This window comes from Cyanistes caeruleus, chromosome 13, assembly GCF_971803275.1.
Source record: "Cyanistes caeruleus chromosome 13, bCyaCae1.hap1.1, whole genome shotgun sequence".
Lineage (NCBI taxonomy): Eukaryota > Metazoa > Chordata > Aves > Passeriformes > Paridae > Cyanistes > Cyanistes caeruleus.
Genome location: NC_141713.1, coordinates 11,938,060 through 12,211,164, shown reverse-complemented (window position 1 = coordinate 12,211,164; position 273,105 = coordinate 11,938,060). Strand labels below are relative to the sequence as shown.

The window sequence follows — 273,105 nt, the reverse complement described above, 5'->3', positions numbered from 1 at the left end:
TGAGATGTAGGACAAGCTGGCCCTTGGAGGGCTGCTGGCTGTGCCTCTCTGCTGCTCTCCCCTACACAATGGGTACTAATGTGGCAGAGGATGAGCACTGCCTGAAAATGGCAAGTCCAAGGCCTTCCTGACAGGCTGACAGGGCAACTCTGCAGAGAGCCAGAGAAAATCAGTAAGCAATACTTGTGCTACAAGCTCTGGTAGCAGGGGAGGCATATGAGGGCAAAGGCTGCTGGCCTGAGTCCTGCTGTAAATGAGGGAGCTGTCTGAGAGGCAGAAGCTGGCTGGGATGTGCCACCAAACCAGCACAGTGCAAAGCCATGACCCAGCTGCTGCAGCAGGAGAGTAAACAGGACTGGCAGAGGCACCAGGAGCTGAACTTTGTGAACTCCTACCAGATGGAGTTACACCAGCAATTAATTTGGTGCAATTACTTCCACACAACTGCGTTGGAAATTATTGCAATATAGATCAACTCATTAACAATAGGAAAACAACAGTGCAAAATTCCAACCGCCTCCTTCCAAGTGTTATGCACTCACTTTCCACTGAAGGTAATGGAGATAATGCAAATGGGGTGGCTGGATTCCTGATGGATCACTGCTTTGAGTAATTGGGGTACAGCTCCTGGAAGCATCTGCTCACAAATAAACACAGAGATGAGGGGAGAGAGATTACCTAGACTGAAAACAGTTCTTGTGCTTCCATTTTCCCCAAACCTACTGCTGGCAATATCTTGCTGTTTCTCTTGGCAAATATACATCTCTAGCTTCTGGTAAGGGCCTGATGTTGCTACAAAAACTTCAGCTTTAATATGGAAACCTATATGTTTTCTGATTAATATTTCCATCAAGCTTAGTCCTGGGTAAACATTGTGTAACATTAGCATTCATCAGTGCACTTGCACAATCCCCTTGAAAAAACATTGAAAAAAAATTTCAAAAAGCTGCTCTCAGTCTGGAAGGAATATTACAGGCACAGAAAAGATCTTCTGTGTAAAAGAGAATAATTTTCCCCTCTTTCAGAGATTGATGAGCAATTCACAAGTCAATCACTTACTTTTCAGTGCATTATTGCTTGATTAGTCAAGTGCTGATGCAATTAAAACTAATGATCTTACTGAGTAGGTGTCTGCTTAGATTGACATTTAAAAAGAACAGGTCATTCGTACTTCTGTAAAACAGAACCTTTCTTTGTGTTTACCATCCTATTTCTATATATCCATTGCTACCAGTCTTCAGACTGGTCTTCAGATGAGACTGCACTGTTCTCGTTTGGAGCTGGTATCTAATTACACACCACAGATCAGCTACTAAAGAAGCATGCAAAGTTTATGAAATATCAGTTCAGGAGTTGCTCCAAATAGAGAAGGGATTATGCAAGTTATTTTTCCCAAGGTGAATTATAGACATGCAGGAAGGGCTCAGTTTCTGTTGGCAAGAAGGCCTGACTGACTGCTAGACCTCAGCCTCTGGAAGGCTGGCAGAAGAAGAGATTCCATCCTGAGAGGTGCTAAGCTCCTGCTGCTGCTGCCAGGAGAGTAAAGAAGGCACAGGGCATCCCATGTGACATGGGAAACTTGAGGAGCAGCACTGGACACCAACCAGATTGTTTCCAAGGAAAGGAATCTTCTTTATGTAAACCAAGTTTAGTAGCAAAGTGTTGAGTCCAGGAAATAATTTCTGGTGAGGAGAATAAGTTTTCCTTCTGAGAGGAGTGCAATTACTTCTCTATTGTTCTCCAAGTTCCTCCTCAATTTAGTCTTGGCTGTGCCTCCAGTGAGAAAGTACTACTTGGAACATAAAGGAATTTGAGAGAACACACAGAGGAAAACAAAAAACACAAGATGTCATTTTACATTTGATTTCAAAAAGTGAATTTAGCAGGCGAGAACATGTTAATAGCTATATGTTTTTGCTTTGAAAGGGACAATTAGTAGTGAAATTAAGCCATGGAGGACTTCGGTAGGAACTGCATGGAAAGAAAAATCCCTGTAAGTTAGACAACTTAACAACGAGTAGAGCATCCATTGGTTTACGCTTTCTTTTTTTTTCACTCTCTTCAAAATATTGAACACTACGACCACAATTTGTGTATTTCTAAGAAAGGAAACTAAAATATTGCTGCTCCTACTCTCTCACAGACCCTGATTTTCCAGATATGGGACAAGCTTCCTGTAGAAGTACCTCCATTGTCTTAATTGATGCATTTGCACTAGGGAGAGCTGATGCAATAAGATGGCAATCAAGCCCATGGGTCAACAGTTTCAGAAATAAGTATCTAAAATTAGGTGCCTAATTCCATAATTAGGAACTTGAGTAGAGGTGGAATAGTTTTTAAAACCACTTCAGGACTGACAAATTCTGCTGAAGTCAATTTGAGCTGGAGGTGAGCTTTCCTTTAAAAATCAGGCTGTTTTATTTAAATGCCTGGTATTGTTACAGGCACACTGAACATGCTGGGTTGAAGGTTTGAACTTCCATCCCAAAGTACAACTCCATCAGCCTGTACCCAGTGCACAGGGCACTCATCGTGTAGTTCTCTAGAACATAAGCATATTCCATCTGACAGACATTATTGTATGGTGTGTCTGGGACTCAAAACAAAAATATTACAAAAATACACTTTCATCTCTTTGATCCTGAGGCAAGCCACAAATGTAAGAGAGGCCTAAAGGATGCTGGGGAGTAGCTTTGTGGAGGAACTTCTGCATGGCTTGGGGATGAATACAGAGCAAAACCTCCTCTGCAGCACCCACCAACAAGGTCTTCTGCCTCCCAGACCAGACCAGAATAAAGCAAGGTGAGGAGCTCTGAAAGCACTGCCTAATGGCACTCATGGATCTTGGCATGACATAATGAGCCAGGTTACCTGGAAAAGGATCAGAAATGCAGTTTGGGTGTTTCTAATGCATTTTTAAACCTTACTGGGTTGATGCTATTCAAGAACTTAAACCAAGCTGTTAAATCAGGATCATGTGGGCTAAAATATTTACTCATAAGTGCTGGAGGCTGAAGCCAACAGCATAACACAAGGGAGGCAGACATACAGAGGACAATTGTCTCAGGCTATTCTTGATATTTGGCTTATAGGTATCTTGAGAAAGAATAATAAACTCTTTTCCATTCTACTAGATCCCCTTATCTGTATAAAATAAGGGTTTATAATTCAGTTTCAATAACATCTTGAAAGAATCTATTAGTTGTTGTGAATTAATAAATTCCTGTAAGTACATAACTCATTTCTTTGCAAAGTGGTTACTACTGGTGACAATTAAATGATAGTTGATTCTTCATAGGTTTTTTTATAGCACATTTCAAATTTGTTCCATCACATACTGTACCTTCCAGTCTATTTCTGATTGTCTTAATCATTTTGCAATAATATTCTCCCAGCTGTGATGGCATTATACCACAGAGGTGGCAGCCATGTCAAAAGCAGCTGTGCCACATAATTTAACAGTAATTGTCTCCAGGAATCACAGGAATCTTTATCTGCTGCATCAGACATCACGTCTTTGACAGCTAAAGCTGAAAAGACGCTTTGGATGGAACCTGAAATACATTGTGTTTCATTTTACAGGGACAGTGCCAACAGCCTACAGAGCTGAAGAAAACACAGCCATACATTTATCTGGGTTTTTATGGCTTCTTTCTAAACTTAATTTTTATATTAATTGAACAAGACTTATGTGACATCACTGTGTCATGCTGCTCCAAGTGAGGACATTTTAAAATCCAATGGCCAGTTTGAGACAAGTTTCACACGTGGTTACTGCTCACAAGAGAAATAAAGGTCTGGCACATTTCAGGAAAAGGAGACACGGTGGCCCTGTTAAGGTTTCCACAAGAAAGAGGCTGCCACCAAAATTCATGCACTGTGTGTGCAGGAGCCACTCTGTCCACACAGATGCTACAGCCTAAGCTCTCACCTGTTTAGACAGTGAGGTTAAGCTACCATGAGACAGAAATGGATAAGAAACCTGATTTTGTCCCTCCTTGTGCTCCCAGAAGCACGTGGAGCACAAGACTTGGCAGTGGGAGGGCAGTTAAAGTTCTGTTTGTGTTTCTAAGCTAATCCTGCTTTTGTGTGATGTGTAATGCAGCCATGTGCTTCTTGGATATTTAAGTTGATGCTAAGCTTCTGAGGTCAGAAATGCATGTCAGTACTGTCATTGCTCTCACAAGATTTCCAGGTGTGTGTAAGCAAATTTCTGTGGTTGAAGCCCCTTATCCCATATTTTCTCTGCGTATTCATGCAGTATTTATAATTTTTTTTTTGACTGTGAGGAAAATTATGAGTTCAAGGACATTTTTAACTGTTTTACCCAAAATATGTTCACAAATTTGTTTGGGATTTTTATCATTATTTTGCTTTTATTATTATACATGGAATATTGTATAATTAGATCTCTGATAATTTTAAGATTTCTGTTCTGCTTTGTTTTTCAGATCATTTATATGTCTATGTGGTCAAAGGGAAACAGTCCTTCTTCATCTGAAGTGAAGCAGGACCTGAAGGATGTATCTCAGACATGCCCATAGCTCTCAGGGTCCAGGAATGCTCTGACTCAAGAGAGGAAGCTGGACCTGAAGCCTCCTACATGGTCACACAGAGTAGGACTGCACACCAGATGTGGCTTTCTCTCATCATATGCCTTAAAACTTATTTAATGGTAAGTGGTTTTCAGGCTGGCACTTAACTTCCCATTGGCTTGAACTCATAAGAACTACGAGGTAATGGGAAGCTAGCTGGCTCTTTAATTAAAATGGAAAAAGTATTTTGAGAGAGCATTTTCCTGGAACTGGGGTCCATTTGTGTCTGACGAGCTGTTTTATAAAAAGTGCCAAAGTGATATTAAAAATTTTAAAACTCTTAAAAATAGTATGTGAAGCTTAATGGCTGAATAGCTACGATTGCAATTAAATTGTAGAATGGCAGTTTGGTTTTGGCTGTAAAACCAATATTAGAACAAGGTACAAACTAATTTGCAGTGTCCTACAGCAACAATTAGTGTCCTAAAGGATGTGACTTTTCATTAGGATGACTAGGAGGATCTGACATGTGGCTGAATCATGCCCACTGTAGTCACGCTGAAGTTCATCTACATGCACCCACAGTATTTATTGCTCAGTCAAATTCTTCCTTCTATAATTCTGGATTGCCACATTTGCAATTAAATTGCATCCGGCAGAGAGCTCTGAGATCTGTAATTACCAAACACGTCTGCAGCAGTCACACAGCAACAGAAGTGACACTCATGTACTTATGAGTGTAAAATCAAAGCACTGCACCTCCCCCTTGCCCATGACTGAATTGAGAGGTGTTTACTGCAGTGTATTCTGTGAAGCACCCTTCCCATGTAATAACACACAACCGATAAATGAGAGTGGGAAACAGGTGCAGTTCATACAAGCCAAACAGCGCAGAACGGAGTTGTTCTGGAACTTCACATTCTTTGCAATACCTTCAGAGGCTGCTCAGCTAGCTGTGAGAAAAGGCTTGGCTATGCAGAGCCCAGGTGTAAACACATCTGCAGGGACCCTGGCACACTAGAAAGAAGCAGGAATTGGCTAGGCCATGCACAGGTGTCAAAAGACTTGTGTATGGATAAGTCACCTTGCTGTAGGGAGTGAGTGTCTTCCATAGGCTATAAGGCTATAAAATGGGATGTTCGTAAACAATGACAGTGGAAGGAATTACCAGTGTAATAACTGGAGATGTGGCAGTATCTATGTACACCCCACCTATAGGACCATCTAAAATAGGAGAAACACTGTATTGTCTCATCTGGCCTTGTGACCCAGTCCAAATCCGAGTAACAGAGCTGTCCGTGGGGCTTGCCCTGGCTGCGGCGCAGTCTCCAGGTGAGCTATACACTGACATTTCAGAGCTCCAGCGCTTCCCCTCTTAAGCAGTCTTTCCTGTTCTCTAGAGGCCGCTTTAGCTGGCCTAGATCCGAAAGATCTCGTGAAAGAGGGGTCTCCATCACCAGGGCAGTTTGTTTCCCCGTTTTCCGTGGTGCATTTGGCAGCGCGTCTACAGCGCTGGGGGCTCGGGGCACGGGCGGAGAGGGGATCCGCACTGGGCAGCCCCGCTCCTGACCTGCTTTACCGGGAAGGTCTGACGCGAGGGACGGCGCCGGCCCGTCCCTTTCAGGGAAACCTGAATTTCTGCTGGATTAAGGCGGTTGTGTAAGCGCAGCCCAGCTGACTCCATTGTTCCTCGGCACAATGCAGTTATCGGTGTGAAGTGAGCGCGGAGCACGGCGCTGCCCCGGGGCAGGGCCGCACCCGCCCCGCAGCCCGGGCTGAGCGGGCGGGGGCTCAGCCTCCGCCCCGCGGGCACTTCACACCTGGGATCGCCGCTCTGCGGCCGCCCATACACGTGTGCCTTTAAACCCCGGCGGTGATGGGCTCGGGCTCCGCAGGGCCACACGTGTGCGGGGCGGAGAGGGAAGGCCGGCCGGCGGCTGAAGGCACTGCGGGAAGGGTGCGGGAGAGGGGCAGCAGCAGCCCCCGTCGGAGCCGGGTGAGTGAGCGAGGGGCCGCTCCCCTCCCCGGGGCGGGAGCCTGCCTGCCAAAGCGCTCGGCGCGGGGGGGGTTAGCGGCGGAGGGACGATGCCGTTTGCACGAACCATGAACCCAGCGGGGCTGTATGCAGTGCAGGGGACGGGTGTTCCCGAGCGGGACCGGGCCGGGCCGTGCCGTGCGGCGGCCGCGCTCTGTTGCCGTGCCAACCGAGCTGTTCTGCGGCGGGCGGGCAGCAGCGGCGCGGGGCATTGGCCGCCGCGGGCACGTGGGGCGGCTGTGGGCCGGGCGGCTGTGGGCCGGGCGGCTGTGGGCCGGGCGGCTGTGGGCCGGGCGGCTGTGGGCCGGGCGGCTGTGGGCCGGGCGGCTGTGGGCCGGGCAGGCCCGCCCGGGGGCGGGATGAGCGCGGGGCGGGCGCGCAGCGGGGGCCGGGGCCCTGGCGGGCGGTGCCCGCGTTCCCCCCCGCGTTGGCGGCCGAGCGTGGCGGGTACCCCCGGCCGAGCTGCGCTGTCCTGGCTCGCCCTGGCCTCCCCTGCCGTGCCCTGCTCTGCCGTGCCCGCCGCCGGGCTGTGATGTGTGTGCCCCGCTCGGCGGGAGGCGGGGAGTGCCCGGCGGAGAGGAGGGGAGTTAGTCAGCGGCGAGGAGGAGGAGGCAGGGCCGGAGGCAGAGCCATGGAGAGCTGCGCTCGGCGGGCGGGGCGGCCTGTGTGACCGGGGCGCGTCGCGGGGGCACGGCCCGGCAGCCCGGGCGGCAGCGGCGGGGCCGGGGATGAAGGTGCGGGGCAGCCCCCCGCCGCCAGCCGCCGGCCCGTGACGGGGCGGGGGCCTCGGCCCCGACGGGGCGGGCGGGGGGCCGCTCGCTGCCTTCCTCGGGGCAGGCAGGCGGGCAGGAGGGAGGGGACTCCGGCAGGGGCTGCCGTCGCCCGGGGCCGCGGTGACTCAGAGCCGGCGCGGCCGGGGGTGAGCCGAGGTCTGTTGTTGTGGGATTTTTTCCCCGGCAGGTTATAAATAGCCCCGCGCGGCGCCGTGTCACGGAAGGACACCCTGGCCGGGCGCGGGCAGAGGCCGCCGGCGCGCAGCCTCCCCCGGCCGGCCGCCGCCAGCCCGCCCGCCCGCGGGCCCAGCTGCCGTAGCGGCGGGGCCGCCTCCCGCCGGCTGTGCCCGCTCCCGGGGCACCGCTGACACCGCCGGCCGCGGCTCACACAGCCCGGCTCCGCGGGGACAGCGGCACGGCACATCGGCCCTGTCAGACCGCGCTGAGGCAGCGGGGAAGATGAAGCCGGAACGAGGTAAACGGCTTATCGGTACATTTCTTTTTGATTGTTTTGTCTGTAGGGTTAGAAGTAGCCCGGTGTTTGGTTGCGATGTTATCGCTCTATTTCCTTATCCCCGCTCCTGTCATTTTGGGGGCTGGGAAGGAACCCAGGTACTGGGGCTCAGCTCGGGCAGTGCCACTGGGAGTGGGATGCGGGAGGTGCCCCCGAAGGGGGATCACAGCCCCGTGTCCTGCCTGCCCTTCGGCTTTCCATTGTCTTGGCTGGATGGAAGGGAGGCAAACGCCGTAGCGAAGTGCTTGTGCTGTGGGAATGCTGCAGTTCGTGTGTCACACACGGCCGGCTCCTCAGCACAGTCCTGCAGTGCTGAGGCCAGAGTCGGTCAAAGGCAAATCGGGCAGCGACAGACAAAGCCACCCGATGTACGGAAATGTCCAAATATAGCTGAAAAACACCCCGATAACAAATATAACTTACATCTGTGTTGTTCTAAAAACTGACAGTGCTTTCCTTCCCACTTATAATGGAGATATTTCATAACAAGCGTGGTGAAATACACATTTTTCACGATTATTTGGTTACATCTTCCCGGATTCCTGACATCTGGTTTTACAGAAAAATCAAGACGGCAGTCTACGTATGTGTTTATAACACTTGAGCTCTTTTGCCGTATAGCAACAGCTGCTGATGCCCCTAGAGCTGGAAACATGTCATGACTTCTATTTTGATCCACAGGAGCAGTGATTATTGATTTGTGTTAAAGCAAGATATTTCTTGGAAAAAAAAAAATCTTACGTGTGCTCGTTGTAGTATTCTGAATGTTAATTAAAAACAATAATCTGTGTTTTCTAAAGTTTTGATGATTCTATTGATTATCTGGTTGCTTTCAGTTTAAAAAACATGTTCTATTTCTATTATTATCACTGGTGTTTTGGGAAACACTTTCATATAGCTCAGATATTTGTGTATTAAATGCTAACCCTTACATGACATACACATCTTAATTAGGTTTGTTAATGACATGTTTGCTAATAGCGACACTGCATAAATGGCCACTCTTAGGTGGATTTCTTGTCTCTATGTGCTGCAAGGATTATATGGTGTGATGATAGCACAGATAGTACAGAAGCAATCATAAATTAATGGAGTTTAAGTACTATGGTTTTGCAATGGGCCTTCCTCATTGCTTTCCTCCTTGTTGCTTGAACCTTCGCACCATCTATTGCAGCAAGGCTGGTTGTTTTTAGAATCTTTAGATTTTAATACCAGACACTGAAGTTTGAAAACTGTTTACTGTCAGAGTGAAATTACATTTCAAATTAGCCAGGTAAAACCCAAGTCAATATTTGCAACTTTAAAATGTTCTGATCTAGCAGTTCAACATCTATATGACCTTTGTGTATGCCTCTCTTTAATTTTTAGGGAGAAGGAGTTAGAACACTGGAAACATTTTCAGTTGGTGTATGAGAAATGATCAGATGCCTTTTTTTAACCAATCTGGTATAGAGGGAACCAAGTTTGTACAGAAAGCAAGTTTCTTAAGTTGCTGGGGTTCCATTTTTTGTGGAATTTTTTTCTTTTTTTTTCTCCATAAGCTGGGAGATAATAAATTGAGATTCTTTTACACTGTAATTTGTTTACCACAGGCTGGGCAAAATCCTTCAGAAGTTATGTCTTGAAATTCTTCTAAGATAATTAACAAAAGTCTTGAAATAAATCGTGGATCTTGCCAAACGTGGGAGGGTATCTCCAGCCATTTTAGTGGATCCCTCCAGCTTAACTGTGTGCTAATATAATAGAGCAATACTGTGCACAAAGGGGGTTGTGAAAGTGCTGCCTAAATGCCACATGCGGCCCACAGAGACTCTGAGGAGGCACGAATCATGCAAATGTTTACATGTGCTGCTTTCTGCATGGCAGCTGTGCCACAGGACACAAGCAGTCAAGTGTGCAGTCACCTGCTTCCAATAGCTGCAAATTAATAGCAAAGGGCAGAGGACAGGCAGACCACTCGGCTTGCCACAGGCTTCACTTCTCTACAGAGCTCAAAATCCTGAGAAAGACTTAGGTTCCCACCCCAAATAAAGCATAAAGAAGCAGACTTTAAACAGGCTTGTGATGTGTTGGCTTTTTTGTTGTTGTTGTTCTTACAAATAATTATATCAGAATCAATTTGGAGCAGAGGGATGCAGTTCTTGTTAGAATTTAACTCATCACTGCACTGCAGATTGTAATGGCCAGACACAATGGGAGAGGTATGGTTTAACCTTTGCTGAGCCACCAGTAAGGTTCTTGTTATACCCAGCAAAGATGGATGATTCAGGAGGAGAAAGAGAAGATCTGCAACTATTTTTATCAGTGGGAAGTGTTACAGAATGTTTAAATTTAAGGAGGTGAGAGGGATGGACAGAAATGAAGAAAACATGGGATTTTGGCCCCAAGGTACTAGCTATTACTTCCCTCTATAGGAGGGAAAGTTGAAAAACTGCAGATATAGGTATGTAATACATGAGAGCACTGTGGAGGGGATGGAATATGGAGCTCTGCATAACAAACCTGCAGAACTCTTTTGGGGGTGAGGGAGAGCAGGAAGAGAGCTTTGAAAGTACAGGTAAAAAATGTGGACTTACTCCTTTGCCACACAAAGGCACAGGGCATTCTCAGGATGTATCTCATGAGCATCACTCAGAACACAGCCATCAGGTGGGGTTTGAGTGTGGAAGGACACTAGCTGCTCTGAGCACATTCCCAGAACTATCTGTACTGAGTCTAGGGAATGCAGTAACTCAAATTCTGATGGCTGCTGCTCCGCTTTACCTTCCCTTGTGCTGCTGAGGTCATGTTTCTTCAGCTGAGGCTTCACTGGTGCCAGGAAGAAAAATTATTTATCTCCCTTTCTTACATACAATGTTTTTGGAGTGATGTTTGAGTTTGGGTTAGTTTTGGTTGGGGTTTATTTCTTGGTTTTTTTTTTCTTTCTGCAGTAACAACATATCAGGTTACCTGGCTTTGATCCATGATATCATCACGATTTGGTTTCTGCAGTACAGCTGCCTAGTCAGCTGCTTCGTGCTGCATGTTTGTACTGCTGTTTCCTTTCTCAAGTACAGAGCTTTGCTCTTGCTTCTATTGAACTTCGTTCTAATGACTTCTGGTGGCTTCAGCAGTTTATTGAGTTTGGAAGACAGAATAAGACTTTGTAGCAGAGTGCTTGCAAAGTTTTCCAGCTCAGCTTTGTTCATAAACTGTATAAACACGCTGTTTCACCATCAACATTAATGAAAACATTGCATAATGTCAGGGTGATAGCTTGCTGCCAAGCTCAGAAGGCTTGTTATGTACTCTTAGAGTACACTTGGTGCACAACTGGAAAAAATCTTGTGGTTTAGATGAATCTACAATATAGTCATATTTTACTGTGGAAATGTTACAAGACATAAAAAGTTTTACTATAGTCTAAATAGCTGGGAGTTATTGCTCCTTCCTCCTCCCTCCCCCTCTTTGCATGAATGATCAGTTAAAGGAGGAGGACAGGCTTGTTTGTCTCTAAATGCATGCTGGCTGGTTTTTATCACCTTATTCTAGTCTTTTCTTACTTTTTTATTGCCTTACTTTGTTTATTCCTCTATGTGTGTTTGCTGTGTAGAGACTATTTTGTTTTCACTTACAAATTAAACAAAAAGCAGTCTTCTCTTACTTTCTGAAGCATTAATTCCCTCCTTGAGATTATCCTAATTTACAGAAATTACGTTCTGTCTACGAGAGAAGAACAAGCAGTCTGAAGATTGCCTTTTGTCTTTTCCTTCCTTTGCAAGTCAAACTTGGATCTGTGCCTCTGGGTCTGTTTGTGGTGACTGGGTTAAGGGACTTCTGCCACATTACTTGGGTTGGTATGGGAAGAGGTAATTCTCGGTTCAGCAAAAGTCTGTTTACTGCCTCCTGTGGGAAACATAACTGAGGCATTTTGGGATGTATCTGTGGGGAAAGCTGGAAGAGAGATCAATGAACAGTTGATGGAATTTAGATTCTTAGGAGGAAGGATGAGGAGGCATGGGACTGGGGGGAAGTGAGCTGAACCTGTGTGTTCAGTTGTGGAGCTGGTTGTTAATTTAGGAGATGCGGGTAAGGCCCTTGTTTTTATAAGCATAATATGTGCCCTATATTAACTGGGGAAGGTGTTGTGGAAAACTTTTTAGGAAAGATGATGTGCTACAGAGTATGCAGATTAGGAAGTGAAAATATCTAATGAAAAAGGGTGAGTGTCATTTTAGCGTCCTGTACTGAACTGTGATACAGACACTTTAATTTTGTAGTATCTTCTCAGTGAAATGTCACAAAGCACTTAAACTTTTCCATGGTGGAATGATGCAGGCAGTCAACAAAGTAATAAACTGGAAATGAGCTGCTTCCTGCTCAGTGGAGTTGTCACTCCAAAGGCGTTTGGGCAATGCTTGGGGCTGGGTTGGCACAGGTAAGTGCAGGTTGGGTGCTGGTGAGCTGGGGGTGACGCTGGGCCTGCCCCAGGAAGCCCTGCGGGCGAGCAGGCTCTGCTGGGCACGTGTGGCGAGCTGCGTGTGCCCCAGCCTGCTCCTCCTGCCTGCTCCTCCTGCCTGTATTGCTTTCAAATCAAACCACCTTATTCTTGAAAAGAAAGAAAACCTAAAACTAAAAAACCCCACCAACCCAACCAAACTGACAGGTACTGCACTCGGATTCCATTTATGAGGCATGAAGCCATCGAGCTCTAATCTTTGGAGAGAGCAGATTTGTCCTGATAACAGGTAATAATATATAGATGCAGGATATGAGTGAACAGGAACAGAAGCCTCTTCTTTTTAATAGAGGGTGGAGTCTAGATGCTTTCAATACAGCTCTGTTCTTGCACCTGAAAAATGGCAATATATACTCTCTTTTTATTAAATCTCTACCTCAAACATGTAACTTGGAAGAATTCTTAGCTTTTAGGTGCTTAACTTTTTAAAATGTTAGGCACCAAAAAATTTAAAGTGTATTAATTTGTTATATTAATAGAATGGAATATATATTAATAGAATGGAAAATCTCAGGCTTTAATTTGAAATGCGGCTAATGTTACAGTTTTCTTACCTGTTCTGCAAATTGATGGCAAGACAAATCTTCCTGTTATAAAAGTATTTCTTGGGTTGGAAGGGTGCTTTTATCATAGTTCAGCAGTGAGAGTTCTTCATGACATACCTGTTTCTCAGAGAACCATCCCAGTAACAACTTTGCCATTTTTTTTGCTTGGTGTTGTCCAAAGTAGCTGCCTTTAGCTGCTGCTAAAACAGAGTGGCATTTAGGTAGATATTTTGGGGATTGTGGATATGCCAAACACATAGGCTTGGAATATATAAACTGACCCTTCTGACCATATTCTTTACTTGCTGAAGTGAGAAACTTTGGCATGCCAGATCAGATCCCTGGGGTGAAACATATTAGGTTGGACTTTGTTGTTAAGGGCAGTGTTGACACTATTATTGGATCTGAGGTCTGCCAGATTCTAAATGTTTTTAAAAATAAGCTAACATTTATAAATACAGATTCTCATGAGAGACAAGAGTTTGCTGCCAAATGAAATTCTGCTTAATAAAATTAGAAGTCTTCTGTGAAAACAGAGTAACTGACAAGAACAAACCAGCTATATGACATTTGTTAAAAGAACTTGCTCTGTTTCACTGTTTATAAGATGTTTCTTCATTATTTTGACAAACTTCTACTAATAGCAGCTGTTTACTGGTGGAGAAATAGCCATAACCTTTTATCTTCTCAGCAATGAGTTTAATAGTCCAGCTATTCTTTTAGTCCATAAGGTCTCACAGTTTAAATATAGCTGTAGTTATTATCTCCATTCCAATGTGATACTTGATAAACTATGGTTTTAAAATTTTTGGAAGTGTCTCACATCATTGTCTTTCAAGGAGGTGATAAATTGTTCAGTTTTTGCAGGTCATTTAAATTTAATGTTTAGACAGAAGCCAGTTTTTAAGTTAAAATTGTTTTAGAAGTGCATGTACAGTTGCATGGTTACCTTTGTACTACCCAGTACTGAAACTTTGTGTATAAGTAGTCAATTAAGGATGAATGCAAATACAGAAGAGGACCTGGGTAGGTAGCTGGACTTTGGAAGATTTCACTATCATTACCTATTCCTTTTTCTGCTGGTCTCATGCTGGGTGGCATGACTATAGCTACAAGCACATGGCTGAAGCCATGTGAGTTATTCTTGCTCTGCAATCTGAACTGTACTGATATTGGAAGAGATTTTGTTTTTAATAATAGCTACTTGTAAGCAGGATAATGGAGTTTTAAGTCATGAAAATTCTCCATCTTTTCTTAACAATTCAGAGTTAATCTGGCCAAGTCAAAATCAACTCACTTGTACTAATATATTTCATTCTATGTTAAATGGGTCTAGTTCTTTGGCTAGTGATCTTTCATGCTAGCTTTGGGGCCAAAGCTGGTTCCAGTTGCTGTCTGGGATGGTATTACAACATTACATTGACTCAAATGCAAAGATGTAATGAGGATGTTCTTGGGGATAATTTGGAGAGTGTGAGGCAGCTGAACACACAGGGAGGGAAGCACTCTGCATACACAAAATACTAATGACACTTTAATGTCTGTGCTGATTGTAAGAATCCTTATAATGAATAAAAGCAAACAAAATTGTATCACTGAGAAATCTTCTGAACAACTTGGTTTCTTCAGGAGCAGTAAGGGGAGCTCTTCCCCCTCAGACACACTTATTTTGGTTTGACCACTTTTCTGTACATGGACAGGCATGCAATCTCTCTCTGTCCAGGTATGTAGTACCCAGTAACCATGGGGCAGTTAGACTTTTAGCAACAATTAATGCATTTCCCAAACCTCTTGGCTTTTTCTAAGGAAAAAAAAAAAAGTTGGATTTTCTTCTAAGGCTTAAAAAAAAGGGATAATATATATTATAAATAAGGACTCTGGTTGCACATGAGCAATGTCATCTGCTTTACATTACACAAGGTAGTGATCTTTTTTCCATCAAGATCCCTGGGAGCCAGGTTGGTAAGTAAGTCTGTTTTGGACAGTGAAGTACTTTAAGGAGCCTATGAGCAGGTGACTGCTTGTACTAGTTTAACCTCTTCATGGTGCTTGCTGTGTATGCAGGGATTCCTTTTCCAACTGACGAGCCTTCAGGATTTCTAGGACATATTTCACACTTCTCTGTGCTGCAACAAAACAAGCTTCTTTGTCAGGATGCTGTGCAAGTATCACCTTGTTGTTTTGTATAACAGGGGCAGCAAGGGCAAAAAGAGAGCAAGAACTTCAGTAGACTAGAAGATGGCAAGTATTACCCGTATCCTCAGTACAGTCAGCGACACAATGGGAGGTGGTAAAGTGGCAGCTGGTTTCTTCTGAGGGACAAGGGAAGGAGGAGGAGAGGTGCAGGAAGAGCTGCTGTGGTCAGCACGCTTTTTTTTCAGAGCAATGGGAAGCCCTTCTCCCCTGCCAGGTATTGTTCTTCTTGATTCCCTGCCAGGGCACCAGCCCAGCAACGCAAGTGAAACAAACCATAGCTCAAACTCACACTTCCAGGCAGGTCAGCAAGTTTGGTGGAAGGCTTTGTTTGCAGGCTTGGAGGGGGCAGGGAGGGTGTGTAAGAGCAGTATCTGAGTAAATTTCTGTGATGGCTACTTGCCATAACTTCTGTGTTAACAGAGAATAAAATTTTGGTCTGTTGGACTGATGCTTTTTTTAACATGCTCTTTTCTGTAAACTCACAAATACTGGTGCATTTCCTTTACATGTTAGATCTGAATCTTGAACATTTCTGAATCTTCAAGACTTTTATTTACTTGTTCTTTATTAAAATTTTGATTAAGTAGGTGAATTTGAGGGTAGAGGAGAACAGTTGCATCAAGAAGGGAGGAACTTCAGTAAATATTACAGTGGTGTGGCATAAGTGAGAAGGAGTTTCCTGTCAATAGGAACTGAACAGGGACAAAATTGAAAATCAGCATGGACTGGGAATGCAGTTAGGTCAAAGGAGTTGATATCAACACTCATGCTGCTCAAAGGTAAACCCCTTTTTTCTCTGCTCTAAATGTCTTTAAAATTGAGCTTCAAGTATATTTTCTGTTCAAGTTTTCCCCCTTCAGTTGCCTTTTAGTGAACAGTATGACTTCACTTTAATTTGAGGGGGAAACAGCTTCTTTCTTTTGAAGCATGTGCTATTTGAATCGCCAGGGGAATTTTGTTTACAGTGGGGAAACCGTGAGAAACAAAGTATCTGGAGAGCTAGAATCGGAGGATAGGCTTTGGTAATGGTTGCTACCATAGCTGTACTAGCAGCAGTACTCACAGTGTAAGTGCCTACACCATGCTAATGCAGGCAAGGTGTGGAGGACCCCTCTGAGGAATCTGCTGGTAAAAAGTGGAGGAGTAATACCAAATGGCTAGTTGATGCAGGTGAAACACGAGGAATAATTGATAACACTGAGAATGTCTGAAGGTGAAGTCTGTAAAAGTGCTAGAACGCACACCTGGCTCATCTTGCATCACACAGTTAGGTTCACTAAACTTAGGCCAGTCATGTTGTGCTGCCTTAGGATGTTTCCTACGAGAGCCTTGCTGAATTAACAACTTTCTATGAGAAAGTGTTTTGGATCCACTAGAGATAAAAGTTGTGGTGCTTGATGTGCTTTGTATGTTCTTTCATCCCATCCTCACGTTGGGATGATGTAGTGGCCTTTTATAAATGTTTTAGGATGCTTTTTGTAAGGCGGTGAAATTCATTCTTGGGTAAATTTCTAGTATTAAATTTAAGCAGCTTTATGTTACACACTGATTTTTATTTTATTTGGTTTTAGTTTTTATTTGATTTAAAGATCATAGTGGGACTGTTAGCATCTGATCCTTGTGGGATTTAGCATTTGATGCTTTCAACTTCTCTAGGTGCACTATATACTGTATGCAGCATTTCTCAAGAAATTTGAATTTAAACATCAGTAAAAGAAAAACTGTACACAGAGTGCGAGCACATATCTAACCATCTCTAACATGCATTGCAAGCATCAAGAACTGACCTCAGCTTTGTTCTGAGGAATTGAGCATCTGTTCTGGGAGAAGAGGAATAAGGCTACATGAGAGCTCTTAGTGGTTTTGTGTTCTGCAAATTAGTAACTCAATCCAAAATGTTTGTTTCAAGGAAGGGATGTATTAGTAGAAGTGTATTTTTATTTTTAGCTTGTCTCTATGACTAGGCTGTGTAAACATAAGGTGCTGTGGAGTCACTTAGGCTCTGCTTCTGAGGGGTCACATGCACACCTTACTTTTCCTGCACAAGGCAGGCTGGAATCTGAACTAGAGTGTTTTTCTGAACTGCCTCATTACTAGACATCCTGTGCTTTGGCATGGCCCTTCAGAGGTTGAAGTTGAGTGTTTTTTATAATGTAGGGATGATGCCAATTATGTCTATTGGCAAGTGCCTCTGAATTGATGAGTAGTTCACTTGATATTGAGATGAACCATACTTGGCTCCGATTTCCTCTGTTATGGAATGTGTAGGACTGCTTACTCACAAAGTGTTGGGATAAAATCCATTGTTATGAAGACCTCACTTTTTTTGTTTTTAGAAGTGTTATTCTATTTGTGGCAGAAGGTGGGTTAAAATGCAGTCTGGTTATCTTGAGTATTGCTTGTTGTTATGCAGTGTTAGAACTTTGAGGACAGTAATAGTAATTGAAGTGCAGGTACTCTATCGTGATGAAGTATGCAGCCTAGGATAAAGTCCTGTGTATACCTCTGAACTACGGTATTCTCATGTAAAGTGTCTTGTGCCTCTGGAATTTGGGAGCCTAAGAGATACAATAAATGAGTCATGTGCTTCAAGGTAGCTTTTGTTTCGGTAGAATTTCTAATATTGCATTTTATAAATTTAGCATCTTATTAGGCTGGATGCATTCACTTCTGGGGTGTTCATCCACAAACAGGCAGAGAGCTCAGCTCTGTGCACCCTACAGCTGGTTTAAGATTGTAAGCTTAAAAGCTGGAGTGTCAACAAGCTGTCCTACTTTTACTGTGTTTGAAGAATATCTGGTGTGAAAAGGATCTTTGTGGTTGCACTGCAGTATCCCAGTGTGGGGAGAGTGTTGAGGAGCAGTATGGTGGGTAGGCATGCCCATCATCTACAGACAGCTGCTCATCACTAAAACATTGTTAGCTCGCCTGTAAAAACAGCTGGTGGCTCATGAATGCTGTCTCTGCTGGCCCCGGTGGGAACTGACTCGGTTGTTGTTGCTTCTGCCGCTTGTTAGCACAACTTCTAAACATACCATGTTTACTAATGTGATAAATATTCCTCTTACCCCTCCCATTCGTCCTGTAGATACTGAATAACTGTTTCATAGCAAATAATCTGAGTACTTTTTTCAAATGCTAGGTAGTTGCTTAAGAAAACCTGAAATTGCTTTTTCAGATAACTGTGTAAATGACAGTGTTTTTGTAGAAGTAAATGTTCCATGAAGGAAAAATACTTGGAAAGCAAACAGGTAAAATACACAGGAAGCTTGAAGGTTAGTGACAAATGAAATGTTACATTTTGTATCTAACTTTAAGGCACTATCTGTATGAGATCTTTAAATGGCCAGCTACTAGAAGGTATCTGACCTTCCTTGGATAAAATGTCTACTTCAAAATCTTGAACAGACTGTGTTTTCTTGCAACCATAGCTAAATGATACTGGTATATAGAATGTGAGTGGGGAAGAGTCATTTTGTGAAGTGGCATGTTTTCCATGCTCTTGAATGGGTTAGTGAGTGGTATTGGATTTTGAATGTAGTTGTGTAGTCTAGTTTGATCTTGGACTTTTCATAGTTTCATGGTATCTAATTACAGAACAAGGGTTTTAATCTTGCTTTGTGATCTGGTTAGGCTGAGAGTGAGATAGGTTTTTTGAACTGATTATGTTAATATGATGACTGTCATCTGACTGTAATACTTGTAAATACATCAGAACTGGATGAAATTGTTTAATGTAGCCAGTACGTTGTTTAGACTACATCTAGAATAGTACGTGCTGTTTTGAGACTACTCTCTTGAAACAGCCTCATAAATTAGTTCTCAGAAGAGCCCATTACTGGAGTAAGAACTACAGTAGTGCAAGGAGAGCCGGTGTGAGTGAGATCCTCCTCCCCCTGTGTGCTCCAGGAGGCTCAGAGGAATGAGGCAGCCGGGCCACTCCCGAGTGGGCTGAGCAGTGGAAAAAGAGCAGTGGGGAGTTAGCTGGTGCTGGCTGGCAGGCGGACGGGCTGGCGGCTTTTTCCACTCCAGATGTAAATATTCATCACCTCACAGACTGCAGCTCGGGCTGCCTCTTCAGAGCGGTGCCGTGCGGGAACATTGCGTGTGCGGTGCCAGCGCACGGCAGCCGCTGTAACCCGGAGCGGGCCGCGGTGCCAGCGTGTCCCGGAGCTGGGGAGCGGCTCCCGCGGCCGCCCGGGCCCTGCCGTCCCTGGCCACCCCATCGAGGGGGCCCCGCCGCCCGTTCGGGGCAGGGCGCTCCCGGCACCGCCGGCCTCCCACGCGCAGCCCGGCCCCGGTAAGGCCGGTTCTGGTTCGGCAGCCCGGCCGCGGTAAGGCCGGTTCTGGTTCGGCAGCCCGGCCCCGGTAAGGCCGGTTCTGGTTCGGCAGCCCGGCCCCGGTGCCGCGGTTGGCGCCGCCGCGGGGCCGCCCCGCCGCCGCCCCGCTCACCTGGGCCGGGCGGGCCGGGGGCCGGGCCGGGCCGTGCCGAGGGGCCGGCGCTCGCCCGGCGGGGCCAATCGGCGGCCGGGCCTGTTGCTATGCGCGCCCCTACTCTGCCTCCTTTGTGGAGGATGCCGTGGGCAGCCGCCCACCCGCGCCGGCGCTGCGGGGCTCGCTGCGGGAGCGCCGGGCCGCGCCGAGAAGGTGTGTACGGCAGGCAGCCCCGGGATCGGCTCGGCTCGGCCCGGGGGCGCCGGGGAGGGGAGCGGGCGGAGCGGCGGGGGGAGGCTGGAAGGTCGGTGGCACCGGCCCGGACAGGATTCCCGGGCGTGAAACAAGTTCAAGCTGTGTAACTCAGAGTATCGGCAGTTGTTGGTGGTGTTGGTCTGTGAAAGGTGATTTGAAATCCACCTATGCTAAAGTGTACCGAAGTTTGCCTCTCCGGCTGTCTGTAAACAGTTCCTTTAGAAACCCACACCAGACGTTCTTCCTTTCCTTCCGTGTACTGAGCCTATGAAAGGCTTCATTTCTGCGAGTTGGGGGTTTTCTTCTTCCTTTTTTAACTTTCCCTTACAGGAAAGTAATGGACAGCCTCAAAATTAACTCGGTTAATTCATTAGGTTGTTAGGGCAAGAGTATTAAATGTCCTGGAACAGGAGGGGAGGACTTTTAAGCCTTAAAAGTGAGACGTGTAGTTAAGTGTCAGAAGTGCTAACAGTTGTAGTTAGTGTAACCATATGTAACTGTTTGACTCTTCATTGTTATGAGGGAAAAAACCAACCTCTTCCCCCTCCCAAAAACACCCTGAAGCTTAACTGAGTTTCTTCTGTGCCTTGTTATGTAGGTCAAGTTTCTTTCTTTTTTTTTTTTTCTTCAGCAGGAGGAAACTATTACAGTATTTTGATTTCTGCTAGAAACAATGCATGAAACATTATCAGCCCTTTGCCACTACTTGTTTGTCTTGGGGCAAATGAAGCCGATGCAAATATGTCAGCTTTGGGGGTAATAAAAATATGTATTTTTAATTAGCATCTTACTGGTTGCTCAACTATATGGTATAAAAAGCTAATTCATATTATATTGAACTCAATGCAGAATTGAGGATTATCCACTGCTTTTTATGCAAACTTATCTACAAATGTGAATGTTGCTCTGACCAAGTACTTGCACAAATATATATATATATATGTATATATCCATGTATTCATGTGTCTAGAGCTTGTTGATATTCTTCTGAAAAGTACAAGAGCTCTAATTTAAGTGAGCTTGCTGACATTGGATGCCCACCTCCTGGCACGGGAGGAGGAATGATTCCATTAGTGTACTCTTGTGTTTTGTGTGGAAATATTGGCTTTGAATCACTGAAGCGTTGCTTTTTAAAGTAGTAAGAAATTTTTGAGAGGACAAAGTGAAATTTCATAATTGGATAGATTAAATTTTAAATATGTGAGTCTGCCATTTTGCTATGTGGAAAATTACCATGTATTATGGAAGAGGGAGGCAAACTAGATTCTTGGCTGAAATTCTGTTAAGCCTTTCAGTTTTGACCCTATGTAATGTTTTATTATTTGGAGTACCAGAAGACTATTACAGCTTAATAACGTGACTTACAGTGTGGAAACTTGTAAATAGCTGAATTGTGCTGTGTGACACAGTTCAATTCTAAAACTATCAAAAATGTTCCTTTGTTTTATGCATTCAAAATTCCATAGTAGGCTCTGGTGTCCATTTTAAAGTGTGCAGTCTTTTACACAGCTTGAGAGTTGTAATGTCCTCATTTATCCTTCCAAATAAAATTTAAAAACAATTTTATGGGCCTGGCCATTCTCCCAGGTTTTTTTTTTTTTTAGACGGGAAGCATATATTGTCTCTTTTGTAACTTTTTTACTTTTGCAGGTTACTGTTTAACCACTTAAAGGCAGGCGTTGTAGGTGAAGGTTAATAGCATTGGAAAAATGACCTGAGGAGCTTCATGCTGCTCCACCATCATCAATTTCATCTCTCAGAGCTCCTTGCATTTCTCAGGAAGAAGTACAGTCTCTGCCTTTGGTCTGCTGGCCTTATGCCTCTCCCTCCACCCCACCCTCTCCATAATTTGGACTGCAAATACTGAAACCTACTGAAGCTGAAGGTAGCCTTACTAGCTAGGAGGAGGATTTTGGGTGGTCAAACATGTTCTGACAAAGTTCCACAAGATAAATTACCCACCGCTTAGATGACAATGAATGGTTTGTAACATCAAAGTTTTGGGAGATCAAGTAGCACAAAGAGAAGACGAATACAAAAAGAAACTGCAGTAGAAGAGGTCAGATGTTATGAAAATAGTTTGCTCTGGGCTTTTTGTTTTGTCTTTTTCTGTATTTCAGATAAAATAATGGAATTCTTAATCTGCATTCCTCACCTAAGGACACTTCCTAACAAGTCCTGTGCTTTTTTTTCCTGTGTGCTTTTTTAATTACCCTGATAGCTAGTTCTGTTCTAGCAGCAGTGCTGAAGAAGTTTTCAGCTTGTAGGTATGATTTCTAACTGACATGATGTTGTAATAAAGTTTACAGGAATATCAGCTCCTGCTTAACCTGCAAACTATAATGTTTAATGTCTTGTCCATTGAAATAAAATTATTGAATTCTTGAGTGTTTCTATCTCTTCTCCCTGTGAATGCTCTTTAAAAGCTTTATCATTATCAGTTCATTTGTACTGTTAGGTTTGTTTCTCATTTTCTTATTTTTCAGTTATTTTGGGGAAAAAAAAAATTGCAGCTCAGTGGCATTAGTAGGTTCCTTGCATGTAGGTAGAAAATGTGCTTAACAGTTCTTCCCCATGGCTGTATTTATCTTGAGCTTAGTTATGCCAGTGTTCACATACTTGTTGGGCTTGAACCAAGCCTCTCGAGTTGATATGGTCAGATATAAGCTGCCCTGGATGAATTTCCCCAGGCCTTCACATGTGAAGTCAAATATCTGTCATGGAGAATTTTCCTGAACATGCTAAAAAGAAAACCTTTTCAGGCACTTTTAGACTGTACAGTTGCATCGTTCTCATTGGAACCAGAAGTAATGACACTGGGTTCTTGTGCTGGGTCTCTAAACCCTAGCATTAGATCAGTTCTATCCTATGCATGTGTGGTTGCATCACCAAATCTCTCATCTTTTTAGTCTGAGAAGACATCTCAGCCTGTGTTGTCTCTGAGCCATGTTCTGCTGCACTGAAATTGTCAGTGCAATGTAACAGGCTGCTGGTCTGCTTGTCATCATGAAAGACAGGCCAGCCTGGAAAATACTGTCTTGTTATTGAGGTGTGGGAATTAGTCTTCCGATGCCCTGCAACTTTCTTTCCATATTCCACATAAGTATTTTTCAAAATTTTCTTTCACTTTGTAATTTTGGAGGATCTGTGTTTTGCTAGCTGTACTTGTGAACTGAGTGCTCTTAGCATATGTTAGGGTGTTAAATGACTGAAACAAGGACTTCCTGCTGAAGGCCTCTTCCTTGCCCCTAATAGTACTGATTGTTTTGGCGAGGTACTTTTAGGAACAGTAAAAAAAAACAGATGTGTTGTTCCTTTTTGTCACTGTACAGCCTCCCACTTTCTTCTGAGGGTGTGGTGAATGAGGAGCAGCAAGACTGGCCTGCTTTCCTAGGATGAGATTCAGAAAGAGTCAGTATTTTTCTTTAGGTCATGCAGATTTAAATTAAGATAGTGGGGTCAAGATAAGGTAAACTTAACTTTTAACTCTAGAATTCTAAGCTTGGAAATGGGTAACTAAGTTTTTGTTTTCTTCATGTATGCAGCAAGTAAACAAACATATTTCAGATTCTCTCAGAGGATAAAAGGCAATATTTACTTGTTAGCAACACATGGTTAAAGTGATGCTATTCATCTTCTGAAATTAAATTACAAAACTTTTCTTTTGCAATATCAAGAAGGTGGGATAAAGAAGGTTGAGAGATGCTGTGGAACTTGGGGACAATAATGTATAGTGAAGTGTACTTAAATGGGAGGGATGCAGCCTGTCTTGGAGTTCAGCCACATCATCTACTGTCTGATGGAATTCTTTTCAAATTGATGGCTAACAATAAAGCTGCTGCTTCTAGAGGTTGGTGCCTGCATAAGTGTTTACTTTTTCCTTGGTGAGAAAAGGGAATATTGGCCAAGTTGAAGTAATGGTGGTCATCCTACCTGAAAGATGATTGAGCCTTCAGATGAATTTCCACATTAATTAGGAGATTTTTCAAAAGGGCTGAAGGTGGGAACACTTAAATAGCAAGCACCAGTGCTAACAAGCAAGACTGTTGTTAAATAGTTAATTACAGATGGCTGAACTTCAGATGCAAATGATGAGAAAGAACAAGTTCTCTGCATCCTGACCCAGGGACTCCTCACTACTGCCATGGCAACTGACACATTTTACTCTCCAGTTTTAGCAAAGTTTATGAAACTGAAGGTAACTCGTTGGTTTTATGACTTTAAAATAAATTTTAAAAGGCAAAGCAGCTGGAGAAGTAGTAAACTGAAAGTGGATATGAATTCCTAGAGGCGTTGTATATTCTAGTTCCTATAACATCTTTCTAAAAGATGTCTGAAGTATTGTATACTTTAAAATGCCTGGTAGTTAAAACATTAGTTCAAATGCAAAACTTTATAATCTGAGCAGATCTCTCTGAATCCTTTCCATTTAGCTTAACATGAAAATTGCCTCGTGCAATTTGAATAGCATGGCAAGGGGGAAAGGAGCAGGAGGTAGGAAGCTCTCTGGATGTGACCTGGGCATGGTACGGGTGAGGAGGAGCCTGTAGTCAGTGGGGCGGATGTGACTTCTCATCTGACTCGCACGTGCAGCTGAGGTGCTGGCCTTGGGCTGTGTGAGCAGGATGCTGGAAGCACCCCAAGTGCTCTCTTATTTTTATAGTGAGGTTACTCCATGGGTCCTGCAGCTACTGTAGTTAAATTCCAGCTAGAAGTGTCAGTATCTCTTTTTAGGGTAGGACATCTGAAGGTTTGTTGTTATAGACTAAACTCGATGGCACTGTGGGTTTTGATTTGGGAAGTCACAAAAAAGAGCTATGTATGTAACTGAGTCCAGGTCACTTCTCATACAGCATAAACAACTTGTTGTAAGTCTGTTTTATCAGTGCTGTCAAGAATGTGTGGTTTCCCCAGCTTTTGCTGTGTTTGTGAGGTCCATCTATGCCTGTGGGTCTTGACTACAGCACTGGCTTCTTTAGAGAGTGAAGGAAGTACTTCGTGTAGTTGTGTACCAAACCTCTGTATTCTCAGGCTGTGTTTCCTGACTGTTTTGTGTTGCTGTGTCAGACGGATCAAGGACTTCCTCATCCTTCAGGTGTGTAATTCAGTCATAAAGAGGACTTAAAAAGAAGGGAAGCAAATTCATGGAGTTATTGCCTGAAGATTATTATTTGTCATCTGTGATACTAATTAAGAGTCACACTTGGATATAATGCTTTGCTGGGTATTATACAAGCATGGAACAAAAGACTGTCCTCACCTCAGACCTTATGCAAGTATCAAACGCTAAATCAATGGCTTCCAACAGAGGGCTGTGAGGAGACAGGAGGATAATACTGATGGAGACAGATAAACTGTGCTCCCACAGGCTAACAAGCCTTTATCACCGTAACAGAGAGGCTGCAAATCAGAGTCATTTTAATCAAGAGTGTAGGACAACACAGGGGGAGTAAGGACTGGTGATTAAAGTAATCAGAGGCCAGTTTACTGCAGTAGTGAGTGGGTGACACCAGGAACGGTGGTGAGCCATGGAAGATCTTGAAAGCAGAAGAAAAGAAAGAGTAACTTTCTTAAGAAAGATGCTTAAAAGACAAAAAAGAGCAGGAAAACATGGTTTCCTGTTAGGCACCAACCAGAGGCACCTTGCAAGGTGGTGAGGCATAACCTTGTGTGTGCCTTTTCCACACAAATACCATGAGCAATGGTGTGGGCAGTGCTGACTCTTCCCTGGGCAGGCAGATAAGGCGCTGCCATCTGCTCGCTGGGGCCCGGCTGGCATTCACGTGGGCTGTGCCCAGCCTAGAGGTCCCCACTGGCAGGGCGTGCTTCCAGCTTGGACTGTGAAGAATTTATCTCTGAGGAAAATCTTTGGATTTCAGACAAGCATTTTTCCATACTCGAGAGGAAAACCAGCTCATGCTAAAAACAATTCTCTAAATGCTGTTTTGTAGGGATTCAGCCCAGCAAGGAGAGTGTAGTAAACAAGCTTTTCTGGGGATAAGGAGGGCAGGTTGCTTGTTGTCTGGATTCCCATGCCAGATTCTGCAAGATCAGCCACTAATTCAGATGGTAAGAATAAAATGTTCTGTGCTAAAAATCTCTCAGATGTGTTTTTTATTAGTTCTTGGAGATAAGTGATTGCAAAAACCAGCTGTTTACTGTAATAGCCAATGTAATCAGATACTTCTAAATAGAAACATAGTCTTTTTGACTACTCTTCTGTGCTTGCTTCTTTGTTATCTCTTAGAAAAATTCCTCCTCCTCCAACAAAATTATGCATTGTTGTCCCTTGATAATTACAAAATTATTTTTTTTTAATTGATTTCTAGTAGAAAATCTCTGTATAATGTTTTTGCTAATGGGAGGCTTGACAAAGTAAGTTATGGGTATCAATCACTTGGATTCTGAAATGTTTGTGAAGGGCTTTTGTTTTTTTTACCTGATGCTTAACTTGAGTATTCACAATAATTTATTAGATCTGTTATATCTGACAAGTGGACAAATCCTTAATGTTGCCCAAACTGTGTTAGTAGCTGAAGTGAAGCTTTTGGCATATTTGTGCTGAAATCATCTTGGAGCAATTTTCCCTGAAAGGAAGTAATTTTGATATTTTCTGATTGAAGTTGCACTGGATATTTATTTTGGGCATTAATGCTTTTTCTGCTGGTCCAAAACTCAGCTTTTTGGGTTTTCTCCTCTGCTGTTAACTTTTAAGTAAGTATATAATTGTGAATTATCAAGGAGAAGCTGAAGTAAGGTTTTGTTTATCTGTCTCTGCTTATGTTATTTGTTTTGCTGAGATACAAAAGAGGCTGGAGAAGGCCTTGAGCTTTGACTGGATTAAAACTGTTATTCTTCATGTGCTGCTGGTGTTCACTATTTTTAGTGTAGCGTTTTGTTTTTCCTAATAATTTATTGCTGTGTCCCTTGACTCACGGGTCACCTGATTTCAGAGCATGCGAGCAGGGTTTGGATCCTTTACCCTCCTATAAACTGATAGGTTATCTGGAGGAGCAGGATGCTGCTGCTGCTGGTGAGATTGGGTTGGAAGTGGCCGTGGAGGGTGAGCCCTGTCCCTCTGGTTCTCTGGAAGAAGCGTTCCAAGAACAGGCAGTACAGGGTGTTACAAAACACACGTGCAGCCAACGAGCTGGAGCCGGGGCCAGGCCTGGTGGGTGACGCGAGGTCAGCGCCGTGCAGGGAGGCTTTTGCCTGCTGTCCTCACCGTGCCAGCAGCAGTGCTGGCAGCCCTCAGCTCGCTTTTTCCCTTCCAGGGAGAATTGTTTTCAACAGATACGTGATGAATACACCACTATTATTCTTGCTCCGCTAGTGTTAATTTTGGCACTTTGTACGGGTGTCTTGCATCTCGGATTGTCACAAGCTTGTTTTGTTCTGTGAGGTGCCCGGTGGCTGGATGTTTCTGGTAGCCTTCAAAGCTGCAGTGCGAGCAGCGAGGATGGTTGAATGAAGCAAGAGGGAAAGCAGGCACTTAAATTTTGTAAGCAAACAAGTATGCTGTTAGAAATTTTGCTGTTCAAGTGGGCCCAGTTTTTAAAAAGGTATTTTCCAAGGTCCGGTGCTCTAGAGTTTCATTAGTCTGATTGTTGTTTTTTTTTTTAAAATCTTAAAGTCACTCTGATCTCTAACAAGATAAATGTTACTCAGCTAGATCCAGTCAATTCTTCAAATTGGGTGAAAGCAAAGAGAAAGAGAAAAAAACCTGCATACATCAAGCTATTCAGTAGTTGCACAGATGAAATATGTCTAGACATGTAAAATGACTGTTTTGATGATTTAGATTGAACTACAAGCTCACTACTGCCCAAGCAGTTGCAGATTTTTAATTCCTGGCCCATGAGGTCTTTTTAGCCTGGTAGAAACCTGCACAGACTGTCATATTCTCTAGAATTTAAAATAAAACAAATTAACCTTCATTTTTCTTGATCAGTGCTATTGGCTGAGCTAGGTAACAGTGCTGGCACTCGTTCATAGCTTTCTGGTTTTCCCAGGTTCCTCTAAGACAACAGGATATTTGAAATTGAATGTTATCCATCCTTGAGGGAGAGGGGTTGCTTTTTGCATTGGTGCAGGGTTTATTGCTGCACTGCTGAGCTGCTGATAGCAACTATTTTACCCTCTTACCAAATTTGTAATGTAAGTAACAAAACCAAAGCTTTTAAAAAATATGCTTCATGTACATGATCAAAATTCTTGCCCCTGAAGAAATGATATACTAACCATGCATGGGAGAGGTCTTAGATGTTCATCTGGTTTTATTTTTTTTAATGGTCTTTTCATAGGTTAGACTCACCAAAAACTGGACTAGGTTTTTCAAAAACATGCAGACTTCTGCCCACCCCTGTCCCACAGTCTTCTCGGGTTTGTTTTTGTTTGGGTTTTTTGTAACCACAGTAAAACTAAGAAATTGCAATATCTATTAAAAATAGATACTTACTGATAGGTATCTTTTAAGGAGATTTTCAGTGTACAAAAGCTTTGTCAGTAACATGGTTTTCAAAAACCATTGGTCAGGCTCGTTGGCATCTGACCACAGCGTGAAGATGAGTGTTTGAATATTGGTTGTTGAAAGCTTTCTGAGTGTGTGGAAGGCTGAGTGTTTTGGTGCTTATAAAACCTCACTTGCCTAGACAACAATATTGTGTTGAAGGCTGAATGCTCAGTGGAAGGTTTCCATAAAGTGTGATCCCATAAGTCAACATGGTACTTTCACCAGGGGCTTTCCCTGACTCCAGCAGCTCTGGCATGCCGGCTGATTCCACCCAACGGTGAGTCAGTGCTCTCACACAGCAATTCAGATTCTCTCTGGTTTATTTTCCAGCAAGTCCAACTATGGTCTGAAGCAAAAGGCACATGATGTAACAGTTCTTTTCCTTGCAATGCTTTTAGGGAAGAGCACCAGCTTGTGCCTGGTGGTTGTAAGCCAGAGTGGAACCTGTGCGCACACAGAGTAGTGGATGGCCTTTCCCAGCAAGATTTTTGTGTTCCCATTGCAGTTTTGTCAGGCACTAAATGACTCTTTCAAATCATTTGCTCAAAGTCCTTTTGAAAGCTACTTTATATTTCTCCTTAGAAAAGCAGTGTTATTTTATCAATATTAATAGAAAAAGAAGCACAAGAACACTTGAAAGTATATTGCCAAAGTTCCTCCAAGTACAGTATTTAAGGTGATGCGATAAAGCATGAAATACCCCAAACAGAAATTTTTTTGGTGTTAATGGGGAGATTTTAGGAACCAGTGTTTTTTGGCTAGGATAACAGTTCATCTCTGTAAATGCTAAGCCAAAGATCCTTGTGTCTGTTGTGAAGATATGTTACAGAGGAATAAACCAAGTGGCACTTGAGCAAAAATCTGGTCAGCAAAGGAACAAACATCTAGTGGTAGGCTAGCTCTCTGGCAGCTGTACATGCATATATTTCATAGGCACTAAAATACCTACTGCAGGATTTTTTTGAAGGTCTGTGTTTTCCAGTAACATCTGAAAGTGATTTATTATCACAAATTACTGCTTTCCATCTCTAAACCAAACTCTGTATAAAACAGTACAGAAGTCTGCAAATAGTTGAATCTTTGTCAGGCTGGGTTGTTAAACAAATTAAAACTGAAACTTATGTATGTCTTCCTGTATTGTATTGTGTTTAGGGCTTGAAATAAAATTCTGGCACACACTTTTATTTGTGTATAAAAATGTATGTGTATAAACTATAAAAATGCTGTCACAGCTGGAATTCAGTGCAGAGCTGCCATCAACCTGTTTAATGGATGGGTTGTCTTGGCTTGGGAGTTAGACATCCCAATACTCAATTGTAACTGTCACATGGATGATATGCCTTCAGGAAAAGGTGAGGATTAGCTAAATAGATGTGCTTTTCCATTGTTAACACACATTGGGTTTCATTTGAAAATAAAGCAGCAGCTATGGAGTCACTGCAGAATGATATTTACAGCTGACATGAAGCAGAGGAAGCTGATGAAAGCCTTCAGTCTGTGTGTCTTCAGCCATGTGGCTGCTGCTAAGCTCCTTCTTGAATTAATGAGCAACCATAATGAGCATGGTAATCATTCTCATCTCCAAAGTTCCTCTGCCTGGAAAGCCTTGATGAAAGTCATCAGTATCAGTGAGGGGAGCATGGAAAAAAAATTACACACATGGAAATTTTGTATTGAAAAATCTGTGTTTTAGTGTAAAAATGTTATTTGCCAAGAGAACACCTTGGGAAGAAATTCTCTCATACTTTGTGAGCTTAAGTGTGCTCTGCTTTCTGTTCTAGGGTGACACACTGCTCCTTCAGCTCCCCAAACTGAGCATTTGGGTGGGTTTTGCATTGTGGTGCCAGTGCCTGTGAAGTTTACCTAGGGCTGACCACCACACTGCCCTTGCTACCCCCTGGGACTAGGGTGAAATTTAAAACAGTAATCTGTTTTCAATATAATTCTGCAAAATTTCTATCAGCATATTTACCAGGGTAGTAAATCACTGTATTGGTGGTGAGTGAAGGCCAGATAGAAACTTTCTATTCCCTTCTAGTTACAGCCAAGTGCCTATTCTATACTCAGCACCACACACTAATTCTAAAAGAGCTGTTTTCTCCTAGTTATTTTTGTTTTGAAAGGAACAGAAATACCTGACAGAAATCCTTTTGCTTTGTTGGGATTTAAATTTTTCTTTTGTTAAGATAGGTACATTGTGTAATGCAGTTTGTTCTAACACAATCTGGCTTCAGCAGAGCATCAGCTAAACAAGGGAAAAATGTAAAAAGCTAGAGATGAATTAATAGAAATTACTTGGTCTGCTCCTTATAGGTTTTTTTGTTTCATTATAGTATAACTTCAGTTTTTTGTGCAGTCACATTTAATGTAATCACAGTGTATTTATCACAATGTAATACAATAGGAAATTGTCATATAAAGGAAAACAGAAATTGATGTACTCTTAAGGGCATTAGCTGAGACAAGTCCTGTTTGCTTTCAGGACCTGTCCAGTGGTAACATGTTGGTACAAAATATCACCTTTAATTTAGGGGTAAGCAAAAGGAAAATGTTCTCTTCCCACAACTGGCTTATTTTAAACTGCTAATCATTGCAGCACTGATAATCTTACAGCTTTACACTGATATTTCAGTACTTATGTACCCAAATCAGGATAGAGTGGGACAGTTGTATTTTACAATATACATGTTCTCTTGCAACTTTTGGTGGATTGACGTTTGAAACAGGCCTCAAAGTTCATGTTTTCAGGTATTGCTTTCCTTCTACTAAATACAGATGTTGAAATTGTAATGATTGACCTACTTTACAATTTGTGATTTCAGTGTGGAGCAAGGAATAATTCAGCTTATACCATTATTTCTTACTCCTTTCTTTTGTCCACTTAAGGGGAAACAAAAGCAGTTTCCCCGATCAAAATGCAAATATTGGATCTAGAATCTGATTTAATGCCAAAAAATCAAAAGAAGCACATTAAACTGTTGTTGCTTAGATAAAAATAGAAGCTACAGTTGGACAGAGAGGAGTGACTCAGTAAGCAGCATGGTGATGGCAAAATAGGATGTCAGCCAAAACGCAGGAAGCAAGATGGGAACACCCAGATCAGTTTAACAGTCTGCATTTTACACTCCCAGAGAGCAGTAGTTTCTGAGATGACTGCAGGAAACTTAAGCTTTAAATGGATTTTATGTACTTATTAAGCTGTTTGAACCTGAATAAGTTTTAGTAAAATGTGAATTGTACTTTTTTTTTCCCCCCCCAGCCCAGTTTTAAAACCAGGCTATCTGTTTACAGTAAAGCTGCCTTGAGATTAGCTCTGGGTGCTGTGAGAGGTGTCCAGCAGGGACGTGCAGGAGATGAGCAGTGATACACACATACCCAGGGAATTAATGCAGCATGGCACTCTGCAGTGGAGCTCATGGCACTGATTGATTTTAATTGCTCTGCAACTCTGGAATAACTTGATCAGCTCCACATAGTTGAGTTTTAAAAATACCCACTTACTTACAAGGTTTTTCTGGTTATAAACTGGCATAACAATACAGAAGCAGGTGAAATTCTTCCTGTTTTATGTGAAACTAAGTAGGACCAGAGTTTTTTGTTTTTTTTTTTTATTGCTTATACTGTTATTTTATTTGAATAGCAGGTATGCATCATTTCTAATATAAATTCCCGTGCTGGCGTTTTCTGCCTACAGCTGAACTGGTTTGATACCCAGGTAGTGATTCAGTTTGGTACCCTGGAAAAAGCAGACAGTAACAATAAAATGAATTATGGTGCTACTCCCCTCATGTTTTCACAACTGTCCCTGAGCTCAAAGATCTTGAGCCATAAGAATGTAAAACAGTTATCAATGTGTGTATCTGTATTGGATTATTCCTAAATGAAGGTGAGTAACCAGTTCACTGTATTTGCTTGAGTTTAAGTAACTAATGGCTTGTTTCTTGAAAAAAGTAGGCCATCTCATGACTTTAACTCTTGATAGCTTAAATTATACCTAAACTCTTAATATTGCAAAGCTTTTGAAGCGTGTGACTTCAGATATAATTATGGGTTTGTAATATGCAGACACAACATGACTGCTCATTTAGAGAATCTTGAATTTGGGGGATTCAAGGGCAACTTTCTTTTGAAGTTAAGCACAACATGGAATTAGTTAACCAAAGCATCCGTAGGTGTTTCTAATTCCAGAAGAGAAGCTGTTAGTCAAACATTTACATTGTGTTTCATTTCCTTTACAGTAGTTTCTTGAATCCCTGCCTTATTCTTAAAATGTGGAAGTACCTTTAACCCGTTTATTGGAATAGCAAGATAATAAAATCTATTCAGGTTGATTGATTTGCAGGAAGAGCTTTTGCTGTAATTTTTGCAATGCAGAGCACTGCCATTGCTGGGAGGTGATGGGTTCTGAGTGCTGACAGTGCAGCCACTTTTCCTCCAGTTTACCTGACTCTCCTGCCATGGGACCCTTGGGCTGAAGTGTCTCCTTAGGGACTGCCAGTACTGAAAGCACAAAAAATAAATCCAAGTACTTAAGCCATTCTTTTAGTCTTTGAAAAAGGAAGGAAAGAGCAGATGTGGGCAACTGTGCCACGGTGCCCACTGGACAGCCTGGGTAGGGCAGGAGCAGGGCTTGCATCAGCTGGGAATCCCAACAGCCTACACCACACATTCCATATTTTGTTAAGTATTTTTCTTACTGGGTGTCAACTTCCCGGGTTTCAACTCTCTAAGTAAAATAGGAATGTGATTACTTTTAATCAGTGGCCCTCAAAATCCATTATGGGTGCCTAAAGATTTTCCAGGAAAGGTCTGGGCTGCTACAGAGCATATTCAAAGGCAATTATTAGTTGTTTCATGGACTCTCAAAGGAAGTAGCCCTCAATCAGTAAAGGTCAGGATTAAAGGATACTTCTAGTTGAACAAAATAATCTTTCTTTGAAGAAAGCCTCTTTGTAAAAAATGTGCTCTTTTTCTGAGAATAGGACGAGCTTGGTAGACAGTTGTGGTGAGCAGTGCAGTGTGAGAGGTTCTAGGACAACAAAATAAGCATGGACTAGGGGAGATTGTGGTTGTGTCACAGCCTGGCCATGATGGGATGGTAGCATGGGGCAGGAGAGGCTCTGCTGGGGCTGTTTATTGCCTTGCTGTGCCCAGGCAGAACAAGGAACAAGCAGCTCCCAGATGCATCTTCTGGTGGCACCTGGAACACAATGGGTTACATAATACCAAATGTCTTTGTTTCCTGGCCTAAGCCTAGAAAACAGATTAAATGCTCTTCTAAAACACGTATTTCAGGAAAACATTTTCTGTAATTACTACAGAAAAAGCTGTGATAGGAAAGGGAAGGGAGTTGGTCTGCACAAGCATGACCTAGTTGGGAAAGGAGTCAGCTGAGCATAACTCAATTAACTGAAGTTTTCAGAGAGTCCTTGGGTTACAGTTAAGTGGATTTATGAATCCCTACTACCACATAACTAACCTTAATTGGCATTTCAGGATGTGAGCCAATTTCCCTTTTTCTTAGGGGGGTGGCAGGGGGAGATGGTGGGTTCTTATTCTGTATTCCAGTGCTCATGCACCTGTGTGCAGTGGAGGTAGGACAAGGATTTGAAGACTCTTTGACATTTCTGGTTAAATGAGCTTTTCTGTTTTTCCAGAAAGTCTAGAAAATCATCTTTGTTGAGGTTGGTATGTTCAGGTAGCAAAGGAAAACAAAATGATGTGCCTTCATGTTTCTGTTCTCCAGTACTGTATGCTTTGCTCTGTGCACAGTAGCTTCAGTCAAAATTTAAATTTCTCTCTTCCTCCTTGAGTAGTCTGACACCTGCTGCTATCTCTTGTGCCCACCTGGTCAATAACCTTTTGTTTCAATGTATTGGTTAGAGGGCTGTAGTGCCTTATTACTTTAATTCTTATTTGCTTGTGTCAACTAACTGGGTTTTTTGCTATTTTAAGGAGAATAAACCCCAGACTGTGCAGAGATGCATATTTTATGCTATATACTTGGCATGTTGCATTGCTAGAAATGAAGCAGAACAATAATAATAGTTGTACAGTCAGGTTAGAGGACTGAGGTTATTCTATACACAATATATGATGTGTCCTAGGGCTGATTCATCCACAAAGCCAAACACTAACAGCACACACAGAATAAGACTTTTTTAACTAAACACTGAGTTTGCTGTTTCTATAAATGTCATTCCACCATTGTCCTCAATTGCATCAACTTGTATCATCTGTGTCTGTTGTGTAAGAACAACTACCAGGCTTCTCAATGGCTATAGGTTTCTTTTCCTTTATGAAAACTCTTAGAAGTTGCTAAATAATATATAAATCTAGTGGAGCTAAAAAAAGATATTGTGCCACATGAACTTTGTAGGAAGAAAATTATTTCTCAATATCTCTGGCTGTTCTTTAATTTTATTTTTTTTTATGTCTAGATTGAATAACTGGTTGGTCCATTGCTGGCAAAATTTTAAAGTGCTGGCCCTGTCTTTATAATGCTGCAGCATTTCCTAGGAGAACATAGGCTTCTTAGTGATGCCATTTTTATTTGGAACAACATGGTGTTTTTGTAACTGCAGCCAATATAACTCTAACTCTTTAGCTGGTTGGATCTTCTCTTCCTTCTTAAGGCAAGAAACTGGTTGCTTCTGAAGTAATAGGTCTGATACAGGAAGAGAGGCAGTATTTGTAAATTGAACTTGAAAGTGAGCTTTACCTGTTTACATTAGGCAATATTGTGATTGTAATCTGATTCTTGAGTGATGATTATTTCAGATTATGTACCTGCCTTTATTCAGTAGATCTTGCTTATTTGCTATTCATTGGATCTTTCATCTGAACAGCTTAAACTGTCTGTGTCTTGTAGTGAGCTGTGCTATGTCTGTGAAGGCCCTGAGCACTTCAGGTATGCAATATAAGCTTTGTTATCAGAGCCTTTTTAATACAAAAAAGGGGAGGGTTTTTTGCCTAAATCTAACTGCTCAGCAGAAGCACTCTGGTCATAGCATCTGTCCATTAATTTGTGTCAGGTCCCAAAGATTTTGATAACATATGGATTATCTTCTTAAAAAGAAAGCTAAATAATAGAAAGTCTTCATCTGGTAAGCTGCTAATGATAATTGAAGGGCATGTCTGTTTTATTGTTACCTGCTAAAAAACCATTCTTGTAGGTTTTTGTAGGGGTGAGTTAGTTTTGTTTAGTCTGTTAAGCATGAGACAATTCTTGTTTAAATTAATTTCAGTCCTGTTGAACACTTTCTAGAGTTTTGAACTTTTGTGTCAGAGTAGGCAAAATACTTCAGTAGTGATCCTACCTGCTGTGACTTTCTTGAAATTACCATGGCCTTTGGGCATACAAAGATGAGTTTAGCAGCAAGATAATGCTGCAATTTTTTTTGTCTGTTGTTTATCCAAATCCTTTTCAGAGTCTTCCCAAATTCCTTTTTCCTATTCCCAAGTATGACTTACCTATTGTTCATCAGACTTCCAGCTGAAAAAAAAGTGCAGGTGCCTAATTTTGTAGGTGACTCATATCACTACCTAAGAGTTTTGTCTTCTCTGTTATTTACCATTCCTTTCATCTTTCATGCACCCTTTATTAGATATTTTTTGCCATCCATCGGGTAAATGACCATTTTAACTTATGCCAGCTGAATTAATGTATTGTTCACATGCCATATTGGGTCTTTCAGGGTAATTAATAATTTTAATAGTAAAAGAGTCCTCTGGCTCTTCTTCAGCAGTGGGCTGACTTCTCTTACTTTGTGTAGATCTCTTCAAATAGTCTGTAAGCCCTGGGGTCTGTGGTGTACAAGCCTGGGCTAGGCAAATATGTACATGCAAAAGCTAGTTCTACACTTTATGATTTGCATATGCAGATAATTGCACATTTAATTGGAGCTTTTGTTTCACACATCCATTCTTGTATACATCTCTCAAGTCTGCATTGCAATGTTTGCCAAATGCTCTGCTATTAGGGGACCAAGACAAAAAAGACTTCTGAAAGGTATTTTATGCATGATAATTGAAACATGAATAGAAATTAACTCTCTCCCTGTGGCAGTTTTGGTGGATGACATAGGACATTTAAGCTAAAATTGTGAAGATGTCATGTGCTTTGTTCCCCTAAAGCATCAAAATAAAGGTAAAGAACTGCTGGCAGCCCTGCCTCCACCCGCTTTTCTTTTCTGCTCTTAAAATAGACTTTGAAGTGAATGTATTTTAGCTTTCATGGAAAAGAGAGTTTTCTGTAGCCTCTTCAGTAATTAAATAATTTTGAATCTTGAAGTGTTTTGAAGCAGAGAGGGGAACGACATGATCTGGTTGTACTTAAATCTGTTTGAATGATGGGTGACATCCTCGTGATGAGGGAGGAGGAGGAGAAGGGTGCTCTATAAAACATCATGAAATGGTGCATCTTAACTCTGTGGGAACTGAGTGTGCCAGGGCTCTTCATGAAGAGCAATGCCAACTGCTGCTTTGTCTACAGAGACTTGTTGAGTTTTCATTCTTTGCACAAGTTTAGACTGACCGTGGTACAAAACAATGAATACTCTGTATGTTTCTTCGGAACATTTCCTATGTGTTAATGATAACTAAAAATGGACCTCTGAAGTAAGCCTTGCTCTCAGCAGGAGGGACTTGCAATAAAAATCTTAAAGAACATTGTGTCCCACTTTTTCCGTAATAGAAGTAAATATTTCTTTTTCTTCTTCAATTTTTAATCTATTTTATGATATATTGTGACTTCTTATTCTATCTGTCAGATGATAATAACAATGCCAAGTCATACTGTCATCAGACTTCTCCCACAAGAGCCCAGGAAACCTTTTGTCTTCTAGAAAAGCTGTTGAAAAACAGAGTTCTTTGTAGTGACAACACTGAGATGAGGAAAGTTGTTTTGTGGTGCTGGAGTGGGGAGTGCTGGGTTTTGTGAGGAGTGCAGCCAGTCTGACACCAAGATCCATTTCCCATAGCCCACTCTCATTTCAAGTGTAATTGAAACAAACTGCAGGGTCAGCCAACAGTTGTTATACAGCAAATGTCATTAATTTTTGTCTTTTTGAAATGACAGATACTTTGGATGAATACTTTGAGTATGAAGCTGAGGAGTTCCTGGTCTCCTTGGCCTTGCTGATCACTGAGGGCCGGACACCAGAGTACTCAATCAAGGGCAGAACAGAGGGCTTTCACTGCCCACCAGCACAGTCAAGTCAGCCACCAACAACTAAGCATGAATGCAGCGACAAACTGGCTCAGGTATGGTGGTGGTACCCATTTCATGTGACAAATCCTTGCTACAGTGGTTAAAGTCAGCCAAGAACCCACAGAGGATTCACAGTTAAGCATGAGTAACAATGGCTTTCTGTCAGTCCTTCATTTAAATGAGTATGTAATTCAGTATCCTACTAATAATAGATCTGTCCTTAAAATGAGAGATCATTAAGCCTTTTATCCTTGAACAAGAAGTTCTGCACTACCTGAATGCAGTGCCTGTTTGAATCTTTATTATGCAAATGACAAGCACTATACTTAGTATTCTTGGTCTGGGGTTTCTCTTGAGAAAATGTAGGCTCACTTGCCTAACTTTTTGCTTTTCCAGGTGTTCTTGAAAAGTTAGTGATCCAAAAAACACAAGCACATCAAATCTAGCCAGTCTGTTTGGGAGTAAGGTTGGAGCATCCCATCTCTCAAGTTCTTAAGTACTGTGGGAATTTAAGTTATATTCATGCAGAAGTTAGCCTGCTCCAAGACACAGAATTTATAAAGATACTACTTGAGTCTGTCTGCCCAAGAGGGTGCCTTGTGGAGAGAGGACTACAAGGTAGCAAAGTGCAGTGGTTGGGGAAATGGATTTTTACAAGCTTTTTAAATTTCCTAAAGAAAGTTGTTCAAATGGCAACTGTAAGGGATGTGTTAATTATTTTTTCATTTAATAACTCTGGAATCTTATTTCTGTTTTGGTGAAACCAATCAGAATTTGACCCTTACCCTTCTCCAGTACTTTGGAACATGCTTTTAAATTCGATTTAAATCTGGCTAGTATTTTTATGGCTTGTCTATGTTGACATTTTTCTTTCCCTCAGTGTCGTCAGGCCAGGCGAACCAGATCTGAGGTTATGCTTCTGTGGAAGAACAATATTCCAATCATGGTAGAAGTGATGCTACTTCCAGACTGTTGCTATAGTGATGAAGGGCCCACCACAGAGGGGAATGATTTAAATGATCCTGCAATCAAACAAGATGCATTGTTGTTAGAAAGGTGGATTTTGGAGCCAGTTCCTCGACAGTAAGTTGGATATGAGGATTAGTTGATAATTTCAAGAGTCTTGTAAAATTAAAGTCCTTAAAGTAATTAGCGTTTTTGAACAGGTTCTTTGCTGTGAGGACTGATCTAAGAAAACCACAGTTTGCTAGTGAAATCAAAGCAATTCAATTCGGGCAATTCAAGCATTTCAATTTTAGTTGTCTTATACTCAAAATTTCTGCAGTGTACATTGTGCAGTGCAGAGTATGAAATGATCCTGGCTGCAAATGGTCCTTTTAAAGACGTAACATTTATGTCAAATTTTGTCAATTGTAATGTGTATAAAAACAAATCAGGCTCTGGAATCTTCAAAATGTTTGAGGAGTTTTTTCTTTGCTTGATTAAGCTATATATTTTTTTTTCTGACTGAAGATCTGACAATGTTCTAGCTCTAATAGGTCTCTGATTATTCTTACCAACACTCATGTGTTTGTCTTTAAATGCCTTAGGAGTGGAGATCGATTTATTGAAGAGAAGACCCTTTTATTGGCTGTTCGCTCCTTTGTTTTCTTCTCTCAGCTGAGTGCGTGGCTGAGTGTTTCACATGGTGCTGTTCCCCGAAACATCCTGTACAGGTATGCCTGGAATGGAAAAAAACTCATTTGCTGCTTGCAGATTGCTGCAGCTTGTCTTAAAATCATTCTTCTCTCCTGCTTTCTTGCTTGCTTTTAGAAGGTGGCCTATTGTTGGCCCAGTACTTTGGCAGTTCTGTAGGATTTGTGTACTATGCAAAGTACAGCAGTCGCTGATGTTTCTGGTGCTTTTTCTTAGACATTTGTTACAAAGTAGATAATTAAAAACTTTTCATTTAGCTGTTTTTGTAAATGGCCTTTGGTATTGTTTCAGGGTGAGCGCTGCAGATGTGGACTTGCAATGGACGTTCTCCCAGACACCCACTGAGCATGTCTTTCCTGTTCCTAATGTTTCTCACAATGTGGCCTTGAGGGTCAGCGTCCAGTCCCTGCCCAGGCAATCCAATTACCCGGTTTTGACCTGCAGCATTCACACCAACCTTAGCTTTTATGAAAAGCGAATGCAAGAGCGTAAGTTCCATCAGTGCAGCGATCCCAGTGCTGCTCAGCAATGCAGCACTTCCAGTCCACAGCGTTTTCGTGGGAAACAGACATGGACAATGACACCTGAACGCCTACTTAATGGAAAAAAGATGCCTGAATTTACTACATCTTTTAGAAATTTAAAACTTTATCCATCTACTGGACTTGGATCTGACTTTGGGGCATCGCAGTCTAAAGTTCAGTGCTACAATTCCACAGCAAACAATAAGACACAATTCCATGAAGCACCGGTCAGAACTTTTAAATCATATTCTCTAGTTGATTCTCGTGTTTCAAATAGTCATTGCTCTCATCAGCCCACGGGAGAAACCAATCCTTTGATAGGCTCTTTGCTTCAAGAGCGCCAGGAAGTCATTGCAAGGATTGCTCAGCACTTGATTCACTGTGATCCAGCTACTTCACCAGTTGTTGCTGGGCGTCCATTCAGCACACATGAAAACATCTCGGCTACACCAAAAGCTTTTCGGAGTACTTTCGAAGAGGAAAACTTGCCAAGGAAAAGCAAGGAAAGCTCCCCTGTTTCAGCTGCCAACTTAGACAATGCAATACAGGAAGATGGTGGCGAAGGCAAAACTAGAGCCGTGCCAGAGGTCACACTGCTCGATGCCCGTGTTCCAGGGAACCACTGTGGTCGTCAGTCAGCAGGAGAGAGTAACCCCCTGATCGATTCCCTGCTCCAGGAACGGCAGGAGGTGATAGCAAGGATTGCCCAACACTTGATTCATTGTGATCCAGCTACATCCCACGTTGCTGGACGTCCATTCAAAATGCATGAGGCTAATCCAGTCACGTCAAAAATTTTCCGAAGTACCTATGAAGATGAAAATTTGCTGAAGAAAGGCAAGGAACTGTCTTCTGTTTCTTTTGCTAAATCAAATTTTTCTTTGTTGGAAGACAGCAGTAAATCAGGGACAAAGACACCTGATACTCCTATCACTCCTTCTAGGTTTGATGGAGAATTGAAGACTGCTCTGAAAGTCCATGCAAGAAGAAAATTGGTTTTAGCAAAACCCAGTGAAGCTGTCCAAAATGCATTTCATCAGACTTCAAATAAAACTTCTCATGCATTTAATAGCATTCACACATCATCATCATCATGTATTAAAGAAAATAAATCTGAAGTTCCAGATAAATTGGAAATACATTCTGGTTATGCACAGAAAGACCAGATAACCAATATAACTAAACAGGGGTCAAATTCCAGCAGCATTGATGAACAGATTTGCACAAATAAACTTAAAGAAAGAACAGTTGTTAGTGAGAACAATGGCACAGACAGTTTTAATAATTTACAGATAGAAAAATGCAGAATACTTGAAGGTACAAAAAAAGCAACTATGATGCCGATATCTGACTCTTTGCACAAAAATGAGCTCAAGTGTTTAGACAGAGACTCCAAAAAACCAAATATTTATGAGCAAAATACTCAGCTTGTTAGTATTGAAAATTATTTAAATAAAGACCATGACAGTTTCAAAAACAAAACCAAACAAGATAAAACAAAAACTGCACATGATGAGAATGAAGACCCAACAGGCCTGGATTTTCAAAGCACTTCTCAGAAGAAACCTGCAGAAGACAGTGTAGTTAAGTGTGAGCGGCAGAAGAACCCAGATGTACAGGTAAATACATATGGGAACAGAATAATTCCTACAGCTGTCCTTTGTCAGATAGTTTGTACCCTCTGTCTGCTAAGGGCCAGCATGAAGAGGACCTTTCAGCCTGACCTTGTAGGTAGCAGCGGATTACCATTGTAATCTTGGCCTGAAGTGACTCAGGAAGAATTTCTTCATGGAAAGGGTTAAGCATGAGAATGGTGCTCCACTGCTCAGGTGGTGGAGTCACCATCCCTGGAGGTGTTCAAGAAACAAGTTCATGCCATGGTCTAGTTGACAAGGTGATGTGTCAAAAGATTCTGTGTGATGGGGTGACTTGGCCACTTAAACTTCATCATCTTAAGATGGAGAAGAGCACTGTCCCATTCCCCTCATGGTGACAGAGTTCTGAATGACTGTTGCCATGGGCAGTGAGGCATCCTGGTTTGTAGAAATACACCCATCTGAGTATGGAATGTGATCTTTTGGGAGCAGTATGTGTAGCTGCTGTAGATTGAGTCAGCTTACACTGAATGTTTCATCCCATGCTAGTGTGATGTAGATCCACCTGGGTCAGGAGTCTTCTCCCTTACAGCAAGCGAGTGTTATCATGATATGTCACTGAAATATCCCATTGATAACCTGAGTAAATTTGCTTTGCTGGCAGAAAGCACCATCTCTAAAACACACAAATACATGGCGGAAACACAATTTTCGATCCCTGGATGGAACTTCAACCAAGGCTTTTCATCCCAGAACTGGACTGCCTCTGCTTTCAAGTCCTGTAAGTTATTCTTGAAATTCCTTTGGCTGAGAAAGGGACTATTGTTCTTCTAATGTTGTGTGCATGGTATAAAATTATAAAATACCTAGGTGAAGTGTGCGTCATGTGTGTGATACTTTGTGTCACAGTGAATACTCTTGTGGGTAGAAATTAATGCTTAAGCGAGAGTTAACATGTAAATTAGGCTGAACAATAATTTTGGAAAAGAAAATATGAAAGACAGTTGTTGAGATCACATCAAGATTAACAAAAGGTGACATTAGAGAAAGCGATGGAAACAATGCTATGGTGCTATTTTAGAGCACAAAAGAAAGCATGTTGAAGATTGGTGGTTTAAGTGTAAGATAACATTTTGTCATTTAGGAGGTTTTGTGTTAGTTTTTAATGCCTGGTTACCTATTATTCCAAAGCCTTTGTTTGTGTGAACAATTAGTACTGTACATTCTTCAGTAACCAGAGGTGTCATGACTTAATGAAACAAAGCTGCTGTGACAGGGCAGACACTGGGCAAGTGTTGCAGTTCTTGGTAGGCTGGTTGGAGTTTTAAAAAAACAGTTCCTGTTAAAACTACTGAAGTAGTGATGTCCTGTAATCAACACATGATATGCTTCATTCTTCATTGCCTGTAAAGGCTGTCATGTTTTCAGGGATATTGGATGGAAATTATTACAGCCTGTTTATTAGTAATAGTTTGTCCTGTTCCAAAGAAACATCAGCTTCCTGAATGTCTTTATTGGAATACTTCCTGTTAATCAGAACTTAGTCTTACAATGTATAATCCTAGAACTTTCTTCACTAAGTTTTAAATGTATAGGAATTGCATTCTCTACTCTGCTTTTATAAATTTGTAATGACATGAAAATTCTTGGCAGAATGTGCTTACTTGGCAAAATTCTGTGGTAGCAGTTCAGTTTTCAAATTAGCATCTTCTTTCCCTGTTGAGGTTCCTCAAAGAAAAACACAGTCTGGGTGCTTTGATCTGGATTCATCATTGCTGAAATGTCTGTCTGCAAGAAGGTATGTTTTATTTACCAGAAACATTGAGATGTTTGAGGGGGATACAATGTGTATATATATATATATGTGTATTTATATGCAAAATCAAAGCATGTTAGCAAAGACAAAAAAATGCTTTCAAAAGAACCCTTATTTTGATACAAGGCTCAGCAGACAAGTTACCCTGGGAGTTTCCAGGTTAGCACAGCTCTGGGACATAACCATGGAATGAGAGTTGCTGGCAGAATGAGTTCTGTCCCATGCAGGGGTAGATATGCTGTCAGATACACTGGAGTTTTCAGACAGAAAAGCTAGTAATTGTTGATTCTCTTTCAAACCAATGTTTTGTGTTGTATTTTGTTCTTAGTGTTGAACATGTTAAGCATTTTCTCTTGTTCAGAGAGACAGACTTTTCAAAAGGGCCAGTCATGACCTTTTATACATTAATTCATGCAACATAAACAATTTTTGTTATGGTAGTCTGATATTGGAAATATGAGATATATTTCAGAATATGAGACAAAAGTACCCACATACAAGAGAAAATAATCTGATATTTTGATTCCTGCTAATGGAGTTAAAGACCAAGTTTTTATTGTCTTTATCCGTTGTAATGTAAAGCTGGTCAAAATATTTTTTCAGTTAATTAGAAAATGTTCTGCTAAAGTATTAATAGCCATAGTATTAATAGTGTTCCACTGTTACTTCTTTAGGACAACATTTTGTAGTACAGTAAGTAAATTATTCTTTCTAGGGCTGTTTATACCCAGAAGACAAAAGCAAATGTGTTTATCCTTTATATTTATTCTGTCTTTTTTTAATAGCCCACAACAATGTATAAACAGAGACGGTGATCCAGACAGCCATGGGAAACCATTTTTAAGTTCTAGTGCTCCACCAGTAACAAGTCTGAGCCTTCTGGGAAACTTTGAGGTATTGCATATTCTCCAGAATTCTTGTGGTGTTTTTAGTACTCTTCTGTACTGCTTTTAAAAGTATATTACTGTGAACAATTCCAGCATTATTAGAATGTAAAAGCTCCTAACTGAATTGAATAAAATTTGTTTTCATTTCCAGCTGTAAAGACACTTTATTTCATGTGCCAGACATCTTCTGTCTCAGAGAATCAAATACAATGAGTTGCTTAAGCTTTTGTTTCCCACTATGGTCAAGTTAGAAGATGTTCTGTTGCCATAAATGAGATTTAGTAACCTGTAATTGTCCATGTTTATAATGTACTTACCTAGAAAAAGGGATTTACATTTTCACTCTTAAAGTCTACTTAGTATGTCACAAAAGCTGGATTAAATTAGTGTGTTAAACAGAACATGTTTGAAGTGCAGGCTCCAGCTCTTCACTTCATGTAGCATATCCAATAACAGCAACTAATAGCCAGTGCATGAACGGGTTGTATTGTTTTGTGAAATATGGAGCTGAATTTGCTGGGGAATGTTACAGAATCTAGGTTAATTTATTTTTTTTTTTCACATAATATATGTTGAAAATCAAACATAGATCCTTGCTGCAATAAAGTTCTCTGTAGGCTTTTGCACTTGTTTCCTGATTAGTTATGCTCTGATTATTTTGAGGTGTTCCCAACCTAAGCTATATGTGCTTTGTTTTTCAGGAATCTGTCCTGAATTTCCGCTTGGACCCGCTTGGTGTCGTGGAGGGTTTCACAGCAGAGGTGGGAGCGAGTGGAGTCTTTTGTCCCACGCACATGACTCTGCCAGTTGAAGTGTCATTCTACAGCGTTTCAGATGACAATGCGCCCTCTCCTTACATGGTAAATGTGTGGTTGGATTTATTTTAAATAAATTCTGATATGTGGAGGTGAAGAGCAAGAGCTTGGTGAGTAGAGGGTTCAGAAAATAAAGATTTGCAGCGATCTGGCTTATTTTCAACTGCCTGTGATAGAGTTCTCCTGTCCCTCTTCCTTTTGCTAGCTAGTGCTTTTCCTTCTACTTCTCTGCCCAACCATTCAGCTGTTCTTGTCTTGGGATATTGAATGTATTTATCTCCCCTCACATTGGAGAGATAAAGCCCCAACATCTCTTTTTATCCATCTAACTTAAATAGCAGTGAGGCAATAGCTGGACGTGACAGGATACATTTTGTTGTCCCAACAAGCAGCTTCTCTGGGCAACTAACCACTCTGCAGAGTGGCTGAGGTACAGGCCAAGGAGCAATTGCTGATGGAGACCTTAGACTTGGAAGTTATTCAGCCCTTTCTTTTAAAGCAGATATTGTCAGGGCTGCTGTGACACTGGGCACTCTCGCAGGCTGCATGGTTTGCTGATGTTTGCAGCAACACAATGTTTGTGTTCTCGGTCTCTGGGTGCTAATTCTGTTCCACCTTTCTACAGTGACAGCATGGGTTTTGCATGTCTAAAAGTGCTCCTCTGCAAAAAGCAAATGGTGTCTTGTATGCTGGCATTGAATCAGAGGCTGGATTTGTTCTGAATGCCTGTTAAGGTACCTCAATTTTACATAGGTGACAGATCCAGTTTTTAGAGGTTTTTGTATGTGTATGTTTATCTAATATATGGTAAAGGGTTTGTTTAAACATGTAAGTCAAGCAATGAACATCTGAGTATTCCAATATTTAGATTTTAAATTCATAGTAGTTACCATATTTCTGACCCTTCTGTTTTGGAAAGTATTCAGAAAATGAAATTGCTTAGTGTTTAGTAATGGCTTTGAGTTTAAACTCGTGTATGTCTTAGCTGCTGCAAAAAGTCTCTGTTCTTTTGCTTTCATCTTTCTAGATAATTTTGTGTGATTTTCTAGGAGGTGAAGGGATTCTCATGTTCCTCAAATGGTTAAAGTAGCATTACTTATTTTCCAAGCTGGCTTTCATTGTTTCAGGCTTTTCCATGTGCTATTTCCAAATATGCTATTATGGCTGAGTCTCCCAGGATTAATACAGCATTTGTGTAGTGCCTCCATCATCAGAAACATTGTTTGTGTTTGTATAGCTAGTTTCTCTGTTTTGGGGTGTTTTTTCGGTTGGTTGTTTGGTTTGGGTTTTCCAAGTCCAGCGCAGTGGGGTGCAGCAGTGGTGCCTGCAGGGTGACCAGAGGTGTGGCAGTGCCCCGAGCGTGGCCAGCGTCACAGAGCCCCGTGGGCCGCTCGGGGCTGCTCTGTAGATCACAGCTGGTACAAAAGCAGATATCATCCTTCCCAAAGTTTGGATTAGGATGGGAGATTAAGTGCATCTGCTGCCTTTGAAAAGCAAAAATGAGTTCTGTGAGATTTGGAGTATTAGTGCAATTGTCGATGATATAGAAATGGAAAGGAAGAGACAAGAGTTTCATTTTAACCTCCCAGCTGCTTTGAAAAGAAAGCTGTTTTGTCCTAGCTCCCTGATGTGGAGAAGATGTGGAAACTTGAATCTTTTTTCAAGAGGAAAATGTATCTCTTATTGCACAGCTTTTAGTGGTCTGCCAAAGTATCTGTAAGGCCCTTGCTGTTGATTTTTAAACTGCATCTTAAACGCATTGCTTTCTCTATTTTTAGTTTTTGTAAATTACTGATTATGTTTCACATAAATGCAATTACATGACTAGAACATTTTGATTTGTTTATCTCTGTGACCTAAATATGTGTTTTGTTTCTGTAGGGTGTAATTACTTTAGAGTCCCTTGGTAAAAGGGGTTATCGGGTACCGCCTTCAGGAACAATACAAGTGGTACGTACTCAGCACATAAGGGTGCCTTGAAACCACTAATACCAAGAAAGTCATGCAGAGATGAGGTTATTGGAGATGAGCATGAAGCTAGCAGTGGAAATGTGCATCTCTGTAGGTACTGTAGTAATTCAAAGTAGAAACCTGTGTGTGGGACAAAAAAGATTACCAATCTTTGAACACTTCTGTGTTCTGAGGAGTCTTAAAATCATTTCCAGGAGATTCGGGATACTTGGGGACACTGTGGCTTTGAAAAGTGATTGGGAAGTAATTAGGCCACAGTCCAAATCCTGAAATTCTTCCAAAGCAATTAAGATTGAATAATTGTATAAACCTTTTGTTATATTTTAATACCACCTTTACTTTTGTAATAGACTCACAAAGTAAAACACAGTTGTTGCTTAGAACCAATGAACTGACTCTTTCTTTTAAGAACTCAGTCCAAGATAACACATTCATAATTTCAGGTTTAAAAGTGGAGCCCACCACTGTGCTTCCTGCGAATGTATTGTGTCTGGAAAACAGTGTAGACAAAAAGCTGCCTGGAAAAATAAGCAAAAACGGGGATGCTGATTAGCAAAGTAAGAGTAGTCATATACTAGTGTTTCATTCAGATGAGATTGTATTTAGCATTATATTTAAAAATGAGAATTGCTGGTAGATGAAGTGTTGAAAACCAGAAAGGCTTCACAATGTCTTTACAAAAATGTTTCTGTATGCACAGAAACAAAGTACATAGAGAACTATTTTGACAGATCAACTTTGGGTTAGATTTGTTGGGTTTTTTAAAAAACTTGTCATCTCTAATGAGTATTGTATTGAACTGTTTGTCTTTTCAGACCTTATTTAACCCTAACAAAACTGTGGTGAAGATGTTTGTGGTGATCTATGACTTGAGAGAAATGCCAGCTAATCATCAAACATTCCTACGGCAAAGAACTTTCTCTGTTCCTGTGAGACGAGAAGTCAAGCGAACTGTCAATAAAGAAAACAGTCACCAGACTGAAGAAAGGCTACTACGCTACCTCATACATCTGAGGTAAGCTCCTTGAAGTTAAAAAAACAAAATAAAACAAAAAAACCCCAACAAACCCGAGGCAAAAGCACAAAAAAGTATCTGCCAAAATTTTACTCAATTTCTTTCCCAGTCAGCCTTTCTGTATACAGAAATAAGAAAGAATGAAAAGAAAAAAAAAATATTAAAAAAGGAATACTAGCTAAACAGTAGAGGAAGAAGAGATAAATAATTTGGGTTCTGCTTGGGAGAAACAAAGTTAAAATAAAGCATAAAGCTCTCTCTTGCCATTAAAGTATTTTGTATAGCATTGTAAAGCTTAAATCTTTTCTTAGCAAGAGAGAAATTGTTCTGGCTGAATTGATGCACTTTTTTGAGGTTACAGGAAATTGTAAGAGTGGATGTTATATGGGCAAAAGCCAAAACTAAGGATCACTGTTGGGAAGGTGCCCTGGTGTGCTTCACATGTGCTTCTTCACCAGAACAGCTTGTAACATGATAAATGGTCTGAGCTACTCCTAAAAATACAGTGGTCCGTGGCAAAAATGTAAATACTTGCTTCCTGATGCAATACTGGTGATTATGCCTTCCACTTTATAAAATATTCACTCAATCTTCCTTAAATGATTTACAAAGCACTGCCTGAAACCAGACACTGCTGCTGCTGTTGGGGCATTCTGGTGACTGCAGTTGGAAACAAAGGGGAATGATGGATATACTCTGTTCTCCTGCAGTTTGCAGACTTTTTGCATGTGTTTTTGTAGTAAGAAATGCCTGTACACACAGACCCAGTCCTTTCACTGCAGCACTTGGAAACCCACCAGCAGCTTACATTCTGAAGTGACCAAGCAGAACAAAATCAAATATCTTACACTTCTCTGTTGTTGTACAATTATTTCTGGTACATATTATTTGTCCTATTTAATGGCATTGATTTCTATCCAACAGACTTTTGAAACACAACCTTGTCTATAACAGTGATTCTAGACTCTCCCATTAAATGAATGTTGACAGTCATAAGAAAAGTGTGTTGGTTTACTGGAGTGTGAAAACAGTATCATGAGAAGGATGTTGAACATTCATGTTTTCATTCTGAAATTTAGCCTGGATTGAAATTCAGTCTTTCAGGCCACACTAACTTGCAAGGTCTAACCTAACCACTTTCTAAAATTTTTCTTTTGGGGCAAATTCTGAAAAAGTGTGTAGTCTCAATACAAGGCTGCTCAGGTGTGAAGCTGATCTGACTGTGCAGAGGAACTGGTGACAGGCCTTGCCTGCAGTGGTGGGTAGAAGTCTGTGGCCAGCTGGGTCTGGCATTACCTGCATGAAGAGTAGTGGTCTTCTGTCCCCTTCCAGTTTCTACTTTAATGTAGTTTGTAAATTTCTTGTTGACAGACTCAAGAATTACTTCTATTTGAAGGCAAACCTGCTTTCTGCTCTCTTATTTGTTACAGCTAGAAGTCTTTTTATAAAGAGCTTCCTATTTCTGATACCTGCTGAGAGACAGAAAAGTTGCAGTTCTGATGCTTCTCATTTTGAAATATCTGTACAATTTAGCTCGGCTTTCAGACCTCTGGTAGGGATCAGTTCATGGGTTTGTGATGTGTAATTGGAAATGCATCCACTTCTGATGGGAAAACCAAAATCATAATAACAATGCTTGGCTGATTATTTTGGAAAGTGAATGACTACAGAGTATGCGACAAGTTTTTTCTTCAGTGATAAACCCAAGCTTTGGGTCCTTTCTCATAATGTAAGAATGGCAGAACTCCTTGAAATATTAAAGTAGCTTATGTTGATCTGTCTTGTGGTTTATTATACTGAGCACTTATGATTTTACAAAAGACTCAGTTGTCCATTTAGTAGACTTTACTAAAGATGGATTTTAATTAGGAGGACTTAAAAAAATCTTAGTAGTAAGTTGGTTTTAAAGATTTATTTTTAAAAGCAGCAAAGTTTCCTCAAACCTACTTTACTGAAAGGTTATGCAAACCTAAGAAGTTTCAACTATTCAGATTTTTGTTTATTACTCAAGTTGACTTAGAGCAGCCTTTCAGTTTTAGTTGCAGTAGTTATTGAGCACAAGCATCTTAAGCTTACGTATTGAAATTTTGTTTAAAAAAACAAATGAAGTCACCACCAGTGAGCTGCATTGTGGTCGCATCTGCTTGCGAGGCCTTAATCACAGTTGTCAGCACTCACATTATGAAAGCTCCTTTTCAAGTGGTAATTCAGCAAAAACGCTTGCATAGGTCTGGAGCTTAACATTGGCAGCCAGATTTTCTACAACAGTCTTTAAAGTGTCAGATTTATTGTGTGCACAGCTTCTGGGTGCAGCTCTGTGTGTTTGAGGTTCTGTTGGATATGCCAGCAGACTGGGCTTGTACCCACAGCTACAGGATTGAGATACCAAATGGAGCTTGCACACACAGCGCAGCTTTATTCGCTATTAAAAACCCACAACAGTTGCACCTGCAGTTTGTTTTTTTTGAAGATGCTTTGGGGATAATTTTTTTGTTGCATGTGAAGCAATGACTTTTTGTCTTGTAATTAAATCTACTTGAGCATAAGAGCTGTGAGCTCAGCTCTGCTTGTGCCTCGTTTCTGCCTGGCGTTGTGGGGATGATGACCATCTGTGGGTTTCTAGGTCACGTTCTGGCACCCTTGTACAAAGTAATTAAACAGCTAACCTGCCCACAGCTCAGCATTTTTTGAGTTTTTACAGCTTGGTCAACAGCCTTAGTTACTGACACAATGCCAGGAATTGCATGGTGAATAGTTGCTGTTGCTAAACAGGGGTTGTTACTGAGAGCTCAGTGGAGGGTAAGCTTGAAGCTGGTTGTTAAAAGTAGTAATTCCTTAAGGTGTTGAGAAACTTTTTTTAAAATACTGTCCTAATGTGACATACACCTTTATTGGTGGAAGCTGAAGATACCTGTTATTACTGATTTACTAGCTGCTTTTGATCTTTCTGGTCTTTCAGCATTTTTTCTTATCTAGAAATTTTTATCCTTGTCCTAATGCTTTTGCTTACAGGTTTTATACATAGTGTTGTATAGTCTTTTTCACTTACAAAGCACATCTTGCTACATATGTTTTTATGATTATCCTGCTTTTCAGGATTATTCTGTTTCTGTGAATTACTCTCTTTGTGAATTTTGATGACCTATAAAATACATATAGGGACTTTGTGCTTGTATTTGTCATTTCTTCAGTAAAGTTCTTCTGCCAGACTTTCTAGCATCTGATTTGTGTATTTAAATAGTCTGTTGTTACTTTTCCTAGGACACTGTCTGTCAGGGACCTTGGTTGTGTTGGGTTTTTAAAATTTCTTTACACAAAAGTACTGGAGCTGCTCCAGCTCTGGAGTCAGTCCCATGCTGGTCACTCCATCACCACCCTGCAAGGGTGTAGGGAAATTGTCTCAATTATTCCAATGTGCTTATTTGCATGTATAAAAAACAACATTTCTAAATCCCAATTACTAGGGCAGACCTATCTAAAAGAAAAAAAAAAAAAGGTAATGGATGCAGAGATGAGAAGGATCCCATTGAACTTTGCTGCTGTCTCACACCCTTCTTCAATCTTTCTGAAATGTCATGCTCAGAAAAGTCATGCTGCAGGGAGCCACTATTTACTGAGAAAAGGGAGTCTTGCTGGATGATCACTCATAGAAAAGAGCAAGCTTGAGAAGTTTAAAAATAGATCATGCTAATAATTCTTTTGAAAGATCCCTATGTAAAATGGGAGCTGAGATCTATTTTGTGATGATGCTTTGATAACTAGATCTATAGGAATTAATTTCAGTCATACTTTTGCGGCAATAGACCTTTTCACTAAAATTTTTCCTTTTAAAATGTGTTATGAGCTAGATTCTGAGTTAACTGTGGTGTTTGCTTTGTCCCTTGTTTCTCACTCTTCCTTGTGCTCTTCTCCACAGTCTTCTCTTAAGATAGCATCTTCTCCCTTTTGCCTATCAGGTAAAGGGCTTTCACATTGACAGCACCAAGTAAATAAATAGTGATGGATGAGATCTCTGTGGGAGCCAGTAGGAGCATTCTGCTGGACCCTGCTGCATTTAATGTCCTTGACAGCTGTGTCCAGGAGAACAGTTTTCCTTTGTCTGGCTGTGGGATGACTACAGGCTATTCTGCATCCCTCATCTGAACAGAACAGTGCCACAGAATCCATTTCTGCAACCTGCCTTCCTCAGATGATGAAGCCTCGATGGATCTTCTGTACTTGTCTTTCTCCTACCGCTCAGAATTTCAATCAAATTATGAATAGGTTTATTCCAGAGATGATGCTGTGTTTGCTTCAATGAGGTCAATGTGTAAAAGCCTATTAAAAATCTGTGCAAATTGTAATACATGATAACACAGCATGCATTGCTCTCTCAGCATTCGCCATGGTATCATCTTGTGACAGCAGCATTGCCTTTTCTGTTTCTATTGCAGCAGCAATAGCATTTCACTCTCACTGTGGTAGTGACATTAAGTTCAGTTGCTCTAAGAAATGCTCCTTAGGCTCTTCTGCCTTTCCTGGTGGAGAGAAGGAAATTAGAAGGTTCTGCCACATGAAAACTATAGAATACAATTCTCTGAAATGCAGATCTTGTCTCCCTGTATACAGTTGTTAATACCAGGTAGAACTGGCACATTCCCACAAGTTTGGAGGACCTGAATTAGGCTGTTTAGCTGCAGCATAAAAAATGAACAGACAAGGAATTGACCACTATTTGCCTTGGTGATTGGGCCAGTGAACTGCAGTCTCTTTACAATGCTCCCTAGTCTGCAAAAAAAATGCTTTCTGCCTGCCTGCAGAGATCCCAGTACCTACTGCTTTTCAAGAAAAGTTCTTGTATTTGGAGTGTGGTATAAAGCAGTAGTAAACTTTCTGGTGTTACCTTCATGAAGAGAGCAATGAAATCTACCTATATGATTGCTGGAACTGAAATGCATATTTGATTTGTTCGAAATTGAAAATTCCCTTTTGTGTGCACTTAGGCCATCCTTTGGACATTTTCAGCTCATTGAAGAGCATTTTTTGCCATTCCCAATTGCTGAGGACTTTAATCTTCGATATACATAATGGCAGTGTGAACTTCAAATATTCCATGCCACTTTCAAAGCTGTGCACTGCATTGATGATTAGGAACAGAACCTTTAAATGTCAAAAGAAGCAAAGCAGAATAGAGGTGTTAGGATATTCTTTCTCTTTCCATTTTAACTGACTAATTTTGTTTGTTCAAATGTGTTTTGGCCTTAATGTTTTAAGAGTGCATTTTATTTAATAATTTTTAAAGATTATTTTTTGTTTTAGATAATACAGATGTGTGTTTCTTTTCAGGTTCCAGAGCTCTAAATCTGGAAAGATCTACCTCCACAGAGATGTAAGGCTCCTATTCTCTCGGAAATCCATGGAAGTTGATAGCGGCGCTGCATATGAACTCAAATCTTACACTGAATCTCCAACAAATCCTCAGTTTTCACCAAGATGCTAGCAAACAATGGCAAACAAAAGTATTCATTTTACTGTTGAGTACTCCTTGCAAGCAAAGATTGGTAGAGACAACAGTATATAGTTAAGTCTGTTAAGGAATAAAAATAGCGCTCAAGAGAAAGAAGGTTCTGTGTGATCCTGGACCAGTTTTTAAAAGGTTTCTGGAATGAGCTTTGTGTATTCCAAGTAGACTGGAAACATACGTAAATCTAATCTTTTTGTACTGTTTAAAACCACTTCATTGGATGTGTTGCAATAGCAAATTCCCAAGTTAGTTTAGTGTTTACACTTTTTATTTTATTTTTCAGTTATTTAATATTTAATGTTTCATTTAATACTCAAGTGATGTTTGTCTTTAGTGTTCTAATGTAGCATAAATCCTATGTAAAATCATACTATGTATTTTTGGCATTAATATTGAAATCTGAAATATATACAGATGTCTTTAATCTGTGTGCTGTTTTAAGTGATATTCATTTAAGTTATTGAAAATGGGGACAACAGGTGAATTTCCATAACATTTCATACTATGCAAGCATTTAGCTGTTTTTTTCTCTTTAATGGTACCATTTCCCATTTTTTCTCACATCCAGATTTCATAACACTTGCAACCACATTACAGATAGTTTATTTACTTACTCATGCATTCAGATCATTATTCAGTTCACATTTTGCTCCCTCAATTTCTTTTTCTTTCCCTAAGGGCCATTTAAATTTTGCTGCCTGTTATTAGTTTTCCTCACATAAAATTTGCACCCTCCCCCATTTTATTTCTCAAATTGTGTTAAAGGATGTACTGTGCAAACAAATTAGTATTTATATCTCCAATATATGCAAAAAGCTATGAAACTTGTACTTTTTGTTTTATTTTTAGATGAGAGGATCTTCATGTAATCCTAAATATTTTTCATAGGTCAATTCCATGTAGGCCACTAGGTGGCCATAGGAAGTTTTACTAGCAATGCTACACTGGGCATATGACTATTTTCCAAAACATGTGTGTATTCCTAAAACAAAACAGATGAACAGTTTATGCTAAATGTTAAACTGTGTAACTGAGAGAAATAAAGTTAGAAGCATTTGATTATATTTGAGCTATATATTTAATAATGGAAACGAAGCTTTATGATACTTGATGAAGATCTGAGTTTCTCAACTGTCTTACCTTGATTTGTGTTTTTCTTTGCTTTAGGTTTTTAGAGTGTCAGTAATATGCAAGGTGCCCTTTAACATGCTTATCTGATGAAGACTGGAGAAAGGATGAATGTGCATCTTGTATATTCAGCACTGCCCTTAGATGAGAGAAGTCAGTGTATCATGAAATCTCCAGGAAGTCTGCCAGGGAATGTTATGGGAGACTGGACTTTCCAGATGATACTTATCAACTATCTTGTACATGCAAATGACTGCTGCTCCAGAAGGGCAAAGCTCAGATATTACTGAGTCCTTTCCCCACTTCAGCAGTGTTTTCCACTCTGTTACATCAGGTTTTCAGATGTTACCTAGCATTCATTCTACACAGAATTGGGGAAAACTACAGGAAGAGATTGTTTGCAGTTTCTAGTCATTTGTGCCCTTTATAATGGAGAAAAGGTTTATTTTGGTAGCAGAAGACTCAAACACAACTGCAGTAGTACTGTGTACAGAACTGTGCTCTGGACTGGGATATCAAGAGGGCATCCTAGTTTGTGTTGCTGCTATTATTGAGTCATAAGCAAACAGCATGTGTTCTCAAACTACTTATTTGTGTCATGGTGCACAGCCGCTTGCATGCTCAAAGAAAAAAGCATGAGGAAAGGACATGTTTTTAATGAAAAGTCACTGCTGCCCTGTAGTAGATAAACTATTTATTTTGTACTGACATTATGCAAAATTTGTATCTTGGTAGCTTTATTTAAATTTACTTCAAGTCATCTCCATTAATTTGCTTTGAAAAGCAAAGGAATGTGGATTTTGAATATGCAGCTACTGCAAGTCATGTGTAGGAAATAAATTTAATAGTCAAGCTTAGTTCCTATATGGATTTAGAATGAAAGTGACCTTGGATTATCTGTGCACAACTTTGATTTTACTGAGTCATTCTCCATTTACAGCTTGATCTGAGTAAACACTTTCCATTAGGGACACACCTGGAGAATTGTGGGATGCTCATAAACTATGAGATAAATTCCACATGACCTTCTAAACTTAGGTTAAGACTAGACTAATTTTTGACCAGGTCATTGGTTTCTTCTCTTTACACCCCAATAGGCTCAACCAAATACAATTATTTATAATAAATGTTTGAGTGGTTTATAAGGGCCTCCAGTGATGGCTGCTACAGCTAATCTCTTCCAGTGATAAAATTTACTTATCATGAGAAAGTATAACATTTAGTTGTATTATATACATTTAGTTATAGTTATATAAGGATTTATAACACCCAACTAAATGGTGTTGAAGTTGAGTTAAATACCACTTAGCCTTTTCACTATAAGCAAACAATTTAGTTCTTGTATCTCCCTTCTCAGTCTTTTTTTTTTTTTTTTTATATCACTAAGACAACCCCAGTTAGCCTTTATTTTCTGCACCTCTTTTCATTATGGCTCTTTGCTTGCTTCTTTTGGACTCAATCAGTCTTGAAGTGTGTGAGGCTGGACACAGCATGCCAGTCCGGGCCTCTCTGTGCCAATCAGACTGGAAGCATTGGTTGGTAAATCATGGATTAAAGTCCTCTTCATGCATCCTCTTATAATATGCTGTTTTTCAGTATCAGGAAAACTTGTATTCATCTTATTACCCAGTAAAAGAGTCATCCTACCTGCTTGATCCCAAAATGGTAGCTCTCCTTACTGAACTTTATTCTCTTACTACCCAAGATTTTCTATGCTGAACACAGCATTGCTGTTTGAAGAACTGATAGCAAGTTTCCAGCAAACTTGCATCCACCACATTAAAGTTTCATCTAATTAAGTTTCCCTTATTTGCATGGGAAAGTGTCAGAAGCCTTATTAATGCCAGAAGGCATCTGGAACTTCAGCCACCTTCACCCACTTCTCCACATGGTCTATTTCCTTTTTCTTAAAGGAAAGATGATTGTGTGAAACCCTTGTTCTTAACTGTGAATTCCTGCCTAGATACTCAGTTTCTTTTCAGTGCTTATTTTAGATGATTTTTCAAGTCATTATTGACAGCCTAATTATATAGCTTGTATTCTGTCCTCCTCATACTCCTATTCAAATTCAGGAAAAGTGACTCCTGGAAACCCATTCATTTTTAACAGGTTCCTATATGAATCACAAGTAATTAACTGGAGATTGCTTCTGTCGTTCTCTAATCTCTTAAGGATATTTTTTCATCCAAGTTGAAAATATTTACCAAAACTAATTAAAGTAACCTGTAAACCAGTCTTTCTTTATTCCAGCTAGAGGCTATACTTCGTCACACTGTTTACCTCGACCATGCAAGATTGAACAAAATAAACATTGAACACTTTAGTCTTTAAAAGTTTAGTTCAGTAATATTTTGGTACCCCCTCGTCTTCATGATCTGCTTTAGATACACATCCTTAAAAACTGACCTAGTTTTTGTGGGCTTTCTTGTATTTGAGGCCATTGAAGAACCACTTTTCCTGAGGTTCTGAATTTATTTCCCATCTTTCCTCTGCATTATGTTCCCTTAAAGAAATAAGGGTTATTCATTAAGCATTAAGGAACTGCTGAATCCTTGAAACTGTTTTCTCTCACATTAATTTCCTAAGAGTTTTGAAAGAAATTCCTGAAGTTTGCATTCTTGTCTGCTGTCACTGCTTTCTTCTTCCTTTTAAAATGTATGAACTTCATCCTTTTTATGATCATTTTTCTATGTTGCTGGCTTTCACACTTTCAGACCATTTCTCCCTGTTTTTGCTAGAAGCAAATGTGGCACACCCACCAGTATCATGTCTTTTTTCATCATTAGGAAAGAACCCACTGGTGTTATGATTATTTTTCTGTGCAATCTGCCTGGCTGTATCCCTTTCTGAATGAGGGATATGCACATTCCTTGGGTTCCCCACAGCTACGTGATCCTGGTCTCTGGCTGAATCTCCCAGGTGCACAAAAAACCTCTGCAGCTGGCTGGTGGTGCGTTTAGTACAATTCAGCTGTGGCAAAATCACTGTCAGCTTCAGCTTTCACAGACCTTTCTGACCTGCCTGACCGTAATCGCACAAAGCCTGTCCTGGCCAATCCCTCCTGAGCTGTGCTAAGTACAATCCATACCTTGCTGTTCACATAATCCATTTATTTAGGGACCCCTAAAGATGTATTAATGGTGGGTTATTTAAACCCCTTCTGTATGCTCTTCAAGAGAGTCCACAGAAGGTTATTTTTCAGCCAAGAGCCAGACAGTGAAAAGTAGATGGGGAAGGAATAAAATGCTTTATGTGACTTGATACTATGCTGTCAAGAAGTTCCAATGGACTGAGCTGAGCCTTCCTATCTGTTAGCGGCTGTCTAGGATTCATGAGATCCTCGAGTAATGCTGCTGAGGACTTAGCTCCTTGTATTTTGATCACTGAAGGTGGCCAAAAGAACTAACTTTAGCCGAGCAGCAGAGGTTTTTTTCCCCTTTACCCAGATGCTGGGCAGGGGAGGCCGTGCAGGCTGGATGAGCCGGGGTTAGGGGGCTGTGGTGAGGGGAGTGGAGGAAAGGCCCTAAGCCAGGACACGGGAGATTGACATTAAATACGAGAAGAATTTTCACTGTTCGGGGGAACAGGCTGCCCAGGGAGGCGCTGGAGGCACCGTCCCTGGAGGTGTTTAAGAGACGTCTGGCTCTGGCGTCGGACGACGTGGTTTAGTGGTTACGCTGACGCCTGTGCGGGTGCACTGAGCCACACAGAACTCTTCCAACCCCGATGTTTCTGTAATTCTGTGATTCCAACGGGTGCGGCACCGGGGCCGTGCGGCCTCTGAGAGCCGCCCCCGAACCCGGGTCTCGAACCCGCGGCCCCGGACGTGACGCGCGGGGGGCAGACGGGTCCCGCCCCCGCTCCCCAGCCCGCGCGCGCGGGGGCCGTGGCGGAGGAAGTCTGGCCCCGCCGACGCTCCGTCGCGCGCGCCGCCGCCATCTTGTGCGGGAGGAGGCGGCAGCAGCAGCAGCAGCAGGAGCGCGGAGGAGCCGCGGCCGCGCCTCCCGCCCGCCTCCTTCCCTCCTTCCCTGCTTCCCTCCTTCCCGGCCCCGCCGTCCCGCTGCCGCGGCGCCATGTCTGCCGAGAGCCCCGAGCCCGCCTCGGCCGAGGAGCAGAAGGTGGGTGGCCGGGCCGAGGAGCACAAGAAGCCCCGCGAGGCTTCTCCCGCCTCCATCGGCGCGGCCGGGCCTCTCCCTCCCTCAGCCCAGGAAGCCCCGCGGGCCGCAGCGTCTCCCGGGCCCGGCCGCCCCTCAGAGCACCGCCTGTCCCGGGCTGTCCGAGTGCAGCAGGGCCGGGCGGCGTCCCCCGGGCAGGACGGGCCCCGCCGCCCGCGGCCGTGTGGGGCTGGAGGAGCCGCAGCACCGTGATGGCTCGGGAGCGGCTGTTCCCTGGCCGATCGGCCGTGTGCGCCGGCCTGGCCGGGCCCATGGCGCTCCCTCGCTCGTTCTCCGGCCTCGGCCCCGCTCCCTGCGGGTGCTCCGCGGGCCGCGCCGTCCTGCGCTGTGGGCTTCGGCTCACGGTCACAGCGGCGGGATGGACACCAGCCATAATCCGCAGGCTAAACGTTTGTTTCACTTGTAAAAAATGTTCAGCTTTTAATGTAATCAATTCAGGAGCAGAAATATCCAAAGAACAACGACCGTGACCTGTGCTAGTTACGGCTTTTAGAAAGAATAACTGGCTGGGTTATCTTGTGGTGTCCCTCTTATGTCATCTTTATAGCTAACAATTGTATCATTTCTCAAGTGGGATTTGGTTTCGTAGATGGCTGTGCTGTGACTTTAAGAAGCCGTTTGTTTTTTAGTCTTGTCATTGCTGTGGGAGCCCGGTTTCAATCCCCGCGGCTATGATCCGGAGAAGTTATGAAACACAAGTACTGCTTTGAAGGACGCTAAAAGGAAAAGCTTAATCTACCTCAACTGTTAAGTTTTTGTTTAATTTACAATTTGTGATGTGAGTCGTACAAGTAGAGCTTTCGGGCTTAATACGGAATGATACCTTCTCAATAGGTGCAGTAATCAGAACCAGCTTCTTGTCAGGTCTAATCTGCCTTAAATAGGTGTGTTCTGCAGTGTGACTTAACGTTCGTGCTAGGTAGGCTGCTGAAGGGATCCTGTTCCTGTTCAAAGCCTATAAAAATAAGTCCCTGGCCTATGCAGCACTCCTAGAATAGCTCTGTAATAAGAGCATAGTTAAACATGTGGCAGCAAGTTTATTGTAATGCCTTCTAGAGTGTTCTGATGAAGTCAGGAGATTGGGGCTGATTTTCCTAACGAACTTTTGGAGTGAAGTCTTGAAATGTCATGCTTATTCAGTCTTAGAGAAATTACCTTTTATTTAAGAGATGAGAGGTCCTTGCTGCTCTCCTAATTTAGTTTTATTCTGGTAAAGTGTTCAAGAAAAATGACATAACATCAATAAAATAGAACTTTGCTCTCTGTGAGATTATGTCCTGGTCTGATACTGTGATACCAGTGCTGTTATGACATTGCAATATTAACCTCCACTGAAACTATTGGTCTGGGTAAGCAAAACTGAACACTCAGTTAACTCTTAGCTCTGAAACACTTACATAAACAACCCATTTTGCAGTACTTACATGTATGCTTAAAAAAGATGGCGCCCCTAAATGAACTTTGAGGCAGTGTTTTCATGATCAGAGCTTTTTTCTAAACTTTCTGACATGCTGTAAGAAGCTTGTGCTGAGCGAGAAATGTTTTTAACTACAGTGATACAAACTGAAAATCTGCCAAAGACCAGCATTTCCTTTTCTCAGTGTGAAAACTCAGGACACTGGCAAGGGGAAGTTCGGAAACAAAGAAACTTCGGACATAGGAGAACGTATATTTGATTGACTCTTTTTGCCTTAAAAGCCTGTATTTTTCAGGAAACTCTTAGAGGTGGTGCATTTTATTGTTGAAGTGGCTTTTGCTACATCAGTTTGCTGTAGGGTTGTGCTGTTGCCATGTTTTTCCCATTTTCTGCTTTGCATTTTGTCTGATGTCTTCTGCTAAAGATGAGCAATTCATAGCAGAGTTTTAAAAGGCTGATGGCTCTTCTTTTTAGTAATTCAGGTCAGTTATCCAGTAGATACAGAACCTGATGCTGCTAGAACCTCTGCAAAGGTTAAAAGCAAAAGCTGTCTTTAAGTGAGTTAGGTAACTACTGCCTTCCTGGTAGATCATTTTAATGACTTCATGAGCTGTGTCAGATTCCTGTGGAGTGCTAAAATTATAACTTTTGTGTGGTTGTCACTTGGAAGAGGAGCGTGGTATATCTTGATTTCTGCCCACTCCCCAGTCATTTGTTAGTCACTTGGTTGTTGCTTCTGTAATTCAAGGGAGAATGTTCTGAATGTAGGAGTGGCTTGGACTCAAGTCTTCGGGGCTCAGCAGCACATCTCTGAGAGTGCTCAGTACCATCTAGTCCTCAGAAGAATATAAGATCAGGACGTGCAGGCAGTGATCTTCCCAAGAAAACTCTCCGAGGTCTCAGCAATTTGGTTTAAAGGGCTTCTGAGCTGCAAATGAACACATCGAATTGCTTTCTGAATCTAAATTCTTGGCACCCCCTGTATCCTTCAGAAAGGAGTTCTGCAGCTTAACTGTATTTTACGTGAAGAACTGTTGTCTTAAGTATTTTTTGAACCTGCCATCAGCTGGTTTTGTTTTACACCCCAAGTCGTGGTATTGAAATTCTATAATTTGTGTTCTGTGGGGTTTTGAGTCTTAGTTGTTGTTGGTCATCAAGAAGCGGCCGTGCTCTGTATCCTTTTGAGCTGCATTGATGCGTAACACAATGTTTTTGTTTGGATTGCTTGCTGTGCCGTAATTTGTCAGCCCTGTGAGTTTGCATAAATGTCTTCTTTGATGCACCATGAATACATATTTATATAAGCTATTTATTGTTGGTCCTCTTGTCTTAAAAAATATGTCCTTTTGGCTTTTAGTGGCAAAATATGCCTCCTCAAATACTTCGTCTGTGGGCTTAACAGTGAGTACCCGGTGATTCAGCATTAGATGTTCAAAGTGTTGAGCTGAAAGGATTACTTTTGAGCAAATCCCATCCGTGCTGGCATTCTGATGAACCACAATAGGGAGAGCAGCTGCTGTGTGATATTTGTAACGCATGAGAACCTTGGGCTTGGCTAGTGTGATATTGCCTAGTGAGAAATAGTATAGTCCTGTGTTCAGTGGTGTCAGGGAAACTTTGCCCTTTAGTCCTGTTTGGATTTTGCGTTGTATTGCCTAGCTGCATTTTCATCTAATAAAAAGCATTGGTTCCTGTTATCACAGAAGGTTCTTTTTAATTGTTATGAGAGTTTCTTTTTTCCCCTTGGGAGAACTGTTAATTCAGTTTCCTGTTGTATTGTGCAAAGATGTCCTTGAGGTGTTTTGGTCAAATGGAGCAACTAGATAATGTTATATTCTAAATCTGTTAAAAACTTTGTTTCTGAGGCATCTTACCGGAAAGATGTCGAATCTTACACAACCTGGAACGGTTTATAAGAGATAGAGAAGAGCACCTAGGGATAGGCGAGTGGGGTGGTGGCTCTTGTTCTTTGGCAGTTCTGGCTTCAGTAGCTCCCTGTGCTCCTGTCCTCCTTGCTGCTGTGTTAACATACCTGTTTGTGCAGCTGCATGCTCATCCAGGCTGTGGAAACTGATCCAAACAAAACAGCCCAACAAGGGGAGAAGAAAAAACCAAAAAATTATAAATAGTTATTTTTCTGTTGAATTAGTTTTTGTAAATCCTAACTGGGGAGTACAGGCAGTCATGCTGATTGATGCAATGCAAAGGATGGTGACAGGCATGGTAAAGATTACGAAGGGGCTCCCTAAGCAGCTCTAAGTGGACATGAAATTTTAGTCATAGATGAATGGACTAGAAAGTTATAGACCCTCCTGATTTCAATGGCAATTCTTACCTCCTGCCTGAAAGTCTTGCTTTGACTTCAGGTGATAATAATAACTCTGTGCTGCAGCACTCAGTGCAAATCATTACATATTTTCTTTGAACTAGGAATTGTTTTCATTAAAAAAAAAAAAAAAAGGCTGTGGCCAAATACTGGAAAAAACAAACCAAGAATTTTGAATGAAAGATATTTTAGAAACGATCCAGTAGAATAAATTGTACTTCATACATCAAATTGCTATGTGGACATGGAACAGATGAGTGTGAAGTAGAGGCCAGTGAACAAATTGCAGTTTTGCCACATGAATATCTCTAAATTATTATTTTGAGATCCATGGTTTACAGTATATTCATAAAATAGGCATTTTATTTTACACAAATGCACTACCCAACTGTCTTTATCCTCATAATTTCAAGATAATTATAGACATGTATAGAGAAACACAGTATTGCTATTAATGTAACAGCAGGCATGTTTTTGAGACTGTTTCACAGTGAATATCAACACATTAGGGCTGGAGCAGCCATACAGATCAGAGTGGCAGTGGAAGTGCAATCTGCCTGTGCAACTAGATGATGAAATGGGCATTTGGAAAAGAATCCTGTGGTTCTTGCTCACTATTCCATATTTGTTCTTAGTGGACCCCTTGTTTTGACCAAAATAAGAAGAGTTTTGTTTGAGTCTTTTCTTTTTTTTTTCAAGATTGAATAATTCAAATTGCTTTTTTTTTGAGAGGGAAGTGCGCAATCTTCAGTATCTCCAGGAAAGGTGTCTAAAATGGGAGGCTGAACTCCTACAGTTGCTGTCAGCATTTGAGAAAGAATGTATGAAAATGTCTAATCAGATAATTGTTATGCTTGCTCGGTAGCAGCAATGGGCGTGTGGGTGTATCACCTGCAAAGCTGTTCTGCATAAATATACATTGTTGTATGTTTCACAGTATCGCTCACTGTCTTTCAGGAGATGGAGGATAAGGTGTTAAGTCCAGAAAAAGCTGAAGAAGCAAAATTGAAAGCAAGATACCCTCATCTGGGCCAGAAGCCAGGAGGCTCAGACTTCTTGAGGAAGAGGCTTCAAAAAGGAGTAAGTTCTTTATTACCAACAGGGTATAGACAAAAAAATCCAAAATTCCTGTATCTGTGATTTTTTTTCCCTACTCCACAGGCCTCTGCATGGTGAAAGAGTCCTAAGAATCTTACATTTTGAGAAAATATGAGGAAGAGAAATTTGTCTCTGTAAAACAAATGCCAGGTTGGCAGGATAGCTCTTTACAGCATCCGTGGCTCAACCACACTTGCTATAAAAAATTAAACTTAGAAGCTGCAGTGATAGACTTGAAAAAAACATTACAGTAAACACCAAGGAGTAGAAACTCATCCTTGTTTTGTGTGATTTTATCCTGCCCATTCTCATGCCTCCAAAATTGTTGTCCACTCCTTTTATCCATGTTTCTAGCACATGAAGTTTGGTGTCTGCTCTTAGACCAGGCATCATCTGACATTAGTGGTTTTATGAATGGTTGTATAATTCTGGATGTACCCTCAGACCCAAGATAATGATAGAAGAATGAAGAGTGAGTTAATATTTCAGTATTGTTCCACATCTAACCAGTGTCTCTTATTTTCTTAGCTATTTGACTGGGGGATTTTTAGTTTAATTATTCATAGAGTGATTATGTAATGTTTTTCAGGCATGCTAGGACTGTGTTCTTGGAATAACCCTAGTTGTCACTGCTTCATTGCTTTCATTGCTGTCACACCGTTGTGGGGTTTTTTTACCATTGTCTAGGCCCTTTCAGTGCACACAATGATTCCAAGTATAAATCCATCGCAAACCAGCTGGTGGACTTCAATGATGATCTAATGCTGTACTGTCTGGTAGCATCCCTTGGGAATTGTTACTGTTGGCAGGTTTTTTGGATAATCTTTGTCTCCTAAGTTGGAAGATATGAAGCAGAGGTAATGGCTGCTGGGCCTGGGCAGGTGGTAGATGAAGTGACTCCCTCTGAGTTATGCTGCATGGGCAGAGGCAGCCTAAATGAGATTTCACTGGGTTCAGGGTATGTGTAGACACAGAAGGGAGTGGTAAGTTTGTATTGTGATGATATCTCAGGAAAACAGGCCAGCATTCACTCAGGAAGGATTGATAGCCATAAAGGAATTAAGACTGCTTGCACTTTGTGCAAATGTGAGATAATCTCACCACCAGCAATAACAGCCTGTACAGTATCTTCATCTTAATTATACACTATTGAATGCAAAGGCTCTTGCAGCGTGTACTTTCAGATTTGAGCACAGACAGATCCACGGCCATCTTAATTGACTTTTGTGGCTTTGATGAAAGATGGCATAAACTTGTGGATTCCAATTCATAATAGGCCTCCTGCAGTTCCTGATGTGATGATAATAACTTTATTCCATTTATTTTTTATTATTTTGATTTAGTGTGCTCAATGTCTTAAATGAGGAGGCTTTTTTATTTGTGGTGTGCTTTAGGCTGCCTGCACTGATGAGAGTTAAAACAGAGGAGGATAGTGTGTGTGCTTCCTGTTTCTGACAGGAAGACACCTGGACAGACGTGGTTGGTTTTAACAGGGATAATCAAATATAGGCCATCTGTGAGAAGCTAGAAAAAGTTAGGAAAATACAGGAATAACTCAAAGGAAGAAATAGATTGATATCCTGAAGCATGAGAGATGGTGGGTTTTCTCAGATATTCTTCTGTGGTTAGCTGTTGCCCAGATCATCTTCAGTTTGGTAACCAGGACATGCCAATTCATATTTGCGGTCCAGAAATGTTCTGCATTTGATGGACACACCATTACTAGCACGCTTTCTCATGAGAATGGTACTACATCATGGAATTCTGTTTGGAACTCTTAGATGGACAGAAAGATTTCTGCTATCAGCTGTATCACATCTAAAGATCAAATGGTTCTGTTACTACCTAGTTGCTGTTTAGAAGTTTCTTTTGATTGCTTCAGTTTTAAAAGGCAAAATGGGATAGCCTTTTTCCAAATTAAATTATGTTCTACCTTGAGGTCTAGGCTGCAGAGGTAGTGCTAGAACATTGTGATGTAAATAGGGATTACACCTTCAAAAGGATTGAACTGGGAAGGTTTATAAATAAAACCTCATCAGATGTGCGATGGACTATGGGAGAAATAGATCTGTTAACTTCAGGGCTCTGGCAGGGAACATTTAAAGCTGCTTCTAGGAGGTCTTGTCTGAACACCCTCCTCCACCTTTGGTAAAGGCCTGTTAAATCAGGTGTTCAAATGACTTCTGTCCAGCAACTGCTGCTGCTGAGCATTTTGCAGGTGGTTAGTACTAATGCAGAATAAAGGCTGTGGTGGCAATGTGCTGGCTGGAAGCACTTAGGTTGTGATGGCTGCTGTTCAGCTGACTGAGGACTAAGCCTTCACAAATCTAACTAAGTGGTCTACTCTTCAGAGATGGTTGTGATTTTAAGCAGTAATTAGTGGTGTTAATCATGAATCTAATTTTTTATCCTCCTATGAAATCTGTTCAAAATCATGGGTTATAGGTATCTTAGTGGTAGGTAGACCTCATGGTAATATGTAAAAACAACACAACTTTTCCTGCAAAATGTGTCAGTGAACAGACTTGATGCAGTCTGCTGCATCAGTGAGCAGACTTCATGCAGAGCTTGGATGAAATTTCATGCCTTGTCTTACCATGATGTGGATAAATAACAGTCATTTGGCTTTGACCTGCATAGAGAATTTAATATTTTAAGAAATCTGTCTACTCTTAAAAATAATGCTAATAAAAACTTGTTGATATATTAAGAAATACTGTTATTCAACTGGAAATTTAAAGCTTAATTTACCTTTGTAGTCAGAAAAAAAATGGAATGGGGAATAATAATTTCTTTGACATAGTGCTTTTCAGAAGGACTGTACAGTAGATTTGACTTCACTAAAAAATTGGTTTGGGAACTTTAGGGATTGCAGTTTCACTCTTTTAATGTGTGCAGAGAAGAGGTTTTCTTGTTTGCACACACTTTCATGCTGCTTTGATCTCTGGTGTGATAGACCAGGCTCTGTTCTCCAGCTTTAATTTGTGCATAGTTTGCTTATTGTGTGTAGCAGAACTTGTTCACTGCAACAAAATTTGCAAACCCCAAGGTTTCAGTTGTGGGAGATGACCTTTTGGGAAAACCAGGGCAAAAATAATGTTTAGATTCTTGTTCACAATGATGTTAGGAGTTCAGCTGTCTGTGCTTACTAGTCTTGATAAGGCCTTTTTTTAGTCAACATAGAGGTACTTTGACAAATCACAGAGATTTTACAACTTCTCAAAATAAAAAATGTCTGTTTAACAATGTAATTCAGTGTATACATCTGATAGGATTTCAGAGTTTTAAATATATGTGTTTTGTCTTCTAGCAAAAATACTTTGATTCTGGTGATTACAACATGGCTAAAGCAAAGATGAAGAATAAACAACTGCCTACTGCAGCTCCTGACAAGACAGAAGTCACTGGTGACCATATTCCTACTCCACAGGATCTTCCACAGCGGAAACCATCTCTTGTTGCTAGCAAGCTGGCTGGCTGACGAGAACAGCTGAACTGCATGATTATTCTCATTCCTGTTATTTCTCCTTAATAGTTATTTCTCACCCTCACATCCCCCTTTTTCTTTCTTACACTAAGTCATGAGACTGACAGCTTTGCAGGTAGCGATAGCATGTGCTGCTATTGTAAGGGAATACTGTTAAGAGTAAAACGTAGTATTTGGACAAGTTGAGAACAATGCACTGATTAAAAAGGACAAGTTTGGTTAGAGCAATGTAATCTACTTGAAAATGTACATATTGCCCATTTCCTAGTGTAGGACTGGTTCCAGCAAGTGACATCGCAAGTTTTACAACTTCTAATGTTTCTGCTTTTGTTATTTCATCTTAATTACAGCATATTTGTATTTAATATAACCTCCAGTTGTGTTGGGTTTTTCTTCCGTGTTTGGATTTGTTGTCTAAAATAGAGGTTTAGACCACAAGTTGCTAGATGGTAAAGCATGTATAAAAACAAAGACAGGGCTCTGATTGAATTTTGTTTCTGCTTTTGAACTTGAACGGCCTTAAACCTGTTTCAGCTTTAACAATAGAGTTTTTACTTGGGCAATATTTGCCCATTCTGGTGTAACTCTTGTGAACCTAGTGCTTATTGACAACTGCCTGTTGAAGCTGGTATTCTTTTCAGTTCCGTAGCTTAGGACACACTTTTGTTGAAGATGTGGATGAAGTGTGCATGTGCATAGACTGTTGAATTCACTCTTGTGCCATTTTTTGTAAATACAATAGTTTTGCACAACCTTTTCCAAACGTCTATTCGTTTTACATTTTAAAAAGCAGATAATGTGCCAATCAAAGCACAAGTGATTCTGTACCTTTTAAAGTCTTGTCCTGAAACTAAGAGCCCAGAATCTTGCTACTGGAAGTAAAAATTGTATACCTGAAATTCGTGAAACAATTTACACTCGACTCAACCCTATGCTTTTGCAGTTGTATATTTTGTTTCACAACAATATTCAGCGTTCAAGTATAAATTTGGAATTTGTACCTATATTTGCAGGCAAGTGCCCTTTCTGTTCAGCAGTTGTTTAAGCTTTTAAAGCAGAAATGCTCTGTCTGTTAGCATGGAATATGGCTAAGTGTACTGCTCTAGAGAGTTCCCTGTGTGGCAAACACCGAATCTAGGCTCACTAACGCTTGATGTGCAGTTGTCTTTGGGCTATTTTAGACTTCTGGAAGCAGAAGGATATCTCTTTTCCTTTCTTGGACTCCTGAAGAGGTAGTAAATTATTTCCTTTTCTTTGTTGTACAGCAGCCCCTCATTGGGTTTGTGGAAACTAGTATCTGGAAAGGTATTTCTGTAATGACTTACTGAGAAATAGGTAATTTTCATATTAGAAAATAGGAATGAACTCCAGTTCATGCTTATGATGAAGGTTGTAAGTACTAGATAGAAAAAATACGTAGTTTATATTAGTCAGGTGAATTGATGCATTTAAAACATGTTAGTTCAATGAAATCAGAATATTGAAAGTGGAGTATGATCCATAATATAATTTATTTTCATTTAGGTACTCACAGCCTTCACTGTCTTTGGGAGAACAAGAAACTTTAAAAAGATCAGTTTACTGAATGTCTTTTTCTTTCAAAAGTAGTTTGGAAACAGCCTGTTAGAAACAAAGCACTGATGTGAGTATTATAAGAGAGAACACTTAAAGATGCATGTTTTTAGAAGCTTGTACTTTGTGCTGACGTATTCAGAAAGGTCTTGGGGTATAAAGGACTGCTAGTCAAAACCAATGCTGGCCCATATCTTCAGCAGTGCTCTCTTCTAGAGGCAAACAAAATGGTCAAGAGAAATTGAACAGTCTTTATTTGGTCCTGTTTTGATCAGAATATACGGTGTCTAATGTTTTTGTTTCAGAGAAGCAATTCCAGAGAATTGCAAAATTGCTAACCTGATTCTTTTCAAGTCTGTATAGCCCTTTTTCAGTAGTGCAATGGGCTTTGTCAAGCCTGTCTCTATTCCTTATCCATCACTAGTATTACAAATAATTTGTGGTTTTTGCAGACAAGTTTGAAGAAATGGACCTACTTGACTTCTTTAAGTAAATAGGCTGGAAGAATAACAAGGAAACTGGAAATATTGAAGCAAGGTGCTTTTTATAAATGTTTGTTCTAATGTGAAAATCCCTCTTTATTTTTCTATGTATAAATGAAATTGAAACTTAATGATAGGATTGGGCCTGAAACAAATGTTGAACAACTTAAGGTGACTTGCTGTGTATTGTCTGGTGCCACTATTCTGTAGCTCCCCTAAGGTGAGTTCTCTTGATGTTTGGGAAGGTTTAAAAAGATAGCCATTTAAATTGAAACATTCCACTCAGCTACAACTCGGCTTGTCCTGCTGGTTGGACAACACAAGCTCTTCCGATGCTCACTCAGTGACTTGCAGTTCCTAAGATTAGTACAAATTCAGCTATGAATATATTATCCATGTGTATATTTGAAGTACTGTAATACTAACTAGGTCAGTGACTGATTATGAGCCTTCACATCTGACAGACCTCAGCAGCAGGCACAGCTATTTTGATTCTATACACTGTATAAAACTTAAGTCCAGTAGTCACTTAACAGTAAATGGAACATGTCTGCAGATCGATGCTTACTTTCAGCTTACTCCAGCAAGATAACTCAGCTATCCAAACTGATGTACATAATGTATTATATGAGTTTTACCATTTGATAATTGCCTTTTTCAAAGAAAACCTGTCCACACTGTAGACTGGCAGTCCCTTTCATATCTTGCCTTTAAAGATAGACAGCGTTTAGTTGTTAGAGTAGTACTCATGTAGGCTTGTAATAGCAGATAGCACCAACATTTTATTTGAGATAGTTAAGTGGATTAATTACAACTTCACAGATATGTCCCCAAATCTGTAACACCAAAGGCTTCCCTCTCATTGTTCTTGATGTAGTAGGACAGTGTTTGTGTAAAGGCCACAGGAGTACGTTTTGTTGGACATATTTACACCCAGTCAAGATGTTAAGGTGATAAAAATGTCAATTGTTCTTTACAAACTTACACATTGTATAGTATACAGAATAAATTGATTTACTTAGTTTTTATTGCACCGTGGAGGTTTGTCTCATCTTTACTGTGGTTTCTTAAACAACACTGGATACTTCGGTATTCTCTATGGAAAATTTCTAAACCCTAAATCTTGCTACTCTGTATCATTAAAAATATGACTGGGCTTTGATTTCTAGTATGTTAGACTACAGAATTACTTTAATGTAATCACATTTATATATATTTCAGTGCTTATTTTTCTATTAAGGCAATTAAAGCTTATTGTTTGAAAACTCCGTAACAGATGATTGTTTGGGTCCCTCGCACTGAGTGAAGGGGATGTCTGGGAACCAGCTTGGTGCAAAGCAGTTTGCATTGCTTTAGACTGTTGCCCTAAATATGGCAACATTTACAGAAACCACAATGCTGGAAAAAATTCCCACCAAATTCCCTGTCAGCCTGAGGCTTGGGCGCTGATCTTTGCACAGCTTCCAGGTCCAAGGGGTGTTATTTACACAGCTCAGTCCCCAGGGTTATATTAACACTCTGTGTGTACCTGCATGGTACATGGCTGTCTCTCTTCCTACATATCTCTTGCTTTACATTTCAGAGTTCTTAACTGTTCCATCCAACTGAAACCAGTCCTGTTTGTTTTCTCCAGCTAAAATCTCTAGGCCTGGTCCTCCTAATGTGAGAATATGGGCTTGGCAGAGAACTCGCTGCTCGCTCATTGTATAGTGTGACAGCAGAAGAGGAAGTCCTGTGTGAGAAGGGAATTTCTCTGCCACAGTTGAACAGATCATAGATAGGAATGGAACACAGATGTAAGAAAGAAGATAGGACAGATGCTTTGTAACTGCTGAAAAAAAGTTACATAAATTGCATAAAAATTCAATATAAAATTCTGCATGCAGACTGTATCAGTTGCATCACCTATACATTGTTATTTGGAACACCCTGGGATGTATGCTCTGAAAAAAATGCCATCTTTTCAAAAAGGTGATGTGCAAGATAAGAGTTTAACTCTTTTAAAATCTTGCCAGCAAATATTTGATGCAGGAGTTACATTTTAAAGTAGTTGGTCTGGATACGATACAAACAGATTCCTTGGCAATTTTCAGTGCCCCCAATTCCTGTCCTTAATGGCAGGTTTGAAATCCTGGTTTATGCAAATTGTGTCAAATCATAGCATATTTTGGACTCAGATATCTATTTTTTGCTGTGGCTTATAATTACATTTGGCTCCTGAGCTCCAGCTGTGAATGGCTGAGATCAATGACCCACACTCCTGCAATGAGTGTTTTTGAATTTAGCATAGGTATTCTGAGGAAAGTTCAAAATACCGGATATGAAGCATCACCCAGAGGGGAGGTCCAGCTCCTTTCTGAAAACAAAACTGAAATTTCAATTGTTTGTAATTCCAGTGTTGCACGTGGAAGAGGACTGGTAGCTTTAGTATAGATCTCTGGTTTGCCTTGGCAGACAGATGAAGAGCAGCTATGCAAACTGTTTAGCCAGCACCCCGCCCCTGGCCTGGACAGCCGTTCCCAGGAACCCATTCTGGGCTTCTTATACCACTGAGAGAATATCCAGTTCTGCTGGGAGTCAGCCTCCTGGTGTGGGACAGCAACTGCAATCATGGTTGATAAGCCTGCACAGACTGGCAGAACATGGCAAGGAATGTCTTTTTTTAATTCTGTTCACATCATTTTGAACTGTCCCAGCAGAATCAAGTGTTTTTTTGATCTCTATTTTGAATTTACTAACCTGTTTCCTAGTTGTGAAGGCCATATACCCGCACCTAATACAAACAACTCTGTGTAAGCTACATATTTTCATCTTGGCTGTTTTCTCTTTGTGCTTGCTACTTTCTCCATCTCCTTCCTTTTAGATAGCAGCAGTAAAGTCCAGCTAAGCATTTATTGGGAGTGTTTGTTTTGGGAATCAGGATGGTGTTTTCTCTCTGTTACTACATTAATGAGTTATTTCTGACCCATTGCTTCCATGGTTCAGTTTCTCTGTAAACAGGTTTGTCCGTTTCTTCGGCAGTGCTGAGTTTCAGGGGCAGTGCAGATACTACACACTGAATACACAGCTGTTAGCTGAACAGATGAATTCTGAGAGGATAAATAGTCAAAAGCACTTTGGTGGAGAGTGTGGCAAACTTACCTATTTCAAACTTGTTTTGTATTTTGGAACACTTGGTCTAGTAGGATGATTTCCAGGGTGGAAAGGGAAAGGAGAGAAAGAAAGAGAGTAATAGCTTCAGTTCTGTTGTCTAAAGAACCCTTGCCATAACCTGAGCTGTACAAATCAGTCATTAATAAATCATAAAGGAGTTGGGTGTCATCTTGAGACCTTGCTGGAACATGGACTACACTTTCCATTCCCATTTGACATTGATGTTAAACTTTTCAAAGATGCGTACCTCCGTGTCTTGGTGAGAATGCACTTAATTATTGAAGGAACTGGTTTGGACCCATTTCCCTTCATGCTTTCAGTAACGCTTTGAATGACAGATGCAATCAAGCTGAAGGAGGCTGTAAACAATTTGAAGGATGCAATTAGAGTTGGAGAGAAGAAGAAAGCATGAGAAATACATGCCAAATGCACAATGGGAATAACTGGATGGGTGGGTGGTAGGATGGCAGCCAGGCACACAGAGGCTCCAGCAGGCTGTGACACAGATGTAGATCCAGTGAGACGAGGCTCATCTCCCGCCTGCGTTGAGAGAGGACCGGCGGCCGTGAAAGGAAGGGACGGTTCGGTGCGCCTGGTGATGCCCGCCGTGCAGGGCACGGGCTGGGGACCAGACAAAATTATAAACATCCCTGATGACACAACGAGTAATTTGTTCAGTGTAGAAGAGAAAAAATTAATTAAAGAAAAAAAAAAATAAATAAAGGATGGCGAGGGAGAGCGGGAATAGCGGTTCCGGCTCCAAGCGGGGGGCGCGCAGCCCCACGGAGCGATGCCCCGGGGTCCGGCAGCGCGGAGCCCCCGCGGGCCGGGCCGGGCCGGGCCGGGCCGGGGCCGCGTCCCGCCCGCCGGGGGGAGGCATGGCGCCGCCCGCCCCGCGTCCCTGCCCGCCGCTGCCCGTCCCCGCCGCCGCTCCCACAATGCACAGAGCCCGCCAGGTAGCAGCAACATGGCGCGGGCCGCCGCCTGAGCATCCTCCTCCTCCTCCTCCTCCTCCTCCTCCCGCCCGCCTCCGCCTCCCGCCGCCGGGCTGCCGCAGAGGGGCCGCCCGCCCGCGCCCTGCGCCATGGCAGCCTCCGAGCTGTACACGAAGGTAGGGCGGCGGCGGGCCCGGGGCTGCGCGGGGCAGGGGCCGCGGGGCGGGGGCGGCGCGGCCCGGGCGGGGGCCCGGCGGAGCGGCGGGGCCGCGGGCGGGGGGCCGGAGCTGCCGTGCCCGGAACCGGCTCCGTGCCCCAGGCGGGCCCGCATCCCGGCGGGCGCGGGGTCCGCTCCCCGCCGCCGGCGCCGGAGCCGCTCGGAGCCCCGGGCCCGCGGGGAGCGGCGGCAGCGGCCCGGGGATGCGGCACGGGCGGGGAGCGGCGCGGTGGGCAGCGAGGTTATCGCCCTCGGGAGCACCGCTCCGGGAGGAGAAACGGCTCCTGCGACATCAACGCTCCGAGAGTCAGCTGCGCTTTTTGGCGACGCTGCACCTTTGGATTATATTCCTCTGGCAGTCGTTCAGAAGCCCTGCAGTCAGCAGTGATGCGCAGCGTGACTCTCATATGTTCTTTAATCAGACGTTTCTCTAATCTTTTTAGTTTCGTGTGTTAGTATCTCATCAGCTTCTGCCTGGAAGCAGTTACTGTCCTGTGCATCTCGATGGCAAAGCGTGCAAATTGAGATGTGGAAATGGTTGTTTTCACCCCTAGCAATGCATTGTTTTCATTGCTCTGCCTTCAGCTAGTGCATAAATCTGAAAAAAATGACAAACAACAGGTCTTTAAGGGCAGAAGGGATGGCAGAGGTCACTGGAACTGGGCAGGGCAGTACAACATGGCAAAACTCCACATACTACTTTCAAAAGGCTTGCAAAGTCAAAATGGTAGGAGAGCCACACCATCTACATCCTTGAGCCACTTAGTGAAATTCTCCAGAATTATCCCCAGTCTAGCACTCTGCGAGGAAGGAAAGGAAACAGACTTTTTGTTTTGTCAGGAATAGGTCACCTTATTTGTAGAGTCCTCCCGCTCAGGAGTGGTGGGGCAGCACAAATCAGGACAAATCAAACCGGACAGTCCCTCCAACAGGGACTGCTTGCCTGTGTCTGAGTTTCTATTTGTGTGGGAGAGGTTGAGTGTGAGAGATGAGGAGCATGCCTGCACCCCCTAAAGAGTACTAAATACATTAATGATATGGCACACCCTGGTGTTTTGTATCTCATACAAGAATATCTCTTTGAACTATCCTAAAGGGATGAAATCCACCACTCTGGTCAAGAGAGCTCTGGTACTGCAGAGTTTTTTCCAGACACCCAACAGGCCTTCTCTGTGTAAGGAGTTATTCTAGTATGTTTGATTTCTTTCTTTCTGTTGATGTTCTTCTTATGGAATTAAAATGTTTCGTGAAGTGTGGATCAGAATACTTGCTTTTTGTTTTTTCTTTTTTTTTTTTTTTTAAATTTCAAACTTCATCTGACCTTGAATTCTTTTCACTGAGTAGTTGAATTCTTTGGTCAGAAGCTGCTCCAAAAATGTGTGTGTGCTGTTGTCTTGGAACTGTGTTAGAGTAGAAAGCTCAAGGCCCCTTAGAGTTCCTGAGGAGGGCCTGGCTCAGACTTGGGCAGGCCAGGGTAGGAAACCTGCTGGGCACTCAAGAGAGACTCTGCTGGCTTTTTCCTCCAGTAATGGCAGCATGCTGCTTGAATAGCATTCAGTATCTCATCCTTGATTAGGTAACATAAATGATGGATTTAAGGGCAAAGCATGCTGAGGTAAAAAGAGCAAGCACAAAGTCAGACAGGTGCAGGGATGATCCTGCAGAAGGGACTCGCTGGGTGATGAAGGCCAGTGAGATTGTGCCTGTGCTTCACTCTCACACCACAGGCTGTTCTTGTCCTCTTTAGAGACATATGTAGGCACAGAAAGAGTGAGTTTCACATCCTTTTTAACTGGTAAGCAGGAACTGTCATTCAGGGCAGCTGCTTAAAGTACCCGAGCTTGCAGTGTACTATCAGCTCTTATCACATGGTGTTGGCATGGATATGTTGCTGGCAGGCAGGGGCAGGGATGAATTTTCAGCACATCATTGCTGCTGTGTGTGTGCCCTGGAGCAAAGGCAGCTCTCTCACCCTCTCCCCTGGATGCCCCCACGGCAGCTTGGCTGTTCAGGTGTAACTTGCAGCAGTGGTTGGTAAGGTTATTTTAATGACTGGGTGAGCAGTGTTGCAAAGTTGTCAGCATTTCTTCAGATGCTGTCTGAGAATGGCAGAACAGACTTATTTCCAGCTGAGGGGAGTGGTAGGGGGGTTTCTGCTGTATCCTCCAGTGTGTCCAGCTTTGCTAGTATGCTGTTCCTTCCAATTTGGGTTCTTTGCATACCAACATAAAAATAGCACCCACTATCCCAACCACATATTGAAATGGCTTTTATTTTTCCAAGCTAAATTATTTTTTGTTAGAAACCAACAATACAGATGTTTTGAAGAAGTCATGCCACTCCTGTGAAAGCCCTATTGCTGTGATTGATCCAGATGTGTCCCTAAATTTGGTGGGTATATAGCCAGCCTTGGAGTTGGATGTGGTTGTAGTTAATCTAGAAATTTGGATTTAAGTTAAAGGACTGGCTCAAGTGCCCTCACAAACTAATTGTGAGCAGTGGGCCCCAAACTGTGCGAGGCTTTGTATTCCTGTGCCCAGTGACACTGCAAATTCAGACTCTGCTTGAGGGCATGAGCTTTAATTTTGGGATGAAGCAGCTTAAATCTGGTCCATGAGTTATATTTCAGGCATTCTTACTAAAAACATTATGCTTTTCAGCCTTGTCCTGTTGGATATATATCACTAGCAGGTTGGTGGTCTTGCTCTGAGTTCATTTCTGAAAGTTTTGCTTCTTTGACTTTGCAGACAAACTTAGGAGAGTCCTGGTGTGGCTCCTGGATCATTGTAACTCCACTGAGCAAAGCCTGGAGGCTGCTGATCCATTTCAGCAGTTCAGTAACTGTTGACCAACAACAGATATATACCTACTTCTGCTGACCCATAAAAATTGATAAAGACAATCTAGGCCATGTACTGGCTTTTGTTAAGTGTAATTTGATTTCTGTGGAAATTAAGAACAAGGGAGAATGTTCTGTCTAGAATTGGAACTCATCTGACTACTCTGCTGAAGCTGCCATGTTTTGTGTTACAAGTCACCTTCGTGAGTTTCAGGGGTGTGAAACCAAGCCCCAACACATGCTCTTCACAAAAATCAACAAAACACATCAGACACTGTGTTTATGCTGCCTCTTTTAAAATCAGTGTGAAGAGGTGACATTTTCCTCTGTTTCCATGTGTTTTTCCTGGGTTTGAGTTGTTTCTATTTCATGCTGTGCTTTCCTAGAGCATGCTGCTTTGCCCTCTTGGGATTTCTGTTTCCCTTTTGTATGGCTGTGTACAGTGCACTGATTTATTTACTTATCCATTCAGTCAGACATTCATTTATTTTCATTCTTGCTGCTACCAGTGTGCTCCTCCCTTTCCATTATCTTTGAGATGAGGGAGAGCTAGCTCCAGCTAGCTTGGTCCTAACATAGGACCTAATCCAATTGCAGTTCTAGTGAGTGGAAATGTTCCTTTGAATCCAGAAGAATCAGTACAGTTTTCACTGGAGAGCGTGGCATGGGCAAGCTGATCTCAGGAGCTGACCTTGAAATGGTTCAGTTTGAGGGTTTATGAGCAATAAATGGAGTTAGGGAAGTGTCAGAGGAAACTGCCTAGAACAAAAGCTGCTTGTGCTGTCCCCAGCACTGCAAGTGGCCCTTGCTTGGTTTCTGTGGCTGTGTGCAGCAGCTGCTCTGGGGGTGAGGCCAGGGCTGTTACAATGCTTGGTCTTCTCCTTTGGCTGTGCTGCATCCTGGCAAGCAAAAATGGCAAACAGCAGATTCTGGCCAATAATGGCTCTGCTTGGGTACCTTAGTGCTACCTGGGGAGAGAAATACAGCAAAAAACAAGCTGAGCAAAAGAAAGAAAATACAACTATTTCAAAATATCTGTGCCTGTTAGGAGGCTTTTCTTGCGGTTTAAAAATGCTGCTTTAATTATATTGTCCTGTATATTGGTGTGCAGACTGTTGTTTTAAGGTAGTTTTAAAGTAGTAGGTATTCTTCTACCCAGTGTGCAAGAGGCCAATCCACACACAGAGTTGAGATATTTGACTTTAAATAAGTCAAATACAATTACAGTTCTGCACAGAAAGGGGTGCTGGGTGGCAAACCCACAAAGCCAGCACCACAGCTGCCAAAACTTCTCACTAGTTACACAGTTTAGCAAACAAAGGCATTAAGTTACCTAGTTCCCTTATTAATTAGTATTCTGTCTTCTGTTGGTTAATGATTCTCTTGCTTCTCATGCTAAGTGTTTCATGCTCAGTCTTCCTCTTCTTTTGGGTTGGTGGCTGTGTGCCTGTGGTCAGGATCTGCCCCTGCTGGAAATACCTTCTACCCAGTCAGAGCTGGCTCAGCACAGTTGCTCCAGCTGGCTTTATTAGTTTCTTCCTTGCCTGGGAGTTCTGTCACATGTCCTTGTGGTCCCTAAATTCTGCATTCTGTGTGTCCACTCTCAGTGGACATCCTCCTTCCCAAGCTTTGCTCATCTCCCAGCAGGCCTGAGATCACTGAAGCATGTCAAGCCCTAAAGCTTAACAAGGCAATTCTACCAACAAATACTTTGTCTTTCAAGCACCTGGGCATCTCTTAGAGTTTGTTAGCTGCTGCTTTACAGATTACATCTCCTTTCCCGTTGATTAGGCTTGAAAGTGTACAAATATCAAACATCAGAGAATATCCTTCGGAAAATTTTTACATTCCACAATTTGCAGCAAAACGATTGCATGACCTAGGTGTTCTGTAAGCATTGAACAGTAAGCACGTGTGTCAGCAGGACACTGCTTAGTCCTTGCAGGGTGCTGGTGCCCATCAGGGCAGAGTGGGAGTCACTGGGGCACAGCTTGGGGCTCCTGCTCTGCCGTGAGCTGCACAGTTGGGAGCAGAGGCTCCTGCAGAACCAAACCTGAGCTGGCAAGGCACTGCACCTGTGCATGGCAGTCAGCCTTCTCAGGACACTTCATAACCGTGCTCTGCCTCGTCCTAAAACCTCACACTGCAGCAGAACAGCGAATATTTCACTTGCTTCTCTGCTTGGGGGACTTGCTGTGTCACTGGGATAAGCACGATGGCAGCTCTGCCAGTGACAGGTCACGATGCTGTGCACCCATTTTATTCCTACTGCCTTTAAACGAAAGGTGCTGAGGATATAATTACCCAACAGTCCAACAATACTTGGTTTAACCTAACCTTGACATTTTATTATGTTTTTGTAAAAAACCCTGTTCTCTGTAGTGAGATATAAGCCGCAGCAGCTGACGGAACTGAGAAAGCTCTTGGCTTTCCAGCAGCAGTTCTGTGACGTGTCAGCAGGCTGTTAGCAAAATAAACTGTGAGCCTTGGGAAGCCAGGCAAGCCATGGTGTGAGTTGGAACCCTCAGAGCTGCACCAGAGCTGCTCCCCTGGGTGCTGAGCACATCTGGAGGAGGAAATGATGCCACCCTGGTGGGGACAAAGAGGTACCAAGCTGTTGGTGGAAGCTTCTTACAGCCCACAAAGGAGGGTGCATCCTGTAGTCCTAATGGAACACTGAAGTGTAGCATCATTCAGAGCTCCTTCTGGGGAGGGGTGATAACAGAAGATGAGGGTGATAATAAAATAAATAATAATAAAAAGAAAAATATTTTTAAATGCTCTTCTTTTTTGTCTTTTCTTCTTTTTCTGTAGACCTAATCTTGAGAATTGTGTGAGTTCTTTATTACATGTAAAGAACTGTGAAGATCCCATTTATAATAATTGGTCTTGTTTCTTCAGTTCTTTGAGTATCATGTTAAAACATTTACCTGGTAATATTAGTGGATTATGTGGGATCCTCCCCCAAATTGTCACCAGCAATGCTTGAAGAATAGTAATGTCTGTACATGGAACTGCCACTGGTTATTTGCAGTCTGTTTCTACTGCAGGGATTTTATAGCATGTGCCAGATGGGCTAAGTAATGGATTACTCTTATTTTTTAGGCAAATAAATGATCAGTTAAAGTGCTGCCAAGCTCCTGCTATGTCAGAAAATGTGTTATGACCACCATGTTTATCAGTGGTTGAGCCAGAGAGCTCCAGGTTGAGTTGTAAGGGGTAGACAGATACACCCAGCTCTTAGGGCTTGCTTGTGGGGCCTTTGGGAGTTTTAATTCTCTCCATGTGTTCTAATAACAAAGTAGTATGTCTCTGTCTTCATGAGACTGATTGGCTAATCTCTACTGAACTAAAGAAAGCATTTTTGTTATTGAAATGTGCTCATTGAGCCAGCTGAATTGGAGGAAGTCACACAAATGTCCATTATCACGTGGCTGCACTGTTTCTGCACTGTCTATTTTTGGTAGGATTTTAAAAAAGCAAGAAGTGGCAGGTTAGCCAGTGGTGGTTTGTGCTGTGAGGGAGGGCAGTGTGCAGCTGGCAAGGCTGCTCTGGGTCTGTGCCTGGATCAGCCTCTGCAGCCCTCGAGGAGCTCGGGGTGGCCCATGGGGACACTGACAGAATGGCAGCTTGGGCCAGTGGGAGGGGACCACAGTGGTCATCTGGGCTAACAAGGTTAGGTTAAACCAACCCTGCTTAATCAGGGCCATCCCAGAGCATGAGGCACCAGACTGTGTCCAAGTGGATCTGAGTATCTGAAGTGAGGGAGGCCCCACAGCCTCTCTGGGCAGCCTGGCCCAGCGCTCAGGCACTGCCCACTGAAGAAGTTCTTCCTCGTATTAGGGTGGAACTTGTGAGCATCAGTTTCTTCCTGTTGGCTCTTGTTGTATTGCTCAGCCTGATCCATCCTCTTGGCACCCCTCCTTTAGATATTTATACACATAAATGTATAATTATTCATTATATTCATACAATAATTTATACACATTCACTGAATTTGGGTTTCATTCCTTGACAGCACAAAGTATACACCAAGCAAATATTTAATTATTGAAGGTTTGCTTGTATTACTGGGGTCTTTGACAGCTGCATGTGTATATGAGCACATGTACAGGTGTTGCTGGCTTGAAAGGCATCTTGGCTAGAGTGGAGATGATGGACCCGGTTTTGCTTTGCACGGTCAGGCAGCAAGGGCTCCTCTGATAGAAGTGAGTCAGGGATTTGTTTTATGCCTCTTGAAAAAAGTTACCTTGCCTTGCTGCCTGTATGAAGTTGGATGAGCAGAGTCTGAACTCCTCTGCTTGGCTGGGTTTTCTTTTGTGTGCTGGAAGGTGCAGGGTTATGTCTGATCTAATTTTGTGCTCGCTGTCGTGGAGCAGTGTTTACTACTGAAGTGAGTGTTGGAACAGTCAGGCCCAGGGCCAGGGAGCAGCGTTTGGGCAAGGCTATTGTTCCTGATGCTTCATTAGCAAGCTACTCCAACGAGTTGAAGCAGCAGAATGTACCTTCTGCTTGTCTTCTCTGCTGCTGAAATAGCAGGGAAGAACTTCCTATCTATTCTTAATAATAGGTGGTTATTGTTGCAGGAAAATGTGGTGTTATGGTTCTTGGGAAATATGCTGTCCACGGCTCTTAGAAATTTTCATCATGTCTGTGATGTTGACTTTTTCATCAAATTGTATCTTTCTGCCTATTTCCATGGACCATAATCCCTCTCAAGATACGCTAGGACAGGGATGATGTTCAAGAGTTTGGCTGGTTCAAATTGGTATCAAAACTTTTAAGTAAGGTGAAATGCACTAGGTGTCAAATGAAACCTGTTACCTAAAAGTCATGGGAGACAGAGAAAATTCAAACTGTTTTGAATTCACTGGCTCTTTGTACTTTCCCTTTTGCTGGCTTTACTTTGAAGCTGGATCCACAGTGCAGAGTTGTGTGATGGGGTTGCTGAGGCCTTGGCTGCCAGCACTAGTAGCAAGGCTTTTGGTGACTCCTGGAAGGGAGCAGTGCTGCATGCCTGTGCCAGTGCCACCCTTTACCTGCAGCATTTCCTCCTTGTTCCCAGTGTTCTTGGCTTTGCTTAACCCTGTGTTTGCGTAAGCCTGATACTGCAGAGATTTCTCTTTATCCTGTGTGAGTAATCACACATTGCTTAATTTTATGCTTTAAAATTGAGCACATAAATCTGAAAGATCAAGCCCTTTATTCTCTATTTCTTCTAATGGCAGGGAAATAACTTTGCTGTCCTATAGCTATAGTTAGGAATGATTTGTGCAGGAAAACAAACTAAAACATCCTAGGGATGTCTCTTGTCAGGTTCTCTGAGGAAAGCTCGGTGTGTGCAATAAGTTAGGGCCTGTCTACTTAAAGCCCAGATTTAATGTTTAATAACCACAGTGTATTTTCAGCAGAAGATTCCACTTTCAGGACCTGCCATCTCATGGTGCCACTCATCTTTTAGCACAGTCCATGTCTGCAGTTTGCCTCAGGCAGCATCCTGAGGTGAAACTCTGTGTGAGCTGGTTAACCTGGAGTGCCCAGCACTGCACAGAGATGGAAACCATGGAGATGTTGAGCCAATTGTCTTGATGATTTTGGGATCTTCCTGGTGATCCAGGTCATAATCTGGGCCTTCTCTGTCGCAGTACAGCTGCTTGCCTTGCTGCTTGCAGCTAGTTGCAGTATTTAGTAGTTTGTTTCTATATGTCAGTCTGTTTATATACAAATAAAATATAAAGAAGGAATCAATGCTGTTAAAACACTTTGTGTGGGTTCTATGTGGGTTTTTTTTTGTTTTAAGGAGGCTAAGTAGTTAGTGTGGTTACATTAGAGAGTGCTTTCCTTGCTGAATTGTGGATATTAAGGAGTTCAAAGGTAAGGACAGGAAACATTAGGCACTGCTAATGAAGTTTAAAGACTTCACTGGCTGAATGTTTGTGGATTGCAGATACTGACCCAACTTGTAATGGGAGTATCTGCAAATTTTAATGTGAATTTTGAAGATGGTACAAATGGATTACTTAAAGAAACAGAGATCTTGTGTTTTACATCTTCTGCTCTCCTTAGTGGCATGGACTTAATTTCTTTGGCCTGTTAGCCAGGAACAATAGCGAGATCTTTCTCTGAATAATAATAATGCTGTGGAGGTACTCAAGGCTGGGTGAAGCTTCTTAGAATATTGACAGAAAAGAAGGTACAAACATAATACCAAAAAACAAGTATGAATGAGAAGTCACCATGATCATGAACAGTTTGAGGGAGCAATATAAAGATTAAACTGGAGGACAGGGATGCAGAATGCAGCTGTGATTTTGTGTCTGTCAGCTCTAAGCTGTTTGGTGAAAGTTGTGGATACTTTTTGAAAGCTGTTGCATCGCCCTCACTGCTCATCACATCTCCGTTTCTGCCTTTTAACCCTGCTTCAGGTGTGGCTGTAGGTAGGTAAGGCTGTTAGGGTAATGCACATTGCCCCTGGCAATTAGCAGTAAATAAACTCCTAAGAGTTGATTTAGCTCTTAGGAGGCAGTGGGGATGGTTGAGAGCAGACTCTTCCACGCTGCTTACTCTGTGGTCTGATGAGATCCCTTGCTTTAAGAGCAGATGTAAAGGCTGAAGCAGGGCTGCTTTGAAGAGCCCTCATTTCTGTGTTTATAGCAGCTACCACAGGGAAGGTATGGCATGTGATTTGTCATGTTGTTTTCCAGGGCTGCTCTATGGGTAGATGTAAACTGCATGTTTCTAATTCGACAGTCCTAAATATGGAAAACCAGGGACTTCTCGTTTGAGTGATGCACATACCCAGGGACTTGAAAAATCATAAACTCTCACTCCAGTTACCAATGGTGTCTTTGATTTCTTCCATTTGATTATCACAAGACAAGAGAATTTTGCAACTGCTTTGTGGTTTACAGGAGGACACTCTTGAGCTTTGTAGAGCTGGAGAAATAACCTAAAAATACTATGAGGCAGTCTAACAATGAGGGAATTCATTGCCCCAACATGGCTTGTCACACGTTACTCTCTGCAGACTCCATGGGTTATTCATTCGTATCTTTAAAGCAGATGACCTCAGTTGTTTTGCTGAGGAAACCAGAGAGAGATTCCCAAGTTGCCTTATGAGTTAGTGTACACCAACACAAGAGAGATGGAAATATGTTCCGTGGAGATTGAGCCTACTTGGGCTGGGAAGGAAGCACCAGCTGCCTCTGAAAGTGCTGAAAATTTCTGTTGCAGGAGATATAGGATGGAAGTAGAAGTTTTAGACTATATGTATGTTAAAGTAAGTAGAATATGTTGAATTGTTTTGCGGGTTTTAGCGTAGGCACATAGGTCTGTATAGTTAAGCATATAAGTGCTTATGTAGTACATGGTATTGCAGTATAAGAGTTTATTAATAAGGATTTGAGTTGAGTTTGGACTTAAGATCTTGGAGATACATGCATGACTATTTCAAACCTGCCAGACATTAAATTCATTGTTTAGGAGATCATCTCACTTAGAAAAAATCTTGCAAGAGGAGAAGCAATTGCAGAAGTTGTTAGAATTTCACATCCTAACTTCCTCCTTGTGACAGTCTCGTGTATCAGAAATGTAAAGCTGATTTTTGCGAACAGTCAGAGAGAGAACGCTCGTAGAGAAAAGCAGTGGAATAGTTTCTCTAAGGCTAAATTTGATATGCTTGAAAGTATGCTTCAGCTTGTGAGGCAGGTGTGGTGTGCCTCTCTCTGAGGCTCAGAGGTGTTCCCCGTACCCTGTGTGCCAGGCCAGGCAGCCCCTGCCCCTCCTTGTGCCCATCTCCAGAGGGGCTGGCCAGGGCAGGGCTGGCACTCCAGGGCAAGAAATGGGTTTTTGGGAGCAGCTCCGTGGCCACTAAGCCCAGTTCTGCTTTCACAGCTTCCCCCAGTTCTTGTGGAGGAGGGCAGCTCTTGGGAGGCTTTGGGTTTGAGCCTGCCAAGTGATTCAGATCAGGTCACTCTGGTTTCCTTGTGTGGTGACTTGCTGTAAATTACTGTTAATGTCCCATGAAAAACTGGTGGAACTAAATATGGCTTCATTAGATGTGCTTCACTGGTGCCAGCTTGCTGTCGTAGTAGAGCAGAAAGGTGTCTGCATCCAGTTCTCCTTGCCTAACTCCAGCTAAGTCAGTGAAAGCTCTGTTTTAATGATGCAGCTACATCTCAGCTGGCCTAACAAAAAATACTCAGTTAATCTTTGCTTTTTAAAACCTTAGTCTGGTGTTTGATTTTAAATGTGTTTTTTTGGTGGGGGCTAGGATTAAGTAAAAACAAGGTGGTGCTTTTGGACTTAAGCTCAACTTTACAGAAGGACACTCAGAAAAGTACAGCCTTATCTACTCAAATATATTTCCTATAATTTTGAACTTTAAATTAAACTTTCACAGTCAGTCCATGCTTCAGATGTCATTCATCTCTCATTCAGAAGCCAGATTTCAGTATGAAAATATGGAAGAAGCATGATGGTCTGGATTGAATTTGTATCAGGGGTCTGGAAGTTACATCTCTTTCTGCATTTAAGCTGTCAAGTCTATATTACAGCTTGCATCATCGTGATATTAAAACAAAATCCTGCAGCCACTTGTTTTATTTGTCCTTACAATGTTTGTGTTCTTGAAACTTAAATTTAGACACCCATGAAGTTAATTGTGTTGAATATTTTTTTGTGTTCTAGGTGTAGGCTATTTTAAAGTTTTTAAATTGGAGCAGCATTCACTTTAAGCACATAAACATGAAACCATGCATCCTTTTCCTAATGTGGTTTCTTCTGTGCAACATGTCTCATTAGCTGAATATTCAAGGTAACTGCAGTTGTTTCATTTGCCCTTAAATTTCTTGTGGCCACTCGTGTACAATTCTTGAAACATGTTTTTCAGGTTGGATGAATTGTGCGTTTTGAGGCAGACTTATAATTTATTTCTTTTTGAAATCACTGGCATATAATTCCTTGTTTGCTTCCATTCTGGTGGTATGGATCGAAATGCAATACAGTGTTTTCTTCTTTGTGTGGGTATGACCCCAAATGAAATTTTACATGAGTCAGAATATTTTCCTGTCTCTCAGTCTGAGGTAGGCGTCACACTTGTGCTCGATGTTTTTGCAGATCTTATTGTGGTTATTCAGCTGTTTTGTGTCTCAAGCAGTGTCCAGAACATTGGTGGCTTTGATCTCACTGTTACTGCCATCTTTTCTGAAGGTTCTTCAGACCCCCATTCATTCCTTTGACAGGTCTAGAAATCAAAACTCTTCCAAACACAAAATCTTCTTCAGCATTGCTTTTTCTGTGAATACGTATTTTTAAGCCTGGTTTACTTTAAATGATCTTTTTTTCTTTTGAGTAGGATACTGAATGAAATGAGAATAGCATACTGCGTGGAATAAGACAGCAGTGCTCTCTTATAATAATATAAGACATCTGGGGGTTTGTGGGGAGTTATTGCACTGCAGGTTTGCTGATGACCAGCAGAGAATGAGGCTGTGGGCAGGTGGGGAGCCTCAGGCCAGCGGTGCAGGAGCATCACTCGCTGCCACCCCGCATGGTGCTAGTGGCAGGGCCATAAGGAAGGACATGGCTGTGCTTCTCTCCCAGCAGACTGGCCAGGCCACTTTGTGAAACGTGCCTGGTTCTCTGTGGTTGGTCCCTCAGCCTCGCTGGAGCCTGTCAGGAGCAGTGTGCAGCAGATCCAGCTGTCCCACGCAGTGGTGTGTGCGTCCCCATCGCTGCCCGCTGGCTTTGGCAGCGGGGGCTGCTGCCAGCACAGGGCACCGAGTGACAGGGTACAACTGGCTGAGCATGGCTGGCTGCCTGGGGAGGGGGGACAGGAGCCTGTGAAAGGAGGTCTGTGAGGTACAACAGGAGCTGTTCCTGCGTGCAGCAGCTTAGTGGGGTGAATGGGCAGCGCTTTGATAGCTGAGGTGTTGTCTGGGTTAATAACAGCTGATTATAAACCACGTCCGTCTCCCTCTCTATGACATTTTGAAGAGAAGGTCAAGTACAATCAACATAAAATGTAGAAAGCTGTGTTTTCAAAGGTGTACAAAATGCACAACTTTTAAACATTTCATGTGTTTTAACTCCTTAAAAATGTTTCATAGGACAATTGTACCAGTTACAGCCTTGGAATATAACTGTTCTTTGATAGATTTGATAAAGTAAAACTGTGGGTTTTGGCCTTGGTGTCAGGGATGCTGATAGTTTTGGTTGTACCTTGTACAGTCAAGGCATGTTTGGCAAACAACATACCAGTCACTTTTGTTGTTGCAAGCCCCCAGGCCCTAGATACAAACAACACCTTGTAAAAATGCTTAAAAGAAGAAAAGAACTGGGTCTGGGGTAAAGCTTTTATATCCTTATGATTCAAATGCAGTGGATATTTATAGGGTAGATGAAGAACTCAAGTACCACAGACTTTTTCTTCCTGAGCTGTGATTCAAGGAGTTTCCTCGTGCATGGTGAAGGGTGCAGTGCCTGAGCTGCATAACTGTGAGCCAGACTTGCAGACCCAATATCAGTGGTGTGAAACTCATGGGGTTGATATCCCAGGGGGTAGCTCAGAGCCTGGGTCACTGCTGTCCCCTGGGTACTGTTTGGGAGCCCTGCTTGTGGCTGGTGAGGGAATTCCCATGAGACAGACAACACAGGGCTTTTGATCTTCCTGTGAGAAGGAGACTATGTGGGATTGTAGTTCAGAAAAAACATTATTACAAATTATCACTTACATTTCTCCTGCTGTATATCATGACGTGAATTTCTTTTAAATTTAATTATTTCCAAATATCAGGCCTTAAACTCTACAAGATGTTTATAAATGGCTGTTGCTGAGCAACAAGACAGAAAATACACTCCCTGCCCGAAAGAGTGCTACTGCCTTTAAGAAAACTATCATTTCTGTTTGGATTTTTTTTTTCAAAATTAGTGATTCTGTTTCCCTCCAGCCCTAAGAAGAATTAAGATGAGCTGGTCAGAGGCTTTGCAGCAGCCCACTTGTCATGGAGATGCTCTACTTTCCAATCCTCCCTGGTTACTTGGCATTTTTAGGAGGGAAGAGTAAAGTCCTGTCTGACTTTACAGTGCTGCAGCAGCAGCACTCTGATAACAGGAGTGCAGTGTATCCCTGGGACTGCCCATGGATCACAGGACAGGTGGCACAAATTTTAGTGGTTTCAGCAGTGGGAGAAACAGGACCTCCTCCTGCCTGTTGTGTGAGGGATTCTGATCTCTTTGTAGGAGATCCAGACCGGTCAAGTTAAGACTTGTGTTTGCCTGCTGCTCAGCTGGCTGTTGATCTGCTTGTGTAGAGCTTATAAAAACTAAACTTTGCTGCTTCAAGTATTTCTAGGCTGAGTATTATTATCTTTGGTGGTGGCACTGTGAACCAAGCATAGGGGAAAATGTAAAGCTGAAAGGAAATTGTTCTAATAGCATCAAATTGTGTTTTCAGAGCAACCCCAGCCAAGTAAGCTTGGCTCAGAAATCCTTTTGTAATGACTTTGCATTTTGCTAAGATCAGTTCTACACTTCTGCAGTGTGAACTTTGATGACTTTGTGCTCTGTTTTGTTGTTATGCCTTTCTGGCAGAGGCTCTTCTTTTCCCAGCCTGACAATGCAGCCTGCTCTCTCCAGGTGGCCGTGTTCAGTCAGCAACAAGTTCACATTGAATAATTTTGGTGGGATTTGGCTTCGACTGTTACCAGCTGTTGCTGTTCACTGCCTCCTTCAGCTAGTGCTGCCAGAATTGACGGTGTCTCTTTGATCCAGACATAAATGAGCTGCTTTATTCCTACCCAGACCCAAGGTCATTCTTGAAAGGGGGGAGGGCAGTGTCTCTCATATTTCTTTTCATGGTTCACATGTGAAAGACTGTGGTTTTTGAGGCTGTCTGTAAATTAAAAAAAAAGAGATGATCTCTGCTGGAGTGAAAATCATACCAGTTCACTTGTATGGGTAGGTATGAGAAACTTGGGACAGCTTTCTCTCAGTTGAAATTTCCTTTTTCCTTCCAGGATGTAGATCATTTAATGAACTCTTTCAGCTCTTAGCCAAAGAGCTGCTGAGCTGGGAAGATAGCTGTATCTCCTTCTTCTGTGTTTGTGGTTGTGCAATGGAAGTAGAAAACTATTTGCCTGCTGACGAGACTGCTGAGCCGCTTGCATTGCTAATTCTGTTTTGTCAGCAATGTCAATTAGTACTTCAAGAGGTTAATATCTCAGACAAGAGGCTTTGTGAGTCATATGGTCTCATTTGATAGATAATTGTTATAGTCTGCTGATTTCTTCTTGTGATCTAGGATGAAATCACGAGGTATGACAGAATACTGTGATTTTTCTATTATATTTTCTTATTATGTAAAATCGTAGTAATCCAGCCAACCTTCTGACCCATGGGTAAGATGTGAAAACTTCTGTGTTTGTTTTCTGCTGTGAACTCTTTCAGAGTTGCTTTATAGATGTCTATAAACTATTGCCCAGCTTGTCCTTCCTTGAACAAAGTACAAAATATGGCACTCCACACTTCAGGGGACTTTGAAGATGCTGTTTTTTCTATGCTGGTCTGCTGAGGCTGGAAGAGAGTCTAGGCAGGAAACTGAGATCTGAAATAGTCCCGTCATTATGCATTTAATAATTTATTTTTCTTCTGAATTCTGGGACATCTCCTCGATATCCCTTCTGTTTTCATTCTGACTTTCAAACCAGCCTCGGTTAAGCATTTATTTTGGTGGTTCAAAATTTGCCTTGAACTACCAAAAAGAGTAATGTTTTCATGGATCATAGTCAGGATGATTAAACTAAATTTCATTTGATTCTTGCTGTAATTTATATTGTCATTTCAGTGATAGACTTTTAGACAGCATAGTCATTTTTAAACTAGAATTTCCTTCCCTTTTTAGAAGGCTCATTTGTAAATCACTGTCTCTAGAAGTTTATCTTATTTTATCCTTATTCTAACGTTGTCAGAAAAAAATTTATATGCTAGTAAATTAAGAGGGATGGATAGCAAATACCAGAGTAAGATATTTCCCAAGAGAGGCCCTTGGTCCTGTTTCCACCAATATTGGTTTTCCTCTACAGGGTTGGATACCAGTAAAGGCTATGGAATTTTAATAGCAACTGATTATATAAAAAATCAGTGAAAATCTGATTTTGCAAACCATTTTGCTAAGTTAATGAGGTGAGAATGTTGTGAAATGATTCAGTACTTAAAATTAGGAACATCTCTCTCTTTCCTCCTACCCATTCCCTTTACCAGGTGTTTTCTTTGGCAAGGGTTTAAAGCTAGGCACTGGTGCTGGAGATGAAAAGCTACAGCCTAGCGCTCATAGGATGGTTTTAATATCTGTAGGGCTGTGTCATGGAAGGTTCTGCTGTCTGTAGTAGCTCAGTTTCCATGGTGATCTGTTTTCTGCTTTCTCTTTCCCTTCTCTAGACAGCAGAAAACGTACAGTTTTAGCTGGATAAATAAAGATGCCTATTCCATGCTGCCATAAATCACATAGTTAGAAACTGCTACACAGCATTTGCTGCTTCAGGTTATCAGCATTTGTCTTTCAGGCTGCTGCCTTTCTTAGGTCAGGAAAGTTTCCTTGTGTAGCCTAAAGGAAACCAGCCTCTGCTGATCCCTTTTGCTAGACAACATTTAAATTGTTTCCTCTTTAACATTTACTTGGCTTTCTGTTAGTTCCTTGGAAGGAATCAGAATATCAGAAATACTGGGGATGGGGAACTTCTGCTGCATCTTGGGGATGGAACCTGGTCAAAGTGTGGTATTCATTCAGTCTTCAGCTGTGTCTGATGCTGCAGCATCTTTTGCTAAACTGGAAAAAACTTCCCTGATTTCTGGCAGGGTTTTGATTTTTAGCTTTTTGTTATGGCATTTTGTTTTTTGTTTTTTTTTAAAGAATTTTGAGGACAGGTGTATTGTGCTGTGTTTGGATATATGGATCTTATGAATTATTGATTTTAGGATTTGAAATTTTGACGTGAAATTGATTTGAAATTGCTATTATATTAAATCTTGAGTTTATTATTTATGAAGTTTTACAGAGTATCTTTTGTTTCAAATCAAGTGGGAAGAAAGCATTATCCCTTAGCATACTACTTGACTTTAATATGGCACCTCACTGTCAAGTCCTGTTTAATTATTTTGGACTTATTACAGAGTTTCTGTGGGTTTGTGCTTGCATTGTACATACACTTGTTAGCACAGACCTTCATTTCACCTCAAAGTTCCTTGCCCTGTGAATTTGGGATATAGAAGGGCTGAAAACAACTAATACAAGAGCCCAGACCATACCCTGTGCTGCTGCTTTCCTCTGCTGTCACATACAGTGCCCTGTGATTGGCAGGAGCACATACTGAAGAATTGTTTTGGGCATCTTTAATTTCTCTAATAATTGATCTCTTGGGGAGTGGGGGAAAGACTACATAATAATAAAGTAATGCAGCACTTTTGCACTGAAAACACTAGCAAATACACATGAAGCTAACAAATCTCATAGAAATAAAGAAGCCACACAAGCACAGATTGACTACAAAGAGCAAAGCTTCTTGCCTTTGTATAAAGTAGATTCTTAGAGCTGGCAGTAACACCCAGTGATGATGGAGGAAGGCCAGGTGTGGGAGCATGGCATATTGTGTAGTGGGAATGATGAAAGTGAGTTTTTATTTATTTATTTCATTATCTTTTCCCTTGCACTTGGTTTCTGTGTGTGGCATAAGCTTTTTGGGAGCTCGGGATGAAGGCAGTGCTGTGTGCTAGGGGTACCAGCCATTGGTCCAGGCTGTCAAAAATTACTCATGTGCTGTGTTCCTAAGGATCATCACAGGTATGGGAAACAAATTGCTGCCTGAAATTCATAATTATTGCAGGCACTGAGCCTCCAGCTGGGCAGGTGCACTTCCCTCTCCTGGACCAGGGGCTTCCTTCATGAGTCCCACTCCCCAAACTGCTGCTCAACACAGTTTATTGTGCCCTGTCTTGCAACAAGAAACAATATGAAGTTTTTCATGAAGTCGTTCAGAAAATCCCCAGCAGAAATAAGCAGTTTGTAATTCTAGTGGGAAAACTGGGTTAATGAGTGGGGAAAAAAACCCTTCAGCATTCTTTGAGGCAGAGGAAACTATACAAAAAGAAGTTGTGTAAGATAAGGTGGTGAAGCTGTATGAGCAAATACAGTTTTCTCTGCCATCAAATGTCATGCTTTGACAAATACATGATGGTTATTTTGAAATAAGTTAGTGGACTGAGAATGTTTTGCAGAGCCAGAGCCAAGGAGCTGCTTTGTTTGCCAAGGGGGTGGGTGTGGTGTGACCTCAGTGCTCTGTAGGCATTGCAAGAACATTGGCTCAGGAGCTTTAATATGTGCAAGTGTCACAGCCTTCTCCTTGTTCTGCTCAAGAGATGTTTTCATATGTGTGTGTTTGCATGTACATGTGACTGTGTCAGTAACTGCTTGCCATACATCTTTAATTGATTCTTGAACATGAGCTAACAATTGTATCTTCACACATTGGAAAAGATGAATATTCTTGCTGGTTTTGAAAACAAATCACATGTTTGCTGGATCACTTTCATCAATAAAGTTTGTATGAAAATGGTCATTAATGGGAATCTGGTTTGTTGGTGGTGTTTTTTTTTTATCTGGAGGCCTTTTCAGCCAAATCTTTTGAGGTTTTTTTTTTTCTTTTGGCATTCTGAATACAGTCAATTTTAAACTAGCTCTGTTTGTAACTACAAAGGAAAGAGCTTTTAACACCTGGTCAGGCAGCTCTGCTAAATTAACACAGATGGGCCGAAGTATTCTCTTTGGGGGAAAAGAAGACAAAAATGGCTCTATAATATTATGCTATAAATGCATTTAGAACCTACTCAAAAGAGTTCCTCCAAGTAATTTTTTGGATGGCCAAATTTTTGATCATTCTGAAAATGCTGATTTTTTTATTTTTTTTTTTTACTTTGTAGATTTTCAGCATTGAATATTTATCTTGGAATACTTTCTGCATGGAAAATGCCTTTTTCTCTCTGTGTAGGCAATAAAATTATGCTTGTGTAGCCATTTATCAATAGAACAAATTATTCACCTCAGATGTACTAATTAACTTGCCTCTTGCTTAAGGGCTTGTCTGTTAAACATGTATTTAAAAAGAAAAAAAAATAATTCTAGTGTCATTTATTTTGATGATTTAACTGTAGTGCACCCAAAGCTCACTGCTGTTTTGCTGTTGTTGTTGTATTGCAGTATGCCAGGGTTTGGATCCCTGATCCAGAGGAGGTCTGGAAGTCAGCAGAACTTCTCAAAGATTATAAACCTGGAGATAAAGTCCTCCAGCTTCGACTTGAGGAGGGCAAGGTAAGTTTATGTATTGTTTGTAAGCTGATAGTTCTTGTTCTCAACCAGAGTCTGATGTATCCATTGCAGGAAGCTCTATGGATTTAGGTGTGTGCAGTTGGTTTTGTCCACTCACTTTCTGCAGATAAATTTTACTGTTTAGTTACAAAAATCAATTTTGCCTTGTTTTTAAAATAAATTAAAAAGCAGTTGCTTTTATCCACTGCCTATTATGTTCAGTTGCATCATCTTTTTCTACTTATGCCATTAAACATATAGCCTTGGTTTGCTATTCCAGGGAGACAGGGTTGCTAGGAGAACAGTGTTGCAGATGAAGAACTGTGACTTTTAAGTTGAGCATAGCCAGGAGAAAATTAATAAAGATAAAAAAGGCAAGGATTAAGGGCATTACAGAGAAGATGCTGTGTACTGTGTTGAGAAATGATGGCATGCCCAGGTACAGCTCACATCATTTTAGCTGGTTTTTCTAATGGAAATAGCAGGTAAATAAAGTGATTTTAGATCTAGAGACATGCAATTAAAACATGTACATTAGAGATGAATTTATACGTGAAAAAAGTTCAAAGTAGCATTTTTTTCAGTGTTTGTGTTCTCCACTGTGTTCTGCCATTGTTCCCATGTTGTGTTACTGTGCATGAAGCTGGCTGTAGATTGGTGGGAATCTTCTTCCCCTGCCTGTTCCACTCAAGAGGAAAACAATAGGGAAAAGCTGGTTAGATTTATGATATAGCATATTTTGGTTTATCTAATATGGCAGCAAAAGCATGGGGTTTGCTTAAGTAATAGTCTAAAAAGATGGTATCTCTATACAGTTGCCTGTTGCACATATAGAAAACCCCTCTGGGAAATTTTAAATGACAATTTTTGGAGAAAGAACTGCTAACTCAAATGACCAGAAAATTGACATCTTGCATTGTGTTCTTTTACCTTGGGCATGTTTTGCTGGGAAGAGCAGTTGGAGGGACTGAGTGAGGAAACCTAAACACCAGCTCTTCTAAGAGTGCCTGTTTGATTTTCAGGACCTGGAGTATTGCCTCGATCCGAAGACGAAGGAGCTCCCGCCCCTGCGGAACCCTGACATCCTCGTGGGTGAAAATGACCTGACAGCTCTCAGTTATCTCCACGAGCCTGCTGTCCTGCACAACCTCAAAGTTCGCTTTATAGACTCCAAACTCATCTATACCTATTGTGGCAAGTACTGTCTTTTCATACCATCATCTTTACAGAGAATGCCCTAGACAGGAAAGGGAATGTTGTCTGGTGATGTGTCTGCCTTTAACTTAAAATCATATGGTGACAGGCCATGCTGGACTATTCTTAGGGAAATCACTATGTTTGTGGTCATCAATAGACTTGAGAATATTAAGGTTCAGAGAAAATTGACTTAACTTTGTGTTCCTCTAGCTCCCCAATGGGCTTTGTTTATAAAATATGTATTCAGCCATTTTTGCTTCCCAGTGGGATTCCTGTCTGGTTGATGTTCTCCCCAGGCTTGCTCAGGTTGGCGTGGGTGGGAAGAGGCTCACAGACTGGCCTTGCTCTTTGGTGGATTTGTTGCCCACCTATTATTGCCTACCTCTGCAGTGAGCTCCTCCATCTCTTTTGGAAGACATCAGTTTATTTTCTTTATCATTTTTTTTCCAATCAGGCAGCTGCAGAAGTGAATTTGTAACAGTTCATGAGCCAGTGCTTGTCTTATCACAGTTACCATCGATCTTGGTTTTAAAAATAACATTTAACTCACAGCAGAGGTTACCCAAACTTGTAATTGTCTGTGGTATTTTCAGATGGCCAGAATGGAGGAAAGTTACTCAAATAATTACTTAATCATAAGTGCAAAATTGCAACTGAATGGTCTGTTTTAAAAATAAACATTTTGAGGTAGTTTAGGCTTAAAATTTAGATTTGATGCTTCTGGACTTTTTTTCTATATGTGTGCATATGTTTATTTTAAATCTCAGTGTTTAGTCAAAATTCACTGTTAGCTTTTAACATAACTTTTCAAAAGACAAGCAGCGCATTAAACACGTTGTGATGGACAGAAGGAGGCATTAACATCCTGCCACATTCTGCTCACGCTGGCTGCTCCTGATCTGCAGATGCTCGGCAGAGCACATCTGTTCCCAGTCCTGCTCTCAGCAGTGACCAGACCACAGGGGACTGGATCAGACTTTGCCACCCCCTGCTCGCAGCCAGACTTCGCTCCCATAGGAGTGGGTGATGATTCACACCACATCTCATCCAGCCCTGCAGTCAGAGCACAGAATAACTTGGGTTGGAAGAGATCTCTGGAAGTCTTCAGTGAAGTTTCCTACTTAAAACACGTCTTGACTTGTTAGATCAGGTTGCTCAGGGCTTGGCCCAGTGTATTTGAGTATCTCCAGTGATGCCTCTCTGGGCAGCCCCTGCTGAGGGTTCGTGTTGTGGTCCCAGCACTGGGAAACCAGCTCAGTTCCCCCGGTATGGACACGATCTGTGTTTCTTTCCCAAGTGTCCCTATGGCAAAGCTCTTGTGTGAAAGGGCTTTTGTGCAGGTGGAGCCTCATGGCCTGAGCTTGTAAGGGGTTTTCAGTCTCAATTTTGTGGTCTCCTTACACCGCCATAGCCCTTCCCACAGGCCTGTCCGGACTGTGCCCCGGCTGCTTGCAGACAGGCTTTGTGTTGAGCAGCATTTAAGAGGCTTTCCAAAGGAATGTGTTGTCTGCTGGTTGTGTTTTGCTGTGTTTGGGAAAACATGAAAAAGGCTCATTTCAAGTATTCCCCAGTGCAGCTGTAATGGTGGTTTTGGCTGGTTTTATCATTTCTCATGGGGTTGGGAGGCCTTTAGCTCTCCATGGCTGGGTCTGCCAGGGGGCCTGGGATGGTGGAGCTGGGTTGGCTGGTTTGCTTCCAACAAGACCCTGGAGCTGCTTGTAGGTTTGTCAGGAATGTGTGGATCCCATAGCATGGGGGTTCCTGGTGCTCAGAGAGGAGGAGGTGTCGAGGTTCAGCGCTGCTGAGGAGTGGTGTGCAGTGATTTATTCACTTGGGATGGAGGCAGGGGTATGTTGTGTTACAGGCTGAGCCAAATAGAGTTGGCATGTCAGCCTCTAAAAACCTGATCCTTTGGCCACAGACATCCACCTTTCTGACTTCTCCACTAGTTCCCATCCTGCTGCAGGTTACTTCCCCTCTGCAGTGATTATTGCCTTGGAGCTCAGCCTCAGGGGGGCTGCATTTGCCTCCTGATGTGACTCTCACTTGAGCCAGGTTAGTTAAAACAGCCTGTGAAGGTGGTTTGAGCTAACCCAGTTTTATGCAGCCCAAAGGAGACTAAAACCACTTCAATCCATCAAGAGAATCATGGTAACAAGATTCTCAACAGTAGAACTAGAACAGGAATGCATGGATGGATAGTTGTCCAGGGCCCTAAAAATGAATTCTGCATGCTGTCTTAGTGTGATATGTGAAATGGATATTAAATTCTTTAAAATTTCACTTTGAAGTAATTCAAATTTTTAAACAGAAAACTTCCTGGTTTCCTAATTTGAAGTCAGCCAGCCATTCAGAGGTGATTTATAACTTTGCTTTACTGTTGGAAACATGAAATGATGAATTAATGGAGGAAGTTGAAAAGTTACAAAGGAAAATTTGAATGCTTACATGGAAAAACTGCTACGGCTGTGATGAAAACTCAGTGAATCTTGGTGATTAGTTCAGAATTAGTAAAATGTACTGCCTGCTATGCAGGAGAGAAAACTTTAAATTAGTAAATGACATTTATGTCCAATTTAGCCACAGATGGACGAGTATGTTCAAAGTAGAAGGATTAGATAAGTTTACTTTGGGCATGTATAAAGATGAACGGCATAAAGAGTAGCCAGAGTTCAACTTAGTGTGGTTGTAAGAACAAAAACACACATGAATCTGATTTAGGAAAGGCCATATTTCTTAAAATAGCAATATGATTTAGCAGAGATAAAGAGAAGTTATATGTAAATTAATCTGGATTATAGCCCTGTGAGGCAGACTGATTTCAAAGTTCTACAGAAAGCAAATAATTCCAAACCCACTTGTTTTGGTTATTTCCAGATGGTAGCTGCTTGTAGATTTTACAGATGGCTACTGAAGTTAAGTGTTTTAATATGCTGGAGACTTGTCACGAGGCTGCTCGTTCCCAATTCAAGGGTTTATTTTTGCCAGTGTAACCAGAAGCAGGAGGGAATTGTCGGAAGTCTCACACAGATTTTTGTAATATCTCTTTGATGAGACTTGCAAGCCTGAGAGGCTCAGCTCAGTGGTGCACTGTATTTCACTTTTTACTGCTTTTTCTAAGGGCAGATGTTAAAAATTGGCAAGCAAAATATTCCTCGAGTCTTGTAGTACTGAGGTGGCTTCCTGTCCCTAACCCCTACTCTTATTTTTTGGTTCATCATGACAGCATTAGAACTTGGCATAAATGTTTGTAGAGATTTTTCACTGGAGCTCCTGAGTCATTTCAGTGAAGTCATGGCTGATGGAAAAACACCGGCTCTCCTCACATGGGCGTGTCGAGACAGAAAACTTGCTGTGAATTTGAGGAAATAGATCAAGGTCTCTCAGATCTCTCCCTAAAACATGTTCTCTTGTTTAATGTTTTTGCTATGGATTATGCTTGATGTATAGATGAATAAAAGAGCTTAAAAATTGGTTGATGCTCCCAGCAGCAGTGCCAGACTGTAGATTTCATTTCCCTTCTCTCAGCTTTTCCATGGAAAATTTCTTAGATAGACATCACGACACTGTAATCTGCACAGAGCAGAGAGCTGGGATCAGAGGAAGTCTGTGTGTGTAAGAGTGGATTTCTGAGTAAATTTAGAAGCAAGTTGAGTGCTATGGAAACACTTCTGGGGCAGGTTCTTCAGGGATGGATTGTCCAAGCATGCTTGGTGCAGTCACTGTGCAGCCATCTGCAACTGCACTGGCACACTTCAGCACCAAAATACATATACATAGGAAGAAATTCTGCTTTTAAAATGTCCACAGTTAAAATTAGAGGAGTCCTTTTCCCTTCTTGTCAGGTGAGGAGGACTTGCCATGTCAAGAGGGCTGTACATTGTTGCTTATTACAAAAAGTGAGGATGTTATTCTTTCACAACAACTGAAGGGTCACACACTGCACATACCCAAACTGGCATTCAGTGATACCAGTAGTTAATACTTCACAAATTACAGTATCATTGGTAATTCAGAGTAAAACACAGGGAAGTACAATGCACATTCATTGGTTTACAGTATTTCAAGTCTGTACATTCTGACTCTTTTTGGACTGTGCATACTAGCTTTAGAAAAGGCAGATGGAAAGAAAAGGTAAAAAGCTGTCCCTGATGTGTTTACCAAAGCAGGGTAGAAGTAAACTTGTGGTACTTTGTATGTGCTGAACTATATTCAGAATAAATATCTGTTGAAGTCAGTAGTATCAGATCCTTATTCTTTAACATTTTTAGAAAGACTAGAACAATAGTAAACAACTATTAATAATCCCTTTTGTTTAATTTCCTTTGTAGGTATTGTTTTAGTGGCCATAAATCCTTATGAACAGCTGCCTATCTATGGCGAAGATATCATCAATGCCTACAGTGGCCAAAATATGGGGGATATGGATCCACATATCTTTGCAGTGGCTGAAGAAGCATACAAGCAGATGGCCAGGTTTGTAGACCAGAGTCTTGAAGTCACTGTTTTTCTGAAAGGAATAAAACAAAGTTTCTGGCTGATGCTCTTCTCTTTAATTTATAGCTTCTGAAATATTTTGTAGTAACTGTCTTTTATCCAGTTTTTTAGTACATTTCACAAGGGGAAAAGTTGCCTAAGTTAGTGAACAGTAAAGTTTTAAAAATACTGTGGAGATCATGTCCACTGACACTTAGCAGGAATTACCACAGATCTTGTCAGTATTTAGGTCTAAAATTAGCCCTGTGCTGTATGATATGATTGTGTTTTAAAAATTTGATTAGCAGAATAAGGAGATACTTTTTAATGGATTTAATAGATTATTAAAGAGAAAATAAAAGAAAATATTAAAGAGAAGCCAGGTTCTTAGCTGTTTTGTGTTTGTGTGTGGTACTGACAAGAGAAGAGAAATCACTGGGCTTAGGAGTGCTATTATAGGCTCCTGGTCATGTCAGTAATGTCCCAGCTACGTAATCTGCCTGTGGCTGTTGTTGACTGGAATTAAGAGGGAGCAGAGGGATGATTGCAAAGAGTGCCTGAGAACTGAGTCTCTAAGGACACTGCCACAGCTGTGCAGGAAATCCTCATTTTGCTAGATGTTGCATCAAAATGAACTTGTCACCCAAGGGCAGTGGTTATCAGAAACTTCTTCCCCTTTGCCCCAAGAGCCTGCAGTTTGGGGAGCTTTTGAAATATTTCATTTCTAGGATAAAAAACTGTGGGCTGCTGTGTGATCTTTGGTTAACAAGATGCTCCCTGGTATCCTCACTGGTTGGATTCAAGCTGTTGGTATAGTTTTCCTTGTTGGTAATACAGCTCACCATCACATTAATCAAATGAAACACTGAAAGGTCTCTGGATTATTTGTGATGGCCCTTGAGCTATACTGCAAGTGAGGGAGCAAGGGGAGAATGGGTTGAAAATGATAAAATCTTCATGTCTGGAATCAGCTATCTGTTAATTTAAGATTCTTTATGATAGCTGGAAAGGATGAAATGTTTGTCACATGCAGATCCTAATACAGTGATCCACAATACCTAGGTAAAAGATAATTTCAAAATAAAATAGTTCAGTGCAACATTTCATGACTTAGGGTAATTGCAAAAGATCCAGTGTTTCAGAAATATCCTCATCTTGGTTTAACTCCAGCCAGCAGCTCAGTTCTGCACAGCCACTCCCTCCCTCCCACACTGGGATGGAGAGGAGAAACTCATGGGTTCAGATAAGAACAGGTTCATAATTGAAATAAAGTAAAATAATACAAAATAATTACAACAGCAATAATAACAATGAAAAGGAAAGAAAGGAGGAGTAAAACCTAGGAAAAAGAAGTGATGCACAGTAAAATTGCTCGCTGCCCACTGACCAATGCCCAGCCAGTCCCCAAGCAGCCATCAGCTGCTCACAGCCAGCTCCCCCCAGTTCATGTACTGGGCAGGACATTTCTGGGTGTGGAAAATCCCTTGGCCAGGTGGAGTCAGCTGTCCTGGCTGTGCTCCCTCTCAGCTCCTTGTGCACCTGCTCACTGCCAGAGCACGAGAACCTGCAAGTCCCTGAGTGCAGGTGAGCGCTGCTCAGCACCAGCCAAGGTGTCACTGTGCTGTCAGCATTATTCTCATAACTCCAAAATGCAACACTGCACCAGCTGCTAGGAAGAAAATTGCCTCTATTCCAGCTGAAATCAGGACAGCTCTACACCCACACTGTTGAATGGCAGAGATATTTTCCTTACTTCCTTTCTGCTCAGAAAATAGACATATAATCTGGTGTGGACCTACAAAGGCAAAACTGTGTTATAATAGTCACATCTTCATGTCTCTTTTATTGCTGCTGTTTGAAACAGACTTGGTTTTCAAGTCCCTCTAAAACCTGTACAAAATAAATATTTATTAACCTTATTTTACATCTGAGGCTTGGTACAGTGGTCTGAAATTATAGTCAGTGATGGCTGTCATCCTGTTAACAATTAAAAAAATTAACAGAATTTTTGTTCTCAATATTAATCAGTGGAAGTGAGAGGTTGGAGAGGGATCTCTCTCCACTGGCTGACTCTAACCCATGACCTCTTACTGGTGCTGAAACATCGAATTGCTGGATCCCCTGTGTTCTGTGTGCCTGTGCAGTGGAGATGTCTGTCTGGCACCACTGGCATTCTCTGCTCTCGGCAGACTCAGGGGGCTGAGATTTTGGCTCGAGTTTCCTCTGTGGCTTTTCCTTTTTGTGTTAATTACCTTCTCTTCAGCTCTCACTGCACCCTCTGGCAGTTCTGCTGTCCTGAATAACAACAAACAAGGTGTGGTAGGAGTTCCTTTTTGAAACAAATGATGAGAAATTGTATAACTATTGTGATTAGCTTAAATAAACCTTTTGAGTTATTTAAATAATTACTTTATGTGTCTGTTATAAACAATTTGTTATTCTTTTATGACTGACAGTACTTTCATAGTTGCAAACTGAAATTTGGGCACACAATGCAACTGAAAAAAAATTCTCTACACTGAAGTAACAATTTTATTATTTTAGTTTTTCAATGTTTATTTGCTTTTCTATTTGGGGTGTTTTTGGCTTGTATTTAAGAACTTGATCTGTCATTACAATGTACTGATTTTGGTCATTGAATTTAGTTTTCTATTGCTGCTTACAATTACCAAATTCCACCCTTTAACTTCTCTGATATTTTTTATACTCTGAACAAATCACCTTTTACTTCTGAATTATGAAGTTAGAGAAGAATTGTAGTTTTACATTTCTGCAGCTGACTGTTTAAAAATGAAAATCAGATTGTCTGTGACTGCTGTATTAACATTTTAATAAGTGCATTGTATATTCATGTAGTAGCTAGTCATATGGCATTAATCTGCATTTATGTGTGCAATGGGTGAGATTTATTTTTCTCTTGTTTCTGATCTTTCTTAACTCCATGTTTAAATGATCACTGGCATAATTAGTCATGATGCTTCTATCCTTAAGGCTTCAGTAAGCTCTTCTAAATATTTACTCCTTAGGTCTTCTTGTTAATTTATAATTTAGTGGTTAAGAGTTTGTTCTTTCCGGCTTCATTGCTTCATCTGCTGGAGCCGAGAAACTCCATCAATGTGCATGGTTAACTAAATGATCTCTGGAGCCTTCTTCAGCCAAAGAAAATGCCCCATGGCAGAAATCTGGAAAGCCAATTATTAAATATTTGTGTTGTGTTTTCAGAAAAAAATACAGTGCAAAAATGTTGCCCACTGGAGTGACAGGGATGGAGCTCACATCTGGCTTGAGCATGAGAAATGATGTGTAGCAATTGCTTAGGGTTAATTGCAGCACATAAAGATACCTTTGCATGTGGCATTTCCTGCCCAGTGGGAGCCAGATGATGTGGTACATGCTGCTGGGAAGTGGTGGGGCTGTTTGAGCCTCTCTGTTTCCTCTTGCTGCAGCAGTTCTGTCAGCAGTGTCCTGTGCAGGGCTCGTGGGAGGGAACAGGGCTCATCTTTACCTATAGCCAGCAGTGCAAGAAGTGGTTACTGTTTGCTTGGTAGCCTCTTGTCTTTTTTGGTGCTGGAAAACATGCACAGCTCTTAAGACTAATCTCATTTTGGATTATTATTTCTTTCCTTTTCCCCCTTCACTTCTCTTCCTACCTTGTCATCTGTGTCTTTGTACCTTTTTCCTTTTCTCTCTCCATCTCCTGCTGCTCTTCTGCACTGACTGACAGCTTTGTTTCAGACACCTTTCCTCTGCTGTTCCTAAAATAAGCAATGATCTAGTTTTACAACTGCACTTAAACTGTGTTAGGCTTAGGGTTCTGAGTGTTTCATCCTTACCAGTATTGCTTTGGGTTGTATGAGCCTGCAGACCACAGATGGGAGAGTTTGGAGCAGATTCATGCTCTGGCCAAGGAGTGTCCCAGGGGGAGGGAGCAGGATCATTCAGCTGGGGACGTGTCCACGTGGCTTTTGTGCAGAATTCTTTGGTTTGGTTGTGTAGGTACAGCCCTAACAAGCTGTGCCTTTGGGAAGAGCTGGGACCTGCACTCACAGGGCTCTCCTCAGCAGTGGCAGTGTGTTGTCTGTGGATAGCTCACTCCATTTGAGTGAATATAGACAGGTTTGGGACTGTTCAAGGCAGATGAGTGACACAGAAGGAAGAAGATTATTGTTGAAGAATATATTTTTGTCCCAGAAATACAAACGTCAATGCCGACATGTGTGTGTTTGCATTTGTTGAACACTGCCATGCATGTCACCTTTGTATTGTCAGTGTTTCCAAATTGTTAACAAAACCCAAGTTCAGTCTTCAGTTTCCTCTCAGTGGTAACTGCGAAAATTGAAGCAAAGCTTCAGTTGCTGAACATTTTGTTTTTTATTTTCAATTACAACTTCAGTAGGAATCGTAATTGTCAGCAGATATGTCTCATTTTCTTTGTAATATTCAATGGAATATTCAATAGAATATTCAGTATATTTTTAACTCTGTGGTTTGCAGAAGATGCAGTAAGTCTTGAAACTGTAGAGAATTGCAATAATGTAGGAGAGTTATGATTAACAGTTTCCTGACACTACTAGGGGAAAATCACTCCTTTACAGGATTCTTTCACCTGCCTAGTGATGGTATATTAAAGTAATTAAGATAATGTATTTTTTTTATCAGCACTTTGTTGATCTGATTTGTTCATCCTACTTCTGGTTGATGGCAGATACAGCAGATTCAATTTAATAAATTAACTTCGAGATTTCTTTCTGATTAATTAGTAAGGTTGTCAAGCGTTGCTGAAGTTGAAAGTAACCTCTGCAAACAGAATTGCATTCTGATAAGATCCATATAAACCTTAATGAATACCACTATGGAAAACAAGAGTGTTTAAAACATCAATTTCCAAAGTTTTGCTTTTTCTGTTTGGACAAAGTGTAGTGATTTATTTTGTGGTACTGTGTAGTCTTTTCATTCAATTACCTTTAATAAGCAGGCTGCCTCTCTGTTTTGTCAGCTTTTCTGTGTGTGTCTGATGGCTTTCACCTACAGGAAGATATTTTTCTATCACTTTTTGTTCAAAAGGAAGCTTGGTGAGCTGTTGAGTAGGTGTTTTGAAAGCATCTTTACTGACAGTCTCCAGTTATCCCAGGCATCCCTGGAGATGATCAGGGATCCAGGAGATGATGTCCTCTTATAAAAATGCACATTTGCTCGGCTGCTGCTTTGCTTCTGAGCATCTGATAAATGGATACTGGATTTTCCCCTGGCAGAAGCAGTGACAGGGATGATTAACAGCCTGTCACAGACCTGCATCCAGTAATGGAATGAGAGCCTGCTGTGGTGGGTGCTGGACAAACATACAGAGGCCTTCCTCCACTTTTGGCCTTGACATAGGACTTGTTGAGTTAAAGATCTGCCTTGAAAGGAGATGATATTTCTGGGACCCCTTTGTTAGAATGCAAAGGGGAAAATCTGCCTTCCTGATGAGATGATTTTGGAGTAGTCTCTTATATTTGGAGCCTGACATTTTATGATGTTACAGGTCCAAGATGGCAGAATCAACCTGATGTAACGTAAATGACTACTTGTCCAAGCAGCTTGATGGTTTTAGGCAACAAAAGGGTTAAGTATGGTTGTAGCTGGAAGCTGGAGTTCATGTGAGGTGTCCTGCTGGTAGCTAAGCAATGAGCTTTCCTAAACTGTTGCAGGAGTGACCTCTGACTAATCCCTGGATAAATCAGTTGCATAGTGCTGGCTCATCTTTGTGTTCCTCTGGAGTGCAATCTGTCATGGGTTTGTAGCATGTGCTGACCTCAGTTTTCTTCATTTGTATATGTTGGGAGATGTTACTGACAATTCATTATCTTTTCACCTTTTGACATTTTTACAGTCAAGAGCTGTATTTCCTGGATGTAATTATAATGGCAAGTGATGCATTTTGTTAATTAAAAAAAAAAGTACGTCTTTTGGTTGTGAGTGTTGCAGAATGCTTCTTTCGAGATGTTGTTGAAGAGAAACAAAGATTCTTAAGAACTTGAGCTGTTTTGGAGTGGTTGAGTTTGCAGCTGGAACAGACTCAAGAGAATTCAGGTTGTAAATTATATTATTTTATCTTTGCTTTGCACGTTCAGTGAGCAGATGCCAAAGTACTTTACTGTGGGAGACAGGAGAGATAAACATCATTACTTCCGTTGTGTGAGTTGAAGCAGACATGGGGATTGGGAGGGCAGCTTTGGTGAGTTCACCAAGGTGGCAAAAGCAGGGTGTTGAGCCCCTGAATCAGAAGTCCTGGTCCTGTGTCTGGTGACTTGATGACACTAGCTTGACAATAAAATCTGTGAGAAGTACATATAACTGATAGTGCAGTTCAGTTCAGTGCTCTCAGTGTACAAAAATGAGCTGCATTTTTCATCCCCTCCTTTCCTGCAGCATTAAGGGGTCTCTGTGCCAGGTAACATCTATTGTTAATAACATTTGCTGTCAATGAAGGTTTCATGTGTTCCAGGCACTTGACAAGCCTCACCAAAGCCTGTCTCCCCTAGTACTGGAGTCTGAATTTCTGCTTGTGTAGAAGACAAGGCGAAGGTGGTGTGCTGTGGCCAGGCCTGTATCAGCACAGAGTTGGTCACAGGCACTGAGTTTCCTGTTCCCAGCCCTGTGCTCAGAACATCCTCTTTTCTCCAGCAGCTAAAGATATCAGTGAGAAATGCTGTTAGGCTTAAAAAAAAACAAAACAAGTTAAACTGGAAATATATTTAGAAATAAGATTAAAGAACATTGTTTACTGGACTGAAGTTTCATGCTTATTAAAAGTGAATGCTTTTTACGAAGAATTAATTTACTGCTTAGTCAGGAGCGACTGTTATGACTCAAGGTTGCAGCTGAAGAATTCTCTGAATTGTTAATGTGTGGCGTCTGTGAAGAGTGGGATGTGTCAGGCCAGAGCATGTTAGATCCAGGTAGTCAGAATAAGCCAGTGGATGCAGCCTGTGAAGGTGGAACAGACACAGAAATGTGGCTGCTGTTCTGTGCTTGCTTCTGGGACAAAGCACTTTTAACTCACTTATTCTTTTGTGTTCTTCTGCTGTTTGCCCACAATATTGCTACAGAACAGTTCAGAGCACTTCAGTCTGATAATCATCCTTGGCACTTACATAGCACTTTGCACATTTTGGGTGTTTTAGAGACATTACCTTGTTAATCCACGCACCAGCCCTTTGAGGGTGGAAAAAAATGAATTATCTGTGTCAGGCTGCACCTTTTGGGATGTGCCAATACCAGTGGATTCGGCGGCTCTGGCACTGGGAGCGCCGCGGTGACGCGGCTCCACGGGGAAAGGGGGAAAGTGCCCGCTGTTCCAGCAGCACTGCAAGGGGAAACTTGGAAAATGCAGGCTGGTAGGGGTGAAGGTAGAGCACTTATCAAGTCTGCCTGGTAGCAGGGAGTGAGCTCAGCAGCTGCAGAGAAAATGGCAAGGTGTGTTTGTGCAGTGTGGCTTGGAAGCAGTAAGAGGACAGAGCAGGGGAGCTTTCCTATTTTAAGGAGACCACTTAGCCAAATCCAGAGACAGGGGATAACAAAATTTATTTTAGGCTGTGAAAAACTTTGTGATTAAAATAGTTTATTTGGAAGGTTGATGAAGGGCAAGATGTTGCCTCCTGCCCCAGTGTGAGAGGTGCCAGGAAGACAGCCTGGAGCTGGCTGCTGCTGCTTTCCATCAGTCCAAGAGCATTAGAAAACTGCTGAATGAATTCTTGTTTATTTATTTATTTATTGAACAGTTAAATTACTTCTGTTTGAAAAGCAAATCCTGGGTTTGTAGAGTTGCCAGGTTTTAAAATGGCTTCTAGCAGATGCTGCCTGCCCTGGGCTGAGTTTCAAAGGCTTTTGCACTGAAGGAGTGCAGCTGAGCATGCACAGCCTTGTTTGCTGCCACACAACACTGCCCTTAGGCAGGTTGAAGCTAAATATATTGCATTGACTCGTGTTAAACCTCCCAGCACTGGTGGGTTTTACAGCTGCCTTTTATTTTAAGATAAGTGGAGAAGTAATTTTGGTCTTCTAGAAAAACAAGTGTTCTAGAAAAACAAGTATTCCCCCTGTAACAGTGGGAGCATCACAGAAAAGTGGAGCACAGCTGCCCAAAATATGAACCTGGGACCTACTGAGGCAGGGGACTGAGAGGGCAGGTCTTGAGGAGAGCACAGGCTGCTGAGTTTGCAAGAAAAAGCTAAATCCTTGTATTACTCCAAAACCACATTTTGTGCTGAAAAGAGAGGAGTGTCCTGTAAAAAAAAAAAAAAATTGCTATGTTTTGGTTTCAAGTTTACAATCACTGTTTATTTCAGCATTTATTGAAATCAGACATATTTAGTGAGCCTTCAGATGAGTTGTGCAAAACCTTATTTATCTTACACCATGGATTTGTCTTTCTGGTACTTTATTCTTCTGTCTCCATATGTCAGCTGTGCATCCTCTTTCCTTTGGGAGATGCCAGTCCTCTGGAGCCAGGGCTCCCTTTAGCCTGCAGGGGCTGGCTCTGTGTCTGGAAAGCTCCTTCCCAAATCTCTTAAGGAGTTAATCAAGCTGCTTTCTCTGAAGCTCACAAAACATTCAGTACTGCAGAGAACTCTTGGCTGTATATTGATACCTGATGAATTCTGATGGGTTTCACAAGAAAGGGATTCAAAATTTTTCCTGTGGATAATATTCCAAGACTGAATGAGCAGTTTGGAATATGTGGAGCATTAGATGTATTTTTCTGTTTGGAAGAGGTGAAGTATTAGATGTATTTTTGTTCTTTGATTTTGTGATTCTTATAACAGCAGTACTTCTAGGTTATTTGGGAACATCAGTAAAGCAGTTGTAGTGATATTTAACACTTTCATGCTGATTTAAGTGCATTGTATAAACTCCATTTGTTTTGGCTTTGTTACCAGTGCCTCATGGTGAGGGAAATGATCATTATTAAACAGATTTATTTAGTCATGCTGTCAAAGATCTGTGAATGTTCTGACTGTAGATACTTCAGGTTATTTTGGTCATGTACTGACCCAAATAGGCAGTGGGGATACTGAGAGATTGATTGCAAAAATAGGGTGTTTACTTTGGTCAGTTTTGTTTATAATGCTGGAGACACTAAATCATGTCAGCTGCATATATGTATGTGTATCCTTGAGAGGTTTGGAAATCTTGCTTTAAGGTGTAGAACATGAAACATAGTTTAAACTAAGTTTTTTTGGTCCTTAATTAATCCTGTGTCTCTCAGAGAAGGTGCAGTTGATGAAAGAACAGCAAGATTTCAAACCTGCCAGCATTTCAGAATGACTCCTATCTGACCTTTCAGCAATGTCATTAGTTTTGAAGTTATTTTCTTGGGTTGGATTTCCTGCTGCCATAATTCATCTGTAGGATGGCAAAGCACTAAGTTCCTTTTCTGTCTTTGATGGCATGACGCACGTTGATGTTCGTGGTACTTGTGTGTGCTGAGAACAGGATCTCTCCCAAATGTTCCCTGAGTCACAGGTTCCTTCCCTGGGAGTTTGTCAGGTACTTTGATCATAGAAAATTCACTGTTTTGAAAATGTGAAGCAATTTCAGGCTTACAAGTCTATCTTATCACCACGGAACTGCAGTAGAAGAACCAGTGAGATAAAGAAGACCAAACTTCTTAATTAAGATTAAATAAAAACTATTTCTTCTGTACTTGCATTGAAGCAGTAGGGGATTTTAATTTTTGAAGATCCCAGGATCAGGTCTTTAGCAATAGTTTGTGCTGTTTTGAGTTAAATGAAGATGAGATGGTCATATACAATGGGGTTGATACCCTTACCCGTAACTTAAACCAGGAAAAGAATAGAAGAATAGAAGAAAAAGTTGCAATAGCAACTCCACAAGGGGAAGAAAAAAAGGGGGAAAAAGAGAAAAGCTAGTAGATTTAATTAATTAACATTTTAACACTGAGGCAGGGAGGGGAGTGGTGAGGCAGTCCTGGAAGTGGTGGCCTTCAAACCACCCTGACAAGAAGCTTCCTTAAAAATATCAGCACCTTGGCAATGTTCTCAAGGTTAACAAACACAGACGATTTAGGATCAAAGGCAAGCTAAGTACTAATGTTCTTCTCATCAAATTGCCCTGTTATTTGCTTTCTTCATTATATATTAAGGATGTTGCACTCTGATCTTTTCTGCCAGTCTCATCTGTGTTATGACATGGAGACAATTCAACTTTGAAGTAGTTCATCACAGGCAAGCTTTTCAAAGTCCACATCAGAATCTTTTCAAATCACCTATTGATGATACAATTTTTCCAGGGAGAGATGCTGGTAGCTGGGGTAGGAATGGATTGATAGGAGCATTGAGGTTGATGTCAATAATTTCAGTATTCCTTTTGTTGTCAGTAATTCTGTATTCCTTTTGTTTGTTTTCCCAAGTTGATGTTTGTGGGGGGGTGTGCTTATGTACATTTATTTAACGTTATTTGCTGTGGAGTCATGAGTCTGAAAGCCAAGATCAAGTGATGCATCTGATGCATCAGTCATAGGAAGCAAAAAAAGCAAAAAAAAAAAAAAATGTTGTGCTTTGATGATTCAATTGAATGGCTTTGGGCTTCTTTAATCCTCTCTGAAATGCTTATTGATAGAGAGGTCTAACTTTTAGTATTCCTGCTTCAGAGAGAGATTTTCAGTTGGTGCAGAGGGAGAAGGTAAACAAAGATCTCTGTAAGGATTTTTCTCTCTGTATGTCTTGATTATCCTGATCTGTTTGGACAGTTTGCTGTGGAAGTGATGACTTTGATGCAGTAAGCTGTTTTGGTTTTTGTGGGAAGCAGCTTAAGTGCATGCAGTGATCTTGAATGAAAATTGTTTGAAAATTGACAACTCTGCCTTTAATATTAGCAGCTTTGATGTTTCAATTATTGCACTTGGTTTCTCTTTTTTTGCAAGGTGATGTTTTTAAAACCGCTTGCTGGTTGCTTGTGCATTGTCATTTCATTCATAATCTGCAAAATCCTTTTCTGTATATAAGATAACTCAAGACAGCTTGCAGCACTCTTGTGCTTCCTCAATGCTGAACCTTCTTTGAGCAGAAACTATCTTCAGTGTTAAATTTTGCAACATTTATTCAAAGCATAAGGCGCCCCTGTTGCTATGTAGGCTGTAATCTCAAGATTCCAGGAACTAGGTAAGACTACATCTTTTCAGTTTTGGCTCTCTGACAGTGAGTTTCCTCATAAACATACTGCCTGTCAACAAAATTTTGTAGATAAAGTAAAATTATCTTTAAAAATTACCAGCCTATGCAGAAATCTGGTTCTGCATTATTTTTTGTAATGGAGAACATTTTAAATTACCAGTTAGGTGTTCTGTAGTGTGTTCTCATTCTTGTATTTATCAAGAAACAGCTGTTGCCTTCACATGATTCCCAAAGTATAGGTCTGAGACAATTTATATAGAAGATTTCTGAACCAAATCCTCTGCTACTGCAAGCAATCTCAGCCTATCATTTCACATCTCAGCTTGTGAAGTGTCTGGGCCTGTCATCTTAAAATGGCACTTTTAATGTAGCTTTGTCATTCCTTTATTCTGCTGCTGTTCAGAAACAGCAAAAGCTGAATGTGAGCCTGACTGATGCCTGAACATAACATGGTGTTTCCATGAGTGCTAAATTGCTCCCAGTCAAACTGTTTCAGTCTTATCAAGATAATTTGGCTTAATATTGCATCACAGTGATGTAGTTCTGTGTGCTAGGATCTGATTGCTATCTGCCTTTGGGGGAAAGAGGACTCTTCCACCTCTCATCTCCCAGATTGCTTTTCCTCATTTCTGTTTGCAAAAGCATAATTAAAATGTTCCCTCCATTCAGAAGTAATTGTAAAATCATCTACTTGCACGTTTTAGTCAGAGAAAAAACTGCAGGAAGATGAAGTATTGCATGAAATGTGGTCTCTGGCTGCAAAGTGGTGTCACACATGAAGCTGTTGCCCTGCTTACTTGTTTCATTGGCTGAATGTTTCAGCTACAGCTTTTATTTTTCTGACTAGGGACATGTTAAGTACTCAAAATATCAGGTCAAAGGTCAGGGGCTTATGACTAAACTAAAAATAACCCTAAAGGTGTAATATGTATCTGAGAAAGGACTTGGGGAGTGTCACTTCTGTTTTCAAGGGATTTTTTTCTTTTTTTTTTTATCTTTTAAATTTTGTTTCATTTTTAACACAGCCTGATTATGAAAATTTCATTTGACAAAAACAGAGGCTATTCTTCAGAGCACTGCTTATACCAAATCATAAAAAATAATACATTTCATACATCATCCAAGGGGCTTTGATGCTTGTTTACTTGTTATTTTTCTTTTAAATGTGCTGTTTTGTTTCTTTAAAGTTTTATGTTGCTAAGAACTTTCTGCTGAGCTGGCAGAGCTGCCTGGCAGGACCACTCCACCCTCCTCCAAGACTAAATATCTCTCAGCCTGTGGTAAGATGTCCATAGGCCAAGTCTTCCCTGGGGCTGTGGCAGGAAGAGCTCATCCCCTGTCGCTGTTTGGGTTTGTTTTACACTCTCCTTTCTCCTTCAAATGCCCAGTGTGATCTCGGGCATTTCGTTGTGTTTTCCTTTCTCTCTGCCAAAAAGCACAAAGAATAATATGCTAGAGGATGGCCACTGCAGTGTGTTAAAACAAAACAATGGATTAATGTACTGGTGAGGACAAGAGCGGCCCTGAGCGTGGATGGAGCTCTGGCAAGAGGGCCCTGCTGCAGGCAGTGAGGGAGCCCTTTGTTTGTCATCGTGGCTGGGGCTGCTGCAGACACAGAAAGTCACTGCAGAAGGGACAGCAGCGATGCTTTCAGCTCACACAGAGCCAACCCTCCCTTCTCCAGGCCAATGTATGCAATGCATATGTGTGTATGTACTTACACAGGAATATAATAATGGATCCCTTATTCCTGAGCACATGAGTGTGTGCTAAGGAGAAGAGTAGTCTTCATATCCTACGACATGGGGGAAAGAAACTCTGGCTAATTAGCGACAGTATTCTTAAGGAAAAATTATTTTACACTCATTTTTTTATTATTGTCGTTGCAAAAGTGGAACTCCTGAAAAGAGACTAAGGTCTGCAAAACCAGTAGTAGTAGTGTATTTTTCATGCTCCCACATGTGTCCTTCAGGAATGTGACAGTTAGAATGAGACACCTTTATTTCCATGTCCTTTCTTGGCAAAAGTGCTTGTTTTTTATTGACAGTTTTGTCAGAAGTCTGTTTTGTCAGAAGTCTGAGTGAGTCTTGTGTTCCTTGGTTTTCTGAAACCTTTTTGTACTTTGGGAACTAAAAAGTCTTAACCATCAGAGGATCCACTTCATAGACTTGATCTTCCTCAGTCTTCGTGTATTTAATGATATTTAATACATGAAACAGCTGGTGATCTGCAAATGAAGAGCTTGTTATGTTGTTGCCTATCTCCTGTATTAGGCAGTCCCTGAAATAAGACCAGAAGTTTCATATTTTAGAATGGCATGGGATTTTCTTTTTTCTATTTGAAAGAGCACAGGAAGAAAAATGAGAGAATGGTGCCAATCCTATGAAGAAATGGTTGGTTTTGATTCACTGCAGGAGCTGTCTGTGGGAGAGGAAAATTGTTTGTTACCGCTTGTCCCATTTAGCCGTGGATTTTAGGCATTTACTTGGATTTCTCCTGCATCCTGCTGCTGCTCTGTTTGAGCAGGAGGATCCATAACTCCTGCAGCTTCTTGAGCCACAGGCTCTCTCCCACACACCTCTGTCTACCACGAGTGAACTCTGTGAGGGGGAATGGGGAAGAATCAGTAGTGTTTCTTCTTCATTTTCCAGCTGGAAATCTTCAAAGTTACTGCAAGCTGTCCCAGGCACACAGACCTCCCTCAAGGTCCTGCAGAGAGGCCGGATGGCCACTGGTACATGAGGCCTCATCCAAGGGAGGGATGAGGCTTGTGGCCAGGGTTGGCATCTCTGACACTTGGGTTTGTGACCTGGGCTGCACATCGTGGGTTATCAGCTGAACAGTTCTGCTGTCCCACAGCTCTCCCACTGAGCCTGACAGCTTGGCGTGTTTGAGTGTGAGAACTGTGCTCTAGTCATTCGCACCTATTGCATGTGTTACATGCAAGTTGAGAACATAAAATTAGGTTGCTTTGATCTTCTTAACACTTTGCTATTAAATTTAAAGCAGCACTCAGCCATTCCAAGTAAATCCTTTTTACCAAAATGTGGAAAATCTGCCTCAACTGGTACCTTAATTTGGTAGACAAATACTGCCTTGGTTGTCCCAGGGATGAGTGACTGAACTCCTTCAGCCTGTGGCTTTGAGAGCAGCACAAAGTGGATGCTGGAGCTGTGCTCTTATCTGAGGGCTTGACATTGTTTTTGAAGATAGGAAGTACCTTGAGAATTGCAGCAGGGCCTGTGATTAGTTGTTACCCAGAGCCTGTGCCCACAGGTGATTAACTGGGCCTAACTCCTCAGTTATTGTGGGGTCTTGTCCAGTTTATAGGGCCCTCATATCTGGTGGGACTTGAATTGGCTTGAGTTGACAGAATTGGTCAGTTGACGTGGATGGAGCCCTCCCTCAGAGAGAACAGGCTGTCAGTAGTTCCATCAAAGACTACAGGAAACCAGTGGAAGACCAAATGGATTTGATGAGAATGGTGTTTTAACTCCAGGGTGGGAGATAGAGATGGTCACCATTCTTCTGGCAGGTGGGAAGGCCTGGCCAGGTACCTGAGGTATCTGAGGTACCTCTGTGGTTATCACAAGCATTGACATCATCCTGGGAGAGAGAGAGGGAGGAGGAGGAGGAGCTCTTGCCTCTGGGGCCGTGGTGCATTAGAGGCCATGCTGAGGGACATGCACACAATCCTGTTTCCATGTGGGATTGGTAGTATGTTGGGATGCCAATGGGCTCATAAGCATGACACATAACACCAATTTGAGACAAAATCACCAATTTTTGACTGAGGTGGGCAGGCCAAACACAGAAAAGGAACGCATGTAATTTATACGTGTTTGATAAATAGCTTCATTATTTCATCAGCAGGGCTTTTTTTATCATCGCAGAAGCAGAATCCAGATCTTCTGCCAGGCCTTTAGGCTACAGAAACCATAGGTAGTTTTTCCATGCATATGTCTTTGATTTCCCTGCGCAGCATTTCCTGATGCCATTGGCAGGCCCTGCAGACTGTCACTGTGCTGCCTGAACATGGAGGTGCCTGAAGTGTCATTCACAGCCTGATCTGTACCTTGCCTGTGCTCTCTGTGTTCCACCCCCAGCCCTGTAAAGCTTTGGGGGAAAGTTTTATTCTCCTTTTGCCTCCTTTCATGTTAGTGTGTAAAAGAGAGTTAAGCTTACCTAACTCATAGGAATACTTAAAAATACCTTTTATTTTAACTTAATTTGCTTTGAAAATGTAAAATCTTTATAAAGCACATATGGTCTTTATTTTAAAAGTTTTGCACTCTATTAATGTTAATTTCTGTGTTATTTTGTAGTGTGTTGTTTACTCATATAATTTGGTTTATGCTCAGAGTTCTTTTTGAGTTGAGATAAAACTGTTTTAGGAGCAAATGGAAATTATTCTTTTTTACAAGAGAAGAATTTTTTTCACAACAAAAGAACTGTCTTCACTCCAGAGCTGCTATCTGTGTCCTGAAGAGCCATGCTTGAATTTTTCAGATTCAGAACAATTTTGGGATAAGCTGGTGATTAGAGCAGAGGGACCAAGGTTTCTGTGGCTGACTCAGCTGTTGATTTCTCCCTCTGTAAGATGGCATTCATGATCTTTACTAATGACCACTGATAACTTAGTGGAGCACTGTATCACAGACTCTGTATAGATGTAGCTGCAGAAGCATGTAGTGAATAGCAGTAACAGATCCTTTGCCATAGCCAGGTTCTCTAGAGCAGCTCTGTTGGCTGGCTGGGCTGTCACAGCTCATCCTGTCCATCCTGGAGGAGCAGTCAGGCAGGCAGTCCAGCCAGCCTGTCAGGAGCTCGGGAACTAACTGCCTTGTGTCTGCCACCTGCACTTACCTTATGCTGTACTGCTAACATTTATGGTGGATGGCTTGTTGCCAAGCTGTGGACAGTAAATAAGTGTCCTTGAGAGGACAGCTGGGAATTCACATGTGTTTGTGTTTCAGAGATGAGCGAAATCAGTCAATCATTGTCAGTGGGGAATCTGGAGCTGGGAAGACTGTCTCTGCCAAGTATGCCATGAGGTACTTTGCCACGGTCAGTGGATCTGCCAGTGAAGCCAATGTTGAGGAGAAGGTCTTGGCCTCCAACCCCATCATGGAGGTAAGAGAGCTACTGCACCAAACCCCATCTTCAGCTGCAGTTATTACTGGGACAAACATAAGCATTCAACAGAGAGAGCAATCCATACTTCTTAAGAACATTTATAAATATGCAGTAAAGTTTTGTGTTTAACACATCTACAAGGAGTTGCTTTAGGCATCATTTTTGTAACATATATGAAAGACTGAGGGAAGATGGGAGATAATGTTTCAATATTGTTAATGTATTTCACATAAAGTTATTTTTATGTGAATACTGCTCTAAGTTTCTGGTAGTTCCCAGGCTGCTGGCCAAATGCAGTCAGACAAGACTGGTTTTGTGTGTGTATCCAAAGAGGATAAAACTGTTGGTCTTACCCACCAAATATGTACAATGCACAATGGGGGTCAGTAGGTTGTGTGCTCTGAAAGGAAGTAAAGCAAATGTTAAATTTTAGGACATAATATTAGAAAAGAGAGACTGAGAAAACAGTTACGTGAGATGCACACAGTTTCCATCAGAGGAAAAAACCATAATTTTGCTATAATTATCTCAGACTCATGTTTTGGTTCTGGAAATTGTTGTACCCAACTGTAGTCAAGTCCAAAAGCCATTAGCTTTGGAGGGCAGGTGTTGGCAATAGACTTTGAGAGGGACATGTACAATTCCTCCTGCTTCAGGGTCTCTGTTCTCTGGGAAGCTCAGGAGACACTAATTCTGATGTCACAGCCAAGCAGAAAAGATTTCCTAGACGTGTCTGAATTGTTTCTCATGTCTTTGCCTACATATGTTGATTCAAGTTGTGGCTGAAGTTAAGGAACTATGTGAAGAAATAATTCATCAGAGAGAATGTCTTGGAGGAATTTCTGGAGAGAAGTAACTATCTGTAGGCACACACATACTCATGCCTATGAACAGCCTAGGAAAATGCTTTTAGGAGCACTGATGCCTTGGTAGATGGTGGGCATCTCTCTGCAGTAGTGTGAAAGATCATGAGTAAACAGAATGCATGCAGTGAAATGTGAAATGCTGCCATGGTTCTTTTTCCTCAGGTGTTTAAAAAAATTAACTGTGTTTTATTCCTCCTTTCCTCCCGGCATGAAGAGTTCTTGATACTCAAAACTATAGCTGCCCCATCCCAGTTGTGTGTGTCTGTCACAAGGTAATTGTGCCTGGTTTGTGGTGCTGTGTGGTGTTTGGAAATTTCTGCTGTGGGATAAAACAAGCTGTGCTGTGCTGTGCAGTGACCCGTGCAATGTCCAGCCACGGGAGGAAGCCAAGGAGCTGAGCCTTGCCTGGAGCTGCAGCTGTCCCAGGGGCTGTGCCCTGTGCCCTGGGAGCAGTGGTGGCTGTGCAGGTGTGAGCTGAGCCCAGAGAACACCTTGTGCTGCCCCGGTGCTTGCAGGAGGTGCCAGACGCCGGCCGGGGGCCATGCTGGCATCCCGTGTGGGGCTGGTGGGGGCTGAGCCCCCTCCTGCCCTGCCCTGTCCTGCTGCCAGGTGTCCTCTCCATCAGGCTGCCAGTGGGAGCTCAGGTGAGCAGCTCTGCAGGACAGGGCTGTGCTGTGTGTTTGCTGGGTGACAGACAAACTCTGCACCCCTCGTTCTGTTCAGTCCCGAGGCCTAAAGTGAACATCCTGCTCTCAGCCCTTGGGCCCCATCTCCCAGGCAATGGCCATCAGCTCACCACTAATTATCTGAATTCATTTCCAAAAGCAAGGAAGTTTGAATTGAGGACTTAGAGAGCTTCACATCTATACCTTTTTTTCATTCACTAAAAATCAGTGATGGTGCTTTATTTTTGTTTTCTGTAGGGATAACAATTTTGTGAACATGAGTGTATCTACATATATATTTCAGTTGCTTTAAAAATTATTGTAACTGGATGGAAGTTGTCTTTTTAACTTCCAACACTTGAACTTTAAATTAGAGTGAGTGCTGTAAAATTTGATGTTGAGACAGACTCTTATGATAGCATAATTAATGTTTTGAATTCTTCAGTTGATAAATCAGTAGAAACACAAATTAACCCATATATTTTAGGAAGAAAATAAGTACTTCATTTCAGAAACTGGAAACTGCTCATTTGCTAAGCTGGGTGTAAAATCTTATGAGCGGAAGCTCATTTTATTTTTAAATTTCTATTTGGACAACTTAAACAGTATTTTATTTACTATCACATTATCTTAGCCTACTAAATACTCAGTAATGCCAGGAGGTAACTGTACATTTCTAGCAACTATTTAAATGACTACTTTTGTAGTCAATAACTATTTACAGTTTTCCTATTGCAAATGTAGAAATCAATAAGTCTTAAAACACATCTTTGTATGTCATTTCCTGCCCCTCATTCTTTGTTACCCTCTTTAGCTATGTAAATAGTACAGCTTTGTATTCAGGCAAGCAATCTGATAATCCTAAAGACTTTCTGTTTTTATTGTATCAGTAATACCTTTCAAAGGAATAATTGCTTTCTGAAATATTGTAGTATTATGTTGCTACCACCAAAAAAGTATATCACAGTAGCAATAATCTTCTTTCAAAAAACCACAAGAGTACAATTAGAGCATATTCAGTTTGAATGATTTTGATGTTTCTTAGAACTGCAGAGATGCAGTTTGTTCCTAGATCCTTTCCAGCAGCTGTCCATGTGATGCCCAGTTTGACATCTGCTCTGTTGGGTGTGCGTGCTGCTGCTGCTCTCATGGGGTTTCTGACAGTCTAATCCCACTTTCCAGGCTGTACCAGCTGGCACTGACCCATTCCCTGGCCTTCTGCTTCCAGATTTTGGATACTCAGCAGTGCTGCTTGCTCTGATTTGTTTTTCTCAACTTTCTCAGAGTTCCAGTGGATGGCTGTGTGGACTGGGAAAGTTGGACACTTTCCCAGTGGTGCACTTAGGGCTTAGTAACACACACACAGTGCCATGTGATGAGAGGCTGCATCTCAGCTCTTCCAAATGCCATTCCTCTTGATACAGAGATACCTTTGGGACTTTTTTTAGAAGGTGAATTGCTGTAAGATGACTAAAACATGGTCTGATTGAGAAGAGAAAATGCTTTTCTTTGAAGTTCAGTGTGTTGGGATTTGCATGCCTTGAATGCTGCTGTATCCAGCTGGTACCTGTTGTGGGGTGAACCCTAAAGCTGATGAGGTAAGGCAGAATTGCACCATGGAGGATCCACAGGCATTATTTGCCCTGGGCATCCCAGGATATGTACTGGGATATGTAGGATATGTAGAGGAAGTGCACAACTTATTGTTTGTTGTGTGTGAATCTGTCCTGAATTAATCTGAGAAAGTTCAGCACGATGCAGGGCAGCACCAGGGGCTCTCTCTGGGTCAATAACCAGGCTGCTGTGGAAGGGGCTCGGTTTCAGGCTGATGACACAAGTCTGTGCACGTTAATTTTTAGATTCTGCTTAGGCACACGGTAAATATTTCTAAATTTCATGTTTGCAGAAATAGTTTGGAAATGTGTTGATTACAGAGTAATAGTAATGATAAACTGTTCTCCAGGCAGAACAGAGTGGGCTGTGGGTTTATAATAGGTAGACTTTCAAAAGTTGCAAGTGCTATACATGTATGTGTACACCTACACATATAAATATATCCAGGTAAAATAATTCTTACAGTTTTACTAAGTCATTGAAAGAAATCTGTGTGTGAGCTTTCTGTTAGACTCTTTATTTTCTTTTGGAAGACTTCAATGAACAATAAAGGATTTTTCCTGTGAAATTAGACTATGTGGAAGTGAAAAATTGCTAGGAATATCAGCTCCCAGTCTTACATTAATGAAATTTTATTGTAACTTGTTGCCCAGGCTGAGACCATTCTTCATTAAATTTTAAATTATTTTTAAACCAGGACACGATTAATGTTGTTAAGTGTTTATGAGCTGTGTAGATGATTAAATAGATGTGATAATTTCTACAAGCTGTTTAACCTTTACAATATTCCCTTTTTTCAGTCTATTGGAAATGCCAAAACTACCAGGAACGACAACAGCAGTCGCTTTGGGAAATACATTGAAATTGGTTTTGATAAGAGGTATCGAATCATTGGTGCTAACATGAGAACTTACCTCTTGGAAAAATCAAGAGTGGTGTTTCAGGTAATATGGGTGTAATCTCTTCATTCTGTTATGTCATACTTCAACCAATCCACTGTCCCACATGTCCTCACCATCTTTACCTACCTTTTAGTCTAGAGCTCAGTAAAAATGGACTTGTCCTTGACTGGCTGCCTAAGGATACAAAAATAATAATTATGGTTTGTACCATGTGGGGATGTTATATGAAGAGCTGTTGTGTATTTTAAAAGTAAGAGACAGTTATAGCACATGGTTTAGCTGGAATAGAGTATTTTTCATTTCTTTTGGGTTTGAAGGTATGGAATTTAGAGTGCTTAAGTTCAGAATTACAGTGTTGGTCATGAGTCATCACCTTCTGAGCTCTGTTTGGCCTTCATTTTAAAATTCAAGCTTTGCCTTGGCAAGGAATATACTCTCTTTACCAGCTTACTGTAAATGCTGAGGCAAATAGTGTTAGTTATTTTTGGAAAACGAAAAACTTCTGAATATGATCATTTCACTCACCTACAGAATGCTGATCTATAACTAACAGTAATCTACAGTTCTGAAAAGTGAAATCATACTTTTTTTTTTTTTTTTTAAATGAAAATGTCTGCATGCTTCCTGCTGTTGAAAATTGATTAAATTAACCAAGAAGGAAGAGAGAGATGCTGATTTATCTTCCTTTTTTCCATGTGGCTTCTGTGCTCTTAATGTATTGCTAGAGAAAGCATTATACATTGTAATTCCTTTCTGCTCGTCGTTGTTTCTGCCACTTGTTAAGTGGTGAAAAATAACAAATTCCTTTTTTTTTAAAGGCAGAAGAAGAGAGAAATTACCACATCTTTTACCAGCTTTGTGCCTCTGCAGCACTGCCCGAGTTTAAAACTCTGCGATTAGGTATGACATTCACATTTGTGGTGTTGTGTGATTGTAGGGACAAAGCAGCATCTCTGAGCTTTTTGAGCCAAAGACACAAATGAAGAATCGCTGGCATTTAAATTCTAAACTTTTAAACCTTCAAGTACTAAAATGTATTGAAATAACTAAAATGATAGACCTTGGACTTTGCGGTTTTCTGATAAAACAAAAGTAACAGATTTGTTTATTCAGCAGCCTCTAATACACTGCAGTTGCAATCAGTAGGATTTGCTGTGTCCTGGAGGGTGAAATTATTTTCTCTAAGTTCTTTAAAACCTTTTTTCTGTTGTTCCAGCCACTAGAGAATTTTACCCTTTCTTGTATAAGCACCTGAAAAGCTTATTTTCCATCTGCATACTTTTACTTGGGCTGTTAGCAACAATTACTTTATAATCTCTGCTAACCTGGTGATTAAAAAGCAGATGAGGGAATTTTTTCTTTTATCAAATTCAAATGTTGATAGAGGAAAGGTTTCTCATTTGACAGGAGTTGGTGCTTTGTAAAAGAAAAGCATGATGATGACCTCAAGTAGACAACCATGTCATCATTTTAAAAATTCAGTATAAATTGCAGTGCTTCCTGTATATTTTTAAAAGTTGGTTTCACAGTAGGAAAAGTGCACAGCCTGTGCTGGATTCTGAAATACTCTTCTGGTTTTAGAGTGTTTCTCTGCTCATCTGCACCACCCTGGCACATTTAGGATTCACATCTGCTAACACAGGAAAGAAAGGAACTGATGTAATTATAACTGAAGAAGCCATTTAGCAGACTTCTCTTTCAGCATTCTTGGAACCTTAGCTGAGCAGAAGAAAAGGAGTCTGTTAGTGCAGCTGGAAGCATGGCCAGTGAAACCATAGGAATTTACACAGGAGAGCTGCTGGTCTCCCAGTGGAGCCCAGTGCTGTCCCCAGAGCAGTGTGAAGCTATCTCTTCTCCAACCTTGACTTCTCAGCCTGAGTGGATGACAGAGACTCATAAGGCTGAAACAGACCATAGATTAGAAAAGAGAAGAAAATGGGAAAAATATAATATCCTGGTGTAGTAATAGCATAGTAATATTTGTCACATAATTCCAAAGTGCTGCTGCTCTCAACTCTGTGGCTACTGCGTAGGTGGTTGGCTCAGGATTGGAGAGTAACTACTTCCTAAGTGATTATTCCACAGTTGTGGAAGTCTCAACCAAAAATAGAGAATATGCTTGAGGACCTCCTGTGGGAACCAGTAGATTAAAGGATACTTACTTGCACAGTTAAATCTTGAAAAAAAAATGCTCTTTAGAATAAGTGTGTCTTATGAACCAGAAGGAGAAAATATACATGTCAGATCATGGATTCTGCCAAGAGCAACTTAATCATGACACAGCTTTACACTTAACAATGACACAGATGTGCTGTGAATTTCTGCATCAATATGTGTAAAATATATATATTTTTTATTATTACAGGGAATGCAAATTACTTTCACTATACGAAGCAAGGTGGAAGCCCTGTGATTGATGGTGTTGATGATGCCAAGGAAATGGCGAACACCAGGCAGGCCTGCACTTTGCTAGGTAATTGCTAAATCACAGTCATATCCTAAATCTAATATACCAGTAAGTGTTTTCTATATTATTTGTGTATGTTTTTTTCATACTCTGTTGTGTTTAAAACCAGGAGAGTTTGATAAACTTTGGGACTGAGATACTTGTATTGCGTGAAGAAGGTATTTAAGTTGTAGTAGAATTACAAATCTAAGAGGAGTGTACATTGTGTGAACATAAATGGTGGATTCCCTTGGTGTAACATATACAGTGCTGGAGGTCACTGACAAAGCACTTTGAAACAGCAAATTAAATGATTCATTTTAATGGATTTCTTTTTCATCTGGTTGTAAAACGTTTTTGATAGAAGTGAGGCAATTAGTACTGTCAAATGTCAAAGTCACACACAGCAGTCACTGGTTTTCTCTCCTTAATAATTTTTTTTGTCAACTGCAGCTCTCTCCATTCAAAACATTTTATTCATCCTTTTGCAGGGATTAGTGATTCGTACCAGATGGGAATTTTTAGAATCCTTGCTGGCATCCTTCATTTGGGCAACGTGGAGTTTGCATCTCGGGATTCTGACAGCTGCACTGTTCCTGTGAGTAGCAGATGAGCTGAAGGACATGGTTTGCACTCTGACAGGTCTGCCTTCTGCTTGTTTGCAGGGACCTCTTCTGAAAAAGAGTAAAATGGAAATGGGTTTATTTCTAATTTGCTAACATTTTCACAGATTTTTGCTGATAGATTCAACTCTTCACAATTTAGAGGCTTTAGACAGTACTCTCTGTAGTATAACATTGGTACACAATAATAGCTGTAATTGATCTGTCCTAGAAAAGTCTAGTAGGCAGGCTAGCTTTGAAGTCCTGAGCAAGTGTCTAGATCTTTATATTCCTACCTGAATATCTTCCCTGCACACAGAAAATGCTTTGCCAGATGGCTTTCTTTTTATAAGAAATGCCAGAATGCCCTAAATAATTGCAAAATAAATGCTTTTCAAAGTCCTCTGGGATGTCTAGCCATGAGCATAGGATATACAGATATGATTTGTGTGACTCACCCAAGTGTCATGGTTTTATCAGTTCTCTTTTGCCGTGGAGATCAGCAACAAGGACTGCATAGCCTGATCACCTCCTCACTGGTGAGGGCCCAGGCTTCTTACCCATATTTTGGAGATGAGAAACAAAACAGTTCAGGCTGGTCTCTTCTATGGATTCAGAGTGATCAGGTTCTCCTTCTTCCTCCCTTTGAATAACTGCTGCTGGCCTGCACAGCCTTCAGCTTTCTCTCTCTTGCAAGAGTAGCAACACCTTCAGAGTTTTTTTTTCTTGTGTCACTGTCAGTCCCCTTCTGAAGAATCTGCAGGGGCAGTTTCTGGAGCTGAGACAGCAGGGCTCATGGGGCTCCCCACTTCATGGAGCCAGAGGTGATTGGTGTTCCTGCCCTGACACCACCTGCCTGTGGGGTCTGATAGCTGCTTTGAAACAGCAATAGTCTGGCTCCTTGGTGTCTTATGAAGGCTTTCACTATAAAGAAAGCTCATTTAATGGTAACAGGTAGAAAGCTGATGAGCCCCAGGACATGAGGAGTTTGCCTGTGTTGTGATGAGTATCTCCAGTGCAGGAGTCCCACTGGCTGAGCTGGGAAAAAGCTGCAGGTTCCTGTGCAACCCTGGCCTGGCCTGATAACACCTGGTGAATGTCTGCTCCTGTGCTGTTCTCTGGCAGTAGCCATGTCACCACAGAGCTCTGTGCCACGCAGACTGCTGTGCTGGGAGGCACTGCTCTGATGGAACACTGGTGCTGCAGGCTGCTCAGCAAAGGGTTCCTATGCTGCTGTGGCAGTGAATCAGTTTGTTTGATGTCAGCTTGAGCAACCCTAATGTGACACTCTTTTGTGCAGGGCTCATAATTATTATTACTTTATTATTGTCTTCCAAGTCAACAAAACACGCTCAGTTAATTGGATTTTGGAGGTGTAGCTGCATGGGGCCTGTATGCTGTAAGAACTAGAAAAAGCCCCAGAGAAGTCACAAGGATGTGGAAATATTTAAAGCTGGTATACCCTGAAGCCATAGGACATGTGGTAGCAGTCCTCTGCCATCTGTTCTTGTCAAGACAGTGCTTGTCAGTGTGCTGCTGAGCCACCAGGTGCAATGGGAGCATGATGAGGAAGTAGTGTTAGGGGAGCTCCTGAGAAAGAAAGACCTGTCTGTCCTCTTTGATTTCTAGCTAACAGTTTGCATGTTAGTCACAAAGTGTAATATCTTACTGAGTGGTGAATGCACTGCACCGATCTTTATGCAGAAATCTTATATCCCCATCTCAATATACAAGCCTTGCTGGCTGATTTTACCCAGTTACACAAAGATCAGTTTTTTCTCTTGTACAGTTTAATTTGAGAGCTAGAGAACATCATTAATGTGCTGCAATCTCTTAGTGTTTGTCTCCATAATTCACTGAGAAAATACTTTAAGTATTGAGACCAGACCCCACGTGTTCTTGGCTTGGGCCTCACTGCCCATTACTCCCTGCCATGGCTGTACATGAGCAGTCAAGAGCCTCACTCAGGAGCTGCCATCCATTTGGCCTGACACAGCTGTAAGAATTCAAAATACCCAGTCCATCCCAGTGAAGCCAGATGATTCATTTTTCAGAAGGTTGCAGGTTCCCTGTGTGAAGCATTTTAGTGAACATGGGTATAGTAAAACAAATGGCTTTGAGGAAGCTTTTTCACTAACTCACTTCAGCAATGTGAATGTGCTAAGTGGGTAGGGAACTTGCTAGGTTTTGAAGGAGGAAGAGCTGAGGAAGCTGCTCTTGCTGCTTATTGTAGGATCACTGCAGGCAGGCAGTTCTGTTTGCATGATTGTATGTTTGCTATCACTAATACTGCTTCAGTATCTAATGAGCCTGTTTTTATTAGCCCAAGCATGAGCCCCTCACCATCTTCTGTGACCTCATGGGTGTGGAGTACGAGGAGATGGCCCACTGGCTTTGCCATAGGAAGCTCGCCACTGCCACTGAAACCTACATCAAGCCAATTTCCAAACTTCATGCCATCAATGCCAGAGATGCACTTGCCAAACATATCTATGCTAATCTCTTTAACTGGATTGTAGATCATGTGAACAAAGCCCTTCACGCTACTGTAAAACAGCATTCTTTCATCGGGGTATTGGACATCTATGGGTGAGTTTTTGTCAGAGATGTGACATTTACGTAATTACCTGGCTGCAAAGCATCGTTGTCTTTGTCATCTGGCACTGCATGGGTTACACAAAGGAACCCCAAACCTTAGCAGCTGCTTATTCCAGCTGAAGGAAGTAGGTGTTCAGTTTTGACACGCTAAGATCTTTGTCATGACTTTGACATTTATAGTGGGAATTCAGATTTTTGCTGTTGGTAGTTCATTTATCTGTTGCCTTTTGGAAAGTTACAAGGGAATTTTCATGTCATGTTCCTTCAAGATGGCACTTACGGAGAGGACAGAGATAACTAATGTGCTCTCCAGGAACATCAGTCCATTCCCTGAGTTCCTCATCCTTGCCTAGAGAGGGAGCATCACTAAACTGCCTACATAGTGCAACTTGCCATTTCCCTTGTGTTTTCTTGCTTAACCTGTGTTATTTGTGCCTGAAATAATTAAATTAATTTAACTGGAGGGAGGGAATTTAAAATTACGGGGTAATTTTTTTTTTTTTCAATACACTAGTAATTTTGAGTATATGCATATTTTAGATTTGAAACATTCGAAATCAACAGCTTTGAACAGTTCTGTATCAACTATGCCAATGAAAAACTGCAGCAGCAGTTCAATATGGTAAGTAGGAAATGACTGGCATTTCCTTTTCCCTTTCCCCTCATCCAAGTCCATTCTGCTAATTGGGTCCCCAGTGGTTAGGATGAATTCCGTCAGTCTATTAAGCAGCTGTCCTGGCCGTGGGCTTTGAGGGGTGGGGAAAGATCGACTATCTCCTAGAAATAGATTTTATGACTAACTGCTGCTCTGGGACTATTTGAAATTCTGATCAAGTAACAATTATAAGGCAGAAGCAGTGCTTGGCAATTAAGAGGCTGAGATTGCCTGTCACTGAGAGCCCTGTGTGGAAGAAGTCGGAGTGAGCAGTGTCTCTGTAACCTCGGGGAGCCCCTGGATGGGCAGAGGAGCGCACGGCCCCGCCGCTGGAGGTTTGCCACCCGCGCTTCCTCCCCGCTGGTATTTTTTGAGGCTTTTCAGCTGCATCCTGAAGTTGATGAACGACGTGTGGCAGAAGGCAGCTCTTCTCCCTCCTCCGGAGAGATCACGATTCTCTCCTCAGCCTTGGTGACGTCTGCAATTACATATCTTACCTGCATAATGACGAGGCGAGTTATTTCTGCCAGGTCTGTTGCTAGGCTCTGCTGCAGCACCAGGATCGCTCTGGACTGCCGTGATCCTACCTGTGTGGCAGCGTGTGCTCACAGGACCGGTTCCCCTGTGCCAGGGTTCATCCTGCTGTGCCAGGGAGTAAGCAGGGTGCTGGGGCAGAGGCTGGGCTTTCCAGCCCTGGCGTGCCCGCTCCGTGTGGGTAGGGCCATGGCTGGCTTCAGCTCCGTGAGTGGGATGTTGTAACTGCCAGGCACAGGGCATCTTGGAGCTTTCCCAGCTGTACAGTAAAATCTAGTTGCTGTAAGAGCTGTAATGGTTCTGTTCTTCAGTAAAGATAACTGTTGCCTTCCCTCTCGTGCCATTGCTGTAAGCACCTGCCTCATGAAGGAGGGGGTGACAGGGCTCTTGTGTTGGTGTCCTGCCAAGCTGCCAAACCCCGTGCTGGTGAACACAGACCTGTTGGGTGCTGTGGAGGCACACGGGGTGGAGGTTGCTTTGAATTAAAGCCTTGTGGTTGGTGGCAGCCAGCAAACCTTCGTGTGCTGCCTGGAGCGGCCTGAGCCTGGCTGAGGAGAGGCTGCTTGGGAACTGCCCGACCACCCTGCCCTGCCTGGTGCCCACCACACACAGGGAAAATCAGGTCTGAAGGCATTTTTCACCTCCTAATGGCTGGTTCCTTCACAGTGAAAAAACGGGTTTCTGTTTTCTCTCAGATCTTGGTTTGGATATGACTCGCCAGTAGAACGCTGCCAGGGCTTTCCTGCCAGGTGCAGGGTGGGAATGGCTCCCACGGGCGCGGCTCTGGGGAGGATGGCGTTAAGCTAATGAAATAAAGGGATAAACAGCTTTGTCAGGGTAGTTTTCTGTGGCCTGGTAGATGTGTGAGGTGTCTGGGCTGTGCACTGAGCTTGAGGCAGCTGGGGCTGGCACCCCAGTTCAGGTGTTGGGGCACCCCCAGACATTGCCGTGCTGGTGGTGGGGCACTCCCAGCACACATCCACCTGCCACAGTAGCAGTAAGTGTGCAGAAAAATGTAAGTGGGGGATGAAACATCATCAAAAATAACTGGAGTCAGCAGTCTTTTGGGTTTTTCAAGGTGCTTGTTCTATTAAGACCACAGTTTGCCTGTTTAATACCTTATTCTGTGTTTTCCTTAAGTTTTAATACATCTCTTACACACGTTTCATTAAAGTTGTGCAGGTTGTTTGTGATAATATTTTGGAATAAATATGCAACTGGTCTTCATACCAGATAAATCTGTCACAGAATTTTCCTTAAAGGATTTCTAGTGCTAATGTTCCTTCAACTTCTGCTGAAGAGTAAATTTTAATGCAGTGCGTCATGTTAGAAAAAAAATCAGCAGCCATTTAAGAGGAAATAGAGCTCTGCTCTTTTACAAGGAAACACAAAGGTATTTATAGTGAAACTTGGCTTGAAATAGAGCAGTGTTCATAATTTCCAAATCATAAAAGCATGGCACATCCTACTTTATAGGTTGCTGTTCCTGCACTTGAAGGTTTTTAGGTTTTTTGGGGTTTTGTGTTGTTTTTTTATGAGAGAAAAGAGCTTACAGTAATTGTTGGCTAATATAATAAAAAGGATATTTGCGGAGAATATGGAGTGCTTTAATTTAGGCTGTTGTTTTTAGGCCAGGAAAAAAGGTTAATTTATTTTTCATACACTTGTTAAAGAGTTTATTCTGTTGAACCTAGTGTATCACTTGACAGCCTGGATTAATATGCCAAGATGAATTCAGTTGAGAGTTCAGTGTATTTATTCTGCATTTCATTTCACAGAAAACTGTTTTCCTTTTGCCCTGCAGCATGTCTTTAAGCTGGAACAAGAAGAATATATGAAGGAACAAATACCATGGACCTTGATTGATTTCTACGACAATCAGCCTTGTATCAACCTCATAGAGGCCAAAATGGGAGTTCTGGATCTGTTGGATGAGGAGTGCAAGGTGTGTGTTCAAGGACTTTCACAGAGAAAGAGGCTATCAGCTGTCCTGTTTCTGGGCCTCACAGGGAAAAGTCATCTGCAGACAGTTGTCATTTTGACACTCTGCTGGTGCAAGAGTTTGGAAAGCATACAAACAGAATCCGCAATTACAGGAGGAGAAAAAATGGTTTTAGTAATGAACCCCTCCTCTTCCCCTCCTTCATGTATCTGTAGCTGTTCCTGGGTCTCTGATCAACTTTGTTTGGACAGTTTTCTCTTCCCTGAGGATAAGTGCAGTCCTCGGTCCCGTCAGATTTCCCCAAATTGCTCTTGCTTGGTGTTTCACCCTTTGTCTTTTATCTTGGTTTATTTTATCCCAAGCCATGTACCCCTGGGGATGGTTCAGTGTCTGCCTCAGTGGAAACACAGCATGGGGTTTTTATTTATCACAAAGCATCACAAGAAATCTCTGATGGAGGTGGATGAGTTCTGGTGCTTTTGGGATCTCTGCCTTCAGGTGTGTGCCACTGGAGGCATTGTTGGTGTCAGATGTGTCCCAGCAGCTGTGCCTGCTGCCTGGGCCCAGTACCCAGTGTGGAACTGGCAAGCACACAGCTGGTTACCATGTCCTTGCTTCTGGCAGTGCTGGGAATCTGAGGAGCTGGAATGTGAAAGCAAATCATCAAGTCTTGTCCCCCATTTTCTGAGCTGCTTTTGCTACTGAAAAGTTCTCAAGACATTTTAAGTGTGTTCTGTATTCTTTTCTATAGATGCCAAAAGGCTCAGATGACTCTTGGGCCCAAAAACTATACAATACTCATTTGAATAAATGTGCTCTCTTTGAAAAACCACGTATGTCAAACAAGGCCTTTATCATCAAGCACTTTGCTGACAAGGTAAGGACTTTTCCTGTGGCACAGCTTTCCTGCTGGTGTGTGGGAGGGGATCCTGGGGCTGCTGCAGGAGAGCTGGGCAGTGGCATCCCTGGCTCTGCTCAGCTCTTACAAAAGCGTGCCTGCCTCAACACCTGATCAGGAGGAGGAGGTGAACTGGCAGCTGTGCAGAGCCAGGAACACAAATGAGCTCCTGACTCCACCACATGCTGTAACCACTGACCATCCTTTTTCCAAACATGGAAGCTGAGTGCATTTGCAGCTCTCAGCATTACTGTGTCAATTCCAGTTATGCAACAGAAATGTACAAAAAAGGAAATCCTGTACCCCCCTCCTTTTAGCTAAAGAGCAGCAACGAATTAAAGCCGTTTTTGCTGCCGTCTCAGTGTGCAAGGAGGAGAGAGGCTAACGCACCCTTTTCTATTGCTGGAGCAGTGTGTGCTGCTCCCACCCTCGCCTCAGCTGCTCAGGGAACAGCTATTTCTAGGAAGCTGGCTGAGGGGTGTCTCAGTGGGGTTCATGTCATGTTCAGCTCCCAGTGCTCGTCAAACTGAGTCACTCCTCAGGTTAAAACAAAAAATAATAATAATAATCCCATTTAATACAGTTGTCCTGTTATACAGAAAAGCTGCCTCAGAATATTGTCAGCTTTGTCAAAAGAGGTTTCAAGAAGCTCTCATTGTTACCAGTAGGTATGCACATGCTGACATGGGGGTTGGAGGCCTTTATCTGTCTCTGCTAGGTTTCTCCCAGGCTCCTGAATTTTTGTGTAGAAGGGTCCTATTCTTTTTGCATCTAGTGTTACCTTAATGAAAGCAGCAAGAACTGCTCTGTAGCTGTTTAGATTCACAAGTTCTGCTCTATTTTGTGGACGAGAGAACAAGAAGGAATTAATTAATATTTCATAATCTGTTCATTAGGTTAAACTTTGATATTGAAAGCAGGGCTTTCCTATGTTTAGTCTGTGAGCAGCAAGGGCCAAGGAAGGCAGAAAGTAGCTCCAAGCAGGTACTAGCAAAGCTCTGAGCTCTGCTGTGCTGTCTGTGCTAAGCATTTTATGTTTTCTGTGTGCTGACCTGAACAGACATCTGGGAGGAGGAATAAAGGCCCAGCTGTCGGGTCAGCGGTCTGTGCTGATGCTGTCCTCCTGGACAAGGCAGGGATGCTGCTGCCCTCTCCTGGCGTGGCCTCCTGCAGTAAGAGCGTGGATGGTGCCCCAGGTAGTGCTCAGAGTGGGCTTCCAGCTGTGCAGAAACCCTGGGGACATCCTCTGTCCTCTTTCCTCTAGGAATTCCTTGAAGTATTTTGCAGCTCAGGGTATAATGTCATTGTGCAAGCACTGATAAGTGGACTTTTGACAGTAATTTTGGTTTTCTTTCTGCCTTGAACTAGGACAGTGAAATAAGTGGTAGGTTTTTATTTGATACTGGCTGTTCTTTGGTCCAGGAGACACTGTATCCCTGTGACAGAGGGTTCTTACATATTGTCACAACATTCAGACATTTTATTGCTTCTGGTAAAATTAGTCCTTTGGAGCACAAATGAGGCATTTCCACAATAATCTGCAGGCAGATGTACTTACTGCCTCTCAGCTAATGAGGTGAGAGATACTTTGTCCTCAGTTGCATCTGGATTTCAGACAGCTCTGCAGCCCTGATGAGTTCAGTGGGGGAGATGCTCAGCACACACTTTGATTCTTCACCCTTACGGTAACCATTCAGTCATGATGCCTTACCACAAGCATCTCTCAACAGTGAAATATGTCTGCTATAATGCAATAGCAGTATTCCTCTCTCTGTTTTAATGTTCTGTGTTTTACTGGAAAGCTCTCTCTTTGAGGAAAATCTATATTTAACAAAGATGCACTTGGGAGCTCGTATCTTCAGTAAAAGAATTACATTTTAAATGTGAATGCTTTAGCTGGTGAATTCCATGCAAATTATTCTTATTTAATACTTGTAATACTTTCTCCTGTAAAATGATGACTTTCAGGTGGAATATCAATGTGAAGGCTTTTTGGAAAAGAATAAAGACACAGTTTATGAAGAGCAAATTAAGGTCCTAAAATCAAGTAAGGTTAGTATAAGGATTTTTTTCTTCTTCTTTTGCAGTTATGAGTCCTTGAATCCTGTGATCCTCAGGATCATAGAAAATGTCTTATAAACCTAGAAAATATTTCTCCCTTAGTATCAGATCAAATGAAATTGAACATAGTTTGTGTTTTACTTGGTTAATCTGCATGAATTTAGAAGGTCCTCTGTCTTTCTTTTTTCCATGTAAAATCAGTCTGTTCAGCCACTAATTTCACTGTCCATGGGTCATTGTCGTCATTTTGGGGGCTCTTTTTTTGGTTTGGGTTTTTGAGCGGGGGAAAGGGGATTTGGGGAGGGGGGGTTTCTTTTTCACAAAATTTTGCTATATTTTCTGTAGAGATGTCAGTGACTTCTGATATACTGTAGTGGTATAAGAAGGCTTAACAGTTAAGCCCTTAATTTTATAACCTGAAAACAGAAGCTCCTTGTTTATGGCATGGCAACTGAGCAGAAAATGTCTGAAGGAGAGACAAGTTTGGCTCCAGAAGTAAAATGAGAGAGGAATAAAGTATATGGACCCTAAGGACACAAACCATAATTTACAGTCTTGTCTCCTTGATATCTATGAAAGAAAGATAACATCTGAGTTGAAAAATACTGCATGAAGTAATATTATAGAGTAGGCCTTCAGTGGCATCATCTGTGTTTTGTAATGACAGAAATGCTGGTTGTGCTCTCAGAAATGTGAAGGCAATTAACTTGACATTGCACAGTGATGGCTGTTGGGAATTTGCTAGCTCTAATGGCCCAGGAAGCTGGGTATCAAGGACAGGCTATTTAAAATGATGTTATTCTATCAGGAAAACCAACGTTTTTCTCTTCTGTTTCTATTCTGAGCAGATAATATGAAGCTAAGTGATTAAAACATGTGGTATAATGAAACACCACAGCAGACTTTCCACTGGGGGAAGTGTTGAAGTGGTTTAAGTGAAGCAGGTTTCTGGGGGTGGAGGGGGAGGCAGGTGGCATCTCTGGGGAGCTGGCAGAGGCCAGCCAGCCACTCTGCAGGACAAAGGGACAGGGTGCTCCGTGGGATGTAGGCCAGTGACTGAGGGACAGACAGTGGGGACAGAGCTGCTGTGAGAGCCTGGCAGCAGCTTGGCCAGGCTCAGTGTTCAGTCTAAACACTAAAAAACAACCTTATGGTAAATTTCTCCAAAACCAGTGTAAAGAATGTTTTATTTTTGGTTTTCATTTCTGCCTCTTTGTTAGTAATTGTAGTAGAACTGCATTTCTGATTTTTATTTTATTTTGTTGGTGATGATGTTTTCTGGGTTTGCTGTGCACATCCAACAGAAGGTAATTCTAAGTTGAATGCATCATCTGTCATCCTGCCCATGCCCACTCTCACATACAGCTTGGATGCTTCTTTGCTCTCCAAAAAATGCATGGCACACAGTGCTCTTGGCAGGCGCTGTAGAGTTCAACTATTTATTCTGGCCTTCTCTGTAAATCCACCCACAGAACCTCTGTGAACTAGTTTAGTTTCCATGCATGTATCATGAAAGCAATACAATTCTGGGCTTTTATGCTTGCTACTTGATTGGTTGGCATGGTTGTTAAAATCTTCTGTTGTGGCTCTGTATTGAAAGAAATGATCTGTGAGATCGTTAGCAGCATGTGTGTTAAGTTGTGTGAAAAAATTACAGGAAAGAAGTGCTTGCTTGCTTGTTTACTATCACGTGAATTATTGACCCTTTGATCAGTGTTTTCCCTCTCTTTGAACACTCCTAGTGTTCTGCAAAACAAAGAAAATGGATAAGATACTAAAACCCGAAACCAAACAGTCCTACAGCGTGGATCATTGTAGCACTGCTCCACTTATTGCTGACCTGTACTGGAAAGGCCAGACATTGTTCCTTTCTTCTGCTTGGAGTAACTGGGCCAGTGGCTATGAAAACAGTGCCTTTGATATGCACTTGCCCATTTTTACAGGCAGATTTTCCCAGGGCTGGAAAAAGTGAGTGACACTTAGGTATGGACAGCTTAGAAGAACTCATCCATCTGCAATCAAGACAATGGGGACCCTGTTCCTACCCCTGCCTCTGGTGTGTGGGAGCATCAGGAGCTTTAGAAAAATCATATTGCATTTAAGTAAGTTTCTGTACAGGCTGGAAACACCTGGCTCTGTAGCTCAGCTGCCTGTGCACACCAACTCACTGCATCGCAGGCAGCTGACATGGAGGTAGTAGCTCAATCATCCTCAACTCTGTGCTGAGTCAGAAGAGTAAATCACCCTCAGGAAATGTCATTCTTCCACCAGCTACCAAGGTAGACTCAGGTGAGATAAAGCCAAGCTGTGATACTCCTTTTTAAGTTCAAGAATTTAGGATACCTTTTCAGCATCCTTAGTCATTCTGTTATGCCTGGAGTGCTATGCTGAATGCTGCTGGGCAATATTTGATGCCTTCTCCCAGCTCATCTGGCATAACCACAGGGCCCAGGTGCTATTTGGTTGTGCAGAATGTTCCATTGGTTATCACTTCTGCTCACCAAGTTTCATAAGAGAAAACCAATTTTTAAATTTTTTAGACTGTACTTGGCCCAAGCAGTCTCTAGTACTGAAAAATGAATACTCCTATCTCTTGGGAAAAAATGCACAGATGCTAGATATAAAATTCATGGACAGGTAGAGGAGTTCAGATTCTCTTAGAATGGTTATGAAGTACTGTGGTGGTCAGTAGAAAGACCTGGTGCTGTTTTTTTTAGTTATAAGTTACTTCAGACCAGCTGTTACGTATTAGTGTATTTTGTAGCCATTAGAGAACGGGAACCAGAAGTCCTGTGTGGTATTTTGGAAGAACGTTTCAGGCTTTTCCTCCACTCCCACTGGCAGGGAGCATATCTGTCAGATAAATTTGGCTAGTGGGGTTTTTTTCAGTTGATGGTTCCTCTTTTAAGCTGATTATTTCAATTTGGAGTGATAAAGCAGGAATCATCTTTGCTTGCCTGCTGCTTTATTCAGTGTCCCAGATACCTCTCAACCACAAAGGAGACAGATGCACCATTGGAATATGAGAGGACCCTGTTGTTTCCTTCTTAGATCAAAGCAGCCATTTATAATTGCAGCCAGTACTTATGAAACTGCTGTTGGTATCTAACAGTTTCACATGGAAGCTGTTGTTGGCTATATGAAAAAAAACCTCAAATCAGAATTTTTTCTTCAGGAGGAGACTCACTGGTCAAACCCACAGAAGTTCTGGTATTGAATCATGGCCCATTCACTATACCACTTAGCCTGTCTGCTTTTTTGCTTTTTTGCATTTGTCCCCTGTGAAGTTCAACAAAAATGCAGTTCTTACAAAAACTGAGCCTAGAATTTAACCTTAAACGTCAACACGTGCGATCACTTACTGATTTCTTACCCTCTGTGTATTTTTTATGCTGTTATACCAGTTTAAGCTGCTACCAGAGTTATTCCAGGATGAGGAGAAGGTCCTCAGTCCTACATCAGCAACCCCTTCAGGGCGTGTGCCTCTGTCTCGAATGCCTATCAAACCTGCCAAGGCCAGGCCAGGTCAGGCCAGCAAGGAGCATAAGAAAACTGTGGGACATCAGGTGAGTTTGAAAATGCAGCTCTACTAAATAACTCTCCCTTTACCTCCTGTCTCATAGGTCTCAAGGTGTGCTGGTGCCTCACAGCATCCCTTGTGATTTTGAGAGTGGTGCAGCTTATTGCAGCTTTCAGTTTGGCTCAAGTAGTCCCTAATTACTGATGCACTGTGGGGAACAATTGGAGGCAGCCCAATTTTTATTATGGTGGCAAACCCCAAACTGATGCTTTTCAAAACAAATTTAACATGGATGCTGAGAAGTTTTGAAAATCTTAAACTGGATGTTTTGGCTCATGTGCCACTTTGTCTGCTTCAAATCAAAGTGGGGTTCAATCTTAAAATCCCGATAAATCCCCATTAAACTTGGTTCCAGTTATTATTGGGCCAAACACAAAATAACCACATATCTTTGCTGTAATTAAATTAAAAGTGTACAAACCAGGTCTGCTTTCTGAGATTATCTCAAAGATGACTGGGCTTATTGAGGCTATTCCCTGACATTATTTTTCATTCTGTTTTCCAAAAAGTTTCGAAACTCTCTTCATCTGCTGATGGAAACCCTGAACGCTACAACTCCACACTACGTGCGCTGTATTAAGCCAAATGACTTCAAGTTTCCATTCACGTAAGATGCCAGCTGCTGTGTGCTTTGGGTAGCCCTTGTTGGGAGGGGATTGCTCAAGGCCACTGAGGATCAGGGCTCTGCTGAACCTTGCTCACTCAGGAGTGAAGTGCTGTGTCTCCTTTCTCTGGTTAGGGATTCACCGTGTGTGTGTACGTGTATTACAGCAGGAAATGTTTGGGGGTGAATAAAGGGAGAATCCTGATGCCATTTTTTTGTTTATGATATGTGAGAAAAAAACTTCAAACATTTTCATTGCTAGCAATTTTAAATGTAACTGGCAGTTTACACTCCTTGAGCTCATTTGACATTTGCTGGAATTTGCTTTTTCAGATTCCAAAGCCTTTTTCATTACATTTTTTTTTTTTAACATATGTGAACTTGCTTAGAGTTTTTCTCAAAGCCCAGGCACACAAAAGCTCCTGTAGCTCTTGTGCTGGCCAGCAGGAAATGCCAATGGGCTCGGAGAACTCTCCAGCCAGGCTGTCCTTTGTTACCCCTGAGTTTCAGGAGCACCTTGCCCACCACCCATCACATCCACCCTGCTCCCACTGTGTCACTTCTCTCCTGGGTGTGCACACAACCAGGACCCCCAGATAATGCAGACCTACTCCCACAGCCACTTTTTGTTCCTACCTAGGTTTGATGAAAAGCGGGCAGTGCAGCAGCTGAGAGCTTGTGGTGTCCTGGAGACCATCCGAATCAGTGCTGCTGGCTTCCCCTCCAGGTGTGTTTGCTCTCTTTGGATTGCTTCCAGCTGCAGTTCTTGTTAAGGTGATGTTCATTGTTGGGACTGACACTCTGCTTCTGGGCCAGGTGGACGTACCAAGAGTTCTTCAGCCGTTACCGGGTTCTGATGAAGCAGAGAGATGTCCTTGGTGACCGAAAGCAGACGTGTAAAAATGTCCTGGAGAAGCTGATTCAGGTACTGGACTTAGTGCTGAGAGCATTTGGGATCCACAGGAATAAGGACAGTGTCACTTACTCCCTCATAGCCACACTATTTTAGTAGTTCTGCAAAATACTAAACCACAGATGTATCCTGTAGCTCTTTGACTGCTGTTCCTTTCAACTAAGAATCAAACAGCCAACAAAATTAATTTTTTTTTCAGTGTGCCTTTGTATATTCTCAGTTTTTCCCTCAAAGGAGTACTACAGCCGGTAGACATAATGTATTACTCTCTTTCTGGTTTAGTTCTGAAATTTCAGATGTGTTTGAGCAGCAGCAGTATGCTTTGTTCTGCCCTAGTCCTGATACAATAATGATGTGTACATGTCTGAAGCCCCAGCTGCTTTGTTTGCACTGTGTAATGTGCTTGAAGATGGACCGTTCAGAGGGGTCAGCTACAATTTAAGCAGAAAATTGTACATGTGCACTGCCTGTATTGCTTTCATCCTCTGGGCCCCTTTGTCACCTCCTGTAGCCTTCCATGTTATTATCTTTGTGGCATTCTCATCTAAGCAAAAATCTCACATTGCTCCTTTGGGCCATGCTTGTGGCCTTATTATATTAATTTTTTAACAGAATCATACAGACAAAATACCCTTCTCCACTACTTAATTTAAGTCTCAGATTACCCAAAATATTACACAGATAATTTTGCCTCTTTACTAATTGTACTTTCATTTAGCCCTTCATGCCTTTTTTAATGCATTAACACTTAATGCTGTAACTTACCCTCTTTTTACCTTTGAAAATAGGACAAGGATAAGTACCAGTTTGGTAAGACAAAAATATTTTTCCGGGCTGGTCAAGTAGCCTACCTAGAAAAAATAAGGGCAGATAAGTTGAGAGCTGCCTGTATCCGCATCCAAAAGACGATCCGAGGCTGGCTGATGAGGAAGAAGTACATACGTATGAGGAAGGCTGCCATCACCATCCAGAGACATGTCAGAGGGTACCAGGCACGATGGTAAGCACTGCTCAGGGCAAATCCCACACCAGCCTCAGTCCAGAGCCCTGTAAGTAGGGCGTTGAAATGTGATACATTTGTTCTCACCCTCCTATACTGCCTGAGAAGAAATGATTTTCCAGGGAAATTAAGGAAATTTAATATAATGAGTGTGTCTGTCCTGCCTGGTTTTGACCTTTGTGAGATGCCAGTAGCACCCTGGGCTCTGTGATGCAGAAAACAAGTAGTACTAAGGAGATACGTTGCAGGTGAGGTAAAGCAGGACTGTCTGAGTCCTTATTGCCCAGTTTCCATGTGCCCTCCCACCTGGGTCTGTCCTGCTGGAGAAGCCATTCCTCTTCAAGGGTGCAGCTGTAAAGGGACATTCATCAGTCAGTGGTTTGTTGGGATTGCCTTCTGAGGGATGGCCAGGGGCCAGAGAGAAGGGCAGGAATACAGGTGGTATTGTTCAAAGACAAGGTGGTGGTGAAGGCTGTAATAACCAGCCTCCAGAAAGAGGCATATGTCAAGATGCTTTGTAGTTGTATTACTGCAACAGCCAAGAACAAGCAAACATTTTCTGCTAGTGGAGGTTAGGAGAGTAGATCTGGAAGATGACAGTGGAAACAGCTTTGAAGTTGGAGAAGAGGTGATGAGAAATTAAGCTGAGTGTACCTTGTCAGTTGTTTAGTAGAGTTCCTAGGGGAAGAGAAAACATTTCCCTGTAAAGTTTTGCAAGGTTTCTGTTTGTCATTCTGTTGTATTGCCACACAGCAGAATGTGTCACTGACAGCATGAAGAAGAAACTAAAGATACAGATATTAAAAAAAATACATTCAAGCATTCAATCACATAATTACAGGTATTGCTTGTAATCTTTTCCTTAGCTATGCCAAGTTCCTGCGGAGAACACGAGCTGCCATCACCATTCAGAAGTTCCAGCGCATGTACGTGGTGCGCAAGAGATACCAGTGCATGCGAGATGCTACTATTGCTCTTCAGGCCCTCCTAAGAGGTTACATGGTCAGAAACAGGTACCAGATGGTAAGCAATGATAATGTACTTTTTCACTCCGCATTTATTTCCATGCACTTTCAGGACAAAGCTTCTCTGTGGTGTCGTCTTGGGAACTGGAAATGTTTTGTGTGCCCGCTGTTAGGTGTGATGCACTAACAAAATACCAGAGCATGGACTGAGGGACAGCACCTGGAAATTAGATCTATCTAATACTGCCATCAGCTTGTCATTTTAGACATGTTCTCCTTGTCATCTGATACAGATGTACTTAGACTTTCAGTGCAGCCACTGGAGAATCCAACTGTGATTTACTGCAGTTCTCACTTTTTCACTTGTTACATAGAATGTCGAGGCACTTAAAATAAATACTGGAAATTCCGGGCTTCAATGTGCCTCCATGAGTCCAGATCAGAATTGGTTACATCAGTATACATTTGATGCTACTGGTCCTCTCCCATCCCTAGTTTCAGTGATTCAGAAATGGCTTATGGAATTATGTTAGCAAAGAAATTCCTACAAAAATTGGATATTGAAAGTTACCCATGGGTGGAGTGTTTCTGGTTTTTTTGATGTATGCTGGTTTTGGTGTGGGGGTAAATTGATATAACCCTGTCCTAAAGATATTGATGATATTTTCTAGATTATGCTTGATAATGAATTACTCAGTTGAGAAATTAGTATTTGGTTTTCAGTGGTTACAGGGCTGGAAACAGAATTATGAGTCAAACTGCAAAGTGATAGCATGTTTCATAGCACTTTTATCTATAAGAACTGTGTTAACCAGGCTCAAAAGTCAACAAATATTTCACTGAAAAAGCAGCTGAGGGAGTTGTGTTATTTTCACAAGTATGTAAATGTTAAGGGCATGCAGCCAAAAGTCATCTGATGCTTATGTGCCATATTGTTCTCTTTTAAAGTTGAAGTTTCTATAAATTTTTCATTTTTATTAAAGTTGCTACACAGTCACTTGTAGCATTCTAACATAAACTAACCAGAAAGTTGGATAAAAACCAAATGTTGATAAGAATTTCTTAATACTAAGACTCCTGTGCTTGACTTGGCTGTTCTTTTGTGTGGCTATCTACTTGCCTTTTTATTGGAATTCTTAGAATTCTTGTTATTACAACTGTATTTGTGATGTTAAACAAGATGTGTTTTTAACAGTGATCTGACAGATGTGACAAAGTCACAGCTGGGTCACAGCAGTAGGTGGCCTAAAATCTTCAGGAAAATGGGAGATACTTCTCTATGCCTTGTTAGTCCCATGAGTAATGCACATCCCATCTGTCTTGTAGCACAGTTTAATAAACCTGTTATTCCCTGCTAATAGAGATGGCAGGTTTCTGGAGAGTCCCTGGAAGGGGTGGTCAGACCTGCCTGTCAGGAGGATCCCCCTCGAGCTGTGAATTGTTCACCACAGTAAAACATGACAGTGTGACAAGTACCCCTGTGGTGTGCTGTGCTTGCCTCGTCCTCCTGAGGTGGCATTTTACCCAGGCTGAGGTACAGGAGGGCCAGAGAGGGAAGCAGAAGCTGTGCGTGCCGTGGGAAGGTAAACACGGCTGTTGTGGTGATTGCAGAGGAGTGAAACCGAAAGGCTGCCCTGTGACAGGACACCTGGGCTGAGCCCTGGCTGCAGTCAGGTGTGGGGCACGTGTTGCTCCCTAGGATTGTGAAAGGTACCTGTTATTGTAGGCAGAGGGCATGTGTTGAGTCACGTGGGCACTACAAGGAACTTATTGTGGTTGAATCATCTGTTTCACACATCCTGGGGAAAGCTCCTGCCTGAGACCTTCAGTGTGTTGCTCGGCTGGACAAGGAGTCCAGTTCTTCCACAGCTTTGACATAAGCTTTCCTGGGATATCCCTGGTAGATGAAGTAACTTCCCGATCCTCTCACATTACTTTGGAGTGGCTTGTTTCCTCACTGGATTGCATGGGTGCAGGAATTCACTGGCAGATGAGGACCATCCCTGCGCCATGGAGGTATTTTACAGGACTTGTTGCTTTCAAACTCGAGGTGAAAATGTTGTTGAAAGCTAGTTGTCTTCCAGTGTTCAGGCACCTGCTGGGAACCTGAAGGAGTGTTCCAGAAAACATGTGAGGAGGAGGCAGGGGGCAGGCATGCCAACTACATGGTGTGCAGTCGGAAGGACTTTGGCTTTTGACCTTGCTGTGCTTTTCAGAAAGCTGCTTCCTTACCTTGGTGTGCTGATAACAGTGTGCTGGTATTTTCAGCCTCATTTCTAATTCAGAAATAAATGCTAAGGGAGAAAGTCTGTATATATTATAGTCTTGCCACTTTGCCAGTGAATTTTAAGTTCATTGATCCGGAACCGTAATACTTCTAGCACATTTCAGCTTGTTTTCTAAGCAGTCTAAAAGAAAATAAAATTATTGTTACCTGACTAGTTTGTCTTACCAGCTTTGTGGTAAATCAGTGTAAGAATGTGAATTGCCTATGATATTTAAACTACCAATTCTGAGATTAACATGAAATCCTAAATATTATTCTTTAGAATAAACTGTTTTATTTGCAGAAGTTTATAAGTGAACTCTAAAGCTGTGTTCTGGAAACCTTGTGGATTTGGGCAGTCTCTCCAAGCGTAGCTGTGATCTGTTTGAATTCAGGTGTTCCAGACCTGGGGGATCTCTGATTGAATTAGTGGGGGAAGGATCCAAAAAGTGGTAGACTCTTCTTAGCTGAACTTTCTGCCTAACACACAGATGAAGGTTGCTGGCATTCATGACTGGTTTATGTTATAGATAATTTTTTTTTTAATAATACAGATTTTTTTTTTTATACCTCAAAGCTATGGTTGAAATTTCTGCCATAAAATAAACTGGAATTACTGAACTATAAATTTCTTATTAGAATAGATGAAAATTTTATCGTGCTGGCAAGCCTAGGATGTGTCAAAAAAGGCAACAAAAACCTCCCAAAACAAAATAACAGGAAAAAACCAAAAGCTTCTGACTTCTTAACAGCTGCTACAATTTCCTCTGGGAAATGCAGTGCTGACTGCATTGCATATCAGATGTGGTAATTTTGAACTTTGCATTGATGAACTCTACATAGAATATGTCAATGATTCAAAAGCGTTTCAAGATAAAGATGCAGTTTAAAAAAACAACAACATTGTATTTGTAATCTTGCCAACAGGTAGCATATACTTTTGCAATTAGCTGGGCTCTGACTTCAACACAAAAGAATGCCTGGTGCTTCAATGTGCCTCCAGTTCTTTTTGTCTTGTTTTTCCTTCTGGTTCCTTTTCATTTTACTCCTTGTTTTTGTCCTCGTTCCAGTCTTCTTTTCCTCATCTTTTATTTTTAATTTAAATTGATTCCATTTCTCGCTGCTCTTCCCCCGAAGTTTCTCTTTGCAGGCCAGTGTGTCTGTGTGTAGACCATGGTGGGGTTCTGTGTAGCTGCACAGGCGTGGTTTGCAGCTCTGACCCCCGTGCCGTGCGTTTTCCCAACGCAGATGCTGCGGGAGCACAAGTCTGTGGTTATCCAGAAGCACGTGAGGGGCTGGCTGGCCCGGCGGCGCTACCGCCGCACGCTGAGGGCCATCGTGTACCTGCAATGCTGCTACCGCCGCATGATGGCCAAGAGGGAGCTCAAGAAGCTCAAGATAGAGGCCCGCTCCGTGGAGCGCTACAAGAAGCTTCACATTGGCCTGGAGAACAAGATCATGCAGCTGCAGCGAAAAATCGATGAGCAGGTAAAAGGGTCTCCCTCGCCAGCCTCGGGGAAACCCTGCCAAAGGCTTGGTTACCTTTCTCAGCACTGTGGGCGTTCGCAGAACGCACTGAATTTTCTTGGGAAGGGTGCAGTTCTCTTTTCTGATGAAGAACAGTGATAGGAGAGAAGGGGAGGCCGCAGTAGAACTGGAACAGTCAAACATCCACTTGTTCCTCTCAGCAGAACTGAGAAAAAACACCCACTCGCTTAACGCCAGTATTGCGTTTGAAGCACGTCAGTTGCTCTGTTTTAGGGGAAGGTGGGGTGATCGTGTCTGATTTAGTTTAGGATGTGCAGCCTTAGAGACTGGACTCTTCTGTCACCTCATTAAGCAATTCTGCAAAACCAGACCAAACCCTTTTTGAAATGGGGAAGCTGCTCCTGTGCTCCCATGTCAGGGTGAATTCTGTAGGGAAGGAAAAGGCTCCCGTAAACCAGAACTTCTCTAACAGCTGCTCTGCCTGTGTTGTGTTTTGCAAAGAACAAAGAGTACAAATCCCTGCTGGAGAAGATGAACAACCTGGAGATCACGTACAGTACGGAGACGGAGAAGCTGCGGAGCGATGTGGAGAGGCTCCGGATGAGTGAGGAGGAGGCCAAGAACGCCACCAACCGTGTCATCAGCCTCCAGGAGGAGATCGCCAAGCTCCGCAAGGAGCTGCACCAGACCCAGTCGGAGAAGAAGAGCATTGAGGAATGGGCAGACAAATATAAGCATGAAACTGAGCAGGCATGTATGGGGTCTCAGATGCATGAGAGGATTTACAGGGGCCTGGTATCCACTCAGGTTTTGCCCAGGTTTAATTGTTTCACTTGTGTGGCTGGTATTTTTACTGTACTTTGATAGCTGCACGATCCTAGATAGGCTTGGTACCTAAATGGCTGCACTTATGGTAGAAGAATATGCTAAATCCATATATGCAAATATATGTATCCAATCTATTCAGATTTTGATATTGAAAGCATTTGCAAAGCCAAATCCTTAAGGTTTGTGACTCAGAGGTGATGCATTCATAACAAGAAATCATTTTTTCCTACCTAGAGAGAGTAAACACATGGATATCAGGAATCTGTCCCATACTCAACATTCAAAGGTGCTACTATATCCTGCCTAGTGTAAACAGCCAGCCTATTCAACACATGTGCACAGTCTAGTTCAACAGGTTTCAGCTAAGCCCTGATCTTTGCTAACCACAAACAAATGGGTTGATTTCTGTCAAGAGTACTTGCTGATAATGGTGCAAGTCTTGAGTATTGGAAGAGCCAGTCCATCATTATGTGATGCTGCTGTGACAAATTTCAATATCAGATAAGCGTAAGGAAAAATATCAACAGATAAAGCAAAGTGAATGCATAGTAACCATAATCAGACATAAATGAGTACCTGGCAAACCTGAACACAGGTATAGTGACACAGGTTTAGAACAGAGGCAAGGTGTTAAATTGTGGTGTTACCCAATGCAATGGAATTTACCAGAGAACTACCAAAAGTGTTACCGTTTTATGAATATTTCTGTTTTAATGAGCCGTTTTTATCTTTGGGACTTTAATGAAAAATACATGGCACTGTGGAGTGCTTCAGGGCAATTTTAGCATCTGATCAGAAATGGGATGCAGAACATACAGGGGAATGCAGTGTTAGACATTTAAGAAATGTAATTTGGAAATGAAGACTTAGTTCACCAGTTCCACTCCGTGAAGAACAATTTAATTGTGTGAACTGTTACAACAAAGGTGCCATTGTTAAAGCTAATGGTGAAAGATGAACTGCATTCTGAGTCTAATATTTTGTTATCTCTGTAGCTGGTATCAGAGCTGAAAGAGCAGAACTCATTACTGAAAACAGAAAAAGAGGACCTGAACCGCCGCATCCATGACCAGGCGAGGGAAATAACAGGTTGGCTCTGTTCTCTTCATTCAGGTTTTCTCCTTCATGTTACCTTGTAAAGCAACACTCTACTGCATAGATTGGGCTAATTTGCCTTAGTTTACATTCCTTTTTCTGCATTCATTTCTTTGTTTTAAGAACTTGCAAACATCAGAATTATTTACCATTTGAATTTCCACAAAATCCTAAGGGTTTGGGGCCTTTTTTAGGGGGTGTGACTGTTCCAAAACACTTGGATTTTTAGAAGACAGCTCTGATATTTAATACAGTTTGTCTGCTACAACTTTCCTGGCTGCTGTGATTGTGTAGGCAGCAGCCAGGAAAGCTAAACTCTCGGTGTGAGGGCTGTGATGAAGGGAGCTGTGATGAGGAGGGTCAGGATGCTTGAGGTGTAAAGCACCTCACATTTTGCTTTTGCATAGCACAGCAATGAGCTAGTGCCCCTTCTTCCTCCCTCCTGGAATCACTCCTAGAAGGTATCAGCAGAATAACTAACTTGTCTGAGTGAGCACCTCTGTGGTTGCCACAATAATGCTTTGGCTCTTCATATTTTTGGCCTAATGTTTGCCTAGAGAGGCACAAACACCAGCTTCAAATGGCAGGCTGTTCCTCTGGTGCAGGCCTGGATCTCCTGGATGGATGCACTGCATGGTAGGTAGGGCTGGAATTCTCACTTTGGATCCCTGCTGTCTGTGGCAGAGTCGATGGAGAAGAAGCTGGTGGAGGAGACAAAGCAGCTGGAGCTGGACCTGAATGATGAACGGTTACGGTACCAGAACCTGCTGAATGAGTTCAGCCGCCTGGAGGAGCGCTACGATGATCTCAAGGATGAAATGAACCTCATGGTGGTAAGTGACTCCACAGTTGAGAAATCAAAGGCTGTTCAAAACTGTGTTTAGGCAGAGTCTAGTGGGATAAGTTAGTAGGTGCTGTCAGCTGTGTGTGTTGGTAGCCTGTACTTGAAAAGAGAATTTGTCCTTTTAAATACTGTTTATTTTGATTAGGTCAGCCGAAACAAATGCATTTAAAATCTGTTGTTGGTTTAAAAAAAAATAAGAATTAATTGTCATATCTGAGAAGAAGGCTAAAATTTCTGCTGTGACTTTCCTGCTGGTATTACTTGTGCTGTTCATCCTTATTTTGCCCTCAAGTTATTCACATCTGTTGGGGTTGTTTGAACCATCTTCATCCAGTGATAAATTTTATGTAGTCCTAGGAATATTCTTTGTGGCAGGAATATAAATTGTTCCTCAATAGAATGTGTAGGGAGTTAAAAAATTGCTGCCTGTGCTACCTGTTAACTGAATGTTTCTTTCCCACAAAGTGCTGCATCCTTGCTTGGTTCTCCTTTCTGCAGCAATCCTTGGTGGTGTAAAATCTGACCTGCCTCCATAGAGCTGAGTGCTAACTGTATCTCACAGCCTCTTAGGTCTTTGGAGAGACCAGAATAAAAAACATTTTCTTACAAATTTTGATAGTGATGACATAACACCAAATATTATAAGCTAAATTAAAGGTTGTGGAGAGTCACAGGGAAAACCATATACTGGTACTGATTTGTTCCATTTGCACTTCAGAGCATCCCCAAGCCTGGGCACAAAAGAACAGACTCAACTCACAGTAGCAATGAATCTGAATATACTTTCAGCTCTGAGATCACAGAAGCAGAGGACTTACCACTAAGGATGGAGGTAACATTAAAAATCCCCCACAACTCTTCACTGATACATAGTTGAACTCATTCCTTTCTCCTTTTTTTCATAAGTGCTTCTGAATACTGTGTCCTTATACTGAGATATCTAATGCTTTAATGCAACTTTCTCCATTTCCTTTTAGAGAAACACTTACTCCCTAGTTAGTTGAAATCCTGTGTAAAATGACTGTTGAAGTATGCTTTGAACTCTTCTTGTATTACAGTAAGCATAGAATAGATACTTGGTGATCCAGCTGATTTGCATCTGTGAAACATTTGGTTGTCAGTGTTGGTAAGCACAATCACTTACTCAGGACAAAGTGGGAATTTAAAAAACCAGTGAGACTTCCTGAGGAGCCTGCCTGCTATATAGTCAATGATTTAAAATGGCAAGCTGCATGGAATGAGTTTCCTGTTAGGGGTGGAAAAGTCACATTGGATCAGGTTTTCTCTATTTCATAGAGAAGAATCAAACTCCCAGAATGGGAGTTTCCTTTGCATATGAAGCAATACAAATCCCAGGATGTTTGGAAAAATGATCAGGAAGATGTTCAAAAAATGTTCAGAAAGATGACTTGATTTAGCTAAAGAATAACAATCATAAATAATTTGTGGTGCAACTCCAAGAAATTGATAACATTTTCCAAGATAACTCCCCCTTTCAGCCCATCCCATCACAGTGGGACTGCAGACAAAGCCCTCAGGGTGGAGGTCTGGCTGTGCTTGGCACTTTCCAGAGTCAGAGTTTTCTCTGTGCATTCTGAAGATCTTAACTGTGAGCCAGGGCACAGCACACCCTGTTTGCCCTCTACCTAGGTTAGGGATCTCCAGAGTAGCTTTTGACAGGCTGTCATTGCTGCTTTGGAAAGCCTCTGCAGAGAATTATTTTCTCCTGTGGATGCAGATATCCTGACGCATTGGGGCTGGCACAGCCTCTCTGCGCGCTCTTTCATAATTCGCCTTCCCACTTAGGATTTTCATCTTGCATAATGGTTTCAGGATGATGCTCCTACATTCACAGAGGCTCAGGAGAAGGACAGTGCAGCTACATGTGATGGGATGTCACATATGAGCCAAATGCCGTGTTTTCCTTTGGCTAATGGACTCACTGAATTGCTGCTGTAGAGACAGGTTTGGGTTTTCGAATATAAAGGAAGAAATGAACTCACACAAGAGTGTGAACAGCTGTAGCACTGTATTTGTTTAACCCCTCGACATTCTCCAGTTCCAACTCTAGACTAACAATATAGATTAATTATACAAAACCACATTAAAAAATTGGGCTCACCTCTAAGCAAATGAGTAAAGCCAGAAAACTCAAAAGTCTGTTTCCTTTTGCCTGAGCTGCTGGTGTGGTTTATGACTCTTCCCCTCAACAGTAAAAGGAGATGAAGTGGAAATGGCTGTGCTTGCTTGTCTGCTACAGTCATTAATATTAATTTTCTAGTTCCTTTTCTAGGCTTTAAAATTTTATGGTACAGTTCATAGTAAACACTTTGATCTTTCCAGTACATAAAGTGCAAAAAGGCTGATGGACAATTTCTAATGCAGGTTCAGATTGCAAACACTGGTCCTTGCCCAGATAATAGTGAAGAAACTGGTGAATTAGTCTTAGAACAGGCTGTATAATTAGCACAATAAAAGGAAAAAGGCTTAAAATATATTTTCTGTTACCTATTTTTTGTGTCATATCTGACTAAATTAACCTTCAAATTGCCAGAAAGGTTTCTCTTTAGCTGAAGAACTTACTATAGAAATCATTGAAAACTAAACCAACAACCAAAAAATCCCTTATTTACAGTTGTTTCCAGGTGAGTCTAACCACAAACTTTTTCTTTTTTCTACTTTCCCCCGTTCAAACATATAAGAATATAAGGTATGCTTAGTTATAGACCTCCTGTCTGCTAGGTAGTGTCTAGTGCTTTCTTTTGCTAGGCTTTAGGCTTAGAAACATTTTCTACTAGTAAATCCTTTTTAAAAATAGTGTTTGATAGCCGATGAAATTTTTTAGATAGTCAGTGCTCAGAATCAAGTAACATTTCTGTGTTCCTCTCTTTCCCCAGTCTGTTTCCCATCTTTACTCACTGTTGTGCTTCCTTGTGCTGTGGAAGGGGAATACTCCTTGACTTCCCTCTGTTGTTTCTAAAGCAGGAGCCTAGTGAGAAAAAAGCAGCGCTGGACATGTCTCTGTTCCTCAAGCTGCAGAAACGGGTTTCAGAACTGGAGCAGGAAAAGCAGTCCCTGCAGGATGAACTGGACAGAAAGGAGGAACAGGCTCTCCGTGCTAAAGCTAAGGTGGACTCCTTGTAGCTGATCAAATGCTGACAACAGAATGTCCCTTCTTGTGAAGCAGTAGCTCTGTGAATGCTGACTGGCTTTCACTAAATCTTTATCTTCCTCTAGCCCTTGCTTTATTTAATGACAAGATTCTTATTGGTGCTTAGTTCTAGGGACTGGTTATTTAGTTTTTCAAGGTCCTTGAGATCCTCTCATGGAAGACAACAGGAACAAAAAGTGCTTCAGACTTCACTTAAAAAAAAAAAAGGCTGAAAGGCTTTTTTTATTAAGGAGTAGCCATAAGATAATCTACTTAAATGATGGGGAGAATGAGTAATTGTTCATTTTAGGCAGAAGAAGAAGTGTTTCAACCAGCATGCATAGCCAAAGCACTGGGCTTAGATGCGTTAGCTGATTGTGATTTAAATTCTCCTGATTTGATCTTCTTAAAAAATTATGAAACCAGTTTTGGCAATTGTTTCTTACTGTGTTTCTACCAGTGAGTTTCTTTAGCATGCTGGGGTTCATCCTGCTCTGTTTTGTTGCTAGTGACAGTATATCAACATGTATTATATGTGTCATAAACTCAGAAGTAAAGCAGACAATGCCAACTCAAACTACAGCAGTTAGCAGTACCAGAATGAGTGTTTTACAGTTGTATAGGAAAATAATTTCAGTTCCCTTTTGTTTTCCTACCTCAATGAAGGATTTTTAGTTTTCACACTTGTTTGTATTCTTTCATAGGAGGAAGAAAGGCCTCCCATAAGAGGTGCAGAGTTGGAGTATGAGTCACTCAAGGTAATTGTAAACCAGAGGTTTCTGGGTTTTTTCTAGTAAGACTCTTGCCACCAACTCTGTGTGCTGGCATAGAAAATTACATCAGCTCTCCTGTTTCCAAATAGTAGCTGGAGAAACTAGAACAAATATACCCCAGCAGTCATTTCATTGTAGGACTGCTCTTTTTGAGGTGCAGAATGTGTGCCGGGGATGCAAAAGGAAAAGATCCCCTAAGCCAGGGGGAGTTCTCTAGTAAAACACTTAGTACAGCTTGAAAGTTAATTTGAGCAAAAATACAGTGATAAATGTAGGTCTATTTTTCAAAAGCATTATTTAAATTACTGCATATGTTAGACCACTAAAACTAAACATATTTCCTAATAATGATGCAGAATTTTCCTAGCCTGCTGACCACTCTTTGTTGTGAACTTTTTTTTTTTTTTTTTTTTTGCTAAGGGGAGAATTATAGGAAAAAAAGGTTGTCAATTCTGTTTCCCATCAAATCTGTCTGATCCATGTGTGTGTGTTCTGGTTTTGCATTTCAAACAAAAGGTTAGTCCTGTTAGTGAAATCCTCCCAGACACTATTGACCATAGTCAAGAGGCCAGGAATACAGGGGAGATGGATGGATTTCTTGCAGTCACACATAATTTTTACCATTTCTATCCATAGTTTTGTACCTATGGGTTACAGACGTGTCGCAGTGCTGCTGGGTGACAGAATTGTCCCTGTTTCTTGCAGCGTCAAGAGCTTGAATCTGAGAATAAAAAACTGAAGAACGAGTTGAATGAGCTGCAGAAGGCCCTCACAGAGACACGAGCTCCAGAGGTGACTGCTCCTGGTGCCCCAGCATACAGAGTCCTCCTGGACCAGCTGACCTCGGTCAGTGAAGAGCTTGAAGTACGCAAGGAAGAAGTTCTCATCCTGAGGTCTCAGCTTGTTAGCCAGAAGGAGGCAATTCAGCCCAAGGTAAATCTCACTCAGCAGGTGCACTGTGTGGAAAAGTTACATTGCGTCATTTATTGATTAACATATAAATTAATATTCTGCTTGAAAAGGCAGAAGAAAATAGTCTGGGTTTGAAAACCCTTCTAAGTGTAATCCAGTGGTCCATTATTAGTGCACAAACCACAGCAGTCTGAATTAGGAGCTTGTTTTAATGAACCAATCTGGGGTTTCTCTACCAACACTCATGTGAAGATGTACAGGCTGTACCAAAGGTCTGATCCCCCAGACTCCTTTAACAGTATATAACACAAATAATTCCCACTGGGAGCTGTATCATTTCTCTAGTATGCAGTTGGACTGAAAAATTTAAAGGAATTCTCAGGAATTCCTTTCAATTAGTAGTTCAGTGGAAGGAAGAGTTTGTTCTACATCTATATGATTGCAAGTCAGTAACGTTTCATAAAAATAACTTCTGAAGATATGTAAATTCCATATTATTGCTTCATAGGTGCTATGTGCTTTTATAGGAAGAAGAGTAGATTAGATTAGAAATGCATATCTTCTAAAAAGCTCTGACTCTGGTGGCAGAGGGAAAGTAATAGCTTTGCAAATAGGAATCAGTCGACGTGAAAAGGCATCATGTAAATCAAGGAACTGGTAATTTCCTCTGAACTGAGCTATCTCATGTTTCATAACTGCAGCAAGGAATGAACAGATATGTCATCTTTCCTTTGCTGCTGCAAAGTTATGACTATATTTGTCCTAAGTAAACTGGAAGTCTGTGGTGCATGAAGATGTGTAAGTCTTGTTTTAAATGATTGGCTGTAAAGAAAACAGATCACGTCTTTCTGTAGTGTTTCTAACATTGTAAGGAAATACTTAGTAAATCTTTCAATAGTATTCCCAGCAGTGGTGGGATGGATGTGTTGATTTTACAGTGGCTGTATGGGAAATAGGAAGGTGACCTGTGGGATGATCAGCAGCCAGTTTGCAGATAGCTTCTGCTTTTTATGTTGGACAGCTGCAGCACAGACAGATTTTTTTTTAATGTTTTGTTTTTCTTCTTTCTTGCCTACCAATTTGATTGCCAGGAGGACAAGGTACACATTTTCTTCTACAGTTACAAACCAGAACTTCCTGAATGCTAAAATAACCCTCAGCAATACTGAGCTGTCATTTCCCTGCCTCTTAAGTAACATACATGTTTTTGCATTTTACCTTGATATTATTGAAAAGCTTTTCTCATATTTCTGTGTCCTCTGCATCCCCATCTTCATGCTCTGCACAGGGAAACAAGTAAATTCAAAATAAGCAGATTTAACAGTTTTGAACTGTTGCTTTATGCCAACCTGAATATGAAAGGAAGGATTTAGGAATTGGTCAAGTCAGCTCCATCATGTTTCTTGCTGAGTATGTTTGAGGGGTAAGGACAGTGATCCAGGGAGCACTGTGATCCAGAAATCAGACCTTTGTTAACTTGCAAAGTCCTTGTATTTCACAACAAATTAGGTGTCTATGGTATGAAGAAGCTCCTCACTTTAGAGTGTTTGCTATCCTCGGCAAGCAACAAACATTGTGGACTCACGTTATCATCTCTAGCTACTGGATGGGAATTGCTGAATGTTTGAGTAGAAAATGTAGTTGAATATATATAAGAGTATAAGAAACTGAACTGACTGTAAAAGATAGATGTTCAGACTGCTAAAGCTTGATAGATTATCAGGTGAGATACAGCAGTTTTACTCTGTAGTAAATTAATAGTAGAAAAACCTCAAAGATCTCATAAAGATGTTGGTAATAATTCCTTGAGGAGCTTACATATTTTATTGTTTCTCATTTTGGATAACACAAATCATACTAGACATAGAGATCTAGGCTCCAGAATTTAAGCCCACAAAGCTGTTATTGTAAAAACTTTTCAAAATTGTGCTCATGAGAACAGCATCTGCTTGTTTTGAAAGTCAGAAAGTCAGAATTCCATCTCTTATGTTCATTAAAGTCCTCTGGTACTCATGGCAATGACTCATATCAGACTGGCCAAGGTGACTGTAAACATCTATTAAGTATTTCAGGTTTTACTGAAGAAAAAGCCATAATAAACATTAAAAACTGAAACAAAATTGCACTGTGATACTATCTAAATTGGAAGATCTCAAGCCCTTGTCAATTCTTTCCTGTTTTGACAGAGAATTTAAAATACACAAATGAGAAACAGTTCTTATTTTTGAGCTTTGAAAGACTCCATGTAATGCTATGTTTAAGAAATATTAGTAGAATTAAGCTGGCCAAACTATGCTGTTTCAGTTTTAGTATTAGCAGCTGTTCCTGGCAATTTGAATAGAATGCAAATTCAACATTTTGTGAAATTTATTTTGTTCCTTTTATTTGATGAACAAGTGGAAAGAGATTAATTGTACCCAATTACTAGACAAACCAATGTTTGACCATTTTGTATGCATTTATTTTAAAAGATAAACCAAATGGACATAGCAATTATGGACCAACCTCTTGCTCAGGTACCCACACTTATTTAATGTGTCTACTCAAGGAGTGTTCCACATGAAGAAAACATGGATTCAAGGAGCAGTTATGTTGTTAAATTTACAGTAAATGATCATTCTTTTTCCAGCATACAATGACAGATGCTACAATCCTCTTGGAGGATGTACAGAAGATGAAAGACAAAGGAGAAATAGCACAGGCATATATTGGACTGAAGGAAACAAACAGGTACAAGTTCTCTTTATTTTATTTTGTGATCACCTGGGGTCTGCTGTGACACCCTGTATATTGTGTTCAGTCAGTTCCATCCATGTATGTCCAGAGAGCACTCATAGCTGGGGTTATAATTTGATTTCATTAGTAAAATTGTTGTGTGCAGTATTTGAAAGGATTTGGAAATAATGGGGGAATGTGAAATCAAGCTTTCTGTATTTCCATCCTCTTAGCCTCTAATTGCTGCGTGGCCCAGCCTGGGTGCCAGTCCCCAGGCTGGTTTGTCACCCTCTGAACCACAGTGGTCACAGGAGTCTGTGGCAATGCATTTATTGTAACAGCACAGAATGCTGTAACCAGCTGGGCTGTCACTGAGAACTGACTTGCATCATTAAGAAAAAAACACATAAACAAGAAAAGTAATTTGCTAAGTTGTTTTGGAGGGGTTTTTGTTTCTCATATTTTGTAACTGTAATGTAGTGTGTAATGTCCTTGCCATGTCACCTCTTCACCATCACATATATCTCTTGTATTTTTTTAAACACCTTTCTTGAAAGGCAATCTCCCCAGGACTATCATATGCTGAATGAGGACGGAGAACTTTGGCTGGCTTATGAAGGGTTAAAACAAGCCAACAGGTTACCAGACTTCTCAGAATGGGTTTTTTTTTCCTTCATTTGCATCTTCTTTTCTAGCTAACTGCCCCTTGCTATGGGTTTGCTTTAGCTACAGTACTTCTATTGCTTTAACAGTTAGAAAAAAAATTCAACACAGATTATACAAATTAAGGAGTTTCCTCAAACCTAATCCTCAAAGCTTTCTACTTGTCAGGTTTTATCATTTGAAAAGTTTAAGATGGCACTATAGCCAATACATAATTCATAAGAATACTTGCACAAAAGTAGACTGTAAAATACCAGAAGCTCCACAGCTAGAAAGTTATTTGTAGCCATGTACTATTTGTGCACTTTCACACCAGGTTTCAAAACTGATGTTCCTTACAGTTTTTCAGCCTAAAGAAGTACAATCATTTTAGTAATTACTAACTGTTGTTTAAGTAGCTTCAGTGTACTCTTAAATTTCAAACTGAAATGGGCCTTAGTCTCCCTGTGTTTCAAGTTCAGTAAATTAAACATTCTTCTCCCATGTCTCTCCATGCCAGATTCAAAATGTAAGTCACAAAATAACCAAGAAAGAGAAGTAATCTTTAGTTCCTTGTGGTGCTGTTGAAGCCTCAGTGGGACCCCTGTGGTCTCTGCAAGGACTGTGCTGGTCATGGGGCAGGCAAGAATCGCCTTGTTGAGAAGTGCAGCTCTGGCTCTGTGTGCTCGTCGGTGTTCCTGACTTCCAAAATGCTTCCTGGTCCTGCCCTGACAACTAACTCACCCCATCAGCACTGCTGATGTTCTTCAGTGTATGCATTTGGTGCCAGTAACTACAGAAGGTGGCATTTTGCAATGACTTCTGCTAACTAAGGTCCTTCCTTTTCTGGTGCTAACACATTCTACCCCTAACATGGTTGTGTAAAGCTGTGAAGATCTAACTTAGAGCAGCTGTTCTGCAGAGCAGGATGGGAGTTGGTTTGCTCTGTGCCTCTTGCCTCTTGTCCTGGCACTGCAGAGACAAGAAGCTTTATATTAAATGGCAGAGCACTGCAAGTAAATGACTATTTGCCCTTGTGTGCTTCATCAGTCTAGTTACTAATAAATGTTTCTGCCTTATGCATATTTAAACCCTGAAATGTTGTCTAATTGAACACTGGTAGTCACTAGTATTGTCATTTCCTGTGTACGTACAAAATTATGAGTCAGAGCCCTTGGACAGTGCCTTGCAAGCAGGAGTGGATCCCCCAGCACTGCCTGGCAGGAGGCTGTGTTATCCTCACTTCACAAAGAGAAGAATTTGAGATGTGATGTGCTCAAGGGGAAAGAATGAGTTAGTGATGAGGATAAAGCTCCTGGATTTTAGTCCTGAGTCTGATTCTGTTGTTGGCCTTTCGTGCATTAAGGACAACCCTCTGAAAAATATTTGGTTTCATGTTAAAATAAAGATTATTAATGTGCATTTGCAATTAAATGGTTTCTGAGTGAAAAAGTTCACTCTGAAAATATTTTCCATTGTACATATTGCAAGGTGCTAACTTGAGTGAGCACAGTGTCATCTTCATCTTAGGTTATTTGATTTGTTCAGAGGTAAAACCCCTTTAAAGGCCCTTCAATCAATCTGTGAAGACAGCTTTACATTTGTTGCCACAGTGGCACCCTGTACAGTACATGTTCAATCAAAGGAAACGCAAAGCAGTGTCACAATTAGCTTCTCTCTCTTCACTTTTTGATCACGGAAGCTTAATTTAATTAGAAGGCATACTGAAGGGTTTAAAGAGTACTCTGCCTTTTTCATTTTCCTTTGCAAGCCATGGCTAATTGTTCCTGAGCAGCAGCTAAAGCTTTACACTCCCTCTGAGAACTGGGGATGTAACTTTGAGTGTGCTCACACAAACTGTTGCTCAACCTCCTTAGGCTGCTGGAGTCCCAGCTTCAGTCGCAGAAGAAGAGCCACGAGAATGAGCTGGAATCGCTGCGAGGTGAGATCCAGAGTCTGAAGGAGGAAAACAATCGGCAGCAGCAGCTCCTGGCCCAGAACCTGCAGCTGCCTCCCGAGGCCCGCATTGAAGCCAGTCTGCAGCATGAGATCACCCGGCTGACTAATGAGAACTTGGTAAGAGAAATGATGCTGCAGGAGCTGGCATGGGGACTTACAGACCTGCCACACCTCTAGGTTCTTATCATTTTTCAGACGGCAGCTTCCTGCAAAAAAATTGCACAAGGGTAGTGGTTTTCTTGAGTGCAGGTTAATGGGAGAGAGAGGCTGGTGATTGCTCCTCAAGTAATAGTGTTTCAGGAAACTGGTTTGAAGTTTGGGGCATGGAGGAAGCTTGTGGATCCCAGCTTCCAACTGGTGACTCTAGTCGTGGTTAAATAGAATGTTGATATCCAGGGAAGTCATAAAAACTAGTAATGGAGCCAAGGAGTGGTGTTTCCTCTGAAATATGTTTGTTTGTTTATTTCATTTAAAAACTCTGATGTAATTCTTTAATTATTTCATGTAATTTATCTTCCCATTTCTCTCTTCCCTGCCTGAAGCTAAACAGATAATCCATCATTTTACAAGCTCCAGCTATTCAGTATGTTTTGAAAAAAGAAATAGTTCCATAAAAAGAAACTTGGCTTGAAGTCACTTAGCTAACAGTATTCTATGTGTACTGCACAACATTTTTGTGTGAAGGAAGGATTGGGCAAAACTCCTTTCCTTCTTCCACAAAAGAGTATGTTCATCCTATGTGGGCTACTGCATTTCTGGGGAAATCTTCCAAAGAGACTCGTGTTGGAATATGCTTGGCTTGTTACTGGTAAAGGGAAACACGCTACTTCAGCCAGAAAAATCCTAGCTGTGTCATTGCTCCCTCCAAACAAGCCAAGGTGTAGTGTTTCCTGCTAATGACAGAAGTTATCACTGTTGGGGTCTTGTCTTAATACCAGAGATTTTGAGCAAAGTATCAGATAATTCATCTGATACATGTTGGAGAACTGGCTAAAAGTGTAAGTTTGCCTCAGCAGCCGCAGTCTCTCACTGGCAAAGGTAGATGGTGAATGTTTCTGTCGCAGCAGCTCCCTCCTGCTGCTCAGTCATATGTTACGATTTTTATCCATTTTCCCCCCCAGAGACCTACTCATCACATCGTGTTCCCAAGACAACACACAGTCACGTAATTATAGCCCAGAGGAGTTCTCTTTGTTTTCAAATACACTGAATGTAATTTTACTTGTTAAATATAGACTCATTCCTTAGTATTTCACTTCAGATGTTTGAGTATTGCAAGTCCACTCCAAGCCAGGTGTATGTTTCAGTTCCACTCCTAGCCCTGGAGTGGAAACAATTTGCAGCTTTCCAGATGCCATGCTAGAATTGTAGTGTTCACTGCAATCCCATCTTCATTAGCATAAGAAAATGTCCTGTCCCTGTTCTCACAAAGGTTGTATTCTATGCTTTCACAGTCCTAGTACAGCCCATTTTTAAAAGACCTGACTGTTCTGCAACTCATCTACATCAGCTTCTCTCTGGGAGGTGCTGGCATGAACACAACTAAGGCCTAGACTACCTAAAAGTAGGAGATCCTTGATCTTGTTGTATTCTGATTTAATCTGTACAGTGCTCACTGAAGTTTCAGTGTCTCAGAGGGAGGGACAAAACCAACCCTGTCCCTGTTTTTGCAGTTTTATGAGGAGTTGTATGCAGATGATCCCAAGAAGTATCAGTTGTACCGGATTTCCCTTTACAAGCGGATGATTGTATGTAGTTCACACAAGTCCTGTTTCTCTGTTGTCTGGTCGCTGTTTCTGAAGCACTAATTGAAAAGCAGGCTGTCTCCTTCTCTCCCTTTCAGAGGAAATCCCCCTGCAGAGAGCTTCACGATGCAAATTACTTCCTTCACTGCTTTTTTTTGTTAGCCTTAGTGTCCTTTGTGTAATCTGTGTTTCTTTTTGATGCACAGTTTTGTTACTAATACGAGCCTTGCACTATGAGCAAAGCTAAAATTTCTTTTTGAATACTTCTTAATACTGCCCTGGAAAAAAGGTACATGATGCAAAAGATGTTCAATTTTCAAAAATACTCTTTGGTTTGAAACTTTGATACATTTAGGTTCAGTTCAGAAAAGTAGAGGACTTAAGGATCATACAGATCCTTACCAAGGTGAATGATGTCAGCAATCCAGTCATAGCCTGAATTTTTTCTGATTTTACTATTTTTCAGAAATGCAAAATATGAAGAATGACATTGGAGATAATATTTTCATAGAAATTAAAGACAGCACCATATGTGAGCTGGAAAGAATATAATTTATGAGTTTCCAGATCTTAATGAGATGTGAAATCTGCTAAATTTGTTTAGAGGAACCATAGAAAGAACTTTATTTGTCCTCACATAGAGATTGTTCTGAAGTCATATCCCTTCCCTGATACATTTGAAACAGTTTGTCAGACTTATGTGTATCTTTTTGTTAATTTCAGGAGAAATTGTTTTTCCTGACAATGAGTAGGTAGTGTTATTAAATTGTTAGGATTTTTGTTGTAAAATTGAACAGTGTTTTGGATGTGAAGCATGGCCTCAATTCTGTTGTCAACAGGCCAAATATCTTACTACTCAAGTATATTGTATCAGCTTGTCAACTCTTTTACTACATGATTAAGGTTTGTGCCCATGCTGCACTAAAATGTACACTTCAGTACTTCAGAAGAGGTGTAGTTTCCCAGATGATGCTTTTGAAGCAGGGAGTTCACAATCCCTTGTGTTCTTACCAGTGCCAAGAATAATCCTCATGCATAGGAGATTTTTCTTCTAAGCTGCTTTCCAGCACTTAACCTGGGATGGCTTTCAGGTTGTTTGAGCTTGAGGTTTTGCTTTCTTTAGGAAGACTTTCCCTTTTTTAATTACACCATTATTTTATGAATATACTACAACAGATATGTCACAGAACTATTCAGATTTCTGGGAATGTTCCTTTGAAGGACTAATACAGTATATTAAAATATTAGGACTTCCAGGTGCTAGATGTTATTCAGATACAGAATAAAAACATGTAGAAAACCAGTTTCTGTGTAAGGAAATGTGATGACAGCAAGGGAAATGACAGAGACAACACAAGAAATGGTGTTTGGATGTTTGATTTGGTAAATTTGAGTGCAAGTTATGGTCTTTCTAGGAATCTCTCATTTTCTCTACATGGATAAGTTTGAATAAGGAGTCAGTCTTAAAGATAGGATTAAATGATGCAGAAATACAGGGTAGCTGTTTAATATTAAAGAAAATAATTTCTGTGAGGCACTTGGAATTGCAGGGAGGAAGCATTAGGGAGATGTGTTTGCAGCAAAATATCTTCTGCTATATGAACTGACCTCATTCTGAGTGTCTGCAGAATCTACCTGCCTATGAGCTTTGCCTTTGTCATGCTGCATATGACTTAACAATATTTGCAATATTTGGCTTGTGTTGTAGGCAGTGTACCAGCTTGCAACCCTTGGCCAGAGGATGGCACTTCTGTTCAGCTTTCCTCACTGCCTCATAACTCTGACTGCACTGTTTTTGTCTCTGTCACACGGCACAGGATTGTTCCCGTATCTTAATCTTCGCCTTATTTTAATTTACAGGATTTAATGGAGCAGCTGGAAAAGCAGGACAAAACTGTTCGCAAGTTAAAGAAGCAGTTGAAAGTATTTGCTAAGAAGATCGGTGAACTCGAAGGTACTTTTACATCTTGAGAGAAAGATTTTGGTTTACTTTGTGATCTGACTGTCATCAAACCCATCTGTTTTAGCAGTTGGGAGGGTTTCAGTAGCTTTAGCCTCTGTTGATGGCAGAAACAGGATGTATACTCAGACCCCTGTGTGTTCCTTTAGGAACCTTTAGAAGATGAGAAAAGGAGATAGATGTTTTTTTGAAGGCAGAAAGTATTCAAACATAGAGGCACGTTTTCTGCACTGTTTGTGTACTCAAAGACAGTATCTGGTTTTGTCAAGAGAAAAGCAGTACTAAATATGAGCCAGGCAAAAATCAGTTACCCAGTTTTCCTTTGAATGTGAAGGTTAGTTACTCAAACTAAGTGTTTTTTAAAAAAAAAAGTCTTAAAATATTGTTCAGTTACTTCTCTGGGCAAGATCACAGTAATGTTCATACATAATACAGAGTGGGAAAATGCTCCTGAAAATATTGTTTGGTCTGTGTGTATTGCCTGATTAACTTAAAAAGATGCAGTAGGTCTGACTGGGATGGAGTTAACTTTCATCATAGCAGCCTGTGTGGTGCTGTGTTTTGGATTTGAGTCCATAACACTGCTGGGAACACATTGGTGTTTTGGCTACTGCTAAACAGAGCTGGAAAGTGTCAAGGTTTCCTTTTTCTCCCACTCTGTCCCCTCAGTAAGCTGAGGTGGGAGGGCACATGGGCACACAGCCAGGACAGCTGACCCAGACTGGCCAAAGGAATATTCCATATGCTGCACCTCCTAATGACAGGAACCACAGAAGGGTTTTTTGGACACAAGGTAGCTGTGTTTTGAGACTGACTGGACATCAGTTCCCTTGGGGTGGGGGTTTATCATGAGTAATTGCCTTTGCTTTGCTTCCCACCCCCCAGGCCCTTTTCCTTCACTTACTAAACCACCTTTTTCCCAGCCGATGAGTTTTCTCAGTTTGGCTCTTAATATTCTCTTCCCTGTCCCGCTGGAGCCAGGACTTTCCTTAGGAATGTTACAGAAATGTCTCTGGTATGTATTGTTTTCACTGGAAAATGTAATGTTTCTTTTCATTCTCTCTCCAAAGTGGGCCAGATGGAGAATATATCACCTGGACAAATCATTGATGAACCTATTCGTCCGGTTAACATTCCACGGAAAGAAAAGGACTTCCAAGGGATGTTGGAATATAAGAAGGAAGATGAACAAAAACTTGTCAAGAATCTTATTTTAGGTAAGCATTTTTCTCATGTGTGGCCTTCTCTGCTTCCATACAATCTGAAAAATTAATAATAAGAACACAGAATTTCCATTAGGAAATGAATAGCTTGTTTTGGTTTTGACGGTGTTCGGCTTACCTACAGTTCCTAAATGTGTATTGTAATCTAATTATCCTTCCTGATTAGTATAGTACATATTAACATGCCTGCATGTTTTTAGCAGGCACTTTTATTTTCTTATTCTGTTCTTTTACCAAGAAAGTGTCTCTTAGTTTTACTCTGAGTTTTCACTGACCAGAGATACATATATATCCATGTATATGCTATTAACTGGGGAGGTTGCAATTACCTCATATAACATCTTCTAATGACTTGACACTTACCAAGACAATGTGTGTTTGTTTTTCCCAAGAGCTGAAACCACGTGGGGTAGCTGTCAACCTGATTCCAGGACTACCAGCATATATTTTGTTCATGTGTGTGCGCCATGCAGATTACCTTAATGATGACCAGAAAGTGCGGTCGTTGTTGACTTCCACTATCAATGGCATCAAAAAAGTGTTAAAGGTTAGTTAGTCTGCTTAGTTTAGAAAAAAGTGTTAAAATTCTCTTTTGGTTTTATGTTAGGAGAATGAGAGAAAGGCTTTCAGTGAATTGTGTCTGGATTTGTGATCAGTGAACTCCCACTGAAGTCCCAAGAGTTGTGTTAAAAAAATAACAAATTTTGTATGGATACATTGCTGGCATTTTGTCCATACAGTAGCAGAGATGCATTGAATTAATAGGGAAAGAAGCACCTTCTTTTTGTTTTGAATAGTCACCCTCCTCTGAAGTTCAGCTTACGAAGTTTGGATGTAGTCAGACTTTGCAGAGTGAGTCTTTGATAATCTTCTCCAGAGCATGTAAATAAACGGTTTCATTTGCAGTTTTGGTTAACAGATTCCTCATTTGCTTCACCTACAGATTACACTGATGATAATAAGTTACTGCCCAAAGTCTTTGTAAGGAGTTGGCTGGGAGAGTTCAGGCCAGGTGTATCTCAAAGGCATTATTAAGACATAAACATGTTTTATGTTTACATGTTTTTTTTTATTTTTTAAATGAGAGAGATGTGTCAAAAGCCAAGCCTTTAATCAAACTACAAGTTTTTAAAAAACACTTAGTAAACAATCCTGCTGGAGCTTAGATATCCATAGGAATTTTTGAACTTTTTTAAGTGAAAGAAGTGCACACTACAGACCTCTAGAACTACTCAGCATATACTCAGTCCTGTGTTCTTTAGTGAGAAGGATTTGTTGTTTTCATTTTCCATATCAGGCTGCCAAAATGATTATGATGTAATTGGCATTCATCAAAACTGAATCCTTCCCTGCTCCTCCTGCTGGCTCTGTATCATTCCAGTCTTCCCTGCTGGTCTCTTCTAAGAGTCACTGGGTATTTTGGGAATAGTCACACTGTCGTTTGATTCTTGCCCAGAACAATTAGGATGGGCCTGTAAAACACAGAAAGATCATCTCTATGGAAGAAATCATATTAGTGAGAAATACTAAGGAAAACAGGGAGGGTGTTAAATAGCACTTTGCCAAAACCCTTGCTTTCCTAATACATTACTGTAATACACAAAGTTTTGCAAAACATCAGAATGAGGATCTGCTAGAAAGTGTATTTTAAGTGTTTAGTTGTGTATCTTGCATTCTGTTGTTTCATTTCTCCTGCCAGTCTTTGCTGAACTGTGTTTGTTTTTATCTTCAGAAAAGAGGCGATGACTTTGAAACAGTTTCCTTCTGGCTGTCCAACACCTGCCGATTTTTGCACTGTTTGAAGCAGTACAGCGGAGAAGAGGTAAGCAGTGCTCTTACTCTGGTTTCTCTTGCTCTCCAGTACTGCTGTTAGGACTGCTCTTCAACAAATCTTGTGTAAAAGATCTAGTCACAGTCTCTTCAAATGGCTACACCTTTTGGAGTGATGGTGACAGCACAGGGATATAAGATTAGAAGCAGCTTCCCTTTATTGCAGGCTGGGACCCAGAGTCTAGATGACAGTGGGCTCCCAGAAAGGCCAGCTCAGGTTAAGCAGGGGAATCTGGCAGGTACCATTATGGTTTTTTAGCAATGATTCACTGGACTCCCTATCAAAAAGGCCTTATTAAGCCTTTTAACCATAGTATAGCAGCCCAGTTGATTTTTGGAGGCTGTGATATGCACAATTCATCTTTCAAGCTTAACTGGGCTTTTGGCCATAGCTGGCCAGGTGAAAGTGCCCATGCTGGAGAGGGAGGGAGTCTTGCCTGCCAGAAAGCTGGCAGAGTTTGTTCCTGTGTCACAGATCTGAAATTTGGAGTTAAGGAAGCAGATGCTGGCAGGCATCACACTTGAAAAGCAAATCCTAGCATTAGCCTCAATCAGACAAAGTTCCAAACTAAAATTTTGAAGGGCTGTGGCTTAAGGTATTATTTGTCAGTTGCATGAAAGAAAATGCAAGTACTGGGTTTGTGTAATATTTTTATGCTTTACTGAAGCATTAATTTCTGTTATTTTATGAATTCAGGGGTTCATGAAGCATAATACACCTCGTCAAAATGAACACTGCCTCACTAATTTTGATTTAGCTGAATACAGACAAGTACTGAGTGACTTGGCTATTCAGATCTACCAACAACTTGTCCGAGTGTTGGAAAATATTCTGCAACCAATGATTGGTAAGGCAAAGTTGAATTCCTTAAGCTTCACAACATAGTACCAAAATGAAAATCATGATGGTAGTAGTAGATGTATCTTGTATTTCTTCCTAAACAGTAGAGTTTCATTAATAGTTCTTGTGGTATTCTGTTCACATATGACAAGGACTCTTCTGGACAGGTTGGATTAGAGGAAAAACTAAACTGTGACTGGTTCTACTGGCATTGCCAGAATAAATTGGTATATCTTATTCATGCTTGGCATAAATCAGGCATTTACAGGAAGAAGCTGTCAGGACAATCTGATATTTGTTTCCCTGTCTGTTGGGAAATATCCCATGGAAAAAATCAGACTTTAATTACATGAGAACCTTTAATTGAAATTAATGTGGAAAAAATTGTTTGGTCGTTATGGACAGCAGTGAGGAATTAAATCACAAGCAGTGATAAAGCTAACATTAAGAGATGGTTGTTTGTTTTTTTTTCAATTAAGAATACTTTTCATTTTCTGTTCAGACAATACTCTCACCAAAATTTTCATGCTTTCCAATCATAACATTTAGAAGAATGGAACAGCTCTCAGTTTGCTGACTCTGCTGCTCCTATGACCCTGGGAGGAAAAAACTACTTTCCTGAGCTAGGTTCAGACTGTCCTTTTAAACACACATGCTAGAATCTTTGTAGAAACCCTGTGAACTTCCATTTTGCAGAACACAGTGGGACACACAGTTTCTGGAAATCAGGGTAAACTGGGGCTAGCAGAAAGCCCAGCCTGCTCTTTGCTTTGCTGTCTTGCACAATAAGTTTGTGTATCAGCAGTTTCCAGTCATTACAATAACGTTGTCAATCAAATGCAGTTTCAGGAATGCTGGAGCACGAGACCATCCAAGGTGTCTCGGGGGTGAAACCGACAGGGCTGCGGAAGAGAACATCCAGCATTGCTGATGAGGGCACCTACACCTTGGACTCCATCATCCGGCAGCTGAACTCCTTCCACTCGGTGATGTGTCAGCATGGGATGGACCCAGAGCTGATCAAACAGGTGGTCAAGCAGATGTTCTACATCATCGGGGCCGTAACGCTCAATAACCTTCTCCTGCGCAAGGACATGTGCTCCTGGAGCAAGGGAATGCAGATAAGGTGGGAAAGCTCCCTACGGTTCTCCACAGTGCACTGCTGGAAATCTTACTGAACTCTTGACATTGCTGAATTTCATTTTGATGCAGGTGCAGATATCTGGAATATTTATTTTTCCACGTGCAAACAGGTGCAGATGATGTTAAACTGATTTGGTGAAACTCAGTTAAAAACCAGCTTAGTTGACCTTGGCCAAATTCTACCTGACAATCAAGGAAATGTGGTAGAAGCAAAACAAAAAGTGTTTCCTTATCAAGTGGGAAACAGAACTGTAGGTGAAATATTGGTAATTGCTTCTTCAGCTTGAGAAGAATAGCAAACATGCCTGCTGCTTTTCTTTGTGTACTGGTGGTGCAGTGGATACCTCTTTGTCTACACTAATTTGCTGCATCCTGAGGTAAAGCCTCCTGAATAATCTCCTGCATTTCACATCACTTCTCCAGTGGATTTTACTGGCATATGTCAGGAAATTTAGCCAGGGCATTCCAGTCCCTCAGGTTACCTCCCAAAGCCTCACTGTACTTCAGTGTGGACAAAATCTCATTTGCCTTTCTTCTTATCACATTCACACAATTAATAGGAAGAGTAACAAATGGGAAAGACTAGTTAGTGGAAATCTTTGACCATAGTTTCTAACTGTTACGAAAGTCAAAATCCCTGCCTTAATTGGAAGAAAACAGTGTGAAGACAAAATAACAAGAAGGAAAAACACATAAGGACATAAGCAGCACTGGGAAATCAACATGAAATTACACATGCTTTCCATTTATCCATAATCAGGTATTAATGTTCTTGATGTTCTTACCTCTTTGTACAGATACAATGTGAGTCAACTGGAAGAATGGCTACGTGATAAAAATTTGATGAACAGTGGTGCTAAGGAAACCCTGGAACCCCTCATCCAGGCTGCACAGTTGCTGCAGGTAAAAAAGAAAACAGATGAAGATGCAGAAGCCATTTGTTCAATGTGCAACGCACTGACTACTGCCCAGGTGAGCAAATCCTCAGTCTGTCCTGCTGTCCCTCCTGAGCAGCTCTCTGCTCTGTTGGTGTTTGCTATCCCTGCCAGCACTGCTGTCACACAAGAATTGGAGGTTTCTTACTTTGTTTTACTAAAATAGATTAATTTGGGGAGGGGTGAAAAAAGGACCAGACCCTTTTGAGTCTGATGTTTGAGATAAGTCTTGAACAAATGAGAGGAAGCTGAATAGATTGTGCAGGGTGCAGTGCTATACACAGTCTCTCAGTTTTTGGAAATCCTTAGAGAAAAGTCTTCATTGAAAGACATCTCTGTACTCCACACAGCTCTGCCTAGGGTAGCGGGAATTGATCTTTCTGCCATCAGAGTTGGTATCCAGCCAAGCTGATGGACAATTCAGAGCTGTTGTCTCTGAGTCTGCAAACAAGAGTGTAGAGTTACCACAGCCATTAGCCTCAAAGGCTGAACCAAGTGGATCTGAGTAAACAGATTCCTATTTTTGAAAGCTCAGATTTTGTACAGATTTGTTGCACTTCTTTTTCAAACCATGCTAGAACTTGTACAGGAGTAAATGGACCCAAGCATCTTTGCTGCTTAATGAACAGTTCTCACAAGGAAAAGGAAGAAATTTCCCTATTTCTTTCACAGTTGTGTCAGCACTAGCAGTTGTGTTGATAAAACCATTTTGATTTATTAATTCAGATTACTGGAAAATCATTTCGTTTTCTACTGAATAAGTTAGAATTCCATGTACTGTGTTCTAACTTTTTAACAAAGTGTTTTGTTTTTTTAATAAAGTTTTTAGTAAAAAAACAAAGAGATTTTTTTAATAGATTTTACAAGTTTCACCTATATTATTATTTGAAGTATTTGTTATCTAATTCTTTCTCTTGGTGGTTTTAACCCTGTTTCTAGAGAAATAGCTCACTCTCTTGAATAACAGAAAAGTTGTGAGACTATAGGAGGTCATGACTGCAGGGTCAAAATTAGAGTGAGAAATGCATCATGTTTTTGGGTAGGAAAATAATCAGTTACTTTTCATGTGATTTTTCCATTATTTGGTATTTTCATCACATACGTAGAAATTTAGGGTTTCTACCTCCAAAGAGCACATGTTCTGAAGGAGGCAGTCATTTAATTGATAGCATTGAGCAGGGTGATGGAATTCTGCATTAATCAATAAAGCAAAAAAAATAGCACATACTTTTAAATAATTTTCTTTTTCCAGTAGCTACTTTTAAAATTATTTTATTAGTAATCATGGATGCATCTGTTGGTTGATCAATAACATGAACCTGAAAGTGATTGTTCTTTTTCACAGATTGTAAAAGTTCTGAATTTGTATACTCCAGTTAATGAGTTTGAAGAGAGAGTCTTGGTGTCATTTATACGTACAATACAGGTATGTCTGTCTCCTCATCAAAAACCATTTGACTCTTCCTAAGAAAACCTATGATAAGCCAAAATTGCTTGCACTCTGAAATGCATTCATGAAAATGAATTTAACTATGCTTTTTAGCTATCATAGTTTAACAGCATTGAAAAGGTGATGTCAGCCTTAAAATTTAAGCAATCACAAGTTCCTGCCTCCAGACTTACATGAAAGTGTTAGCTTCCCTGTCAGTAGGAATGAGGTTTTCAGGTGACAGGTTTTTGTATTTATTCATCTTTGTGTATGTGTGCTCACTTGTATGACAGCTTTTCAAGCACTGAGATTTAGATATGCAGATTTACTCAGACCTGTGTCTGCATGTCAAGTTCTGTGCTTTGGAAAATGAGGCCTATATCCATACCAAAGTTCTTAATTTACCTCTTCTATTTTTATATATATTGATGAAAACGAAGATTTGAAAACTCCAAAGATAAACAGCCAGTAGAGCAAAATTAAAGAAACAAACATGAGCTTTCTGGTCTAGTAGAAATTGAATTATAGTATAGCAAGGTAAGGGGGATTGGGAAGGTAGAACTGAGATAAAGCTGTAATTCCACTTACTGAAAAGATGCTTACCAGATACTGGGCAAAGTCTTCCTTTTGCAGGGAATCTGAGTATTCCCAGGTTGCATTGTAACAGGGTGATGTGCAGAACTGAAGCTGATCAAAGTAACTGCAGTTTAGTGGCACAGTTGGTGTAAATGTGTCGGCTCAGGTTAGCACACAGTGTTTGCACACACGTCTGTAAGCACAGACCATCTTTGGGAGGTGATTGCTGTCTGTCAGCTGGCTGAGCACTGGTGTCACCACTTTCTTGTCTTTGCAGGTGCGTCTGCGAGACAGGAAGGACTCTCCTCAGTTGCTCATGGATGCTAAACACATCTTCCCTGTTACTTTTCCGTTTAATCCATCCTCTCTGGCTTTAGAAACCATTCAGATCCCAGCCAGCTTGGGCCTGGGTTTCATATCACGTGTCTGATCGCAAGGATGTGCCGTCAGTGTTAGATGGAGAACCGGTTGCCTGATCTCTGTACCTGTTCAAACATAGTGAGCCACTAAACCCACCTTTTCTGAACAAAAGCCTGTCTAAGCCCAGATGTGTAGTTGAGGTAGCTGGAAACTGCCCAGCAGCACCACAGGCTGAATGCTCCTAGGAAGATGTGCATTTGTGCTCGGTCATTGCATTTATGAGGACATCACTGATTCATACGTTTCCAGAGTATGGAAATTGGGCTTGGACAAAAATTGTGTCTTCAGCTGTCTAGAGACATTTTTAGATCTTTAGTAACATATTTAAATAGTGTAAATTAAAATCCATATGTAATCTTCTCATGGGTGGGGACCAACAGGGACAGTCACAGTCCTGGACATGGAAGACTTGAAAGTAAGGCATTTTGTAGTAGAATACACAGTCACATGGGAGCCTGTTACATTTAATTTGTAAAAACTGGAATGGAAAAACACAAACTGGCAATATATAAAGTTATTTCTTAAACCACTTCCTCATTTATGTCAGTTTGAAATAAACTGTAGTGGTAAGTCTTATAGCTCACTATATGCTCTTAGGTGTTCATTTGTTAGAACTGTGGTTTACCAAGCAAACTAAATCGCTGCTGCATATTCTGTTGTTTTAAATGTGTGACAGTATCATACTAAGCACTAAAAATAAGATACTTCATTTTTTGTTGTCAACCTTATTTACAGTCTGTTGCAGTCTGTTATTTTAACTGGATTTTTGCACATTGTATCAAGTAACACCTGTAGAGGAAAACGGTAACTAAGCACAAGTAGCACACTGGAAATTATATGTTTAGTTATTTTTAAAAGTAGTTAGTTTAAAATACAGAATCTTGAAGCAAACGATCAGAAGTCAGTAATGATTTTAAGTATTTATTAAGGTTATAGAGCCTGTCTAATGTTCTTTGTAGACCCCAGAGATGACGATGTGTATTTTGAGTATAATGTCTTGGGCTTTTGCCACTTAAAAAAAACAACAAACCAGAGAAAAGTCTTCTTTCACACTGGAATATGTGAGGGAAAACTTTAATAGAAAAATTCTGCAGTAGCCCAAGGCTCTCATTCTTAGAAAGGTTGACTAACAAGAAAGTTAAGTAGGTTTTGTCTATGATGCTGTCACTTGACTATGATTCATGCTGATTTAATGGTTGGAAATCAGAGTGCATAATGAGAAACTGAGTTATTTTGAATGTTGCACATTTTACTGGAAAGATTTTTCTGTCTCCCACATTTTGGGTCTGCTATATAAAATTCACATTTCACAGTGCGGGGCATAAGCACGGAAGCCTCGCGTAAGGTTCCAGTTCTGTGGTGTATGGCTCAAATATACATGTAAAAATAAAGCCACACACATTGCTCAGTTGCATTGTGCAATATTTTTAATGTATTATAATAATCTGCATCTTAGTGTTAACGTTAATTTATTTTACAATATTGGTAAATAACCTAGAGGTACACTATTAGACTGCTCGGTGCTCCTCTGTTTGCCTGCAGATTCACAGAGAAAAGATTTGCTGTTAAGCAGACTGAAACATTTCCGTTTTGTTTTACTTGAGAGGCAGACGTGCTCTTTGTATGGTTGCTAAAGTTGGAAATAAAGACAACATAAACTTTGTCAGTATCATTTTAAGATGTTCCTTTCATCTTGTATTCAAATGGCCCATATTACATTTGATGGATCATGTCAGTACTCCCAGAAACTCAGTACTGCATTGTAAAAAGGTTCTGAATGATCTTTGCTGAACGATTTAGATTGTTTTCCTCTGCATGGTGTACCAAACACTCCTTTTCCAAATGTTACTTGGTTTCTGAGATTCTGGCTGCTGTCAAGTGGCTCCAAATAAGTTGTAAGGTCGTTTTCAGACTGTCAGGGTACTGTACTTGTGAGAATGTCATGGCAAAGCCTTCACATCCAGTAACAGGGTTAGGAAAGAAAACACATGAGAACATGCTGACCTACCAGTTTTTTCCTCCTATTGAAAACCAAACAATTGGCATTACAGTATGTTCATACTGTAGATCAGGAAATGTATCCACTATTTCAGCGTTAGTATTTAAAATGTATGCCTAAATGTATTTTTGTTTAAATTTTGTTTACCTGTAAAAAGCCTTATTGTATCATTTCCTTAAAAAAAAGTAGTGTTTAGTAATTTATAGGTATCATCCTTAAACTCAGTGGTTTGACTGGTATTACTTTTATATCACATTAAAAGTACATGCTGCTTGACATGTTTTAAAGGAAAATATTTTTGAGTTGGAATAGATGTGTTGATGGTAATTCATCTAACATTTTACATGACAGTATTTTACATGCACTTTTCAGAAGTAAAATTTTAGTGTGAGTGTATAATATAACTTTCACCTTAGGACTAAAATCTCTTTAACCATGGAATATAATGCAGAAATATTTAAAAAACTTTTTCCTTTGAATCATTGTTATGCTCTCTTAATGTGGACATATCTTTTATATTTTAATTTATTATCTATTGAGATAAGAGATTTTATCAGATGCTGGAAAAATACTTGTCAGTGACCCCTTAGAAATATATACAGTTATTCTACAGATTTTGCACAATAATTACCTCATTCAGTTTGGTGTATTTTTATTCCAGTGATCATTTTATTCTGATGTTTAGGACACAGTCTTCTACCCAAATTTTGAAAAATTGCTCCTCACACTTCAAACTGGGATGGAACATAAAAGTGCTTAATTCAGTTAAATGAGATTAATCTATCACAGGAAAAAGCAGCATCAGCTTCATTGAAAGTGGATTGATATCCAGCAACATTTGTTCCCAACTTGGAAACACCAGCAATTGCAATTTAAAGGTCTATATGTAATTTGTGATTTAAACTGAAGACATTTCAAATACCATACTAAAATTAGGAGTAAACACCTGGGTTTTTTAAGATGCTGATACTTCATGCGATGAGTAAAAGCCTTTGAACATAGGTTTTCACTTGATGCCACTACCGTACATAGATGAAAAACAAAACATTGTCAGAATTACCTGAGCTCTGATCTGTTGTAGTGTCTGATGTTGTACTTAGTAAATGTATGCATCATAGAAACTGTAGCCTAATAGCTATCACTGGAAAATGTCCAAATAAAAGTACAACTGTACAGTTTGTTTCAGGTTTTTTTGGTCGGTTGGTGGCTCATGAGCTGTGTGCTGGCACAGACCCCAGATGGTCACAGGGTTCCCTCTGCCTCCATGGCAGGCCTGCTGTTGACTGCCAAGGGAGTTGGTTAAAATCCGAGGATGTGTAAATACACACCCAGATAGCAGCGGTGTGCCATAAACGGCTGTGCTTACGGGCAAATACTTTGTTCAGCGAAACCCATTTCTAGTTAGGGTGTTCTGTCATCTAACATTAACTGTTCCTGAAATAAAGTTGGAGTAACTTCACTACACCGTTCCCTTGTGTGCCGTGCAAGCTCCTTGTGTCAGGTGGGGAGGGCTGGTGGCTCTTGGCACGTATCCAGCTGCTAAAAACACGGCATTGGGGTTATTCAAGTCTTCTTCCTCATAAAGGATATTTAACTAGCACCTGTTAGCGCTTTAAACCTACTGAACGCACACAGAGTTGTTAATTTTCATCTTATTCTGAGCTTGTCGTAGAAATTGCTTTACAGTGCTTTGTAAGGAGGTGATTAATGTTTCTGTTGGTTTTCTGTGCTGGGTCAGAACTGCTCCCAGTAGTGTCCGCATTGTCCATCATTCCCGGTCCCTGAAGGTGTATCGGAGGTGGCGGCTGTGCCAGGACGGTGCCAGAGAGCGCTGCCCAGCTCGGCTGGACGGGCAGAGCCGGGCTCCTGCTGCCCGCCGGCCGCGGAACCTGCCCCGCACGGCTCTGCCCGCTCTGCCGGGCGCTGCGGTCACCGGAGCGGGGCAGGGCTGGGGCAGGGCCGGGGAGCGGGGCAGGGCTGTCCGGGGAGCGGGGCAGGGCCGGGGACCGGGGCTGGGCTGTCCGGGGAGCGGGGCAGGGCCGGGGACCGGGGCTGGGCTGTCCGGGGAGCGGGGCAGGGCCGTTCCCCACGCCCCGGGGCGGGGGCCGGGCCGCGGTCACCTGCGGGACCTGCGGCGGCTCTGCGGCTGTGGCCCGATGGCGCTGGCCGAGCTCTACACGCAGGTGAGCGGGGCTGGGGAAGGAGGAAGAGGCCGGGGAAGGGGCGAGGGGAAGCGAACAGGGGCCGTGCTCGCTTCGTGCGCCCGCGGGCCGTGGGCGCAGCGCGGAGCCGGCCGTGAGGGACATCGCGCCGGGAGCACCGTGAGGAGACGCTTCCCTCGGAGAGGAGCGCTGCTCCTGCGAGACTCTCGGCCTCCGGGAGCAGGTCCCGCTGTGCCAGGCAGCGATTTGCCAACGTGAAGGTTTAAGTGCCCTTCCCTGGGCACTCGGGCTCGGAGCGCTTTCTGTTGGGCAAATACTGAATGTGTGGGGCAGAGTTCGGCCCTGAAGCAAAGATTCTTCCTCCTTAATGCGTCTGCTGAAACTTTTGCACAACTTTTCCCACTTCTCCTGTAGTCACCGGAGTGTTGTGACGTATCGTTTGTTTGCTTAGCTTTAAATAGCAGAACGGACAGGGGTATGTCGGTGATGGGCTAAGCCCGTAGCTGCAGCAGCCCTCAGGGAGCCCGGGCCCGCCGCAGGGCTGGCGGCTCCTGCTGCCGCTGGCAGAACGAAGGCGGGTTTCCCGGGAATAATGCTGCCGCTGGCAGAAGGAACGCGGGTTTCCCAGGAATAATGTCAGGCAGGTGAAGGGGGGAAGGAGTGCGGGTGTAACCCGACACGGAAATGAGCAAACTCCCGTCTGTTTACTTGCGAGGCAGGGTTTGGAGACGGCCAACTCTGTAGGCTGGGTGCATTTGCCAATGGAGGCTCCTGCAACTCCAGGGGCCTTTCCTGGAGAATCGATGCTTTTATCACGTTCTTCTCCCTCCCTTTCTCGTCCTTGACCGAGTGCAGTTCATGTTCTTGCATGGGAGCACACTGGGTGCCCCTGAGGCTGTTTGGTGGTGATATTCTAACTCTCAAAGAATAACAGCAAACAAAGAATTCAATTTAACAAGCGCTTTCTGTAAGCCGGGAGGAGATCAGCATAGTGTAAGAACGATACAAATAACAATTTATACTTGGACAAACGTGGAAAACTCAAATGTAAAGCTAATTTAGCCACGTCTTTCATGTGGCTATTAAATAAATACTTGTGGAGCTGGGCTTTTGTCCCCTTGGTAACAAGGGGGTGGAAACATTGCCATTACAGTGGTTTGGGGTTGTTTAGAAAATGTCTTTGTGATTTTGGATATTGTGTGAAAAAATGCCATCATGCTGAAAGCATCAGCAAAGAGGTGTTGTGGAAGCAGCTGAGTTTCCATGGCTGTTCATCCCCTGATGGGCACCAGGCTGGCGTGGGGCTCCCTGGAAAGGTCCATGCCTGTCCTTAGAGATACTGAAAACTCAGCTGGAGAAGTCACTGAGCTGCACAGGCTAGCTCACAGGACGTTCCTTTGTAAGTCCCTCCTACCCTAAATTGTTTGGTGTTGATTCTTGGGAGCCAGACCTGAGGAAGTTGCAGCTGTACAGGGCAGTTTGCAGGGACCTCTGTAGACACCCACCATGGTTCAGTGGCGTTCCTGGGGCAGAGACACTCATGTTCTGAGAAGCTACTGGACCTTCCAAGGCTTCTTCTAAATTAGAGTGGAAAAAGGTCATTTGTGCCAAAACCAACAGTTGCAGCACCAAAATGAAGGGGGGAATACAAGTCCCCAAGGTATCTGTGCATCTGCTCACACTCCATGAAATGATGACTAATGTTAATTTTTCAGGTAAGCAGCTGCAACAGTTCTCACAGGTTTATTTAAACAGCTTCTTTCAACTGACCATGAATATAGCTAGGGTGAGGGAATTAAAGGAAGGGTTCTGGCTATAAAACAAAAAGATGACGGAAGACTATACATTATAGTTTCTTGTGTGAGTAGGGACAGATGATGTGGCTTTGTCAAACTCTGTCAGGATGAGAAGGACACACTCCACATCAGTAAAGTAATTCCCTACTGACGGAGGTTTCCAGCTGTGTTACATCCTTTTATGGCATGTTGTTTCTCATAGCTTCTCAGGCAGAGCATTTAAAGAAGCTGTTTTGGCTTCAGCATTTTAACCTCAGCATAGGAGAACTAAATGGTTCAAACAGCATAACTTACATTCAAGTATTTTCCTCAAATATCTATGCTTCAGTGGATTAGAGATACCTTGCTGGGATGGATCTAAAGTATGCCAGTGGATGCTTGTAAAGAAAGAAACCAGCCAGTAGTCTTTGAAGTTTGTCCTAGAGCAGGGAAAGATGTTTGGAGGTGTCACTTCAGTCCCATTAAAAGAAAGGGAACTGTGCAGAGTATTTCTTGGATGTGCCTATGGCAAAATGCATCCTGAGTTCAGTGTCCTGTACTTGAATTCAGGGAAGTGATTGTCTATATTGATGGTCTGAATTCTGGTAAATGAGATATTTTCTCTGGTACTTGCTTATTTGAACCCTCCTAGAAACAAGGTCTCTCCCTTAAGGGTATTTTAGTCTTTGTTCAGTGTTAGAGGATTTAAAGAGCCTGGCCCTTGCTCACCTTCCTGCACGCTGTGTTGTTCTGCAGACTCTGCTCTGAACAGGAGCAGAATTTGCATGTCTGAAATTAATGAGTCTGCTTTCTTTTTTTATTCTTTCCTGAAAAATAGCAAAACCACAAAAAATATATCCTGCTGTACAGAGCTAATAATAATCCCCAGAAGTCCTCAAACTGGGTTGCACTTGATGTTTGAAAGGTATTTTTAATGCTAGCCTGGAATTATAAAAGTAACTAAGTTAACTATTGCCTTGTTTTTTCTGTTACAGTACAATAGAGTTTGGATCCCTGATAAGGAAGAAGTTTGGCAGTCTGCAGAAATCACCAAAAACTACAAAGCTGGAGACCGCTTTCTCCATGTGCAATTAGAAGATGGAACTGTAAGGAGAAAAACCTGAATTATTGTGGTGTTTGCTGAGATATGTTTATGTAGAAATATATGACTCACCATTATGGGATCTAAATAACATATTTCCCCTTTTCAACATATTGAAATTGGTGCAGTACACATCTGCTGCCCAAAAATATGAGTGCAGTTCCACTGTCTGTTTACATTAGTATGGAGAACAGACCTCAAAGATCGCTTTGGAAACAAGCCCTGAAACTCATCCTAAATTGCAGTAAAAATCTGAAGTGCAGGGCAGGCATAGTTCTCTCTCAGAGCCAGCTGCTGCTTTTTTTGTTGGTTTGTGCAAGATCTATTAATTTTAGTATCCAAGTTCTTTACATATTTAATACTTTGAAAGCATTTCTGTATTTCTGCATTCCTGTTCCATAAAGACAAGTATTGAAGGTATGATTAAATGGATTTGTTGAAAGAAACAGAAGTGAGATTTAAACTTTCTGTGAAGAAAACTGAGGAACTGTAAGGGTAGCTATAGAGCTGACCTGAGTTCTGGCCAGGTCTTTCATTCAATTGCAGCTGTTCTATTATTCTCAACTGTACTTGAAATATGCCTGTCTTTAGAGAGCTAAACATGTTCCATTTTTACAGATTTCAATACAAAATATTGTAAATAAAGAGAATGAGGCTTTCTTTTTCATAAGCAACAAACAGCTCTAGTTCTCCCAAGTTCAGTGGGATGTATGGAATCAATGAAATAGAAAATCAGACAGGGCTGCATCATCTCTGTAACTTCATGTAAAGATAGAAGATTTGTACTAATGCAGACATTATGCATTTTATGACATTTCAAGTAATTTTTGTTGACAGGAGCTGAGTTACCCTGTTGATCTGGCTGCTTTGCCACCACTACGAAATCCTGACATACTTGTTGGTGAAAATGACCTCACTGCACTCAGTTATCTCCACGAACCAGCTGTTCTACACAACCTTAAAATTCGTTTTGTGGAGTCCAAGCTTATCTACACATATAGTGGTAAGCTAAGTGAAATGTAGAGGTCTTAAAAAATATTTTTAAAGAAGTATTAATCTTGATTTTGTTTGCAACATGTGTGTAATGTTTTCCTGAAATGAATTTTAACTCATGTTAACTGGTTTTATATGTGAGTATAGACCTGTTTGCTCATCAGCATCTTCTATGTAGACAATTGCTGCTTTGTATTATTACAAATGTTGATGCCAAAAACAGGCATTCCATATAACTAACCTGTGTTTTACTTTTCTTTTGTACACTTGGCTGTAGGAATAATTCTGGTTGCAATAAACCCCTACAAGCAGCTGCCAATATATGGAGATGCCATTATCCATGCATACAGTGGGCAAAACATGGGGGACATGGATCCACACATATTTGCTGTGGCAGAAGAAGCATACAAGCAAATGGCAAGGTTCAGTATGTTATTTAATGTCCATAAATAACACTTCAAGTCTAGAGGCAGTCAGTGTTAATTGTCACTTAATTTTACTGTATGTGCCACTGGCTATTAGGAATACATTTGAAGATAGAGCTTAATTAGAGGAGAAGGGATTCCTTTACCAGCTGAGGAAATTCTAGAACTCAAAACTATTTTCATTCTTGATGAAGGGTAAAACACTGACTTAGTGAACAGCAGTGACATCAGCCTAGAGGTTACAGCTGAAGAGGAGTAAGAGAAGAATGGATGAAGGATGGAACTGGTATATGAGAGTTGGGCACAGCTGGGATTTCAAACATTGTTTCATATGTGTAATTCCTACACTTATACATGCACTTTAGACATGTCTGACATGAACTGTCTGATTATTTGGTTTTAGAAATAACAAAAATCAGTCTATTATAGTCAGTGGAGAATCAGGAGCTGGAAAGACTGTGTCTGCAAGGTATACTATGAGATACTTTGCCACTGTGAGTAAGTCAAGCGGCAATGCACACGTGGAGGATAAAGTATTGGCATCCAATCCAATAACAGAGGTAAGTTTTGGAGAGTGTCTGTCAAGTCTGTACTCATCAAGGGAAGAATTCTGAGAGCTTCTGGGAAATTTTGTTTGAAATCTTTAGGGATGCTTTATCTGTCTGAGATAGATACCTATATTAGAAAGTTCAGCCTCTGGATGTTGCTGATGGAAAGAGCCTTGGGAACACCCGCTCCTGTTTGATTTACCAGTGGCGCTGTGGAGGTGCTAGCTTGTCTCCAGAGTGCTGTTGGACCACTTAAGTAGATGATGATATAACAATATTGAACAAGTTTGGTTTTATTAATTGGATCCTTCTGGTGGAAGAGCATACTTCGTCTAATTTTCAGTTTATGTAGCATTATACTATTTGACTTGAGGCTTGTCTTCAATTCTGGGCTTCAAAATTTAAGTAACACAGTTCAGTGCTGAGATTGATCCCTGAGCACCTTTGATTTTAGAGATTTGTAGTTGACTCAAGTTTTGACTAAGTTATTCTTATGAGAAACATGAGTAAATCAAATTGTAAAAGTTTATAATTTCTGTAGGCTGTGGGAAATGCAAAAACCACCCGGAATGATAACAGCAGTCGATTTGGAAAATACACTGAAATCAGTTTTGATCGGGGTTACCAAATCATTGGAGCTAATATGAGAACATACCTCCTTGAGAAATCCAGAGTTGTATTTCAGGTGGGTAAAATAAAGTCTAAAATAGTCAGTGTCAGTATAGCTCCTGAAGCACTATACTAGTTCTGTAAAGACAATATTATGTGAAGTTCTGAACAGTGTATCCAAGGAACATTTGATTTATTTTTTAACAGGAGCTAATATTATTTATGATAAGTTACTTTATTCCATGTTCTTCCTTATGTTTAGTGAAGAATGCTTCTCAGGGACAATTCCCTGAGATTAGTGCAAGAAATCTTTGAGAAATCTGTAACTTTTGGTTACAGCAGTAACAGAGGCCAATTGCACCTGGAAAGGAACAGCATATACAGGGCAAAAAGAGTCTCAGTAAAAAAAATGGCTGAAAATTTATAAGGCTGGGGCTTATTTCATGTGACTCACTACAATGTTGTGGTTTAATTGTGGTACTATACTAAAGAAGGTATTTAATTTTATAAAATGGTTTTTACAAAGGTTTCTTTTTTAGTACTATTGTAATTTTTCAGTGTACTCACTGTAAAATAATTCTGTATATCTTCTGCCCTGAAGGATGGTTTGGAAGTGGAGAGTTTTTTGAGTTCCCACAGGGCAGTGTTTCAGCTGACACTCCTACACATTTTTTGTTGCAATATTTCATGGTTCTTATTAGTAGATGGTTGTTCAAGCTGAAGAAATTATTAACATCCTTGGGGAAAGAACTCTGCATATTGGCAGTGGAAATAAAGTATCCTTGACTGTATTCCTTTCAAAGCTCTTGCTAAGATGTGCCACTTTAATAATAAGCAATTCCTTTTCTAACCTATGTTGGAGCAGAATTTAGCCTTCAGTTGTCATTATCACTTTACAATAGTGTGGACTATCAAGTGGTTTTCAGTTTGTTTCTTCACTGTGTTGTTAATTATTTTTATCTGTGATGTTACTCTTTATTTTACAGTCAGAAAATGAAAGGAACTACCATATATTTTATCAGTTGTGTGCATCTGCTATGCAACCTGAATATGCACATCTTAAATTGGGTAGGTCTCAAGAAAATAACCTGCTCTTCGCTTTTGCAGTGCAGCATTTTAAGGCTGGGTTTTCAAGTGCTAGGATGTTTAGTGCACTACAGCATAAATCTCACAGCCTTAAAACAGAACCTGCATTTTTAAGTCACTTAGCTGTTAATCCTTCTGGTTTTGGACTTGGTAGCAAATCCCTGGTAACTCAAATAGTGCATAATCAAGTACCTGAGTGTCTTTGGAAATCTTATTCTCATACTTTCTGTAGTGACAGATGCTGTGTCAGCTTAGGGGCTGGATTCATTTATCTACAGAGAAGCTGTGGGAAGCAGAATCTAGGTATATGTTTACTCAGTCTCCATTCCAGTTTGTTTATTAGATGGACTATTAAGATATCTAGGAATTATAAACGTGAACTTGTGTCAATTTAACTGGGTTGAGCTCATAGATTTCCCTCAGAAAAAAAAGGGCCTCCAGCTCATCACTGAAATGTCATCTGACAGCATCTTTAATTTTTTTTTTGTGTTATGAAAGTTTTAACAAGTGGCTCTCCCCTAATTTCTGCAGAATTACAAGATTTGCTTCTTTTTTACAGGAAGTGCAGAAGAATTTAACTACACATGCATGGGTGGCAGCACTGTAATAGAGGGGGTTGATGACAGAGCCAATATGCTGGAGACACAGAAGACGTTTTCCTTACTGGGTAAATTCTTGGGGATACATTTTCAGTAGAAGTTTGGGGGTTTTTTTTCCTGAAATGGGCAAAGATGGATTGTTTCTGAAATATCCAAAATGTTGTTAGTAATTACCTAAACAGTTTATTTCATAGCTCATCCGTCGTGGTGTTGGTCTGTTTTCAAGTGCTGGGCAGGAGCGATTAGCAATTGGTGTTAATTGTTACTGGTCAGAAGCATTGAGGGCTGGAGTCTTCCTGGCCCATAAACTACCATGCTGTGACAGAAGTGGAATTGGAAGCTTCTTTTCCTCTGTAAAATCTTTTGTAAAAGCTAAATCAGACTTGAGCTGGCACTTGGGGAGGTACGAGGAAGTTTTGCCCGATCCATCATCGGATCAGACAGGCAGAAAATTGGCAGAACCAAGGATTTGCATCGTGCTCTGCAGAGATGCTGTACAATTCTTGGCTGCACAACAAAGCAAGCAACCCAGCATTGTTCTACTTTAATTAATTGTACTGTTTCTGAGTATTTCAAATAATCAAGGAATGTTTTTTTAGGTCTGAAGGGGGATTTTCAGATGGATGTTTTTAAAATGCTGGCAGCAATCCTGCACTTGGGCAATGTGGAAATAGCAGCTGTTGGAGATGAAAGATCATCCATCAGTGTAAGGAAGCAGCTCATTCAGACACCAACATTTTCTATTCTATTTTATGCCAGAAGTGCTTTAGCAATAGTTTCTCTCATATCTGGGGCTCAGAGCAGCATTAAATCTGGTGCACTAAACTTGATTGATTTCTCCATCTCCATCTGTGTGGAATCACAGCAAGTGTTCACACCAATGCTCTTCTGTGCCCGGGTTCAGAAAGTCTTAACAAAAGGCAAAACGTGGCTAAGAGTACCCCGTATCCAATTGATCCACAGCTGCTGGAAAATCCATTTTGGAGCTCTCTGCAGGATGCAGGAAGCAGAGCATAGTCAAAGCTGCTCAGAATGTGTCCCAGCAAGCTATGCAAGTCTAAAAGGCAACACCTAAAAATAGACTAAAGTAACTTTCTCTCAGCATCTTAATCCGAAACATCTCATCCAGTCCAAGCTTTTCTCTCCTGAATCAGGAGTTCTAGCCAGTATTATTTGCTTTAGCTCATCTCGCTCTTTTGCCACATGAAGAGGTAAAAACACAGCCCCCCTCCTATCTAAAAATGAAAATCATAATTTGGTGTCAGCCACGCAAGGATTTCACTGTCTAGACAACAGCTAAAGAATTAAGTGTGCCCTAATAATATTTATTGATCTTCTTTAAAGATGGAAGATAAACATCTCAGCATATTCTGTGAGCTTCTGGAGGTAAACTGTGACAAAATGTGCCGGTGGTTGTGCCACCGAAAGATTGTCACCACCTCGGAGACAGTGGTAAAGCCAATGACAAGGGCCCAGGCTGTCAACGCCAGGGATGCTCTGGCAAAGAAGATCTATTCTCATTTATTTGACTTCATTGTGGAAAGAATTAACCAAGCTCTGCAGTTCTCTGGCAAACAACACACTTTCATTGGTGTTTTGGATATTTATGGGTAAGAATGTCTCTGGAAACGGAGTGGCTTTTCTTTGGAGTAGTTCAAAAAGGAACTTTTTTGTGCTGGTAATGAAATTGGAGGAGTTTGTTTTACTAAAAGGTCATGGTCATGTAAGTTCTTGAGCATCCAGTTTAATGGAAATCCTCTGCTACTATAAATACCATAATTTTTTTGGTGAATGAGGTTTCAATTTAACTTCTGATATGATACTTTTAGATTTAACTGTGTATTTTTTTGCTTTGTTATGTCTGGCAACATTAGCTTCTAGAGAAATTTTGAAATTCCTTAGCATCTTCATTAGTCTTACCATTAGTTAATTACCTTAGAAACATTGGGATTGCTCCAAAGACTTTCACGGATGCTGCCATTTGATTTTGATGTCAAAGGATTTTTTTCTTATTTGAATTGTGTTTCAGATTTGAAACATTTGATGTGAACAGCTTTGAACAATTTTGTATTAATTATGCTAATGAAAAACTACAGCAGCAATTTAACCTGGTATGTTCTTTTTTGTTACAGTTCTTTATCTTATTTTGCTCCAGGGTGGATATTAGTAAATGCAATTTGTGCTTGTGTGATGAATATTTCTGGATAGTGACTATGCAGTAATAAATAGAAATATTTTATTTTTATATGTAAACATAGGTATGTGCATATATATAAATGAAAATTTCCAGGTTTATTTTCTTACAGACAGATATATAATATACTCCAAAATAGAATTTTTTTCTATCTTATATATACAACTACTAAGCACATGCACATACTGTATTTATTTTCCCTTAATTGTAACCTTCTTTATGTTTTCATAATTTTTGCAAATCCAGCATGTCTTTAAACTTGAACAAGAAGAATATATGAAGGAAGACATTCCATGGACTTTAATAGACTTTTATGACAACCAGCCTGTCATTGACCTAATTGAAGCTAAAATGGGAATTTTAGAACTTCTGGATGAAGAATGTCTGGTAATTTAATATTTGCTCATAAAAAAAAAAAAAACAACAACAAAAAAACCCCCAACTATATTGATTTTTACAAGTGGGGCTTGTAATCCATATTTTTGATTGATCATATTTTCCCACTCAACCCTTTTGAGTGGGAAATGAAGCATTTTCTTCAGAGAAGGAGCAATAGTCTTTGCCCTCTGTTTGGCAATTTTGACTGTAAATTACTTATTCTGTTTTCCTCTTATAGAATTGAGAAGCTAAAACTCAGAGCTTAGCTAGAAGTGATCCAGCAAGTGGAGTTCACCCCTGTGGGGGCAGTACAGGACTGGAGCAGGGGTGCAGTGGGATCCTCATCCCTTTACCCTGCCCAAACTGCAGGCCAGGCAGCACTTTGCTGCTGGTAGTCTTGCTCCAAGCAGGAATTTGGACTGCTGAGTCTCCAGGACTCTCTTCCACCAATATTTTTAAAATAAAGTTAGTCCACAAATCACTACTTTTGATACAGAACTTTGTGGATTAATACAACCTTCTTTCCAAAAATGATTTGCTGCAGGGAGCCACTGGTGAGTCTGAAGAGACAAAAACTGCTTGTTATCAGGACTTTTAATTCACTGGAGGGGATTTAAGCAGCTGTTCACTGACAGTCAGCATTTCTGCTGCTTCTAACAACCCAGCTGAGTTTGTTAAAGAGCTTTCCCTTCTTGTTCTTACAGCTGCCTCATGGAAAAGATGAAAACTGGCTTCAGAAGCTATATAATAATTTTGTCAATAAAAACGCACTCTTTGAAAAGCCAAGGATGTCAAACACTTCTTTCATCATTCAACACTTTGCTGATAAGGTAGAGTGTAAACAACCCAGTATTGTTCCCCATGTTTCTAGCAGTAGCTCATTCAGAAAAAATCCAAATGTAGGAAATAGGAAATATTAACCACACCTGTTTGGAACTTCTATAACGCTATTTATTTACTGGTGATACAGCCTGTGAAATGCCATTTAAATGTAAGAAGTGCTTAAGATAATGAATTTGAGAGCATAAGAATAAACCATGAGGATAAAAAAGCAGAAAAATAATAGAATGTATAAATAGAACAGTTAGAGTTGTAGCTCATACACCTTTCAGTCTCAGTTATTTACGTTTCACATGTAGTATTCCTTTTTGGTGTTTTGATTTGAAATTACAGAATAATGTAGAAAGGAGAAAAGAAGTTCATAATGAAGGCAGAAGGATTTAGATTCTGTCAGTTTGTCCTGCTCCTAAATTTGCAGGATGTATGTATGTAACCTTGAGAGAATGGAACTGGGAAAAGCAGAGTTTCAGCCATCATGTTTGAGATTAATAAACAGCTCTTGGCTACCACAGCTGGGAGAGTAAAAACTATTGTTTTGCCAACTGTTTGTTTATGTGTTGCTGAAGAGTTAATGATTTCACATGTTTGCACAGGTAGAATATAAATGTGAAGGATTTCTGGAAAAAAACAGAGATACAGTACATGAAGTATTGATTGAAATCTTGAAAGAGAGCAAGGTTTGTGTCAAACAGTAATGATTAATTTTCTGAATACCTGATTTTACTGGAATGAATTCAGATCTGATTTTAAAATATTTGTTCTGATACAAAGATTTTTAATAGGTTGACTAAGTTAATTTTATCCATATTGTATAAGTGTATATTTTTAACATCAAATAATATACAAGATGAAAAAACACAGTTCAACTTCCTTCATGTGCATTTACTATGCTTGTTATGTTGGGATTTTTTTTAAATCTCTCCCTTCAAGAGCATTTTGTAATCCTTATAACTGAAAACTTTTTTTTTTCTGCAGTCATTACATGCAGCTTTGATAGGTGGTGTATCATTAACAACTGCCTTTGTTTGTTCTTCAAAAGAGGTTAAGAAAATGCCAGGGCAAAGGAAACATCAGGTGTCTTATGTGTGCCTGCCCCTTCCCATCTGCTTGTCCCTTTGAAGTCCAGAGCCTTGAGACTTCAGGATTACTCTTAAGAAGCTAAATTCATCTGACCTGAAAATATATTCTTAATTTTAATTGCATATTGTGAAAATACAGCCTTAAGTGCTCTTATTTTTAGTTCTGCTCTGTGTTTATGTCTGTATTTGCTTATATTGAAATAGCTTTTGCAGGCTGCTCTCACAGATGTTGAGTTTTGTGTGTGAAATGTGTAAGTGCTTCACAATAGACTCAGAATCATTGCAACTCTTTTTTCAGTTATTGTTTGTGGCTTAAATACCCAGTTCAAAATCCTGCAATGCCTGGCCTAAGTATTAAGGGGTTTGCATTTTACATTATAGTAAATGTAATTTTGATTAAAATGATGCTGCAGTTACACAGTGTTTAACTCTGGTTCTTTCACCACACTTTTAGTTTCATCTGTGTGCAAATTTTTTTCAAGACAGTCCAGTGTCAGCTTCACCTTTCAGTTCAGCTATAAACATCAAATCTGCCAGACCTGTTCTGAAATCACCCAACAAACAGCTCCGGATGACTGTGGGCAGTAAGGTACTGCACAAAGCTGCTGTTCTGTGGTGTTTGTACTTTCTGGGAAATGCTGGGCAGTCTGAGGCTGGATTCTGTCACTGTTCATGGGGGACTGTCCGGTTTTCAGGACAGCAGGGGACACAGAGCAGGGCTCCAGGTCTGGCTATAAGTAGGTGTGTTTATTTTGTATATAGGAGGCTGTTTAGTACAGCCACAGTCTTCAATTTCCCACCTGTAAGATCTAAATCCTATCTCTCAGTGTCCAGCCAAAACCTATCAAATAAAAAGACTTAAAAGACTAAGATTTGACTTTTTACTGGAAATGTTTCATTAGCAAAATTCTTATGTCTGGTGTTTTCTAGTTCCGGAATTCTTTGTCTTTACTTATGGTGACACTCAATGCAACCACTCCTCACTATGTGAGATGCATAAAGCCAAACGATGAGAAATTGCCTTTTGAGTAAGTATGTTAGTTGTGCTCAGTTGTGGTTTTCTGTATCACTCCAGTGGTGTGTCAGCAAGCTAAATTCTTATTGTTGAGAAACTTCCCATGCAGAGCGTGGTTTTCCTTTCCAGACAGCTGAATTTGAAAAAAATATTCTCTTCTTACAAAAATGGAATATTTAGGTATCATTATTGTTACCTTAAAAATCCTTTAACCTAATATTTTTCAAGTTAGATACTAGTGTTTTTGTATTTACCAGAACATTTTTAGGGTAAAAGTTGTCCTCCTTTGGTTTAAGCTGATGAATATTCTGTATAGGTGTGTTGTCCTTAGGCAGTATAGATTAACCCCAATTCATATTTAGAGAATAAAAACATCTGCCATTTTCTTTGTTAAACTCCCTTTTGTCTGCAGAAATATTTAAAAGAGCTTTAGAAGTCAAAAAAGCCGTGAACAGTGTTGAACACAGCCCCAGATTTTTCCCCAATTTTTATGTAATTTTTATGTTTTAATGCAGTCATAAGTGACAGGCAATTTTCATAATTCCTATGATTAATAACCACTAACCTGTGAGTAGGAGTGACTTTGGTGCAGCTGTTGGTCTCTTCTATGGGCAGACCTGTGGAAGCACTCTGGTGTCTTCCACAGATTCCAGCTGGCAGGCAGTGCATTGACAAATAAAATTAAAGCCTTTATCATACATGAGTAGGAGGGAAGAGGCCAGCTTTGATTCTAAATTAAATCTTTTAAGTGTGTTAGTTCATTTTCTTGTAGCCAGACAAAATCTTCCTATGCAAAACTTGTTACTGATGATATTATATCACTGTCACTGCAGTGAGCTCTCGTGATTCTGCAGTGAGGCAGAAATGGCTTGGATAATGTAAAAATATGTCAGAATTAGACTAGAAAAGTGCATCATAAGCCTCTGAAAGAACACTGTAGTCATCTGCCAGACACAGGGGTCTGTTGGCTGGTACTGAATTGACACTGGTAGTGTGCTCTGTGGATGTATCAGCTCTGTCTCAGTAGGAAAGGGCCTTTCCATGCCTTGTGTTTGTAATTTTGAATCCAGGTATTAATGAGCAAATCCTGGTTTATTCATAATGAATGGGCTAAAGAATACCTGGGGAGATTCTTCCTAGTGGGTTCCTGAAGGGGTTTATTTCTGTGTATGTTTTGTGTTAAGATTGGAGCTATTCTTTACCACTTGCTGCTATGAACTGACAGTTAATACTGAAAGGAAATAGGAATTTTAATGAGAGAAATAAATACAGTCTTCCTTTGGTTTTGAGAAAGAAACAGAAAGCCCAGATTTTTGTATTTATTTATCTTTTTGTATGTGATATGGAGTAAGACACTATATAGGAAGCAGAGAGCTTTGTGTCCTATGAGCAGACATACAAATCCAGTTGGTAGAATGGTTCTAATTATTACAGCATGCCAAACCCAACAGAAATGTAAAACATAACACTGCTTTTCTTTTAGGTTTGATTCCAAAAGAGTTGCTCAGCAGCTGCGAGCATGTGGTGTTTTGGAAACTATTCGGATTAGTGCGCAGAGCTACCCGTCCAGGTAGGGATAGCAGTGAGCTTCCCTGTGCCAAAAAAATACCTGGTTGTCGAAATTAAATTAATCTGTTGACTTCTAATTTTCCAGGTGGACATACATTGAGTTTTTCAGCCGTTACAGCATTCTTATGACACAGCAGGAGCTCTCCATAAATGACAAGAAACAGATTTGCAAGATTGTTTTGCAGCGGCTGATCCAGGTTGGTTTGTCTGCACCAACCAATAGATGCATTACAGCATCTCTTAGAAATAAAAAGTCTCTTTTGCCATGGGTAGTATCTCTCCTCAGACAGGAAAGGTGTTTACATTATTACTGTTTTTCCTGATTTACTGTGCTGCACACAGGCTTGTGGGTCAGTAACCTTGTGCTGTGACAATCATGATGTAGACAGAGAATTTAACCACTCTGTGCTTAATATTGTTACTTGCAAAATGGAAGCTGTGCTGTATTTATAAACCAGTAAACAGTAAATGGTGTACATTTGTCAAGTATTACAAGCACAAGAGGGATTTTGATGGTGGAATGCAGAATGTTGGAGAGCTGTTCAAAAATTTGCTATTTTGCACATTGCTTCTATTTGTTAGAGGAGCCTGTGGTGGTGAGGCTGGTCCCAGTCAGGTCAGCACACCAGGAGTGGGCTCAGATTTGGGGTGTGGGACTCCAAACATGGCACACTTGCTGAGTAGCTCTGGCACAGGCCAAGGGGGAGAGCTGGAACTTAAAAGCAGCCTCACTTCGAGTTTTTGCTCTCACAGCTCACTGCTTCCAGGCTAGAAGCGTGCATCAAAAGGTACTGCTGAGCCCATGGAACCAGACTTGGAGGAGGAGGTGAAGAGGTTGCTTTTAAGGCCTTGATGATAAGTCCAGAGCTTCCCTTTAATTTTAGGTCACGAGTGTACAACTTTTGATGTAGTTCTCTGTGTCTTTCCTGCTAAGTGGGTTTCCCCCCTACCTACTCCTATCTGCAAAGCAGGCAGAGAGGCTATTCTTATTTAGGAAGATCATGTCTTGAAGCAGAGCTTGCCTGAAGTGACAATTTTCAAAAGGAAGAGAATATCTGGTCTACAAAAATAAACTAAAAACTTAATATATCTGCTATTTTCTCTTTCCAGGATCATAACCAGTATCAGTTTGGGAGAACAAAAATTTTTTTCAGAGCGGGACAGGTTGCTTACTTAGAGAAGCTGCGCTCAGACAAGCTGAGACAGGCGTGCATCCTGATCCAGAAGCGTGTGCGGGGCTGGCTGCAGCGGAGGAGGTTCCTGAGCATGAGGAGAGCAGCACTCACCGTGCAGCAGTACTTCCGCGGGCAGCGCACCGTGAGGTACTCCTGCCTGCTCCCTGCCCGCTCCTGGCGTGTCTGAGGGCACACAGGAGGGCCTCCTAATGCCCAAGTACAGGTTTTATGGAAGAGCAATTCAGGTTGTATTTCCATTTCCTGTTGATTGTAATTGTTAACTTGAACGTGTTCAAGTTACTCAGCTGGTATGAAAAATTGTGTCAGTAGTTTCCAGTGGTGTCTGCCAGATTCCCCAGTGGCCACTCACACTGGCTCTGCCTGTGAGCTCAGTCCTTAGCTGATAATAGATGTCCCAGCTGTGCTTTCTGCTGAGCTTCAGAGCCAGAGAAGAAATCAGGGGTGTACAAATTAGTATGGACAAATCACTGCAAAGAAAGTGCACCAGGCATTCTCAAAGCAGACTGAAAAATGGCCCTGTGTAGGCTTGGAGGTTTTCATAAAGAGACCATCAGAACAAATGCTTGTGGACACACTTAAAAGTTGTGGATAGCTCCCTCTTTTTCACTTTGGTTGAAGAACAAGCTCTGTTGTTGATAATGGATGCCTGCCTGTTCTTGATATCTTCTCTTTTTTGTGTGTGTGTTTGTAGTTTGATCAACCAATGCAATGAGCATGAGAAATCAAATGTGACTAAAGTAGATTTTCTTGTCTTTTGAATTAAGGCAAGCTATAACTGCAAGAAATCTGAAGCAAACATGGGCAGCTATAATTATTCAGAAATACTGCCGGGGTTACCTGGTCCGTAGGCTTTGCCAGCTCATCCATGTGGCTGCTGTAACAATACAAGCTTACACAAGAGGATTTCTAGCAAGAAAAAAGTATCGGAAGGTACAGCCTATCAAAATTCTTATTTCACTAACTGGAAACAACTCATGCTCTGTAAAAAAGATGAACACAATGGCAATTATCCCTAATACTTTACCTTTTGCCTGTCTGGTTCTCCTATCTTCAGCTGTTTTTCTGGTTTTTTAGCAAGATCTCTGTCTGGTTTATGCTGGATGAAGACCACATGCTGTGATTACTGCAGTGCCTCAAATGTTTCTGCAGCCTGGATATTTCAGTGTTTTGATATTTCCGTGGGATGCATTGTCCTCTCCGGTGTGTGTAGGCTCGCAGACTGTTGTAATTGATGTGGATCGTGCTAATTACAGGCAGATGTTAATACTTTCTTTTAAAGATGCGTGAGGAGCAGAAGGCTGTGATCCTCCAGAAGTATGCCCGTGCGTGGCTTGCCAGGCGCCGGTTCCAGAACATCCGGCGCTTTGTGCTCAATATCCAGCTTTCATACAGGGTTCAGCAACTGCAGAAAAAGATAGAAGAACAGGTGAGGGGAAGCAGTCAGCTGCTGATTTGTACTAATTGTTTAATCATATCTGCTATAGTCAAAGATGTTGAATTGAGAAGACAGGAGAATATGTAAGGCTTATGGTCCTTTACAATAAACACCAGACTTTCTACTCCCAGGGTAGAAATAATCATCTAGGGTTTCCTTGTATTTTTGGGTTAATTATGCAAATGAGAAGAGTCTGCAATTACCTTTTGGGGTTTTTTTACTGTTTCTGAAGTCCATCCAGTCTCTGGATGGGGTTGTTTGTGTTGGGATGGAGGATGTGTGAGATACTGCTGTGGTGTGACATGTTTTGTAACTTCGGGGAGCTCAACATTATGTTTATTTTGCAGCTTATTGAGAGCCATTCCAGCCAAATAGTCTTTAAAATGGTAGTTTTAATCTAATTGATGGAAACAGTCCTGGGCTGAAATAATCATGACTGATATGGGATGGTGAGCAGAAATAGGTCAGGTGCTCCCTTTAAAATTCTATGGAACAGTTTCAGTGCATTTTTCTGTTTTCTTTTATCCTGTCCTGCTGATTGTAGAGTAGAGAAAATCATGGTTTGCTGGAACGATTGACCAGTCTGGCTTCAGCTCATATGAATGATGTGGATACGATTCAGAAACTTGAATCAGAACTCGAAAAATTGACTGCTCAAAAGAGAACATATGAAGAGAAAGGGAAAAAATATAAAGAGGACAGTGAGCAGGTAAATTTTAACTGCCATCTGTGTGCTTTTGTTTTTAAATAATGTTTTCAGTTACTGGATTTATCAAATGTGTGTTTTGAGAGTTTCTAAGTAACTATACTCTTTTGGGGAGAGACAACAGGGAAGGAAGAGTCCATATTTGCTTCTTAAAATGTAAGATCTTCTGTGACCTATTTCCTCCTCCTTTGTAATTTGTATATCTTACTTACTTTTTGTGTGTACAGAAAATCTTAAAACTCGAGAATCAGAATAAAGAATTACAAGAACAGAAGGAGACCTTGGAAATAAAACTCCAAGAAAAAACCGAGGAAATGAAAGGTACAATAACTAAAGGGAGTTTCAAAGGAGTTATAGTGTGGTAAAGTCTGGTTTTCAGCAAAAGTAAATTACTTTTGTTCTAATAAATGCAATTTAAATTCTGAAATTGTAGTAAATTGACTTCTGCTTAGAATGTGTAGCACAAGTGTGCAAATTCTTTCTATTTAATAGTTAAATTAAATTTGTTCTTTCAATACTAGAAGCTCTCCTGTTTCCTTTTTCATACACATGTATTCCTTCAAAGTGTAGCTTCACCCTTGCTTCCTTTAATACTCTATTTTTAGGAATCTAATTTCAATGGACACAGGCAGCACATGAGATCAAGTATATTTTAGATGAATAATTGCACAATTTGGTGCTTCAGAATCCTTTTGTTTCTATAACATTACTTGTAAAATGTACTGTGATAATTTTTGGCACTTGAGAGAGTAATTTTAGCCTTAGAATATGTCAAGGATTCCTTATTAAAACAAAACTCACTGTGATCATGTTTTTTTTAATAAATACACACAATTGCATGAAGGTCTTTGAAATATTAAAATATTTTTTGACAGAGAAAATGGATGACCTCACACAGCAACTCTTCAATGATGTACAAAAAGAAGAAAAGCAGCGAATGTATGTAACCTGAATTTTATTTCTTAGAAACAGCATTTGTTTTTTCTCTTTCCCTACCTTTCTTTCTCCTTCTGCAAATATATTATGCTGACATCATTTATGAATCCGTCCACGTTCTTGGGCATTAATGCTGGTACTGAAGTGCTTCATGCAGAGTTTAGGAAAAGCACATTTTTGTTTATGGTGAGTCATATGCAGGAAATGAGACTGTTCTTGCTTTTGCTGTCTCTGCACGCGTCTCTGAGAACTGAAAGGCAGCTCTGATCATGGTGGTTTCTTTGGAGGTGTCCTCAGAATTTGATCAGGAGTGGAAGAGCAGCTGGTGGCTACACCAGTCAGAACTCCTGTGAAGTGAATATGAAAGGACAGAACTGAAAGATTCAGTGTGAGGGAAAGGCGTTTGTAAAGGATATTCCGTTAAAAATATAAAGGAAAGAACTTTTTGCCCCCCCTTAAGTATTTAATTTGCAGTAAATACACCGTCATTTATCAACAAATGGCTATTGATTTCAGCATGCTTCTCTCGGATCAAGTGTTTATTTCCCAATAACTTTTTTCCAGTACAAGACAGAGAACCCTGAGTGCCAGAGAAATGCTGTTCTGTGAAGTGTGAAGAGAGCAATCAGTTACTGCTCCTGAGGGCTGGAAGCTCTGTGGTGCTCCAGCTCAGCCTGATTTCAGCTGCCAATAACTTCAGACTATATTAAGAGGACTTCTTCTGCTAGTTTTTCTGCTTTCTCATTATCTGCATGATGCTGGGACTGGTGGAAAATGGAAATTTTCCTGCAATGTTCTCCTGAGAAGGACACAGGGCTTCCTTTTGCTGAGTCCTTCTTCAGTGCTGACTGTGGCCATGAGTGTAGCAGAAAGCTGCTCAGTGGCTAACACAGAGAGTTAGAGAACGGACCTTGAGTGGATGAAACTCGGTTTTGCCTTGAATTCCATCCCAGTATCATTATGATATCTGTAAGGAAATATAGGAATGTTCTCCTCCCATTATCATCCATTATGTGGGTGGGTTCTGAGGATGTAGGATAGCATTTTCAAGTAATTATACTTCATTTAGGTGCTCTTCAACAAAGCATGTCCTTCAAATTAAAGCTAAAACAAAGCCCACTTCTTCACTTACCAATGTAGATGAATAAAATTACCTTTTTATTGTGTTCTTTAGGATACTTGAGAAAAATTTCCAAAACCAGAAGCAGGACTATGAAAAGGAGATTGAATTGCTCAAGGGAGAAATTAAGATTCTGAAAGAAGAAAAAACTCAGCTGCAGCAACAAATTCAGCAAGAAATTATCATTCAGGATGGCTTGAAAATGGAAGTAGGACAGCTTACAAAACAAGCACAGGTGAAGCATGACGCATTTAATTTTGGAGTCTTTGCTAGATAAAGCAAGTGGAGAATATGCATGTTTTGTTTCAAGATTACCTTCACTAATTTATTTATTTCCAGTCCATTTTTAGAAGAAGCTGTAGTTAATAAGCTGTATTTGATACATTGCTATGTTGTGTTGTTTTCATGTAGACAGTGCAAGTTACTGCTCACAGAAGTGCATGTTTTCAAGAGTAATTGTACTTGAATATTTATAAATTTAAATATAGAGGTTTTTTCTTTCCTTTTTCTCAGAAAGTATTAGTTTCTCAGGGGATTTTTCATATATGTAGTTCATAAACTGAACCTTAAAACAGTGCAAAGTCACTTTTTTTTCCTCTGAGTCAATTCCATGGCACAAACATATTTTTTTCAGTGCATCACATTACTGTTATGCTCTGATGCCTGAGAACCAGATGCTTTAAACACAAGGCATTTTAAGTTTTTTACCATATTAACTTGTTCTTTATTATAATTATGATTTAACTGATACTCAGCCCTTGTCATCCACTCCTTGTCTCAGTATATGATTTCTGTCTGATTCAGAAAATACCTGAGTTGCAAAAGGAAATTGAGCTGCTTCAGACACAAAAATTGGATGTTGAAAAGCAGGCCCACTCACAGAAGCGAGAATTGAGGGGTAAGTTACACACCAGAGAATTCCTAACTGCAGTGTGAGACAGGCCAGGCTAAACTGAGCTCCTCAATGTCAGCTATGACAAAATTCCAGTTCTCTTTCCCATCCCATGGTGGTGTCATTCCATTCATACATATATACACAGTTTTACAAAGTGGTCACTGAATACTGAGATCTGGGGCACCCTTTTGAGGAAACTGAATTCAGACATTTCACCTTTGTGTTTAGAAATAAATACTAATGATTTAAACTTCACCTAGAATTTAAACTTCACTTAGAGCTTAAAAAGTGACCCAAAAATGTGTAAACAATACATTATCTAGTTTTTCATTCACCCTGTCCTTTGTCCTAGGTCCAATAATGTCAAATATGCTTAAATAACTTGCTGTGTTGGGTTCTCTTCGGAAAAACATAGTTAAGAAGCACTACTATTGTGAACTTTGTTTAATGATAATAATGTCATAGAGCAAACCTGTATTTGCAACATTTAATGTAGGAACCTAGCAGTCGTCTATACAACTCTAGGAGCTGCCCAAATTCAGACCAGAAAGATGTAACTTTGCATTGGAAGTTTAGAAAAAACCCAGTATTGGTGGTACATCCACCTAATGCTCCTACACATCCCAAAGTCAAACCAAGTCCCTCATGGTATTCCTGTGGTAAATCAGATGTATTCACTGAGCACCAGGAAAGAACCTTGTAGATTTAGGAAGAGGATGGTTTGATCTTTATAATGAAACATGCAGAGAAAATAATTATTTTAGAAACTTTGTGGGATTTTTTTTTCCAGAAAAGATGTCAGAAGTTACAAAGCAGCTTCTTGAAAGTTATGATTTTGAAGATGTAAGAAGCAGGTAATTTTGTTCTGAGACATCTTCAAAAAAGCTTAAAAAAATGCATTATGGTCATCTGCACACTAATGGTTCTGCCTTGAATTCTAGACTTTCTACAGAGGATCTGGAACACTTAAATGAGGATGGAGAACTGTGGTTTGCTTACGAGGGCTTGAAAAAAGCCACAAGGTTAGTTCAGTTCTTTGTTGTTTCCAGAACTCCAAGCTGTGATCTAGAAGATAAATGGAAGGATCAGTGGGTAGCAAATTTTACAGTGAAATACTGAACTTCTGTTAAGGAAATGAACAAACACTACATTATATAATGAGCTGAGCAGTTGAAAATCAGTTGAATAAACCTCTACCAAGACAGTGAGATAAGTGTGTATGTGTCAGTCAGGGAAATGTGTTTCCTCTGTGATATCATGCATAACTTTCAGCTCCTTTAATGCACAGGTGATGTAATGGAATATCTCTGTGTTAATCACAGTACTTTGTTTTCACTTTGTATTAAATTTGACCCGTTTAATCAAGGTCCTTCTACATCTGCCATGTTCTTTCTCCCTTCTGTTTTAACAGAGTACTGGAAAGCCATTTCCAGTCTCAGAAGGAGATATATGAGAAGGAGATTGAAGGTTTGAACTTTAAAGTTGAACATCTTAGTCAAGATATTAATCATCTACAAAAATTATTCCGAGAGGAAAATGACATAAACGATGGCATTCGGCTTGAAGTTAGCAGGCTAACTTCGGAAAATCTGGTAAGGTCCAGGTGTAGAGGTACAACCCAGAAGTTGAAATCTCAAGGCTCAAACAAAGGGGGCCATGTGAGATGGCACCTCCATAAGGCTCTGTCGCTGCCTGCTGGGCTAGTGTGTAAGGAGACAGCCACATCCACTGTCTGAGTGTGCAGCTCGCTGGGCCAGCCTCACAGAGACTCTTTGCCTTTTCATTTGCATAAACCTGATCTGAGATTTTTCTCAGAAGCCTCCTCAAAGTTCTGAGGCTCTCCCCAGCAGAGGGCAGCTGCACATTTCAGAACCTGCTACGGCTGGAGAGCCTGACAACTGGTGCTGTGCAAAACTGTCTGAGACAAGGAACTGATGTTGTTCCAGAAGATAGCATATGCCATATCATTTTTCTGAAAAATAATCAGAAAATGTTTTCAAAACAAAGTCACCTAAATTGAAAATTAAAGGGAAAGTTATTTATGATATTATTTTTTTTTTAAATTGTTTTATGAAATGTAGAGGGTTTTTTTTCACTGTTAATTGAACTGGGGAAATTAAAGCCACAGTGTGATTTCCTTTAAACTGGAGCAGAACAATGGTAGTAGTGAGACAGTCCAACAATTCAGCTGGACTCAGTATTTAGTTTTTAAGAGTGGCCCAGAGCAGGTGCCTCCAGAAAAGTTAAACAAGTCAGGCAAGCAGGCAGCAGCACCCCCAGAGCCTCTCTCTGGCTTGGAATATTTGCAGTTGAGGGTTGTGGGGTGACTTAGGAACTACAGCAGGGATTTGTAAAGAAGGAAGGTGCTGAAATACACAAATCTCCTTTTTCTCAAAAAGGTAATCCCAGACCTTAAGCAGCAAGTTGCTGAACTTGAAAATCAAAAATTAGATCTTGAAAACCGTCTTCAAGAGCAGACAGTAAAGTTGAAAGGTAATGGTCCCACTATGGTCCCCAGTCTTTCAGTTGTTTGAGATGAGTTTGATTCATTCCCTGGAACTGAACTTTCAAAAGCTGAATTAATATTCCATGACTACTCTATTGCCTTATTACTTACTTTCTTATTAACAAAATGAAAGAAAGGCAATGAAAAAATGTGGTGTATAGCTTATATCTCTTCTTAAAGAATAATATACATGCAAATGTGTGGGTTTTTTTCCTTTTTGAGGTCATTCAGTTCTATGGTTTGAAAGTCTCCATAGGGCTTTGCTAAGAATATGAAATGGAATATGTCCTTTGGATTTAAAGTGATTTAAAATTTATGAGTGATTTTACTGCCAACTGCAAGAAGTTAGTAGTATCAAAATTCTTCATCCCATATAATTTCTGTGTGGTATAGAGTAGTCACATATTTCCCTGATACATTATCTGGCAGGTCATTCAATTTCATTAGATGAAACAATATTATGAATGTAAGAAAGAGTTACTGAATAGTAGTATTGAATAGTCAATACCTTTGATTTTGTTGTTTCTGCTTTGTTTTGGGTTTTGTTGCCATTTATTATTGAAAAAAAATGGAAGAGGTGTCAAATCGGCTGCACTATGAGCTAGAACGGGACAGGACACAAAGACGGTAATTTTTAATTATTTTTTATAAGAAATGTAGTCACTATAAGCTGTGGGAACAGAGTCACTTAAACCTTAAAAGTATTATATTTCTCTTAAGAGTGATACTTGCCTTAGAGTGTTTTGTACAGTTAATAACTAATGCACAAGTATGATCTTACTGTGCTTTCACAAAAGATTAAGAGACAAGAGTTATTATCTACTTCTAGAACTACTGAGGCCCAGAATGAAGGAGACATAAAAGAGAGTCTGAAGGACACAATCCAAGGAATTGAGGGGCTGAGCAATGGTTTGATGCAGGATGAAGTCCAGGATGAAGTACAAAGCCAGATAAAGCAAGTGACATCTCGACTTGCTGTGGAAAACATGGTGAGGAAATGAAATTGTCATTAAGAAACTGTACCTGAAATGCAGGATAAAAAGAATGAAATGATGATTTTGCGGTATGATAGGATGTTTCTTCAATTAATTGAGGGAGAAAAACAGATATGAAGGCGTTTCTTCCAGCAAATATAGGAGCACATCATACTGCACTTTAATTGTGGCAATTACATGGAGCAGTAGAAAATGTTTTCTGACTGTGTTTACTCTGAATTCACTGACTTTGATTATTACAGGATCTTGAAGAAAAGCTAGACATGAAAGACAGGATAATAAAAAAATTAGAGGATCAGATCAAAACTCTGACCAAGACTATTGAGAAAGGTAAGATATTATTATGTGATTTATTTTGTTTAATAGCTTTGACTGGTGTCTGTTTGAAGAAAAAGTATATTTTTTAAAAGGTAGAGTTTGGGGTGGAGATAGAAATTTAATACCTCAGAAAGATGTGCCAGGGGAATCATCAGCATAAATTACATGGAAGTCCTGTCCTGGTTTGTTTGGTTTTCCCCCTGCTAAATCATAGGCACTCAGGGGACCTGGTCTGTGTGATAGAGGTGGAGGCAGAGGGATAAGGTGCTGCCAACAGCAGCTCATGCACATCCTCACACAAACTCTTTCCCAACCAACAGTGTGAGTTGTGCATCTGACAAGGACCTCCCCTGTGAGCCTTCAAGTGGCAGGTGATTCCTGATGTGAAGTTAGTCTGTACAAAGCCTTTGTAGACAAAGTAATTCCTCACTACAGGATACTCTCAAAAACACTGCACAGTTGTCTAATGTAGAGGTGTAACCTTGCTGTTTACTTTTCTTATTACTGCAAATAATCCCACTGAGTCCACTGAAGCTATTCATGAATAATATGAATGTTACTTAACTCATAATGTTTGGAGCCATAAGATAAGGACATTAGTGTGGACACTATAGTGTCCTCTATTATGGAGAAAACTGCTTTTCTCCAGTAGTTTGTTCTAATGTGACCATTAGCTTAACCACTAACCTGGAAGTAACAGTTCTTTCGTGTTTGACAGCTGAAGCCCACGTGCCCACTGTGCCCAAAGAGTACCTTGGAATGATGGAGTACAAAAAAGAGGATGAAGAAAGGATCATTCAAAATCTGATCCTCGGTATTTTAGTAAAACTTGGGATTTTTAATGTCATCAACAGTACGCTGTGGCAAAATCTACAAGGCACCATATTTCACTTATGTTCAAAGTTGCCTTTTCTCTCATTCTCTAACCACTAATACAATTTGAAAGCTCTGTATTGCTCTCTTTCCAGTGCCAGACATTCCAAGTACAGAAGTACTTTATCTGTGTAAAAATAACTTCTCTTACTCTTTCTCTACATAATGCTGACACCATAATCTTTCTTACTATTTATCCACCTGTAAAGCTATAAATCTCAAGACCACACCAGGGACTTGAATTTACTTTCCTCCTGGTCATCTACTAAGTCTGTAAGTCACTGTGTTTATATCCATGTGTGATGGTTACTCTTCTGTCTGTCCTTTCTGTGTCTTCCTTTCACTGAAAGGAACTGTACCGCATGTTTCTCTTGTAGAGGGATTTTGTCCTTCATCTGAGCTACTTTACAGGATCAGTCTTGCTGCCAAACCAGCTTTTCTCATTAGCTTACAATTAATAGTGAAATTCACAAATTTTCCATGTACATTTGTACCATTATTCAATTAACAACACCCACCTTTTCTTCTCGCCTCCTTCTCACTTGTGAATGGATTTTTGTGAACAAAGGTGTGGCTTTAAGCAACACTGGAATTTAGTGGTGTATCCAGTGGGTAGTTAAATGTAATTTGCTTTTTGAAGTTGTCCTGCCTGGCATAGCCTATGCTGGACCTTAGAATTTGCTACTATACTTTTCTAACCCTCAGGAAAATATAATTAATACTCACATGTGAGCAATACCCTTACAGAAGTTTTCAGAAACAAGCGATTCACCAGTAAATCACTTATAAAGTGACTGGTCACTCCAGAAAGGAACAGCATGGTGCTTGATACATTGAAAATTGGATTTTTACATAACAAACCAGATGACTCTCCTCTCTGCAGATTTAAAGCCACGTGGAGTTGTAGTTAATATGATACCTGGCCTACCAGCTCACATCCTGTTCATGTGTGTGAGGTATGCAGATTACCTGAACAATGCTGACATGCTGAAGTCTTTCATGAATGTAACCATTGATGGCATCAAACAGGTTGTTAAGGTAGGAGCTACCTTTGATTGAACTGTACTGTACTGTCTGATTTTTAACAAAAGGAATGCATGGTACCTGGGAAATGCCAGCACTTCCATTTGCTGATATTCCTAGAAGGGAATGACAATCATTAGTGACACACCTTTTGAGCTTTGTAGTAGCATCCCTGTAAAGTCTCCAGGTAAGGTTCTGCTGTGCTGAACATGGAATCCACAGAATGCATTAACATAAATGATATTTATCTGAAGATGTTGTTGACAAAATAATTTAAAGTATTTTACATTTTACTATGAGTAGCTAAGTAGGTGAAGTGCACCTGTGCTTTCAGCACAAGTGAAAGTCAGAGGGACAGAAATGAAGGCTGCTGCATCTGGCAGCAAGTTGGTAGTGGACTCTGAAGAGGTTTTTGCACTGCTTGGTTGCTGGTGTAATTCAGCATGTCACCTGTACCGCAGCATTAGAACCCAAACAATTAAAATCAAATTGCCAGCCAGTGTACAAAATTAAATTATAAACAAAAATTGCTATGCTGTATACATAACAAATGCAGCTCTGTGAATGCCATATTAGGGACTTATAATGGAATGAAACACCAGACACAGGGAAGAAGCACAGGAGGTTTGTGTGTTTAAGGAGACTGTGGTTTATGCAGTTGAACATGTTGTACTGACAATGCCTGTAAGTTTGCACACAAATAAATTTATAGCACAGTTTATCCTTTAGAGAAGCTTGTGTTTACTCAGCTAATAAAAATAAGAGATAGATAGAACTGTGTTTATATGTAGTTCAGTTTCATTTGTGAATGCAGGTGTTGTTCATGTTTCTTTGCAGGAAGCTCTCCAGCACACTAGATATCCATAGGAACTGTAAAACTGTTTGTTCAAGTTTATTATTTAGCCTGTCACGTAAGAATACTTAAGCAGTATTTACCCAGCAAAAGAGGGATCTTTGCTATGTGTTAGCCTGAAAAGAGAGCAGGATTTGTTCAGCACCTTACACATGCTCTCTGCTCCTTCTGGTATAGAGAGGCTCTGTTCCACCACTGCTGTAATGGTCTTAAGTTTAATTATTGAACTAACTTCATGAGACAATAGCATAGTAAGACTGCTTTACTTACCATTTTCAGGAACATTCAGAAGACTTTGAGATGTTGTCCTTTTGGCTTTCCAATACATATTATTTCCTTAACTGTTTGAAGCAGTACAGCGGAGAAGAGGTAGGATTGATTTCATAACATAATTTCATTACTTTTGACAGATTTTAACTGGAATTTAAAATAGCATTAATTAATAACTATTCACCAGGTCACTGGTGTTTCTTACAGGTATTTATATATTCAGATTGCTCTGCAGTGGTGTTATGTGTCTTATACAAATAATAGGACAGTATAGAGTTAATGGATCAAAGGAAATGAAGGAAACATCAAAGTGCTAAAGGAGGTTAAAGCCATGACATGGAAACTGCTACTTAATTTGAATCTTTCCACATTAGTTTAAATTGAGCTGGACTTCAGATACCTGGCTGGGTATATATATAAAACAGTTTTACTATTTTATAATTAGGGCCATTCAAATACTTACTGCTACCAAAATAGAAGAAAACCTCTGGAAAGGAGCAAAACAATGAACTGTTCAGGTTTTTCCCTTATTTCACTTGCTTGTTTAAGCTAAATCTCACTCTGAGATTCAAGTTTCTTTTAAATCTTCTCAGTTAGAAACTCTTACTGTGTTTTTAATGGTGTTTTATAGACTTTGGTGGCCTGGGTACTGAGGTTAGAGACGTTCCCTCTCGAGGCCACACTGGGGTCACACAGAACCCAAACCTGCCAAACTTCATTTCCAACACTCTGTAATTAGGGTTGCAGCAGTAGGGAAAGCTCGGGATACAGAATTTACTTTTAATCTACATTCTAATGAATATTAAATACTTCACAAAGGTTAGTGTTCAGAGTAGACTTTTGAAGTCAGAACCTTGCTAATGAAAAGTCCAAAAATAATATCCCTTTGCAACAATACAATATAAAGATTTTTGTTTGCCATCATAGTTGAAACAACTACATTGTTGTGTTTTTTTGGTGGGTTTTTTTTTTAAGGGGTTGGGGCAGGAGGGATGACAGGAGAACAGGGAAAGTTTGCTTTCTCTTTAAGAGATCTAGGAATTGCTCCAAAGTTCATTGACATCTATGCATGTCTTTCCTTTGGCTTTAGGAGCAGAGCAAACATCAGCATAAACTGGAAAATGAAGTACAGGAAGCACCCATTGAAATTAGCTGTAGCTTTGACTCATTCTGAGACTGTGCTCTGCCAGAGATGGAATGAGTAACTCCAACACATTTTATAATTACCACATTATGTGATTTCTAATTCTATTTACAACTCACTTGTAGGAGTTCATGAAGTATAACACTGCACGTCAGAATAAGAACTGTTTGAAGCATTTTGATCTCTCAGAATACAGACAAATTCTCAGTGATTTGGCCATTCGAATATATCACCAATTCATTATTGTGATGGAGAACAACATTCAGCACATGATTGGTAAGACAACATCCAAGAGGACCTAGACGTAGCTTGTGAAGTGTATGAAGAAAGCTTATACAGGGAGGCAGAGGGTGGGACTGACTCCTTTCTCCTGGTATTTATGGATAGGATATTCCCAGACTTTTTCCTCAAAACTTCCTAGTGGAGGATAATGCTGTGAATCTGAGCAACACCATACAAAAATAAAAGGCTTTTTAAAACTTGTGTGCTTCAGAAGCCTTTGTCAGTATCTTATTTATCTTGTATCAATTAACTTCTCAGATACCCTGAAAGCAGGTTTTGTTCAATAATGAATGTAACTGAAAAGAGCCTCGGGAATTTTGATTTTATCAGTTATTTCCTGTTGTATTTCAGTACCAGGCATGCTGGAATATGAAAGTCTTCAAGGAATTTCTGGCTTGAAACCTACAGGGTTCCGTAAACGTTCTTCTAGTATAGATGATACGGATACCTACACTATGACCTCCATCCTGCAGCAGCTCAGCTATTTTTATAGCACTATGTGTCAGAATGGCTTGGACTCTGAGCTCCTAAAGCAGGCAGTGAAGCAGCTTTTCTTTCTGATTGGAGCTGTCACCCTCAATAGTCTATTCCTCCGCAAGGACATGTGCTCCTGTAGAAAAGGAATGCAGATAAGGTAAAGCCAGTAAAGTTTCTAGAAGCTTGAGAAATAATTTTTAACACTTTTATGTGATGTCCTTTACCTCAAAGTCACTGGATGTTCTGTGACTGTTCTGCTGGAAGTAGCTAATTGTTTTTTATTCTTTTGGAAAAACAAATCTTTGCATTTTGGGCTGAGCTTTCTCAGCATGGGCCAACTATAAATTGTTCTTTCCATGGAAACACTAGTGGAGGAAAAGGCAGAGAAAATTACAGTCTGAAGCTTACAGTCAGACATGGTTCGGATTCTTTCCGTGCTAGCTCATCCGTGATGTGACAATCAGTATTTTTAATTCTTTCTTACTGCAGAGAACAGGTGCAGTGTCCCAGGGCTGGCAGAGATACAAAAGCTGACTTGCATGTTTCATGCTCTGTGACGAGACAGGCGCTGAGAGGCAGCCTTGGAGGCTGTAGTCTGAGCATCATCTCTCTTGTTGCAAGCATCAAGGAAACATGCCCCTAATTGTCTGCATGCTCTGAAGTGTTTTGCAGAAGAAGCAGTGCATTTCTTCTCCATGACTCAGTCTGCTGACTCGGGTGAAGGAAAATCAGTAAAATCTTGGCCCATCTGGGAACATTACTAGAAGAAAGCTGGTCATCAGTTATGGGCTTGGCCCTGCTTTGTAACAGCAAAGATTGTTCTCATTTCCTGTACATGCTCAGTAGTAAATAAATGTTTTAATGTCATACAGTGCAGTAGACAATGCCAGTATATATTAGTAATTTTAATGGAAACAGCTAAACTAATAACTCACTTTCTATTAACCAAGCTTTAAGAAATAGAAAGTGAAGACAATAAAAATTGAGACGTTCAAAGCATTTAATTTATAGTTCGATAAGCTATTAATCGCTTGATTTTTATGATCTTCAGGTGTTGTTTTTAACTAAAATGTATTAATTTGAACACAACATTAGAAGAGTGTTTCTTCTTGAGCGGTCTTCAAAGTAACTTGCTTGACAAGGGGAACCTGACATTTCTGTTCTTTGTCCATGGTTTAACCCAGATGTAACATCAGCTACTTGGAAGAATGGCTTAAGGACAAGAATCTTCAAAGCAGCAATGCCAAAGAAACTTTGGAGCCCCTGTCTCAAGCAGCCTGGCTCCTTCAGGTTAAAAAGATCACAGATGATGATGCCAAAGAAATATGTGAACACTGCACATCTCTTTCTACTGTGCAGGTAATGAACCATCTGTTTCCTTCTGGCAGAACTGATTGCAGAATCTCAGCTACCTAAAATAATTAGTTGAAGAAAGCCATTGGACTTCCATTTCATAAAAGTAGCATTCCTCAGCAATCCACATCATCACTTGTTAAATTGGAATTTTAACTCCTTATTCCTGATTGTTTTGGGCATTTCAACTGCTCCCGTGGTGAATGCTTCCCTGCTTTGTTGTATCCCACATTTTTGCTCCACAATGTATTTTTTTCAGTATGTCACAGGGGGTTTTTTATTGCTTCCCCCTAATCAATTCAGCTTTTTCTACATCTCCTTGATCCTTCTGACACCTCTGAAAATTAATCATAGCAATCATCATATATGTAACAACTCAGTAGGTGACAAGTCAAAATCCTCTCTTTACTGTAAAACATTTTACTGAAACTTTAATTAAATATCAGTAAGAATGTCATAATAATGCTTTCTTCTTTCTGTCTTCTCCTTTTTTATGACACACTAAAATAGTCCTTTGTAATTTGAGCAGATAGTTAAGATCCTGAACTCATACACTCCGATAGATGACTTTGAGAAAAGAGTGACTCCATCATTTGTTCGCAAAGTCCAGGTAAGAGCTGCAGCTGCTATTTCTAATATCCAGATTACAGGATACTCCATACACGCCAGTTTTGATGCTTTATAGTTGTACTTGACCTTTACATCACATTATTACTAAGTTGCTCTTCTTCTAGACACTTGAAAGTGATGCAAACAAATCTGCTTAACATCATGGAAAAGCAAGATTTGCAATGGGAAGAAAGCAATGTACTGGCTTTGCTTTGATTCTTAATTGATTGTTTTCACACTTTCTGTTCTGATTTCAGGCTATGCTAAACAACCGTGAGGACGTTCCACAGCTGATGCTTGATACCAAGCATCTCTTTCAAGTGACGTTTCCTTTCACCCCCTCTCCACATGCTTTGGAACTGATACAAGTCCCCAGCAGCTTCAAACTTGGCTTTCTCACGAGGGTTTAATAAAACCAGTGAATTGGTATTTCCTCAGAGGCTCTATAAAGACAGCAGACTTTCATGGTTCGTTTCACCAGCTGGTGGATAGTGTGGCAGCATGCAGTGAATTAAGCTGTTAAAAACTTGTTCTTCGGTCAAGGCTTGAACAGTAGCAGTAATTTTGACTTCCTTCTTCCTTCTTCCTTTTCTTACTCTTCTTCCTTCATTTCAGTCCTACAAGAATAACTTTATATCATCACCTAGACACAAAGCTTACCATAGAGTTTTTAGTCCAAACCTGACAAGAGAAGCATTTGTCTGACAAGTTTACATTGCTGCCCTGTCAGCAGCAGTCAGAGGGGAAGACTGGCACGTGATAGATGTTAACTGCTTTACAATTTTCCTTGCCTTCACTTCCTGCAATGAGAGGGGTTTTTTCTTCCCAATGCAGTTCTATTCCTTGCCTTGATATACTGGATCTGTTTGAGACTGCTTTCACCTTTCTGTGAACAGGGGAACTGAGATCAATCTAAGAGAATGGCTGTTACAAACCCACAATGTCTTTTTGTAGGCAGGCAGACAGGCTTGGCTCTCTGAGTGTTTTTATTGCAACTCTGGCACTCTACACAGCTCTTCAGACAGAGCAAGGATGCAGGTGCTCTCCTTGGAGACAGGTTTCAGTTTTGTTCTCTGCAGTGACAAGTTTGGATTCAATATTGTAATAGAAAAGTCAGATATAAAATTCATGCCATGATCCAGGTTTGAATTACAAGCTTGGTTATCTGAAATACAGGAATCATCTCCTGGTTTGGTTCTGCAGTGCAATGGATTTCAGAATATACACTGAGTATGCTCACATCACCTTTCTGCCTTTCTCATTTTGCTGGTTTCTCTCCAGCCCAGAGATTGAAGAGGAGCAGATGCAGCAACTGTGGTCTGGTGTTAATGATAAACCAAGCTCAATTCCTTACATTTCACCTTTACTTACATAATTTCAGTTGCAGGATCCTGAAATGCAGAAATGGTCTCCTTTCTGCTTAGTTCAGCCTTCACCCTGTGGTCAGAGAGTAAAACAGTAACTTTATTTAGTTCTGGACCCTGTCAGAACAACAGGGGAAATAGCATTTACCTCACCACAAGGGTGACTGTCCATAAACAGGTATCTAATGCTGGGTTTCTAGCTACTTTTTTAGCTATAGTTATTAAAATCAAATACTAAAACTCTGAAATAGTTAAAGGATTATAATGAATTGAGTTAATTTAAGGAACAATTTCTTTGATTTTTTTTTTATTATTACTACTACAGTGTTAGTACTTCTTGTTTAATTTCACAAACAATCTGTAAGTATAAACAGGGAATTCTTGCTATTTAGTGTTGTTGGTGCTTACCATGTACAGTGTCATATTCCTCATGACATCCACAGAGATATAGTCCAAATATATGAAGGAAACATTTTGTGGTTTTTTTTCAATAACAATAAAAGCTGTACAAAAAGATCACTCATGTAGGTAGACTTGTATTTTAACATATTAAATAAAGTAGTTTTTACTCAATTTGTAGTTCTTTGTGTGATGCAATGATTAAGTTTTCAGTATGGAATCATTTGAAAGAAGTTACTTGGAACTACGTGAACATTTGTGAGTGCTGTCAGTCTTGCGTTGCACCATAAACATTTATTTAATTTAGTTGCTTTGCTGTAACATTTTTTATCTTCCTGTCAGCATTGTGTGCTGTCCTTGGCTCCTCATGAATTTCTGGAAATAGTTTAATGGAAGCAACTTTTGTTGCTGCAAGTTGTGCACAGCCCTTTTTTGCAGTTGTTGGAGCTGTGTCTCTTACCTGGGCTGACATGAGGAAAATCACAGCTCACTCTTGCATCCACATCACAGAGAAGTGTCAAGGTGTGTGTGCTCCTATGACAAAAATAGTTGATCAAGGAAAACTGCTCTGACAATTTGATGCTTTGTTACTTTGAGAGCTTTGTGTGGAGTGTGCTATTAATGCTGTGTATGCAAACAACAAGGTATATTTTTAAAACAAAGTTTAAAATTATCTGGCTTACTGTATGCTCTCAGAAACTTACCTTGCTTTTGCTGATATTAATGCCTTCAGCCAAAATTTAAGTGCAAAATTCTCTTTGTTCTCTGTTATGATTATAAGGAGCAGTTTTAGTGAAGGCAAAAAAATACATGAAAGAGGCATTACTGAGGTTAACTTTCCTAAAATGATGCTAAAGGAGAAAGCTATTTCATTAAAATGGGAAAGTGTTGAATGGTGATCCTTACTGCAGTGGGAAAGCACTGAAAGCATTTTTGGATGTGTTTAGACATGTGACTCCTGAATTTTCTGGAAATATAGCTCAGCAGCACAGGTGGTCCCTTTCAGTCCTGTGCTCCCATAGTATTCCAATAAAAGATGATTAGGACTGGTTACTTTTGCTCACATCTCTGCTGGGCTTTTTTCAAAGAGTGCAAGAAAAACAGCAATTGTTAATCCTATTGACTTTAAATTACTTGTCTTAGAACAGGAGACTCATAGAAGTATAACCAAGGAAGAAGCAGTATGAGTACCAATCAATTTACACTTACAAGCTACACTTGTAAATTTTTAAGAATATGGGATAAACTGAATATTGGCAGTGCTGTTTGTCAGAATACCAGGTTGATAGTTGGAAAAATAAGTTGTCAGTCACCCCCCCAGTATATTTCAACTTTAATATTTGTTAACAAGCAAATATTTATTTATAAACAAACCATTAAAAAACCTGCTGTTTGGAACAGTCAAGTAAGGTTTGCCTTGCCAAATAGTTTCTGTTCTTTATTCTGTGTTCTAAAAGAGGGCAGTTAAAATAAAATCATTATCATCAGTAATCCCCAGTATGTAACTGATCTGAGGTGATGCAACTGGAGAGGCTGAGCTTTAAATACCTTTAAGTAGAATTAATAGGAAGGTTGTCTTTCTCCGTTAGCAGCTCCACAGGGCTTAATCATCTCAAGAATCTCCAGGTTCTTGCTCTCTGAAAAGGTGGGTAACTTTGGGGTTTTTTTTTAATTTTACAACAAGATTTGTTGTACAGAATTTCTCTGTAATAACACATTTCTTAATGATTCACTATTTTTGAATTTCTAGTGTAACTTTGCAAGCCTAGTAAGGTTAAAATTAAAAAAAAAAAGGCTACAATGCTAGAACTTGTAATGGTTTTAGATCTTTTTGCTTTAAATATCTTTGTAAAGTTGTCATAATGATGGATTTGTATACTATCTCAGGAGTAATACTGGTTTTTAATTATTCAGAACTTTAGATGTCTTCTCTTGTAGCAGAATTTTGTAATGTGTCATAATCTCATCTGAAGTAAAATACTGATAGCAGGTATGATTCCTCCTGTTCATTACAAATTCTCATATTTTACCAAAGATTAATTCTGCCCAGAGTATTTATTCCAAGCCTAATAGATCATTGTCAAAAGTGTCTGGAGCTACTGATGACATTTTGTTCAAATAAGATCAGTGGTTCCTCAGGGAACCACTAATTCTGAGAACCTTGGAATAACAGGTTATTCAGTTGTGAATGTCCAGTTTAAAGGATCTGGGAGAGCTGAGGCCAGGCCCTGCAGACATTTTACAGCACTGAGAAATACCTGCACAGAGAACCTCCCTGGAAAGGGTCTTGTGGTCTTGTGGGCTCGGGTTCACAGTTGCAAAAAAATCCATGAAAAGCTTCAGGCCATATTTGGTGCTTTTCACCAAGTGCAATATCAACCTCCTTGACATTGACTGAAATCACCATGCAAATTTTAAATTATTACACTGCAGTTTCTTCCAGGACAGCTTTCTTCCCACATGCTTTGGGATGAAGTCATGCAGCAAAACTTTTATTGCCTTAACAGTGGGCAGGATTTCTGAGTTTATTATCTTACTTTTCAAGTAGTCCACTGAAATACGTAAGAATGAGCAGCAGAAAGGAGACAGGTACACAGAGTAACGTTTGGTTTGATTTTTGTATAATGTCCAGCCACACCAATTATAAAATGTCATAGGTCATTGAATTTATTTTGTTCCAATAAAAATCTCTCTTGCAATAATTACTTCTGATTGTTTACCACAAAATCATTTTTTATGTACAAGTTTAAATAATGTTAAAAAATTCCATTTTTAGAAGAGGTGAAAGGTCCCGTTTCCCTATGAAAAATGTACAGAGAAAAATGACACTGCAATATTATTCTCATTTGTTTGTCTGACTCTCAAGTAGTTTTTAATACTCTCTTGGTGATAGTGCTTTGATCTTAGACATGCCTACTTTGAGAACAAGAGTGGATTTGAAATGGCCCAGCTGTGCTTGAGGCATCAATTTCTGTTCAAACAGCATATTGGTCATAATATTTTGTAGCTGCTGCTGACCAAATCCTAGGTCATCTTTTCTGCTTTAAAAATAATGCATAATAATGACTGTTTTATAATGTAGTAGAAAAACAAAATGTATTGATTGGTGCAGGTTTCTCGGAAGTCCAGCTCTTGCTGTGGATTTCTGGTTATTGTCTGCTGGCAGTGGCTGAGTACAAATTAGAAGACCTTTCCCACAAGCAGTGAACCCATAAGCACAGCACATACTATAATGGTGTGTGTAAATATATGTTTTGCTTTATGTTTTTCTTGACAAAAAGAGACTCTGCAGAGCATGTGACTGTCTTGTATATAGTGACAGTTCATCCAGCTCGAGAGATTAGTCACAGAGAGAGATTATCCAGCCTACAGATGTCTATATACAGCCCAGGCTGCCTTAGCTGGCACAGCTTTGTGCTGGACTGGAACGCACGCTTTCCTTCTTCTCTTTCAGCTCTCGTGATCCACCGAGATGGACCAGACCTTCTTAGCAATTGTATTTGGTCCCTGTGACAAGTGCTCCAAAGAGAAGCCCCTCAGGCCTGTTTCTGTCAAATCAGAACAACGCAGCTACTGCTCGCTATGTGTGGAAATGGTACGTTGCTGATTTCATCAGTCTGCTGTGGCAGACTGCAAAAAACACGGCAATTTATCACTGGGCTCTGAAGCTGGGCTTTTCTGGACAGCAAATAAGCACTGCTAGGCCCATAGCCTGCCAAACAAACACCTGGTGTTTCCACAAACCTACAAGAGAGGTGGCCCCAGGGTTTGGGGATACTTTTTATGATTTTTGATTGGAAAATGGCCAGGAGCTTTTTACCCTAGGGGTACCACATTTGCTGTGCAAATGTTATGTGTCCATTTCTTCTCTGAAACACACATGTGCTCTGCTCTGCCTGTGATCTTGGGTGTTTCACACTTGCCTTTGAAAGAACAACAGAAGATTAAATCATCACAACAAAGTCATTCACTAGAGACTGGGAATGTGACACTCACCTGCTCTCAGACACCAGTGAAGTGCTGTCACAACTCCCTCATGCCCACACTTCCTACCATGACCAGGTTGTCCCCTGGGCTATGTGCAGTACTTGGGTGAGAGCTGGAAGTTGCTACCATGAGGATAAGGTGGGAAAAAGTTGCAGAGCAGTGGAATGTCTTCTGTTGGAGGCTTTCTAAGCTCCAGCAATTAGTGGTGAGGTGATATCCCACTCTGCTGGTAGGGAGCACTGTTCCAGAGACATCACAGTGGGGTTTTTTAAGGTGAAATACACAGCTAAGGTCATGAACCTATGTGGCTATTGAAGAGCTAGCCTCCAAAATTCCTTTTGTAAACTTCAGACTTCTACTGTCCAGCTTGCAGTAGTTTTATTTTATCTTCCTAAGCCATTGTGCATTATCAGTTGGAGAAGACATCCATCACTGTTTCCTCCCCCCCAGAAGTGTTCTCTACGGTGACTGAGTAGGGTCCAACAGTTTGTTGTATTTGAATGTCAGATGAAATGATATCTGCAGAAATGCTAAAAGGCTTAGCAAGCTGTGTTTACACAGCACTGTTGTACAGGCAGATGAGAACACTGATTTGGAGGTGTAGGTGGTACATGTGTACAATTTACTGGCTGACACAGCACATCTCATGTATTACTTTGTTTAGGAGGAAATTTAGATGTAATGACTGCAAGACAAAAGACAGTTTATTTGCTTCTCCTGACTTTGAAATTGCTGCTTTGTTCAGGTCCTTCTTGGCCAACAGCCTTCTTGGCTATTTATTCAGTAAATTTTTGCATGACTTGATAAATGCATGCTGGAATTGCAGGAAACTGGCTGTTTGTTATTTACAGTTCCTGCAGCTTTCTCCCTGTTACTGACAGTATGGACTTCAGACTCTTAGCAGCTGGAACAGCTGGTAGGTGGAAGCAGACTGAGACTTCAGGAAGAATTGAGTCAGTACCTAACAGCCTGTTAGGTTTCCTATTGGCACTGTAGGAGGGTCTGGGGCTTTCTGGTAGATCTTGCTTCATATTTTCTAAAAGATTTAAAAGCAAATATTGAGAACACTGAGAGCTCTTTGCAGTAGCACAGAAATACACACGAGTAGGGAGATTCCATCCTTGACTTGTAAATTGTTCTTTTCAGAGCAGTGGGTATGCTTTGGCTTATATCAAAATGCAAAATATATCCTTTTCCAGTTGTGTTTGTGGATGTATGTTGTGGTATCTAAGTGGCTGTTCTTTCTGCAGCTTCCCAATGTGCCCATGCAACTCCTAATTTCAGCCCAGAAGATGCACACATGCATTTTCATCAGCCAGTCTTGGTGATTTCCCCAAAAACATATATCAAGGGACAACAGAATTAGAAACTGCTGATTCCCAGTGTTGACATCATCCTACTTCAATTGTTTGCCTTTTGGACAAAGTAGTCTTCCTCTAAGGTTTTGCCTGCTTTGGAGTTTGGTACTAATCAGTAGAAATTCAATGTTTGCTAGTTTAGTTTCACCACAAAATTAGCTTACAATTTGAAAAGAGATCAGCTGGTGACTTAGTGAGAAAGGAAACTTATTTTTAAAGGCCTGACTTTTGAGGTAGGCAATAATTTGTTATGCACTGTTAGATCCTTCATTTTCCCCAGTGTTCTTACTACCAGAGCAGGACCAACTTTGTTCCACGGATCTCCATCACTCATCACTGCAATCTGGTGTATTTCCCATGTGTGGCACTCGTTCATGGAGTACTATGCTATCATCTAAATTAATTCAGCCCTGGTTCATTTTATTTAAAGCTCCCAATTGGCCTTACTCTAACCTGTATTTTGCATGCTTAACTAATGAGGCAGTTAAGCAGGAGCTAGTCAGAGGAACTAAATACTTTTTTTTTTTTAATGTTTTTTTCAAACCAATGAAATACACATTATGTATCACACACTTCTACAGCTCAGTCTGTTCAGTAGAGGCTTCCCTGTCACCTCATGGCTCTGCTGACCCCATCATCTCAGAATTAGTATAATTTTTCAGCCTGCACATGTTTGGTTCCCAAAGACTCTCACCTTCTGTGCTGTTCTTTGTAGACTTTTTAATCCCATTCCACAAGGCAATGAGACTGTTCACATCAGTAAGGCAAGAAACTGGATTTTTCACTGTTAGAACTATGCTGACTGTCTGACACATAAGTGTCACCTATGCCAAATTCCTGAGAGCTGATGAGTTCCTATCAAGGCAAAGAAATTTCTACAGCCCTTTTGTTGCATTTAGCTTTTGGGCCTCTCCACACTTATCAGGTGTCAAAAATAAGGCATTTGTTATAGAATAGAATCCTTCAAAAATGAAGTTTCTTCTTCAGAATCTTCCTCTGCTAGTCCCCCAGGACACAGCTGCATTATTGAGTTTAATATAAGTAGGTTTAATTTTTCAGACCTGAAGATAATGCGTGGGATTAAGCTTTCTGTCACTTTCCTGCTAAAAGATCTTTGGGTTTCTTGGGGTTTTTTTTCCCTGTTCTTCTGGTATCACTTTATAAATACTCAGTTTTTATTTCCTTGGTACAGTCTATGCTGGAAGGCATTTCCAATGTGCTGGTTACTCTGGAGGGCTTTGAAAGATGTTCCTTTATCCAGCAGTGTGTGAACCCATAGCTTATACTGCCTATATTTTCTTTTGTGATTCTGGACATAACTGGATCAATGAGTTCAGGGCTGCCTACGTGGCCATCAGGCTGGCTGGGTTAGGTCACACCAGACTCTATGGACAGTGAGAAGATTGGAAAAAGATCCATTTTATTTGATTCTCCAGGGAAGTAACCCAGCTTCAGCCTGCAGAGCCATTGGCTAAAAGGGACCTTGTGGACATGATCAGAGCAGGACCCAAGTTCAGCTCCACAGTGATGGTGAAGAGCCTGTGCATGCCGGTTGGACAGCAGCACTGCTTCTAAACCCAGTGTGGGAAGGGACTTTTATTTTCTCTTAGACCCACACTTTGCCCAGGATGTGCCCAGAGTCCAAACAACAGCTGCAAACAAGAATTTTCTTATCTCCCTCTCCAATCTTGGCACATCCCCAGGTTGAACAATAGCCACTGGATTGTCCATTTTCTGGCTAAAGGGAGACAATGGGAGTCAATATTCATGAGTTACTCCTTGTAGATCAAGGACAATTCTGTAATAAAAAGGGGACATTTTCAAGGAGCTCCCAGGGAACACAAAGCTATGTGCCATGGTTGGTTCTCTGGAAGCATCAGCTGCTCCCTGTGCCCAGCATACATGCATATGAACAGAACCCAAAGAGCTGAGCCCCTGGACTCACACCACACCAAAGTGGAGGACTATTTATTCCCTCTTTGGGATTTTGGAAACTTCTGTTTCAAGAGATGGGAACACCACGGGACTCTAATGTGCACACCTGAGAGTAGGATATACAAGGGGTACCAGGGGTGGCTTGTCTAAAGGAGAAAAGCAAAAAGGAAAGGAAGCCTGATAATGCAAAATTTCAAAATCAGGAATTCAAAGCATAGTAGAGAGAAGAGTGTTCACCACTGCATCTGTCCTGCTGACACAGAGGCCCGCATAGCTGATTCTCCCAGTACCCCTACCCACAGGACTATCAGGGAATGAGGGAACTAAGATGGGACTTCGTAAGCCTGGACAAGATCTGTCTTCCCAATTTGATATTTTAAAATGCCAATTTTTTTCTTCTTTCTCCCACATTGTGCAACTTGTACAAACAAGTTTAGGTATGCAGCAGGAAAAAGCCACTGGCATGTGTTTCTGGGGAAATGAAGCCTTTGGGCTGTGAAGAGGGCCTGGGTGGGAGATGTAGGAGTAGGACAGGAGCTGAGGCTGGTCCCTGCTGCCGGCTGCCACTGGGATGCCAGGGCAGACCGGATAGGGGATGCTGCAGTGGATGGACAGAGGGTGCTGGAGCCGGCAGGACCGGGGATGCTGGAGTGGGTCGGGGCAGGAGATGCTGGAGTGGGTCGGGGCAGGAGATGCTGGAGCCGGCAGGACCGGGGATGCTGGAGTGGGTCGGGGCAGGAGATGCTGGAGCCGGCAGGACCGGGGATGCTGGAGTGGGTCGGGGCAGGAGATGCTGGAGCGGGCAGAGCCGAGGATGCTGGTCCCCACGGTGTGCGTGCTCAGGACTAGCCTGGACGTCAGCGGGGAGGGGAGGGGGAGCCCGGGCCGGCTCCGGCGCCGTTGCTGAGGCAGCAGGAGCCGCGGTAGCATCCCCGAGAGCCGGGCTGGCAAACTCCTCCTCCCTCCCGCTCTCATCCCCGCTCTCCCCGCTTCCTTTGCAAAGATGGCAACCGAGGGGCTGCACGAGAACGAGACCCTGGCATCGCTGAAGAGCGAGGCCGAGAGCCTGAAGGGCAAGCTGGAGGAGGAGCGGGCCAAGCTGCACGACGTGGAGCGTGAGTGGGGCCGGGCGCGGGCGGCGGGGCGGCCGCAGGGCCGGGAGCGCGGCCGGGCCTGGCCGGGGGCCGGGCCGGAGAGGGGAGCGCTGCCCGGGCCCTGCACCGCCGTGCCCCGGGCCGGACACTGCCCTGGGTGCCCCGGGCCGGACACTGCCCTGGGTGCCCCGGGCCGGACACTGCCCTGCGTGTCCCCGGACACTGCCCTGTGTGTTCCCCGGGCCGGACACGGCCGTGCCGCGGTTCCCGGGTGCGGGGCAGGGCCCTGGGCCGGGCTCGGCCCCGCGGCGCTCCGGCCCGGCCCGGCGGGGCCGCGCTGCCTCCGGCGGGGTTGGGAACCGGGCGGGGACCCTCAAACACCCTCGGTACAGCCCGGGATTCGCCCGCAGCCTTCGGATGTAGTGTCAGGAGCCAGGATGAGCCCCAGCCATGTGGAAGTTGATGGGAATCTGCTTTAATGAGGCCAGGATTTCACCTCGTGAGGTGTGGAAGGGCTTAAAAAGGAGCATCGTTTCCAAAAACGGCTCCTCTGTCCCCCTTCCGCCAGGGAAACAAGTTGCAGGGATGCGGTGCTGATTCAGTGAGGGTGAGTCAGTGCTGGAGCTGTCAGTGTGTAACTCACCGTTATCAGCTGCAGGATCCAGGGATAACCCCACAGGAATGCCATGGACACACCTCAGCCCGGCCCTCCCCCTGTCCCCTTGCCCATTCAGGAAAAAGCAGCTCACCTTATGTTAATGGAGCTTTTCAGTCAAGTTCTGAGATATAAAAAAATCCTTTTATTATCATTATTTCATGTCATAATTACAAAGATACGTTGTAGGGTTTGGGGCTTTTTTGCTTTTGGTGTTTTTTTTTTTTTAAAAAAAAACATATAAATTACTGCTTTTGTCTGAAATCAGGTAGATCACTCTATTAGAAATATTAGTCGGTCATTAAAACTTTTCTTTTCATGTGTTTTGATGCCTAAAGCATTGAAAAGTAATCGAAGCTTGTATCCAGTGACTTAATGTTTTGTTAGAATGAGGGACTGAAAAAGGCTTTTGATTTTCAGGTTGGGAAGGATTACAATAAAATATATATATTCTGGAATAAATAAAGCATTTTCTTTTCTTAGTTAGACAATAGTGTTAATCGGAATTGTTAAACAAACAGAGATGTCCTCATTACAGAAACATTACCATAAATCACCATATTCCTATGGTATCATTTCTGTATCATAAATGGCTGGGTCTTTGTTTAACAAACCTCTTAAGCGTATTCTTAAACCCATTTTAGCTCACAAAGTTTTACCTGTGATTGCATGATGCTGTACCTGTGTGTGCCTTTGATACAGGATATTCTTTGTCATATGTAAAATCTGTAAATTTCCTTTGGAAAGCTGTGTTTGCAAAGCCATTACAGCATTCCTAAGACAAAAGTGTTGTGCTGCTGTAAAACAATGCTCCCTTATAATATTTTATATCACTGATTCTGTATCACAGCTTTTTTACACTTAAATTATTCCCAAGTACTATTTCTGCAGAGTTTGTAAGTTTCAGAATAAGCCATCACTTTTGGTTTTTGCTTGGTTGTTTGGTTTTTTCCCCCCTAATCTAAAATTGTATCTTTTACATTTTTTTGCTCAGATCATGACTTTCCCTCTGTGGTTCCCAAAACAAACAGCTGGCTGAAAGAGGATTGCCCTTATTTGTTCAATTGGTTCTGAACAGCAGCTCTCAAAAATGTGCATAGAAAAAGGAAATGCCAAACATGCATTTGATTTGAAGTCTTTTACTTTTAAGGAGTCAATTCAAGACCTTAAAATATAAGGTGTAGATAAAAGGTTGTTCTATTTGTGTGATCCATGAATTTTTAAGGCCAGAGAGACCATTAGACCCAACACAGAAAAGATCAAAGACCCAGGAGGATCTGCATCCATTCCACACTTCCTGTTCAGGCCAAACAATAATTTTAAGGAAAATAGGCAGTTTTATTTGGACCTCTGTAAAACTACTCAAGCTATTTACTGCCTTTAGCTGATCTACTTGTCTGGGTGCATGCTTTTCGACTATCTTTGAACAATATTGGTGAATGCTTAAAAATAACTATCTGACTTTCAAACCTCTGCTAGGTGGGAGCAGGATTATTATGGCTGCAGTTGGAGATAAGTGTCCTCAGAGAATCAGTGAGTCTAAACCAGACAATTTCACAGAGTCTCAGCTGTGTGGACATAATGGAAACAGTCTGTCCATTGTCTGTGAAACATTTACTTTTTCAGATATATTCTGGACACAAGCTGCCATAATAACCTCCTGTCCTGTGTTTTCATGTCTTTTGATTGGATCATTTGGCAGGTTTCTATGGGCAGTAGTAGGGGTAATATATTTTTTCCTCAGTGGGTTTATATGGCACTTTGTCAGAAACTTGCTTCTGACTTATGGACAAATCGTGAGGAATGGTGGACAGCTCTTGTCCCTGGCCTGGGGAGACTGGCTGAGCAGAGATTTCAGCTGAGAGCATTATTCTGGCACAGCCTGTGGGGCTGGTGGCCTTGAAAGACAACTCTTGAAAAGGTAATCCACTAGAAATCAGTCTCTACCTTGGGCAGAAATTGCTTCACTGGCCCTATGCCAGGAAATGATCTGTAAGTTCGGGATGCCTGCTCTCTCACTGTCACAGCCCTTCCCAGCCTGTGAGCTTTCTTCCCAGGAAAGTGTTGAAGGGTGAAGTAGCAAGGCAGCTCCAAAGCACCACCTGCCATGGGGAGCTCAGTGTCTAGCAGGGCAGTGAAAAGCTCAAGATTTCCTCTTCCAGCTCATTAAAGCATGTGAGCTTCTTCTTCTATTTCAGGAGTTTGGGTCATGCATTGTCCCCACAGCCACCAGCAGCTGGATCATGTCAGGTTTTGGTGTGGACAACCACACAACACAGGAAGTGCTGGATCCTATCAGCTCTTCTCTAGACAGAGTAATTTTTAATTCTGGTGTCAAGTCTCCTGTCTCAGGATCTCTACTCTGCTGTGGGACTTGAAGTCCCACCCTCCCTCTGTATGAAGAGCTGTCCCTGGGTGCCGAGATACATCATGACCCTACCCAGCTCCACACTGGATGAACACGCTCTGGAGCAGAGCAAATAGGTTTCCTCACATGACACTTTCTCCCAGACATTTACAGGGGACCCCAGCTTGGGGCATCAGGGTTATATGAAACACCTTTTAGTTGCATGAATTTTATGTCAAAGACAGTTTGCACAAACAGAAATGTATATTTTTTTTGGTTTTTAAGAATATCTGCTGAAAGTACTGCTAATAGATGAGGTAGGAAAGAACTGACTTCTTCACTAGAGGATGCTGCTCAGGAAAGTTGTTTCCCTGGCCTCTGTTTCCCTCTTTTGTAGAAGAGACATCCCATGTAGTCCTTGATGTTCATAGTTGTTATTGAAAAGTTGGGCAGTGCACTCTTATGGCAAATGTCCAGCCTCCTGCTCACTCAGAGTGTGTGCTGGCCCCTGCTGCTACTGGCCACCAGAAAGGATGGCACAGCAGCCACCAGTGCCAGTGGCCAGCACCTGCATCCCACTGCACCACCACAGTGCTGAGAGCCAGCTGCAGCTTCAAGTCTCACATCCAGAACAGCTGTTTGTCCACCTTCAGGCCTGAGGATTTCCCAGCAAAGGGGGGCAAAGGGGTAATCCGTTTGCCACTTACACTTGGGTGGGATGCAAGAGCTTCAGCTGCTACATCCCTGGAATTCAACCCTGAGTGAATTCATCCTTGTCTTTGTCTGGTGAATATGTTCCCATGCCGCCCACCTTGGTGTTAGCCACCTGCCAGCTCTGAAGCAGAGCTCATTGGCTTGCACCATGGGCTCAAACTTCATGGATTAATCCCTCCAGGGGCATTACTCATAAACAGATATTTCCAGGGCAGAGCTTTGATGGAGGGCTCTCTAACCGTCAGCTGTTTGCAGTTCATCAGGTGGCAGAGCGTGTGGAGGCGCTGGGACAGTTTGTGATGAAGACCAGGAGGACCCTGAAGGGCCATGGAAACAAAGTTCTCTGTATGGACTGGTGCAAAGACAAGAGAAGAATTGTGAGCTCTTCCCAGGTATGCTGTTAGGCAGATGTTTTTCAAAGGTGCTGTTGAGCACAATACAAATCTTTTGGCTGTGCTGTATGCCACTCTTAGCAGATGATACCTGGGATTGTTGTGAATGTTTTCAGGAGGCCATGAAAGAAGTTCATTGGCAATGTATTTGTTCAGAGAGTGTAAATCTAACCTTTGAATCATTTGTACATCTCTTGTAGCTAATACCCTAAATATTTCTTGTCCAGTCATACACAGATTTTCCCATATTCCCTCTTGCAATAAAAAATAGACTCATGTGAGGCTACATCTATTTCCTTGTCCTTTACACATTAAATACTTAGCAAGATTTTCAGGTTATGTGTTCAGAGAGAATAATCAGGAAAAGAGAAGAAATGCTGATTCTTTTGGAGATTACTATGCACAGAAATTTCTTCTGCAGTCTGTATGATTGATATGACCTTGAAAGCCTTAGACATCCTGCCAAAATTACTCCATTTAGTTGGGCATTTTGAGAAACAGTCCTAACACCTGCTCAAGACCAGTCTCATAAGCTGGAGGAGGTAATGAGATAATTACTTTCTAGATCCCCTGGTTCGTCCTGAGCCCAGTATGGCCATGAGTGAGCTTGTTGCATCTCACAGCTGTTCACTGACCTACATGAAATCTGTCAGGGGTCTCACTTGAGGGATAAAAATAGTCAATCTGCATTGCAAGCCACCTTCACTTACTGTGAGTTTTTACCATTCATGGAGATCTCAACAGGGAGAATAATTTAAAATATTTAATGTCACATTTTTTAAAGTGGTTAAAATGTTAGTGTATAGATCAGAAAATTGAACACACAGGTTGAAATGCATTTTTTACTCTATTTTAAGAACTGTATAAGTCCAGGTACAGAAGCAGTTGTTGCTCAGTAATAACCATTTCACTTTCACGATACAGGGAAGATAACAATATTGTGTGCATAAGGCAAAGTAGCTGGCACAAGTGTAGCTGATGTACACCAAGTGATTGTGCTGCTCTCTGTACAAGGTTCTATGATGGCTATTTAGCTGGTTGGATAATGGATAATGGAAGGTTAAGTAAGTGTAGTGACAAGTAAAGGGAAAACCAGGATCAGACTGGAAAAGGAAGATGAATAAACAGTGCAATATCCATAAACAGTCAAGTGAGGGCTTACAGGTGGCAGGTTCCTGAGGAGATGGCCCTGTTCATGGCATGTGCTGCAGGTGAAAGGAGTACTCATGAAGCCATTAAGAGGGAAGAGAAAAAATTGAAAAATAAATTGGTATTTTAATCAAACATGAATCATCTCAGTGAGGAGGAGATACACTTCTCTTGTGATAGATACAACAGCACTAGTGAAAAGTGTCTCCTTGGTGCTTCACTGTGACCACTGTGCCGTTGTTAAGATGGAGACAAAAGGACATAACAGGTTGGGGAGAGGAAATGAGCAGCAGAGTTTTCTCCAAGCTGGGAAGCAGGCTTGCAGCCACATCCCTGGAAGACTTCAATTTCTCTGTGCTTTCTTTTAGGATGGGAAGGTGATCGTGTGGGATTCCTTCACTACCAACAAAGTAAGTGAAACTTCAGCAAAATTTTGTCCCTAGGGCAAATGACAGTGGGATAAGGTGAAGGGCTCACAGGTGTCACTGGAGGGAGTGGATAATGGGATAGAATGCAGACTTCCACTAGCACCGCAGAATTAGGAGCCCAGGGCAAGTCATGTCCCTTGACCTGTTTCTGAGCAAAGTCCCTGTCAGGGCACTGGGGTTTGTCATGGTCTCCAGTTGGGGGGGCTCTGATCCAAGCTCTTTGCTCACAAGGGAGGCAAAGCCCAGCCAGCAAAACAGGGAAGGGAACTTTTCCTGGGCACCTCTGTACCAGGTGCTGTGCGTGATCACTGGGGATCCTTCAGCTGTGGTGTTCACTGTGAAATGGTGCCACTGCTCCAAGCCCTGCCTGGGCTGCCTCATGGCATCCTGCACCACACAAATGAGGAAAAACTACTTGCTTTTAACTCACTTTTACATGTGCAGCAGTGAGGACCTTCCACAGCACTGGATGACCCAATAGAATGTGCTCTGTGATCAGTTTGAGGCTCATAAATAAGGTGTAAAGTCTCAGAGAAGGATGGACAATCCTCCTACTGCTCTGCTGCTTCCTGCAGTCAGGGTTGTTGACTTATATGTGAGTTATGTCTTGGGGAAACATCTGTACCTTGCACTGACCCTCAGGACATCCCACAGAAACACTGAACTTATTGCTCCCAGTGTTTTCCTTGGATGGTTAGAGAAGCAGTGAGGTGCCAGTCTAAAGGGATGCTGTGTTTCAGGAGCACGCAGTGACGATGCCATGTACCTGGGTGATGGCGTGTGCCTATGCTCCATCTGGATGTGCCATTGCTTGTGGGTAAGTTAACAGTTTCCACAGAAGCTTACACAGATAAGTTGGATTTCTTGCAGTGTTCTGGTGGCTTCAGAAGCTGACAGATAGATGTTTGCATGCTGTGATTGTGGGTGGAAGGTCTACATTCAGTGCCTCTGATTCTATTTCCATAATGGATCGTACATATTATCTCCACTGACTTCAGTGCAATAACATTTGTTGTGTAAGCATGGAAAATAATCCTCTTTCAGCATTTATATCATGGGTTAGGAATTCTGAGTGCATGCAACTTCCCTGTTCTAGTGTGGTTGTCTATGCTGGATATATTTTCTAGGGGAAAGAGGTTTTAATTGTGTTCTTATTTTGCACTCTGTTTTTTGTGACATAGAGGTTCGTCATTAATGATTACCAGTATGTGAATAAATCTTGCTAAGATGGGTTGGGAAGAAGTAACCCCATCCTTGATAATCTCCTATAAGTTTTCTGAGGGCTCAGGTTTGGAAAAAAAAAATAAGTTTATAAGTTTATATAGTTTATATATAGGGGAAAAAACAAAGATATTAAGTTTTGGTAAAACATCTTGTAAGAAGGGACTGGGTGTATCAGACAGATAAAGCAAGCTTGGGGCAAGAGAAAGGAACAAAGGGAGACGTCAGTGTGCAGCTTGCAAATCTAGAAAGCAGCAGACTGAGACAGAGAAGCAGACTCTGTGTGTGGAAAGGAGTCCAGAAACTGTGTTTTTGACTAGAGCCCAAAGAATGGCAAGCAAGCTCTGTCTTTACACTTGTAGCAGAGACAGGGAGTGCACGTATACATTGCACCCAATTCTGTATTTCTGTTGTGCTGTCAGTTAAGTGCCATGCACATAATGGAAGGCACAGAACCAGCAACTGGCGGTGTGCCACGATCCCAGGGACCAGGGCAGGACAGATCTTCCACAGCTCTAGGAAAGGGTCAGATATAAGTCCTGCCCTTTAGAAATGAGTCCTGGGTCTGACACAGCTTAGCTGGTACAACTGTCCAGAAGAAGGACAGCAGCTGCAGAGGTCAGTGCTTCTGTTGCCTTTTTTCCAAACTCTTCTAAAAATCTTGTCTTCACACCCACTACTTGCTGTGCTGCTTTTCCTATAGGGGCTAGATTACATTTGTTAAGATAGGTGTATAATGATGCTGAAATACTGATCTTCACAATGATAGATGTCAGCAGAAAAATGGCAGTTTGGCTGCATGTGAAACATTAACCCTGAGGTGGCTGCTGTCACCTCCCAGTTTATACTTTTGTGAGGTTTCATTCAGTGCCATTTATAAACTCGATAAGGGTGAAAAATACTGAGGCGCAGCTGTTCAAGTTCTGTAAAGCAGCCAGGCTGGTGAGGCAGCTGGGGCTTCCCTGCACAGGGAGATCCCACACAGCACAATACAGGGAAGTCGGTACTTGTAAGGGTTTGGCAGCACAGCACTGACAGGTGGTGTTCTTCTTATCACCACTCGCCTTTTGTCGTTGCAGTTTTAACCAGTTTTCCTCTCTCTGTTACTGCTATTATTACTCTCTTCAGTGGCCTGGACAACAAGTGTTCTGTGTACCCTCTGACATTTGAAAAAAATGAAAATATGGCTGCAAAGAAGAAATCTGTTGCAATGCACACAAACTACTTGTCTGCCTGCAGCTTCACTAACTCAGACATGCAGGTAAATGTGTTCCCTACCTGCTGCTCACCATCACCTAACACGAGCTGCCCTGGGTGCAGTGCACATGTCCTTCCTTGCTCCTGGGGCACCCAGGACCGAGTCCTGTCCCCACAGGGGCTGCTGGAACGCCCTCACAGGGGGCAATGAAGGTGTTGCAAAAGCTGCTCCAAGGAAATGCTTGTCACAGTCCCAGCAAAGGCCTGTGGCTTCTGCAGAGGGAGCTTGCTGGTACCTGTACGTTCTCTGCTCCCCAGTTTGTGCTTTTAGGAGCCCAGGCTATTGCAAATAGTTAAAACCACGGTTCAGCCAGGACTGGGTTGGGTGCTGTGCCAGCTGATGGTGACTGTGTTGTTTGCCTGCTTTGTCCCGGACATCCGGCAAAATTTGCTTTTGCTTTCATTCAGAGTATTTTTTATTTGTACCAAGTGGTGCAATTGAGCTTGAGGATGGCCCCACAGGGCCATACCTGTTGTCTGTACATGCCCTGCTGTGTTCCCTCGAGGGAAAGGAGCAATGCTGTTCCCATCTCACAGGCAGTGGGGTGGAGCACAGAGGCCCACAATGGGAGGTGATGGCAAAGCCAGGAACTGAATGCAGATCTTCTGAGACCAAGCCAGCCTTCCTCTCTATTGAATATCTCAAAGATCTCTTTCTCTAGAAACACAGAAGATGATGAAAAGAGCCAGGATAATCCCCTTGTCCTCTCTGGTTTCTGAATTTAATTAAAGCTCTTCTCAGTGCAGCTCTGCAGCAAAATAAGTGGCAGAATGGAGCATTTTTATAGCTCTCAATGTCAATAGAGCTGCTGGAAAGAGAATACCATGTCCCTTCTTCCAGATATTTGGAGCTCTTCTGAAGGAAATATCAGCTCTCATTGCTTCTATTTCAGGACATGTGAAGCCGAGAGTATGTTGTTGTTTGTCGCTCTCTGGTTTCTGTAATGACTCTGAGGTGCTAATTTAAGTCCATTGCCATGGAAACAAGTGGTGGAGGTACCCTGCACTCAGGCTTGCTTAGCCCTGACCTTCCTGTGCAGGAGCCGTGTGGAATTAGAGCAGTCTAAATTAAGTGGAATGTTTTTGATGAGATATAAACCAAGTTTTCTCTTTTCTTGTCTATACCTATGAGATTAAATCCTATTACAGGGAAAATATTATTTTTCATAATGATTTATGGAAATTTATTTTTCATAATAAAAAAGAAAAGCTAGGTCTTTTTTTTCCATATTAAATACAGCAAACTGCATTGATATTGAAGGTCATGTATTACTATTGTTAAGTCATGTCACAGTGGATTAAGGTGTTTTATATTTAGTGAGTCAGAATTTTTTCTGAAATCTTTAAAAAGAAGTTTTCTTGTGATTGCTAGGCTTATAAGTGATCATTTATGGCACTGCATGTTATTATTTAAACAAATACAAGCAACAGGTTGGCCAGGCTTCTCTTAGGACAGTGTTATGTAGCAGATCCTAGAGAATCCTAGATTTCTTATCTTTTTCCATTCACATAAAGGCCTCAGAATTAAAACCATTGAGAATCAAAACTATTGAGTAACTCTGAGGGTGCACAGTGCAACAAGTACACTGTGCAGGAGCTTTCCCAGGTGTGTGCAGAGCAGCTCTGCTCTCCCCATTTGTGATGTGCCATCCTGGAGCAGCTCCAGCATGAGGTGGAGGTGTCCCCCAGCCCAGTGTCCCCACAGCTCCCACTGCTAGGTGCTCCAGGGCTGCAGCTTTGTCCTGACTGCTGTCTGACACTACAGCTCGCTTTTCCCACAGAGGCGTGGAAGACTGGGTAGGAGTTTAGAGCTTAATGTGCTCATGGGCTTTGGGCAGTGCAACAGAAAGAGAGGAGATCTGGGGTTGGTTCATTGCGGGTTAGTCACTCCCAGGCTGTGTGTGGGTGCTAAAAAAGGGGGTCCCACCCTTGCTCTTCATCATGTTCCCACGTGGGCCCTGAGCTGCAGAGCTGGGTGACCCACACACCTTGTTCTCAATGCCCCAAAACAGTCCTGCTTGAGAGAGCCTCCCCTGCCTCAGTGAGCAGAGAGCCAGGGAGCCTCACTTCCTAAATTAGGTATCTGCAGCTCTGCGGTGTGATAATGCTCCCCACGTGACAGTGCTCCATGTGTATTAATAGCAACAGTTAATTGGGGTCTCAAGTGTTTTGCATAGGGCACGCAGCCATGCTCCCAAGTGTGGCAGGGCTGAGGAGCAACCTTGAAGCTGAGTCCATAACATTTCTCTAAGTATTAGCTAGAGCTCTGGGTTTCCAACAGACCCTTCCCTTACACCTTTAGCCACTCCTATTCCCTTTATATTCCCTTGCAAGTGTTACAAAAGCAAATCCTCAGAGCTGAAAGTCTTCATTCCTCAGCCAAGTACAAATATTCCACAGAACAGGGAAGTTCATTGATCCAGGCTCAAAAGCTGGCTGGGAAGACAAGTCAGGTCTTTCTTCTGCTATTATCATCTGAGATCATTAGCATCTCTCTGCTGCAGGATTCAGAGCAGTCTGTTTTGCAGCTTTGCAGATCTCTGTTTACGGGAAGAATTTTTGGAGCATCTGTCAAACATGTTCAGTGTTTAACCTTTATGCAACTCTGTGAATAGTTTCATGACTGTGTGATCATTTTATTCTTGAAGAGAATTTTGTTTTTAACTTGTAACTACCCACTGGGATCACTTGAGTTTCCTCACCAACCATGAGAAAAACCTGTATACAAAACTGAGAGCCCTCCTACGTTCACCCTTGCTTCCTTCCACACCAGTGCACAGGGACTTCCAACCTACAGAATTTGTGATTGCATAACAGTTTCGGGTGCCAAGGGGAAATTTTGAACAATTGAGCATCATCAGGATTTAGCCACAATAACAAGCTCTGATCACATGTGCTTTGTACAAGTACTGTAGCAGATGGGAAGCTGTGAGCTATGTTCGGTCAGTGTATGTTCAAACCTTTTCACACACAAATGGTTTAGGACAAGTGAGAACTGATGGACTTATCAAACAACTGTCTAGACAGGCTTACTTCCCTTTCAGAAAATCCGTGTCTTAAGCCAAATTAATTTGGTTTAATCTGACTATTTCAAGCATAAAGAAAAAAAAAAAAAGGAATGTTAAACAGGTATACTTAACTCCAAGAGTTCTTCTATTTACCTGGGTTGAATTCCAGCAGCCTAAATATGGATAGGGTGGAATACAGGGGCAGACAGAAATACCAATATTGTTCTACCTCCTTTTTAGAGACTATGAAAATTCCAGGAGATCCTTACTTCTGTCAGTTGTGCAAACCCCACCACACAAAAGGGACCATTATTGAAACATTGTGTAGGTATAGTGGTATCCATACACCTTTCTACTCTGCCTTTTTTCCTTAAAAATAAAAACATAACCTGTAGTTAGGTTCACACTGGGTTTATGGACTTGATTTATTACATAGTATTTCATTAAATTAAAGCTGTCCTTTGGTGTATGTGTATGATGTCAGTTGTTTCCTTGTGACCTGGAGGTCATCTGCTGGTTCTTGTATTATGACTCTTCTTCCCACATCCTATAGATCTTGACAGCAAGTGGAGATGGAACTTGTGCTCTATGGGATGTTGAGAGTGGGCAACTTCTACAGAGTTTCCATGGTCATGGAGCTGATGTCCTGTGCCTGGACCTGGCCCCTTCTGAAACAGGAAATACATTTGTGTCTGGGGTAAGCAGGAGCTTCCTCTCATAATACAAAATTAAGTAATATGGAAGTGAAAAGGCAGCAAAGTAGAAGGCTCACAACATTATTGAGAGAGCACTGGAGTATATGTTGGATGCCCCAGTGCAATCCACTCATTGCAAGCACATTTTCCAAGCTGGAGCAAATTAAACCCCTGACTGTGGGGTCAAACCCACCCAGCCAGTCTGACTACAGTTCTGCTTACTTAGCAAGTTCCACCCCACATTAAAGCAATCCAGCTCTCGAGATCAAAACAACGCCTCTGCCGGGAAGGGGAAGGCTCAGCATTAGAGCAGTGGGCTCCTACCACAGTGGAGGTGTGAATCCCTGTGGGTGGGAGCCTGGAACAGCACAGGACTCCCCACACTTTGCTGCTTCTCTGTGCCCAGCTTTCTGGAGCCAGATGGGGTGTGACAGGTGTCAGGTTGTGCTCAGGGCATCAAAGTGGGGTTGCAAATAACGTGCGTGCCACTATGTCCCAAGAGTCAAGGGGCAGCTTGGACACTGGCTAACCCCTCATGCAAGTTGGAGCAAGGAGATGAGGTGTGGCCACATCTTCAGCTGTTGCTGAGTCCTCTATGTGTCTTCCAGTGGTACCAGAGGCATTTAAAGCCCCTTCATCAGTCCAGCACTCTGCTCCCTGTCCTGGTGCAGAGGAGCACACAAACCTCACTGGGGCTGCAGGACCGGACTGCTTTGGGGAAGTACCAAGGGATCCTCATAATCATGTCCTACTGCTGAAGGATCACTGTTCCCAGGCAGCTGAGCCATTGGAACACAGCCTGGCAGTAAGGCAGGCCAGGCATAAAGGTGGGGATGGGGCTCAACTCCTTTTCCAGGTGATCTTAGTCTTTCCTACATTAGAAAGTGAGTGTGCAGATGAGAGCTGGCAGGAGTTGAGATGCTGGGTGCTGCTGGTAACTTTGCTGAAGGTACCAGTAACTTTGCTGGTTCCTGAGCCCCACCAGCACTGGCCCATGGTATCCTCATGGTACCAAGATCCTGTATTTGATGATGGAAATGGCCCTTGTGCCAGAGGGTGCCAACCATGGGTTAGAGTCATAGTCTTATCCCTACACAATAAACATGGACCTGTTCTGTTATGGGTCTTTTTATCAGATTTGGCTGGCACATCAGGAGCAGAGTCCAGCACACTGGCCCAGTTTTCCTGCTGGTAGCACAGCTGCTCTGAAGCGTGACTGAAAGCTAATTTCATCCAAGTGCATTACTTCTCTCGGGTTTTCCTGTCACCGAGCTTGCTTCCCAGAAAGGATAGATTCATTCTCCCCGGGAACAGCTCAGCTTATTATAGGGCAAGGAATCGCAAGCAGCTCTGGTACTGCTAAGAGAATATGTCATACTTGTGTTGATAGAGCGGCTTGGGCATGTCTGTGCTTACAGGCATTCGCTTAATTCATCACATGCAAAACACCACTGCAGTGAAGACCTGTCTTGCATCGTGTCAGTGCAGGTATAGGCTGAACAGTGGAAGGTATGGTGAAGGTATGGTGGCACTGAGAGATTCCCAGAATACTGTGCCTCTGTGCTACAGTAACCCTGAGCTGGAATAAGCAATGTCAGTACAGCAGCATATAGGCTGGGTGCTGTTACATATAACAACTTCACTGAAAATTCCAGCCCTCCTGGGTAAGCTCAGGGCTGTGTCCCAGGCTGTTGTGCTCAGTGCCCTCTGAGCAAGGCTCCTCAGCTGAGTTATGTATAACTCAGGGGAACCCATCTCTCCACAGGTGGTGGCTGGTTTCTCCTTCAAAACCTTAGGAGTCAAAGCATGTCAGATTGGTCTTGCCCCCAAACTCCCAGAGGGATCAGTAAGAACAGTGCACATGGAAGCAATATGAAGGACTGGATTTGGACTACAGTGGGGCTTGAGAAGGAAATATGCTGGGTCCAAAATATTCTCTATCCTGTTTGGTTTCCCCAGTGCTGAAACCACAAGCTGGTGCCAAGGAGCATTACATCTTTTAAATAATGGCATCTTTACTAAAAACACTAGGATTTCATTTTAACAACAAAATTTTAAAAAAGAGAGAGAGAAATATGTGAATTGTGAAGTGACTGTTTAATTTAATTAGCTATCATATTTAATTAAAATAAATAATGTGTGGCACGGTCTGGTGGGCAGGGCGCTCTGGCTCAGCAGAAGCAGCAGCCACCTGGCCTGCTCTGTTCTTCCCACACAGCCTCAGAGAGGCTGAGCCCCTGGAGCTCAGCCTGCCTGCTCCTCAGCAGGGGCAAGTTTATTAAAATCTCCCATCACTCTTCAAAGCAAAGTCCATATTCTCTTTCCTGTCACTACAACTGTGACAGCAGTGAGACATTGCAGCTGAGAGTGTTGCCCTACGGACAGGAGATGGTTCTTGCACCAAGGACATTGTAGACTGTATGGGCCAAGCCCCTTGCCCATAGAATTCTGGGTGCTGAGCACTGAGTGTTAAATGATCCTTTCAAAGCACAGCTTGGAAGGGCAGGTTTTAGCTTGAGGATGAGAAGTGCTGCTATGCTGTTTTTCTCATCCTAACCACATCATCAAGCATGTGGGTGCAGAGCCCTGACAGGGCTCTGGTAGGAGGCTGGGAAAGAAACCCTCTGGATGCACTGATTTAATTTTCTCTTTCAGTGTATGAAAAGAATTAGTTATAAAATTTTAAATGCTGGGTATTGTTTTTTTTTATATTGGTCATGTTAAGTGGCCAGGGAACAGGTCAGTTGTGCAGCTCTGTGGCATGGTGGGCTGCAGACAGAGATACAGCAGCAGCACAAGCAGAGCTGTGAGTGCGGGGCAGCTCCAGCCTTCGGGAGGAACTCTGATCCCACCTGCAGCTGCACAGCTGAGGGTACCACTGGGGCTGCTTAGCTGGTTAAATCCTCTCAGAGCTGTGATGTTCAGAGCCTTCGAATGTAGTGGGTTTGATGACAAATATAAGGCACATGAGGGGGGAATGTCACCATTTGCACAATTGCAATTATTTATTTTTTTTTTCTTACTAGGGATGTGACAAGAAAGCCATGGTTTGGGACATGCGGTCTGGTCAGTGTGTCCAGTCATTTGAAACCCACGATTCAGATATCAACAGTGTCAGGTCAGTGTGTTTCTGGGAGAGGACACGTTTGCAGTGTCGAGCAATGTGCTGATTCTATTTCTGAAATCTGACCTCATCCAAGTAATGTAATGTGTTCTGGTCTTCTTTCACTTGTGCACAGATATTATCCAAGTGGAGATGCTTTTGCCTCTGGTTCAGACGATGCCACGGTATGTTAATTCAGCAACCTAATTTAGGAAAATTCTGTTGCTTCCCAAGTCAGATTTTCTCAAAGACTACCTCACTTCCACAGAGGACTTTTAGTGACTAAACTGGGCCTGTGACACCAGATATGAAGAAATAATAATCCTGTAAGCTAAGACATTAAATACCATAGATAATCTAGGGAAAATCATGTAACACCGTAGGTCACTTCTGCAAAGTTCTCTGCAAGAGGTACTGTCCAGATATTGATTTCAGGTTCTCTATGTCTGAAATTTCATGAGTAAAACTAGTTGTCTTACTGGAAGGTACTTGGCTTCACATAGCTCTTGGTCACAGCATGGGAGGAAGGAGCTGAAATGCTGCAGCTTGCATCAGAAGTAGCATGTCCCAGAGAGTAGAGCGGCCATGGGCTCAGGGCAAAGCTGTCCTCTGCAGTCCCAGGGTGGCCTTGGCCACAGACATCTCTGTGGGCCCTGACTCACTGCCAACTCTCTTCACTGCAGTGAGTCACTGCATCCAGGTCATCCTACATCACACATGGCCCTTGATGGATCTTACTTATCTATGAGCAATCTGCTAGGAGGGGCTCAGAATGCATTGACAGGTAAATTCGATCAGTACAATGTGCACAAAATGCCATTTACCTCCTGGTGCCCTCTGCCCCTGAGTGATGCCCAGGGCTGATGTCTTCCCCTGCAGCTGGTGTGTCCCATGGGGGACCAGGCTCTGCCCCACCACAGCCCTGCAGGGCCTGAGCTGGCATGTAAATGTAGCATGAGAGCAGATGATGGGGAGGTATCTGGCACCTTATTTCTTCTGTTATTCAAACATCACACTGAGTCACCTGAGAGCAAAGACTTTAGATAAGTGCTCTGCCCTCAGAGCATGTTTTGAGTCTACTCCAATGCTAGCTAAACTCGACAGAAACATTCCTTTTGTCTTCACTGGAAGTGGAGACATTCCAAGGCTCTTTGGAGAGAGTGAACCTTGAGTTTTAAAAACTTTGATTAGAAGCTAATAGCTCTAGCCCTGCCCTGAGCCCAGTGGCTCTCTGCACACCTGGATGCAGTACTGTGAGCTCTTGAGATGCTGAGGGAGTAATACAGAGAAATTGTCCATCATTAAATTCCAGTGAAAACACTCTTTTAATGTCCAGTATCACAGGTTCTTGTTAATTTATTTGATACTTTTTTCCTTTTTTTAAAACCATTTTTAACACCCCTAACTCAAGCAGGAGAATAGCAAATTCCACCTCCGTACTTTTGACAGATTTTGGCAGTTTCCATCTACCTCATTCTTTAAATGAAGAAGTTTGTATTTGCAGTGTTACAGAATGGTATTCTTGACCTGATTTATATACTTCAGGATTCTGAAGAACAGATAATCCTGACTGGAAGTAATCCATAAAAGCGTGCTCAGATGCCAGTGTTGTCATCTGCAGTGACCCCAGCTCCCTGCCAGGACAGTCTGATGAGATTATTCGTCTGTGTGGAGCACTGGGAGACCTGGACTGCACATACCTGGCAGCTCCCACGGCCCTGCAAATCAAACAGCCCCTTCTTTATGTGCAGACTTGAATACCAGCCATTTTTCAATAGTAAAGTCTTAATATTAGCAGTTCCATCTGGCCAATGTTTGTTTAAGCTTAACTTATTGAGGAGGGGTTTCAGTTCACACAGTTTCAAAAGTGCATTTTCATTTCAGGGTTAACAGACTGCCTTTCTGCATGGCGGAGAATTCTGAAGTCTGGCGGTGAAGTCTGATACATGATTTCCATGTCAAACAAGCCAAATTTTGCTGGCAAATGATAAAAACAGGAAGTATAGGTTGTTAGAGGCAATTTGGAATTTTCCATGAGAAATGAAAACCAGAGATCTGCATTAAAATGTATTATTTCACTTGAATTATTTTCACGTAGGCTTTTCAAACAGAGAGGCCTCACAGAAGGGCAGGGACTGCTATCCTGGCTTCCTCAGAGCCAGGAGTACCACCTAGGCTCCTCTGTGCCACTTGGTCCTGTTCTCTGATCAGAGATTTGATCCTCTCTCCCAGGCTCCAGCTGTGGCTAAACTGTTGTTTCAGAGATTGCCCCACATGCACCTCCCCAGCAGCAGGGTGCCCTGATAAGTACAGGACCACAGAGGGGAAGCAGGAGGGTGTGGGGACTCCAGTGGGTACCGTAGCCCAAAACCCACCTCATGTCTTTACAGCACAGGCAGGAGGCTTAGAGAAGTGGCTTGAAAAAGAAAGTTCTTTCTGCAATATATACAAAACAGCCTTGAGTTGCTTAGATCCCTGTTGGAGGATCCCAGTTACAGCAGCCACAAGCAGAAGGAAAGGAGGAAGCACAAAGAAGCAGAAGGAAAGATGCCAAGCAGCCACTTCCTGTGATGTCTGTCTCACTCCCATTTTTTCCAAATATTGTAGCCAGTGCTTCCAGCATTTACTGAGGCATGTATGTTGGTTTTGTTCTAATCCTAGTGTCGTTTATATGACCTTCGTGCAGACAGAGAAGTAGCAATTTATTCCAAAGAGAGCATCATTTTTGGAGCATCCAGTGTGGACTTCTCTCTCAGTGGTGAGACTTGGGGGTTATCTTAGTGTTGAGATTTCAGTGGGACTGTAAATTTTTTCAGTTTAATTTGATAAAACATTCATTCTTAAAAGTTACCAAAAGTAATAAGTACCAAAAGAAACATTTAATGCATGGAAGCTTTTATTTTTGTCTCTGTAAAAATAACTACTCTTTAAATAACGTAGCTGGCTATTGCTTCGTTGTAGTGATGAAAAGTATTTTCCTGGCCCTACTAAGGGCAGGAAATATTTTGCCATTAACTACAGCTGGGCTAGAGTTTCACAATAATAGTGAAAAACATTTCAAAGGCATCATGAGATGTAGCTAACTATTAAGTGCAGTTACATAGTTTTTAAAAGGATAACAAATGATTAATGGTAAAAGTGTATTAGAGGGCTTTGAAGAAAGAGACATTACCACTTTTCACTGCAGATCCTGAGACATAAGCTCGAGTCTTGTCTCTCCTGTCCCAGCACAAATGCAGAGCTCCCCAGTCACCCTGGGTGGGGGTGAGTGGGTGGTGAACTGCCCTCCTGGAACTGAGGCAAACGTCTCTGTCATGGTCACAAGCACCACAGCTTGTCCCGCTGGCAGTGAATCACTCACCAAATTGTCTGTTAATCATTCAAGCATTTGTATTCAACTTCTTGTGTAAGGTCTGAGTAAAGTATTATTACCCTGCATAGCTGTTAAAGTGCGCTTCAGTCTGTCACATCTCTAATGACTGAACACATTCTATGTAATTTAACTAAAATGTCCAATGTTTTTAATGAGCCGGTTGTTGCAGCATTTAGCAGGGACAGCTCAGCAGCAGGCAGGGCTGTCCCGGGGAGCACAGCTGGCCTGAGGGAAGCGATGCTGGCAGGGTGGGCTGGTGCCTGCTGGGCCATCAGTAGCCTGCAGAAGGGCCGGCTGCACCCAAGGCTTGTTCAGACCTCTCTGTGTAAAATCTCACTCTCTCTGCAGGTCGCCTGCTGTTCGCAGGCTATAACGATTACACCATCAATGTGTGGGATGTGCTGAAGGGGGCCCGTGTGTCCATTCTGTTCGGACATGAGAACCGGGTCAGCACCTTGCGGGTCTCTCCCGACGGGACCGCGTTCTGCTCGGGCTCCTGGGACCACACTCTCCGAGTAAGTGCCGGGACAACCTGCTCCCAGTCCTTCTTTCTCCAACTGCTGAGTAAAAGGGAGTGAGGAGGAAGGGGTGTTGGAGGAAAACTGCTCTAGACGAGCTAAGGAGGGTATACAGCAGTGTAAAACGTGAACAGCAAAGCCGAATAAAAATCCCCAGGAAGTGCTAGCAGAACTGCTAAGCTTGAGCTTGCAGTTGGGTTACATGATATCACTGCTGCTGATACTCTGTACCACGAATGTGATCGCCTTACCAACGTTAATTTAAGGTTTAGAGGAGAGTCAGTGTCATAAAGGAGTGTTCAGCTCTGTCTCTTTCTACAGATCTGGGCGTAACCTGAGATCCCGGATGCGGAATCAATGAAAACTGAAACCCTGGACTACAAAAACTGCATAAAAAAGCCATTCCTCAAAATCAAATACTCACTACAGTCCGACAGAGTGACACTCAACCCACAGATTAACACAACTAGGTAGAAAATGTAGTCTGCTTGAACACATAGCAAACATCAACTTGTAGTAAAATGAAACGTTTTAATTTTTTTTGAAACTATATTCTTTTATTAGAATTAGTTTCATAATTTATAAAGGGACTTTTCTCCAAAGTCACCTGTACCATAGAATTGAGTATTTCAGTGCACATTATGTATTTATTTGCATGAATTTAGTTCCTTTTTAAAGTAAAAAAAAATGTCCTGATTTTATCGGGATATAGCAAAAGGCTTTGGAAACATTCCGTAGTAGCATATTGAATTTCAGTGTTGAAAAATGGAAAGAGAAACAATTCTGATACTTTATGATGGTGTTATGGATGACTGAACCTTGGTGGTAAGTAGAGGAGCAAAGGACCTGCTGTGAAGGTACTGGCTGCTGTCATAAAAATGTATTTTTTGTACAGAAAAGAAATCCCTTCAATCCCTGTTTTTTCCTACTGTCTTTTTAGATAGAAATAAGTATTTCATCTCTGTTACCTGAATATAAAGAATCTAAATATATACAAACTGATAAACAGCAAAGAGGAGGGATATAAACATGATTTACATAATCATGAGGTAATACTTAACCAGTAGTTTCTTAGAAATTTTTAATTGTATCACTTGGTGAGTGAATTTTCTTTTACTTAAAGAAATACTACATGCTAAGCACTAAGGGATACTACACACTAAGCATTAAGCACCATTATACTGATGGTCAAATCTTTTCCAAGTCAGTCACAGTCATTCTATGACCATGAATCTTATTTGCATTTTGAGCAGTTCATACAACTTTGGCAAGGCAATGTAGCTTAAATGTACATTAAAGCAGTATATGTCCATCTTAAGGTCCTTTTGCAATATCAGAGCAGTTGCAAGTTCATGCAAATACAGGTCAAATCATACAGTCCTTACTCTCACAGTCATCTCCCACTGCCATGGACATGGTTTTGTCATAGTTGGACTTGAGTGTGAATAACAGTGAGCTGTTGAAAATCTGCTGCGAGCCACAGTCCTGCCAGTGTTTGACACTGGGCTAAACAGAGCACATGAGTCCATCTGATCCAGGAGTCACTGGTTTTCAGGAGAGCAGGACAGCTGCCCACATTGCTGGCAGCACCCAGCCCTCTGTGTGAGTGTGGGAATGCCATACCAACTGGCAGGACCACCCCTCACAAAAGTGATGGTCTAGAATCAAGATTTAATCAGATAAAGATGAGATACAATGAATTATAGAACCACTGTGAGATTGTATCTGCATTCATACATTGACAACCACTGGGACTAGAGTGTCTGCTCATACCAGCAGGTATGAATCTCACCTGAGCACAGGCTCATGGGGAGCAACGAGCTGGAGTGATGCTGGGGGCTTGCACAGCCTGGCCTTTGAAATGCAGGTGGTGAGGTACAGCTCTGAATATATCATGTATGTGATTTGTATTTTGATTGGAACAAGAGAAAACAAGTTTACTGGAATGAACCTGCTTACAAGTTCTCTGGTCAATGGAGTTTAATGATAACATCCTCATTCTATTTGCAAGTGGTATTTTTTTACAATTATATAAAAATCATATTAGAAACAAAGTCTCCTTATCCATGAAAACATTAGGTTCTGTGAATCCATAACCAGTTAACCTAAGACACTGACATTTATACCAGCCTTCCATCCCTAATGGAATAGGTCAGCTGTTTTCACTTGGAAAAGTCATCTCTGATGCTTTGCAATATTTGTGGCAAACTATCCCTGTAACAAACTGAATGCACTATGGAAATGTCATATAGAACTCACTGTGCAATATTGAGTCAATACACTGTACACATTTGATCAAAAGATTAATATTAATGTTTAGATAGTATTTATTGGCGAGATGTTTGTTTCAAACATAATACATTGTGTTGATACTTATGAACAGCCTAAATACAATAAATTGTATTTTACATATTGAGAACATGTATGTAGTAATTCTTCCCATTGCTTAGGTATTTGTAATGGTAGCTACTTGTTTTTTTGCTATTTTTTTGACATTCACTTTTTGCACCACAGTTTCTTAAATGATTTCTCCAAAAAAATCTCAGGTAAAATCCAGATCTAGCAGAAAATCGCTTCTGGAATATCTTCTGGGAATACTCAAGGTGAACCACAGCAAATGAGAGTGAGCAGCCCATGAAAGTATTTGAAATGCCATCTCAGTTCCCCCCAGGAGACCAGAATTCAGATTGCTTTCCTGTTCAGGGGGATCACAGCTAATGTAATGTTTTCTTTCCAGATCCTTACTGCCATACCCAGGAAGGAACTGGAAAATGCAGAGTATGTTTTGTGGGAGCTCCTTGTTCCAGCAGGATGCCAGTGAAAGGCCAGGAACTGAAATTGTTGAGGGCTCAGGCTACGATTTTTTGGGTAAACCAGATGTGCAGATCACCTGGAAGTGCAGCAGTTCAGCTTTCTGCCTTGTCAGGAGAGAACTGAGCTGTGGCCAGCTGTCCTCTCGACTTCAGTGTAGGTTTTATGGTCAGCCTGAAAGTGGCTGGTAGAAGTGCTCAGTTTAGACACTGAAAAAAGCACCTTCTTAATTTAGGTGCATTGTTTCATTTCCCCTCTTCTGAGGGCCTGGAGAAAGTGCTGAGGCAGCTTGTTCTGAGTGACATCAGTGCCCAAACCGTCACCAGATCCAGTGAGAATGAGTCTGACATTGCATCTTGCACTTCTGTTCTTGCATGGAGAAATGCTGTGGGTTTTGCACTTTAGAGCCACTGCCTTTGGACTTCTTGTGTGTTCGGGCTTGCCACCTGTGAAAATCACCTCTTTGTTCCTGAGGTAATGGTGAAAACATGGACCAGTATGGGCCTCAACTTCCCATCAGATAACTGGTACTTAGAGGAACAGGACACTGAAGTACCCATTGTATTTTTTACTCACTAAAGGCTGTCCAGGGAGGCTTTGGAAAACCCAGGATTTTGAGATTTCCCTGTTGGTATGTCAAGCTACTTGTGTCAGAAACACCTTTGTTCCATAAACGTGTGGAGAGAAGGGAGCTGTAGCTGGGGCTGTCACTATCAGACGGCTCTGTCCTGTTAAACAAAAATGCTACATAAACAGGAAGGGTGGAAAAGGATATTGCTAGAGAAAGAGCAGCCTCTCCCTCTTGCACTCCTGCTGTGACGAATGATTAACAATCAAAAGGAAAAATTGTTTTAAAAGCATGTACGTAAAGCTCTTGTGAAAAGTAAAGATCTCATTCCAGCCGCTGCTCTAGCACATAAACACACTGTATTTCCCTGCTTCAAAACAAAACAAAAGCCAAATACGGGGATGTCGAGCTAAAATTTGCCTTAGGAGGGACTCTAAGGGGGCAGGCCAGTTCTTGATAGCGATCTGAGAAATTGCAACAGGATTGATTCCAACCACCTATTTTTAGATTTTCTAATGGAGATGTAAAATGGAGACAGCTGTATCCCAAGACAGATGGAGTGAAGCCAAGCAGCCCTGTGCTGATGCGATGGGCACCTTGAGCCGGTTGTGGGATGAGAGGCGAGAGCGTGCGGTGGTGCCAGGAGGTGGCAATGCAGTGGGGCACGGCAGGGCAGAGCTGGGACACTGCGGGCACGGCAGGGCAGAGCTGGGACACTGCGGGCACGGCAGAGCAGAGCTGGGACACTGCGGGCACGGCAGAGCAGAGCTGGGACACTGCGGGCAGGGCAGAGCTGGGACACTGCGGGCACGGCAGAGCTGGGACACTGCGGGCACGGCAGAGCTGGGACACTGCGGGCACGGCAGGGCAGAGCTGGGACACTGCGGGCACGGCAGAGCTGGGACACTGCGGGCACGGCACGGCAGAGCTGGGACACTGCGGGCACGGCAGAGCTGGGACACTGCGGGCACGGCAGAGCTGGGACACTGCGGGCACGGCAGGGCAGAGCTGGGACACTGCGGGCACGGCAGGGCAGTGCTGGGACACTGCGGGCACGGCAGAGCTGGGACACTGCGGGCACGGCAGGGCAGAGCTGGGACACTGCGGGCACGGCAGAGCTGGGACACTGCGGGCACGGCACGGCAGAGCTGGGACACTGCGGGCACGGCAGTGCTGGGACACTGCGGGCACGGCAGGGCAGAGCTGGGACACTGCGGGCACGGCAGTGCTGGGACACTGCGGGCACGGCACGGCAGAGCTGGGACACTGCGGGCACGGCACGGCAGAGCTGGGACACTGCGGGCAGGGCAGAGCTGGGACACTGCGGGCACGGCAGGGCAGAGCTGGGACACTGCGGGCACGGCAGGGCAGAGCTGGGACACTGCGGGCACGGCAGGGCAGAGCTGGGACACTGCGGGCACGGCCGCGCTTTGCCCACGCCACCATCAGCACCTCACCTGCCAAGGGCACCGAGCAGGACTCACAAGCTGGGTGCGCCCTGTGCCGGGTCTGCCACAGGGCTGGAGGCGGTATTTATGGGCTGTCGATGGGCTGGGAAGCAGCTGGTGGTGCTCGGAGCTGCCAGGGCACGGTGGGGCTGCAGGGGAGGTGGGTGTCCCGCCGGGCAGCCCCGTGTGCCGTGCAAATGACACCCTTGGGCAGCGTTGTTCTCAGCCGCTTTACACCAGCAGTGTCAAGGGCCCGACCTTCGCACCATGAAGGTCCTAATCCTGTATTTTGCCTAGATGCTCATCGAAAAGCAAAGGCCACTGCATTTGCTGGGTAAATGCCCACTGCACTCACCCCATAATCCTGGAAAATCTCCATCTCCTTTGATGGAAAGAATACAGGTTCGGGCGGGCCGCTAATGTGGAACAAGGCCAAAACCCAAAAGGAAACAAATATCTGGGAGCCAGCACCCGATAACTGAGCATCTCCCCGGCTCGGCCCGCAGCAATCCGCCGCCGATGCCTTTCCAGGGATGCGGGCGGTCCGCTCCCGACGGGAACGTGCCCGCCCGCCGCGGTTTGGCCCCGCCCCGGAGGAGGGGAGCGCCCGGGGCGGGCCGGGCTGGGCCGGGCCGGGCCGGGCCGAGGGGCCGCCCCGCCTCTTAGTCGGCGGCAGCTGCTGCTGCGGGGCCGCCGCCGTGGGCAGCCGCCATGCCGCGCTCTCTGAAGGAGGAGACGGCGCTGCTGCTGGAGGATTACTTCCAGCACCGCGGCGGCGGCGCCGCGCTGCCCCCCAGCCCCACGGCGGCGGCGCTGCGGCGGGCGGCGGCCGAGCTGGAGCGGCAGGAGCGGCCCTTCTTCCGCTCCTGCGCGCCGCTGGCGCGGGCCGAGCCGCGGGAGGCGGCCGCGCTGCTGGGAAGGGTGGCGGCGCAGCTGGAGGCTGACGGCGGCCTCAACTGGGGCCGGCTGCTGGCGCTCGTGGTGTTCGCCGGCACGCTGGCGGCCGCGCTGGCCGAGCGGGGCTGCGGCGACGGGCCGCGCTGCCTGGCCGCCCACCTGGCCGCCTACCTGGCCGAGGAGCGCGGCGAGTGGCTGGAGGCGCACGGCGGATGGGTGAGCGGGGACGGGGCGGGGAGCGGCCTGGGGCGAGTGCCGGGACCCTCGCTCCCTCCCCGGTTAGCGGGGCAGGGCAGTCCCCGGCTCCGCGCAGCGGCTCGTCCCGGGGGGAGACGTGTCCGTGTCACTGCCGGCGATGGGCAGCGCGGTGTGTCCCGGGGGCCGCCGGCCATCGCCACACGCTGGGTGTCCCCGGGCTCTGCTGGCCATCGCCACACGCTCTGGGTGTCCCGGGGGCTGCTGGCCATCGCCACACGCTGGGTGTGTCCCGGGGGCCGCCGGCCATCGCCACACGCTCTGGGTGTCCCGGGGGCCGCCGGCCATCGCCACACGCTGTGTGTGTCCCGGGGGCCGCTGGCCATCGCCACACGCTCTGGGTGTCCCGGGCTCTGCTGGCCATCGCCACACGCTCTGGGTGTCCCGGGCTCTGCTGGCCATCGCCACACGCTCTGGGTGTCCCCAGGCTCTGCTGGCCATCGCCACACGCTCTGGGTGTCCCCGGGCTCTGCTGGCCATCGCCACACGCTGTGTGTGTCCCCAGGCTCTGCTGGCCATCGCCACACGCTGTGTGTGTCCCCGGGCTCTGCTGGCCATCGCCACACGCTGGGTGTCCCCGGGCTCTGCTGGCCATCGCCACACGCTGGGTGTCCCCGGGCTCTGCTGGCCATCGCCACACGCTGTGTGTGTCCCCGGGCTCTGCTGGCCATCGCCACACGCTGGGTGTCCCCGGGCTCTGCTGGCCATCGCCACACGCTGTGTGTGTCCCCGGGCTCTGCTGGCCATCGCCACACGCCCTGGGTGTCCCCGGGGGCCGGTGGCCATCGCCACACGCTCTGGGTGTCCCCAGGCTCTGCTGGCCATCGCCACACGCTCTGGGTGTCCCCAGGCTCTGCTGGCCATCGCCACACGCTCTGGGTGTCCCCAGGCTCTGCTGGCCATCGCCACGTGCTCTGGGTGTCCCCGGGCTCTGCTGGCCATCGCCACACGCCCTGGGTGTCCCGGGGGCCGGTGGCCATCGCCACAGGGTGGGTAGGCGCTGGGCCATTGGGGTGCCTGCGGGTGCCCAGTGCTGCGGCACAGCCAGATCCCGTTGGGATGCAGCCTCCCGATACCGCAGGAGTGATGCTGCTGGGTGAAGGAGTGAGATTTGCCTTCCCGTCGTGTCCACAGCCTGGGGATTTCGGCGAGCAGGCTGGCACAGGTGCTTTCCAGGTGCGAGCACAAACCTGTGCTTGTTCTTAAGTACACCTGTGTATTAAGGCACCCACCCTCCAGACCTGTGGCTCTTGTTCTTGTCTGTCCCGAAGCCGGTCGGGTCGGGCCTGGGGAGGAAGATGTGGGCATTTTGCCCCTCGAGATGCACGCTTGAAGGTACAGCTTTTAAGGCATTGGTGCCTGTGTTTCTGAACAAAATGTCAGCTATCCCACAGAACTGCTCGTTTCCTATTTCCAGTCCTAGTGGAATACTTTATGTCAGTACAAATAAGCACTAAAAATAGAAAGGAGAGGAAGTAGCCACTGGTTTCGTTGGCTTTTCCAGAGACCAAAATGAACTTGGTTTTCCAGTGGTCACTGGTCCATCTGGCCACTCAGAACAGTGTGGTGGTTGGCTGCAGTATACACTGTCACTTGGCAAAATCTGCAAAATCATATTGCCTATTCGCACAAATCAAAGTGTAAAGAACAAAGTTCCGGAAGAAATTAAGAGTATAACTTGTTTACATAGACATCTGCGGAGCAGAGTTCAAACACGACCATCTGGAGTTGTATTGCTGCCACTTCTGATTATCACAATGATCTGGGAGAGCAGCTGCCAGCTTTGCTCTGTCATAGGTCAGCTCTGAGCAGTGTCCACCCGGCCCTTCCAAGAGACTGTGTAATCAATCCCACGTCCACCGAGATGGGACTGGCTTTGGGCTCTTGTCTTAAAAGTGGAAATTTCCATATCCTGTGTTTTAGATGCTTTCTGAAACTTAAATTAGGAAGAACAATGCTGGCAATTTCCATCAGAAACTTGCCTAAAAGGGGCAAAAGTATGTAATGACACATTGAGCATCTCACTAGGAAGTGTTCCAATTGTCTGTTGAGGGAAGTATACAGACACTTGCAGCTACTTCTTTCAGTTGCCTTGTGCAAAGGCTCTCACAAATGTTTTTGCCTGTGCCCAAGGCAGTGGGTTTAGACTTTGATGACTGAAATAGAGACTTCTGCAGCTGATGGAGGCTGAGCTGGGAGGATGAAACTGTGCTCAAAGGCTTGTTAAAGAAATCCAGTTAAGTGCAAGCTAAGCAACTCAATGTCCTTTCTGTTGCAGGATGGCTTCTGTCGCTTCTTCGGCAGACACGGCTCCGAGGCGGCCGAGCAGAGCAGCACCATCGGCAATGCCATCATGGCAGCTGCGGCGGGCATCGGCATGGCAGGATTGGCTTTTCTCTTGGTGCGGTAGGCCCACCAACGGATCTTGCCCTGGGAAAGTACTCTCAAAACTGACAGTTTACCAGATTTCACTTTATTTTCTATAGAACAGACCCTCTAAGAAAAAGTCTATATTTTTAAACTGGCACAGAAAACTGCCTCACCTTGGCTATAAACTGATTCACTTGCTACCCAGTAACAGCACAGACAAATGTGTACTCTAGAGCATTATTTGTACATCTTCAAAACCTGTTGTCTCCAAACATCCTCTGGACTTTCTCTTTTGAAGGTGTAACCTAAACTTTAGCATGGTTCATGTACTGTAACTTCTGAGTGCTTGATGTTATGCTAGGAAAACATTATGGTGGGCTTGCTACTAAACCCCTCTGTTCAAGACGTCTTATTTACGTGGAGGCAAGTCTTGGAACCCGCGTTCATTAATGCTGTAAAGTGAGCGAACATTGACTGTGATCTAACGTGGTTTATGGCTTCAAACATGGTGCACAGCACTTGTAATCAAAAGGCAACTCATTTGTTGATTTAGAGCAATTGGTGCCTGTGATGCAAGAAGCATTAGGGCTTAATGTAACATAAGGTTGAATTCATTACACTACAAGAAGGTAAGTATTGATACAGGACAGTAATGGCTGCAGTACTGATTCCTACTGAAAGGAAAAGAATTTAAATATTAAACCTTAATTGGTATATTGAAATCCAGTGAAGGCTGGAATTTCTCTGGATTTCCCTTACAAAGTGAGAATTTCCATATATCTTAATATATTTTTGAAGTATTTATCACTGTATAATACTTGTAGCCATGACATCTTTATTTTTGTTTAAAACTTAATGCTGGTTCTTGTCACTCTAGTGCGTATCAAGCGTTGTCTTGTTTGAGTAATATTTCACTCTGTTTTCAAAATGCTGTGTATTTCTTTCAATGGTTGTACAAATTGCCTTATGTTTCTGGTAGCTTTTTAATAATGTTCCTGGGTTACTCACAACGTGTACAATTTTGCTATGGTGATTTCAAAGGTGAATAAATGTTGTTAAGTATTTTTATTTTAAAAAACCTTTCTGATTATTAGATCGGCTGTATGCTGGTGCTCAGACAGTGAGTGTTTTGGTGGTTACCTGGATGTATCAGCTTATATTCATTGTACTGCTGGTGCTTTGACCTGAGATGAGGACTTGTGCAGCACCAGAGCAGTTTGATACCAGTCTTCAATGCAACCCTGCAGTCCCAACTAGAGCTAACACAGCCTGAGGGGAAAACCCCACCCTGAAGGTCCATCCTCACCCTGGTGACTGGAAACAGCCTGGTGGTTTTGTGGGCCAAAGCTTTCCAAAGTTGACTGACATAGCTGGGTGCAGTCAGGCTCCTCCAAGAGCTGCTCCTGCTTGTAGAGAATGACAGAGCTCTTGTTTCTTCCCTGCCAAGACTTGCTGCTGCCCCTCTCACATATGGATGCTTTTTTACTGAAACTGAAGTTTCTGATACATGTTACGATGACAACTGTGCAATGTGTCGGTGGAGTTCAGCCTTCTTGGATTAGTCCTACTGAGCAGCTGTAATTGTTGAGGATGTTGGGCTTTACTCTTTTAAGAGGTCTTATGCCCCTGTCTCCACACTGGGGCTCTGATGCCTGGTAAATGCTGCAAGTCCATTGTTCAGCCTCCCTCCCTGGCTGCCTGTGGCCCCCCAGCTCTGCCCTTTGAGAGGTTCCCCTTGGTGGGAAGAGCACCTGGTGGGCAGCCGACTTCCTCCTGGGAAAGCTCAGCCTGGCAGCCAGGTCAGCATCACCGTGCCTGGCAGTGGCCACCCTGCTTCTCCTTCTGCTGCCACTGGGTCCCGGGGCAGGCGTGCAGTGGCCACGGGCTCGCTGGACAGAGCAGCCTTGTGCTGGCTGGCCACAGATGTGGGGAGAAGGACAAAAAGGGACATTCAGGGACGGGAAGTCCCGCGGAGGCAGGAAGGAGCTGGTGGTCCTCCCCCTCATGCTGCTGGCTCTGAATAAACGTCTGCTTGTTCTCCAGCTTCCAGTTCTCTAAACTCCAGCTTGCCCCCTCGCAGCAGAAGGATTGGGAGTGTGTGGGGCAGGCCTGTGCTCAGTTCCTCTCTCAAGTTCCTGCAGGGATGATGCCTGCATGTGGCAGCTGAGTGCTCTGGGCTGTGCCCGAAGCTTTGTCCACAGTGGGAGTCAGCTGGTTGGCCCTGGGAACTGAAAGTAGTTTCTAAAACGGGATGCTTAGGGATATATGATGAAAAGCATGGGGAATGACAGGGCAAGAAATGCTCTAAACAGAGGTCAAATGTCTCTCCTGTGCCAAACAGAACAAAGATAAAATATCTGTATCTTGATTTTCAGTGTAATCTGATCTGGCAGGCCCCACAAAAACAATAGCAGAGAGGATATTTATGCTGGCTTTTACAGTGTGCTCTGGAAGAGTGAAAAAAACCCCAACAAGCCCAGCCTGGAAATGTCCTTTAACCAAAGTCACAGCAGCTTTTGGTGCAAACCTGACCTGTCCAGGTGCAGCTTGAAGAGCATCTTCTAGTCTGTCTTGGCCCTGGAGAAGCTGGGAGTGGGCTTTCTAAGAGCCAGGAAAGCTGCAAGGCTGAGTCAGAAGGCTGCAGTGCAGCTCTGCAGTGGGTGACAATACTGCCTGGAGCCAGGCTGTTCTGGTGCCTGCTGGGAGGCCGTGCTCAGTCCCCTGAGAGCAGGGGGCACAGCCCAGGCTGTGGAACCTGGCACAAGGGGTAACTGCCTCTCCTAGCCAGAGCCATGTTCCCCAAGCTGCTCTCTGCTGACCTGGGAATGTAGGGTTGAAGAGCAGCACTTACATCACTGGAGCCCCATTGATTTCAGGGCAGTTCAGACTAACTTACATTTGCATGACTTCTGATGTATTTAAAAAAAAATTATTTCGGTTTCAGCTTGACAGTTTGTCTCAATGAAGTAATGTGCTTCTCAATTGAAACACACTGCTGCTCATCCGCTTTTCTCCCTCAAAAGGGGAAGCAAGAGGCTGCTGTTCCTTCCTTTAAATGCAGAAGGGGAGTAGGTGGTGTTTCAGTACAAGGCTGTGTCTAATCCTCACGGCAGCTTTTGGCTCTCCAGCACTGCTGTACTTCCTGGGCCTGTGGTGGATGCAGCAGGCTCATCCTGTCTGAAGATTAGTACATGGTAATTGCTGCAGGGGCCCCACTGAGTGCTGGCAGGATCTTGCATTTGAGGGAAAATGAGAGGAGAGAGGGTGCTGGCAGGGCTCTTCCATCACCTGGCTGCTCATACTTGTGTTTGGAGTCTTCCCTGCTGTGCTGTGTATGAAGACCTTTGCAGGGCTGAGGGATGGGGAATTTGGTGTTCCCAGTCCACAGAGGTGCTCACAGTGTTCTCACTGGAGCTGTCAGTGTTACCTGCTGGCACTGCACCTGCTCCCTACACAGTTCCCTTCTGAAGGGGCATCCACTGGAACCTCGGGCCAAGGCTGTAGTGCTGTTGCAGCAGCCCAGCTGCTTATTAAAGGAAAAAGCAATTTCCCCATCAGTCTTCTTAAGAGCACTGAACTGGCCAGTGGGTTTCTTTTTGACTTGGAAAAAATGAGGCACTGTTAGAGCTCAGAAAACGTGAGTTGCAGGATGGTTACATGGCAGTTGGTGAGCTGCTTTGCTGTGGTATGCAAAAAATCTGGTCTGGCACCTCTCGCTGGAGGAATTGGTGCTGGTGCTGTGTCCTTTTCTGCCCATGCACACTGCAGGGTGGTACCCAAGCCTGGGTAGGACAGAAGAGCCCTGTTACAAATGACTTAGCAATTGGATGGCCAAAAAGCCCCCCAGAGAATCACTGAAAAGAAAAAAGGTCAAGTGCATAGCATTTATTCACATAATTTCACTTGTGCTCATTCTGTTTAGATAATGCAAACAAACTTCTGGGTTTCACTTCTGTTTCTCCGGCTGCTTTCCGTACCAGACTTGAGCTGGGTTGTCCTTCCCAGGACAAAATGCTGTCTGGGGAGAGCAGGCACAGCTGGGAAATTACTTGCTTTCAGGTTTAAAAAGTGTCATTGTAATTTCTTCTTAAATGCTGCCATTATTAGGAATACTTCTAAATGTTATCTTCAAACTGTTAACAATTATCCTGTCACTAACTGAAGTTTTTAAATGAGAACAGAGTTAAAAATAAAAACATAAAATCCTGATTTACTTGAAGTCAAATGCAGAAGTCTAAAAATCAACTCTCTGCTGAACTAACAAGATCATTTTGTTGGATTTTTTTCTCTGCCTGGGCTTGGTCTATTTGTTTAATTCAAATGAGAGGTGGAAGAGAGGACCTGGCTTTCATTGTCAGAGTCTTTTCAAGCAGGCTATGTGCTCCTGCCCAGCCTGTGGTAAGTTTCTAGCAGCCTGGAACTGATACTTGCCACGGTTTCTGGATGTTCACCCAAGCTGGTGTGTGTTGCACATTTATTTCAGTTAAGAATTAAACCTGTTAAAATGAGTGCTTTAATTCAGTTGGGGCCACACTGGCCATGAGGATGAGTGAATCTGTGGAGGTCTGTAGTAAGAGACTGCAGTGCAGGGCACTGGAAAATGTGTCTGTGTGCAGAGCCACTGTAGACACTGCAGAAAGTTAGTGCTTGCTGGATTGAATCTCTGTAATGATTCTGACCTGTGAATACAGTTCACTTGAGGGAGTTTTTGTGTTTGACCCAACCTGCTCTTTTGTTTGTCTCTGAACAGCTCAGCACATGGTGAGTAACAGCAGGAACCCCACACCCTGCTCACAGCATCTGGTACTGTCTTTTTTTGTTATCAAATGTGGCTTATACCCTTAAGAGGGTGTGTGAGGAAGGGTGGCCTGGTTCAGTCTAAGCACAGGGGAGGTTTCTGTGCTGCCTTGCACCTCGGGGGGCCTGGACATGGCAGCTGGAGTCTGCTCTGGGCAGCCTGCTCTGCAGCCTGACACCAAAGCCAGGAGTTCTTGCTGGCACTTTTAATTTGCAATGCATAATAGTAAAAGGCAAAACCATTTAGCTTCATCAAAGGCTGGGGAGAGAGCACTGTTTGTAGTGTGCTTGCTAATGGCTGGTTGGCTTCTTCCTTATAGCTATTATTATCTTTAGGAGAATCCCAGACTGTTGTAATTAATTTTGAAACGTTAATTATGAAGCTTTATGATGAGCTCATTGGGAACTCCTCAAATACAGGCAGAGCCATGTGGCTCTGGTGAGGAGTTGGTTCAGGGCAGACAGTGGTAACTCCTCTCTCTGGGAACTGCCAGCAAAAGCTCTCTCATCACCCAACCTCCTGGCACACAGGCTGGACCCCCTGCTCCTCTGGCTGGATGTGGCTGCTTTGTGTCCCAGCCAGCCTGGGGCTTTCCCTGCTCTCCTTAGGCAGAGGATGTGCCCCCAGAGTTCCTGCCTGCTGCAAGCATGGCCCTGCTGGGGTGCACCCAGTGCTGTGCTGCCCCTGGCAGCGTGGGCATGCTGCCTCTCAGTGCCAAGCACAGGCCTGAGTGGCCATACAGGTGCTGTACTGGCTGGGCGGTGGTTGGATGACTCTCTAATGATTCTGATGCATGAGTGAGAACAAATTCCACCAGTCGTGTGTAAAATAACCTTGTAAAACGGTGCTGGCGTGATCAGTGGCAGCTGGGAGCTGATGGTGCTTGACAGGCAAGGCAAATGCTTGTTTCCTGATATCCAGCAGAGATTTAAATGTGGAACCTAATTATACTGGGAGCCTACAAGTGATGAGGTTCCCTGAGCATTTCATACCTAGGCTGGATTGGTGATGTTTTCAGGCAGGTGCCAGTGCTGGCGAGGAAGGGCTGGATTTCTGCCCGGGCTGTGCTGGATCCTCACACAGCCCCATGCAAAGGAGCACCACTGGGCTGTGACAGTGTCCCTGTGACAGGGGTGTGGGGCTTTTGCACAGCCACTGCCTGCTGTGGAAGCCTTGACCTGTGGTCAGCCAGTCAGTAAGTGGTTTCCATCCCAAAACTCCATGGAAACCCCTGAGCTTTCTGGCTCTGAATAGTCTGTAAAATATGCAAGGCTTGAATATTTTTCCTTTTTTTTTTTTCTTTTCTTTTTTTCCCCAAACACCTACATGCCTTGAAGGACATAGACCTGCAGTGCCTGACTGGCAGTCCCAGCCCGAGCATCCCTCCTGCCATGGCTGCTGCTCAGCACAGGTCACTCATGGCTGTGGCATGAAGAGCCTGTCATCCTGAAGTGTTCTCACTGCCAGTCCTACAGGCAGCTCTCTGCCACAGCAGCATCACCCTTCCCCTCATCTAGAAAAAGGAAAAATAATTACTCATAAACTCTTTTGAAAAAAGCACAAAACAGCACAAATCTTGCCTCTGTTTTTAAAGAAAAGAAAAATCATCTGGCGTCTTGTGTATTGTCCTTGGTGATGCTCAGAGCAGAACACCTGCCACTCTGAAACCCTTCCAGGTTTCCTGCTCGTTTTTTCCAAGTGAAGTCCTGCTCCATGGGAGGAAAAGGTTAAGCGTGGGTGTGAGCAGGGCAAAAGATTATGTGAAACAGAAATCCCGGCGCTGTTTGTTCTGCCATCTGCTCCATGCTCGATCCAGGCTGTGGGTGGTTTCCCAGAGTGCCCCTGCTCCCCTTCCTGGCACAGGGCTTTGAGCTGCCGGGGCTGGCAGAGCCGGGCAAGAGCCCCATCCCCACTCTCCCAGGGAACCACCCTTTGCAGGCTGAGGCTGGGTGCTGTGGCCAGGCCAGCAGCAATGCAGGAAAGCCTTCAGTGCCTTGGGCACAAACTCAGCCAATTGCAGGGGTGTCGGGGCTGGCACAGCTGTGCCATCCCTGCAGGGAGCACTGGGCAGGACGGTCACAGCTTCCCTGGGACTGCTCGTGGATCCATCATCGCAGCCATGCACCAGCGGTGCAGGATGCTCCCCGCTCAGCAGGCACCTCATGCCCACGTGAGGCGGTGCCAGCGTCCCCAGGAAGCAGCAGCAGGGCGGGCAGAGGCCTGCACAGCTCTGTGCCACACGCCATCCTGACAGGGCTGAAGTGTGGGAGGATGGAGGTGGTGTTTATCCCTGCTTCAGGGACAGCTGGTGAAATCACCTCGCCTCTTACCCCTAGCAGCCTTTTCTGCTCTGCCTCCTCCCCCAGCCCCCTTTTCCTGCTCTCCCCGGGTCCCCAGCCTGGCTGTGCCCGGGGCTGGGTGTTGTGCATTCCCTGTTCCGCATCCCCCTCTGTCCCCTGCCCACCCTCCCCTGTGCTCACTTGGGAATGTGACCTTGCTCTCTAGATTATTTACAGACAAAATATTGCTGCAGGCCTGGGGAAGGGTTTTCTGTGTTGTTTTTGGTTTTTTTTAAAAGTGACTGGATTCCACAAAAACGGAATTATTCCAAGGGTGTGGGGGGCCTGGTGGGAACGCTTTGCTCAGTTTGGGAACAGGCTGCCTGCAGCCATCTTCCCTGGCCAGCACAGGGATGCTAGAGGCTCCTAGTTTCCCCAGCTATACGGAACAATCTGTCTCTGGTTTTCTTGGAAAAACCCACCCCTTGTTGGGGTGCCAGGGAAGGCTGCCAGGACAGGCTGAGCATGAACTGTGGCACACGTGTAACCAGGACGTGGGCTGCCTCCCAAGATGTGTGTGTGAGCAGGCAGAGTGCTGCCTGTGGGTTAGTGCAGATTCAGGAGTGCTTTAGGTGGCTCCCCTCCCCACACCCCTGGAGCTCTCCACTTCCCCTCGCTTGGGAGCTCCTGGGTCTCCTGCTGCACTTGCAACACAGACTTGGTTTGCTGAGGACCTCAGACAGCGCTGTCACATCCGATCGGAAGCCGTGGTGGGCTGATTTCTCCTTTTTTTTTGCTTTTACTGGCAGGACCAGCAGCTGCCCTTTTCCCCCTGCTGACAGTTCTTCTGTCTAGCTGAACTTCCGAAAGCCTCATGGTGGTGGTTTCCCACCGAGCAGAGCCCTCATGCCTTTGACCTTGCACGGCTGCGGCCATGTCCCCTTGGCGCGGCTGCTGGAGGCCACCGAGCTGTGCACTGCACACAGTAATGAGCTGTTCCATCCCAGCAGTGCTGGGTGTTTGGGAGGGGGCTGACATGGGGTCCCTGGCTGGCACTGGTTTCCTTACAAGGTCAACATAAGCCTTCAGGTGCCCGCAGCCTTGGAGCTGTCCCGAGTAAGGCTGCGTGCTCAGCTTTGTTTGGGAGTAAGCACGGTCCACTGAGCTAAACTTGATCACAGTGAGTGCCTGTTTTGCTGTGGGAGGGGTTCTTATGCCAAATCCCTTGGTCTGGCCCGGCATGCAGTGTGGCTTGATCTCTCTGGAGAATGAGCTGGGGCTGCTGATGGTCTGGCAGGAGCACACTCTCCTCCCTGCTGAAGCTGGGGCTGCTGCCGGGAAGCTGCTCAGCAAGCCTGCCCACAGGGGTTGACCATGAAGCAGGCACTTGCAAAGCCATTCCCTGCCTGCTGCAGGGTTTGTGCCAGTCCTCTGGAGTGACTCCAGCTTTTCCAGCTCGTGAAGGTGATGGTCTCGTCCAGGCCCTTGCAGAAGTGTTGGGTGCAGGAAGGATGCTGGGCAGGGAGAGGATGCTGAGGGGGTGGAGATGGTGCCCCTCTCAGGCAGGACCTTGATCAGCCAAGTGCATTCAGCTAGGGATGGTTTGGAAGCCAAATTTGCGGCAGATTTGTCTGGCTGGTGGAGTCATGGGAAGTGCTCTGGTCCGTGTGCTGGTTTGGGGACCACTGAGCTATGGAGCGCTCTGGGCAAGTCATAAATAACATACTGCTTTTAAACAAGGGCAAAAATCAACAGACTTTGTTCAACAGAATTGTGAAATTTCCCTTGTTGAGAAGTCATAGGGAAGGCTGGGACAGGAAGACAAGTGGTTTGTTATTTTAGTCAAATCCTTGACTTGGCTGCAGTCAGCACATTCAGCAGTGGGGTAGAAACTCACCAGGTGAGAGGCAAAAGTACCTGCTGAGATGAAGTGCAGAGGCAGCAGATAAAGGGCATTACGGGGCTGTGCCTGTAGGGACTGCTTCTTATCAGCACACCTGCTGACTGCCTTGTGAAAGCAGCCCCTGCTCACCTGTGCCTTTGGGTAGCTGGGGATTTTTCTCATGGAGCTGTAGTTTTCAGGGCTGCTGCTGTCACCCTTTTTTACCACCTGGCAAAGCAGGAGGGAAGGGAGCACTAGGTCTCATGCTGCAATAAGGATGGGACCCAGTGGCCCTTGCTCCACATCTGCTCCAGATGCATCCATGTACGGACAATGCTGCTCCTCATTAAGGGGGTCTCCAGCACTTTGCTTCCAGCCCAGAATTAATGGCTCAGCTGGCCTGAAGAACCAAGGGTGACCAGCCCCATGCCATGCAGGGGTGCAGAGCAGCCCAAGCAGGTTTCACCTCAGGAAGGGGTCCAGTGAGGTTGCTGCTGAGTAGTGCTCCATAGTGTCAGGCTAGCAGTGTCCCAGTTCCTTCAGGGTAAGCCTGGGGCTTTTCTGGGTGTTTGTGCTCCCTTAAATAGGAAATTTGGCATCCTGAGCTAAGCATCTTCTCTACCTGGGTGTCCCAAATGGTTAACAATTCCAGCAGCAACAGACGGGTGGTGAGGAGATTGATTGCCTCCTGAAAGGTACATAAAGTCTCGCTCTTCTGCAGAAACACAACACTTGTTCAACCAAGTAAATAAGTGGTTTAAAACCCCTCTTGCAGCAGCTGACCCTACACGTGTTTATCCAAGTGACTGGAGCAGTGCCAGTCTCTCTGGTAAGTGACCTTTCCCGAATTTTTCTTTTCAAGTTGACATTTAAGAAGGGGGGGAAAGTCACAGCAACAAATGCTGTTTTAACAGTGATAAAGCTTTACCCGTCAACAAAGCCAGGAAAGCTGCACTGGAGCCTGTGCTGGTGGCTCTGCCATCCCAGCCAGAGTCCATGTGGACAGCACTGGCTTGTGTTTCCTGACCTGCTTGGGTCTGCATGAGCCAGCATCTGCAGTTTCTGTGGGCTGCTCCTGCTGCCTGGGCTGGGCTGGATAGTTCTGCAGCTCCTGGGAAAGGCTCTTGGGTGCAATTAAGTCTAAGGCAGCTGCTGGCAGCTGGAGGCACTCAAAGTATTAGTTCATTACTGCAATTCAAATGAGGAAGAGTCTTAAATCTCTGAGAGGAATCTGGGTTTGGCAGGCAGTGGAGTGCTCAGCTTATTGGGAAAACACCTTGGACAATTTTGGTAAATGTTCTACTGTGTTTTCAGGGAAGTAAAAAAGCTTTGGAGGAGGTTTACCTCTTAGCCAAGTTGCCCAGTACATGAGCTCCTCTTCCAGGCTGGAAGTCCCAAGGGCTTCACAGAAGGTTGCTCAGCACATCTGTGCTCCCCAAATCCTGCTGTCCCCACATCCTGGCAGATGTCATACATCCACAGCGTGCCACCTGTCAGCCACTCCCATCTCCACTGGGCTCTGCAGGATCTCTAGGGCGCTCCTGCCTTTTCCATCTGCAAAGCACCTACAGCCCTCCTGGCCTGCCCCTGCAGCCATTCCCCAGGCTTTTGGCTTAGTTTCACATGGTGACCAGGACTGAGAGCAGCATCTGGTGTTGGTGTCTCCCTGCAATCCTCCCTTCCAGCTTCCCTCCACAGAGTGCTGCTAGAGATGGGCCAGCCTGGGGCCATGCCTGCACAGTCCTGCCTTGAGAAAAGAAATTGAAGCAAGGACTTGCCAGCTGGCTGTTTCCTGAAGCATGAGGGACAGGAGATTCCTGGAAGCAGTGGCATCAGGGTTCCCCCAGACCTGGGTGCTTTCCTGGCATTTCTTGCAGATGTCCTGATGGGAGTGGCTGCAAAAAGGCAGGAGGTAAGGAGGGGACAGGGGCAGCACTGCAGCCAGACAGGGACATGCTGCTGGCTCAGGGTGACCCTGGGTAGCCCCATGACAGAGGCCTGTGAACTGACAGCAACCTCTGCTTTCAGAAAGCCACTTGTTTTGTGACAAGTTGAGAAACACCTAAGTGCCTCTGTAGAAAGAGGCCTGACAGATACGCTTGGCTTCGTGGCTATGCTGGTTCTTGGATTTAATCTATCTGTGCTAGAGGAAAAAAAACCAGAAAATCCCAGATAAGTGGAACAGTAAAGATGCTTTTAGTGAGCTGACAGCCAAGCCTTGTCTTTGCTGACCATGTCCCTGTTCAGACCCAGTTCTGCAGGCAGGGCACCACAGCCCCCAGGCTGCCAGCAGCAGGGCCAGCAGCTCACAGAGTCCCCTGTTAGGGGTTTCCATCTGCCACAGCTGTCCCCATGCCATGCTGTCCCCAGGAGGGCTCTAGCCCTGAACATTAACGTGAGGCAGTGAGCTCTGCTGGGCTGTCGCTGAGTGTTTCTTGTGTGAGGCTCTGGGGCTGCTTGGCAGTGATGGCAACTTTGGGACCTCATGCACTGAGTTCTCTTTAACCTGCCGTGGCAAGAATGCCTCATTTCACTTCTGCTCACAGCCAGCCCTGGAGCTGGCTCGCTGCAGGGTCGGTACGTGAGCCCTGGAACGGGACAGCCTGTATCCGGAGCCTTCCTTCCTCTCAGATAACGTCAGTGCTGGAAGCAGGCAGCTATTTTGGTCCCAGGAATGCCAGCGGATGATTTCACTTTTGTTTCGTACCCGATAACCTTTCCCATCACAATGAGAGACGACGTCCGTGCTCCCTGCGCTTCCGTGTGCGAGGGGAAGGCCATTCAAGCGCCTCTGCAGGGGAAAAGAAAGAGCCAGATTTAAAATAGCTTCTGATTGTCCATGGAACCTGGGCAAAGGAAGGGCAAAAGCCTTTCCTTGTTCCGCTGCCCGGTCCCATACCCTGGGAGCAGCTTTTCTGGCTGAGCCGGGGCACAAGGACAGCGACCGTGGGAATATCTGGTGTGCTGGCTCTTTGTGTCAGCCTCATGGGGATGGGGAGGTCTGTGAGAGGCTTTCTTCTCTGTGCACAGTTGTCCTGATGTGGGGCTCCAGGAGCTACAGCCACCTGCATGTCTCTATCCATCCTGCCCTTCTCCTAGTCCTTTCCCTGCTGGGTTTTGTGGCTGGATGCTTGGTCAGGAGCTTGGCGAGACAAACTCACCCCAGGCGAGATAAGTCTGGTCAAACCCAAATTGCTAAAACTCAGCTCCAATTTTTATTTCCTGTGGGGAAGGAGTTGGCAAAAGTAACTTGTTTTTTTTTTTTTTAAGCTTTCAGCCTTTGACTTCCCACGAACTGCTGACCCATCATGTGACGGGCCCGTGGTGGGGCCGCTGCCGCAAGATGTGCTATCGGCACTTTTAACCCTGATGCTCGTGTGAGGAAGGGCCCCCAGCTCCTCCCAGTCCCATGTGTGCTGGGGCTCTGGCAGCACCCAGCTCCAGCCTCTGGCAGTGGGCAAACCCCATGTGCTGTCAGAGGGAGAGCAGCGAGCTTAGGTACCACCAGAGCCCATCCCTTGTGGAGAGATGCTTCCCTGCTCCCCCAGAGCAGCTGCTTCCTCATGCCCACCCCGGCCTTCAGAGCACATCACAGGCCATTCTGCAGGCTGCCAGAGCTGGGCTCCTGTTTGACCAGTCCCTTTGCTCAGTGGGAGGTTTTTGCTTAGTCCCTCAGCACATGACTTACAGGGTGGCTCCAAACTGCTCTTGCTCTTCCTGGGCTGAAGCCTGTTTACAAAACAGTGGCTGAAAGCTGCTATTTATCCTTACATACACATTACATTCAGAGTTGCTAAATAGGCAAGCCCAAAATGAAAGTCATTTGGGTTTTCTTTAATTAGAATAAAATGCTGATGAATCATGAGGTTCTGTACCTCAAGGATGCACCAGGAATTGACTTTGGCTGCAGACAGCAAGGTACAGCAGTCAGCAGAGCCGGCTCACTGCCTTGACATCTGCTGGAAAGACTTGTTTTTCCCTCCCGAGTCACATGCTAGCTTGTGATCTGATCATGAGATACAAAGGATAACTTTCCAATATTTACTCTTCTCATCTGCAATTTCAAAAGGCAGAGGAAAAGAGCAAAAAGCAGCGTAAGGGAGGAAAACACAGGCCCCCATCCTCATTTGGTTAGTGTTGCTGTAGGTGCTGTGCTTGTGGCTGGGACAGGGCAGGAATTTGGCTGCAGCACCACGGGCTGTGCTTGTGCCTGTTGTGGCCATAATGGAGCATGTCAGTGTGGGCAGAGCAATAGCTGCTCGTGTGTTCAGCCACATGGGCATCCTCCCCTCCAGTGCCACCACACCTGTGTGCCAGCACAGGTGGGCAGGGGCTGCCTGTCCCAGGGTGACCTGCTCTGGCACAGGCAGAGGAAGCCTGTCCTCCCCATGGCTGCCCAGCACTGGCTCTGTGCCATCCTTCAGCATTCAACTTGCAAGTTTTATTATAAATGTCAAAGTGACATTTTTTATAACAATATCCTAATGTAGTCAGCCAGGCAGGTGGAGTTACTCATATGTGCTCTAGTCCAAAGGTTTATAGCAAGCCCAGCTGCAAGATTAAACCAGAATAACCCTTGAATAAAATCCCCTATATAATCTTGGGGGAATTTTTGCTAGTGCAGCTTGTGTATGTTTACTTCTGTGAGCTGGTGCCTATCAAGGACCAAAAACCCCCAGAACCACATCATGGTGCCTCAGGGGCTGTTGGGACATTTGCTTTCAGGCTGCTGAAGGCTTTGAGGGAGCTCCTGCTGCAGGGAGAGCAGGACAAAGCAGTGGGGCAGGGCTGTTTGCTTGCTGAGCCGGAGAGGTGTGTGCAATTGAGTACCAAATCTGCCACAGGCTGCATATGTGCAGCAAACCTGAGTTGTGTGTAGAGTGGGATTGCTCTGGGAATGGCAGCCTGGGATCAGCACTCTCTGTCTGTCTTCACCAAACTGTGGAACAGGAGATGCTGCAGGCAAAGCCAAAAGGGCTGTGTCTGCGTGTGACACATGATGTGTCAGCCTGACACAGAGTGAGGAACAGCACCATAGCTGCCCTGGAAAGCAGGAACTGCTTGGAAAAACAAGAAGGGGTGGATGTCACTGGGGAGAAGCAGCCAGCACAGACTGAATGATGAGAGCAGCACCCAGCCACAGCCTGGCCACAGCCTGGCCACAGCTATTCCGGTGTGACAGGCCGAGTGCCGCTGTGTTTCCAGTAAAAACACCCACCGCTGTCAGGTGGGGAGGGAGGGAGGATACCTCACCTGAGAGGGAGGGCACGAAGGGAGGGTGCCTGCTGGGTGCCTTTGATGTGGTGAAGGGTGGTTTGTGCCAGGCAGGTAGATCTCAGTGTTGTATGGAGCATGGCTGAATGGTGGATGAAACCAGCCTGCAAAGCCCAGCTGGCCCCTGTGCCTTTGCCAGGACCACAGCATTCATGAGACAGGCTTTGGATAGCTGGGAATGGATATGGTCCTTGCAGGCAAAGCTGAGCAAATGTGAAGAGGAGGTGATTTTAAATTAAAACCCAAACTATCTGTGATTAAGGGCTGTCTCCAGTAGGCACGGTTATTTCTGATTTCAGGTTTTGGGAAGTCATGAAACTGTTTAAGTCCAAGTTGTGTTTCTCCTGCTATTGCAGGGGCTCCACATTGCAGTGTCCTAACCTGCCCTCCCATGTCCACACTTAGCTCAAAAACCCATTTTTTTTTTCTGAAAAGTAAACTGCTGTCTTTCTTTGGGCAAATATTTCTGTGGCTTCTGTTGCAGCATTAGCCAGAGCTAATTAGGAAGGCTGTGACAGGCTGATGAGGGGTTTGGTGTGGACTCATCAGTGGGCCATGTGGGTCAGCAGCATATCTGCCTGTGGCACACGGCATTTGGAAGGCGTTTGGATTTTCCAGACCTGGTTGACCTGTCACTGTGCCCCAGAGGCATTTCTGAGCACTGTGGTTTCCTGGTTCACTGGCCTTTTGCCTGCCTCTGTGAAAATTAGAGCAGGCCTGACCCAGAAAGCTGGATGCAGAAGTGATCAATAGTGATGGTAATTGTCCAGCAGCACTGCCTGGCTCTTGGTGTCCCAAAAGAAATAAAAGCATTCAGAAAACATGTAGGTGTTCTGGCTCCTGTGGCTGCCTTATCAACTGCAGGAGGTTTCAGCCTGTGGCCCAAGGGTTGTGGAAGGCTGAGTTTAACATGCCCCATCCCTGGTGAATGACTTTGGTTCTTCTGGTCCCCCTTCCCAGTGATGGTGGTTCTCCAGCAAGTTTTGCTGTGTGAAGCGTTTGTTCTGCAGCAGGACAGTGCTGAAGGCTCAGGTGAAGGCTGGCAGCAGGGCAGGTGCCATGGAAAGGGGACACAGCAGCTCCAGCTGTGATCCCACTGGAGTGAGCGCCTGGGGAAGGAGATGCATCTGCTCGTCCCTGAGGGTGTTGTAGACACTAGCTCCTGGACAAGAAATCAGTCTCATCCTTAAGGAAATAAACAAATCCTGAAGAATATCCTTTCAGAGCAGTCCCCTCCTGCCTGCCGTGTCCGTTGAGGACAACAAGGGCTTTGTAAGCGCTCAGGGCTCTCGGGAACCGAACCAGCCGCGGTATGAGCTCAGCGGCTGTAAATCAGCGGGCTCCAGCGGCTCTAGGGCTGCGTAAATTCAGTGCCGATTGCTTTGATCTCAACTGCTTTTATTTCATACCCTCTGCAGAGATAGACACAAGGTCACACTAATGGCTGATACATGAAAAACTTATGTGGCCTTTATTGATTTTGGAGTGATTAATGAGTCAAAGGGAAGGACAGTGATTCATGCACATGAACGGTGCCTGGGAATGAGCAATGCTGACCAAGGTGGCCTTTTAATTCCATAATCAAGCCCGTGTCCAGCTGCTTCAGGGTAGCAGCATTGCTCTCACAGACGTCTGGGCACTGGGCAAACACCTGTTTGTACGCAGTGAGCTCTCGTGCCCGTGCCTCAGTTCTGTTTGCCTTGCTTTTTGCTGTCCCTTTTGAAAGGGGACCGAAAATAGCCAGACCTGAACTCTCACTGTAGCTTTGTTGACAAAGCCTCTTGAAGCTTTGCTGCTGCTATCCCAGGTGGCCCGAGAGGAGAGGCCTGGGAGAGGTAAAGCACAGTGCCTTCCTTGCCCAGCCTCACACCAGGCAGCAGAGCACCCACAGGAGGCATTCCCCAGCTTTGGCCCTCTGGTCACCAGCATGTGTGCTCAGTGAAGGAGCTTCAAAGCTGCAGACAATGGTTTTTGAGTTGCTTTTCCACTTCCTCAAGCATGTGCAACTTCCTGGAGGCTGCTGAGCTGTGGCAGAGTGGACACCCTCCTTCTACAGCCTCCATCCCAGTGTACCCCGAGCATGGGGTCCACAACCCCCAGTTTGCTCTGTGCCACACATTCAGCTGGAAACTGCTGCAAGGGGAAGTCATCCTAATTTTGGAGGGGGACATCAGGCCCAGCTTGAGGGATCTGGGCAGTGGTTATGCAACTTTCCTTCTTGGTATTTGAAGAAACTTCCCCCTCCTGGTTGTCCCAGCTTTGTGACCATGACTTAAGCCATCATATTGCTACCAGAGTTCGTTCTGCTGGGCTCACTGCTTTCACATGGGCTGTCCTGCTGAGTGGGTCAGAGACCTGCTGCACCTCTTAGGGCCTGAGGACCTGCCACAGTTAGGGATTCATTTGTTGTTGGCACTGCTGGTGATCTTTTTTTCTCTTGTCATTTCGTTGTCTGTTCCTGTGTACATTGACCTATGTCCGTGTCCTCCAGCTCCCAGGCTGACCTCCAGAGCTACCCCAGCCCTCCATGCTGTGGCTGAGTGAGGTCCCAGCCTGCTGGGGGACACTGCCCTAAGGGAAGGGCACAGGAGAACATTCCTGGTGGCACAGGCAGGTGACAACGCCCACCCTGCAGGCGGCTGTGGCACAGTGCCCCACTCCTGCCTTTGCTTTGCCCGAAGCAGCACAGACACAGAGCAGCCCCACATGCCCCCATTCCCACTCAGGAGTGAGGCAGGTGGTTGGCTCCCTCCAAGGGAAACTCAGGGGACGCAGGGTGTTGGACCCAGTGCCATCCTGCTGACCATGGCACAGTAGGAGAGGGTGGGGAGCATCATGGGGAGGCACACAGAAAAACACTGTGCTCCCAAGTTAGCTACTAGGCCAGGTTGGTTTTCCTGTTTACTCCTTAGGTGGAAAATAGGAAGGGAGTGAAAAACCTCATCCTCTTGGCTATATAAAGGTCTTGTTGTGTGGGCACAGAAATTTTACCTTCTTTTAGTTTTTTTGCCTTGGTGTTACCAGGTGTGTGGTGTGGGCTGTAGTGTCAGTAAAGCAAATAAAAGGGGATGCTGGGAATAGCAGCTCCTCTGCAGGAGATGTTTCCTCTTGGAGAAATTGACTCCTTCGCTGGTCTGCTGCTGAGCACCTGCACTGGGGTTCTGCAAAGCATGAGGGTCACAGAGGGTCAGGCAGGGCTTGTGTTGCTTGTGCTGGGGACACACAGAGCTCCAGGGACACCTGGCACTCCCAGCTGATAGCTGCTCACGTCTCAAAAAAAGGGTGGAAGGTGAAGAAATCGTATTATCCCTACAGCAAATTGTGGGTAGGTTGCCATGAAAAGGTTGGCTGGCAGGCTTGGCCAGCAGGAGTGAGAGGTCAGAGCAGATAAGACATTGCCACGTCAGGAAACTGTTTTGAGTTTACAGCATCAGGATGTGTTATGGGGATCTTAAACCCTGTGATCCCAGAGATGTTGCTAAACCTCATTTGCCTTGGATTGTTTGTCCAAAAAGATACCAAGAGATGAACTCTTTCTTCCCTTCATAATTGCCCATAATCTTATCTGAAGCCTCTGAAGTATCCAAGAAACTTCTCAAGGGGATAACATGGAGATAACTACCAAACAAAAAAGAAGTTCAAGAGCAGCTATTTCTGAGGTCTGCTGGGGAATAGCACCAGTTTCTTGCCCAGCTTTGGTCATCCTTACTTGTCACAAAGAGAAGGAAAGGATGCCCAGAGGTGTCCTAATCTTGCTTTGGCAGTGATTGGCCTTTCTTGGCCCCTTGCTCCTCTGAGATAGCTGAAGCTGTTTTGAGGAGTAAAGTCTCAAAGCTGCTTTAGGTAATTACTAGAAAATATTGCTGCATGGGAGCTGCAGCCCATGGCTCAGCTGTCCAGCTGCCTTGGCCAGTGGGGTTCGACTTGTCTCACCAAAGGGTGTTTTTGGTGTGTTTGTGCTGTGGGCTTATGGATCCCCTTCAGGCAAGGGGCTTGCTGATAGATCTGGTGGTGGTTTCAAGGTACCTTTTACTTCACTGGGTTTGTGGCTTCTCACTTGAGAGACAAGCATCTAATCATCTCACCATGATTTAGAAAAGTATGTGCAATTGTAAAAAGGATCTTCCAAACATATTATTTCCTTTAAAATTCAGTTCAGTGTCTGTGTCTGACTAGTCTTCCCATAACATTTACTGCCCGACCTGTTCTGGAGTCAGGACCTGGATTCTGTGTTAATTATGGTGGCTTCATCCAGTTAATTGATTTAAAATGTGACATTTCAAAGAGAGAAGAAAAAATTCTTGTCTGACAAAGTGTCTCCCTGATGCTGGTTCATGGCTTAGATATGGTTTTCAGAGATGTGAGTTGGCCAGGTTTTGCCACTGTTTTTATGTGCTATGTGACCTTTTGTGTCATTCTGGTTCCCAGTCAAAATGCAATACCAAGTAAGAGCTGTACCAAATGTGAGCATCCTGTGTCAGCACCACAGCAAGTTACTGTGACAAGATCTATTTTATGTAAATCTTTCTTGATTAGCAAAATAAACTGTTTAAGGGAGTAGAGCTAAGTTAATCAAGCCATGCCTTGGCTCTGGGTCGTGGTGATTTGCCTCTAGAATTGTCCTGTTTACTCCTTCAAAATACTGGCTTCTCAGCTTTCTTTTGGATGAGTCCTCCAGCAGCTGGAGCTAGGGCAGGACACACATCCACTCCATGCCATTGGTGTGTCCTCAGTTAGTGCAACATGTATTTTAGAAGTTAATAAAAGGGGAGATGAAGGGTACTTCAATGTCAGGTTCTCCCAAGCAAAGCAAAGTAATGGGGCAAATGAACACTTCACTACTCCACTGTAGCGGTCTCATTAATACAGACCAGTTCACAGTCGGTAAAGACACTCTGTCAAAGCAAATTGATTTTTCCTACTGTTTTGTTCACCCACTGCAAGGCTTTGGGCACTGCCAGCAGGGCTTTTCCCTGGCTCTTTAGTGTGTGTTTTGCTTCCCAGCACTCAGCCCCTGGGGTTCCTTGCTGGCCTGGCTGCAGGGCTCTGCCCCCAGCCCTGCTCCCGAGGCACTCACGGTTCAGGTCACCCCATGGCAGCACTGCTGCACCCCAGGAGCAGGTCCCAGAGGAAGGCCAGCAGCCCCAGGAGGTGGCCAAGGGCTGGTGTGGGTGGCAGGGCTCTCCCTGTGCCCTGGCAGCGCAGGGACGGGCGTGGGGCAGCTACAGCCCTTGGCCTGACTCTGCCAAACCTCACATCCATGGCCTGCGTGCACAGGCTGCCCCAGTTCGCCCGGGGGTTACCACACATTTTTGTCATGCTTGCAAAACGCTGTTACCACAGATTGCAAAAAACAACCTCATCCTCATCTGATCAGAGCGAAACCAGCACAGCTCTGCTCGACGTCTCCAGCATGTCCGGTCCTCTGCGTGCTCCTGCAGGCACACAGCTATTGCTCAGACATGCTTTCATTTGCTGCTTTCAGATGTTTTCTCCTCTGCAGACTCTGTGGCCTGTGAAAATGGCTGGTGAGCACTGGGTGCTTGCTGCCACAGTTACTGGCCATAGCACTGCCTTTTGCTGAGGGCTGATGTGGCCTTTCCGAGCACAGATGGCTGCAGTAAAGCTGAAGGTGTCGGGGAGTCTCTGTTGGGCTCTTCCTGAGCAGAACATGGGGGCTGCCACCAGCATCCTGCGCACAGAGGCGTGGCTGGGGCTGGCTGAGAAGCCCAGCCCAGGCTTGTGCCACCAGGTGGGAAGCTCTCCCTCAGGTCACCCTGTCCTGACAGGGCAAAATGAGCAGGGCACCCACTGTCAGCACCCAGGCTCCACCTGACAGCTCCTTCCATCCCAAGAGCTCCTCCTGACCTTGCCCTTGTCTCTGCAGGAACAGCCATGTGCTGAATGGGAGGCTGCAGCATGCAGGCACTGGGAGACTCTGGGCATTCCCAGGAGCAGAGCTGCCGGTGAAAGTAATATATTTAACAGTAACTACAAGTCCTGGAGGCTCTTTAACCTGTGTGGGGAACAGCTTAGCAGCACCAGTCCTCATGACAGACCACTTCTGTCTGTTGCTGGGCTGTGGCGTGGCTGGGAGCCCATACAAAATGCTGAGGAGCACTCCCAATTTCTTACACTAGAGCTTACCAGGTGGGTTTGGCTGTGAGCCAAGCTGGAGCTCAGCCCCTTCCAGAGCCTGATGGCAATGCTCTGGGTGTGGCTGGGCAGTCCATGGGTGCTGGGAAGAGCTCGGGTAACAGGCACAAAAAGTGGGGGTGTCCCAAGATGCTGTAATGAACTGCAGCCCTGAGTTAGAGCCGTGCTCTGCCTTCACCCATGAAATGCAGCAGGGCAGAATTACCCCATCGGTCCCACTGCCACCACAGTGGCAGGGTGTCTGCAGAGCCATCAGCTGGGGACACAGGGCCACAGATCTCTGCCTTAGAGTGCCGTGTCATATGCTGGGATCGTATGGTTCATCTTGTGCCAGTAATCAAAATGTCAGGGCATAAAAGTTCTTTGGCAATGCTAAAGGCAAAACGTCAGGAAAAAATTCTCCTTCCCTTACTCCATAAAAGCTCAGCATTGTGCAGATGATCTAAAACTGTTTTGAAGTGCTAAAGGTTGTCTGGACTGTAAGTGTTTTATATTGGGGACAGGGATCTCCTGTGTCTGAAATAGATGAGACACTTCAGAGGGGAGCCTTTAGTCTTTCCAGACAAGAGAGACAAGACATACAGCAGAGCCCTACTATTGTCGGAGGCTGGCTGTAGGAAAAGCAACTGCAAATGGCCAGTCTTGATATTCATTCCCACCTGTCACCTGTGTCAGCTCACTTATGGGGACACCAGAGGGCAACTAAATGAGGACAGCACTTTGGTATTACACGGCAGCTGGAGCAGCAGCTGAGTGAGGGCATTACAAGGCTTCAAACACCTCCAGTCTTGGCAGAGCTGCCCTGCGGGGGTGGGACACATCACCCCGTGATCGGGCTCCCCAGCAGCACGGCTTCCCGTGGGCTCAGCCACCGCCTGGCCCTCCATCCCTGCCTCCCTGCGTCCCTCCATCCCTGCCTCCCTCCATCCCTGCCTCCCTCCATCCCTGCCTCCCTGCGTCCCTCCATCCCTGCCTCCCTCCATCCCTGCCTCCCTGCCTCCCTCCACCCCTGCGTCCCTCCATCCCTGCCTCCCTCCACCCCTCCATCCCTGCCTCCCTGCCTCTCTCCATCCCTGCGTCCCTCCATCCCTGCCTCCCTCCATCCCTCCATCCCTGCCTCCCTCCATCCCTCCATCCCTCCATCCCTGCCTCCCTGCGTCCCTCCATCCCTGCCTCCCTCCACCCCTCCATCCCTGCCTCCCTCCATCCCTCCATCCCTCCATCCCTGCCTCCCTCCATCCCTCCATCCCTGCCTCCCTCCACCCCTCCATCCCTGCCTCCCTGCCTCTCTCCATCCCTGCGTCCCTTCATCCCTGCCTCCCTCCATCCCTCCATCCCTGCCTCCCTCCATCCCTCCATCCCTGCCTCCCTCCATCCCTCCATCCCTGCCTCCCTCCCTCCCTGCCTCCCTCCATCCCTGCGTCCCTCCATCCCTGCCTCCCTCCATCCCTCCATCCCTGCCTCCCTGCCTCTCTCCATCCCTGCCTCCCTGCCTCCCTCCATCCCTGCGTCCCTTCATCCCTGCCTCCCTCCATCCCTCCATCCCTGCCTCCCTCCATCCCTGCCTCCCTCCATCCCTCCCTCCCTGCCTCCCTCCCTCCCTGCCTCCCTCCCTCCCTGCCTCCCTCCATCCCTCCATCCCTGCCTCCCTGCCTCCCTGCCTCCCTCCCGTTTCCCCCGGGGTTGCTGCGGGTCTCCGGCTCCCCGCGGTGGCCGCAGGGTGCGCAGCTGCTGGGGCCGTGAGCCATCCTACCTTTCCCGGGGGGCTGGAAGTAGCAGCGCCAGCCGCCACAGGAGCGATTTACACCTACACACACTCCGAGTGTGCTAGGTACACACGTACCTTCCTGTGTGTGTGCTCACATAGCGGTGGGCGTGTCTCTGTATGAATTTATGTGTGTACGTATGTATGTGTGTATGTATAGACATGCGTGGCTGTATAAACACACAGGGCTTTATAAACGCGTATAGATGCTATACGTGTATAAATATGTACATAAATAAATCTGTACGTGCGTGCTTGCACACACAGTGCACATGTACACAAACTATCCATGCTCCAGCGTGTGCACACGTACACTCACACACATCTGGGTGTGCTCATAGTGTTCCTGAGCCTGTACACAGGGCACGTCTGAGTGTCCCCTGTCCCCCGGGTGTCCCCCGGGTGTCCCCCGTGTGTCCCCGTGTGTCCCCCGTGTGTCCCCCGTGTGTCCCCCGTGTGTTCCCCGTGTGTTCCCGTGTGTCCCCGTGTGTCCCCCGGGTGTCCCCGTGTGTCCCCGTGTGTTCCCGGGTGTTCCCCGTGTGTCCCCCGTGTGTTCCCGTGTGTCCCCCGTGTGTTCCCGTGTGTCCCCCGTGTGTCCCCCGTGTGTCCCCGTGTGTCCCCCGGGTGTCCCCGTGTGTCCCCGTGTGTTCCCGTGTGTCCCCCGTGTGTTCCCCGTGTGTCCCCCGGGTGTCCCCCGGGTGTCCCCCGGGTGTCCCCCGTGTGTTCCCGTGTGTCCCCGTGTGTTCCCGTGTGTTCCCCGTGTGTCCCCCGTGTGTCCCCGTGTGTTCCCGGGTGTCCCCCGTGTGTCCCCCGTGTGTCCCCCGGGTGTCCCCCGTGTGTTCCCGTGTGTCCCCCGTGTGTCCCCGTGTGTTCCCGTGTGTCCCCCGTGTGTCCCCCGTGTGTCCCCCGTGTGTCCCCGTGTGTTCCCGTGTGTTCCCGTGTGTCCCCCGTGTGTCCCCCGTGTGTCCCCCGGGTGTTCCCGTGTGTCCCCGTGTGTTCCCGTGTGTCCCCGTGTGTCCCCCGTGTGTCCCCCGTGTGTCCCCCGTGTGTCCCCCGTGTGTCCCCCGTGTGTCCCCGTGTGTCCCCCGTGTGTCCCCCGTGTGTCCCCCGTGTGTTCCCGTGTGTCCCCCGGGTGTCCCCCGTATGTCCCCCGTGTGTTCCCGTGTGTCCCCCGTGTGTCCCCGTGTGTTCCCGGGTGTCCCCCGTGTGTCCCCCGTGTGTCCCCCGTGTGTCCCCGTGTGTCCCCGTGTGTTCCCCGTGTGTCCCCCGGGTGTCCCCCGTGTGTCCCCCGTGTGTCCCCGTGTGTCCCCCGGGTGTTCCCGTGTGTCCCCCGTGTGTTCCCGTGTGTCCCCCGTGTGTCCCCCGTGTGTCCCCCGTGTGTCCCCCGTGTGTTCCCGTGTGTCCCCCGTGTGTCCCCCGTGTGTCCCTCGTGTGTCCCCCGAGTGTTCCCGTGTGTCCCCCGTGTGTCCCCCGGGTGTTCCCGTGTGTCCCCCGTGTGTTCCCCGTGTGTCCCCCGGGTGTCCCCCGTGTGTTCCCGTGTGTCCCCCGTGTGTCCCCCGTGTGTCCCCGTGTGTTCCCGTGTGTCCCCCGTGTGTTCCCGTGTGTCCCCCGTGTGTCCCCGTGTGTCCCCGTGTGTCCCCCGTGTGTTCCCGTGTGTCCCCCGTGTGTCCCCGTGTGTCCCCGTGTGTCCCTCGTGTGTTCCCCGTGTGTCCCCCGTGTGTCCCCCGTGTGTCCCCCGTGTGTCCCCCGTGTGTCCCCGTGTGTTCCCGTGTGTTCCCGGGTGTCCCCGTGTGTCCCCCGTGTGTCCCCCGTGTGTCCCCCGTGTGTCCCCCGTGTGTCCCCGTGTGTCCCCCGTGTGTCCCCGTGTGTCCCCCGTGTGTTCCCCGTGTGTCCCCGTGTGTCCCCCGTGTGTTCCCCGTGTGTTCCCGTGTGTTCCCGTGTGTCCCCCGTGTGTCCCCCGGGTGTTCCCGTGTGTCCCCCGTGTGTCCCCCGTGTGTCCCCGTGTGTTCCCGGGTGTTCCCGTGTGTTCCCGTGTGTCCCCCGTGTGTCCCCCGTGTGTTCCCCGTGTGTCCCCCGGGTGTCCCCCGTGTGTCCCCCGGGTGTCCCCCGGGCCCATCCCGCTGCTGGCCAGCCGGTGGCGCTGTTGGCCGCGCGATCCCGGCTGGATGGGGGCTGTGCGGAGCCATGAGCGGCTCTGCAAAGTTTTAGCAATTAAAAATATCGCTCCATCAATCTTTAGTGTGTAAGGAGAAATGGGGGGAAAACGCCTTCAGGAGAGCGGCGCAGTGTTCGAGTGCACCTCTCTTAGAAATGGGTTTCCAGGCGTCTCGCGGCGCATCACAATCGCTCTGCCGTGTATCCCTAGCAGTAATGTCCCCCTGGCTGGTGACCCACCTGGGGGTGTGTGCCGTGCCTGGGAGGAGTGGCGGGCACGGTAAGCCGAGGCAGGGCAGGGGCTGTGGCCGGGAGCCCGCAGTCGGCAGGCTGGCAGCAGGAGCGGCTCTGGCACCGGGAGAGCTGTCCCTGCCTGTCCCTGCCTGTCCCTGCCTGTCCCTGCCTGTCCCTGCCTGTCCCTGCCTGTCCCTGCCCGTCCCTGCCTGTCCCTGCCTGTTCCTGCCCGTCCCTGCCTGTCCCTGCCCGTCCCTGCCTGTCCCTGCCCGTCCCTGCCTGTCCCTGCCTGTTCCTGCCTGTCCCTGCCTGTCCCTGCCTGTCCCTGCCTGTCCCTGCCTGTCCCTGCCCGTCCCTGCATGTCCCTGCCCGTCCCTGCATGTCCCTGCCTGTCCCTGCCTGTCCCTGCCCGTCCCTGCCTGTCCCTGCCTGTCCCTGCCCGTCCCTGCCTGTCCCTGCCTGTCCCTGCCTGTCCCTGCCTGTCCCTGCCTGTCCCTGCCTGTTCCTGCCCGTCCCTGCCCGTCCCTGCCCGTCCCTGCCCGTTCCTGCCTGTCCCTGCCCGTCCCTGCCTGTCCCTGCCTGTCCCTGCCCGTTCCTGCCTGTTCCTGCCCGTCCCTGCCCGTCCCTGCCCGTCCCTGCCCGTCCCTGCCTGTCCCTGCCTGTCCCTGCCCGTCCCTGCCCGTCCCTGCCCGTCCCTGCCTGTTCCTGCCTGTCCCTGCCTGTCCCTGCCCGTCCCTGCCTGTTCCTGCCTGTCCCTGCCTGTTCCTGCCTGTCCCTGCCTGTCCCTGCCTGTCCCTGCCTGTTCCTGCCTGTCCCTGCCTGTCCCTGCCTGTCCCTGCCAGCCTCAGGCTCGCTGGGCACGGCCGCTCCACAGAGCTGATGGTTAACTTGGCGTGGGGGAGTAGCTGCAGGGTCACAGAAGTCATTCTTTGCAGGAAAGTTGTAATAAATGACTGGGTTTCATCTCATTTGAACTGGAACAAATCAAAACCCTCCCACCCCCAGAGCAGAATGCAGCACCGTGGGTTTATGGCGATGCTGATTCCGCAGCGCTGCGTGAGCGTGGAGAGAGCCGAGGGGGAGGGAGAAGCTGCTGGGGCTCCCTGAAGCACGGAGGCCATGGCATCACCCCTGTCAGCAAAATCCCACCGAAAACCAACCCTCCCAGCCGCCCCAGCTAACACTCTCCTCCTGAGAAAGGGCTAATCTTTACATGCCTCAGCCTTTCCCAACACATCCTGGTTCACAAGTTCAGCGGCTTCAAAGTTAGGTCTGATCATTAACCCTGAGAGACTGGAGATTACTGGAGCGTTTAAACTGCATGTTTGAGAGGGCTGAGAAGTACAAATCTGTGCCCAAATCCCAAGACAATCTTCATGAGGCAGATGGAGGGGGCTGGTTCAGCTGTGTGGTGCCTGCACATTGTGTAGGTTTGTGTCTTCATTTCTTTTTAAAGCTGCTTCTGAGCAGCTGATGTTTCAAACATAGTCATGGATTTTGGGTGTATCTGCCCATGTGGTCTGTGGTGACTATGGCTGGGCTTACTGTTCCCATGGACTTCTGTAAGGAGATGAGAGGGTCACAGTTCTTCATTTTTGACAAAGACTTTATGAAAATTGCTCTTTTCTTGTGCATTTTCTCTGTTACTTGTATTCTTGATATGACGGGTACAGAAGAAAAAGCTGTTTGTGACCACATTACACACAAAAACAGCAGCAGCAGGCAGAAGCTGCATCTATGGTGGAGCTAGTTTTCAGTTTGTTGTTTCCATGGGGTGGCTTTTGATGTCAGAATCACAGGAAAACATAGGTTGGAAGAGGTCTCCTGAGGCCACCTGGCCCTCCCTCCTGCTCAGTGTGAGTCCAGCTCCACTGGGCTGCTCAGCAGCAGTGAGCCCCTTAGTGTGATCTGCAGCAGTGTCACAGCAATTTTGGAAGGATCTGAATGAGCACTGAGGAGCAAAATCATTGGTATTCTCCTTGATGGGATTTAATCTTAATGCAGCTCATTAGTCTTCAAGGGTGGAAGTCTTGAACCTGATGGTGCCAAAGGATTAACCTAAATTTCAATTCTGTAGGTATGGCCTCACAAAATGGGAGGTGAAGGTCACATAGTGAAGGAAGCCTGTGAACACAGCCCTGTCTGTAACACTGGAGCTCCTGTGAGCAGAGGTCAAGCCCCAGGTGTCCCCAGGGCAAAGCTGGCAGAGGGCTGAGGGTCCTGCTGGTGCTGATGCTCCTGAGGGTCAGCAAGGGATCTGCTCCTGGCAAAGTGGAGCCCTCATCTCATCCTTAAGGAGAAGCTGCCGAAGGAACCAGAATCAAGCACGAGCTGAGGTTGATGCTGGTTTTATTTTTCACCTGTTTGTATTGCTGCTACCAGGCAAACTGGGATCAGTGGGTAAAGCTGGATCCTGCAGCACAGACACCCTGCTGGGGCAGGCTGGGAAGGTGAGCTGATGGGCCAGGGGCTGCTCAGGGGGCGAGAGGCCGTCCCAGCTGCACATGGAGGCACCGTCTCTCCTGCAAGCTCTGCTCCCAGGCTGGGGATGGCAGGACTTGTCCCAAGCCTGGCCAGTGCCTGGATGGCAGCGGGCTGCCCGCCAGCCTGCAGAGCACAGGAGCGTGGTGGCCACGGCCAGCCTCTCTCCCACCGGGCACAAAACACCAGGGCGTGGCTCCGTTTCATCTTCACTCTTTCATCTCCTAAAATTGTCCCACAATGCCCAAGCAGGCTGGCATGTTTTCAGCACTGAAAACCAGATGTTGCCAACTTTCCAGTGGTTGTGCTTGGTGCTTGATGCTGTTACTTTAGCAGAGTATGCACGTCATGCCTCTTGCAAAAACAGGTAGGATTTATTCCCTGAACAAGGGGCAGCTCTGTTCTCAGCCGCCTTCGTCTCCGTAGCAATGTCTAGGTCAGAATTGTTGCTGTCAGCTTCGCATGAGCCCAGGCTCAGCAGCACCCTCCATTACAAGACTCAGTCCTCTCCCAGCCACTTGCTTACCTGGCCACTGTGCAGCTGCTTGGTTTGTGCCTGCAAAAGTACTTGCCTGAATATTTTTGCCAGTAAAATGAGTTATTTTTTTCCATCTGTATTTTTAGACATTAAACCCAGAGTTTAGTCATCATCTCTGTGCTTCCTATCTGTGTGCAAGTACTGCAGAGGAGACAAATATAGATATAGATACATAAATATACATACGTAGAGATGTATATATATATATATATAATATCCACACATAAGTGTATATATATGTACATGCACATAACACATACATATGTATGTATAGCTATAATATACACACACATTCATGCTATGCAGAAGACCTGTCCTAGAACAGGAAATCTGGTACCTGGGGATATGGGCTTTCCCCAGACAAAATGAAGGTCAGAGGAGGAAGGAGGCCCTTGCCCTTGTGTGCAGTGCAGGGGTGTGATCCTCCAGCACCAGACCGTCCCTGGGGCATCAGCAGGGAGGAGGGCAGGCTCACACAGTGGCCAAAAGGCTTCTGGCAGAGTCTCTGAGATGTCCAAAGAAATGGTGCCAAGCCACAAGGGCCAAGGCTTGCCAATGGCTGCAGGAGCTGCTGTGTAAGTTGCCTCAAGTTTTAATGAGGGAGGCTCGTGGTCTTACACCCATCTTCATGAGGAGTGCCCAGCTTCAAACCAGGAAAAATAAGTAAAATTCTTCCAGAAGTCTTATTAGCATTTTCTTTCATAGTTACTGGAAAAATAAAGTGGTGCATTAGTCATCTCAGAAATACAGCAGAGCATTATGAGGGCAAGGGGTGGGTTTTAAGTGACGGTAGTTTTTGTGGACCAATTACTGTAACTGAAATATGGTCCCCTTAAAGAATTGTAAGCACAAATCCAAGCAGGGAGACAGCTTGCTATGTCACTTCAGGCTGCCTTTTTACCTTATTTTTGAAGCCAAGATAAAAGTGGCAGCTACCTCTGCAGGAGCAGCCAGAGGTGTTCTGCCGTGAGCTGGGTGCTGAGCAGACAGGGCTGTGGAGTGGGGCACACAAAGAATTCCCTTGTAGGGCAGGGCAAACGTGGTTTGAACATCACCCAGCCAAGAGCACCTCGGTGCCTGTCTGCCTGCAGAGAGAGAGAAGTGTCTTTAGTGCAAAGGCAGGTTCAGGCTGACTCAGGTGCTGGGAATCACTTCTCCACTGCAAAGGCTGGGCACCACAGCTGAATTCCCAAAGGAGCCAGCACTGGCAGGATGAGAACCTTGGGCACTAACAGGGCCACCTGCTGACAGACTGGCAGTGCCCTGCCCAAGGTAAGCCTCCCTGTGTGTCTCTGTGGGTGTGGAGAAGTTTGCACACGTAGATGTGCATAAACACACATGTACATGTATGTAGGTATGTCTGTATACTCCTACACGTGTGTATACACGTATTCTACACACATATATTCATACACAGACATGTTGTATATGTAAATGTATGGACATGGATGTACACAGAGACATTATACATGAATATGTACATATATAACATTATATATACATACATCTGTACTTCTGTTACATTTAATACACTGCTCTATTGTATATATACACACATGTTCAATGTTATATATTATATATAAAAAATACAACTTTTGTTGTTGAGATCAAAATGTCCCTAAGGGGGCTCAAATGCTGGGACTGGTTTGTAGCCCTCTCTGCAGGGTTTTCTTTCTGTCCTTCACCTCCACCATGTTTGCAGAAGGGCTGCAGTACCTCACTGTGAGCCACAGTGGGTGGGAGCTGGCAGAGCCCTTGGTTCAAGCACTAAACATTTAGACCAAGGTACAGCTGTTTGTTTGGGTTTGTTTTGGTTTGACTGTTTAATTTTTATCTGTAGATGACATAAGGGGCCATAAGCACTTGTACTACACAGAAGTATTGATTTCCAAGGGGAAGTGGCTGATGAATCACGGCAGGTCCAGCTCTAAAAGATGCCCAAGTGCTGCTTGACCCAGCATTCTCCTTGGGCCTGCAGGGAGTGACTCCCCAGCAGTCGTGAGGGCAGTGGAGACAAAGATGAATGGCTCATTTCCCTGTAATGCACCACAAAAACAGGCTTTTATGAAAAATAGAGCACAGACAAGATGGAAAGGGCGACAGTCATTTTCAAAGGTCACACATACCATTTCTTTATGGCAAGTTTGCCTCTGTGACTGACAAAAGCAGGGCAGATCAAGTGTCTTCCATCAGACCTGGATTAAAAATGAAGTCATGTTGCTTGGAGAACTGACAGTCTCACCAAAAATAATAGAGGCTGTTGACAGTTCTGGCGTCACAATAAAAAGCCTCTTCCCACGTTGTCAAAAGAGCTTCTCTGGTATGGGCATAAATAAGGCATTATTTGAATGGAAATGTTAACAGCAAGGAGCTATAAATCATACTGGTCTATTGCAGTAACAGACTAGCTGAAAAACATGTTCTTGTTTCTCATAGATATGGAAATACATGTGTGTGTGTGTGTGTGTGTGTGTGTGTGTGCAAATAAGACATGCACATCTATTCATATCTCTATATATTTATGTATGATTCTATGCGTGTTCTGTACACATAATGGTAGCTAAAATCACTTAGCAAACAGTCCTTCCCCTACGAGCAAATGTTTGGTGTGATGCACTGAGGGCTGTTGTGTCAGGTTTGACTGAGTACCTTTCCCATACATAAAGGTTGTAACGTAGCAACCATTTTTTTCTGCTCAGAAAACACCGTTTCCAAGCTAATTATTACTGCCCTTAGTGGCCACTCTCACAGCTCCTGATGCACTGCTGGGCTGGGCAAGAGGCTCAGCAGCTTTGAGCAGCCACAATCTGGATGAAGGTGGTTGTGGAGAAGAGGCACAGCAAGTGAGGGCTCACCCTGTGGGTGCACACTTGTGGAGAGGGAGATGTTTGTCTTGGGAGCCTCAAGTGCTGCCGTGGCCTGGCTGTGACAGGGAGCTGCCCTGGCTGCTCAGAGGGACTGTGGCCACTGCCTGGGAAGAGCCCACAGCCCAGGCCATGCTGCCAGCCCTGTGCTGGAGGCAGTCAGGTCTTTCACTGTGTCATACGTGTATATATAGATATATACATCCATATATATTATATGCATACAAATATATGTATGTTATATAAACATATGCACACACAGACAGACATCCCTGCATGGACATCGGGTGAAGGAGGATTCTGTCTCTCGACATTCAGAACAGCTCTGCCTAAAGGACCAAAGCAGCTGACCCTGAGGGACAGTGTCTGCAGTGCCCAGCTGGATGATCAGCACTGCCATGGCACTGCTGCTGGAACGAGGGCTGTCCCCAGCCCCAGGACCCACACGGGGGGACACCACAGGAATGTCCTGCAATTGCTGCTGTGAGCAGGGAGAAGGGAAGGGACTACACAGGAGAAATGCCAACCCAAGTGCACCCCTCCCAGCAGACACTGTCCCTGGAGGGGCACTGCCTGGTGGGCTGGGGACAGGACAGGGATTGGTCTGGGGTGCAGAGGCCAGTGCAGTGCTGGCTGTGTCCCTACATGCTGGCACCAAACTGTCCCCAGAGCTGGGCTCACAGCTGATGGAGGTGTTGGGTGCAATGCCAACATGGGGTTATATAAACGTAAAAGCATTTTATATAAGCCTATTTTATCTGCAAATCATTTATATTTAGAACACCTATTTCCACTGGAAACTCTAAAACCATATTACATAAGAGCTTGTTTAAATCCTTTGGCTTAAGGCTTGGGCAGGGGGAGGGGTTGGTTCGGGCATGGTGCATTCAGGCTGCAGTTTATAATCACAGCCTCAACTGGCAGCCAAAACCCAGTCTTAAAATCCTTTTTGCTTTCATTCCATGCTGCCCTGACAATAGCAGAATACTTCCCTGAAGGGTAATTTTCCTCTTTCTCAGTGCTGCCTTCGTGTTTGGAAACTTTGATTTAAAATGCTCTGGATGTGCTGCCAGCACAGGAGAGACAGCAGTGCCCGGTCAGTGTCCTCGTGCCCGGGCTGTGACAGTGGGTGGAACCCTGCTGACACCACCTGAGAGGCTGCCAAGCCATTTCAGAAATTAAAATATGCATTAACTGGAAGTGACCATTTAGCACTATGAAATTACTTATGTTGTCATTCATGCAGCGATGTTTCCTAATGAATGGATTACTCGCCGAGCCCTCCCACAAAGGGGAGGCAGGAATGGTGGTGACCATGGCCATCAGATCCTGGTCTAATGCACTGAAGGCAGCTGGATCCTTTGGACGCTCACACTGCCCTGCTGTGGCCCTGAAAATGTCTGTTCCCACCATATGCCAGAGCAAGCTGCTCCCTACCAGGCTGGGGTAGGCTGCACCACCCCACAGCACTGGTGCACACGGGGGCCGTGTCAGAGCCTCCCCACGGCAGCACAGCACAGCTCGGGGACAGCAGCCCCTCTTCGTGCAGACAGAGGTGCTGTGGTGGCCACCACAGCGCTGCTGTGGCCAACAAGTCCTTACACAGCACTTGGATGCTGCTCCCACCTTGCTTTCCCAGTGTGAGGGATTCCAAAGATGGAGAGGTGGAGGATCCCACCCCACAGTGATGATGCCATTCGTGAGAGCTCTCTGTTGGCCCAAGCCCAATGCTGTTGTGGTGAACAGCACAGCTTCAGCAACAGCAGGTACAAGTGGCCTTCCCTCCTTTATAGTCAGTCTAGAGCAAACCTCCTGTCTTTTTCTCCCTCTCTTTAAAAAGTAAGGTCAGGAATCGCTCCTCCTCACTTGCTTTGTAAGGCAGCACGGCCAGGGCACCATCTCCAGGTGGGATGTACCCTGTCCAGGTGGGATGTGCTACCTCTGCAAACACACTGCTCTCCCAGACCAACAGGGCTGGGCTCTCCCACTGCTTTCTCATCTGGACGCTACCTTTAATCCCCCTCAGTGCTCCAGTTCTCCCTGTAAGTGCTCCACATTCAGCTGACATGGTTCATTAGTTTCTATAAATGCCCAGGACACTGCAGAGATTTCAGGGACAAAGTAAGAGCTAAGGCTGTAAATGACTTTCCTCCTTACCTTAATCTTCCAACTCCCTTAAGGTGACTCAAACTCCAGCATCGGAGGAGCCTGGTTTGTCCTACCCCAGTCACCCTGCTCTTGCAGGTGAGGTTTAACTGCTCCATCTTTCCCTGCTCTGTAGTGAAGAAGACAACACACAGGAGGAAGGCAATTAACATCTGTGCGTGCTGCAAAGCCTCTTGAGGCTTGCTTTCCCTCTGCAGGAAGTGAAGCTATCTTAAACTGTTTGAAAGCCACACCATTCCCAAATTTCTGTGAGCTCAGCTGTGTGGGTGTTGGGGCTGGGGTGCTGTGTGGCAGGGAGACAGAAATGGAGTGCCCTGGTGCCCAGAGGTAACATTCCCTGCTGGAATGTCACCTGCTACACAAGCACTAGCACCTCCAACTCGTTTTTTACAGCAGCTTCATGAGGATTTTAAGAAGAAGGGGGAAGGACCACTGGCCTCACTGGCAGAGAGCAGGGTGCCTGTGCTGAGGGATGGAGCTTCCCTGAGCCCCCCTGGCTGCTCAGCCCCAGCATCCCAGGGCTGGTGCAGCCTGCCCTGCCTGCTCACCCAGCTCCCCACACATCGCCATTCATTGCTAAAGCAAATTCTTCTCACACTTCACTTCAGCCAGATGCTGTAAATTGGATTGAAGTGGTGCCTGGAGAGATTTCCCGTGTCAAATATGTAAAACTAACATGACTTTGAGCTGTCTCTGGGCTGCCACATGGGTGTTGCTCCCCACGCTCCCCCCCTGGCATGCAGGGAGCTCCCCAGATCTGGCTCCTTGAGTTTGAAGCCCGCTCTCCTGTGACTCTGCCCACAGACACCAAAATTGATGTCAAAACCCACAACAGTGAAGAAGTTCATATTGAAAATACATCTCTTTATTTAGTCTTGGACAATAATTGTTCAGGGGCTAATTGTTAAAGGAGCTGGGCATCCCACTACTCCAGAAAATGGCCTGAGTTTTAGGGGCAGTCAGGCCACTGACTCCAGTCAATTATTCCACTTTACACACTCCGTCTCTTCCTGTTATTTATCACTTATTGTAAAAGTCATGAGATGTAGTGAACATCTATGGATGACCACAAGACTTACTATTTCAAGGACCTGGAGAACAAACCTGTCTCATTTTCTGAGAGTGGAGGAAGAGAAACTGAGGTTATAGGAAACACTGGTTATAGTGGCATCCTCAGGACCCAAATCATCTGGAATGCTGATGAGAAAAGTGAGTTGCAGATACACCAGGGAAAGCCAATTCCCCTGCTGCAGGAGCAGTGTGGTGCTGGGCAGAGCCTGCCCTTTACAGCTCTCCTTCCAAGCCCTACAGCCATGCCTGGCCAGCTGGGATGCCTAACTGGGGGAAGACCTGATGTCTGGGAAGAACTGCTCTGCATTAACTGGCTGATTAAAACTGGGAACATGGTCATCATCCAAGGGCTGCATCCATCTGGCTCTGCACTGCATTGACAAACACTGGAAACTTGCAATTCACATCTCAGATTCAGTTTAGCCATGGAAAGTAAATAAGTGGATAGCAGCTTGGAAAATAGCAATTTTCATTCTGCCTAAAGGACAACCCAGTTTGATTTGGCCTCAGAGATTTTAGCATGCATTTTCTAATGGATCAGTGACCTCATCAGTTAGGGGGCACTGAGTTCACACTTGCTGGAGCCTGGGACTGCAATGCAGAGCCCTCTCATGAGCCCACCAGGCTCTCCAGGTTGGCACTGCAGCTGCT

The 273,105-nt window shown here is 43.2% G+C and overlaps 6 protein-coding genes and 1 long non-coding RNA gene across 24 annotated transcripts; all 7 read left to right on the top strand.

The window, feature by feature from the left end:
- The first annotated feature begins 6,081 nt into the window (after positions 1 to 6,081).
- Positions 6,082 to 54,354, top strand: ATOSA (atos homolog A). Of its 7 annotated transcripts, none has more exons than XM_086848900.1 (13): positions 7,656 to 7,818; positions 25,737 to 25,854; positions 37,377 to 37,561; positions 38,389 to 38,591; positions 39,059 to 39,184; positions 39,456 to 41,307; positions 41,948 to 42,064; positions 43,008 to 43,081; positions 43,885 to 43,993; positions 44,688 to 44,846; positions 46,683 to 46,751; positions 47,588 to 47,787; positions 53,113 to 54,354. In XM_086848900.1, the coding sequence occupies exons 2-13, from the start codon at positions 25,818 to 25,820 to the stop codon at positions 53,264 to 53,266; spliced, it is 3,285 nt and encodes a 1,094-aa protein (XP_086705026.1). In that variant the 5' UTR covers positions 7,656 to 7,818; positions 25,737 to 25,817; the 3' UTR covers positions 53,267 to 54,354. The 7 variants fall into 7 exon arrangements, with proteins under 7 accessions (XP_086705028.1, XP_023789805.2, XP_086705026.1 ...); XM_086848899.1 differs by lacking the exon at positions 7,656 to 7,818 and adding an exon at positions 19,632 to 19,743; XM_086848898.1 differs by lacking the exon at positions 7,656 to 7,818 and adding an exon at positions 19,638 to 19,743 and having other exon boundaries at positions 21,436 to 25,854.
- Positions 54,355 to 58,349: 3,995 nt separating this feature from the next.
- On the top strand, positions 58,350 to 70,008 carry ARPP19 (cAMP regulated phosphoprotein 19). 5 transcript variants are annotated; one of them, XM_086848895.1, is made up of 3 exons: positions 58,350 to 58,536; positions 63,294 to 63,416; positions 66,745 to 70,008. In XM_086848895.1, exons 1-3 carry the CDS (start codon positions 58,492 to 58,494, stop codon positions 66,913 to 66,915), a joined length of 339 nt encoding a protein of 112 aa, XP_086705021.1. In that variant the 5' UTR covers positions 58,350 to 58,491; the 3' UTR covers positions 66,916 to 70,008. The 5 variants fall into 5 exon arrangements, with proteins under 5 accessions (XP_086705021.1, XP_023801007.1, XP_023801006.1 ...); XM_023945239.2 differs by lacking the exon at positions 58,350 to 58,536 and adding an exon at positions 60,738 to 60,906; XM_023945238.2 differs by lacking the exon at positions 58,350 to 58,536 and adding an exon at positions 60,738 to 61,101.
- A 3,037-nt stretch (positions 70,009 to 73,045) lies between these two features.
- On the top strand, positions 73,046 to 169,254 carry MYO5A (myosin VA). Of its 5 annotated transcripts, XM_086849869.1 has the most exons (41): positions 73,046 to 73,239; positions 92,369 to 92,479; positions 93,499 to 93,670; positions 98,005 to 98,149; positions 114,303 to 114,459; positions 118,408 to 118,551; positions 119,328 to 119,409; positions 120,875 to 120,982; positions 121,447 to 121,553; positions 123,881 to 124,146; positions 124,696 to 124,777; positions 127,149 to 127,289; positions 128,038 to 128,163; positions 130,153 to 130,236; positions 133,650 to 133,811; positions 134,335 to 134,432; positions 135,070 to 135,156; positions 135,246 to 135,354; positions 136,131 to 136,342; positions 137,209 to 137,365; positions 140,822 to 141,061; positions 141,563 to 141,811; positions 142,885 to 142,978; positions 143,669 to 143,817; positions 144,547 to 144,660; positions 146,814 to 146,957; positions 147,684 to 147,737; positions 148,458 to 148,685; positions 151,294 to 151,394; positions 151,937 to 152,017; positions 153,899 to 154,097; positions 155,654 to 155,728; positions 157,586 to 157,679; positions 158,756 to 158,902; positions 159,301 to 159,455; positions 160,641 to 160,730; positions 161,436 to 161,586; positions 162,423 to 162,705; positions 163,520 to 163,694; positions 165,003 to 165,083; positions 165,940 to 169,254. In XM_086849869.1, exons 1-41 carry the CDS (start codon positions 73,213 to 73,215, stop codon positions 166,090 to 166,092), a joined length of 5,634 nt encoding a protein of 1,877 aa, XP_086705995.1. In that variant the 5' UTR covers positions 73,046 to 73,212; the 3' UTR covers positions 166,093 to 169,254. The 5 variants fall into 5 exon arrangements, with proteins under 5 accessions (XP_086705995.1, XP_086705991.1, XP_086705990.1 ...); XM_086849865.1 differs by lacking the exon at positions 155,654 to 155,728; XM_086849864.1 differs by lacking the exon at positions 155,654 to 155,728 and having other exon boundaries at positions 146,811 to 146,957.
- An 866-nt stretch (positions 169,255 to 170,120) lies between these two features.
- Positions 170,121 to 203,383, top strand: MYO5C (myosin VC). The gene is made up of 41 exons (XM_086849811.1): positions 170,121 to 170,264; positions 173,014 to 173,124; positions 173,958 to 174,123; positions 174,391 to 174,535; positions 174,942 to 175,098; positions 175,628 to 175,771; positions 176,682 to 176,763; positions 177,341 to 177,448; positions 177,980 to 178,086; positions 178,725 to 178,990; positions 179,410 to 179,491; positions 179,821 to 179,961; positions 180,657 to 180,782; positions 181,386 to 181,469; positions 182,326 to 182,460; positions 182,802 to 182,899; positions 184,370 to 184,456; positions 184,541 to 184,652; positions 185,566 to 185,777; positions 186,416 to 186,581; positions 186,931 to 187,077; positions 187,631 to 187,795; positions 188,020 to 188,113; positions 188,668 to 188,731; positions 189,903 to 190,083; positions 190,653 to 190,746; positions 191,534 to 191,597; positions 191,685 to 191,765; positions 192,155 to 192,335; positions 193,143 to 193,236; positions 193,825 to 193,876; positions 194,079 to 194,238; positions 194,487 to 194,574; positions 195,281 to 195,376; positions 196,319 to 196,473; positions 197,591 to 197,680; positions 198,851 to 199,001; positions 199,359 to 199,641; positions 200,669 to 200,843; positions 201,367 to 201,447; positions 201,704 to 203,383. Exons 1-41 carry the CDS (start codon positions 170,238 to 170,240, stop codon positions 201,854 to 201,856), a joined length of 5,205 nt encoding a protein of 1,734 aa, XP_086705937.1. The 5' UTR covers positions 170,121 to 170,237; the 3' UTR covers positions 201,857 to 203,383.
- Positions 203,384 to 205,797: 2,414 nt separating this feature from the next.
- GNB5 (G protein subunit beta 5) lies at positions 205,798 to 232,859 on the top strand. 2 transcript variants are annotated; one of them, XM_086849818.1, is made up of 12 exons: positions 205,798 to 206,804; positions 211,493 to 211,604; positions 215,555 to 215,691; positions 217,209 to 217,250; positions 218,009 to 218,085; positions 219,618 to 219,750; positions 223,308 to 223,451; positions 226,476 to 226,567; positions 226,689 to 226,737; positions 229,214 to 229,310; positions 230,274 to 230,440; positions 230,765 to 232,859. In XM_086849818.1, the coding sequence occupies exons 1-12, from the start codon at positions 206,682 to 206,684 to the stop codon at positions 230,774 to 230,776; spliced, it is 1,185 nt and encodes a 394-aa protein (XP_086705944.1). In that variant the 5' UTR covers positions 205,798 to 206,681; the 3' UTR covers positions 230,777 to 232,859. The 2 variants fall into 2 exon arrangements, with proteins under 2 accessions (XP_086705944.1, XP_086705945.1); XM_086849819.1 differs by lacking the exon at positions 205,798 to 206,804 and adding an exon at positions 211,262 to 211,318.
- Positions 232,860 to 235,920: 3,061 nt separating this feature from the next.
- BCL2L10 (BCL2 like 10) lies at positions 235,921 to 239,870 on the top strand. The gene is made up of 2 exons (XM_086849820.1): positions 235,921 to 236,383; positions 238,701 to 239,870. Exons 1-2 carry the CDS (start codon positions 235,982 to 235,984, stop codon positions 238,830 to 238,832), a joined length of 534 nt encoding a protein of 177 aa, XP_086705946.1. The 5' UTR covers positions 235,921 to 235,981; the 3' UTR covers positions 238,833 to 239,870.
- Positions 239,871 to 247,509: 7,639 nt separating this feature from the next.
- Positions 247,510 to 258,477, top strand: LOC111934139 (uncharacterized). Of its 3 annotated transcripts, XR_015276026.1 has the most exons (5): positions 247,525 to 247,769; positions 248,339 to 248,446; positions 248,527 to 248,580; positions 249,437 to 249,663; positions 251,022 to 258,477. It is a non-coding gene; the product is annotated as an uncharacterized LOC111934139 (long non-coding RNA). The 3 variants fall into 3 exon arrangements; XR_015276024.1 differs by lacking the exon at positions 249,437 to 249,663 and having other exon boundaries at positions 247,510 to 247,769; positions 251,022 to 255,506; XR_015276025.1 differs by lacking the exon at positions 247,525 to 247,769 and having other exon boundaries at positions 247,999 to 248,446; positions 251,022 to 252,374.
- The last annotated feature ends 14,628 nt before the right edge of the window (positions 258,478 to 273,105 follow it).

Coding starts and splice junctions, on each gene's coding strand:
- MYO5C (XM_086849811.1), top strand. CDS start 170,238: ATGGCGCTGGCCGAGCTCTACACGCAG. Junction 179,492..179,820: donor TACAGCAGCAATTTAACCTG/GTATGTTCTTTT, acceptor TTGCAAATCCAG/CATGTCTTTAAACTTGAACA. Junction 186,582..186,930: donor CAAGAAAAAAGTATCGGAAG/GTACAGCCTATC, acceptor TTTCTTTTAAAG/ATGCGTGAGGAGCAGAAGGC.
- BCL2L10 (XM_086849820.1), top strand. CDS start 235,982: ATGCCGCGCTCTCTGAAGGAGGAGACGGCGCTGCTGCTGGAGGATTAC. Junction 236,384..238,700: donor TGGAGGCGCACGGCGGATGG/GTGAGCGGGGAC, acceptor TTTCTGTTGCAG/GATGGCTTCTGTCGCTTCTT.
- MYO5A (XM_086849869.1), top strand. CDS start 73,213: ATGGCAGCCTCCGAGCTGTACACGAAG. Junction 119,410..120,874: donor GTTTAAAACTCTGCGATTAG/GTATGACATTCA, acceptor TTATTATTACAG/GGAATGCAAATTACTTTCAC. Junction 134,433..135,069: donor GACTTCAAGTTTCCATTCAC/GTAAGATGCCAG, acceptor GTTCCTACCTAG/GTTTGATGAAAAGCGGGCAG.
- ARPP19 (XM_086848895.1), top strand. CDS start 58,492: ATGTCTGCCGAGAGCCCCGAGCCCGCCTCGGCCGAGGAGCAGAAG. Junction 58,537..63,293: donor CCTCGGCCGAGGAGCAGAAG/GTGGGTGGCCGG, acceptor ACTGTCTTTCAG/GAGATGGAGGATAAGGTGTT. Junction 63,417..66,744: donor GGAAGAGGCTTCAAAAAGGA/GTAAGTTCTTTA, acceptor TTTGTCTTCTAG/CAAAAATACTTTGATTCTGG.
- ATOSA (XM_086848896.1), top strand. CDS start 19,638: ATGCGCGCCCCTACTCTGCCTCCTTTGTGGAGGATGCCGTGGGCAGCC. Junction 19,744..37,376: donor CGCCGGGCCGCGCCGAGAAG/GTGTGTACGGCA, acceptor TTGAAATGACAG/ATACTTTGGATGAATACTTT. Junction 46,752..47,587: donor CTTCAGGAACAATACAAGTG/GTACGTACTCAG, acceptor TTGTCTTTTCAG/ACCTTATTTAACCCTAACAA.
- GNB5 (XM_086849818.1), top strand. CDS start 206,682: ATGGACCAGACCTTCTTAGCAATTGTATTTGGTCCCTGTGACAAGTGC. Junction 215,692..217,208: donor GAATTGTGAGCTCTTCCCAG/GTATGCTGTTAG, acceptor GCTTTCTTTTAG/GATGGGAAGGTGATCGTGTG. Junction 226,738..229,213: donor CTGGTTCAGACGATGCCACG/GTATGTTAATTC, acceptor TTCTAATCCTAG/TGTCGTTTATATGACCTTCG.